The following is a 245,449-nucleotide window of genomic DNA, read 5'->3' as shown; positions in this document are numbered from 1 at the left end:
TATGTAATTTAAAAAAAAAAAAAAAAAAAAAAAAAAAAAGAAAATCAGGCCCGTCCTGAACATCTCAGTACTTTCATCTGGTGCTAGTCTTTCACAGCCCCCTTCGTTTCCCTGCTGTCCTTTCCCCACCCTCCCTTCCGCCTGCCTTCCTCCGGGCCCTCCCTCAAGACACAATTCTTTGCCTTGTGCCTGCAATGGACTCCAGCCCTGGTGCTCAAGGCAGCTTGGCCAGGCTCAGGCAACTCCGTTCCAGGAGAGCCATGTGGTATGGCTGGCGGCTCCTCGCCCCTGCGGCCTCACAGGGCTGCCCGCTGGGCCAGGCCAGCTCTGCCAGCACGCCTTCGAGGAGGCCATCTCTGGTGCGACAAGAAGAGGTTGAGAGAATGCTGTTCTCTGGAGATCAGCCGTATTCTCCCATTCATTCAAGGATCCAGGTGGCCAGAGCGGGGCGGGTTAACCCTGGAAGTGAAGACTGGGCCCAGCGCCTGGCATACAGTGCTTATTGCCCAGGCCCGCCAGGATAGGCTTGGGGGCATCTGCCACCCAGCAAAGAGCCTGGTATGTAGAGGAGGTGCTTGATGTATTGAAATGAAATGAGCAGAAAGGAAGGAGACTGCCACCAGGGCTGTCCTGAGGCAGAGGGCCAGTGGCCAGTGCCCAGAGCCTGCTTCCTGCCTCTTCAGAGAGGTACAGGAGCGTCCCTTAGTCATCTCTGGGCAGGCTTAGAACGAGGTTTAGGGGTAGCCTCCAGGCACCCATGATGCTGTCTGAAATGCTTGTAGGTGGGTGCAGGGCCCTCAGGAGACTCGTCACCTGAGGAAGGCAGAGAGACGTGAGGACAGCAGGCACCAGCCACTGACGAGGGCAGCTCTGGCCACTTGGGTCCTCAGTCCCTCCGCTGCTCCCTCCCACCCGTCAAGCTAGTGACCCTGACCTCACCCCTCGACCTTTCTTCTCTCCCAAGGTTAGAGTCACTAGGGTCTGGGGGGGCCTCTCCCCCAATGTTTCTTGTGGTGTTGTGTCTGGAGTTGGTTCCTTCCAGTGGGTTCGTGGTGTCACTGACCTCAAGAATGAAGCCACAGACCTTCATGGTGAGTGTTACAACTCTTTTTTTTTACTTTTTCTTTTCTTTTTTTTTTTTTTTGAGATGGAGTCTGACTTTGTCACCCAGGCTGGAGTGCAGTGGCGTGATCTCAGCTCACCGCAAGCTCCATGTTTGCCAGGATGGTCTTGATCTCCTGACCTGGTGATCCACCTGTCTCGGCCTCCCAAAGTGCTGGGATTACAGGCGTGAGCCACCACGCCCAGCCTAGTGTTACAGCTCTTAAAGGTGGCACAGACCCAAAGAGTGAGGAGCAGCAGCAAGATTTATTGTGAAGAGTGAAAGAACAAAGCTTCTACAGAGTGGAAGAGGACCTGACTGGGTTGCCACAGGTGGTTGGGTGTGTGTGTGGGCAGGGGAGACATAACTTTTATTCCCTTATTTGTCCCCGCCCATGTCCTGCTGCTTGGTCCACTTAACAGAGTGCTGATTGGTCCATTTTAGAAACCTCTAACCAGCTACAGAGTGCTGACTGGTGCGTTTTTACAGAGCACTGATTCGTGCAGTTTACAAACCTCTAGCTAGCTACAGAGCACCAACTGGTACGTTTTTACAGAGTGCTGATTGGAGTATTTTACAAACCTCTTGAAAGAAAAGTTCTCCAAGTCCCTGCTTCACCCAGGAAGTTCAGCTGGCTTCACCTCTTACTGTGGCCAGTGGCAGGGCACTTAACTCACAAAGGGAGCTGTTCGGGCTGCAGGGTTAAACAGCGACTCACTCCAGGGTGAACCTCCCACAGGACTGGGGCTCCCTCCCCTGAGTGACTAGGCCCCCTCCATGGGTCCTGCCGCTACTGGCAGAGAGGATTGCTGGAGGGGGTCCCCTGGGCTCCACCGTAGTCCTGGACTCAGGCCAGCAGCTCATGGGCTCTCCCTAGGGCTCCTGTCTCAGGAAAGGGCACCCCATTAACCCTGCAGTCCAGGCAGGAAGCTTGGAGTGCTTCTTGACTCCCACTGCCTTTCCCCAGGCAGATCCCATCCCCAGCAAGGGCATCCGCCATCCCTTCAGTAAAATCTGTCATTCGTTTGCTTTCACAAAGAAACACTGGAAAGACAGGAAACTGACAGGGAAGGAGGGTACAGGCTGGAGGGAGATAGGCAGGGGCGGGACTTGCTCAACATCTATCTTGGAATATCATTTAGGTTTGAACTGCGTGACTGCCATTCATTGTCCATTCATAAAAGTGGAAACTTATTTTAAATATGAACAGGGCAACACACACACACACACACACACACACACACACAGAATCTGACCACTGCTGCAGTCCTGATCCCAACAAACCACCGTCTTGTTGTGCCTGATTTATTACAAGAGCTTCCGCACCAGCCTTCCTGCTTTCACTCCCCCATTTCCCATCCATTGTCTGTTTCTCATCTCCTAGCCAGAATGATCTTGTTAAAAGGTCAGCTGGATTAGCCATTCCCACTGACTTCCCACTATCCTGAAAATAATGCTATATTCTACCACTGCCTTCAAGGCCTTGGACAATCCTGTCCTGCCTCTGACTCCTCTCAGCCCCAGCCCATCTCGCCTCCTTGCTGGTCCCCTAAAGCACCAGGGACACCCCTCTAGCCCTGGCCCAGATTTTTTTTGTTTTTGTTTTTGAGACGGAGTCTTGCTCTGTCGCCCAGGCTGGAGTGGAGTGGCATGATCTTGGCTCACTGCAAGCTCCGCCTACTGGGTTCACACCATTCTCCTGCCTCAACCTCCTGAGTAGCTGGGACTACAGGCTCCCGCCACCACGCCCGGCTAATTTTTTTGTATTTTTAGTAGAGACGGGGTTTCATCGTGTTAGCCAGGATGGTCTCGATCTCCTGACTTCGTGATCCGCGCGCCTCAGCCTCCCAAAGTGCTGGGATTACAGGCATGAACCACCGCGCCCAGTCTGGCCCAGATATTTTTATTGCTCACTGCCCCACCTCCTTCAGGCTGCGGTCAATCACAGTCCCTCTAATGAGACTCTCCCCAGCCACACAGGCCACACCAGCAGCTTCCCCCTGGTTCAGCCCGACTGGCGTTGGTTAACCTTCCTTCGTTGGCATCTGCAGCTCAAATACCAGCTGAATGAACCAGCAGATGAGTAAAGGTCCTGCTGTCGATTCTGCCTCCTGTGGTTTCAGAGCCCAGGCTCCCTAAGGACACATGTGAACTTTCAGGCCGTTAGAGAGCAGTTGTGATGGCTGCCTTGTAAGGACAGTGATGTGGAGCCCCCACCCAGGGCCGGCCTGGAGACATCAAGTGTCCGCAGCCTAGAAACGTCAGTAACGCCTAGCGCTTACAGAGTCCAGAGACACTGTTCTAAGTGCTCTGCACAGATGATCTCCCTTGATCCTCACATATCCTTAAAACAACCCTAGGAGGTGGGTCCGGTTCTCCCCACTGTGCACATGTTGAGAGGTGTGCTAAGTTGCCCAAGCTTGCAGGGCTGGCTGCTCAGCAGCAGATGGCCTGGCTCCTGAGTTCTCACCCACATTCGAGCCCCCAGGAACAGAGAGAGGGAGGCGCAGGCCCAGAGGGGTGAGCTCCTGAAGATCGGCGGGGGTGGGGTGGGGTGGGGGGGCAGTGAGAGTGTCCCCTAAAGGCTCAGAGACAGAAGCAAAATGGCCAGCTGCAGAAAACACCTGTGGTACAAGCTCCAAAACGACAGTTATCTCTGAAGGGACGGACGTAAAGAAGCAGGCTCACCACAGGACAAGGCAGAACCTTCTCTTTCAAGCCTCTTAAAGGTGTTTTATTTGTTTGCTTTTCTTTTTCCCTTTTAAAAACAATAATGGCACATTGAAAAAATCAACTACAGAGAAAGGGCCATGTCTTTGAGTCCATGTTCACATTGTCCCACGCTGTCACACCAGGATGGGCCGCACACTTCGTCCTGGCTGGGACTGTGGCCTCTTGGAAGGGTACTGGGCCACTCCAGGGCTCGGCTGCTGCTCCTCCTGGATCCACTAGAGGGTGGGAACTCCGGGCCCTCCCAGACTCCTGCTCCTCTGGGACCCCAGGACTCTGGCAACCCCTTCCCTTGCTCCAAACCAGAGCCAGGAGCTGGAGATGTTAGGGAACTTATTTTGGTCCCCACAGGGGACTCTTCCTGGGCAGAGCCCTCCCCCGCCCTGCAGGAGATGACACCCCAGCCCAGCCCAGCTCCCACCCTGGGAGGTTGGGGTGTCTCTCCCCAGTCTCGTCTCCAGCCCAGCAGACACCACACCTGTGCCCTGGTTCTCAGGCCCGACCCACCTAGGCCCCTCCTGCCAGGCCCCATAGCCACCCCGGCAGGAACAGGAGTGACGGATGCTCAGCCCCTTCAGCTGACCCTCACCAGGAACAAGAGGGCTCCCCAATCCCCAGGGCCCGGCTCAGAAGGAAGGGGTAGGGGAGGAGTGAGAGGGAGCAGGGTGAGGCGCACAGAGCTGAGACTGCCAGGTGGGAAGAGAGATGCAACAGATCTGCCCAAGGGGACAGGGGAGGCTCCTCAGGCTCTGCAAAGAAGGGGGTCCTGGGGCGCCTATCAACAGGCCTGGGCCGGGGGCTCTGGGGAGAAAGAGGCTCTCGTTCCCCCTCCCATCCTACCTCTGGTTACTGTGGGGGCACAGGCCCAGGTGACAAGACCTCAGGCCCCCCCAGAAAGGGAAATGCCACGCTGCACTCAGCTGGGTCTCAGCCCAGCCCTCGTGGGAGGGTGGCACCCCACCAGTCCAGGCCCTGCCCAGCTCGGGTTCCCAACAGCGACTCCCAAGGGCACCCTTCCATAGGCCAACTGGACAGGCAGCTGGTGGGGGGCCAGACTGACCTAGGGCCCCAGCTCCCCAGCTCCTCCCACCCTGGCCCTGCCCACGCGCCTGGCTCTATTCTTGCTGCTCATTCATTTCCATGTCTGACACCAGGATGTTCTTCTCAGTGGCCTCAGTGGGGCTGGAGCTGCTGCGGCTGTAGCGGGCGCCCTCAAAGGTCCCGCGCTCGATGCTCTGGCGCCTCCGGTAAAGGATGAGGGCCGCAGTCAGCAAGGCCAGGAGCAGCAGCACCGCCATCAGCACCACCACCAGGGCTGCTGGGTTCTCTGGAAGCGCTGCCAAGGCGAGTGAGTGTGAAAGGTCAGGTGGGCGTTAGGCCCGGCAGCGCTTCCTGCCTGCCCACCCGGGGGTATTGCCTTTCACTCACCTGATGGGGAGAAGCTGCTCTGCTCAGCTGTGGGCAAGAGGAGGGGGCCAGTTAAGAACAGCAGTGATCACGGTAATAATCACTTAAGTAAACATAGAAAGCACATAGGCCTGGGCCGGGAGGTCTAGGGAGAAAGAGGCTCTAGTTCTCCCTCCCATCCTACCTCTGGTTACTGTGGGGGCACAGGCCCAAGTGACAGGACTTCAGGTTCCCCCAGAAAGCAAAAACGCCACGCTGTACTCAGCTGGGTCTCAGCCCAGCCCTCATGGGAGGCCTGGATGTCAGCCCCTTCCCTAACTCACCTCATCTTCACTAGCACTCTAGGAGGTCAGGACTTTTTTCTTTTCTTTTTTTTTTTTTTTTTTGAGACAGGTCTCGCTCTGTTGCCCAGGCTGGAGTGCAGTGGTGCGATCTCGGCTCACTGCAGCCTTCGCCTCCAGGGTTCAAGCAATTCACATGCCTCAGCTTCCCAAGTAGCTGGGACTACAGGCATGTGCTACCACGCCCGGCTAATTTTTATACTTTTTGGTAGAGACGGGGTTTCATCATGTTGACCAGGCTGGTCTTGAACTCCTTGACCTCAAGTGACCCGCCCACCTCAGCCTCCCAAAGTGCTGGGATTACAGGCGTGAGCCACCGCACCAGTCTGGGACTACTATTCTTCCCATTTTACATACGAGGAAACTGAGGCCACAGATTCTGCCCACGGTCACGCCATTGATAAGTGACATGGCCAGGACTTGAACTCCGTCCATGCCCTTGACCATTACAAAGTGACAGGGGGTTGCTGACCCCCCGAGCCTTGTGGTCTAGTTTGGATGACAAGCTTCAGGTCCAGTCCGTCCCACAGACTAATTTATCCTGAGGGGTCCCAGCTGCCCCCAGTCTGGTCTGTTCAGGCCTTCCCATCGGCTGTGTCCCCTGCAGATTGTGTAGCAGCCCCCAGCCCCAGCCCAGGACCCTCGGCACGGGGCGGAAGGAGGCTGAGCGTGGGTCTGCCCGGCACTCACCACGAGGAAGCTTGCAGACGACGCCCATGGTGACGTTGGTGCAAGCGCCGGGGCGCCACAGCCCGCTGTTGCTCTGGATCCAGTAGCAGCTGTTGTGGCTCAGCATGCTGGGGCCTAAGCCGGGGGGCCCCCAGTTGGAGTAGTTCACAGCTGTGTTGTCCTGCCAGACCAGGGTGCCTCCTGCGGGAAAGAAGGCGCTGAGGGAGCAGGGACAAGGTGGGGCAGGAGTAGGTGGAGGAGAGCAGGCCTGTTCTAGAACCAACTCCCCCTCCCCTGACAAGCCCCAGGGCAAGGCTCAGGGCAGAGTGGAGGGCAGCCCCCTATAGCCTGAGGCCTGATCTCCCCACCCCACGCACAGGGCACCCACCTTTAGGGTTGAAGTTCATGCCCAGCCAGGCGCCCCGACTCTGGCCCTCATAGCTCTGCAGGTGCTCCCAGACAAACACGTTCTCCATCTCATCCAGAATAGACAGGACTGCCCCGCCCGCTGGAGGCAAGGAAGGCCCACATCAGGGCGGAGCGGTCTCCGGGGCACAGAGCACCCCCCAGGGCTGCCCCAGCCCTCTTCTCTGCAGCCTGAGTGGAAGATGGTGTGGAGTCTGTGGATTCATGCGTGCGTGTGCACGTGTGCGAGTGCGTGGGGGGCAGCATACGCACATAGTGTCATGTATGGTCTCTGCATGTGAGAACACGAGGGCGTCTTCTGCAAGTGCTGATGGGGAGAAAGCAGCGTGGGGATGTACTCATGGATCTGAGTGCCCACGAGAGGAGGTGCCACTGCCTGCCACGTGTGGGCTCTGGCCTGGTCACCCACCTCTCTGGCAGCGCTGTCGCGCCTCCTTGTGGCCCAGCAGCAGCTCCATGTGGAAGGAGTAGCAGTGCTCCCGGAAGGGGATCCACGCGGAGTCTGCCAGCCCCTGGGGACAGCTGCCATGGTAGCTTATTCTTCGGGGAGGAGGGGGCCCTGTGGGGGTACAGGATTAGGAAGTGGCCCAGCACCCTCCCCGGGGCCACCAACACCTTGCCCACACCCCGCCCTGCCAGGTGTTAGCAGCACTCACCACTGCTAACCCCGCACACAGCCCCCTGCAGCTTGGTGTCACAGCTGGTGGTGTGCCACGCCCCGTCCACATCCACGTAGGTACAGCCCCCCGGCTGCTGGGGCTCCCCGTCCTGCCAGCCCACATAGTTCAGCGGCTCCTCTGAGACCCAGGAGTACCGCCGAGAGCCCTGGGCATGGGGGGCCATGGGGTGGGAGGAAGGGAAGAGTCAGAATGGGATGCGGATAAGGCGGGGGGCAGGAAGGGGCAGGGAGGGGAACCCGGGCAAGGCTGGGGCCCAGGGCAAGAGTGTCAGGAGCCCACCTCCTCGCCAGCCAGCCCGATCCAGAGTGGTGTGCGCAGCCCTCGGGCAGCCTGCGTGAGGAAGGCCTGGGTGTAGGGGTCAGGCACGTAGGCCAGGCTGGCATTGCGGCTCTCGCACAGCAGGAGGGCATCGTGCCAGCGCAGCGGCTTCTGAAGCAGCCGGAAGGTGCCGTTGAGGTAGGAGAGCTCAGTGCCCGGGGCGGGGGGCAGCGCTGCTGGGGACGGGCTCAGGGAGGGGTCTACAGGGAAGGGGTCAGGATTCAGGCTGAGCTCTGCTTCCCTCACCCCATTCCCAGGCACAAGGCCAGGAGAAGGCTGGACACCAGGCAAAGACCAGGTCTCCACCAGGCTCAGCGCTTGGCCCAGACCAAGGCTCAGTAGGTGTCAGCCCCGTTATTATTAATAATACTTGTTTGCTATCAAATGGACAGGGAGGCAAGGGCCTTGACCTCCTCCTACCCAAGGAACCCGGGGCGGAGGCCACCTACGCATGGAGCTAGAGGTGTCTTGGACCTGCAACGTCAAGGTCCTTGACGCCACACATGCCAGCACTTCATGCAGCCCAGCATCTAGCTCTCCCCCCGACCCAACAAGCCCTCCATACCCCCAAATCTTCCTCCTGAGACCCGTGGGTGCTACTGCCTTTCCATCGTATTGGCACCTTGCCTTCTGCCCATCTGCTTCCAAAGCAGAGCCCCGCTCTGCCAGGGACCATGATTCCTTCCTCCTGGCATGGCCCCAGCATCCAGCCCAGTGCCAGGGCCCCGCTGGGGTTTCCCAGGTAACTGGTGACACATACCCGTGCCCTTCTGGCAGATGAACCCATGGGTCTCCTCCGTGCAGCTCCGATCATCCCAGCGGCCAGTGAAGTGGGCTGAGGGACTGTGCAGGACCACTGCGCAGCTGGTCTGAGGGGAGGGAGCTGCTCAGGGGAGCCCCAGCAGCTGCCCCCCTGTGCTACTGCCCCCAAAAGGCTGCAGTGTGAGCAAAGAGGCTGGAAGAAGGGAGACCCCAGGGCAAGGGGAGACACTGGGGCAAAGGCAGCCCCACAGGCTTAGGGCAGCGGGGTGCGAAGGGGAACACGGAGGGCATCCTCACCGGTTTGTTGCCGCTGGGAGCAGGGCTAGGGCCAGAGGGCTCCCCAGGTGCCCAGTTGGCATACATCAGAGGCTCCTGCTCCACCCACTGGAAGTCCCTCTGCGAGGCGTGGAGGCCAATCCAAAGGTCAAAGGTCACATTGGGCAGGCTGGCTGTGATGAATGCTACAGTCCCCAGAAGACAGTTGTGAGTGACTCTGCTATAGCTATTTGTGGGGACAGTGTCAGAGGATACTGGGGGCTCCCCATAGGCTGGCCCTACCTTGCTCTAAGGGGTTTGTGATGGTGACCAGCTGGGCCTCTTGCTGTTCACAGGAGAACTGTGCCTCTGACCACTTCACTCGGCTCTGGGGGTCCTGGCCCTGGACCTGGAAACACTGTGGGGCAGAGGTGGGGATGTAATGGCCAGCCCCACCCTCCCATCCACAAACCCAGAAAGGCCACTGTGTGCCCCTCAGCAGCAGGTCCTGGGGGGTCTTCGAGGGCCGGGAGAGAACAGTATCTGAGAACCAGGACAGCTGGCTCTCCTTGGAGCAGCCTCCAGCACCCTCCCAGCTTGGCACTGCAGATTCACACACACCTGCCCACACTCCAGGGGATCTTTAAATGGGAAGATTTATTTGGGCCATCAAAGGCTATGACAACAGTGCCTGGGCCAAGCACTGAGAAGACGGGGACAAGGATTTGTCTTGCTTTCTGCTAAACATCCTTCCGAGTGTTGTCTGACATCCATTGTCTTGCCCTTTGAACTTACATGATCATCTCTAGGATACTTTTTTTTTTTTCTGAGACGGAGTCTTGCTCTGTCGCCCAGGCTGGAGTGCAGTGGCGCCATCTCTGCTCACTGCAAGCTCCGCCTCCTGGGTTCATGCCATTCTCCTGCCTCAGTCTCCCAAGTAACTGGGACTACAGGCGCCTGCCACCACACTCGGCTAGTTTTTTGTATTTTTAGTAGAGATGGGCTTTCACGGTGTTAGCCAGGGTTGGTCTCGATCTCCTGACCTCGTGATCCGCCCACCTCGGCCTCCCAAAGTGCTGGGATTATGGGCGTGAGCCACCATGCCTGGCTCTAGGACACTTTTATCTTTATTGTTGAATGATCTATTAGCGGCAGCTTCTAACTCTGTAATTTTACATTTCTTTTTTCCCACTTTCATTAGCTCCATAAGGTTTCAAAACAAACAAAAAAAAACCCTAGGTAGGAAATCTTTCACCAAGTGAAGACTCTTTCTTAGAAAATGAATGATATCTGATGATTTCGCCATGTTGCCCTGGTTGGTCTCGAACTCCTGACCTCAGGTGATCCACCCGCCTCAGCCTCCCAAAGTGCTGGGATTACAGGCATGAGCCACCGTGCCTGGCCGTGTAATGTTCTTTTGAATATTCTGAGGAGGGCAGGAGATCCATGACACTAAGAGGCTAGCTGCCTTCCTCAGTACGACAAGGATTTTTGGATTATATTATTCAGTGTTAACTAATCTAATCTTCACAATTTAAGTGTTCTTAAAATGTCCTACAAAGAAGCCATGGCTTGAGATTAACACCTATGACCCTGGCACATAACAAGGAAAATGACAACCTTCTCTTCCTGGTATAAACTCTTTGTCAAACACTAGGCAAAAACAATGAAGGACTTATCAGTCCTAATAAATCAGTCTGTGCATGAAGAAATAACCACTGTGCGGAAGAAACTCACACTGTGGAGGGAGTGTTTTGAAAACATGCTTAGAAATGCATCCATAGTGACTAATTTTAGTGCCCCAAGCTTTCCTACCTGCACACTCAAAACACTTGGAAAAATAATTTTCTAGATGGGGTCTTGCTACATTGCCCAGGCTGGTCTCGAACTCCTGGCTTCAAGTGATCCTCCCAGTGCTCAGCCTCCCAGCCTACTAGCCAATTTTGAAACGAAAATGTTTGTTTAATTGGTAGAAGGACTAAAAATGAGGAGAATTATTTAGCAAGTCCGGCCAATGATGGATGAACTTTTTTCACTTCAATCTATTTGTCTTTGCGAGGCATCTTTAACCTATAGCAACCATGAAATGCATGTTTTGAAATAACTTGGATTTCCAACACGTTAGACCTGTGAGTCATGAGTCATAAAGTGTCAGACTAAGATTTTCTAAAAGCATGAAGTATATGCAATCACATTGCTCTTATTAAAATTATTTAAACAATAATTTTTTTGTTGAACAACCTTCGACTTTCATGAACTACGCAAAATATGGAACCCTTCAGGAATTTGCATAGCATCCTTGTGCAGGGCCGTGCTAATCTTTCCTGTACTGTTCCACTTTTCATACATGTGCTGCCAAAATGGGCATATTAAATAATAATTATTATAATTGATCTTTTTTTTTTTTTTTGAGAAAGGGTCTCACTCCATTGCCCAGGCTGGTATACAGTGGCACGATCATGGCTCATTGCAGCTTCTACCTCCCTGGTTCGGGGGATCCTCCCACCTCCCACCTCCTGGGTAGCTGGGACTACAGGTGCACACCATCACACCTGGTTAATTTTTCTATTTTTTGTAGAGACGGGGTCTCTCCATGTTGCCCAGACTGGTCTGAACTGTTGGGCTCAAGTCATCCTCCTGCCTCAGCCTCTCAAATTGCTGGGATTACAGGTGTGAGCGACCTCTCCCAGCCAATTAATCGCTTTTGAGTAAGCATTTAAAAAATGTTTTCATACCACTAGTAAAAAAAAAAAAAAAAAAAAAAGTTTTTTTGTTGTTTTTTTTGGGGGGGTTTTTTTGAGACAGAGTTTCACTTTTGTTGCCCAGGCTGGAGTGCAATGGCACGATCTTAACTCACCACAACTTCCACCTCCCGGGTTCAAGCGATTCTCCTGCCTCAGCCTCCAAGTAGCTGGGATTACAGGCATGCACCACCACACCCAGCTAATTTTGTATTTTTAGTAGAGATAGGGTTTCTCCATGTTGGTCAGGCTGGCATTGAACTCCTGACCTCAGGCGATTCACCCGCCTCGGCCTTCCAAAGTGTTGGGATTACAGGCGTGACCCACCACGCCCAGCCAAAAAGATGTTTTAAACTTAAAAATATTTTAGGCCGGGCGCAGTGGCTCAAGCCTGTAATCCCAGCACTTTGGGAGGCCGAGACGGGCGGATCACGAGGTCAGGAGATTGAGACCATCCTGGCTAACACGGTGAAACCCCGTTTCTACTTAAAAATACAAAAAAAACTAGCCGGGCGAGGTGGCGGGCGCCTGTAGTTCCAGCTACTCGGGAGGCTGAGGCAGGAGAATGGCGTAAACCCGGGAGGCGGAGCTTGCAGTGAGCTGAGATCCAGCCACTGCACTCCAACCTGGGTGGCAGAGTGAGACTCCGTCTCAAAAAAAAAAAAAAAAAGTATTTTAAAATCTTTAGCTAATGTTTTATACTCTTTTGTTCTTATACATATTTTACTATATATAATCTTAGTCATATTAGTATGGAAGTAGGTTTTATTTACACACACATATTATACATATATAAGTTAAATGCACACACATATAGTTTGGTTATGTAAGCTCAATATTTTGTTTTACTAGTACGAGTTCATTATCAAAATCTTTGGCAATCAGGCCGGGCGCAGTGGCTTACATCTGTAATCCCAGCACTTTGGGAGGCTGAGGCAGGTGATCACCTGAGTTCAGGGATTCGAGACTAGCCTGGCCAATATTGTGAAACCCCGTCTCTACTAAAAATATAAAAATTAGCCAGGCGTGGTGGCAGGTACCTGTAATCCCAGCTACTCGGGAGGCTGAAGCAGGAGAACTGCTTGAACCCGGGAGGCGGAGGTTGCAGTGAGCCGAGATCGCACCACTGCACTCCAGCCTGGGTGACAAGAGCAAAACTGCTTCCCAAAAAAAAAAAAAAAATCTTTGGCAATCACTGATCTAGAAAACTCACCAAAGTATTTGGACAACCTTGCTTCCCAGAGGATTGGAAGGTGCTACTACACTGAGTCATTTTCCAAGGAGCCTGGCCCTGGTACTGGGGCCAGATGAAAGAGAAGTTGGTGGGTACAGGCAAGAGGCCATGAGTCTGGTGCTGCCAAAAGGCCAGGACTCCTGAGGCTCAGCCTTTCCCTGTTCACATCCTCTCCCCTGACTCCCTTGGGTGCCCCCTTGCCACCTCCTACCTTGTTGAGGAACTGGATCCAGCCAGAGGGGCAGCCCCCCAGGGCTGTAGTTGGCAGGTCTGGGGGCTGCGTTTCTTTGGTGACGTTGCTGCGCTTGCAGATGTAGGGCAAGGCTGTCAGGCACCTCTGGTCCCCCCAGTCCTCTGTGGAAAGGGGAGGGGAGGGCAGTCACTCCCAGGGCAGAGCAGGGCAGGGCATGGCTGGCAGCACACTCAGCCCCATGCCCTGAGAGGAGGCTGGGCAGAGGCTCAGGGCCTGCGTCCAGCTCCGAACTCAAGTCTTCTGGACCATGGAGACAGGCACACCCCTCCTGGGTCCAGCCTTTATTGGGTTGTGGGAACACAGAGAATGAGACTAATGACTTCTGCCCAGGCTCTCCCAACATCAACCCTCTGCACAGCTGACTGCGCACTCTGCCCCCACCTTGCCCTCACCTCGGCTGGCTGTCATGTACACGCACTTCTTGTCCTTGCCGACAGGCCGAGGTTTGCCTGGTGCCCAGGAGATGAAGTTTATAATGGAACCATCTGTCCATCTGCAATGGCATGGAGCAGAGGTAACTCCAGCACCGGCCCGGGCTGGGCCTCCACTGGATGCAGCAATGAAGGCCGCAGGAATGGGGGCAGGGAAGGGCCCAGGTTCTGGGGTTTAGTGGCTGTAGGCTGAGGAGTGGGGCTACTGAGCTCAGGGCAGTCAGAGACCCAAGGACCTGGTGCCTCCAGATAAGGCCCCAGCTGTCCCTGGACACTTGCTGCTCCAGAAAAGAAGCCTGAGGACTCCAGGGCAGGAAGCCCAAGGGCAAAGACAAGCTCAAATTCTGATTCCCAGGTGCTCCTGGTCCTTCCTGCCTCAAGCCCTGCAATGCATGATAAGTAGGCACCAAATACAAAGAGGCCCCTGGATCATGCGTTCTGCCCACTTCCCGAGAGGGCCTTAGTCATGATGAATGACCCCAGACGTAATAGGAGCTGCCATTATTTAGTAACTGACGTGCTGGATGCTGCATAGAACTTCACATATGTTATTTCTAATCTTCACAAAAATCTTACCAGGCAGGCCTCATATTCCCATTTTCAGATAAGAAAACCAAGCCAGGAAAGGTTCAGTCGCTTGCTCAAGGCCACACAGCCAGCAAGGGGCAGGGCTGGATTCAAATGCAAGTCTGTCTCTGTGCTGTGTGTGTGGACAGCCAGCCCCCTCCACATCTGCTGCCTGCCTGGGTTCCTACCTGAAGCGCCCATCGCTCTCAGAGGTGTGCAGGCCGATCCACCAGTGCTGCTCCTGGGCCCGGGAGAACTGGAGAAGCCAGGCGGGCAAGTGTGGGTAGGCAGCCGCCTGTCCTCATCCCGGGCCTGCCCTCCCCCAGCCCGCAGCCCCCTGCTCCATCCAATGCTCACCTTCTGCAGGTTATGGCCCAGGAACTCTAGCTCCGCCTGGCTGTGTACGGAGGTCAGCTCAGCCTGGAACCACGTGCAGATGCGCTGCGCCTGCGCCCACGTGGAGTGGTGCTCAAAGAACTTGTACTCCGCCTCCTGGAAGCGCAGCCATTCCCGTCGGCCTGCAGGAGCAGCGCGGGCGTGGGAGCGGCGGCCAGGCTGAGGCTGCACGCCAGGCCCGGGAGGCTGCACGCCAGGCCGGGGCAGAGCCAGGTGGCAGCAGGCAAGCCTGCAGGCACACCGGACCCAGGCAGGCACCGTGCCAGGCCCCAAGCTTGCCTCGCCTCCCAGACGGAAGCAAACAGGGCTGCGGCTGCCTCCATCCAAGCCGACCCAGTCCCCCTTCTCTCGACCAGAACTCCTCATCCTCTCCGTTTCATTCAGGCCTGCCGGGCCTCACCCCAGAGTTGACACCCCCCCGCCACGCGATGGGTAGTGGGATGGGCTGGGGGGGCCTCACCTTGAGGGCTGTCGTCGGGCTCCCGCACGTCTGTACCTAGGGGACAAGGACAAAGACACTGTGGAAAGGAGACCCTCCTTCTAATTCCTGGCCCAGCCACCCTTCGCTCCATCCCGCGTCCCCCAGCGCCACCCCAGCCAACCTCTGGGAATCTTGCAGATCCAGTCCAGCTGTGTGTCGCACTGCATGGCCACCCACTGTAGGGAGGCCAGGTCCAGCACTGCGCAGCCCCGGATGTCGTCGTCGTCGTGCCGGCTCCGGTCAAAATTGTGGTAAGAGAACTGCAGGAGGCGGGTGGAGGGAAGAGAAATGTGAGGCGCAAGGTGCAGGCCGCCCCCATGCCCAGAACAGGTGAACAAGAGGCCTGGCCTGAGCTGGGATTTCTCCCCGGGTCTGGGTGCCCACTCTCGGACCTGCTTTCCTGAAGCTGGCTCCGCCCAGGGGCCTGGCCCTCAGGAAAACCCGCCCACCTCCAGGCCCTGCCCCAAACAGGCCCCGCCCACCAATCCCCTCCCACCTCACTGTCCCAGTTACCCCAGGCCCCCTCACCCCTAGGCCATCGCTCCAGCGCCAACTCTGACCCCCTCTGGGATCCCGACGGTTCAGGCCGATCCAGAACCAGTGCTGCTCGTGGATCTCGGGTTCTGATTCACTTCAGCACAACCCAGGAGTGGGGACGGAAGAGATGGGAAGTGAGAGGGGCAGGGACTCGAATGTGCCTCCTGTCCCTTGCAGCTGTGACCGGGGCAGCCCCCAGGGCCTGGGGCCTCTCCATCTGGGCTTCACATTGACCCCCATCGATACACCGTTGAGGCCACTTCGATAAAGTTCTCCCCACAGACAGAGCGGGAGAGAGTTGCACTAAGCTGTCCACTCAGAGGGCAGTGGCCCCTCCCCTTCGTTTGGGTTCCTTTTGGGTGAGGGTGCCCTGCCCAGCAAGATTCTGCAGGCTTTTACTTTACAGATTTAGGAAGTTCAGATGAGGAGGTAGCAGGGATCTACCGCTCTGGAGTTAAATAAACCTGGATTCAAGTATCAGTTCACCCATGAACTTGGGCAAATAACTTATCAACTCACAAGGGTCAGGGATTGACATCTATGGGTTGTAGGGAGGCCTGAGTGAGGATTATGTTTAGCACAGTGCCTGGTACGTGGTGAGAAGTGATGACCATGAGCTATTGTAATTATGAGTCAAATAATGTAATCTTGATGTTTGCTGAGAGGAGAGATCCCTTCAATTAAGCTATCAGGAAGCCTGGATCTGTCTGGATTTTCCCAGTGCTAGGGGATTCCAGGTGCTGATGCTCAGAGCCCAGGACAGAGACGGTGTCTCAGAGGGATGCCCATGGGCACATCCTCACAGCTGCGGCCTTTCTCCTCCTATCTCTCAGGAAAAACTGTTGATTGAGGAGTGTGGGTCACTGTGGGATGGTGTAAGGTGAGGGGAAACAGTTGCCAGGACCAGCTGGTAGGAGATTTTGCAATGGGGTGGGGGGTACATATGTAAGCTTGTGAGTCTGTTGGGATGTTGCTGGGGGGGTGATGATGAGCAATACACAGTCTCCTATGAGTGTGTGGCTCACACAAGCATGTTCTCCCAAGACGCCAGGGCACCATGGCTACTTAAGTGGGGACAAGATGGTCCTGGCACCAGCAGCAGATACAGGCCTCCCTGGGGTCACCCACACTCTGCCATCCCCACCCCTTGCCCAACAAAACCACGGGTCTGTCGGCCAAGCCTGCTCCTACATGTGCGCAGGTGCCCTCCTACCACGCCTCAGCCCAGCTCAGTACCCGAAGATCTTGTTGAGCATGTTGGCCACAAAGTGCTCCTCCTCATAGCTGGCCAGGCTCAGCAGCTGGGCCCCCAGCTCCTGGCAGGCCCCCTGGGCCTGGACCCAGCTCTTCTTGTCCTGCAGCCGCTCGGAGCTGAACACCTGCAGGGGCAGAGTCCAGCTGTCTATGCTGTCCCCACCGGCCCACCCTTCAGGGGGCACCTACTACCTTTCCCACCATGGCAGAGGAAGGGGCTGGAGCCTCACTGGACGGGGACTCAGGCTAGCTAAGGACAATCCTGTTCGTCTGCAGATGAGGTCCGGGGAGGGGAGCTGGCCCAGTCACCTCCTCGTGAGTGCCCCTGAGCCCCATGCCCTGACCAGCAGGGAGATCCGGGCTCTAATCCCAGTAGAGCCACAGCTTAATGTGGGTAAGTCCCTTCTTCTCCCTAGACTTCAGTTTCTGTGCATAATAAAAGACCTTGGACTCTGCCAGTGGCTCCCAAACCTAGCAGGATTAGGAATACAGACTACCAGGCCCAATCCAGACCTAATGAATCTAAATCTCCATCGTGACGCCTAGATTTTATTTTTATCAGATTCCCCAAGCAATTCTTAAGAGCAGCTAGACTGGCCCCAACATTTGGGAACCTCTGAAATCAATGATCTGTGGTTCCCTCAATTCCTCAAATGGTTATTGAGCACCAGGCCTCCAGATTCCATGGACAAGTCCTCACCAGAAATCACCTGTCCGCAGGCTGGTGTGTCTCTGGATTGTGGCTGGACCCACTGGGACCTCCACCCAAACGGTCTCTTTGCTCCTGTCCTCCCCCTGCCCCCAACCCTGCCAACAGGCTGCCCTACCTTATAGCAATACCGGAGTTTGGGGTCCGAGGCCCAGCCCTGGGGACAGGAGCCAGTGAGGCTGGGTGTGGGATCTGGCCCAGGCAGCTCCGGCGTCACTGGAGTGCCCAGGCTCTGCCGGCAGATGTAGCGGGCCCGGAACGAGGTACAGTTCTTCACCTCCCACAGCCCCATGGCGCTGCCAGTGGCCAGGGCCACGCAGCCCCCACGGCTGTACCCTGAAGGAGAGTGAAGGGAGACCCAGGCTCTGAGAAGGATTCATAGGCCGGTCCTCCCTCACATCCCAGCAGGGCACCAGCACAGCCCTCACACTGGGAACGAGTTTGGCCACCTCTTCAGAGACATGCTCTCTGGGGTTGGGGCCAGGAGGGAGGAAGGGAATGGAGGCAGAGCCCTGGCTCTGGGTTCACTCACTGTGAGGGCTCAGGCAAGCTGCTTAACCTCGCTGAGCCTGCTTCATCATCTACCTCATCAGGTTATTGAACGTGTTAGAAAGATAATGAATGTGCAATGGTAATAATAGTAATAACAAGCACTTGTATTGCGCTCAGTATTCTAAACACTTTTTTTAATGAGCCCAGATAGAGAATTTTTTTCTTTTTTTTTTTTGTGAGCCCAGATAGAGAAGTAATCTAGACACTTTACACACATTATCTCTTTACAGCTATTAGCACTTTACACATATTTAAGACTGATGTCATCCCTATGAGAAAAGGATCATTATCCCCATTGGACAGATGAGAAAACTGAGGCTCAGAGGATGCACAGCTAATAGACGGCAGAGTCAGGATCGGAGCCAGGCAGTTTGGTTTCAGAGCTCGTGCTCATAGCCACTACACCACACTGCACCAATGATCCATTTATGGGGCTGCCCTGGGGCTCGGTGCTGGCAGGGCCAGTCCACCCCCACCTCCCTCCTCACTTCACCAAGGCACATTAAAGAAGGGGCTCACCGGGCTGGTCCCGGTTCCAGTGGGTGTACATGACTTCATCCCCACTGAGCCAGCGGAAGGAGCCGGTGCTGTTGAGGTCCTGCAAGGCCGTCCAGAAGTACTCGCCCTCCCAGTTGTAGATGAGGCTGCTGACGAAGGCCTGCTCGAACCTTCGGGAAACGGGCTGGTCAGGGCAGGGATCTCCCCCTATCCCAATCCCCCACCCACAGGCCAGACACCCTGCCCCGGAAGCTCGGGTGCTGCACCTGACCAGTAACTTGCTCAAGAAAGCAGGGACCCTTGGGAGCCCTGCAGCTGACTGATGGAACCCCCCCGCCCCCGCTGCCCCTTCTACTCTCTGCACCCCGTGCCTTGCTGAAAAGAAAGTCGAGAAAATCAGACACAGCCAAGGCCTATCTTTCTCAGGTATCCAGCCCACACCTGTGCCTGCCCGGGCCCTGCTCAGGCCCCGCCCTACACTGGGGTCACTTAACAAGTGAGAGTCATTCTTCTGACAAGATTTAAAAACACCCTGGAGCCCACTGAGGTTCAAAGGACTCCAGGTGCCTCTGGGCATGATGGCGGGATGCTACCCCGTTTGCTGCAGGGGCCACGTTAGGCCCAGACATGGGCGAGGGCTAGTCAGGGCACCTGCCCCTCCTATACCTGTTGGTGATGGTGACCAGCTGAGAGCCGTGGTCGGTGCACAGGCGGCGGGCCTCACTGTAGGTCACTTGGTCCTCTCCCAGCCAGTAGCAGGATGGGCTGTGCCACGTCCAACCCTGGCTCAAGAGTGGACAGAAGAGGAGTGTCTGTAGGGAGGATGGCTCTCCACCCTCACCCATAAATCCTGCGGTGGGAGATGCCATCAGGGACATCACTGAATGTGCTCAGGACAGAGGGGACTGGTTTGAGTCCTGTGCTGTGTTCTGCACCTCATTTCTCCACACTCCCCCTCCTACCATCACCCACAGCTGTGGAAGCTGGGGTGGAGGCCCAGCCCCAGCGTGACTGATCGGCAGGCCGCCAGCGACCGGCCAGTGACCTGGCTCGGGAAGATGAATGGCCCTTCAGGCTCCTCTCTTGGGCATTTAAACCAAGAGACACAGTGGGGAAATGACTGTTGGCTGGGAAACCACAGCTAAAAGCTGGGGAGAGCTACCAGGATAGGAGGGGATGGGCAGTCCTCCGGAGCCTGGCAAAGCTGGAGTTGGCGCAGGATGCTCCTGGCCTGCGGGTGGCAGGAGGGGCTCAGAGACAAGACCCTGGCAGGCAAGGCCGGCAGGAGGCAGGGCAGAAGAGAAGCAGATGTGGTATGTGTGGTGGGGGTCCCATCTGCCAGCAGGGGCTGTGCTAAGGCCCCTGGTGATCCTGGGGGGTTAACCGTGGACCCTCAACACTCCCCACACAAATTCCAGGCTGGCCTTTGGTGCCAGAGAAGTTGGTAATTCCTCTCTACCCCTCCCTTCACCTCTTCCCGGCCATGACACAGCCCCTGGGCCAAGCACTGTCCTTGCCAGTCCCCAGACTCTGCAGCTGGGCTCTGCTCTCCCCTCTGCTTCCTCCCCATGGGGCCATGTCTGTTAGTGTTTCCTGTTCATTCTCTAGGGGAGGCTTTGGGGTCCAGGTGGGTGTGGTAGGGGCTTAATCCAAAGGAAAACAGAGTGAGGAGCCAGCCTGGCTGCAAGGGGCTGCTGGGAGGGGCCAAGGGCCAAGTAGTGTCTTTTAGAAGCAAGCTCCCCACACCCATCACAGCGTTCGCACCCCTGAGGGTCTGTCACCCCCTCACACCCTCAGTCACTCACTCACCCCCCACTCACTTACACAGCTTTCATTCCTTGCCCCGCCCCCCACCACCTCCCTGAATATCCCTAGAAGCCCAATGGGGTTGGAAACACAAGGATGGGGAAGGTGCAGCCCCAGCCTGAGTAGCCTCTCTCCTCCCGGGCAGACAGACCAGCACACGCCCTGTGTCAGACTGCAGAGGAGGGGGAAGGCAGGCCTGGGGGGGCACAGGGGCCACACTTCACTGCGGCAGCCACTGCTGGACATGACTAGGCTGGACTCTGAGGGGGCACTTGGAGGTAGACCAGCCCCCACCTCCCTGTTCTCTGCTCTCTCAAGGAAGTGGCTTCCCCCACGGGGAGGGACTCAGGACTGGGCTGGGGGTGGGGAGCTCTGCTTCCTCCCAACAGCCCCCACCCACCCCATCCCATCCAGTATCACTCCTTCAAGAAAGGAGCAGTTCGGAGCGCTCGGGGAAGGGGGTGCCAATGAGGGGGCGATGCTATGCGAGGCAGCAGGAGTTCATCCACCCCTCCCTCCCCTGGTAACCCCTCTGCCTGGTGGCCCCACGCAGGGCAGCTCCAGAAACACCCTCACCTTCCGGCAGCCGTGGTCCTCCTCGGCAGCGCCCTGGCTCAGCTGGCCTGCCTTCTTGCAGATGGACGGCAAGGACTGGTTACAGGGACTGTCATTCCAGCGGCCTTCCTAGGGACAGAGGGTGAGGAAGAATCTCAACCCCCACCTCCCCATAAATCTCCCAAATCCTTCTTGGAATCTGGTTCCTACAGCTAGACCTGTCTCTGACTCGCTGTGTGATTCTGACGTCTCTGTGTCCCAGCTGTGCAATGGGGAAGGCAGGATGAACCCACAAGCCTCACAGGGTGGATGAGAGCCCAAGCAGTTCATGTGCAAACGCCTTGGAACTTAACAAGCATTGTTTAAATGGGAAAGGCATCCTGGCCTGTTGCGGTGGCTCAGGCCTGTAATCCCAGCATTTTGGGTGGCCAAGGTGGGCGGATCACTTGAGGTCAGGAGTTCAAGACCAGCCTGGCCAACATGGTGAAACTCCGCCTCTACTGAAAATACAAAAAATTAGCCGGTCATGGTGGCACATGCCTGTAATCCCAGCTATTTGAGAGGCTCAGGCAGGAGAATCGTTTGAACCTGGGGGGCAGAGGTTCCAGTGAGCCAAGATCGTGCCATTGCACTCCAGCCTGGGCAACAGAGTGAAACTCCATCTCAAAAAATAAAGAATAAAAATAAAAAAAGGAAAAGCGTCCTTTTAAATTATTGATAGCTCATTTTATAAACATCAAAAACAAACTGGCTAAGATTGTTAGAGTATCTTATGGCAGGGGAGACAGCTGGGATTCCCAAGGCGTCTAGCTAGTGCCTGCAGAGCCAGGGTGAGCAGAGGCCAGTGTGCCCAGACCAGAATCTCAGCTGATGAAGCTGAGGAGGAATTTAGTCCTCGGCCCCTGCTTCTGTCTTCGCCCTCCCCAGTATCCACAGGCCCCTAGTCAGCAGTATGTCTGCCTCTAAGCTCCATCCTGAGGGCAGGCGTGTTTGTGTATCCCAGCACCCAGAAACATGCCTGGCACATAGTAGATACTCAATACGTAATTGTTTTAAAATTCTTAAATAGCATCCCCTAAGGCAAATGACTGCCACTACAGTCCCCAGCATTGTTTGCAGTATGTGACAGCAGAACATCCTGTCTGTCCCTAGGAAGGGTGGTCTGCGTCACTATGGCTTTCTCCTTTTTTTTTTTTTTTTTTTTGAGACAGGGTCTTGCTCTGTCACCCAGGCTAGAGTGCAGTCGTGTAATATCAGCTCACTGCAGCATCTGCCTCCCAGGTTCAAGCGCTTCTCTTGCCTCAGCCTCTCCAGTAGCTGGGATTACAGGCATCTGCCACCACGCCTGGCTAATTTTTGTATTTTTAGTAGAGACGGGGTTTCACCATGTTGGCCAGGCTCCTGACCTCAAGTGATCCACCTGCCTCAGCCTCCCAAAGTGCTGGGATTATAGGCGTGAGCCACCGCACTCAACTGGCTTTGTCCCTTTTTAAAGGGTCTTTCTTCTCTGCTTGAAGCCCTGCATCAATTCCTTCACTTCCACCACATCTAAGCCCAAACCATGGCAAATTGTCATAACCCGACAATTTCTTGAGATGACAGGACCCTGGACTGGGTAGAGCACCGTGGGTGAGGGCTGGCAGAGAGCAGCCCTGCTTGCAAAGTATCTGCACATAATGTGGGTTCTGATGCCACCTTCTGGCAGGGAAGGGCAGCTGGGAGGAGACCAAGAATGCGCCAGGCACTGCGCCTAAGGTTTCCCGAGAATTAACTCCTCCAATCTCACCAATGACCCTCTAGTAACTTGCCCAGGGTGACTTGGATAGCTGGAGGTGGATTCAAGTCCCAGCAGTCTCTCATGTGGAAGGGAAGGCATTGGTGGGGAGGAGGGGGACTGCTGAGAGGTAAGAGGTTCCAGGCAGGTACTGATAATAACTAGGATGTCCTTCAGCTGGGGTAGAACCTGGAGCTTGGGGGTGTATTTTGTGGCCCTGTGATAGGGAAAGGGAGGTCTCACCGGGCCCCAGATGGTGACACAGTCCTCCAGACTGTCCCGGAAGTTGTTGGGCTCAAAGGGGTGCCAGTGGGTGAAGCTCACAAGGCTCCCGTCAGACCACTCAAAATTCATCTGCAGTTTCAAATCGTTGAGGCCGATCCACAGCTCCTCCACCTCTGGGGGTGCAGCAGGAGAGGAGGGGAGAGAAGACATTGAGAGGTCAGCCTCAGCCACCAGTAGGGAGGAAGGAACATTTTCTGAGGCTCCTGGGCAGGATGGGTGGGGCAGTGGGAGGCCCTGCCCTCCACCCAGACACGTGGGCAGGCAGCTCCTCACCTTGCTTGATCTGCTTGGTGATGAATTCCAGCTCTGCCATGCTGTGGATGCTGACCAGGTCACCACCGCCCCGTAGACACGCCTTCTTGGACTCCTGCCAGCTGCGCTTCTCAGCCTGCAGGCGGTAGCAGTGGCCCTGGAAGGGCTGCCAGCTCGGCTCACACTCCACCTTCACATTGGCCCACCTGTCTGCAGAGACCCATGAGGCCGCTGCTCAGAGACTGAGCCACCCAGTCTGGGCACCAACCCACTGGGTTGATGTCAACACAGGCGAGGCCTCCAAGTCACCTCCTCTCCAAACTCTCCCAGGTCAATCCCGGTCCCAACCACAGGTCTTGGAAATGCTAAAAGAATAAAATTTTACAGGGCTGCTGGAGCCCCAGGGGCAGAGACCCAAGTAGTGGTGGCAGATTCCACCCAGGACAGAACAGTTCCTCTGGCTGTGGCTCTCAGAATACAATGGGTGGGCCAGGCATGGTGGCTCAGGCCTGTAATCTCAGCACTTTGGAAGGCTGAGGCTGGAGGATTGCTTGAGCCCAGGAGTTCAGGAACAGACTGGGCAACAAAGAGGAGACCCTATCTCTATAAAAAATAAAAAATTAGCCAGGCATGGTGATGTGTGCCTGTGATCCCGCTACTCAGGAGGCTGAGGTGGGAGGATCACTTGACGGGGGAGGTCAAGGCTGCAGTTAGCCATGATTGCACCACTGCACCCCAGCCTTGGCGACACAGCAAGACCTTATCTCAATCAATGCATCAGTCAATAAACGATGGGTAGAAAGTCAGGACAAACCAGCCCCATGAGCCTCAGTTTCTTCCTCTGCAAATGGGGTTTCCAGCTATGAGATTCAAGCTTGGCTTGCGGCCACCCTGCCTAGTAAATGGAACCACTGTTATTCTCTCAAATAACATTTATTGAGCACCCACTCTGTGCAGGTCTGGGCAGCCCAGGAGGGAGAAAATTGGGAAACGGGGCCTTGAGCCACTAATGGGGCCCAGGCAGGCCCAGCAGGAATCTGAGGTCTTGGTGGGTGGGCAGCCGAGAACATTAGAAGGTGCTCAAAGTCACTGCAGATCGGCCCCATCCCCCAGCTGGGGCTCCTTCTCTTGCTCCTTTCCCCCTCCAAACTCCTAACCCTGAACCCCAGGGCTGAGAAATCCACCCGTCCCAGGCCCTCCCTTGCCCCGACTTCCGTGCCTTTCAGGTTCACCTTCTAGGGATTGGGGTCCGAGGGCAGCTGAGGCAAACGAGCTCTTACTTGGTCTTGGCAAGAGAAAACAGGACTTCACCAAACCACCCACAGTGTCAGGCTCGGGCAGGATTCTGCCTAGCCGGGCAGGAAAGCGCGCGCCCACTAGAACACGGCCTCAGACTGGGATTCCAGTAGTCCAGCCACACCTGCTCCTGGAGACCCGGCAAAGCTGGGCGGGCTGAGAGCCCGAGTGGGCTCGCTCTCTGGCTCAGGACCTGTCAATCATCTCTTGTTAGCCAATGAGCTAAGACCTGAGGCTGGCGCCCCAGACAAGCGGATTTTAGTGGCTGCAGAGACCCCAGGGGCCTCAGGACCCGGAAGGGAGCTTGGGAAATGTGGATGCTTTGGGGACACGACGGCGCCTGCCTTCGAAATGACAGGACTTTAAGTGATGAGACCGGGAAAGCAGAACCTGCCTAGAATATGCCTCGTGCAGAGAGATATGGGCTGGGGAGAGGGGCGGAAATCCGAAGTCTTAGATCTGTCTGCAGTTCCGGGAAGACCCAGAGGACAGAGGACTTGGTGGGGGCCACAGATAGGCTAGGCATGCCCACACCCGGGCCTCCCAGCGGGTCCCTTCCTTCAGAAAGCTGCTTCTGGGAGGACTGGGCTAGGGCCCAAGGCTCCCTCCAGCTAGAGATGAGGGTGCCTTAGATCGGGCTGCTGACGTTGCAAGCTTCTGCTCCTGGCCCCTTAGGGAATGAGAGATAAAGCAGTGGTCAACAGTCCTGAATTAGGCCGGAGCCCTGGCTCACGCCTGTAATCCCAGCACTTTGGGAGGCCGAGGCGGGTGAATCACTTGAAGACAGGAGTTCGAAATCAGCCTGGGCAACATGGTGAAACCCCATCTCTAAAAATACAAAAAAACAAAACAAAACAAAACTAGCCCGGCGTGGTGGTGCACGCATGCCTATAATCCCAGGTACTCGGGAGGCTGAGGCATGAGAATCGCTTGAACCTGGGAATGAGAATCGCTTGAACCCGGGAGGTGGAGGTTGCAGTGAGCGGAGATTGTGCCACTGCACTCCAGCCTGGGCAACAGAGTGAGACTCTGTTTCAAAAAATAAATAAATAAAAATAAAAAAGCCGGATGCAGTGGCTCACGCCTGTAATCCCAGCACGTTGGGAGGCCAAGGTGGGCGGATCACCTGAGGTCAGGAGTTTGAGACCAGCCTGGCCAACATGGTGAAACCCTGTCTCTACTAAAAATACAAAAGTTAGCCGGGAGGTAATGATGCCCGCCTGTAATCCCAGCTACTCAGGAGGCTGAGGCATGAGAATCCCTTGAGCCTAGAAGGCGGAGGTTGCGGTGAGCTGAGATGGCACCACTACACTCCAGCCTGGGTGACAGAGTGAGACCTTGTCTCAAATAAACAAAAAACAAACAAACAAAAAAACAGTCCTGAGTTGATCATTGGCAAGACTTCCATGGTCAGGAGCAGAAATTTTGATCTGTAAGCTCTTTACTGTCTGGGGTTAGTGTTTTGTTTGTTTGTTTTGTTTTGTTCGTTTGTTTTGTGTGTGTGTGTGTGTTGCCATGTTTTCTTTGTAAAAGTCTCCTCACCACCACCCCACAGCTTCCCAGGCAACTGCACAGCCCCTCCAATCTACACCATAGTAAACATCCACAGCCAACTACAGAAAAACTCCTTTGTGCCAGGCTGGATCTCCAGCCTTCCTCACAACAACCTTGCAAGGGGGTTGGCTTTATTCTCCATTTACAATGAGGTCTCTGCACCCCAGAGACTAAGCTGTTTGCCCAGGGCCACACAGCAGTAAGGGGCAGAATCCCCAAAGCAGGCCCTGACCATTGCCCCAACTCCTCCACAAGGCCCCTAAAGCTGTCTCTGATCACAAACGAGAACCAGACACTCCCTGGCTTAAACACCTGCAAACTCTCCCCACAGCCTACCCGGCCCCACCCAAACTTGGCCCAGCAGCCAAGACCCTGCAGAGACTGGCTGCAACCTGCCTTTTCTTCACCATGCCCTTTAAGCCAGGGCTTCCCAAACTGTACCTGTACATGAATCATCTGGGGATCTTGTTAAATGCAGGTTCTGATTCAATTACTCTGAGGCGGGCCTGACTGTGCATTTCTAACAAGCCCTTGGGGGATGCTGCGCCGCTGGTTGGAGGACCATATTTGAAGTGGTTAGAATCTATACTCCACCCAAACTGCAACAGGCACCATCCATTTGTTTTTCTTTTTCTTTCTTTCTTTCTTTTCCTTTTTTTTTTTTTTTTTTTTTTTTTTTTAGGCAGGGTCTCATCTTGCTCTCTTGCCCAGGCTGGAGTACAGTGGTGCAAGCACGGCTCACTGCAGTCTCAACCTTGCAGGCTCAAGCAATCCTCCCACCTCAACCTCCCTAGTAGACAGGCATGCATCACCATACTCAGCTAATTTTTAAAAAATATTTTGCAGAGACAAGGTCTCGCTATGTTGCCCAGGCTGGTCTACTGAGCTCAAGCGATCCTCCTGCCTTGGCCTCCCAAAGTGCTAGGATTATAGGTGTGAGCCACTGTGCCTGGCCATCACTCACCATCCCTTAAAGCTGCAGTGTATTTTTTTTTTTTTTAATTGAGACGGAGTCTCGCTCTGTCGCCCAGGCTGGAGTGCAGTGGCGCCATCTCCGCTCACGCTGCAGTGTATTTCTAAGCCTCCATACCTTTGCATATGCTGTTCCCTCTGCCAGGAATGCCCTTCCCCCACACCTCTTTATATCTTTTAAACTTACACTCAATTTGAAAGGCCCAAATCAAATATTATTTCCATAAACCCCTGCTTAACTCTCAGAAACTGAATCAGTTTCTTCTCTATGCTCCTCTAACACTTATCCGTATTTCTATAATCACTCATGACCTGGGATAGTCTAATTGTGCATTGAGATGTCTGTCACCTCCAGCAGACTGTGGTCTCTACGAGGGAACAGTATTGCCAGCATTTAACACAGATCTCAGCACATGTTCCCCAAATGAATTAATGACATATTCCAATTTGCTCAGACTTTAACTGAACAATGAAATAAGAGTCAGAGGATCAGAGTCCCCTTGCGCTACGGTGGTAACCAGAGGAGAGGCTGGGCCTGCCACAGCTCTGTGGCTGTGTCTCTGGCCCTGGGAGCCCCTCCCCACCCTGTGGCGCAGTCCCTGGCTCACCTGGAGGGGTGGGCTCGGCTGTGGCATTGGGCTTCTTCTTGCACACATAGGGCAGGGCGATGCTGCAGTCGCGATTCTGCCAGCCGCCCGAGGACTCAGTGCGGATCACTCCACAGTTCTCCTCACTGGGGTTGTCCGGCTGGTCTGTGGGGAGGGCAGGGCGCCAGCACCCCGGGAGAGAGAAGCTCACACCGTGGCTCCTGGGGCCCTGCTCAGAACCTCCTACCTCCCTCTGCTCCCTCGGAAGCCTGAGCCAGTTCGGGAAGCTTGGTGCTCAGCTCCGGAAGCCTGGGGCTCAGCTCCAGCTCCGCCCCAGACCACGGGGTCCTCCTCGCTTTTTAACCTGGGTGCAAATCGCCTTGAACCTTCTACCCAGCAACCCGTACCAGCCCCGCCCCCGCCTCCTCGGCCAGGCTGCCGGGTGCGCTGGCGCCCGCTGCCCACAGTGGTGGCTAAAGAGGTGAGTGGAGGCTGGCACTAAGACTTGCGGCCTGGAGCAGCGCCGCTCTGGATGGGCTAGGGGGGCGCAATCCGGGGAGGCGGGTGGAGGTCCGTGCTTCCCCCACCCACAATGCCCCTCTGCAGGAGGACACGAGGAGAGGAGTCCATGGGAGGCCAAGAGTCCCCGGGCCCCTAGGCTGCCCCACGCCCCCAACCTTGTGCCTCACCACTCTCCCAGTTGAGGTATTTGAGGGGCGAGTTGTCCGACCACTGCCAGCCTCCACTCGTGTCCAAGTCATTCAGGCCGATCCACAGGGTGGAGCTGTACCCAGTGAGGAGGCCTGACAGCAAGGGGGTACACTGAACAGAGGACTCCCAGCCCCAGCCTCCCGCCCTCCCCATCGCCCTGTCCTCAGCCTCCAAGCTGAAAGGACCGGGGCCCTCCAAAGGCGCAAGCAGACAATCAGACTCACCGTTAATGTAGGTTTGCTCGTGGATCTCCGTGATGCTCAGCAGATCCGCGCCCTGCTGCTCGCAGCTGGCCCAGGCCTCCCTCCACGACAGCGTGGACTGGAAGTTAAACTGGTAGCAGCTGTCAGTCAGCTGGTCCTTGTCCCAGAAGGTCTCGCAGTCGTTACCTGCCACCACGACAGCCCTGTCCTTCAGGCCCCCTCCGGGATCCCTCCCCCACCAAAAGGCTGCACTAGTAGGGGAGGGAGCAGTGTCTCATCCTGGGCCCGGGGCCTCAGCAGCAGCCTCCCTCCAGGATCCCCCACCCCCGACTCCAACCGCTCTCACTCTTGATGGGACAGAAGCCCCAGCGCTCATCTTTGCCGTAGTCCTGGGTGGTGGCACACCACAGGTGACCGTCCTCGCGGCCCGTGCTGGTGCAGCCGTGGAACCACTGGTTGTCATATTTGAAGGGGATGGTGCACGGCTTTCCGTGGGAGTTCCCCTGGATGGTGTAGACCTCTGCAGGAGGTGGAGAAGGGCCAGGCCCTTGGCATCTGGACACCAGAGGCTGCCCCGCCCCTCCAGCCTCAGGAGAAATCCCCTAAAACCCAGGGAGCTGGGTGTGCGCAGGGGTCGGCAGAACGTGGGAGGGGCAATGGCACCCCATAATGGCTTTAAGGCTCCTTCTGCTGTTGAGTCAGCCCAGGAACCAGAGAGAGGTCTTACCGCACACTTCATAGGGCTGGGAAGGGGATCCCCAGTACCCCTAATGCCTGTCCAAACTCCAGCTGGGCGAGGGAGCCTCCAAGTCATCCACGGAGGGTTGAGCCTGATGGACTCTCTGCTCAGCTACCCAGCCCATGGGCTCTGTGTCCCCACAAAGTTCTATCTCGGAACTCAGGGAGTCTCCCAGGAAAGGCCCCCCAGGATGGGGCTGTCCACCACAAGAGGCCAGCCCCTCACTGGGTGACTCTGGCCCCATTCACCACATGCAAGACAGGCATTAAGACACCATGGCTACTCGGGAGGCTGAGGCAGGAGAATGGCGGGAACCCGGGAGGCGGAGCTTGCAGTGAGCTGAGATGCGGCCACTGCACTCCAGCCTGGGTGACAGAGCCAGACTCTGTCTCAAAAAAAAAAAAAAAAAAAAAAAAAAAAAAAAAAAAAAAAAAAAAAAAGACACCATGGGGGCTACAATGGGGTTTCACCTGGAGAGTGGGCCTGGGGGAAGGACATTTTCATGTAATTTTATGTTATATACTTGTATACTATTTGAAGACTTTACAAGCGTGTATTTTGCAATTTTTACAAAAGTAAATTAAATGCTTTGAAGTTTTTCTTTTTTTTTTTTCTTTTCTCTTTTTTTTTTTTGGAGACAAAGTCTTGCTCTGTCACCCAGGCTGCAGTGCAGTGGCACAATCTCAGCTCATTGCAACCTCTGCCTCCTGAGTTCAAGTGATTCTCCTTTCTCAGCCTCCCAAGTAGCTGGGACTGCGGGCATGCTCCACCATGCCTGGCTAATTTTTGTATTTTTAGTACAGACGGGGTTTTTCCATGTTGGCCAGGCTGGTCTTGAACTCCTGACCTCAAGTGATTCACCCACCTTGGCCTCCCAAAGTGCCAGGATTACAGGCATGCACCCCCACACCTGGCCTGAAGTTAATTTTCTTAATTATTAAAAAATGCTTCGTATTATAATTAAAGATGTGACTGCCAAGGGTCCACAGAAGCCAAAGGCCTTGTCACCAGGAATCTGTCCTTCATGGCTCCAGTCCCCTGGGCACTGGGGACCCCACCCTCTCGCCTGCAAGCAGCCCCTCACCATGGTAGGGCAGAGCACATAGGTCCTCCTCGCTGCCATAGATGCGCCACTGGCCACTGCGGGTCTGGTCACCACGCTCAAGGGTGCCAGGCTTGGATATGTTGCTGGTGCGGGCCCCCAGGAGCAAGGACAGCTGGTCACCCAGTGTACGACAATGCCAGCGAAGATTCAGTGCCTCCCGATCACACTCGTACATGCCCAGAGAGGCCGTGGTGTTGGTGCCTGGCCAGCCTGTGCCCAGGCATTGCATGGTACCCAGGTTGAAGAGCCGATTTCGGGAGACCCACTTCCAGCGCTGGGCAGGGAGACTGGTATTGCAAGCTGGGGTGACTCTGACCTGCCCGCCCTGGGCCTCCAGGCAGCCCTGCAGTCCATGGCTGAAGATGAGGAAGACGTTGGGTTCTGGAAGGGAAGGCAGGACACGAAGGCATCACAGGGGCTCTCCTGGTTGGCCCTTGATGACCAGTGTGGCTGACAGGCACCTACCATGAGCCTTCACTCATCCGTTCAATCACTCAGTCCTCACTACCAGCCCTCTGAGGTGGAAATGAGTGGCAGTGCTATGCCCCTGTGGCCAGATGAGGCAGAGGCTTGCAGGACCACCTTTGTTCTAGCCCCTGCTCACCTGGAGGGAGGACCCAGTCCTCTGTACCACCCTCAAAAGCAAACCCAACTCCCACCCCGCATGTCACCTGTATACTTTTCTGAAGATTTTATGAGGAGCGGTGGAGGCATTTACACCATACACCACACACCACATTGCAACTTCAATCTCAATCTCTATTACATGGCGTGGTTTTTCTGCCAAAATTCTTCTTTGGTCCAGAGGCATTTTGTCTCACCCTTCCCCCTGCCCCTTGCACTGGTGCCATCCTTTCCTCCTCCTTTGAATCCTCCCAAACCACTCACCGCACCCCTGAACTATTTCACGCCTTAATTTTTAGGCAGCAATTTAACTCTTTGGCTTCCTCAACTTCTCCTCTTTCCACCTATCTCTTCGCTGAGCAGGCGCCCTCTGTAGAAGTCACTGGGGAAATCTGACCTGCCCCCGCACCATAGCACACCCGCTTTACAGAATAAGAAATGAGGCTTCAATGCATAGAGACAGAAAGCAAATTAGTGGTTGCCTGTGGGTGACGAGAATGGGGAGTGGCTGCTAAAGGGCACAGTGCTTCTTTTGGGGGTATGATGAAAATGTTCTAAAATTAGATTGTCATGATAGTTGCACAACTCTGTGAATAAACTAAATCCCAATTAAATATATGTTTTAATGAGTACATGAGTTAAATGGGTAAATTCTATATGTGAGTTATGTTTCAGTGAAGAAAAAGAAAGGAAGGAGCAAGGGAGGGTAGGAAGGAGGAAAGAGAAAGAAAGGAAGAAAGTAGGGAGGAAGGAGGGAGGGATGGATGGATGAATGGAAGGAAGGAGGGAAGGAGGGAGGGAGGAAGGGAGGGAAGGAAGGAAGGAAGGTAAGAAAAGACAGACAGATTGAGTCTTAGAGACATGAAGTGACCTACTCCCAGTGTCACACAGCCAGTAAGCAAACCCAGATCTGTGGGACATCCACATGTTATCACCTTCCTCTTGTTCCTTGGCTGCCACTTACGTACACAACACACATATGGAGTACATCCAATCTCCAAAGAACTCTTGCATCCACTAGTCACTAGCTCCCCAGGATACTTTTCATGTCTTGAAATGATGAATCTGACTGCTAGTGTTTCTTTTCTTTTTCTTTTCTTTTCTTCTTCTTCTTCTTTTTTTTTTTTTTTTTTTTTGAGACGGAGTCTTGCTCTTGTTGCCCAGGCTGGAGTGCAGTGGTGCGATCTCAGCTCACCCCAGCCTCTGCTTCCCGGGTTCAAGCAATTCTGCCTCCGCCTCCTGAGTAGCTGGGATTACAGGCATGCACCACCACACCTAGCTAATTTTTTGTATTTTTAGTAGAGACAAGATTTCTCCATGTTGGTCAGGCTGGTCTCAAACTCCCAACCTCAGGTGACCCACCCACCTCAGTCTCCCAAAGTGCTAGGATTATAGGCATGAGCCACCATGCCTGCCAGCTAGTATTTCGATTCTAGCTCTGCCACTGAATATGGGACTCGGGCAAAGTGCTTCACTTCTCTATACCGTTTTCTCATCTTAAGACTCTGGTAATGATGAAATGAGATAATATGTGTAAAGCATTTGGAACAGGGTCTGGCACAGTAAGAAGACTATAAATGGTCAGCATTATGCTATGTTATTGGTAAAGAAATTGGCTGAGGCTGGTGAAGGAATTTGATGACAAGAGTCATAAGGACTGTTTATTAAAGGAAGGAGCTGAAATGTGACCCTAGTCTCCTGGGTCCAAATCACAAGTTCTCTCTCTTCCCCCATGCTGATCTTATCATCCTTCTATAGTCCATTCTCCAAAGACAACAGTCAGAATAATCTTGTTGTTGTTGTTGTTGTTGTTGTTGAGACAGAGTCCTACTCTTTCGCCCAGGCTAGAGTGCAGTGGCACAATCTCGGTTCACTGCAACCTCTGCCTCCCAGGTTCAAGCAATTCTCCTGTCTCAGCCTCCTGAGTAGCTGGGACTGCAGGCACACGCCACCATGCCTGGCTAATTTTTTTGTATTTTTAAAAGAGGCAGTCTTTTGCCATGTTGCCCAGGCTGGTCCTGAACTCCTGAGCTCTGGGAATCTGCCTGCCTCAGACTCCCAAAGTGCTAGGATTACAGGCATGAGCCACCGCACCTGGCCTAGAATAATCTTTTAAAGATATAAATCAGTCCTAGAAAAAATTTAAAAATGTTTTTGGAGTGTTGAAGGTCATAGGCAACAGTGATGAATTCAATGGCATAAGAACTTTTTTCCCAAAAAAAGATTTTTTTCATGGCAACATATAATGCCATCAGCAAGGTCAAAATTCAAATAAATGACAAAAATATATGTACCTTATTAGAGGCAAACAGTTAAGTCCACAATATTAAAAGAGCTTCTGGCTGGTCCAAAGGTGGTGAGTTATCTCAATTGGTTGTTCACATTCAATTACAGACCAAACTCTTTATTCTACTCTTTCCTCCTTTCTGACTTTACTAGTCTTAAAGAAAAGAAAAGAGAGAGAAAGAAAGAGAGAGAGAGAGAGAAAGAGAAAAGAAAAGAAAGCAGAGCTTCTACCAAAAAACTAGATACATGAAATTTAAGGAAAGTATCAACAATGCAGTAGAAAATGAAGAAGAGATATGAATAGAAAGCAAAAAAAGAAAGTGCAATTGCCTTTTAAATATTTGAAATGATGGCCGGGCACGGTGGCTCACGCCTGTAATCCCAGCACTTTGGGAGGCCGAGGCAGGTGGATCACGAGGTCAGGAGATTGAGACCATCCTGGCCAACATGGTGAAACCCCATCACTACTAAAAATACAAAAAATTAACCAGGCATGGTGGTGGGCGCCTGTAGTCCCAGCTACTCGGGAGGCTGAGGCAGGAGAACGGCATGAACCCAGGAGGTGGAGCTTGCAGTGAGCTGAGATCGCGCCACTGCACTCCAGCCTGGGCGACAGAGCAAGACTCCGTCTCAAAAAAAATAAATAAAAAACAAACAAACAAAAATTTGAAGTGACAGCCTCACTCATAGTAAAAGGGAAACAACAACAACAACAGGAGGCAGGTAAGTCTTCCTCCGGCTTGAATTACTTCAAAGATGATTCATCATTCTTCAAGTAAGATTCAGCCTCTTACTATGAGCCACAATTTAACATGATCTGGTCCTGTCTAACGGTCTGATCTCAAATCTTGTTACTCCACCTTGCTCAAGTCCCTTTGACCTCCTTGTTCTTCCTTGAACAAGCCTGGCTCTTTCCCGCCTCTGGGGCTATGCATTATTTCTTCTACTGGCATTTCACATTTCAAACAACAAAAAAGGGTAACATCTTTAGAGAGACTCTCCTGGCTTCCCAATCTTCAAGTGACCACAGTGACTCTCTATCATATCACTTGATTATAATGCTCTTCATGGCATTTATTATCTGATTTTTTTCAACATCTGGGTTTTCTGTGAGTCTGCATCTATTGACTGTTTTTTCTTTTGATTATGGGTCATCTTCTCCTGCTGCCTACTATCTGCAAATTTTTATTATATGTTGGACATTGTGGATAACATCATAAGGAGTCTGGACTTTTTTGTTGTAGGCCGAATGTCAGGGATGATATGTTAAAGGGAATCTGGATTTTAAAAAAAATCTTCCTATAAAGAACGCTGGGTTTTGTTATGGCAGGCAGTTAAATTACTAGTGGATTACCTTGCTCCTGTGGAGGTTTGGTTTTAAGCTTTGCTAGGGCGGGGTTGTTTGAGTCTTGCTTTTAGTCTTCAGATGTGGCTCTTAACCTTGGATTTAATCATCAGGTGAGGCCCTTCTGGGATTTCGAAAGAAAACCTTAGGTGATTACTAAGCCCCTCAAACTTGGTGGAACTTAAATTTTAAAGTCTGTTTCCTCAGCACCAGGTAGCACCTGAAACCTCGGCCTCGCAGCTTCTGTTTCTTGCTGGGCTGCTTAGAGCCCTACTCTGCAAAACGCACAGTTCAGGAGTCACCAAGGATTTAAGGAGAATCTGTAGAAGGAATTTCTATGGCTCCTTCCTTTCCAGGATTTTCCCTCTCAATGTTAGCCTTTCTAGTGGCCCCAAGCTCTAACCAGTAAAACTGCCACTTTCTGTGTTAGCTCCTCAAACCAGGCAGTATGCTCAGGGAAAAGCTGGTTAAATGTGCCAGGTTTACTTTTTACTTTCAAAGGACTTTTTCCTCTCTATATCTGTCTGGTTTTAATTGCTGTCCAGTGCCTTCAAATCACCGTAATCACCATATTGTATGTTTTTCCCTTAGTCTATAAGCATTCTTGGCCAGAGAGTTAGACTGACAAAAGCTACTCTGCCACTTCCAGAACCAGAACTCGCTATCTGACATGCTCTTGTTTTCTGTCTTCTCCACCACTGTATCCCCAGCACCTAGAGCTCTGCCTGACACAGAGTAATGCTTAAATACTGAAGGAACAAATGAACACATGCATGAATGAACGAATTTCATGCCTAGATAATAATCACAAACAACCAGCCTATCTTTCTGCTCCTTGTTCCAACAGCCTGGAGCACAGCTCCTGTCACTGATGCTCAAAACACCAGCGTGGGAGTGTAGGCTGGGGCAGGGACCCTGTCCCTCTGTCCTCTAACAGCACTGGGATGGGGTTCCTCTCTGGGCAGGACAAAGTGAGCTTCCTAAAGTACCCCTAGGACAACTGCCACAGCTAATCTCTGGGTCCTCTGCCCTTAACCTGCTCCTTCCCTCCTGCAGTGAACTGAATGTGTTAACCTCCAAAAATTCATGTACTGAAATCTTTTTTTTTTTTTTTTGAGATGGAGTCTCGCTCTGTTGCCCCAGCTGGAGTGCAGTGGCACGATCTCTGCTCACTGCTGCAACCTCTGCCTCCCGAGTTCAAGTGATTCTTCTGCCTCCACAGCCTCCCAAGTAGCTGGGACTACAGGCCTGCGCCACCACGCTCAGCAAATTTTTGTATTTTTAGTAGAGACACAGTTTCACCATGTTGGCCAGGCTAGGCTCAAACTCCTGACCTCAGGTGAGCCTCCCACCTTGGCCTCCCAGAGTACTGGGATTACAGGAGTGAGCCACCACGCCTGGCCTGTGTTGAAATCTTAACCCCTCAAGGTGATGGCATTAGGATGTGAGGTCCTTGGGAGGTGCTCAGGTCATTAGCGAAGAGCCTTCATGAATAGGATGAGTGTCCTAATAAAAGACACCCCAGAGAGACCCTCGCCTATTCCACCATGTGAGGGTACAGTGAAAAGACAGCTGTCCACGAGGAAGTGGCCCTCACCAGACACTGAATCTGCAGGGACCTTGATCTTGGACTTCTCAGACTCCAAAGCCGTGAGAAATACATTTCTATTGTTTACAAGCCATCTGTTTATGGTCTTGTGTTATAACAGCCCAAACAGACTAGGTCACCTTTCAGCCACCCACCAGAAACCAGAAACCAGCTCCAGGACTTGATCCATGCCTGCCCAAGCTTCCTTTAAGGAGTGGGTATCCGGTTCTCAGAAACTCTACTCCAGGCAGTACTACCAGAAAATGGCCCTTGGCAGGAGGTAGCTAAAGGAGGCTGGGGCCGGAAAAGGAAAAAATTATTGCATGTTTTGTAGATGTTTCTCAGAGATAGGACAGGAAAATGAAGCCCAAAACTTCACGTGAGCCCACAACAGCCCAAGAGGATGTTATCTTCCTCTGCTCCCCAGCCAGAAAATCCACAAGTGTGCTAAATCAATGCCAGGTGGGCTGTAGCAGTTGTAGCAAACAGTGAATGAAGAGTCCAAAAGAGACCCAGGTTAGTCGAGAGGGCTGCTCCCAGGGTCACGCCAACCTCCCCTCACTTGACAGAGGAAACTGAAGCCCAGAAAGGGGATGGGATTAGAATGTCCAACAGAAGTAACTTTCAGGTCTCAGTTTCCCCCTTTGTCACATGAGGCACAACTTCGAGGCCCCTCCTCCCTCTGACATCCTAGGCTCTGGGTTAAAATCCACCCAACTTTCTGCTAGGTGCACGGCATGTTCCAGGCAATACTGGGACCACGAGGAAACTCGTGGCACCGTCCCTCCCCTCACAGGATTTGTAATCCAGTTAGAGGAGAACTGCTGGGCATAAGAGCAAACAAGCCTTTAAAATCCCAGGTGTCTGGGGGCGTTGCAAGGAGCTCTGTGCCTCCCAAGGGCCGAGAGACTCCGCTGGGCAGAGATCTGAAGACTGCAATGTGGAGGAGGCACTGAGTGAAGAACGCAGGTCACATTTTCTCATTTGGCAGCAAAAGAGGACAAAAGCAACCTCTTGCATTTTCTCATTTGGCAGCAAATGAGAAAAGGCTGAGGAATCAGAAAGCAGAGGAGAGGCGTGCAGGAGCTCTGCAAAGCAAAGGAGAGGCTGAGGGGGATTCCTGTAGGTGGATCAGGGGGACTCTGCCAAGCCAGGATCAGGGGTCGCTTGGGAGAGCATTTTCCACCCAAAGTGGCCGGTGGGCCTGGGCCCTCATTGAAAAGAGGCTCTTTCTCCAAGGCCTACTGGAGGGGGAGTAAACGCTCAGGCTGGGCTGGAACAGCTGGGGAAAGAGAAAAGGCATGCTGAGAGCTGGCTCTGTGTTCTTTGTACCCGTGCTTCATCAAGCACATACAAAGCGGGCAGAGGGAGCTCAGAGTGTAGAGGCCTGATGCTCCCTCCCACCCCCACATCCAGAGAGGGCCCCTCCAGCCTCACCCACCCCCCAGCCTCATCCATATGCATGGGAGCATCAGGTGTCAGTGCAGGGAGCAAAAATGCCCCCCACAGAAGGTGCAGGGCCCCTCACAAGGATCTTGGGATTCTTCTCCCCAAGGACAAAGACCACTTTTATATTTTGTAGAATATCAAGCCATGCCTAGCCCAGTGCTACTCATCAAGCTGTGGCTCAATATGTTATTACTGAGTAAATGAAGAAATGAATGAAGCTACGCAGGGAGCTGCGCACTGAGCACTGGCTGGGTGTGATTCATTCATTTATTCATTCATTCATCCAACAATGACGTATTGAGAATTTCATAGATGCCAGCAGGGCATTAGGCATTGAGGGTACTGTGAACAATACAGACATGATCCCAGCCCTTATCACCATATGGTCTGGCAAGGCACTGGGCTCTACAACGAAGACATGGCAATGATAACAATCTGTGACCTTACTGAACTGCCTTTATCTGCCCAGGAAACTTCCCATCCCCTTCTTGTTCTCCTTGTATCGTGTACCTCTGGCTATATGGATGTGTGGGTGGGCACAAGGCTCACTCTTGAGCTGATGACAGTGTCTATCCCCTTGGCTGTAGTGATGGGGCACATAACTCAAACAGGGCTGATTAAAGAACTCCCCTGGAACACATAAAGCTTTCTCTTTTTATTAAGATTGCTAGGTTGGGGCTGCCAATGGCCATGCTTCCTACAATGAGGCGATAATATATAAAGGGAAGCAGAGTGAAACAGGACAAAGAGATGGAAAGAGAAGGAAGTGAGCCCTAGAGATGCTGGATGTCCTGTCCCTGAATCCCTGAGGCTTTTTCCTCTATTCTGTGAATCACTCAAGATCATCTGCAGCCAGCTGGGCTCCTGCATTCCCTTTCTTAATGAGCTTGTCTGCATTCGGTTTCTGTCCCATTCTCCTTATCTCCTGGGAGGCTACTGCTCTAGGACCTCCTCTGACCTGTCAGACCAGCCTCTTGGGTTGGCTGCAGCACCAAGGCCACCTCAGAGGAGGTACTTGGAGGCTGGACCCTCAGCCCATTCTCCTAATCATCCTTCTAGCTGCTCCCTCAGGTGCTTTCTTATCCCATACGGATGATAATCACTTATGAAGCACTGTAAGGGAAATTAAAAATGAACCAGATGCTGGGCACAGTGGCCCATGCCTATAATCCCTGCACTTTGAAAGGGTAAGGTGGGAAGACTGTTTGAGCCCAGGAGTTCACGACAAGCCTAGGCAACATGGTGAGATCCCATGTCTACAACACATTTAAAAATTAGCCAGGTGTAGGCCGAGAGCGGTGGCTCACGCCTGTAATCCCAACACTTTGGGAGGCCGAGGCGGGTGGATCACAAGGTCAGGAGTTCAAGACCAGCCTGGCCAACATGGTGAAACTTTACTAAAAATACAAAAGCTAGCAGGGCGTGGTGGCGCACACACCTGTAATCCCAACTACTCGGGAGGCTGAGGCAGGAGAACCACTTGAACCCGGGAGGCGGAGGTTGCAGTGAGCTGAGATTGCACCGCTGTACTCCAACCTGGCAACAGATAGCCAGGTGTGGTGGCATGTGTCTGTGATCCCAGCTACTTGGGAGGCTGAGGCAGGAGGATTGACTGAGCCGAGGAGTCTGAGGCAGTAGTAAGCTATAATCACGCCACTGCAATCCAGCCTAGGAATCAGAAGATACAGCCTCTGCCCTCATGCGTTTATAATGAAGCTGGAGAGGCTGATCTCATGAAGCAATCCATGGAAAAGTTTAAGCCTGCACAGTTGATGTGAAGGTGATAGATAGAAATGAACTTTCCAGATAAATGAAGTGTGATAGAAACATTTCTTTCTTTCTTTTTCTTTTCTTTCTTTTTTTTTTTTTTAAAGAGACAGAGTTTCGCTCTGTTGTCCAGGCTATAGTGCAGTGGCATGATCATAGCTCACTGCAGCCTTGAATTCCTGGGCTCAAGTGATCCTCCCACCTAAGCCCCCAGAGTAGCTGGGACTATAGGCATGCACCCCACCATGCCCAACTAATTGTTTTTTGTTTGTTTGTTTGAGATGGAGTCTTGCTCTTTCACTCAGGCTGCAGTGCAGTGGTGCAATCTTGGCTCTCTGGAAGCTCTGCTTTCCCGGTTCACGCCATTCTCCTGCCTCAGCCTCCCTGGTAGCTGCGACTACAGGCGCCCGCCACCACGCCCAGCTAATTTATTTGTATTTTTAGTAGAGACAGGGTTTCACCGTGTTAGCCAGGATGGTCTCGATCTCCTGACCTCGTGATCCACCCGCCTCAGCCTCCCAAAGTGCTGGGATTACAGGCGTGAGCCACCGTGCCCGGCCCCAGCTAATTGTTTTTACTTTTTATAGAGATGGGGTCTTGCTTTGTTGCCCAGGCTGATCTTGAACTCCTGGCCCCAACCTCCTGATCCTCCTTCCTTGGACTTCCAAAGTGCAGGGTGTCTAGGTGTGAGCCACTGTGTCTACTTTGATAGGAATATTTCTGATGTAGTCCACACTTCTTGCTTCTCAGACATCCAGGTCATCACCTGGGAAACATGCCTGTGCTCATGGGCAACTACGTTTTAAAGCAACTTGCCCTACACTGAGTAACCCATCTCCTCCCTCCCTGCTGATGGTCATTGAGGCCTCCTCTCCCATCCTGTCTGCTTCAAGGCACACAATGCTTTTGTGAAGTCGGAAGACTGAGTGCAAAGGCTGGACAACAGTTTGTGTCTCTGGAGCAAAACCCTCAGCTGTTTCTGCAGTTTCCCCGGACTCAGCCCATCCACAGAGGCAGCCAGAGGTCTGACCTCAGATAAGATGGCTGCTCTCAAGACATCACAGATGAAGGAGGCAGATGAGAAGTTAATTCTAGCATGGTGCCTGGCATGCAGTGGCCTCTCAACAAATATGTGTTGAATGAGAGGCATGTCACATAAAACCCTGAAAGTTGCAAGCAGAGACAAGGACAAGGAAGGCATTCCAAGGACAAGGAAGGCGGTCCAAGCTGCCGAACCGCAGGAGCAAAAGCTGCAGGCAGGAACGCAGGCCCCAGCGACCACCTGGCTTAGCTCCTGGAAAGCTGGGAGCTGGAGGCCAGCTGGCCAGCCCTGGAGGGGACTCAGTTCCATCCCTGAGGGCATGGCAGGGTGGCCTCCAGCCTCTGAGCCTCTCTCCCTTCACTGCCCCTCCCCAGGCCACTCAGAGGCGAGGGGTCATCCCAGGGAGAGCCAGAGGCCGCCTGAAAGGGCCGCCAGCCAAGAGGAGCAGCTGTTTTCAATGAGCTGCTTAACCTCGAGGCCAGGCCTGGAAATGTCCCTGAGTCAGCAGAAGCTGCCAGCCCCACCCTGCTAAGGGGCCAACTCTGGGGACCCAGCACCCCACCCTGCACCACGCCTGGCTAGAGACTGTGTCCACGTACATGCACGCACATTAGATCCTGGGCTGGACCAGGGGTGCATCGCTTCCGTGGAGGAGGGAGGCTCACATGACATGGAAGCCCAATACCCTGCCCGACTGTGCGGCATCCCCACGGACATCCTGAACTATGGCGGGTTTCCCTCTACCGGCCACCTTCCACTTTTCACACCCTCCTCCCTCCTCCCCAACAGCCCCTCCATCCCATCCAGGCCAAACTGCTTTCCTCCCACAGCTTAAAGCGCTTGTGCCTAAAACCTACACACACAGCCCCAGTGGATGCGCTGTTGCTGTCACAGGCCACCCTTTGTAGAGCAGTGGCGGGCTTCCCACACCAGTCATTTCCAGAGATGCTTTTCTCCCCGCTTCAAATCTCTGTGTTGCGGACTGTGTATCCTGTGTTTTAGGAAGACATTAAACCACACTCTGGCAGGGAATGGGTGGAGAGGTGGGACTGTCCCTCCACCTACTAAATGCAGGGGGTGGTGGGGAAGGAGACTGTCACCTTTCCCGCGGTTTTGCTGATCCCCCAGACTCCGCCCCGGGGGTGGGGGCGGGGTGGGGGTAATGCGGGCTGGGTGGAAGCCAGCCCCTGGGGTTCTCTGGGAAGGCAAATGCTGGCCCACGCTGGCCTTCCCCTTCGCAATGTCATGGTGTTTGATCTCATCGCCTGATGGCTTTTGACTTCAGACCAAAGCATCACAATATTTTCGGCCAGTCTTCCCCCAGGCCCCCCTTGCCGGAAGAACTGGAGAGCGGCAGCGCAACAGCAAGCAGCGATCGCTCTCGCCTCCAACCTCTGCTCCGGGCAGCGCCCGGCCCTTTCCTCCCACTGGCTCTTCCTCACCGGGGGTCACCAGGCCTGGATCCCCAGAGCCGGAGCATCCCGGGGACGGGCACACCTTTCTCCCCCAACCCAGTGCCCAGGATCTGGGGCTCCCAGATCCACCTGCCCTTGGAGTTCCGAGTCTTCTCTGCTTCTGCTCCCCGAGGGGCACCCCTGCCCCCGCCATCGTGCGCCCCCAACTCCACGGAGTGCCCCTCCCCAAGCCGCCATTCGCCCTCAATCTGCGGTACTCCCCTCCCCTCGCCACCGTTAACCCCTTCCTCCACGGAGCACCCCTCCCCCCGACATCCTGCACCCCCCTCAAGGGGCGCCACTTCCTCCGTCACCGTGCGCCCCCCTCTCCACTGGGCGCCCCTCCCTCCACCGCCGTGCGCCTCTCAATCTGTGGCGCGCCCCGCTCCGCCGCCTCCCAGCCCAGCTAGACAAATGCCCGGTGTGCGTGGCCGCTGCCCCCGGCGCCGTCTGCGAGCCCGCAGCCAAAATAAACAGCCCAAGAGCCACTTCCTTCCCCGTGGGGGGAGCTTTCACGACGGCTGGCTCCAGTCGCGGCAGGAAGTGGCTTTCTGGGCCAGCACGATCCAACCTCATTGACCGGGCCGCTAAGGGCAGAATTCGGGAATGGGACCCGGAGCGCGGGGGCTGAAGCAGAGCCTCGCCATGCCCACGCGATCTCTCGTGCCCTCGCGGGGACCCCATCGCCGACAGCGGCCACCACTCCATAACGCAGGTCCGGAAAGCCTCTGCGGAGCCACACCTCCGTGCGGGGGTGTCGTGCGCCTGTCCCTTCTTAAAATCGTGGACAGGTTAGGACCTCCGTGCGGGGGTGTCGTGCGCCTGTCCCTTCTTAAAATCATGGACAGGTTAGGACTGCGCGCCTGGCTGATTGAAGACGAACCAGTGAGTGAGTGAGTGACTTTATTAGGAAACATTCACAGGAATTTGGGGGAAAGCACTTTTTTAAAATGTGGTTTTGACAGTGTCTACAAGGTGTGTGTGGGAGGAGCAACCGAAAGCTGAAATATTACAGGTGCCACTCCAGTTCATTGCAGAGTCAACAAAAATGAAAATCTTTGGACCTTTCTGTAATTCACAATTTTCCATAGTGAAAATTTATGTTTTCTGAATTAAAAAAAAAAAAAAAAAACTTTGATACCCCCACACATATAAAAGAAATGTGTAGAGAAATGTATTCAACCAGAATTATTAGTTCATGAGAAACTGAGGTTTAAAATATTAACAGGTAGGGCGCGGTGGCTCACGCCTTTAGTTCCAGCATTTTGGGAAGCCGAGGCAGGTGGATCACTTAAGGCCAGGAGTTCAAGACCAGCCTGGCCAACATGGTGAAACTCCCATCTCTAATAAAAATACAAAAATTTGCCAGGTGTGGTGGCGGGTGTGGTGGTGCACGCCGGAGGAGACTGAGGCAGGAGAATCGCTTGAACCCAGGAGGAGGAGGTTACAGTGAGCCCAGATCACACCACTGCACTCTAGCCTGGGGGACAGAGTGAGACTCCGTCTCCATGAAAAAGAAAAAAAAATTAACATTGCATTCAATTTCTTGGTAATGGTCTTTCAAGTAACACTTGACAAAAAAGGTAGAGATTCCCAACAACCTGCACTGGAGGTCCTCACTGGCCAAGCACCCACCGAGGACCCAGGTTCTGCCCCTGGCCTCTCCATGCCCTGGACCTTTGCTTGCCATGAGTCTGAGCTTGTGAAAGATGTCTGTCAGTTGGGCGCAGTGGCTCACACCTGTAATCCCAGCACTTTGGGAGGCCGAGGCGGGCGGATCATGAGCTCAAGAGATCGAGATCATTCTGGCCAACATGGTAAAACACCATCTCTACTAAAAGTACAAAAATTAGCTGGGCGTGGTGGCGCTCGCCTGTGGTCCCAGCTACTCAGGAGGCTGAGGCAGGAGAATTGCTTGAACCTGGGAGGCGGAGGTTGCAGTGAGCCGAGATCGCGCCACTGCACTCCAGCCTGGCGACAGAGTGAGACTCCGTCTCAAAAAAAAAAAAAAAAAAAAAAAAAGATGTTTGTCAAATGACAGAATGACCGTGAACGAGGGGATCTTAGAATTCATCTTGCCAATCCTTTAGAATGGGGAAACTGAACACAGAAAGATTAGGTGACTTGCCTAGGGATGTTCAAGGAACCCGGACCATGGCCTTTTTATTAGGTCTAAACCTCATCAGAGTCCTAAACAGCACTATGCCAGTATTTGCTTCTCTAGGCAAACCATATCATTTACGTCAATACCGAGAATGAAATGGCAAGTTAGTGATCATTACACCAGCACCACAAGCATGAACCAGGCCTGCCCCCGGCAAACTGGGACCTGTGGTCACCCTGCGCTTGTGAAAAGGGACACAAAGAATGCCAGGCATTAACCATGCGCTTCCAGGCACCAGACACTGGGTTCCAAGGCTTTTCATTAATCCTTATAACAACCCTCAGATGTAGTTAAAATTCTGATCTGCACTCAACAGATAAGGAAACTGAGGTATTAAATAACTAAGAGATTAACATCTTGATAACACAGTTAATAAGGGGAAGAGCTGGGAAGGATGGCCAGGCAGGCTTATTCCAGAACGGACTCCAGCTAGCCTCCGTATTTTAAATTATAGCCCACAGGCAAGCTGTGTTTGGCTTCAGGGTGTGTGAGAGAGATTACACATAAAAATGTGAATTTCCAGTTGGAGGCAGCATGCCTGCAGGGCGCCAGCCACAACAGCTGGTGCAGCTGCCCACCTGGAAGGGGTGTGGGCTCACCAGCTTGCCACAGTCTCCACCCATCACTTTTGTGCCCCTACCACACACACACTCTGAAGTGGAATGAGAGTGGCCATATATAGTATCATGCTTGTACCCTTGTTTTTCTGAGTGGCAAAGCATTCTTCAGTATCCTGGTGTCTATTAAGAATGACGGCCAAGCATGGTGGATCATGCCTGTAATCCCAGCATTTTGGGAGGCTAAGGCAGGCAGATCACTTGAGGCCAAGAGTTCGAGGCCAGACTGGCCAACATGGTGAGACACCTCTACTAAAAATACAAAACTTAGCCGGGCGTGGTGGCGTGTGCCTGTACTCCCAGCTACTCGGGAGGCTGAGGCAGGAGAATCACTTGAACCCTGGAGGCGGAGGTTGCAGTGAGCTGAGATAGTGGCACTCCAACCTCGGCGACAGAGTGACACTCTTGGCTCAAAAAAATTTAAAAATTAAAAAAAAAAAAAGAATGACAAGAGGGCTACATCGATTTCAAAATAAAACAAAACAAAAAATGTGCGTATTGGTGGAGTGGGGTCTGCTGCCCTGCAGACGTGACTGATGTCAAATGACACTGTGACGTGCTGCATAGGAGGCATGAGACACGTTTGAAACACAGTACAATATGACTGAGAAATCAAGGCACGTTTCCTAATGAGCTGTTGCTCCACCCATTGGCGATTCCCTGCCCTCCTGACATGGCAACATTCAAGGATCACTTGTTTGGTTCTAAAAGCAAAAAAGCACAGCACTCTTTTTGAGACAGAGTCTTTCTCTGTTGCCCAGGCTGGATTGCAGTGATGAAATTTCGGCTCACTGCAACCTCCACCTCCTGGGTTCAAGGGATTCTCCTGCCTCAGTCACCCAAGTAGCTGGGATTACAGGCGTCTACCACCATGTCCGGCTAATTTTTGTACTTTTAGTAGAGACAGGGTTTTGCCACGTTGGCCAGATTGGTCTTGAACTCCTGACCTCAGGTGATCCACCCACCTTGGCCTCCCAAAGTGCTGGGATTACAGGCATGAGCCACCACACCCAAATGGCACTCTTTAAAGTCAAGTGAGTTTAGGCCAGGCGCGATGGCTCAAGCCTGTAATCCCAGCACTTTGGGAGGCCGAGGCGGGCGGATCACGAGGTCAGGAGATCGAGACCATCCTGGCGAACACGGTGAAACCCCGTCTCTACTAAAAAATACAAAAAAACTAGCCGGGCGAGGTGGCGGACGCCTGTAGTCCCAGCTACTCGGGAGGCTGAGGCAGGAGAATGGCGTAAACCTGGGAGGCGGAGCTTGCAGTGAGCTGAGATCCGGCCACTGCACTCCAGCCTGGGCGACAGAGCGAGACTCCGTCTCAAAAAAAAAAAAAAAAAAAAAAAAAAGTCAAGTGAGTTTAGAATCGTTCTTGCTTGGGAACCTTCAAGATCTCCTTTTAAAATTCTAGCCAAAGATTAAACACTTGCCAACTTCTGCGATGACAGATCAGCCAGGCCTTGCCCCCACCTCCAGGAGGCACCATGGTGGAGGGTTTGGGAGGGCAGCTCTAGAATCTGGACCTACCCAGGTTCACACCTCTGCTTGGATGCTTGCGCCCTGGGATTGGCTGCCTCATTTCCACGAGCCTCGATTTGGGAAGGACATGAATAAGACCTGTCTCGTGGGTTTCTGGGAAGACAAAGGGAGAGAAGGCTTCCTGTCCCTCTGTACCTGGGGAGCACGGAGTAATGGAAGGCCATTACTGCTTTTGATATTTAAGCAAGAGCCTCTGCCCAGTTTTGGGCAGTGAGCTCAAGAATCTGTTTGTGTTTCACAGCAGAGAGCCTGGGAACCAGGCTTAGCAGACAGTGTAATCTGGATAAGAAGAAACGATAAGAGGAAATACGGCCAAGGACTCCAGTGTGTAAGCTGCTCTTCAGAAGAATTAAAAGAAAAATAAACCCACGGTCCAGATGCAAAGTCCTCTCCCGACCCCAATTCCCATGGGTGCCCAATCCTTTGCAACCACCATTTGTTGCTGTCTTTGAACTCTGGACCCCTCCTCAGGTCTCCCAGGAGGGAGATGCAAGGAGAAGAGGAGGGTGTGTCAGGGAAAAGTACGGGCTCTCTGGAAGGGCCAGGGCAGATCGGGTGTGTGCTCTTTCAGCCACATTCTGGTTCTGCAGAAATAAACTCCAAGGGCAGCTGTAAAGGGAAAATGAGGTCACTCGCAACGCAGCTGGAAGGGAAAGTGTGGAAAGAGGTGGGGCACCGTCCACACCCCTTGGCCTGGCAGACACTGGGACAGGAGGAGTTGGCCTGGGACCCTCGCTAGGACCCTCGCGCAGTCACGCAACCTCCACCTCCCGGGTTCAAGCGATTCTCCTGTCTCAGCCTCCCGAGTAGCTGGGATTACAGGCGTGTGCCATCACACCCAGCTAATTTTTGTATTTTTAGTAGCGACGCGGTTTCACCGTGTTGGCCAGGCTGGTCTCGAACTCCTGACCTCAAGTGATCCGCCCACCTGGGCCTCTCAAAGTGCTGGGATTACAGGCGTGAGCCACCATGCCCGGCCTGTTCTTCCCTCTCTAATATCAATAAAAAATTAATGGGGTTGTGAAGAGAACTCAGGCTCTAGATTCAAAGCTGGGTTTGAGTCTCGGTTCCTGAGCGAGTCATTGACCCCTGCACTCTCGGTGTCCTCCTCTGGTCAGTGGAGAAAACACTCCTCATGTCCACTGCATAGACCAACTACTGAGCACTGAGCAGGTACACTGAGCAGGTACGCTGAGCAGGCACCTTGTACTGCCCACGGGGTGGTTGGCAGGGCTGGCTGAGATCATGGATGGGATGGTCTCATCTTACGGCTCCTCACAAAGGGAGCTCATGGGTGTAGTCGCCCCAGTGGGGCAACCTTTTTGCTGGAAAAATTGGCAGCATCTATCAACAACCTTCAAAAGAACGAACACTTTGACCCCAGATTTCATTTCCTAGGAATTTAACTTAAGGAAAGAATTAAGAATGTATACAAAGATTTAGCTACACAGCATTATTTATAAGAGCAATGATGGGGGAGCAACTAATGTCCAACAATCTAGTGTTGACTAAGTAAATGGAAATGTATTCATCTAATGGAATACTATGCACACAACAGAAAACATATAAAACATTCTGTATTTAGACACAGAAACACTTTGGGAGGCCGAGGCGGGTGGATCATCTGAGGTCAGGAGTTCGAGACCAGCCTGACAAACATAGTGAAACCTCTTCTCTACCAAAAAGACAAAAAATCAGCCAGGCATGGTGGTATGCGCCTGTAACGCCAGCTACTCAGGAGGCTGAGGCAGGAGAATCACTTGAACCCAGGAGGTGGAGATTGCAGTGAGCTGAGATCACGCCACTACACCCCAGCATGGGCAATAGAACAAGACTCTGTCTCAAAAAAAAAAAAAAAGGCAAAAATGAATATATAGTATAACTTCATTTTTATTTTCTTTTAAATCAAGTAATGTCTAGAAAGACGCTTTTGCATTCTTGTTCTTAAAGGTGGGTGTCGAAATTGCCTGGGGAGCTTATTGACAATGCCAGTATGTGGGCCCTAGAGCAGGTCTACTGAACTAGAATCTTGGAGTGACGGAATATCTAGATTGCAAACAAGAGTCCCAAGCAATTCTGGGGTACACCAGGGTTCCAGAAGAACTGTACATACCCAGGTGTTAATAGTGGTTATGACTGACTTATGAGATCGCTGTTGATTTTTATTTTCTTCTCTTCGTATTTTCTACAATTAATGTATTTGGTAATTAAAAAGAGATGGAGGATATATGTGTGCATCTGTCCTTTGTTTCAAACATAACCCTGCGGGACTTGAACTCATATATGCAGAGTTGGACACTAAACCCAGCACATTTGGAGAGGATGAGCAAAGGAGTAAACCAAACAAGATCCTTCTGGGAGAGCCTCTAGATGGGTAAGACCAACCACCCGATCCTGGTGCCAAGGGGGAGACACTGCTGACAACGAAGAAGTGGGTACCTTCAGAGGCATCAAGTTGGCATAGGTCAAAAACCACCTTTTCACCCTCACAGGGATCCACATTAGACTTCAGGTCTGAGCAAGGAGTCTGTGTGCTATGATGCACACAGTGACACTTCTATCAGTGAAAATGAGAAATGACCTGCCCAGCATAGTTTCATAGCATCTATAAACCCAGAACTTTGGGGCTGAGGCGGGAGGATTGCTTGAGCCCAAGAATTCAAGACCAGCCTGGGCAACATAATGAGACCCTGTCTCTTAAAAAAAAGAGAGAGGGACAGAGGAATGACCTAAATGTCCAATAGGGGATAAGTTATGGTTCATTCACACAACAGAATCCTATGTAGCCAACAGAAGTGTTGGGCAGAAATACATTGATGACATATTGCTGAATGAAAAAAGAACATTATGAAACAACATGAAAGCATCTCTATAAAGTTTTATACAATGAAAGCCGGGTGCGGTGGCTCACGCCTGTAATCCCAGCACTTTGGGAGGCCGAGGCAGGTGGATTGCTTGAGCTCAGGAGTTTGCGACCAGTATGGGCAACATGGCAAAACCCCATCTCTACATAAAATACAGAAAAAAAAAATTCGCTGCTGTTGGTGGTGCACACCTGTGGTCCTGCTTACTCAGGAGTCTGAGATGGGAGGATTGCTTGAGCCCAGAAGATTGAGGCTGCAGTGAGCCAAGATCATGCCACTGCACTCCAGCCTGGGCAGCAGAGCAAGACTCCATCTCAAAAAAATATATATAATATATATATACACACACACATATTATATATATAAAATATATATAGTGTGTATATAAATAATATCTCCAGCCTGGGCGACAGAGCAAGACTCCGTCTCAAAAAAAAAATATATATATATATATATATTATATATACACACATGTATAATAGTGTATATATACACACACATTATATATATGTGTGTGTATATATAATATATATATATTTGAGATGAATGTATATAATGTTTCTAGAGGACCATTCAAAGGAACCAGACCTGGCATTCCTTGCTCATGTGATCCTGTCTCTTAGCCTCTCGGGCTCAATTTCTTTATCTGTGAAATGCAGGAATGTGAAGGTTTAAAATATGGACTATATGGAATTATCTGATGCTGACCCTGGCTTACTTTACGTAAATGTAAATTTACTTACTTTATGTAAATTTACTATCAATAAATGATAATGGGGTCTCCCATTTCTCATTTGTTGCACAAACAACATTATATGGAAACATTATAGTTTCTAAAAAGAAGGAAGCCTTCCAAAGGCCAATTCCCTAACTTACTGGCACCCTTCAGAGTTGCATTCGGGTCACTTACCAGGTACTGTCATTTCATGTTCATAGAATTTTGTGTCCCGTTGTTTTTCGAAAAGCAAACGTGTACGACAGCGTTTGAACCCTCCACCCCTGCCTCTTCTGTGAACACTTGGCTAAGTCATAAAGATAAAGAGGAGAAAACTCGCGATAGCGGGCTATTAATGCAGACAGCACCAGGTGGTTCCCTGCAGACACAGAACCAGCTCCAGCTGGTGCCCCTTGAGAGTCTCTCGCAGAATCTCGGAGGCTGATCCTCGCCCGCAAGCACAAGCGGGGAGGAGTCCTATGCCCTGCCCTAAGTCCCAAAGGAGGATCTGCGGGCTGTGCTGGAAAACACCACCAGAGGGCCCCCTTACCCTCCCAGGGAGGCTCTGACTGGCTGTGAGGAGTCACATGCTCATCCTTGGACCAATGACAGGAGGGTACTGGGAACAGGACGTGAGTGCTGCTGGGATCACGTGACTGATCACAGGCAAAAGATGCCCATTGCCACTCCATGGCCCAAGATACCAACATGTTTATTTTTTACTTTTACTTTTTGTAAAGATGGGGTCTTGCTATGTTGCCCAAAGTGGTCTTCAACTCCTGGCATCCCAAAGTGCTGGGATTACAGGTGTGAGCCACGGCATCCCGGCTCCAGACATGTTTTTTTTTATTTTTCCAGATGCAGTCTTTCTCTGTTGTCCAGGGTGGAGAGCACTGGCACAATCTCAGCCCACTGCAACCTCCATCTTCTGGGTTCAAGCAGTTCTCCTGCCTCAGCCTCTTGAATAGCTGGGATTACAGGTGCCCATCACCACACCTGGCTAATTTTTGTATTTTTAGAAGAGATGGGGTTTCGCCATGTTGGCCAGGCTGGTCTCAAACTCCTGACCTCAAGTGATCCACTTTCCTCAGCCTCCCAAAGTGCTGGGATTACAGACAGGAGTCACCACACCCAGCCTCCAGACATGTTTAAAACAGAAAAATTTCATCTACAATCACCCCTGTTAAATAATATATTATGTAGTATATAGCATAGTACGTAAAAGAATCTCTTTTAATTTTGCTGTGATTTTTCTACCAATTTTATCTATACATCCAAAATATTTCCATTCATATATATACACACATGTAATACACGTATATAAACATAAATATACATGCACATATCCACACGCAAACATTTTTGGATCTTTTTTCACTTAATATTTCAGCAAAGGGATTTTTCTGTCCTTAAAAATATTCGTAAAAATCACCTTAATGATTGTATATTATTCCATGATATTACGTTTCATTTAATCATTTCCTAGCTATTAGTTTTACTTACAAACATAATTTCCTAATTCTAATGTTATGTTTAACATATTATTATGTCAATCTTTCCTGGCACTGTTGTGAGAGGTGAAATTGTTTTGCTAGTGATTTTAAACATTTTCCATTGGCTTATTAGACACAGGCATTTCCTCTTGGTGAACTCTGTTCAGATCTTTTACAGTCTTATCTATTTTGACCATAATTGCCTTAAAACCATTGCAGGTTCCTGTGTTTTTCTCATGGTTTTATATGAGCTAGTTGCCATGTTTGTTACAGATCCCTTCCCTGTTTGTTGTTCTTTTTAAATTTTATTTGAAACCCTCACTGGTCACTGAGTACCCTTCTCCCACACTAAAGGTAACCACTCTTCTGACTACAAACAGCACAGATGCGTTGTACCTTTTATTTTGGTGTTTTTTTTTTTTTAGATGGAGTTTCACTCTTGTCACCCAGCTGGAGTACAATAGCGTGATCTCAGTTCACTGCAACCTCCACTTCCCAGGTTCAAGTGATTCTCTTGCCTCAGTTTCCTCAGTAACGTGAGATTACAGGCACCTGCCACCATGCCCAGCTAATTTTTGTATTTTTAGTAGAGACGGGGTTTCATCACACTGGCCAGGCTGGTCTCGAACTCCTGACCTCAGGTGATCCACCTGCCTTGGCCTCCCAAAGTGCTGGGATTACAGGCGTGAGCAACTGCGCCCGGCTATTTTGGTGTTTTCTATACATTGGGTCATACGGTATGAAGTAGCGTCTGGCTCAGTTTGTGAACTCCATCCATGCTGTGGCATGCAACTGGAGCTTGTTCATTCTCATCGCTAATATTCAATTTTGTGAAGCTGCCACAATTCATTCTATTGTTGGTGGGCATTTGGGTGGTTTTCAGTTTGGCACTAGTTTTTAGTTTTTGGCTATTATGAATAAGGCTACTATGAACAACTTTTCTTTTTTAAGACTATGGTTAAAATTCCTTAGGTTATCTGCTAAATACAAAGGGGAGGCCAGGCGCGGTGGTTCACGCATGTAATCTCAGCACTTTAGGAGGCCGAGGCAGGTGGATCACTTGAGCTCAGGGGTTCGCAACCCGCCTGGCCAACATAGTGGAACTCCATCTCTACTAAAAATACAAAAATTAGCCAGGCATGGTGGCAGGCACCTGTAATCCCAGCTACTTGGGAGGATGAGGCAGAATAATTGCTTGAACGTGGGAGGTGGAGGTTGCAGTGAGCCGAGATCGCACTGCTGCAGTCCAGCCTGGGTGACAGAGTGAGACTTCGTCTCAGAAAAAGGGAAAGGGTACTTTTTTAGTGGAGAGATCTGGTAGACACCAGCTGAAACAAATGGTCAAAGTTAGCGTAAGGGAACAAACTGACATTGGTGTGATGGAATGGAAGGACACAACATCACCCATGAATTCCCTTTCCAAAAACGTTTAATATGAATCCAGGAACGAGTAAACAATCAGACAAATTTAGACTGTGGGACGTTTTACAAAACAACTGGCCTGGGATCCTCAAAAATGCAATGCCATAAAAGACAACAAGGCCAAGCAACTATTCTAGATTAAGGGAGATTAAAGAGACATGATACCTAATTGAATCCTGAATTTTAAAACAGCTATAGGCCAGGCACGGTGGCTCACGCCTGTAATCCCAGTACTTTGGGAGGCCGAGGCGGGCGGATCACAAAGTCAGGAGATCGAGACCATCCTGGCTAACACAGTGAAACCACAACTCTACTAAAAAAAAAAAAATTAGCCAGGCTTGGCGGTGGGCGCCTGTAGTCCCAGCTACCAGGGAGGCTGAGGCAGGAGAATGGTGTGAACCCGGGAGGCAGAGCTTGCAGTGAGCCGAGATCGCGCCACTGCACTCCAGCCTGGGCGACAGAGCGAGACTCTGTCTCAAAAAAAAAAAAAAAAAAGAAAAAAGAAAAAAAAGAATCATTAGCCATGTATTTGTCACTTAAAGTTATGTAAATCATCCATCATGTGGTTTCCAATTTGTTTTGCTACTAAAGGCTGTGGCTCAAGCATATAGTCCCAACTCAGGCGGCTTAGGCGGGAGCATTGCTTAAGCTCTGCCAATACTAGCTTTTCTGTTTTTGCTAGTTTAAGTAGTTAAAGAAAGCTAATTTCCCTCATTTCTAGTGATCTTTGCACTTTGTTTATTTATTTGAGACAAAGTCTCACTCTGTTGCCTAAGCTGGAGTGCAGTGGCACAATCTCAGCTCACCACAACCTCTGCCTCACGGGTTCAAGTGATTCTCCTGCCTCAGCACCCCCCACTCTGCCCCGCCCAAGTAGCTGGGATTACAGGCATGCGCCACCACGCCCGGCTCCTTTTTGTATTTTTAGTAGAGATGGGGTTTCACCGTGTTGGCCAGGATGATCTCAAATTCCTGGCCTCAGGTGATCCGCCTGCCTCAGTCTCCCAAAGTGCTGGGATTACAGGCATGAGCCACTGCGCCCAGCCCAATCTTTGCACTTTCTGTGTGAAAGCTTGCTATCTGAATTTCCTCAAGTGTGATCAACTATAAACTGAAATTAAAGTTTCTAATTGTAATCCAGGTGTCCTCATAACATTTGTTTTTGTTTTATTTTGCTTTTGAGACAAAGAGAGTCTTCTCACTTTTTCACGGAGGCTGGAGTGCAGTGGCACGATCTCAGCTCACTGCAACCTCTGCCTCCGGGGTTAAGAGTTCAAGACCAGCCTCAACCTCCCAAGTAGCTGGGATTACAGGTGCCCACCGCCACCCCTGGCTAATTTTTTTCTTTTCTTTTCTTTTCTTTTTTTTTTTTTGAGACAGGGTTTCACTCTGTCACACAGGCTGGAGTGCAATGGCACCACCTCGGCTGACTGCAACCTCTACCTCCCAGGTTCAAGCAATACTCCTACCTCAGCCTCCTAAGTAGCTGGGATTACAGGCACATGCCACCATGCCCAGCTAATTTTTGTATTTTTAGTAGAGACAGGGTTTCACCATGTTGTCCAGGCTGGTCTCGAACTCCTGACCTCGTGATCTGCCCACCTTGGCCTCCCAAAGTGCTGGGATTACAGGCGTGAGCCACTGTGCCCGGCCGTGCTCATAACATTTAAAAGTAAAAATTCCTTTTCCTATTAGTGTGTTTTTTCTGGTGTGTCTCACATTAAGTTCTTATAACAGTTTAAATCCACTTCTGGAATTTTTTTCTAGTACATTGGACGACTTTTTTTTATTTTAATTCAAAACCATATGTTTTTCATGACCATGACATCATGTAAAATTCTAGAAGGGTAACTCTCATTGCCTTACCATAAAAAAAAAAAAAAAAAAAAAAAAAAAAAGTTCTTTGGAACACTTGTCTGCTTTCTTTTTTCATTTTCAACAAATATTTACTAAATAATACCAAATGCCAACCTTGAAGCTGCTCACACCTGTAATCCCAATACCTTGGGATTGGGAGGCTGGGGCAGGAGGAGCCCTTGAGCCCAGGAGGTCGAGACCAGCCTGGGCAACATAGGAAGACCCCCTACTAAAATAGTAGCAACAAAATAGAGTGGCGGCGCCGCCTGTCGTCCCAGCTACTTGGGAAGCTAAGGCAGAAGAATTGCTTGAGCCCAGGAGGTTGAGTCTCCCGTGAGTACCACTGCACTCCAGCCTGGGCAACACAGCAAGACCCCGTTTCAAACAAACAAGCAAACAAACAAAAACAAATGCCACCGTGGCCAAGGTAATGTGCAGAAACCTGTGCAGCAACAAAAAGGCCCTGCTCTGGAGGTGTTTGAGGGACGACAGCAGTAAAATGCTAGAACAGCTGTGGAAAGAAAGGCTCCTTCCAGCTGAGGGCAACCAGAAGGCCACAGGTGTGAACTGGGACTCAGAGACAGCCCCCTGGGAAGCTGGTGCTCCTGGCAGGAAAAAAAGCCTGAGCAGAGTCCCAGTTGGGCAGTACTGAGAGCTATGGGTAATGGCAAGGAGCTCAGCTTGGCTTGCACAAGCACTGAGAACCTGACCATGGAAGGCCAGGAATTCTTTTTCTTTTCTCTCTTTTTTTTTTTTTTGAGACAGAATCTTGCTCTGTTACCAAGGCTGGTGCAATGGCATGATCTCAGCTCACTGCAACCTCCACCTCCCGGGTTCAAGTTATTCTCCTGCCTCAGCCTCCCGAGCTGCTGGGATTACAGGCATGCACCACCATGCCTGGCTAATTTTTGTATTTTTAGGAGAGACCGGGTTTCACCATGTTGGCCAGACTAGTCTTGAACCCCTGGCCTCAAGTGATCCACCCGCCTCAGCCTCCCAAAGTGCTGCGATTACAAGCACGCACCACCACACCTGGCTAATTTTTGTATTGTTAGTAGAGACGGGGTTTCACCATTTTGTATTTTTGTATTTTTAATGGAGACGGGTTACCATGTTCGCCAGGCTAGTCTTGAACTCCTGACTTCAGGTGATCCGCCTGCCTTGGCCTCCCACAGTGCTGGGATTATAGGCATGAGTCACCGCGCCTGGCGGGAATTCTAAATTCAGAAAGTTTACATTGATTCAAGCTGTCCCTTAGCAGCACTAACATGGCAGCAATGCCAGCTCTGGACTGAGGGTGGAGGGGAAGACCCTGAGGGAGGAAACTGTGGATGTAAATTATCTCACAAAGGCCGAGGGAAGAGAGTTTTCAAAAGTGTCCATCGGTCCTGGTGCAGTGGTTTGTGCCTGTAATCCCAGCACTTTGGGAGGCCAAGGCAGAAGAATCTCATGAGCCCAGTTCAAGGCCAGGTCTGGGGAACATAGCGAGACTCTGTCTTTAATTAAAAAACAACAACAGGCCGGGCACGGTGGCTCACACCTGTAATTCCAGCACTTTGGGAGGCCAAGGGTGGATCAGAGGTCAGGAGATTGAGACCATCCTGGCTAACACGGTGAAACCCTGTCTGTACTAAAAATACAAAAACAAAATTAGCCGGCCGTGGTGGCGGGCGCCTGTAGTTCCAGCTACTCGGGAGGCTGAGGCAGGAGAATGGCGTGAACCCGGGAGGCGGGGCTTGCAGTGAGCGGAGATTGCGCCACTGCACTCCAGCTTGGACGACAGAGTGAGACTCTGTCTAACAAAACAAACAAACAAAAAAACAAACAACAACAACAAAAAACCCAGAAAACAGTCCATTGTAGGGAAGCAATTTTGTTTTGTTTGAACCAAGTACATCCTAACAATGAAATATTGAGCACGTTAATAAGAATGAGGCAGCTCTGTAGATGGCTATGGCAAGATCTCTAAGAATACATAAAATAAAAATTATTTTGCAGAAGATTTTAAAATATGGGCCTATTTGGGTAAAAGGAGTATTTACGTGTGTGCATATGCATAAAAAATCAGAAGATTACCCAATGAACTACTACTAATCTTCACTGGGGAATCTTGGTTGGGAAGATTACCCATAGAATCTGCTAGTGGTAGACTGGCTTGTGCTAGGGTGTGATCAGTGTAGGGGAGTGGACTTCACATTTTTTCGCACTTACTTGCATATGGTTTGAATGTTTTCCACTGAGCATGCATTTTTACTTTCCTTTTTTTGAGATAGGGTCTCACTGTGTTGTCCAGGTTGTGCAGTGGTGCAATCATAGCTCACTGCAGCCTCCAACTCCTGGGCTCAAGTAATCTTCCTGCCTCAGCCTCCTGAGTAGCTGAGACTACAGGCACGCACCACTGTGCCCAGCTAATTAAAAAAAAAAAAAAAATTGTAGACATGGGGTCTTGCTATGTTGCCCTGGCTGGTCTCCAACTCCTGGCCTCAAGCAATCTCTCCTCCCTTGGCCTCCAAAAGCACTGGGATAATAGGCATGAGCCACTGTGCCTGGCCCATTCTTACAATTGAGGCTAATGAACAGCATCCATGCTGCAAGGTGAGGCCTAAGAAAGGTCACTTAATTTAGTAATTAGGGAGCCTCATTAGTATGACCCTTGGGGGCAGTCCCTTAGACAGTAGGCTAAAGGCAACTAGAGGCAAAAAGGGGAGAGGTATGCCCAACCACCCCAGTGTTCCCTAGTCTGTCTTGGTTTTATTCCAGAGTCCCAGGAAGTTCCTTATCCTTCCCTAAGTGAAGATTAAATAGAGAAGTGTAAGGATGAAGAGGAAGGTGATAAAGAGGATGGCAACAAATTGAGGGGTTTTGGGGGATAGGACTGTTGAGGATGGGATTTTTTTTTCTTTGGTGTCTCAATTTACTTTCAGAAAAACTACGATTACTTTTTGGCACTTACAGTAGTTAGCAAAGTGTCACGAAGAAGTAATGCCTCTCACTGAGGCTATTTCTGAAAAAGAAAAAGAAAAAAAGAGTAATAATGAAGTCACGGGTTTAGACCTGCTTCAATTTAAAAAAATAAAATGGGGCTGGGCATGGTGGTGCACTTTGGGAAGCTGAGGCAAGAGAATCGCTTGAACTCAGGAGGCAGAAGTTGTAGTGAGCCAAGATCGTGCCACTGCACTCCAGCCTGGGTGACAGAGGGAGACTGTCTGGGAAAAAAAAAAAAAAAAGTTGTGTCAGAGGTGTTTGAACCAGAGCAACTCCATCTTTAATAGGGGCTGGGTAAAATGAGGCTGGGAACTCCTGGGCTGCATTCCCAAGAGGTTAGGCATTCTAAGGCACAGGATGACATAGGAGGTCAGCACAAGACACAGGTCACAAAGACCTTGCCGAAAAAACAGCATGCAGAATAGAAGTCACCCAAATCCCACCAAAACTAAGAGGTGACAAAAGTGACCTCTGAGCCGGGCATGGTGGCTCACACCTGTAATCCCAGCACTTTGGGAGGCTGGCGTGGGCAGATTATGAGGTCAGGAGTTCAAGACCAGTCTGGTCAACATGGTAAAATCCCATCTCTACTAAAAGTACAAAAATTAGCCAGGTGTGGTGGCACGTGCCTATAGTCCCAGCTACTTGGGAGGCTGAGGCAGGAGAATTGCTTGAACCTGGGAGGCAGAGGTTGCGGTGAGCCGAGGTGGTACCATTGCACTCCAGCCTGGGTGACAGAGTGAAACCCTGTCTCAAAAAAAAAAAAAAAGAAAAAGAAAAAAAAAATAGGAGGTTGCAGTGAGCCAAGATCATGCCATGGCACTGCAGCCTGGGCAACAGAGTGAGACTCCGTCTCAAAAAAAAAAGTGACCTCTGGTCATCCTCACTGCCCATTTTTTATACACTAATTATAATGCATTGGCATGCTAAAAGATACTCCTATCAGTGCCATGACAGTTTACAAACGCCATGGCAATGTCAAGAAGTTACCTTATAGGGTCTAAAAAAGGGAGGACTCCCTTCGTTCTGGGAACTGCCCACCCCTTTCCCAGAAAACTCACGAATAATCCACCCCTTGTTTAGCATATCATCAAGAAGTAACAATTGTATAAGCAGCTGAGCCGTCATGCTACTTCTCTGCCTATGGAGTAGCCATTCTTTACTCCTTTCCTTTCCTAATAAGCCTACTTTCACTTTTCCCTATGGATTCACCTCAAATTCTTCTTGCATGAGTTCCCTCTCTTGGGGTCTGGATTGGACCCCCTTTCTGGTAACAGTTGCAGTTAGGATTTTTTTTTTTTTTTTGAGACAGGGTCTCATTCTGTCACCCAGGCTGGAATGCGATGATGCAATCACGGCTTACTACAGCCTCAACCTCCTGTGCTCAAGCGATCCTCCCATCTCAGCCTCCCCAGTAGCTGGGACTACAGGCATGAGCCAGGACACCCGGCTAATTTTTTTCTTTTTTTCTTTTTTTTTGTAGTGACTGGGTTTCATCATGTTGCCCAAGCTGGTCTTAAACTCCTGGGCTCAAGCAATCTTCCCTCCTCAGCCTCCCAAACTGCTGGGATTATAGGCATGGGCCACCATGTCCAGCAGGATTTTGTATATTGAAGACTGTTTTATCATATTTGGGAAACTGATAGTCATAGTCATGTTTTCTCTTCTTCTTTTTTTTTTTTTTTTTTTTTGAGACAGAGTCTTGCTCTGTTGCCCAGGCTGCAGTGCAGTGGCATGATCTCGGCTCACTGCAACCTCTGCCTCCTGGGTTCAAACGATTCTGCTGCCTCAGCCTCCAGAGTAGCTGGGACTACAGGCGCCCGCCACCACGCCTGGCTAATTTTTTGTATTTTTAGTAGAGACGGGGTTTCACCATGTTAGCCAGGATGATCTCGATCTCCTGACCTCATGATCCGCCCACCTCAGCCTCCCAAAGTGCTGGGATTACAGGCGTGAGCCACCATGCCCGGCCAATTTTTGTATTTTCAGTAGAGACGGGGTTTCACCACGCTGGTCAGGCTGGTCTTGACCTCAAGCAATCCACCTGCCTCGGCCTCCCAAAGTGCTGGGATTACAGGTGTGAGCCACCTCACCCAGCCTTTCTCCTCTTAATAAAAATAGCAATAATTGAGTATTGTTTGCCAAGGAATTATTCTGTGCCCAGTAGTGTACCAGGCACATATCTCATACATTCAGGATCTCATTTGTATGTAATTCCTATAATACCTCTACAAGAGGTATTGATTTTTCCCATCTTATAAATGAAGACACTTGAGTCTCTGACTGAGGTCACATAGCTGGTGAGTGGCATCAATCCTGGTCCCACCTATCCTGTCCCTATCTACATTTCCAGAGGACGGAGGTGGGGATACACTGCGGACCATGCCCACACTCCTGCCTCATCTACAGGGGGAGGGGCCACTTCTCAGCCCCGCACCTGGCTGCCTTCAGGGAAGGCTGGGGAAGGCTAAGGCAGGCTGGCTCTAGTGTTCCCTACACGTGTCCTCCCGAGGTGGCCCCTGGGAAGGAGATAAACAGAGAGGCCACCCATCCGATCTGGGATCTGTCACTGTGGGCCATGTCTGTGTGCTTGTCTCCCGTCTGCTGAGGTCATTCCAAGAGGCAGGGACCAGTCTCCCTCAGTGTCCTCCCCAGGATCCATGAGTCTCGAAGGAAGGGTCATTGGAAGGTGGGAAAGAAGAGGGGAGGGGAGGCACGCCAGGCAAAGGGATCGCGCGTGGGCAGAGGCCTGGAGGTGGAGAAGGCTGGGGCAGGACAACAGAGCAGAAGCATGGGGGGCCGAGAAAACCAGGAAGAAGTTGGTCCTTCTGCTACCAACAAAAGCCAGAGCAGAATGCACAGTCGGAGAAAGAGAAACCGGGGGAGGGGGAGGCTGAAGGGAGCAGAGTGCAGGTGGAAGGGTCTGCGCTCCCAGAGTGCAGAGCCACGAGGCTGGTGCCTGGGGGCCAGGAGGGCAGGGGGAAGTGCAAGAAAGGAACCAACTGGTAGAATTCCACGAGGGGCCACAGTGTGCAGTTGAGGGGTCAACCCAATCTGTTTCCTAAAGGGCTGCAGCTGGTGGACCCCGGCAGTCCCCCAGTGTCACAGGTGCCACTGAACAGCCCTCATCCAGCTGCCGTTTACTGGTACAATCCCTAGCCGAGGAGTGACAGATCTTCAGGGCCCAGGGTGAGCTCCAGGAGCGCATCACCACCCCACTGGCCCACCCCACTCAGATTCACAGGACGTAGGCGTGGGAAAGCGGCCCCCTCCCACCTCACATAGGCCTAAACAGGAAGACATGCTTCCTATCAGCAGTGCTCAGGCCCTCCAAGTCCAGGGACTCCCACTGGAGACATGCTGGGGAGGTCTCAAATAAAGTATAGGCCAATGCCATCTCTGCTTCAGCTCTGCAGGGGCTCAGTAGACACCCACTGAATGAATGAATGAATGAATGAATGAATGAATGAATGAATGAATGAACAACCATGTGAATCCTTGACCTCAGGGAAGCTGGAATGCCAGGCTGGGGCACCTTGAGTCACTCACTTATCTACGACTTCTTGGAGGGAGTCCCTCAGAGATCCTGAGGACACTAAAGGCGGCTCGGTCCAGGCCTCCTGGACCCACAAGGAAGTGGGCAACCCAGGCACCCAGACCACTGACATGTGACAGAGGGCTGCTCGCTCCACCCTCCTCCTCAGGAGTCCTCCCAGTGGGACACATCGAGAGGTGTCCTAGAGGGCTTGGAGTTATGGGGGCGGGGGGAACCCACAAGGCAGAATTTTCCAGGCTTTCCTAACACACACACACTGACAGTGCTTCACGCGATGGAAACGCTGTATGGTACTGGAGCGTTCAGGCTCCGTAACCACTCCTGGGTTCAAACCTCACTGGTACCACCTTCTAGTGGTGTGGTGGCACAGCCTTGAGTGAATCCCTTAACATCTTTAACATCTTCACGCCAGGTGTGTGCAAGAGTGACACCTGCTCAGAGACAGGAGGTATCCAAGAGCTGCTGCCAGCACAGCACCCGGCACGGCACCCACCACATGCACAGCGCAGCCATGGATGCCATCGCTCCATCCCTCCGGGGGTGTGAACAGTGCAACAGGACTCCTCCTCGATGCTTACATGGATGAGGAACTCAAATGAATATCCGCCTGAGAATTGCACGGCACTTCTGAAATCATCTCATCGGGCCAAGTCACGGTGCCCTGCGTGCATCAGAAGGCCAGGATTTCTCTGGTGTGAAAAACGGGGGCCCAAACCCAGGGTTCTTCCTCCCCTCCGTGTACCCTCACCTTGCCCAGGCAAACCCAGAAGAGAACCAGGATCCCAGCACCAGACACAGCTCCAGTGGGCACCTCCTGGGCCCTGATGGCTCACAGAAAGCCAGAGGGTTGGAGCAAGGAAAAGTGAGTTTTGCTTGGGGGAACAGTAAGAAGTTTCTGAACCCCACGACTCAGCAGGAGCTGGGCCGGAAGTGTGGGGAGCTGGTCTGGCTGACTCTGGTCAGAGCCCCAGGCACCCGATGCTTCTGTCCCTGTCCTTCAGGGAGCAGCGACCTTCGCCACAGGAAGATTTCCTGAGGTCTCCTCACCCCATGACCTTGAGACTTGATCCCTGGAGCTCCTAGAAGCCCTTTTCCCTGCAACTAGCCCCTTATTCCTCTGCTCGGAAACCTCCAAGCGTCCCCTGGGGTTCCTCACAGCCAGCGTGCAGGTCCCTTCCCCATTCTGGCCTCTCAGACACCTCTTTTACCCAACCTTCTCCTCGGCCCAGCCAGCAAGCTTCCACATGATCCCCAGAAAAGCCCAGCCCGGTGGCCCCTTCCTGCCTCTCTCCAGACAGCCTTGGACACCCTTTGGTCCACATGGTCTCTCCTGCCTCCAGTCTCCAGACAGAAAGCATCCACACTCCAGCCTTTCACTTACTAGGTGTGTGACCAATAGTAAATGATCAGACCCCTCTTAGCTTTCATTTCCTCAACTGCAAAAATGGTCCAACAATAGCCATCTCCTTGGATTGTTATCAGAATGAAATGGGAACTTGCACATGAAGCATTTGGCGTGGCTCTGGGCAGGCAGGCATCCCACCAACGGCATCCTGCCCCCCACGCAGTTCACTGTTCCACGTTTCATTCTCCCACAAGGTATTTTTTCCAGAAGATGCATCTTACACTCTTCTCTACCATCCCTCCTCCCCAAGAACTTGGCTCAAGGCTGAGCAAACTGAATGCTCCAGAAATGCAGTAATATGGCAACCAACAAAGAGGACTTCTTCCAGTGACAGGCTCCGTGGGCCACTCCACCAAGGTGAAGAAAAGATGGATTCCACCATCACGCACCAAGAAGGCACTGCCACCTCGCTGTCCCCGCCCCGTGATCTGGGCACACAGGACTCCCCCCATGGTGGTCAGGAAATTCCCACATGCAGCCCCTGACCTGCCTGGCATAAGCCTCACCCCCAGTAGCACTGGCCTGCCACACCCTACCACCCACACGCATTTCCTGGGGCCATTTGGTCCCTGGTGCTGGTGAATTCCTCCCAATGACAACGTAATTCACCAGGTACTAAGGGCTGCCAGCTCTTCGGGCAAGGACTTCAGCCCAGAGGCTCTGAACAGGCTTCCCAGGGGAGGGCCCAGTGGAATTGGACAGGGCAGGGGCAGGCGCTCTCTGGGCAGAGGGCACAGCTGGAACCTGCAGCAGCTCCATCCTCCTCCTGCTCAGCTGCTTCTGGAAGACCTCACACTGCCTGCCACCCAGATCCAAGCCTCCTCAGGGTGTGGTCAATGCAGTGCCACCATGAAAGGGACCTCTGAGGCTACTCATCCCTGGACAGAGCCCCAGGGAGGGCCGGGCACAGAGACCAGGAGGAGAAGGGACACTCCGGGCGTCCTTGTCCTCCCTGACCGGGCCTCTCACCAGGCACTTCCAGCCCTTTCTATGAAAAGCTCCAGGGGGAAAGGCCGAGTCAGCACTCTGGCCACAACTCTCTCCCAGGGCCTGGCTTTAAAAGTGCGCTCTGGAGCTCTGGGAACGGCCATCCTCTCCAACCCTCCCCACTGCCTGCCTCCTGAGGCCCTGCACAGAGGAGCAGAAGACGACAGGAGTGCGAGGAGGCAGGGGAACTGCCTGAGGCCGTCCTGCAGTGGGTTAGGGGGTTACCCGGCCTGGTTTCTGTCTGTCCGACATTCAATGCCAGGTGGGTGCAGAACTGCCCCGGGGGCTCTGGTTGGCGTGAATGTGGGTCACCGTGGCCCCCACCTTTCCCATCTGGCAGATACGTGTCTTGTGCCTACGTCACGCCAGGCCAAGCCAGCAAGCACGGGCCAGGCTGGAGGCCCCAGACTCTCCAGGGGGCTGTCTGGTCCTTGCACAAAACTGCAGACACTGCACGGACTGTCCCCATCCCCCAATTACACAGCCAGCAGGACCAAGCTGGGCCAGGAATGGGGCTGCAATCACCACCCTCCTGGGCGATTCCCGCGTTCACTCCAGACGCCCCCACCCCCACTCCCCCAGGAAGTGGATCTTTTCTTTTAATGCTCAGATTCTTGGCGCGGGATCTGTCTGCCCCCACACTTCACTGTTACCCCTGAATAAGGAGCAGGAAGAGAATGGCACAGTTTCAGGGTTTTCTGATTTGTGTTTCGTTTTCTTTTGGTTGGGTTTTTAAATCTTTAGCAGCTCTTTTGCCGCTCAAGATCTGTCCCCTCTGGAGGTCCACCAGAGTGCTCAGAGCTGCCCACGCTACGCAACATCACAGCACGGCAGCGCCCAGCCTGTCGCTGCGTCCCGGTGGCAGAAGCCTCCTCACAGGGCTGCTGAGCTCACACGGGGCGGATGCCGCGCGCCACAAGCCTCCTCGAAGACTAAGTGTGGAAAAGAAAATATCACCGCCCACGAGATGCAGGGGGCGGGGGGAAGGTGGGGGAAACGAACCCTCGCGGATAGTTGGAAAGCCGTCCTAACGCATCAGTCCTGGGGCAGAGCGAGGAGACCGGGCCCGGGAACTCCCGGACAGAGCCCTGGCTCCCCGGGCGCGCCCTGCAGGTCCCCTGCCAAGGACGGGCCAGCGCCGGGTGGTCCGGGAGCGCCGTGCGCGGGGGTCCTCACGAGCCCACCCGCTTCCTCCGAGGCTGCTGGAGTCCCCCGGGCTCCCCTCCCCCGCCGCCCGCCACATCTGGTTCCACTCAGGTCCTCCCCCACCTCTAGGCGCGCTCCTCCTCCCCTCTCCTCTCCCGCTTTCAGAAAAGCGGAGACGAGTTTTAAAAACCCAGTCACACACACACGCACACGCACACACGCTTCTGGAGAAAAGAGGGGGGAAAAGGAGGGAAAAGTCGAGAGCGGCCCGCGCCCCGGCGCTCCCCCCGCCCAGGCCCCGAAGTTGGCCAAGTTGGCAGCGCCTTACCCGGGAGGGCGGCGTCCCCAGGGGCGCCGGGACGGCCGAAATGCAGGCCCCCGAGAAGCAGGACGCAGCGCAGCAGGTGACGAGACCAAGGCGCGGGCGCCGGCCGGCCGGGCCCCATCCCCGGGCGCAACGCTCAGTGGACGCGGGGACCGAGGGCGCACGGGCGCAACGCGTGGTGGCAGCCCCGAGGCTGGGCTGTGATGACCGCCCGCAAGGGGCTCGCGTCCTCCTCCGGGTCGGGACGAAGTGATGCCTCCCGGGGAGGAGGAGGGAGGAGGCAGCCCGGGCGGAGGGAGGGCGGAGGGAGGAGCGCAGAACCGGGGAGGAGGGTTTGAGGGGTAGAGGGAAAGGGAAGCGGGCAGCGTGGGAGGGGAAGGGGAGGAGGTGCGGGGCTGGGGCGAGAGCGTCGGGAGAGAAAGGGGTGGCGGAGAGGTGGATCGGCCGGGTCCAGGAGGACCCCAGCGTGCGCCCTTTCTCTTGCTGCTCTGTTTCCCAGTCTCCCCACCTCGCCTTCCCTCTCTTCTGTCCCGGCCAGGAGCCCCAGACGCTGCGTCACAACTCCCCGGCTGGCGCGGGCGGGGAAGCAACTGCAAAACTTTCCGCAAACTTCACGGCGTGGTGGGACCTGGGCTACGAGGTCCGGCCAGCCCGGGGCGGGGGCGTGCGGCTGACCCAGGTGGCCAGACCCGGGCCGCCAGCATCCGCCCCGCCGCCCAGCCATCCCGCCTCTTTCTGCCGACGTCTCCACAGCCCAGCATCCACTACCTCCATGCCGAGGAGGACCCCTCCCCCGGTCTGGTGGGGAAGGGGCGGAGCCCAGGGCCTGGCCACCAGGGCGAAGATTGGGGGAGGGGGAGGCAGGGCCCTTGTTCCGTGTGCGGAGCGCGAACAATTCTTGCACGTCTTGTGTGAGCATTTTCGTGACCTCTGTGTCAGTGTCTCCGGTGCAGGAGTGTAGCACTTTTGCTAGTTGGGGCTGCATCCAGAAACCTGGGGAAAATCTGTCCACTGGACGTCCCAGAAGACCGACATCATCACTCCCACCAACTGGACTGCTGGCCGGTAGCAAAAGACCAACTGGAAATTTCATAAAAGGTTAGACAATCCACAGTTACTTAGTGTTACGCAACAGGTCTCTGCAGCACAGAGCACGGACTGCGGAGTCAGGATGCTGGAGTCCAGCCCTGCCTCTCTGCGGATTCCCTGCGTGACCTTGGGAAAGCCTCTTGGGGTCTCAGGACATAGGGCAGGACTGAGACATTGAGACCCCAAGTGCAAAGAAGACACATTTCTCCTACCACGAGTCCTCGAAAACACTATGAAACTGTAATATGGGCCGGAAGCGGTGGCTCACGCTGTAATCCCAGCACTTTGGGAGGCCAAGGAGAGAGGATCGATTGAGCCCAGGAGTTCAAGACCAGCCTGGGCAACATAGGCAGATCCCATCTCGTTTTAATATAAATTTCTTAGATAATAATAAAACTGTAATATAAATTTTACTATTTCCTGTCTTGCCCACATTGGTATGTCTTTTGGAAATAAATCTTTTTTCCTTTTCATTCCTCCTATCTTGGCTAAATGTTTCCCCCACTCTGCAATGGGGGTGTTGGGTCAGAGATGCTCATTTGTCTCTTCCCACCTCTGCCAGGCCGAGGCTCTTGGCAAACAGTCCAGTGGTAACAGAGCCTCGAAGCAGGCCCCCACTGAAATCCCCTAGAGGCCCCCGGAAAGGGTCCCATTAGCCACCCTTTGGTTAGCAGCTGGACCAACAAAGTCCCTGCACTCCACGGCTAGCGTCAGCAGGTCTGACAGGGCCAGGTCCCTTCTGGTGGCTGTGGCTCCACTGCCCCTTGGGACATGTCTTCTTGGTATGGCATGTTCTGGGATCTCAGTGCTCTGCACACAACAGGCCATGCTGGAGCTGCATCAGAGGTCCCCCTCTTGGCCTTCCCTCTTGCACAACCCTGTAATCTCCGAAGGATTTGAGGATTTGCCGGCTTCAGCTAAGCTGCTGTCTCGCTCTATCTGAACAGCCAGAACACGGGATGCTGCTTCCCCTGAAACAGGGCTGGATTCCCCCTTCTCCAGCAGCTTGAGTAGGTTTCGGCGTTTCCTGCCGGTCATCCCCAGCCTCCTACTACCAGTGGCAGGACAGGAGCCCACTTCCTGACGTCACCAGTGCACAGCATGGGGCCAGAGTGTCCACCACTTGCCAGCACCTGGTCCCACCATGCCCAGCACACAGGAGGTGTGCTCTCATCTCTTCACCCACGGGTTCAACAAGCACCGACTGCTAGCCCTGTGCTAGCTGCTAGAGAAACACAGATGGGCAAACACAGTTGCAGCCCTAGAGGAGCCTCATTAAGTGGGGAAAATACATGTTTTGCCATATTCCGGGCAAAGAAGACTCAATGGCTGAGGAGCATGAAAGTGTGCTGCACTCGCAGGGACAGAGGTTGGTTCAAGCCTCTAAGGCCCAGTTCTAGTCTCTGTCAAGGGTGAGACTTCCTCCTCCAGCGTGACACGGTTCCACACCCTGTTCTGCTGACTGAGACTTCCTCCTCCAGCACCACACGGTTCCACACTGTGTTCCACCGACTGTTCTGCTGATGTCTGCAGCCACCAACTGCTTTTGATCTTGACTTTGGGGTAGAAAGCAGGGACACATCTGGGAGATTCTCCTGTGGAGAATCCAGGCCGGTTCCCTACTGCGTAAAGATCCTGTGCAGGCTCAGTTGTCAACAGAACATGGTCACAGTCCGTAGCAGTGTCGGGTGTTTTGAGCAGCATGCGGCTTTTGAGGAGCCCTCATCAGCATCCAGACCTTCATCTGCTTCCAAAGAAGGGCTCGCATCCTCTGTGCCCACAGCCTCCTCACCATTCCTGTGCCCACAGTTGAATAGCTGTTTATTGAGGGCCAGTACGTGTCAGGCATCAGGCTAGATGCTGGAGACTTAGTGAGGTCTGCAGTCAGAGATTTTTGCCAAGGGGATTTTTGCCAAGATGGTATTCGCTATCGTGGAACTGAAACTGAGAATGGTTCTCCCCTAGACACTGACCAACTGTCAGCCAGCAACAGGTACGGGGGGTGATATGGTTTGGATCTGTGTTCCCGCCCAAATATCATGTCAAATTGTAATCCCCAGTGTTGGAGATGGGCCATGGTGGGAGGTGATTGGATCATGGGGGTGGATTTCTCATGAATGGTTTAGCACCATCCCCTTGGTGCTGTTCTCATGATAGTGAGTGAGTTCTCACGAGAACCGGTCATTTAAAAAGTCATTTAAAAGTGTGCAGCACCTCTCCACACTCTCTCTCGCTCACTCGCTCCTGCTCCACGCATGTGAACTGCTGCATCCCTGCCGCCATGATTGTAAGTTTCCTGAGGCCTCCCTAGAAACCGAGCAGATGCCAGCATCATGCTTCCTGTACAACCTGTGGAACCATGAGCAAATTAAACCTCTTTTCTTTATAAATTACCCAATCTCAGATATTTCTTTTTTTTGAGACCAAGTCTCACTCCATTGCCCAGGCTGGAGTGCAGTGGTGCAGTCTTGGCTCACTGCAACCTCCACCTCCCAGGTTCAAGTGATTCTGCCTCAGCCTCCTCAGTAGCTGGGATTACAGGCGCCTGCCACCATGCCCGGCTAATTTTTTTTGTATTTTTAGTAGAGATGGGGTTTCACCATGTTAGCCCAGCTGGTCTCAAACTCCTGACCTCAGGTGATCCACCCTCCTCAGCCTCCTAAAGTGCTGGGATTACAGGCGTGAGCCACCTTGCCCAGCCTGGTCTCAGGTATTTCTGAGAGAATGGTCTAATTCTGTATTAGCATTACTCATTGGCAGACCCCCTGTGGGTCTGCTAATTTCATCAAAACCAATTTACGCCAGGTGTGGTGGTTCAGGCCTTGTAATCCCAGCTCTGTGAGAGGCCAAGGTGGGAGGATCACTTAAGGCCAGGAGTTAACAATCAGCCTGGGCAACATAGCAAGACCACATTTCTACAAAAAATTTTAAAATTAGCTGGGCGTTGTCATGGTGGTATGAACCTGTAGTCCTAGCTACTTGGGAGGCTAAGACGAGAAGTACTTGAGCCCAGGGATTTGAGACTGGAGTGAGCTATAATCACACCACTGGACTCCAGTCTAAGCGACAGAGTGAGATCCTGTCTCCAGTCAATCAATCAAACAGTTTAGTGGAAGGAGTATAGACTTTGGAGCCAGAGAAACCTGAGTTCAAATCCTGGCTTCCCCATTTCCCAGCTTTGTGACCTGCAGCAAGTTATTAATACTTTAACTCTGAGCTCACAATAATTCTTATTTGTAAATGGGGCAACTTGAGATGTTTCCTACCTTGTTAAATGTTGAGCGTAAAGCAATGGCATGGCCCCTGGATCAATGCGGATGTTCAGGGAATGTGGTCCCCTCCCTATTTCCCATCTTCCTTTGCCATTTGGACATCAGGGCGTCTCCCTTATTCCCTACCCTTCACCCTGCCTGTCTCTCCCCTACCCTCCCACCCTACCCCGCCCATGAGATCTGCAGAGATCAGTTTTATCGGATTGTAACATTGAGTTTTACTTTGCCTGGGAAAACAATACAACATCCTTGCAATTTTCTGAACATCTCCATATTTAATTGTGTACAAAAATGGTACCCTAAAGTGTAAACTAATCTAGTTAGAAGCATGCTCACTTTGGCTAATAAATGTGTGTCCATAAACAGCTCAGCATGGGGCAATGGGGTAAGTCTAGGCCTGGGGAGTGGAGGTGAGTTGGAGTTCCAGCTCTGCCATTCACTAGCCACATGTCCTCAAGCAAGTCACTTCCCTTCCCTGAGTCTCAGGTGCCCTGTGAGGTGTAAGTTTCCGTGTCATTACTCACTGTGCTTAGGGTTCCTCTGGGATTACTCTCCTCTTCTCTGGTTCTGGGTGGCTCAGCAGCCCCTCCAGCCAGAGGGTGCCCAGGGGAGCAGAGCACCCCAGCAGGCCAGGTCTACAACAGAAGCTTAGGAAAGGAGAACTCAAGACAGGGAGGGAAAATGCAGCTGGATGGCTAGGTAAGGTACGAGGCTATAAAGAAAGACTTGGGCCAGGCACAGTGGCTCACACCTGTCGTCCCAGCACTTTGGGAGGCTGAGACGGGCGGATCACAAGGTCAGGAGTTTGAGACCAGCCTGGCCAATATGGTAAAACCCCTTCTCTACTAAAAATACAAAAATTAGCCGGGCATGGTGGCGGGCGCCTGTAGTCCCAACTACTCAGAGGCTGAGGCAGAAGAATCACTTGAACCTGGGAGGCAGAGGCTGCAGTGAGCTGAGATTGTGCCATTGTACTCCAACCTGGGTGACAGAGCAAGACTCTGTCTCAAAAAAACAAAAAACAAAAAACAACAACAAAAAAGACTTGGCCAGTCCTTGCCTTGCCTGAGGCAACTAGAAAAGAGGCAGTGACCCCAAAGGGTTCTGTATGACCTGCCCCACCCTGCACCTTCTCCAAGCCAGGGAAGAGGACTGGCCAAATGTGGGGCTGGCCCAAGTGGGTCTCACCCTCTCTTCTCCCTGGCTTCTGCATCTCAGATACCCAGGGCTCCACTCAGGCAATCCACTCCAAGTCCATCTGGCTACACCCTCGTCTACATCACCAAGGATCGTAGAGGGGACTGGGCTAAAGAGGGAAGGAAGAAGGCAAGCTCAGAATTCAGAAAGACCCACAGTTCAAGATCTGGTTCAACCTCTTCCAAGGGGAACTTAAAGGAACTATTTTTTTCCACATCCACATGACTGGGGAACTTTACGGTTGGTCTGTCTTCTCTTGACTGGTCCACCCCATTACAGCCTCAGCCCTCCTCGCCCTTCATCCAGCCACAGTTACAACCTGACAAAAATTCCGCCCACTTTCTCTAGGTTCTTTCCCTTCTCCCTTCTGTGGAGAACACCTAGAAGGGCTCCCTGATCCCAGGAAAGCCTCTGAGTTTATATCCACTCACTTCCAACTCAAGGCCTGTACTAGAAGAGGAATCCTTAGGCCGGGTGCGGTGGTTCACGCCTGTAATCCCAGCACTTTGGGAGGCTGAAATGGGGGGGAATCACCTGAGGTCAGGCGTTCGAGACCAGCCTGACCGACATGGTGAAACTCCATCTCTACTAAAAATACAAAAAATTAGCCAGGTATGGTGGCGGATGCCTGAAATCCCAGCTACTCAGGAGGCTGAGGCAGGAGAATCGCTTGAACCCAGGAGGCGGAGGTTGCAGTGAGCCGAGATGGTGCCACTGCACTCCAGCCTGGGCAACAAGAGCAAAACCCTGTCTAAAAAAGAAGAGGGATCCTTTAAAGGGACCCCAAATCCCAGCCTTTTCTCTTCCAAGGGCTAAGAGATAGTTACCTCACAGGAAGTACAGATTTCCTTTCCATGAGCCTAGGAATCTGGACATCGACTCTCACTTGGAGGAGCCACCATGAAAACATTGTGAGCTGGCCGGGCGCGGTGGCTCAAGCCTGTAATCCCAGCACTTTGGGAGGCTGAGACGGGCGGATCACGAGGTCAGGAGATCGAGACCATCCTAGCTAACACGGTGAAACCCCGTCTCTACTAAAAAAAAATACAAAAAAACTAGCCGGGCGAGGTGGCGGGCGCCTGTAGTCCCAGCTACTCGGGAGGCTGAGGCAGGAGAATGGTGTGAACCCAGGAGGCGGAGCTTGCGGTGAGCCGAGATCGCGCCACTGCACTCCAGCCTGGGTGACAGAGCAAGACTCCGTCTCAAAAAAAAAAAAAAAAAAAAAAGAAAACATTGTGAGCTGTCAGCGGGGCCCTGGAGTAAGCTCAAAGCGGCTGGGCTCAGGGCTTCGAACCCCGGCTGCAACAGGGGTCACAAAGCAAATGCCTCTCAGATCCTCGCTGGCTCCTGTCTCCATTGGGGAGGCTTGAGCGGGTCAGGAGCAAGCTGTCTAAAGGGGAGCTCAGAGAGGGACAGAGGTTACCCTGAGGCACCACAGTAAGGAAAAAGAGGGCATCGCAGAGCTGAGCTGAAGAACCAGCTATGCGTGAGTGAGACTGAGTCCCCAGAACTTTCTACTGCCCTCCCCAGCTGGGGAGGCGGGGAGGAAAGGGAGTCACTGAGATGGAGCAGGATGCCACTTAGGGCTCTGCTGGGCCTCCTAAGCATGGAAATAAAGGAAAAGTCTTGAGTCCCTTTTAAAGGACATCCCAGGCACGTAGCTAGCCTTAAAAAGTCAATGAAGCCGGACACAGGGGCTCACGCCTGTAATCCCAACACTTTGGAAGGCCGAGGTGGGGTGATTACTTGAGGCCAGGAGTTGGAGACCAGCCTGAGCAACATAGTGAGACTGGGTCTCTACAAAAATAAAATAGCAATCTGATAAATATGAAGCTAAGTAACAGTCGTCTCACAAGCAAGTCACTTACAAGGTGTTTTGATTCCCCATAGAAACTAAAAGATAACATCTTAACATATCTTCTTGAGATGTTTCCAGAAACCTCCACCAGATGGAAAATGCCTCTATTATTATACAGACCTTAGATAAAGGGGAGCTGGGGACTAAACTCTGACCACTGTTCTTTGCCACGAGCCAGACCAGTGTATAGCCTCCATGTATTTCTTGGTTTAAAATTTTGCCTGCAGCTTCTGCTATCCTGAAATGTAACCCCATCTTTAAAAACTCTTGCTTCTAAGCCACTAGGGAGTTCGGGTCTTTTTTTTTCTCTTTTTCTTTTTTTGAGATAGAGTCTTGCTCTGTTGCCCAGGCTGGAGTGCAGTGGTACAATCTTGGCTCACTGCAACCTCCACCTCTCAGGTTCAGGCAATTCTCCAGCCTCAGCCTCCCAAGTAGCTGGGATTACAGGCACGTGCCACCACGCCCGGCTGATTTTTGTATTTTTAGTACAGACAGGGTTTCACCATGTTGGCCAGGATGGTCTTGAACTCCTGACCTCAGGTGATCCACCTGCCTCAGCCTCCCAAAGTGCTAGGATTCCAGGCATGAGCCACCATGCCCGGGCTTAGGGAGTTCGGGTCTTAAGCACTAGCTGTCTGTCCTCCTTGCTAAGCACCAAACAATAAATATGCTTTTTCCCGCTGCAAATCTCAGCATCAGTGCCTGACTTTCCTGCAATGAGCAAAAGCAGACTCCAGTTGAAGTCGGTGACGGTGTCACCCTGACTACTCTACAAGGGCCTCCCTGCCCTGAAACCGCAATGCCTCTGGGCCTGTCCCTGCACTGAGGACGAGGCCGAGCCTGGAGTCCAGGCCTCCTCTGAGCCACAGCTGTGGTTGGGCTGGCAACTCTGCATCTTCATGATGTAGAAGCTCCCTGACCTTTCCCTCTGTCTCCCCAACTCAGGAAGGACAGGCAGGGTGAGGTGTCCTCTAGTCTCAGTATTTGAGCCTTCTAAGCAAGGCCCAGTCCCTGCCAACAGCCTTCTGGGGCTCTCACTGATCCTGGCCCAGAGGAAGGCCAGGCTTTGCAGATGCAGAGCCTCCCCTGATCCATCCCTTCCAGCCCAGGCCTCTGGCAGAATAGAGCCTTGACCAGAACAGGAGCCAGGAGGCTTCATCCAGCTGGCCCACCACCTCCACCCTGTCCCAGGAGGCTGGCCCCACCTCCCACAACCCTCAGTGGAGCAGCAAGTAGGAAACAGGGGCACCTGGGAGGCACTGCAGTGTTTCCCAGCTGTTTAGTGGGTGGTGATCAGCATTTTCAAAGTGCAGTAAAACACTTAAATGTCACAGTGCATTGCACATGAGTTAAGCCCTATGCTGGGGGATATGTTCCGGGTTGAGATGTTATCAAACAAATTTGAAAAACACTGCTGCTGAGGGCCTGGCCTGAGCCCCCTAAGCTCCCCAGGTATCCTGGCCCAGCTCTGGTCTGCTCACCTGACAGGAACTGCACCTGACACACTGCCCGGAGCTCCTCTTGGGTCTCACACCTAAGCTCCCTCACTCCACCTGTCTGGCTCTACGTCCCCTGCAGAGACATGGGCTGAACTACTTGGCCCTGGACTTCCCGAGGGGCAGCTCATGCTGCAACAACACGATATGGCATTTGGAGCAAGGGAGAGATGCACAAGGCGCTGTGAGAGCCCAGAGGAAGGCCGGACATGATGCCTAAACTGAGTTCTCCAAGATGCTCAGGCGGCCAAAGCAATGGAACGGCACTGGCAGAGGCCCGGATGTGTCAGATCATAGGGGCCCTGCAATGACACACATGGTTTGTGAAGCTTCTAAGGACCCTTTGCTGCTATGTTCCCCTCCTCATCCTAGTGAACTCTGCTTCTCTCTCAAGGCCCAGCTCAGTGCCCTCTCTCCATCCCCAGGGTCTCATCTCGCTCTTACGCAACTCCCCACCTCCCAGCTCCCACTCAGCTTCTCAGCTGTAAGCTTCCTTAAGGCAGGAGCCAAGCTGAGGGGCCTTTTTATCGCCCACAAATCCCAGCCCAGTGCATTAACAGAAGGGCCCAACAGGTATGTCCGAGTGGATGCATGAAGTTCATAGATGTGGCAGTTGTAGCTCAGAGTGGGAGTGCCCGGCTCAAGGTCACACAGCAAGTTGTGGAGTTGTGGTGTAAGGCACAGTCCTCACTCAGGGCTGTACTGTGATCTTGTTCTACGATGCCAAACCTGGGCACTTTTGTCCAGCTGACGTGGCAGAGAATGCTGGAAGAGGAGTATTGGTGTGAAGGTTGTGGGGAGGGTTGAGAGGGTCACAGATGCAAAGGAGCAAGGCCTTCCTGGATGTGCTGCCCAGAGGCATGCCCTACTCTTAGGACATGTGAGCCAGGCTGAAGGGCTCAGGTCTGACACTATGACAAGCCAAGGCCCTCGCCAGGGTGACAGCTATGTCCTCTGGACATCTCTCCTGGGGCCACTGTGACATGCAAGTGGCCACCAGCCTCACCCTCTGTTTTATCCCGCAACCCCTTTACGCCTTACAGCAACCTTAAGGAAGCCAAGGAAGAGGGTCCCATTCTCACTCACCCAATTAGGACACTCAGGAGCAGGAAGATGCAGTTTCTAGGGACAGGACAGGCTTATGGCTTCCTAATCTATGAGCGTGACAGGAGTATAGAGGGCTTACGAAATCAGCAGCACTGACACTCTGCAAAGCCACGCCTCCATTTCCCCATCTAAGTTCGCTTCCAGCCCAGGACTGCAGAGCCAGGACTGCTGCCCATGCTGGCTGGGTCTCCAAGTAGATTTCTTCTGAGGGCCATAAGCCATGAGGCAAGGGAGGGACAAAGTAAAGGGAGTCTAGGGGAGGGGAGCTGAAGCGCAGCTCTTACCCACAGCAGCCTCTGCCCAAAAGATGGCACTCATAGAATCCACCTCACCCAATGTTCAAGCCTGTAGGCCCTTCCTCCCCAGTCACTCCTGCTCCACCACTGCTTGTACCAAACCTCTCTAGGCCTAAGTTTCCACACGTAAAAGCAGAGAGTGGCTGGGCGTAGTGCCACAATGCCTGTAATCCCAGCAATTCAGAAGGCTGAGGTAGAAGAATCACTTGAGTCCAGGAGTTCAACACCAGCTTGGGTAAAAAAAAAAGAAGAAGAAAAAACGCATCAAGTTGCCCCTACTTCTTTGCAAAGAAGCCGAGTAACTTCTTTGCAAATCACAAGTGCTAGAGCCCCTTCTCTCTGCTACTGACCTCTGCTCCCTCTCCAAGCAGACTTCAGGGTGAAAAGGCTTGGACGGCACATGGGGAGGCCACCACAGCTGCAGACTGCTTGCAAGGCTGAGGATACCACGGCTCTCTAGCTGGGCACTTCCCTCCACACCCAGGAGTCAGTCAACCAGCTGCTCTCTGACCCCCTCACCACCAGGTCTCCTGCCCAGCGCCTCACACATGTACACACACACCCCTTCATTGACTCCAGCCTGTCTCGCACCCCTGCTGGGCTCCCCCAGCACAATAGTCCTCTTGTATTCCCTGCCCCCACCAGGTCCCAGACCTGCTCTCAGGCCTGCCTGTTTTCCCAGCCTCTGGCAGGTTCCCCCCACCCAACCACGGAACTCAACAGCAACGTTGAGTCCCTAGCCACTCCCCGCCCTTTTAACTCTCCTCGTCTTCTCTCCCAGCTTTCCAAAGAGCTGCAGTCCAGCCCTGGCCCTCCTCACCCCTCCTTCATCCATTGGGCCAGGGTGGAATCATAAGCAGGCCCAGGTCTTGGCCAGCGCCTCCTGCAGCCCTGGACCCCTCAGGTGAAAGGAAAATGTTAGAGTTGTTTTATGTTTTAAGAGAAGCCAAAGGGTGAGAAGCTTTGCCTGAAGGAGTGAATGTTTCTTGAGTGTACTGTTAGGTACTTGTGCAAGGGATATGTTGTAGGGGCCCTCCAGGTGCTCCCCATAAAGGCAGCATACGTATGACATCATATGCTGTCATCATATGCTGTCGGAGAGCCGACAGCCTTGTAGTTTTTTCCCAGTGTAGAAAATAATAGTCCTGTCTTCCAAGTAGGTGAGTTCAGAAGAGGCCTGATAGCCACCCTCTCCAATGACCCCACCCTTATTGCGGTAGCTGGCTGGCAGGAAGGTTGGCAAGACTGTGTTCATCCTTCAGTGTTCATCCCGCCTGGGAGTCAGGTAGCCTACAGCGGTGTTCTCAAACTGGAGCCTGCATCAGCAACACCTGGAGGATGAAACAGCCTGTTAGGCCCCTCCCCTTCTGTTTCGGATGCAGTGGGAATGGGTGGGACCTGAGAATGTGCACTTCTATAAGCTCCCGGGTGATGCTGACGCTGCTGAACACTTTCATCCATAGAGATGCTTCTCCCCGGCTCAGCCAGAAGCAGTTTTGGAGCCAGGGGAAGAGGAGACTGCTGACCTTGTAAGATAGGGGTTGATACTGAACCTCAAGCCAAAGGGGCAGTCTCTTCAAAGGTCTGCATGTGGTGAGTAGAAGGCTCTGAACCTCACATTAGTGAACTTGGGGTTCCACTACTGGATCTTGTGATCTTTTTTTAAACCACATTTTCTGATTCCCCTCTTATGAGCAAGCCAGGCACTTTACATATCTTAGCTCTACTCCTTACTCCCACTATGCAAGGAGATATCCCTGAAGCTTGCAGAGGTGGGATCTGAACCCAGACCTGATTTTAAAGTCTAGGCTCTTAACCTTTCTGTGATTCTGCCTTAAGAAACGAGGCAAATAGCTTGGGCAATGAGAATGATGAAGGCAGGGAAGGAAATAGAACCCTTTTTTAGATAGCTGACATGTCCAGGTCTGCCACAGAAGTGGGGACATACAGGTTTTCCTGTTCTCCATCTAAAGCTACCCATCTCATACTGCAAGAGCCCAGTTCCTTCTCTCCTGGGCCCTTACTCCTGGATTGCTGGCTCCTGGATTGCCAGGCCTTCCCTGTCCTGTTCACTGCTATATTCCCACCAACAAGCATCATTCCTGGCACACTTCAAGGTACCAAAGGTGTTGCATGAATCAACACATTCCCATGCCTGCAATGCCCCAAGACTCAGCCAGTTGCCAGGATTCTCCCATCTACACCTTAGGTGGTCAGGTCCCTGTGTGAAGTTGGAGAACTACAGTCAAATCAAGAGGCTGGGAAATATACTTCTTAAAACTGATTTTAATATCCTTCTTCCCTCCCCCACCCCACTGGGAAAAGGCTAAAACAATCTGGATGGGTTTAATTACAAATTAATACATACTGTCATTGTGTAAAGTAAATCAACATTGGGGCAACAAGGGACTATTGGAAAAAGTGAAACCCATATTAACAAAATATGTCATGGAAGAACCCCACTTAGTGATTTCACTGGCTGCTTGAAAGACAGTCAACGGAAAGGTCAATGTTCTGCATGTTCTCTGGGGCCTGCCTGTCCATGCAACGAAAGGAGGTCTTGCCCAGACTCAGCCAAGCCTAGTTAGCTCCAACCAGGCCCTAGACCAAAAGCAAGGGAAGAAGGCATCCTTTCAATAGGATAAGGGTAGAAAGGGCAGATTGACAGATAAAATCCTGCAGCTTCACTTAAAAGCCCACGGGGAAAAAGAAAGCAGGAAGTTACTGGGAAGCCTTAAAGAAAGATGCAGCATTTTCTCAACATTAAAAAAAAATGTTAAAAAATTAAAAAACAAACAGAAATCAACTACAAGGTCATTGGAGAGGGAGAAAAAAAGGAATAGAACTTCATTGCTTTCAGTAAGTTTGAACATGGTCTCGGCCTCATCCATGTCTTCATTATGCAGACACCATCCTCTCAGCACTGTGCTCAACCTGTGAGACCCTCTGCTTAGCAGCTTGAAGGAAATGTTTTTTTAAAAAGGTACTATACACTCATATATAAATGCACACGTTTATATGTGCATGTGTATATACACATAAATTGTAATAAAGTAGTTTTAGAAAGCTGGGGGCACCAAGGCCTCTGGGGCTGACTTCCTTGCATTCAGAATTCCACAGGACGATACCTACCCAAGAACTTCTCTCCAATTTGAAACACTCCATCTTCCCTTAAGATCGCCTGATACGAGGAGACTGAGGCAGGTCCACAAAACAAACGAAGGTCCTAGAAAATGTGTCACCAGTGACACTGTTCACATGTGAAAGGAACACTAGAGTCATGAGTTATTTGAGAGCTCTCTACCCTTTCTGACTCCCCCTCCCTGCCCAGAGAACTTGCAGGCCGGAATACTACATCTTTAAATATTTCTGGCTGAGCCCTCTCGCCACATATGTCAGTAACATTCCAAGCTGGCGACCACATGTTCAGGCTCTGGCTCCCTTCCTCTCTACTGAAGAGTGCTCTGCTGTTTCAAGGGCACGGTGGGGCCATCCGGCTCCCATTTCAGCTCGATCTTCAGTTGATCATACATCTCAGAAACAACCAAATTAAAAAAGAAAATTGGTGCCAAAAGAATCTTCATATTTGAAACGCCTATTTCTCCTTTTTTTTTTTTTTTTTCCTGAGACAGAGTCTCACTCTGTTGCCCAGGCTGGAGTGCAGTGGTACCATCTCGGCTCACTGCAACCTCTGCCTCCTGTGTTCCAGAAATTCTCCTGCCTCAGCCTCCCGGGTAGCTGGGACAAGGTGCATGCCACCACGCCAGGCTAATTTTTGTATTTTTAGTAGGGATGGGGTGGGTTTCACTATGTTGACATGGTGAAGAACTCCTGGTCTTGAACTCCTGACCTCGTGATCCACCCACTTTGGCCTCCCAAAGTGCTGGGATTACAAGCGTGAGCCACCACGCCCGGCCTGAAATGCCTATTTCTTTTGAGATTGTTTTTAAAATTCCATTTGATGAATTTTTTAAAGTGAGTTAGACAATGTGTGTACATACACACAGAGACACACACCACCACACACCCACAAAATTCAGAGGCTTGGGGGGAAAGTTGTTTGCTGCCAAAAGATCTAACAGAAGAAAGCTTATATGCTGATCAAGTTTTAATAACATGGTTAACAAGAAATGTACACCATTTAGCAAGCACACAAAGACTGTGGGTAGGAACTACTGATCCCTGGAGTGTCTGGCTCCCAAGCCCATCTTCTGCCTACCTTTGGCATAGCTTCATAGTTACTACATTCAGAGAATCCAAGAGGACTGCATGGACAGATGAACCTTTATTTAAAAAAATAGCACTTCAAATAAATTAAAAGGGACAACCGTCAAGTGTTCAAATTGTGAAGAAATAGTTGAAAACCTAGAGAGACTCCAAGCTGCAGTCTTCTAACCTCATTCTTTGTCCAATGGCAAACCCCCACACATCTCAGTACTCCCACTCAATTTTTTCCCTACTGAGATGAGGGAAGCAATTGCAGACAGGAGACCAGACGGAGGAGAAAGCTGCATCTGATTGGAATGAACATTGCCACGTACTTGCTAATACGGGTTTCACTTTATGACCAAATGTATTCTTTCAAAAATAAAAAAGGGGAGAGGGAAGCTGCATGTTTTTAAAAATTGAAATTATTTAGGGATAAAACACTAACTCTAGTGCCTTTAACGGGCAATAGCAACTTTTTTCCTCCGAAGTCAAACACCATCCCCAGCTGAGCCTTTGTGCTACAAGCTTTTCAGGAGATGTTACCTAAACTTTATTAAAAGAAAAGAACAAGTTTAAATATAGACACTGGACTAGCCCAGTCTGTATTTTCAAGTCCACATTCTTCATCTGAAGCACTGCATCAGGGACCCCCCTGAGTCTGCATGTTTTCAAGTTCACAGTACATGGAACCAGTTTTTCTTTTTAATTTTTTCCTCACTCAGAGCAGCCACACACAGTGGCCGTTGACGCCGGAACCTCGGGCGGGGCCTTTTCCTATGAGGCCTGGCCGGAGCTGCCCAAGGTTTCTCCTCAATGAGAATCGATGCTGTCATGCTCTATGGATGGGAAAAAAGCAAGAAAATAAAAGCACCTGGTACAGGTTTCATCAGATCCATTCGGATTCGCTATGTTCCAAACCCGCTGCTGAATGCCATTTGTCCACTTTGTGTGTGTTGAACAGTTTGTGGCCTTGGAGTCTGTCTCAATTAGAAGAACTGTTATTGGACGCCCCAGAGGTTGATGCAATAGCAGCTCCAGCAGGGCTACTCGTAGAGACTGACTTTCGGATGTGAGGCAACAAGTAGGGATCACAGGCCAGCTGCTGGACATCAATGCGGTCCTCCTTTCGGTAGGCCAAGCATCGTCGAATAAACGCCTGCAAAGGAGAGTTTCTTGAAGATGGAGGCAGATAGTCTTGGCACCCCTGGAGGGACCCTAAGGCTATTGGCTGCCAGGGCCCATAGCAAATATCTCCTAAAGAGAAGGAATTTAAGGCCTTCCCCTAGAAACCACCAGGCAGACCCAAAGAAAACAAGGGAAGGAGAAGCACCAACAACAGTACCTCTCTGCTGCCACTGATTCCTTCCCAGACAGAAAGGGCTGAGCCATTACTGAAGGGAGGAAAAAGGAAGCATGACCTCTAAATACTCCTGCCCCCAAAGCACTAAGACCAACAGAAAAAAAAAATCTCTCTTTGTCTTCACTGGTTTGGATGGGAACAGTCTAACTTCATGGTCCTCCATCTACAAACCATGACCTCAAGTGAACTTCCTGCGGAAGTGAAAATTCTATCACCATATGAAGTGTCAGGAGACACACAACGGCTAACACTATGATGTGTCACAGGTGATAAAATCATTTCCCTATGTCGTAAAGGGAAACCTGAAAGGACTTGCATCCACGATAACACTGTAGACCCAAAAATGCAGTGAGTGGGGTTACACACGGAATTCCAGTTGACTACAAATATGGAGGCTATGCAGTTTTAGTTTCTGTAAGTCTTAGCATAAAGACCCTTATATAGATTATCTGTCTTGTCCTGCTTGTTTTCTTCCTATTTTTTAGCTAGTTCTATTTAATGAGTTTCAATATAACTATTTTAAATAAATTAATTTTTAAAAATCTAAAACATCATTATTACAGAAAGTCCGTATTTTACACAAGGGTGACAAGGATGTGATGTGTCGGTACACACAGGTTCACTGGCTCTCTCAAATGGACTGCTCTGGCGGGGGATGTCGATGCAGAGGCTGCATGGGTGCAGCAGGCAGTATAAGGGAACTCTATACTTTCAGTTTTGCTGTGAGCCTAAAATTGCCTAAAAAGCAGAGTTGATTTGAAACAAAATCTACAACATGAATCAAGCTATTGATTTTCTGGTTTTCCCCCATGTTTGGTAAACAAATTAATAATACAATGCCAATCCTGGCTTTTCAAAATCAGGTACTGGCTTGGTTAAAGCATTTGGAAGATAAAAACAATTCATAGAAATGAACATAATGATCCTTGGCCTTTAAAAATGAACTTTTCTAGGTGAAAGGCATAGAATTGGAGTTAAACAGGTTACCTTGGGTTAAATATTTGTCAAACTTTTTTTTTTTTTTTTAACTTTTTTTAGAGACAAGATCTTGTTCTGTCACCCAGGCTGGAGTACATTGGCATGATCACAGCTCATTGTAGTCTCAAACTCCTGGGCTCAAGTGATCTTCTACCTCAGCCTCCCAAGTAGCTAGGACCAAAGGCGTGCCCCACCACATCCAGCTAGTTTTAAAATATTTTGTAGAAATGAGTCTCGCTATGTTTCCCAAGCTGGTCTCAAACTTGTGGCCGCAAGTAATCTTGCCACCTCATCTTCCCATAGTGCTAGGATTACAGGTGTGAGCCACGGCACTCAGCCAAGTAAACTTCATTTACCTTGAATTTTCTCTGTAGCTGCCAGTGTCAGCTCTTAAAACAGCAATCAGCTCACAGAGTTGCCCTGATTAAAACCTGCAACTGCCTTCCCTCACACTTACCCCCACCCTCCTGCCTCTCTTACCACCTTTCCCTTTGCTCTGTGGACCTGCAAAAAGCTCATTCTCACATCTGAGCTTCTCTCTGCTAAAATGCTTTCCCCTGCAGATCTATGGCTCCTGCAAATCATGGCTCCCACCTTCATACCATTCAAGATACTGCTCAAAATGTCACTTCATCTTTGAGGCCTTCCCTAACCATGCCATCAAAAAAGAAGTTTCTACCTTCTCATCCCCCTCCTCTGACTTATTTCTTCATAACATGTGTCACCATCTGAAATGTATCCACTTTTTGTTTTATTGTTTTTCTCATAAGTGGAATATAAACTCCTTAAGGGTAGGGAACTGGTCTGCAGAGTTCACTGCTACATATTTAGTTTCACCCCCACTACCCAGAATAGTGTCTTAGTGTTTCATAGGCATTCAATAAATATTTGTTGTGGGAGGACAGGAAGAGAAGAGGGTAGGATTTGGAAAAACAGGGACACAGGAGACAATTCATGGAAACATTTGGAGATACTTCTGTATTCTTCATAGCAAGTTCATCCAACAGTCTCTAAAATTTTGGAGACATTTGTTCACTATTTATTGAATAAACACAAAAATTTGACAAAAGTTATATAAAGAAATAGTCTTGAAAAACCTGACAGATTAGGAGAATTAAACATCTACCAGATAATGTATTCAAGTCCCTCAGTGTCAACTCTGGATGGCAGCTGTGGCACGGGTAGTAGAGCAGCTAGCTAGAGAATCTGTCAAGGGTTAGGTGCTACCAGTCCTCTTAAACCTCACAACCACCCTTTTTTTTTTTTTTTCTTTTTTTTTGAGACAGGGTCTTACTGTGTTGCAGAGGCTGGAGTGCAGTGGCTATTCACAGGTGTGATCATAGCACATTACAGGTGTGCAGCGCCGCACCTAGCTACAAACACCTTTTAAGGAAGATGTTTTTGTCTCTGTTTTTATGGATAAGGAAAAGCAGCTTAAAAGGTTTAACCTGCCTAAAGTTACACAGCTACTACTGAGTGCAGAGCTGATACCAAAATTAGGTTAACCAGGCTTCAAAGCTGAGCCTCTCTCCAGCTCTCCCAGGACAGTCAGGAAATCAGTATTTGCCTTAGGGATGTGTTATGGGACTTCTCCCTTGCAGATTTGATTTCTTGGTTATGCTGAACCATAGATGGGGACAGGGAGTAATCAGTCAGGAATTACAAACAACTGCTAAAGATGTTAATTCTTATCCTGTGACATGGCAGCTATACCACTTGGAAAAAGAGGCTCTTTCCCAACCTATGTCACATAGGTACGCTGTGAAGGAACAGCAGAGATCAAACACCAAAAAAAGAGATTAGACTTGTAACTGGCTGGGCACAGTGGCTCACACCTGTAATCCTAGCACTTTGGAGGCTGAGGCAGGTGGATGACTTGAGCCTAGGAGTTCGAGATCAGCCTGGGCAACATGGCGAAACCCCTTGTCTACAAAAAATACAAAAAAATAGCCAGGTGTAGTGGTACACGCCTGTAGTCCCAGCTTCTCGGGAGGCTGAGGTGGGAGGATCACCTGAGCCTGGGGAGGTCAAGGCTGCGGTGAGCCGTGATAGTGCCACTGCACTCCAGACAGGGTGACAGAGTGAGACTCTGTCTCAAACTGACAACAACAAGACTTACAACTGCTCACTTAGAGTTTAAAAATGCTGAATGACCATAGCATCAAATGGGGCTGGCTACTACTCATCTCAGAAGAACTGGTTAATAGAGATAAATAAAATAGCACGGAAAAAGTAGGCTGGCTATTAGAATTTGGTTTACAGATGTGGCAAGGATGAATGATTATTTATAGCTTCCTTTTCACCACTTCCCATTCTATACTTCCTTTGCCCCACTGACTTTGTTATGCCCTCACCAACTGCAACAGAATTTACTGCCTACCATTCGCTTGACATTTAACCCTATAATGTTGATATGGTTTGGCTGTGTCCCCGCTCAAATCTCATCTTGAATTGTAGTTCCCACAATCCCGGGTTGTGGAGGGACCTGGTGGGAGGTAACTGAATCATGGGGGTGGTTACCCCCAGGCTGTTCTCATGATAGTTCTTACGAGTTCTGCTGGTTTTATTTTTATTTTTATTTTTTTTTGAGGCGGAGTCTCCCTCTGTCGCCCAGGCTGGAGTGCAGTGGCCGGATCTCAGCTCACTGCAAACTCCGCCTCCCAGGTTTACGCCATTCTCCTGCCTCAGCCTCCCGAGTAGCTGGGACTACAGGCGCTCGCCACCTCGCCCGGCTAGATTTTTGTATTTTTTAGTAGAGACGGGGTTTCACCGTGTTAGCCAGGATGGTCTTGATCTCCTGACCTTGTGATCCGCCCATCTCGGCCTCCCAAAGTGCTGGGATTACAGGCTTGAGCCACCGCGCCCGGCCAAGTTCTGCTGGTTTTATAAGGGGCTTTTCCCTCTTTGCTTGGCACTTCTCCTTTCTGCTGCCATGTAAAGAAGGATGTGTTTGCTTCCCCTTCCACCATGATTGTAAGTTTCCTAAGGTCTCCCCAGCCATGCTGAACTGAGTCAATTAAACCTCTTTCCTTCATAAATTACCCAGTCTTGGGTATATCTTTATTAGCAGCATGAGAACAGACTAATACAAATGCCTTAGTACTCTTATATAATTTCTCCTACATGGGCATCAGCTTCCCAAATTAATCATAATCCCTGAATACGGATGAAGCTGAGTATCTTTCATGACATCCACATACCTACCTGTTCTCTCTCAACTGGAGTCTGCTCTCCCTCCCTTTCTAACTCTAGGGAGCCTTTCTGGATTAAAACACACACCTATCAACATTCCTTCTACTGGAACTGGGGATGGGGTGGTCAGGGTGTAAGCAATGTTCTTCTGTCAAGTGTTCTTAGGAATATTAATTCATGCCTATCCTAATGTTTTCAATAACTCCTGAATTTCACACTGAAGAATCCATTCACTATTACCCAAAGAAATAATACAGAAAGCAAAGCAGTTGTTTCTGTTAGCCAATGGGTCAAACAAAACTTACCTTTGCTTCAGGTGTTACTACTGGCTTTGGCGGGAACTGCACTTCAGTAGCTTTAAGAATCGTATTCTCTTGTAGGATGTCTTGCTGAGACTGGTTATGGCCAAAAGGCTGTCACATAAAAACAAACAAATAAGGTGGGCCTCTGATGAAAATTAAAGAGAAAACAATTCAGTACCACAGGGAAGGAAAAGGAGAAGACATCTTCTAATATGAACTGCTGCAAGGAACTCTGGAGACAATCCCCTCTAGTTCTCTCACTTTATAGATAAAGGGGGTGAGAGCTCAGAGCGTATGTAACTTGCTCACAGTTCAACTTCCAGGTCAAAGCAGAGTGGGGACCAGAAGCAGCATCTCCTATATCCTAACGTTTTGCTAAGCTTTGCTCACACCAAAGAAAACGGAGATCCAGAGCAGAACCCAGCAACCTCACCTGCTCTGAGGGATACGTGAGGCCCTAAGATATACACACCTGTGCCTCAGGACAATTCAAGAAACAGAAAAATAGAAGGAAAGGAAGTGAAAACCAAGAGGGGTAAGGAGAGAGCGGGAACAAGAAAGAGTTAGGGTTACTTAATGGTTTCATCTACGCTGAGCTGCCATTTTCTAATAAACTCTTAAAAATAAGTTCAACTCAAGTCTCTCTATACTGGTTCTACTGAGATGTCTCTCAAACAGTTATTTCTAGATAATTTCTACTACTGTTATCAGCAGTAATTCAACATTGTCAGGGAATGTAAATAATAATTAAGCCTACTACCTCTGAATAGTTTCCCTATTTTAGAGAGATGAGATAGAAAAGAAAAGAAAGACCAAGGAGAAGCTAAAGAGGAAAGTATAATCTGAATTAAGAGCCTGGTCTGGGCTGGGCGCGGTGGCTCACACCTGTAATCCCAGCACTTTGGGAGGCTGAGGCAGGCGGATCATGAGGTCATGAGATCAAGATCATCCTGGCTAACACGGTGAAACCCTATCTCTACTGAAAATACAAAAAATTAGCCAGGATAGTAGCGGGCGCCTGTAGTCCTAGCTACTCGGGAGGCTGAGGCAGGAGAATGGCGAGAACCCGGGAGGTGGAGGTTGCAGTGAGCCGATAGCGCACCACTGCACTCCAGCCTGGGTGACAGAGCGAGACTCCAACTCAAAAAAAAAAAAAAAAAAAAAAAAGAGCCTGGTCTGAGGAATGTAATCAAAATATTAAGAATTCAAAGGAGACATGGGAACTCCCATCTGGTTTATACCCACAGCCTACTGGGAAACACTGAAACATACAAACACACAAAAACAGGAACATAAATATACAAGTGGATCCTAATATATACATTTATAAGGCATGTTCACAAGGAAAAACAAATATGACAATTCATTAGGTATAGTTTACCACTTGTTGAAATGATCTGTGACCTTGATCAGAGGTAACAATGAATACGTCCTGACACCATCTCCCCAGTATAGAAATATAAAGCATGCTTTCATTAATAATAGGCTCAATTAATGGGACGGTTGGCAATAAAGATTCTGGGGATATTTTGAGCTTGGCGCCCACAGGTTCTTGGGAAGATTGTATACTTTAATAAATATATGATTTATGTAAATCCCTATACATACTATCAGAACAAATACATGTTCAAGATCTAATTGATAACAGCAAAAGTGCATGATTTTAACAGCCCAGCAGAACTCATTAGGTACCCTAGGGTTGAGGATTTCTGCTTACGAATAAGGCTTGTATTTATTAAGTCTTTATTTTCTTTAAACCACTCCTTTTAGGATTCTATTTTGTATAACCTAATAATTAACTTCAAGAGACTAATCCATACCAAGGCACTGTATGTGTGTGCCACCCAAGAAAGAAATCAAGCTTCTCCGTCAACCTTCTAACTTACCTTCCTTCCATAAAGACACTGATAGAAGATCACACCCACCGACCACACATCAACTTTATTTGAGATCTTTGGTGGTTCTTTCCCAACCACAAAACACTCTGGTGGTAAATACCTGGGACAAAGAAGAAATAAAAATTCTTAGAATAATGATTATGTAAGTTTAAGACATGTACAAAAAGACAAAATAAAATATCTTGTTGAAAACAGAAATATCTTTTTTTTTTTTTTTTTTTGAGACAGGGTCTTGCTCCATCACCCAGGCTGAGTACAGTGGTGTGATCATGGCTCACTAAAGGCTCAACCTCCCGAGCTCAGGTGGTTCCCCCACCTCAGCCTCCCAAGTAGCTGGGATTAAAGGCAGGCACCACCATGCCCAGGTAGTTAAAAAAAAAAAAAAATTGTACAGGTGGGGTCTCACTGTGTTGCCCAGGCTGGTCTCAAACTCCGGGACTCAAGTGATCCTCCCACCTCGACCTCCTAAAGTGCTGGGATTACAGGCGTGAGCCACCATGCCCGGCCAATATGTGAATTTTAATAGTCAACTTAGACCTACATGGAGAGTCAATGAAAAGACACTCTAGGCGAGGTGTAGTGGCTCATACTCATAATCCCAGCACTTTGGGAGGACAAGTCCGGCAGATTGTTTGAGCTCAAGAATTTGAGACCAGCCTGGGCAACACGGCAAAACCCCATCTCTACTAAAAATACAAAAATTAGCTGGGCCTGGTAGCACACCCCTGTAATACCTGGGAAGCGGAGGTGGGAGGATCACTTGAGCCTGGTGGAGGCTGACTGCAGTGAGCCGAGATCATGCCACTGCACCCCAGCGACAGAGTGAGACCTCATCTCAAAGAAAGAAAAGACACTCTAACTTAGGGAGGCAGTAATGTCCCTACAGAGCATCAAAATACAGTTCTCAATTTCCTAAGAGTGGTAAATATTCTCACTAGTCCCACTTCACTCACTCTAAGCCTCCTTTCCCAGGGTCGTGCCTAATGTAAGTGTCATTTGACAAGTTTTAAAAAGGGGGTGGGGAGACACAAAAGAAGCGCATTCCCTTTTAGGATAGCTTCATCAACAAATATTAAATGTAACTAGAAATGGCGTGGGTTTCATGTTGCCAAAAGGAGATGTCTCTGAAATAAGTAAATGTTTTAAAAGTCCAAATGAATTCAGGACCCAGTACAGATATTTGAGGGCAGAGGTTATCCTACCTTCTTATGGTAGCCTCTTATGATTCCAATATCAAAGATGACAATAAAGTCCTCATTTTCAGAAGACACTTCTTTTCTTTTAGAGATGGGGTCTCACTCTGTTGTCCAGGTTGCTCTGGAACTCCTGATCTGAAGCGATCCTCCCACCTTGGACTTCCCAAGTGGCTGGAATTTACAGGTGCACCACCCACCACACCTGGCTCAGAAGGTATTTTATATTTCCTACTTTAAGGGTGATCAGGGGCTTACTGGAAAACTAACAAATAGTGTAGCAAAGGCCAAACTAGTTGTTAGAACAACTCATTCCTCATCTAAATTCCTTCCCTCCCCACCACTGGTCTCTGAAGAAACTGTTTAATATGTGATAGCCAACCACACCAAATTGTATGGTATGGAAGGTAAGTACCTCTTGTATTTAGGAAACCAAATAAATACAGCTGGAGTCTTAGCCACATCAAGGCTGGAAGGTAGAATTCTGAAGATTACCGATTGATTTCTGAAGATTTCATACTAGCAAAATCAATCCTGTGGAAAATTCTGTATTTGGACCCTATGCTCATCCTGGAATACAACTTACAGATTGAAGGGGACCACATGAGTTCAGAGGCAAAATATTCCTTCTCTGATCCATCTCTATCAAATTTAGTTTCAGATGACAGCCTTTCTTTCTTTTAAAAAAAAGTTATAGTTTCATATTCTTGTTTCTTATTTTTTATTAGTAAGAGACTTTTTTTTGCGACAGGGTCCTGCTCTGTTGCCCAGCCTGGAGTGCACTGGCGTGATCTCAGCTTGCTGCAACCTCCGCCTCCCAGGTTCAAGCAATTCTCCTGCCTCAGCCTCCTGAGTAGCTGGGATTACAGGCGCCCGCCGCCATGCGTGGCTAATTTTTGTATTTTTTGGTAGAGACGGGTTTTCACCATGTTGGCCAGGCTGGTCTCGAACTCCTGGCTTCAAGTGATCCGCCCGCCTCAGCCTCCCAAAGCGCTGGGATTAAGTAAGCCACCGTGCCCAGCCTAAGAAACATTTTTGGATGATTAAGACCTTTAACTAGATTATTATTTTACAATGAAAACTTTTAGCCAAAGCACACATTGAGAAATGAAATATAGGACTCATTAAGAAGGGAAAAAGGCAAAGAAATAAAGGAAAAAGAATTTGTAAAAAGAATAGATCTTCCAAGAGCTACTGAAACCGCCCTGAACCCTAGTTTTCATAGTTCTTGATTTTTCTGGGGTGGGGGGGGATGGAGTCTCACTCTGTTGCCCAGGCTGGAGGGCAGTGGTGCAATCTCGGCTCACTGTAACCTCTGCCTCCCAGGTTCAAGCAATTCTCCTGCCTCAGCCACACAAGTAGCTGGGATTACAGGCGTGTGCCACCACGCCCGACTAATTTTTTGTATTTTTAGTAGAGATAGGGTTTCACCATGTTAGCCAGGCTGGTCTTGATTTCCTGACCTCATGATCCGCCTGCCTCAGCCTCCCAAAGTGCTGGGATTACAGGCGTGAGCCACCACACCCGGCCAATTCTTGATTTTTTTTTTTTTTTTTGAGACGGAGTCTCACTCTGTCACCCAGGCTGGAGTGCAGTGGCACGCTATAGGCTCACTGCAACCTCCACCTCCCGGGTTTACGCCATTCTCCTGTCTCAGCCTCCCAAGTAGCTGGGACTACAGGCACCTGCCACCTTGCCCGGCTAGTTTTTTGTATTTTTTAGTAAAGACGGGGTTTCACCGTGTTAGCCAGGATGATCTCGATCTCCTGACCTCGTGATCCGCCCGTCTCGGCCTCCCAAAGTGCTGGGATTACAGGCTTGAGCCACCGCGCCCGGCCAATTCTTGATTTTTTAATACACATAACTTAAATATGATCTTGGATAAGTAACAAATATAACCTTAATTCTAAAATGATCATTTAAATGTATTTATAACTTTTTTTTGGCAGTGGCAGGGAAGAACAGGAGTTGTTGAACTCACCCAAATGCAGAAAATAAGTTAGCAAGAGTTTTTGTTTTTGTTTTTTGAGACAGAGTCTCGCTCCATTGCCAGGCTGGAGTGCAGTGGCGCGACCTTGGCTCACTGCAACCTCAGAGTAGCTGGGATTACAGGCATGCACCACCATGCCTAGCTAATTTTTGTATTTTTAGTAGAGATGGGGTTTCGTCACATTGGCCAGGATGGTCTCGATCTCTTGACCTTGTGATCCGCCTGCCTTGGCCTCCCAAAGTGTTGGGATTACAGGCATGAGCCACCCGCCAGGCCAGCAAGATTTTTAGAATATAAAAAGCCCTGTCACTTGATTGTACATGTCTGGCAAATCCCTTTCTAGGTCTCAGTTTCTCCATCTGTAAGTAAATGAAATTAATTCTTCACCCAAATAATACGGAAAATAATAAGCATCCTAACTTACTATCAAGGATTTTGGGAGGAGAGTAAAAGACAGCTCTATGATACTAAACTGTGTTAAAAAAAATATGTAGTTGCATATTCCATCACAATCAAAATCCCCATACAAAAAACAAATTATTCGCAAGGCATAGTCTATGTGTCACTTCTTTAAAATAAGTATTCAGCCAGGCGCGGTGGCTCACGCCTATATTCCCAGCACTTTGGGAGGCCGAGGCAGGTGGATCACCTGATGTCAGGAGCTCAAGACCAGCCTGGCCAATATGGTGAAAGCTGTCTCTACTAAAAATACAAAAAAATTAGCTGGGCGTGGTGGCGGGTGCCTGTAATCGCAGCTACTCGGGAGGCTGAGGCAGGAGAATCGCTTGAACCCGGGAGGTAGAGGTTGCAGTGAGTCGAGACCACGCCATTGCGCTCCAGCTCAGGCAACAAGAGCGAAACTCTGTCTCAAATAAATAAATAGATAAATAAATAAGAGAAGTATTCAACGTAGTAGAGTTCTGCAACCACCAAATACTGCAAATAGTTAACTTATAATTTGTTATACCCTTCAGGATTATTTTTATCTGACATACTGAGGATGGTGATTATGACAATATTTCTACCAATTTGGAGACTCTTCAAACCTTCATAGAAACCTCTAACACTTAATCTTCTCAGAAGCCCTGTCTTACTTTAAATTATTAAAAATCTCAACTACAATCTAAAGGAGAAAGAACAGTAAAATGACCCCCTAAGTAAGCACCATCCAGCTTCAAGAATTATCAACATGTGGCCAATCTTCACCATTTTTCCCTACAGACTACTTTGAAGCAAAATCCCTAGCATCACATAATTTTTACTTAAATTCTAATCACTGAATTTTTGTAGGTAAGCAACTATAGCAGTAACTATTTTAAATGCGAAAAAACTGTGCCTTAAAAAAAAAACAAACTATCAAACACAAAGCTCAAATCCAAATTCCAGTGAATTTATATAGCAGAGGTATAGACCTGTTTCCAGAACTTTCAGCAGCAGATATTTTTGTATCACTCAGTGTTAGGAACACTAGCCCACAATAACCACCACAGTGAATAAACACTGTAAATGTAGCTTCTATTTTAAATCTATAATTTCAAAGTTTTAATTTAAGGACTGACTTTTTACTATAGGTACCATTTTCACAAGCAGTAAGGACCAACAGAAACTGGGGCATTGTGTCCATGGTGTTATTGGCAAGCTTCATGATGAGCACAGGGCTGATGCTGTGTGTTGTGAAGACCACGCCCCTCTGCTTCCTCCTCTACCTCTGATTCCCAGATAGTCAGTACTCTCTGCTAAGGTCCAGGACCCTCCAGTTCCAAAGGTAAGTGATTTGACCACCTTCCCTGGGGTACAAATAATATGTGTTGCCCCTCTGTTGGTGCTATAGAGCCTTCTTTTGCAACTCTTGAAAGAAATCCCTCATCCCATTAAGCCGTGAAGAGAGACTTGTATTTGGACTAAAAAAAAATTGGGGGCCATTCTTTATATACACCAATATGTGGCTTGTGTGACCACCTCAAAATGGAAAAGGAAACTTTGTTAACACACTTTTATAACCATAGAGTTAAAGGCCTGAGTTTCAGGTATCTTTTATGGTTCTAATGGCCAAAGGTTATTGTAGGCGGAAATAGAAGCATAAAACTGGCAGGCTGAGCTAGCTTGGGTGGGGTGGCTAGGGAAAGACAGGTGACAAGAGATGGGAAGAAATGTGCCTCAAAAACTTTCAGAACATGGCTAAAGACACGGATAAACTTCTGGTAAATTGTGGTCACTTTTTCCTGTAGAGATTTCATACATGCTATAGTTACGTTTCATTCTGATCCTCATAACTCCCTACAGTCCAACATCCTCAGGCAACTCTTGAGACAAATCCCTTATCCCATTAACCCATGAAGAGAGACCTGTATTTGGACGAGAAAGATTTTGGGGCCATTCTTTATATACACCACATGAGCAACCTTGCTCTCTACTGACTTGCAAGGCCAACTCTGTGCAGAAAACATACATTTCAAATACCTGGCCACATATAAGCTCTCCTTCTTCTTAAGGGTTTTCAAGAAAGGAAAGAAAAATTAAGACAAATTAATGTAAATACCAAGAGTCAAACTGCTGAAAAGATAGTAACGATTTGGGGAGAAAGTCTGCTTTGGTTTATGGATTTTTGCCTAGCAGATAGCATACAGCAATTAATTCATTATCAACACTTCAGCAGAGCAGAGCCACATCTCTATAGTCAACCTGGCAGAGCTCCTGGATACCTACCAATAAGTACCAGCACCTTGTGATGTTAGCTCCATGCCATCCACTGAATTGTAGCTATCATCATCCATGATCTTCGAAAGACCAAAATCTGTAATTTTTATCTCTCCACACGCTGTACCATTTACTAAAAGAATATTACCTAAAAAATAAAAACCTTCATGAATAAGCAGAGACTTACTGATTAAGAGAAAAACCCAAAGTAATAGCAGATAAGAACTCAAACTCTTGCAAAAGCAAACATCCACATCTTGGGAATCAAGCAATCTGGACTCTGGATACTCAGGGAGAGCCCTCTGCATCTGCTGAAACTTCTGTTTTCTAAGAATCACCTGCTTAATGTGCCAAAACCACCACTATGATGAACTCTGGAAATAACAATAACTGGCTAAAGTAAAATATCCTTGTTCACTTGGTCAAAAATGATGGGACACTTTCATCTGAACTTTCAGTGAGGATCTCTAAATTACCCTGTTTAGAACAGTACTTGGGGTGTGGGGGAGGAATCAAAGAAAACATGTAAGGGAACCAAAGCTAGCACCACAGCACCACCTACAGCTCCCATGGCAGGAAAAGTGTTGAATTCAGTGACAGAAAAGTCATTCACAAAATAGCCATCTTTTAAAAAATTTCTTCATTATAATTAATGTTGTAGTCATCTGAGTTATATTAGAACATTAGAGAATAGTCAATGAGATGTAATATGCACCTACCAGAAGAGTAAAGCAAAGTTTACAATTTTGCAACACCAGAAGGTAAATGTGGACCATCTTCCTAATGCCCAAGCTAAGCTGTTAAGAGTTGTCTATAGAACATATGCAGATTTCTAAAACACAGCAGAAGATAACAATAAAAAATAGAGGTAAGGACTCTAGCTGCCCTGTACTCTTTGCTGATGACCATCAAAGCTAGATGATGACCATACAAAAAGATGAAAAATTCTGCTTGAAATTTATTGAAACGGGAGGCACATAAGTAAAATAAGTTATTAATTTGGGGGCTCTTATCAAAGAGACCTGAAGCAGAGGAACTGTTACGTAGTATGAGTCATGGGAAAAATACAAAACTGAACGTGCCGGAACAGTTCTTTCTTAATGAGACTTACCTCATGAACTGCCCTGGCTCCAAAGATAAAGGTATTGTTTCTCCAGAGTATTTAATCCAACACACCCTCCTAAACCCAGTCCTGCTTGGCCAGGACTCTTTTTTCCCACACCTACCCAGGCAATCAAAAGTCAGATGTTATTAGCCTGTCTTGGCTGCTGTGAATTTCTCTAACTTTATCAAATTAAAAGTCATAAGACCAAAAGAAAGCCAACTAATACTGTCTCCTAAAAGGAGACAAGACCAAAGAAAACCAACTAATACTGTCTCCTAAAAGTCAGACATACCTGGTTTGAGGTCATAGTGTATGATGGGAGGTTTTATTTCATTTAAGTACTTTAAAGCATTCACAATCTGCATGATAATGGACCGGGCCTCTTTCTCCGACATTAATTTGTGCTGTTTCAGGTAGAAGTCCAGATCATTTCCCTCACAGTATTCTAATACTGTACAAAACCTAAAAACAAATAAACCAACATTTAACCATGGTATAAGAGCAAGCAGATTAAGACTACCTAAATCAGTCCCAGGTGAAAACTTCACGTCATTAGCTTCTCACTCCTTTCTTCTTTGTTCCTTAAAATACTCTTCGATTCTTTATTCAGTATTAGCTGAGGGGTTTCTAGTAAGAAACTGCTTATTCTCTTGAAGAGTCTCCACACCCTCAATGTTGGAATCTGTTGTGCTCGGGTTCACCCATGGCAGACCTCTTCTTGAGTCTAGACTATAAGAATACCGATAAGAACTATAATGTATTTAAGCTAGGTATCTTCTTGGAAGGGGCTCCTTTACACACCCATGTCACACATCCATGTCTAAACAATTAGAATGTGATCAAGTACACAATTCTCCCTTTTTTTTTTTTTGAGACTCTGCCTCACTCTGTTGCCTACACTGTAGTGCAGTGGCACAATTTCAGCTAGGTATACAATTCGCACTGCAAACATTTTATATAACCCTGAGTGCTGACAATGAGGAAGAATCTAGAGTTTGCCCATGTCCCAAAAACTGACTGCATACTATGTCTCCTGACAGCTTGGCACAATACTGCACTACAATATTTCTTAAACATAAGGTGTAAAAGGGCTTGTAAAGTATAGCATCTACGGTTCTAACAAATGTATGCGGGCTCTCTTTCCTTCACTTATGTCAATATATCATACCCAAACATAAAACCATATGGCATTTGTGGCATCACAGGTCATGTGCCTATCTTCCAAGGCATTATACTCTGAAGTAAGGTGTCCTGAACTGTGTGAATATCCCTGAGGGATGAATACCTTTTCAAGTATTCTAAGTTGTGATAATGTGGGTGTATCAGTCAGGGTCTAGCCTGGAAAAAAAACAAAACAAAACCACTTGATCATTTAAAACAGAGAGACTTTAATTCAGGGAACTGATCATACAGATGATGGAAGAGCTGAGAAGACAAACTGGTCAGTGAGGCACCCTGGAGATCATACAGCAGGAAGCCATTAGCACCCTCAGGCGAGCGGGCCAGAAGGGAGGAGATGGTGAAACCAGAACCCAGGGTCACCAGGGGAAACTAGAATTGCAGGATGGGAGAGGAGGTGGAGACCCCCTCCCATTTCTGCTTCACATTGGCTGAAACCAGCAGGACACCAATGGACACATGGGCCTGGTAAACACAGCCTACAAGGACTAACCCCCCGAAGATACAGAGCAGCAAAAGGGCGAGGAACAGAACTGAGAGCAAACAGGTTTAGGACTAGCGCTATGGGCCACTGGGCAATTTGAGGCCTTCATAAAGCACTGCAATTAAATATGGACACACATGGTCCTGTGGACTCCACAAACCGAACAATATCTTATGCATCTTACAAAACATAGCAGGGCATTCTAGCCCTGTATCTGAAAACAAATGTCTGCTGTAATCCCAGCAATTTGGAAGGCAGAGATGGGCAGATCACTTGAGGCCAAGAGTTTGAGACCAGCCTGGCCAATACAGTGAAACTCCGTCTCTACTAAAAATATATAAGATTGGCCAGGTATGGTGGCGCACACCTGTAATCCCAGCTACTTGAGGGACTGAGGCACGAGAATTGCTTGAACCCATGAGGTGGAGGTTGCAGTGAGCCAAGATCATGCCACTGCATTACTGCCTGGACAACAGAGCAACACTCCATCTCAAATAAAACAAAATAAAATAAATGTCTGAAATTTATAGATTTCTCTGACCTGAGATTCTGAAATCTGAAATACAGACTCATGGCTCAATGAAATGATTCTTTGACCCAAATGCAAGTTGAAAATAAAGCCTCACTTTCAGTCAGGCACAGTGGCTAAAGCTTGTAATCCCAGCACTTTGGGAGGCTGAGGTGGGCGGATCACAAGGTCAGGAGTTCAAGACCAGCCTGTCCAGCATGGTGAAACCCTGTATCTACTAAAAATAGAAAAAATTAGCCAGGCATGGTGGCGTGCATCTGTAATCCTAGCCACTCGGGAGGCTGAGGTAGGAGAATCACTTGAACCTGGGAGGCGGAGGTTGCAGTGAGCCAAGATGGCACCACTGCACTCCAGCCTGGGCAACAGAGCCTCAAAAAAAAAAAATTAATAATAATAAAATAAAGCCTCACTTTTAATACCCAAACAATTCTCAGAAGATGTTCTAAAAATCATGGTCTGACTTATTTTTGGTGAAAATTCATCATACATGCAATAGAAAGAACAAAGTAATCAACTCGAGAATAGTATAGAACCAACTCAATTTCTCACATTAGTTAAAAGTGTGTATACAATTCAAAACAGCAGATAATTTGAGCCTGATTTAATAGTTCAGAGAGGGGGGTCTACCTAGTACTGAAGAAATCTACTCAAAGCAAAACAGTGATGTCATGACCTGCCCCTGGTTTCCCAATCTTGCCCTCTAACTAGATCTTTTTAAAAAAATTCCACTCCATGTGAAACACACATGGCTAAGCTCAGTGCCAGGGCTATCCAAATGAGAAGAAGAAATCCCTGAGAGAAAGGCCCAGGTCATGTTTCCAAAGGGAATTATAGTCCTCTTTGGGGTTATTTCTAAATGTGAGCCAGTGGTTTGCACAGCCATCTCTGAGACTGTTGGCTAGAACAGAGATGGCTTAAAACTCCTAGAATTACCCTGGGAGGCTGAGGGAACCTGGAGTCTAGACCTAGGACATATTCCGATTCAGTTCAGACTTCTACAGAGAAACATTTCCAAATGTTGAGATATATCCAACTAAACTGCTGGGTAAACCCAGAGGCACAGGAGCTTACCAATACCAAGTAACAAAATACAGCAATGACCACAATTACCAACGATCTCAGACAAGTCATTTAACTTCTCTGGTCCTCAAAATCCTCCTATAAAACGAAAAGGCTGGACTCAGACCCCTTCCTATTCTAACATCCTATAAGCCTATAAGCCTGTATTTCAACATGTTGCACTGACTGAGCCTTGTCTTCATTAGTGCCACATTTGTTGTCTCATTCTAGGATAAAATTACACAGCCAGTACTTTTTTAAAAAAGTCTGGCAATGTTCATAAAAGTCTCTGGGGTGAGCAGAAACTCTCTTGAACAGTCTACACTCACTAGTGCACGTCAGTGGCATGCTGGCACCAACTCATGTCAGTTTCCAAGAGCTGACTTAAATTTTCAAGAGTTTTGTGAGCGGGTTATCAAACCACTGGTAGGACAAACAGATAAGCAAAATGTGGTATACCCACAGGATGGAATATTATTTTGTCATAAAAAGGAATGAAATACCGATACATGCTACAAGGATGAAACTTGACAACATCATGCTAAGTGAAAGAAGCCAGCAATAAAAGTCCACATACTATATGATTCCATGCATATGAGAGTCCAGAATAGGAAATCTATAGAGATAAAACAGACAGATTAGGGTGAGGGCAGAGGGATGGAATAGTGGAATAGAGGAATAGTAGTAAAAGGTATGGGGTTTCTTTTGAGGTGGTGAAAAAATTCTAAAATTGGCTCTGGTGGTTGTATATATCTATGAATATGCTGAAAACCACTAAACTGTATATTTTACATGTGTGAATCATACAGTATGTGAATAATAATTAAGATGTTTTAAAAAAAATAAACAGGTGGTACATCAAAATTGGACACAGGAGGAATATCTACACTACGGAAACTGGCAAACACTACAAATTAGCTCTGTCTCTCTTCATACCAAGCTGGTTGTTAAACATTTACTGGCACACAAGTGCATGGTCCTTTGGCCTAGAGGTTTCTTACTGACCCAAATTTGAATTTATGTTTGATCATTTGTCCACAAATTAATATATTTGGTTCCCTCAGAGGGTATGTCCTAGACCCAGAGTTCAGCTCTATTCCATGAACAATCAACATTGCAAGAAAATAATATAACTGTTAAGGTAAAACAGCACAGCACTTACGAGTCAGTATCCAGTGAAAAGTAATCATACAGCTTAACTATTCTGGGATGATCCAGTTCTTTATGAATCCGGTATTCCCTACATGCATGCCTGTAAACAAAAGGGAAAATTAACAAGAAGGTATATTGGCCTACCTTTTAGAACTCTTCAAAGATCTTCCTAAACATTCAATCATTTCTCTATTGTCTCCACATGTTAATTCCATTCTGGTCCATCTGGTCCCTCATCTGACTTCTCTCTTTGCTCATCCTATTTTCTCTATTGGAATCTACCAAGCCATTGAGAAAATAATAGGTGCTTTGGCTCCGCGCAGTGGCTCACGACTGTAATCCTTGCACTTTGGGAGGCCGAGGCGGGTGGATCACGAGGTCAAGAGATAGAGAACATCCTGCCCAACATGGTGAAACCTCGTCTCTACAAAAATTAAAACTTAGCTGGGCGTGGTGGTGCGCACCTATGGTCCCAGCTACTTGGGAGGCGGAAGCAGAAGAATCACTTGAACCCAGGAAACGGAGGTTGCAGTGAGCTGAGGTCACGCCACTGCACTCCAGCCTGGCGACAGAGCGAGACTCCATCTCCAAAAAAATAAATAAATAAAATAATAGGTGCTCAAATATTTGTTAAGTGAACAGATGTCAACCCTTTTTATCCCTTTCAAGTTCATTCTATGATAATCACACCTCTTTTCCACTTATACTCAAGTATCACAGATTTTAAAATAACAAGGACAGTTATTTTCCCCCCTCCTCTAAAGCTGATACATGAAATCATATCTGTAAATGTATATATGCTGGGGTAACACCAAAGGGGTCATTTTTATCATGTAAACCTCTTAGGTTAAAGGATTATCTGTTACATAAATCAATTAGCAGTACTTTGTAGTTTTTGTTTTTAAATTCTTCTTCTTACAAAAATAATTTAAGTGCTATTAGCTTTACTTTATTCTAATAAAATATGAAATGTGAGATTATGGAACCCCAGTTGTCTTGGAATGGCATATTTGATGCAGTCATCCACTGCGTAACAACCCTTCGGTCAATGATGCTAAGCCACATATATGACAGGGGTCCCATAAGAGTATAACAGAGCTTCCTATGAATTGAGGAAGAAAAAAAAAGTACAACAGAGCTGAAAAATCCTATCACCTGGTGACCCAGCAGTCAAGAGGTCACGGCACAATGCATTACTCATGCTTGTGGTGATGCTGGTGGAAACAAACCTACTGTGCTGCCAGCCATATTAAAGTCTAGCACATACAATTATCTACAGTATATAACACTTGATAATGATAATAAATGAATACATAATTGGTTTATGTATTTACTATACAGCAGGCCCTTAAATAACATCATTTTGTTATAACGCTAACAACAACAAAAAAAAAGTCAGCCAGGCACCATGGCTCATGCCTGTAATTCCAGGACTTTGGGAGGCCGAGGCGGGTAGATCACCTGAGGTCAGGAGTTCGAGACCAGCCTGACCAACATGGTGAAACCCCGTCTCTACTAAAAATACAAAAATTAGCTAGGTGTGGTGGTGGCCACCTGTAATCCCCGCTACTCAAGAGGCTGAGGGAGAAGAATCATTTGAACCTGGGAGGCGGAGACTGCAGTGAGGCAAGACTGCGCCATGGCACTCTAGCCTGGGTGATAAAGTTAGACTCTGCCTCAAAAAAAAAAAAAAATCAATTCCTGGTCGGCACCACTGTCCATGTGGAGTCTGTGTGTTCTTCCCCTGTCTGCGTGGGTTTTCTCAGGTTATTCTGCTTTCCTCCCACATCCCAAAGGCACATGGGTTGGGTTCACCGGCATATCCACACGGTCCCTGTGTGTGTGTGTGTGTGCGTGTGCGCATGCACCTGCCATGCAATGGGACGGCATCCTGTCTAGGGTGGCTCCCACCTTGCCCCTGAGCTGCTGATATAGGCTCTGGCCACCCTCAACCCTGAGTGGGGAATGAGTGGGTAAATGTTACCTTGTTTCTATTAATCTTTCTTAAATTTATATAAAGCTCATACATATTTCAACGTTTAGTATTACAAGTGTTTTAGTCTTTATTTAGAAGCTGGGTGATGTTTTTGTGACCAGGAATATGCCACAGGAACTTAACTCATTTATGTCAATTAGCCTATGGTAAAATTGGTTTTGTTACACTTTGTTTCCCTTAAAGTTACAGTTTCCAAGAACCTATCATTGCTATTAAGCGAGGGCTTACTATACTGCACTTTTTTTTTTTTTTTTTTTTTGAGACGGAGTCTCGCTCTGTTGCCCAGGCTGGAGCGCAGTGGCCAGATCTCAGCTCACTGCAAGCTCCACCTCCCGGGTTTACACCATTCTCCTGCCTCAGCCTCCCGAGTAACTGGGACTACAGGCGCCCACCACCTCGCCTGGCTAGTTTTTTGTATTTTTTTTTAGTAGAGACGAGGTTTCACCGTGTTAGCCAGGATGGTCTCGATCTCCTGACCTCGTGACCCGCCCGTCTCGGCCTCCCAAAGTGCTGGGATTACAGGCTTGAGCCACCGCGCCCGGCCACTTTTTTTGTTTTTGAGATCGAGTCTCACTCTGTTGCCAAGGCTGGAGTGCAGTGGCGCGATCTCAGCTCACTGTGGCCTTTGCCTCCCAGGTTCAAGCGATTCTCCTGCCTCAGCCTCCCAAGTAGCTGGGATTACAGGCACATACCAGCACGCACAGCTAATTTTTGAATTTTTAGTAGAGAGGGGGTTTCGTCATGTTGGCCAGGTTGATCTGGAACTCCTGACTTCAAGTGATCCGCCCGCCTTGGCCTCCCAAAGTGCTGGGATTGCAGGCATGAGCCACGGCACCTGGCCTGCACTGTACTTTTTAATTATTTTAAATTTTAGAGATGGGGGTAGTGGCTCATGGCTGTAATCCCAGCACTTTGGGAGGTTGAGGCAGGCAGATCGCTTGACGTCAGGAGTTTGAGGCCAGCCTGGCCACCATGGAGAAACTCCATCTCCACTAAATATACAAAAAGCAGCAGGGAGTGGTGGTGCGCACCTGTAATGCCAGCTACTTGGGAGGCTGGGGCAGGAGAGACGCTTGAACCCAGAAAGCAGATGGAAGTGAGCTAGATCACACCACTGCACTCCAGCCTGGGTGACAGAGCAAAACTCCATCTCAAAAAAATAAAAAAAATTTTTAGAATGTACTCCCATCTACTTATTTAAAAAAAAAAAATTGTAACTATAAAACAAACTCAGGCAGGTCCTTCAGGGGGTATCCCAGGAGAAGGCATTGTTATCATAGGGGGTGACAGCTGTGTGCATGTTATTGTCCCTGAAGAGCTTCCAGTGGGACAAGATGGAGATGGGAGAAAGTGATATGGATGGTCCTGACCCTGTGCAAGCCTAGGCTAATGAGAGTGTGCCTTAGTTCTTAACAAAAAAATATTTAAAAAAAAATTTAATAGAAAAAAGCTTATAGAATAAGGATACAAGGAAAGAAAATATTTTCATACAACTGTGTACAATGCGTTTTTTTAAAGTTAAGTGTTATTTACAAGAGTCAAAAAGTTTTTTTAAAAAGGCAGTTTCTACAGCAAAAAGGTTACAGTAAGCAAAGATTTACACTTGAAAAAATTTTTAATAAATGTAGTGTAGCCTTTGTGTACAGTGTTTATAAAGTCTACAGTAGTGTGCAATATTATCCTAGACTCTGACTCACTCAGAGCAACTTCCAGTTCTGCAAATTCTATTAATGGTACAGGTGTACCATTTTTATACTGTATATTTACTGTATCTTTTCTATGCTTAGATATGCTTACATACACAATTAGTAACACAATTGCCTATAGCAGGGGTCCCCAACCCAGTACAGGTCCGTGCCTTGTTAGGAACTGGGCCACACAGCAGGAGGTGAGCAGTAGGTGAATGAGCGAAGCTTCATCTGTGTTTACAGCTGTTCCCCATAGCTCGCATGACCGCCTGAGCTCCTGATCTGTCAGATCAGCAGCGGCAGATTCTCATAGGAGTGCAAACCCTACTGTGAACTGTGCATGCTAGGGATCTAGGTTGTGTGCTCCTTATGAGAACCTAACACCTGATGATCTGTCACTGTCTCCCATGACCACCAGATGGGACCGTTTAACTGCAGGAAAGCAAGCTCAGGGCTCCCACTGATTCTACATTATGGTAAGCTGTGTAATTAATTCTGTATATATTACAATGTAATAGTAATAGAAATAAAGAACACAATAAATATAATGCGCTTGAATCATCCTGAAACCATCTCCCCCCAACCCCGGTCCATGGAAAAACTGTCTTCCACAAAACTGGTCACTGATGCCAAAAAGGTTGGAAACCACTGGCCTATAGTATTCAGTACAGTAACATGCTATACAGGTGTGTAGCCTAGGAGCAATGGGCTATACCATACAGCCTAGGTATATAGTAGGCTATACCATCTAAGCTTACATTAAGTACACTCTGTGATGTTTGCACAACAAAATCACCTAATGATGCATTTCTCAAAACGTAGTCCCATTGTTAAGCAACATATGACTAACATGATTAGCATTTTTAAGGTACTTTTCTAGTTTAAAATCATTTCATAAGGAACAAAAGTGTACTGTATAGCCTGACATATTCATATTCTGAATTTTAGAAGAACAACAGAATATGCTTACACAATATAATTACCAATACTATTTTAAGAATGTAGTTCTGGCTGGTGTGGTGGCTCACGCCTGTAATCCCAACACTTTGGGAGGCCAAGGTGGGCAGATCACCTGAGGTCGGGAGTTCAAGACCAGCCTGACCAACATGGAGAAACCCTGTCTCGACTAAAAAAAAAATACAAAATTAGCCGGGGTGGTGGTGGCGCATGCCTGTAATCCCAGCTACTTGGGAGGCTGAGGCAGGAGAATTGCTTGAACCCAGGAGGCGGAGGTTGTAGTGAGCTGAGATTGTGCCATTGCACTCCAGCCTGGGCAATAAGAGCAAAACTCCGTCTCAAAAAAAAAAGTGGTTCTTATTTACAAAGAGATTAACTGTGATATTTTAAGTAATTCAGCACTATTTGGCTTAGGACATCCATAGTATAGTAAAATAAAACTAAAAAAACAGTGATGTTTTCAGAAACAGGTAAACTACAGTATACCAAAAATACAAAGAAAGTACTCAACTAAAGAAAAGCTGAGGAAAAAATTAGGGGAAGTGGGGAAAGGGAGAAATAGGAATCTGAAAGTAATTACATATATTTTTCCCCAATGGAAACTATTTGGGCTTAGTTTTCAAGCTGCCATTTTTGGCCATTTTGCCTCCCCTGATGCTTCATTTCATCATCTTTACGTTTTTCCAAAAAACGACTTGCCAGCACCGAGGCAGAGTGGTGTTAGAACACACACTACCCTGGGAACACAGAGGCCTGGCTCCTTGCTGTGGCTCTGTGGCTTCACCTCTCTGAGCTTCAGTTTCGGCATCACTGGACTGGATGTTTTGAAGTGAGCTTGCTGCAGACACTCGGCAAATGTAGCTTTGGCCTCCCCAACCCCCAATTCCACCAAAGTAGCTCCATACTTGTCTTTTTTTTTTTTTTTAATTACACACATATATTTAACAGTACAGTTTTACACAGAGTACTAAAAGCACTTTTCTTCATATTTTACAGAAGGGCTAGAAACATACAGATTTTCTTTTTCTTTTAAGACAGAGTCTTGCTCTGTCACCCAAGTTGGAGTGCAGTGGTGCCATCTCAACTCACTGCAACCTCCGCCTCCTGGGTTCAAGCTATTCTTCTGCCTCAGCCTCCCAAGTAGGTGAGATTACAGGTGCGTGCCACCACGCCCAGCTAATTTTGCATTTTTAGTAGAGACCGGGTTTCACCATATTGGCCAGGCTGGTCTCAAACTCCTGACCTCGTGATCCGCCCACCTTGGCCTCCCAAAGTGCTGGGATCATAGGTGTGGACCACTACGCCCAGCCCAGATTTTCTTCTTTTTTTTTTTTGAGATGGAGTCTTGCTCTGTCTCCCAGGCTGGAGTGCAGTGGCCCGATCTCGGCTCACTATAACCTCCGCCTCCAGGTTCAAGCGATTCTCCTGCCTCAGCCTCCTGAGTAGCTGGGACTACAGGCGTCTGCCACCACCCCTGGCTAATTTTTGTATTTTTAGTAGAGGCGGCGTTTCACCATATTGGTCAGGCTGGTCTCGAACTCCTGACCTTGTGATCCGCCTGCCTTGGCCTCCCAAAGTGCTGGGATTACAGGCTTGAGCCACTGCGCCCGGCCCCAGCCCAGATTTTCTATTAGTAATCATACACATCACCAAATCTAGCTCCTAAATAGGATGCATTACAATTTGTTTAGAATTTAAAGGCTTAGGGGCAATAAGCAGGAGAGGAAAAAGTATGTACATTTTTGTTTTACAAAACTGACTAAAAAATACATTCAAGAAATAGTAAAGAGAATTTAATACAATCTTGTTGGGTGTGGTGGCTCATACCTGTAATCCCAGCACTTTGACAGGCTGAACTGGGAAGACTGCTTGAGCCCAGGAGTTCAAGACCGGCCTGGGCAACACGGTGAGACCCCATCTCAAAAAAAAGAATTTAATATGATCTCATGTGCCCTGAAGGAGGTAGCACCTGATTAAGAGGGGTAATCGCTATGTCCAAATAATCTCCTACATGGAGCTTCTGCAACTGCAGAGTCACAGAATCATCAGTCCCCTTTCTGCCAGCACACTTGCATTTTAAATTACATTCCTTGTAATATTGCATGTGATAAAATAAGGGTGCTGCTGTCTTTGTTTCTGAGACAAAGACACAGTGGCTCAGGCTTGTAATCCTAGCACTTTGGGAGGCCGAGGCTGGTGGATCACGAGGTCAGGAGATCAAGAGCATCCTGGCTAACACAGTGAAACTCTGCCTCTACTAAAAATACAAAAAAGTTAGCCGGGCGTGGTGGCAGGCACATGCAGTCCCAGCCACTCGGGAGGCTGAGGCAGGAGAATGGCGTGAACCCGGGAGGCAGAGCTTGCAGTGAGCGGAGATCGCGCCACTGCACTCCAGTCTGGGCGACCGATGAGACTCTGTCTCAAAAAAACAAAAAACAAACAAACAAAAAGTTTAAAAATCTAGGGACTAAACAGATCACTGTTTTAAGTTATTTTTCACTCTAGCATGCTATAAATGTATAGCGCTCGACCCTTTTAACTTCTTGATTTTGTGCATTTTAGAGCAGAAACCAATTTCTCTTTTTGAGGTACAGAAAACAGAGTAAACAAGAGGCGGCAAAAATTTAAGAATCAAAATGTCATTCAAAGTCCTCGCCAATTAACGGAATTTGAAGAGTGTCGCTGAACCTGTGCCCAGCTCTAAACCTGCATCTCTTACTTCATCAGCAAGGCAATGACTGAGCCATGTTCAACTTTCAACTTATAATCCAAGTGATCCATGTACTACAAACACAGAGACTTTAATGAGAAACTGGAAGAAACTCATCCACCAAAATGTCTTTTACTCTCTCTTTTTTTTTTTTTTTTTTTTTTTGAGACGGAGTCTCGCTCTGTAGCCCAGGCTGGAGTGCAGTGGCCGGATCTCAGCTCACTGCAAGCTCCGCCTCCCGGGTTCACGCCATTCTCCGGCCTCAGCCTCCCGAGTAGCTGGGACTACAGGCGCCCGCCACCTCGCCCGGCTATTTTTTGTATTTCTTAGTAGAGATGGGGTTTCACCGTATTAGCCAGGATGGTCTCGATCTCCTGACCTCGTGATCCGCCCATCTCGGCCTCCCAAAGTGCTGGGATTACAGGCTTGAGCCACCGCGCCCGGCCCTTACTCTCTTATAAGTTGATATATATTTAGATTTTTCAAAATGCTTGCTTTTATGTTTAAAAAATTAGAATAGAGTATCATACAAAAGCATACTAACTCCAATACAAATTACTTCTGCAAATAATTCTACATGAAATTTTTCCTACTGTAGAATTTTTAATATGTTATTTGAGGGAGTTTAAGCAGTTCAGTAATACTAAATTTTTAAAATAAATTTTTTAAATAAAATTTGTGTTTTTATAATGTAAAAGTAAAATACAATCAGTTTACTTTTTGTTTATGGTAGGAGGAGGAGAGGAATGAAGTGACAGAATGAAATTCAAAATACAACAAAACAAACATCTTTTATTTTCTTTTGAAATTTGCCTTCTTTTTTATCAGAATAAATGTCTTGATTCCAGATGGGACTGGGAGGTCATCCCCATGAATGGAAAAGCAATTAACAGACCTTACTAGCAGGGTTATAGCATTTTCATATTCTACAATGTCACAACACTGAAGTATACTACTTTTTAGTTTAATACTGATTTTTTTTTTTTTTTTTTTGAGACTGAGTCTCGCTCTGTCGCCCAGGCTGGAGTGCAGTGGCCGGATCTCAGCTCACTGCAAGCTCTGCCTCCCGGGTTCCCGCCATTCTCCTGCCTCAGCCTCCCGAGTAGCTGGGACTACAGGCGCCCACCACCTCGCCCGGCTAGTTTTTTGTATTTTTTAGTAGAGACGGAGTTTCACCGTGTTAGCCAGGATGGTCTCGATCTCCTGACCTCGTGATCCGCCCGTCTCGGCCTCCCAAAGTGCTGGGATTACAGGCTTGAGCCACCGCGCCCAGCCTTAATACTGATTTTTTAAAGCACTCATCAATGTCTGTTATGTGCTTGATGTAAGTCTCCTTTTAGTTCAAAGCAGTTAATGACATTTTGTCAATTCACCATTTTCTATAGCCTGAAATATGTGACTATGATTTCATATCACTTAGAAAGCCAATTCTTTCAAAAGAAAGGTGGAGATACTTAAGAATTGTCCCCTCAGTGCTGCTTCCTGATTGGCGGAAAAAAAAAGAACTCCCCCCACCCCCCCAAAGCAAGAATGGAGGCCATGAGAACTCACACAACCTCTCCCCAGGGTGTCTGCCAAATGGGAAATGCCCCCTCCTCAGATGAGCTCAAGCACCATGATCCCCTCTCTGATGAGAAAACAGAGTAGAAAGGCACCAACGCCAGCCTGGAACTTGAATGGCAAAGAACTTAAGACAAATAAGACCATCCCCTTCACGTGCTCTCTGACATCCAATCCATACCCGCCAGGACTCAGAGTGCTTGCCAACTGTTTGAAGGAGGGACAAGGCCCGGCTTCCACTCCTCACTGTTTCAAAAGGCTAGATGAGCAGAACACCCATCTGCAGTTGCTGTGGTATCCAACACTAGAGTTCTCTGCAAGGTCAGCCAGAAACCTGGATACTCAGACTAGGCAAAATACATACAAGTCTCAGCACAGGAACTATGTTCTCGAGGTTGACCAAGGTTGGTCCCTAGAGGGCATTTTTAAAGAGAAGCATGTGCTGGTCTAACACCCTTAGGCATTCTTAGGGTCTCAACACAGTAGGGGTATTGCTCATTTATAACTGGTCAGAACAACATGCGCTTTCCTTCTCTGAAGTGCTCCTGGCCCCCTCACTACTGCGTGCCACTCATCCCTACATGTCAAGTGACTGGAATGTTCTTATAATAATGTAACTGCCTCTCAGGAGCATCTGGACTGCAGCTGCCTGTCACCTAAGAAACACACGCAGGGTGCCACAGGTCATCCCTTCTCCCTCTGCTAAGCCCTGTTGCTCTTAATGTAGCAGGAACCTTCCCTTCTCCAGTGCTGAGCCCCACTGCCCATCTGTCTGGAACAGGAAGAACTTCTGGGTTCCTGATGAACAAGAGGTATAGAGAAAGAGTTGCCTCGGACCAGGCTGGAAGCCAACTAAAGGGCTACTTCAAAGACCACTGTTTTTTCCCTTCCAAATTATTATTTATTAAAACAAAAACAAAAACAAAAAACAAAACAAAACAAAAAAACAAGACTGCCTTTATAGAAACGAGGTGTTTATCAAAAAAGCCCATCCCCTCCTTTCAGGGGCAGGACTTGTCTGATTCAATACTTGTACCAACAACAAGGAAACAAAACGAAGCCCAGTGGGGAACCTAATAGCAAATTAAGTCTGCATAGCCTCTAACGCAAATGAGCCATGAACTCCAATGTTCAGGAGCTTGGGGGGATATAGGCAAAACCTGACATTAGTGGATCAAAGCAATTCACAGCTGTGCAAATAATAATTCATTTTAAAGAAGCCCCCTCTCCCCACGCCCCACCCCAAGTACAGATGAAGACTGCCCCTAGTACTGTTCTATAGAGAAGCAAGCACAGAAAGTGGGACCCTGAAGACCGAGAACTTTGAGATGGGCAAACTGCGACAGGAAGGAGAACATAGCACAGAGAGGCTGAACAAGTCAAACAGGTGCCACGAAGACACACCAGGTGCCCCCAGTCTCTTCCAGAAGGAAATGACTGAACTAGCAGAAAGAACCCACCAGCAGCTCCCTAGGGTCTAGTTTCTACAGACAAGCAACCATGATTTCTTTTTTTTTTTTTTTTTTGAGATGGAGTCTCACACTCGCTCTGTCACCTAGGCTGGAGTGCAGTGGCGAGATCTCAGCTCACTGCAAGCTCTGCCTCCCGGGTTCACGCCATTCTCTTGCCTCAGTCTCCTGAGTAGCTGGGACTACAGGCGCCCACCACCACGCCCGGCTAATTTTTTGTATTTTTAGTAGAGACGGGGTTTCACTGTGTTAGCTAGGATGGTCTCGATCTCCTGACCTCGTGATTAGACTGCCTCAGCCTCCCAAAGAGCTGGGATTACAGGCGTGAGCCACCATGCCCGGCCAGCAACAATGATTTCGAAGGCTTTATTTACTACAGCTATTTCTAGCCACAAAGGAAAGGAAGGTTAAGGGTACTGGGGCTTTGGATTAAGGAAAATCTAGATTTAAATACTAGCTCAGCCACTTCCTGTTACTCCAATTCTGTAAGCATCAGTTTCCTCATTGTAATACTGAGAATACATTTATTATCTTAGAGCAGTTATGAAGATTACATAAAACAAAACCAACAACAATGCATGTAAAGCTTGTAGCATAATGCTCAAACTACAGGTATTATTTAATTTTAAAAAGTCAGACACTCAAGTATCACTTACTTGTGGTAATTCTCCTTTTTCTCATCTCTCCAGTTTTTATTTAACTGGTGAATTTTCACAGCTACGTATCTTTGCTCTGTTAGATCAAATGCCTATAAAGAAAGAGAATAAATTATATACTGGGCAAATGTTAAGAAGAATTACAGGCAACTGATGTGAGCCTTTAACATATAACATAATCAAAGTCCAAAATACATTATTAAATATATCACATACTTGTATCAGTCTTGCAACCATCTTCTTGAAACTTGTGATTAGATAATTTAGAAGTCTCCAGACACACTGGCACCAAGGGGTTTGGAACATAAAACCAGGCCAACACCACAAACAGAAAGATAGCCCCTGCCTTCAGAATCATTTCCCAACCATGCTCTTTCTGGACACCATCTACTCCCCGTCTGGGACCCGTCTCTCTTAGGTTGCTCTTGTCCTTCAGTTGACACTGGGACTTTACAAACTTCAAACATCCTGCCACTTTTGAAATCCTAGGGACACACACTGTCTGCCTCCTGGAGAAAATAACCCCTCACAATATACTTCTTTGGCATGATTATTTACAAAATAACCCTGTAATTTGGCATATTGTTTATTAAAATAAAAAGAGAAACAAGAACAAAAAACAGCCCTGCCTTTAGTCCCATCTCTATCTGCTGGGCAAATAAAAAGTGGTTTTGTTGTTGTTGTTGTTTTTGAGACAGAGTCTCGCTCTGTCGCCCAGGCTGGAGTGCAACGGTGCAATCTCAGCTCACTGCAACCTGTCTCTCGGGTTCAAGTGATTCTTCTACCTCAGCCTCCTGAGTAGCTGGGATTACAGGCACACACCATCAAACCTGGCTAATTTTTGTACTTTTAGTAGAGACAGGGTTTCACCATGTTGGTCAGGCTGGTCTCCAGCCCTTAGGTGATCTGCCGGCCTCGGCCTCCCAAAGTGCTGGGATTACAGGTGTGAGCCACTGCACCTGGCCGAAAAGTAGTTTTTAATTCCAACAATGGATGAAGTTAGTGACACCAAGTCACTTCTCCAGCACTGTCCAGAGGTAGGAACCGGCTTTCCCCAAAGGCCACCACTGCTGGCAAGTCCTGCATCAGCTAGGTAGTGCTTGCTATAGCACAGTGAAAAAGGTAACATGGAGTTTTGAGGAAGCTGGGTGTAAATCATTATTTGATAAAGTAATCTGTCAATTGAATTGAAGATTTCCCTCCAAACAAAAGAATTTATTGCATAGCTCCTTTAGAATAGTTTTTCTTAGTTTGTAAAGTTCAGATTAAAAGCTTACCATTTCAGTTTCAACACTGTTATCACCCATCTGTTAATTTCCACAAATATACAAATACATGAAGGCAACAAGTGCAGAAAACAGTCCATAAATAGGGTGATCACTACTTTACAGATCTTTCTAAACGTAAGTTTCTCTAGGTAAGCACTGCATGTAGAGAGAGCTGCTTATAGAGAAACTTCCATCATTTATACCAAATTAAAACCAGTATGTTTAAAGTATAAAAACCACTCACTTCAGACATATCTTATTTCACAAAAACTGCAATATTTTTAATTTTTTTATCTAGACAAGTCCTCAATGTGTTTGCCAGGCTGGTTTTGAACTCCTGGCCTCAAGTAATCTTCCCACCTTGGCCTCTCAAAGTATTGGTACTCAGTATCATTTCCCATCCATTCTCTTTCTGGACACCATCTATTACCATCTGGGACCCATCTCCCTTAGGTTGTCTCTTGTCCTTCAGTTGACACTTTACAAACTTCAAACATCCTGCCACTTTTGAAATTCTAGGGACACACACTGCCTGCCTCCTGGAGAAAATAACCCGTTATTGGGTTAGAGGCAGTAGAGGCCATGCCCGGCCAAAAACGGAAACTTTTGAACTTTTTTCTTACAGAATCTTCAGTCCATCCACAATCATGAATATCATCATGGCTTCACACCAGAAAATCATTTCAAATAATTTTTTAAAAACAGTAAATACCACCCAATTTGTAAGAGTACCAATGCTATTTCAAGCATAATTTTCTCTAACTACACTGTACTTCTAAATCCAAGACACTGTGACCTACCACTGACTTAAGAAAGGATTTTGGAGAGTGGAGAACGAGAGTGGAGAACAGTGAAAGAAAAACTAACTGCACACATCACTGCAAGAAGTATTTAGATCTCAGAAATAAAATGTGTGGGGCTGAGCATGGTGGCTCACATCTGTAATCCCAGCACTTTGGGAGGCTAAGGAGGGCAGATCACGAGGTCAGGAATTTGAGACCATCCTAGCCAATATAGTAAAACCCCATCTCTACTAAAAAAATACAAAAATTATCCAGGTGTGGTGGCGGGTGCCTATAATCCCAGCTACTCGGGAGGCTGAAGCAGGAGAATCACTTGAACCTGGGAGGCAGAGGTTGCAGCAGTGAGCCAAGATCACACCATTGCACTGCAGCCTGGACGATAGAGTGAGACTCCGTCTCAAGAGAAAAAGAAATAAAATGTTTGAAGAAATACATTAGGAAAAAATACGATGATGAAATTACTAAAAGTAACCAGGAGGCACCAAGAACCAATTTTGATGTTTCAAAATTACATACACTTCTAGGTATATATCCAAAAGAATTGAAAGCAGAGTCTCATAGAGATATTTGGACACCCAAATTCAAAACAGAACTACAGGCTGGGCGCGGTGGCTCATGCCTATAATCCCAGCACTTTGGGAGGCAGAGGTGAGCGGATCACTTAAGATCAGGAGTTCGAGACTGGCCTGGCCAACACAGTGAAATCCCATCTCTACTAAAAATACAAAAAAATTAGGTGGCATGGTGGTACACACTTGTAATCCCAGCTACTGGGGGAGGCTGAGGCAGGAAAATCACTTGAACCCAGGAGACGGAGGTTGCAGTGAGCCGAGATTGCACCACTGCACTCCAGCCTGGGCGACAGAGCAAGACTGTCTCAAAACAAACAAACAAACCAAAAACAAAAACAACAGCACTATATACAATAGGCAAGAGATGGAAGCAACCCAAGTGTTCATCAACAGAAGAGGATAAACAAAATGTGGTACATACAAAAAAATATTAAGTGACCTTAAAAAGGAAGCCAATCCTGTTACATGCTATAGCATAGATGAACCTTGAGGACATTATGCTAGGTAAAATAAGCTGATTATGAAAAGATGTAACATGATTCCACTTCTGTAAGAAATCTAAACATAGTCAAATTCAGAGTAACAGAATGTAAAATGGTTCCAAGGATGAGGAGGAGGGGGAAAGGAAAGTTGGTTAATGGCTACAGAGTTTCAGTTTTGGAAGATGAAAAAAAGTTTGAGATCTATTTCACAAAAACGTGAATGTACTTTACTGAACTATACACTTAAAAATGGTTAAGATGGTAAATTTTATATCTATCTTTTTATGATAAAAAAATTACAAAGAAAATAAACTAAGAATTAAGAATGAACATAAATAAAAATGAAGAAAGCAGAAAGAATGAAAGCAGACATTAATGAAATTGAAAACTAACGAAATAGCAGATTTCATCAACAAAAAAGTTGATTCTTAGGAAAAAATTAATAACAACACTGACTAATCTCTAGCCTATCAATCAAGAAACACAAAAATAAAAATTTTACAAGAACAGAGAAGTAACTAGGATGTGGAATATCTATCTATCCATCTATCTTTTTTTTTTTTTGAGATGAGTCTCGCTCTGTCGCCCAGGCTGGAATGCAGTGGCCGGATCTAGGCTCACTGTAAGCTCTGCCTCCCGGGTTCATGCCATTCTCCTGCCTCAGCCTCCCAAGTAGCTGGGACTACAGGTGCCCGCCACCACGCCCGGCTAATTTTTTGTATTTTTAGTAGAGATGGGGTTTCACCGTGTTAGCCAGGATGGTCTTGATCTCCTGACCTCATGATCCGCCTGTCTTGGCCTCCCAAAGTGCTGGGATTACAGGCATGAGCCACCGTGCCCAGCCAGTGGAAAATATTTTTTAAAACTCTAGGCCAAGCATGGTGGCGGTAATCCCAGCACTTGGAAGACTGAAGGGTGAAGATCACTTCAGGCTAGGAGTTTGAGACCAGCTTAGACAGCACAGTGAAACCCTGTCTCTATTAAAAAAGAAAAAATATATAAACGAAATAGATTTCCTAGAAAAATTAAATTACCAAAACTGACTTAAGAGAGAGAAAATCTGAATATATCAATAGTTGTAGAAGAAACTGAAAAGACAGCCAAATGTTTTCCACTAACACAACATCTCCCAGGTGATTTTTCTTTTCTTTCTTTGTAGAGGCATGGTCTTGCTATGTTGCCCAGGCTGGTTTCAAACTCCTGGGCTCAAGTGATCCTCCCGCCTCGGCTCCCAGAGTGCTGGGATTATAGACATGAGCTGCTGAGTCTGGCCTGCCCGAGAAGTTTTTATGAGTCAACTCTAAGGAGCCAACAATTCCCAAGTGATGAAAAGGGTTCCAGAGCATGGAAAAAAGAGACTTCACAACTCTATCTAACGAGCTAGGATAATTATGACATCAAATTTTGACAAAGCTGCTTGCATACAAAAGGTGACTATGGGCCAATCATAAGCACAGATTAAAAAATACAAATAAGATACTAGAAGCCAGGTGCAGTGGCTCATGCCTGTAACCCCAGCACTTTGGGAGGCTGAGATGGGAGGACACTTGAGCTCTGGAGTGGGAGGTTGCAGTGAGCCGAGACTGCGCTGCTGCACTCTAGCCTGGGTGTCAGAGTGAGACAATGTCTCCAAAAAAAAAAAAAGGCACTAGAATATCAAAACCAGTATGGTAGTGCACTAATCGTAATACAGTTCTGGAGATGAACAGTGATGTAGTGATGTCAGTTGCACACACTGTAAAAGTACTTAATACCACTGAAACATATACTTAGTAAAATCACAGTGGGGTGCAGTGGCTCACACCTGTAATCTCAGCACCCTGGGACGCCAAGGCAGGAGGACTGCTTGAGCCCCTAAGTTGAGACCTGCCTGGGCAATGTAGCAAGACCCTCTCTCTACAAAATATTTAAAAATTAGTGCACTGGGCCTGTGGTCCCAGCTACTCAAGAGGTTGAGGCAGGAGGCTTGCTTGTGCCCAGCAGTCTGAGGCTGCAATGAACTATGATTGTGTTACCTCACTCCAGCCTGGGCAACAGAGCAAGACCCTGTCTCTAAAATAAATAAATAAATAAAACCGCAATTTAAAAAAAATTAGAAAGAAAACGGCAGAACTAGTTTTAACATTTTTATTTGCAATGAAAACTATTTTACTAAAAAGATTTCCCATATATAAATTCATACGGGCATAACATAAATCCTAACAGTTAAAGCTGTACATCTGAAAGGTACAGCTGTGCAACAAAGACTACTTAATAAACAATTCTATACTTTACAGACAGGTGCCAGAAACATGTAGAAAAATTAAATCCACATGTTATGGATCTGTAGCTATATTTAAAACATACTGAATCCCTCATTTGGTAAAAATCAACCTGGAGGCTCAGCAGCCTGTACTTCGCTGGCCCAACTGAAGCACTCTAAGCCAGAACACTCTTTCAGACTTCAGTGCTAGTAAATGATATTAGAACACTTCTAAGACAAAAAGCCGGTTTTCCAATTTTAAAAAATCTATTCTTATTGGAAATAGGTTTGACACATCTATTCTGTACAAGAAATAAAGATAGCACATACTCTTTTCTAACAAATATGAGGCAGAAAGTACAGAACCAGAATAAAAATCATCATAATTCCACCACCCAGTATACTTCCTTCTTGTTTTTTAAATTTATAATTATTTATTTTTCAAACTTGAAAATGACAATACTGTATTCTGCTTGGTCACTTAGGGTTAAAAGCTGTTTTCCCAAAGACACAGGTTTTTAAAGTTTTTGAATTTCAACCAATGGATACCAACCTATAATTATCAGTATTTTTAATGTTCTCCAAGTTGGTAAGAGCCGATAATTTAACTCCCAGTCTTTGTATCCAGTTCCTTATACTTACCTTGTAAACTTCACTGAAACCTCCTCTACCCAAAAGATGTAACAACAAATATCTGTCATTTAGCGTTGGATGATCTTTAAATCTGTGGAAACAGGGAACATGGAACACCCTGAGATCATGGACTACAGTCTTCCACGCTTGCCAAATTCCCAGAATATCTAACACATTATACATACAATTATAGCTACTGTTGGTAGTTTGACAACACCAACATGGCAAATACTGAGTATAAAGTTACCCAGTTCAAAGAGGCAGTGTAATTACAATGAACAGCACTAGCTGCAGAGCCACAGGACTTGGGTGCTGGTCTCAGTGTAGCTACACTAGACCTTTCTTGCTCCTCCTGCTTTTTTCTGTCCTGCTATACAATGAGGGAGGGTAGATTAGAGTAGACCAGAGATTTTTAAATTGTGCTATTTGGCTCCTCCAAACTGTTCAAGGGCCACATGTTCTCACCATTTCAAAAATACATACAGTAAAATTCCAAGACACTTGCTATTTCCTTAAAAACAGATTTGATTATAAAGTGAGTCACATGTTCTATGTGCATTCATTATTCTCTCTTTAAGACAGATATAACTGTGTTCCCTATATTAGATTCTCTTGGGTAGTTTCTTAGTAATATGATAAAGAAATGACAAATTCTGGCAAAAACAAATTTTAAAATATTTGTGCCTAGTTCCTGATCTTAAACAATCTGACTAATTCTGAAATTACTTTACATGGATTCTAAGAAAGTAGCATGCCTATTTGGAGAGACATTACTGCACGGTGGTTTGGATGAAAAAGATCCAAGTTTAACTCTTTGGTCACATTATTTATGAGTCCCTGGTCAAGTTAATTTACTTTCTCTAAGCTTGTTTTCTGATTGATGTATTAAAGATGACTGGGTTATCCTGCGGATTAAATGAGAGCACTAAGGGCACTTAGGACCAGGCCTGATACACAGAGAGTTCTCACAAAGTGGTACCTGCTGTTGTCTGCCACTTTAACAGAAAGAAAGGTCCAAAGCTCGTATAAGCCAAACAAAAATACACAAGCTGTGGCTTTATGAAAAAACGTTTCAGGGTCCAAAAAAAAATGGGGAAAAAACAGATTACTTATAAAAGCCGCTTTCTACTTTTAACCTACTTTGCCCAGTTTCAATTCATCTACAATTAATGTACTGAACTTAAGAGTCTTACTTAAAATGTCAACACCTGAATGGCCCTTAAAGGTCATTCAGAAACTGAGTGTCATCTCAACCCAATACTCTTTCCACAACACCACACGGTGACCCATCTTCCCTTTCTTAAGGCTCTGTAGGGAAATCTGAATATGCCACATATCTCAACCATTTACAATTACGAAGCCATATTGTTTTAGTAATCTCTACTCATGTAAAAATGCTCTACGTATACACATATGTACTTAATATATAAATTTAATACAATTGTATATTTAAACCAAGGCAAATCATAATTTTGTTTACAAAATTGTATTAGATGCTACAAAAGAGCTAAATACACTGTGGAATCATTTATGTAACTTACATTAAGCAAACACATTATTCTAGACCATTCAATTCATAACATAAAATGCTTAGCAATCTCCAACCCAATGTACCCCCAAGTAGCTTACTGTGAATTATCTTCATTATGTATCCTTTTTAGTTCCCTGATATGTAGATTTCTAACCCTTTCTAGCCTCTCCAGCTCTGCCTGGATCTCTGCTTCCTCCTAAAGCGAAAAGGAAAGAAATAGCACAGGGATCTTATTTCAAAAACAATAGCAGACATTTATCTTATGAAAGGCTAGAGGAAGGTGCTTTGCATTGAAAGATTTCTTTTTAAGCGATAAGAATTTTAATCATAAAAATTAGCCCATAGAAAATAATAAAATTCAAACCATACAGAGGAGTTCAGTGAGAAAAGTAAAAGTTCTCTACCCTCTTCCTCCCTCCTCTCCATGCCCACTCCTGAGATGTAACCACTATTAAGTTTCTTACACAAGTTTCCAGGAATGTTTTGTGCATATATACACAGACATGCAAACATTTTTTACAAAAATCAGGTTATCTATCCAGTTCTCATCTTTAAGTGTGGATTACACTTGGTGTCTTAAGTTCTACTTATTTTTATGTTTTATTTTTTGAGACAGAGTTTCACTGTTGTCGCCCAGGCTGGAGTGCAGTGGCGCGATCCCGGCTCACTGCAACCTCTGCCTCCCAGGTGCAAGCGATTCTCCTGCCTCAGCCTCCCGAGTAGTTGGGATTACAGGTACACGCCACCATACCCAGCTAATTTTTTGTATTTTTAGTAGAGATGGGGTTTCACTATGCTGGGCAGGCTGGTCTCGAACTCCTCACCTCAGGTGATCCACCCACCTCAGCCTCCCAAAGTGCTGGGATTACAGGTGTGAGCCACCATGCCCAGCAAGTTCTACTTATTTAATAAGCTCTGAGAACCCAGTGGGAAAACAGCATGAAAACTAATATGTGAAATAAAAAACAAAAGCACATATACCAAAAGCAGTTCAGTAAATCCTTACTAACCATTATCACCCATAAACAGCATTGACCAATGTATGGGCTTCTGAATTTTAAGAGCTGAGCAATCTACATCTAAGATATCTCAGTGAATATCATCAATAACAAATTCTATATTATGTGCCTTTGTGTTTGAATAAGGTTTGGCGTAAGACTTTCTCTTTTGAGCTAGTTTAGGCAAGGAATAAGAGCTGCTATGTGATTTAAAATATGATTTAAAATCTTCACGTCAATTTCAAAATCATCTGCTCTTATTATATATTAAAATTTTACTCCAAAGATAACCACTTGGGAAGCCTTATGATGTATACAGAATTATCTGCTCACAGATCACTGGGGAAAAAAAAACACTCTTATTGGGTTGCTGGAATTGACTTGAAAATGGAAAGATAGGCCAGGCATGGTGGCTCACACCTGTAACCTGTAATCCCAGCACTTTGGAAGGCTGAGGCAGGCAGATTACTTGAGGTCAGGAGTTCGAGACCAGCCTAGCCAACATGGTGAGACCTCGTCTCTACTGAAAATACAAAAATGAGCTGAGTGTGGTGGCATATGCCTGTAATCCCAGCTACTTGGGAGGCTGAGGCACGAGAATCGCTTGAGCCCGGGAGGTGGAGGTTGCAGTGAGCCAGGATCGTGCCACTGCACTCCAGCCTGGGAGACAGAGTAAGACTCCATCGCAAAAAAAAAAAAAAAAAAAAGAAAAGAAAATGGAAAAATATGAGTTCTACCATTAGGCTACAAGACATGACATGAAAGCAGTCACTCAAGCTTTCTGCTGCTATGTGCAGCTACTATGACCAGAGAGCTTCAACCCCAAATGTAAACTAGGTATCACATTTCTCCAGGGAGATTTTCTCATTACACTTACCTTTTTAAGATGACCTAATCTGAGTTTGAAGATTTCTTCTTGTTCATGGTATTCTGCTAATGTTAACCTGAAAAACAGTGGTAAGTTTCAGTAAACTACTAGAAATCATAGTTTGCTTATTTAAAGAGAAATGCTCAAATATACTATAAGACATACGCAGTTTCAGTCTCAGTTAAAATGACTGAAAGACAGGTTATCTTGTAGTCCTCTGACAAGAGAAAACTTCTGTGATTTACCAGATATGTGAGGGAAGAACTTCAAAGCCAAAAGTCTAATTTGCAAAACATAAAAAAAAAATAAGTGAGCCATATTTTTATATTATTTTTGAAGTGAGTTTTGTCCCATATATTACTCAGATGAAAATTCATTCAGAGAGAGCCAAAAATTATCTAAAAATCTTTTAGAGGGCATAACAATAAGCCAATGGATTTTATTATTCTTGTTAACACTTAAACCTTGATAGTGTAATAACAAAGAGAAAGATATAGCAGCAAATTAGAGTCTAGGATTTGGAGTCTGAGGACTAGGGTTTAAAGCACTACTAAGCCGCTGGCGATGTGACCTTGGGCAAGCAACTTTAACCTCTTAACTCAGTTTCCTGAAATGCAGCAAGTGATAATACCTATCTAAGAAAGCGTTGCGGCTTACATGACAATGTACACAGAATATTGAAAATGCTATTTAAATCAGCTCTCAAAGGGCTGACTTGATGGGTATTCACGTGTTTCATGTTCCACCTACTCCAACAGCATCCTTATATCTCAAGAATGAACAAGTGGCCAGGCTGGGTGGCTCACTGTAATCCCAGTACTCTGGGAGGCTGAGGGGGAAGGACTTGGAGCCAGGAGTTTGAGACCAGCCTGGGCAACAAAGCAACACTCCGTCTCTGTGAAAAAAAGAAGAAAGAAGTTGGGCATGGTGACACATGCCTGTAGTCCCAGCTACTCAGGAGGCTGAGATGGAAGGATTGCTTGAGCCCAGGAGGTTGAGGCTATAGCGTGCTATGATCATGTCACTGCACTCCACCGCGAGAAACAGAGCAAGACTCTGTCTCTTAAAAAAAGAAAAAAGAAAGAAAGAAAATAAAAAAAGATGAACAAGTGAGAATTATTTTTTTCTTCCATCTCTACCTTTTTCGCATTCTAGAAGCATATACAGATATTTAACATTTTTAGATACCACTGTTTAGATACATTCTAAATAGCAGAAGAAAGAGGAAATATCTATCCTATCAACCAGAACAGAGCCTTTGAGGTCTAACTCAAGAAAAAATAGAAAGAAGAAGAAACTCACCTACTAGGGCTATCTCTTTACAGATGTAGAAATACTTGTATCTATTACTCCATTCCACACCAGCAAAAAACAGATAAATAAAAAATGATGGCTAAGAATTCTCTGTCTGAAACAGGTTCAGGGCCAAGAAAGGATAATATGACTCACTCCAAGACTCCAGAGGCCTACTTCTGGCTTCTGGTCAAAGTAAGAGCCAATTCACAGATACTCTAATTAAAAACTGGACTGAAAGCCTTCTGGATTGGATTTTACACAGGACTCCAGATGGCAACTGCTTACACATTACTAGCCTAGATAGAATTCTAATTATTGTTCTGTGGCAAAGAAACAACCTATGCCTTCTTTAGCACTCCTAAGCGAATGGTTTTGTGCATTAGCATTAAATAATTTTCAAATAATACTAGAGGGAAAGTCCCTTCACAAAATAAACACAGGAATCATGAAAGAAAACCTTGGTCAGATTAATTAGCCTGGACAATCTTTCAAATCTGAGCCCCTACTTGGACTTGCTGAAAGGAAAATACTTTATATTTAAGACTCTATACTCTTCCCCTCTTCTCATTCTGATTATTGCACTTGACTAGTCTTTAAAATCAAGGGGAAAATGTTTTATAACATTTCAGCTGGGTTCAGTAGCTCGCGCTTGTAATCCCAGCACTTTGGGAGGCTGAGGTGGGTGGATCATTTGAGGTCAGGAGTTCGAGACCAGCCTGGCCAACATGGAGAAACTCCATCTCTACTAAAAATACAAAAACTAGCTGGGCGTGGTGACGCACGCCTGTAGTCCCAGCTACTCAGGAGGCTGAGGCAGGAGAATCATTTGAACCCGGAACACGGAGGTTGCAGTAAGCCGAGATAGCACCACTGCACTCTGGCCTGGGTGATAGAGTGAGACTTTGTCTTAAAAAAAAAAAAAACAAAACTATTTGGAGTTACACGAGGGAAGATGTTTTCCAAGTTCATTACACACATTTTTATCGCTATACTTAATGTAAGTATTAGTTTATTCGTCTGTTCATCTCACCTAAGTAAATTGTGGGCTCCTAAGGCTGGGGCTGTATCCTTTAGCTCTGTATTCCCAGAAGGGGCCTAGCATAAAATAAGCATTTAACACAGACTTACTAAACGAATATCAAGGACAAGACTTCCCAAAACATCAGATACGTATGGGGTGAGGATTGGTGTTAAGCCATGTTTCTCAGTAGAATGAAAGAAGATGCATTTCTAGGATGCCACAGACTTTTAACAATAATGTAATACAAATATTATTATACCTGAAGTGGATTATGTGTTGTTTTTGTGAACTAATATGAAAACATAAAACAAATGACATATTAGTTGATAAGTTATATGATATACATTTTCTTTGAAGCTATCTTTGGATATGAAACTTACTTTCAGTTAAAGAGAAAGGAAGAAATGAATGGAGAAGGCAGGCATTTGTGCTTAGAATTTTCTACTCCTATACATGGTAGCCATGTAAATATTGTTGAGTGACAAAGAAAAAGATGACTATACTGCAGTTTAAGATACTGGTGTTTTCCTTATATTCCCAGAACAGGAAACAATTCTGATGAGATCAAGTTGTGGCTTATTAGGACAATACCCTTTTCTAACATAACAGGTTTTCGGGGCACTTATCCTAAGTTTGCGACTATTAACGAAGTGCTCTTTTGACCAGTAAAGAGCATTCTTCTGTTTGAAATAGCAGCCAGGTAACTCCCATGAGACGACTAGTATACCACAACCTGGAGCCACATGTAAGCAATAATATCATTTCAGTACAATGATGTCTTATTTGTTAACCAGGAGTGGCCAAAAGACATGATGTCAAGTGACATTACTTTTCCCTCTCATTCAAAATGCCCTAAATAAAGAGCAGCTTTAAGAAAATCAATTAATTTTATATGGCATTTATATGAATTGAGCAAATCCATTAATGTAACTGAAAAGAAGGTTTAAACCTGAGTGAACTCCAAAATTTACAACTATTGCCAGTGGCAATCAACAGGACGTTTGTATTTGGGGGTGCGGTGTGGTGTCTCAGCGTTCACGTCAATAAAGAACATACGTTTCATTTTCAGCTCCATTGGTCTTGCTTTTCCGCTGTTTCTGCTCATTGGTTGCAGGGGGGGCCTGACCCATGGCAGGAGGTTTCCGCTTTGCTAACATTTTCCGTTGTCTTTCTATCTCTTCCCTCTGTGAATTTATCCTTTCCTGTTGCCTAGAAATATAAAAGATGTTGCACAAAGAGGGTCAAAAGTTTTACCACAGCTATGGAACACACACAATTTGTCACTTGTGTATCCAATTTCAGAAAAAATAAGCCCCTTTAAGTCAAGAAGAGATCTGATTTTAACTTCAGATTGGAAGGGCCAAATAATCGGTGATAGATGTTTCCTGGGAATGAGTCTGTGCTTTAAGACACTAGTTATTACTATTTTCAGAGTGGGCAGGAAGGAACGTATCAAATTTCTATTGTGACCTTATTTTCTGACTCAAAAGGAACAATTTTCTGATTCCTTTTTAACAGCTAAGAAAACAATTCTCTGATCTGAACCCATTAAAAGTAAAAATTGTATTTTAAAAGTTGTAAAATGTTCCAAGTTCTTTTTTATTTTTCTTTGGATGAAAGCTTCTCAGTTTTGTGTGAAAAGATACCAAGTTTGTAGGATGCTAAAGAAAGTAAACAAGATTTTCTTTTAAGATCTATCCTTTATTCTAGTCTAAGGGAGCCATTACTACTCTACACATCAACCCCGCCCACTGATACAGTGACACCTAAATTAAGTTTTTAAAAGACAAATACATTCAGAGAAAGCACAATAAAGTCTTCAATTAGTAAGAACTCCTTAGGGAATAGGGAACAAAATGAATTAGCATAAAACATATTTTACAGCAGCAGTTAAGCTAACACCATTACCATTAGAGTATTTCCTAAGAAGATGTCAAATTTTTCTGTGATTAACTAGTTTACAAATTAGGGACCAATAAAAACTCCATTAAAAAAAAAACAAAAAACACTTTCTCTCATGTATCCTACCACCTACCAGATATTAAGGTTTACAGACTTGGTATATAAAAATAAACAAAATTGGAGATTAACCATTTAACAGGCTAGTCTTTAAGTCACCCATCATAATTGACAGTCAAATGATAGCTCCCTTCTCCTTCTCCCTCTACTGTGCTTTTCCTCTCATTCTCTTTTGTGGAAGCAACCTTCATTTTTGTGGAATAATAAAATCTTTTTTTTGAGACAGAGTCTCACTCTGTTGCCCAGGCTGGAGTGCAGTGGTACAATCTTGGCTCACTGCAAGCTCCATCTCCCAGGTTCAAGTGATTCTTGTGCCTCAGCCTCCCTAATAGCTGGGATTACAGGTGTGCACCACCATGCCCAGCTAATTTTTATATTGTTTTAGTAGAGACGGGGTTTCATCATGTTGACTAGGCTGGTCTCAAACTCCTGACTTCAAATGATCCACCCACCTCGGCCTCCCAAAGTGCTGGGATTACACGTGTGAGCCACCATGCCTGGCAGAATCTAATTTTTTAAAACCTACTCTCAAATGGAAGTTGCTCTACCCTCTTCCCTGAACACTGTTTTCAGATCTTTTCCAGATTTAGTACAGTGTCTTTCGTGGAAGAACGACAAGCAGAAAACCAAGATTACTCTAGGGTAGATACCCACAATACAGCTTATTTGCACATATCTAGAAGGGCAATGCTGTATGCAAGATTAACCTAATCAGAGTATTACAAAGCAACAACCAGTCACTTGATAATACTATGCCCTTGGCTTCAGGATGAGCCAGGTCACTGATTAGACATCAATTGAACAACAAAATGAAAATTATAATTCAAGAATTTTCTGTTTGCCTGAAAATTCTTTTTGATTATCATTAGCTAGACCTCCTCATCTCTACTTGCAGAACATATACAAGGTTGGCTCTCCACATCTATGGATTCAACCAACTGCAGATTGAAAATACAGGGGGGAAAAAAAAGGATGGCTGCACCTATACTGAATATGTACAAACTTTTTCCCTTGTTATTATTCCATAAACAATATGACAATTATTTACACAGCATTTACATTTATTAGGTATTATAGGTAATCCAGAGGTGATTTAAAGTATATGGGAGGATATGCATAGGTTATATGCAAATACTACACATTTTGTATCAGGGACTTGAGCATTCATGGATTTCGGTATCTGAGGGAGGTCCTGTAACCAATTCCCCACAAGAGACAACTGTATATATCATTCATGGCTTGAAAGAAATCTGGGTTGAGACACAGAATCCTTAAGTAAAATCACAGTATTTCTTCTGGAGAAAACATTTACCTTAACTGAGCATGAATTTCCCAATTAAAAAACTGGTAAACATCTTTAGCTCATTTCTACCCCTTTCAGGGGCCATGAATGTAAGGCACTCTGAACTCCCTACAGATAAACATACAATATACAGTAGCTTAGTGGAGTGCCACAACATTTTGTCTTTGAAGATTAACAGTATTTTGCAAAATTGAGATTTTAGCAATCACCTTTATCAAACATAAAATAAAAACAATCTTCTATTATTTTCAAGGACAATTCATATGTTTAATCTCTTCAGATTCACCAAGAAAGGATCCCCACAGCCATCATATATATAAACCATAACACAAGGGACACAGATTCCAAAACATCTTTAGGGAAATCCTAAACTGCACATTCTGAGAACAAGACTTTGAACATGAAAGTTGATGCACCAAAGATTAATGTTATGTATTTTAAGGATTCTCATACAAATTCTTGATGTTCTTGAAACTGTTTAGCTATTTACATCGAAGAAGAAAAGAATAGAGACTATCAGTGGTACTTCATTTAGATTTATTTTGGGAGTACAAAGTCTGGATTATGTCAAACTATAACTTCTCATAGAACAGGAATCATGTCTTAGCAATCCATATATCCCCCAGCATGTATAACAGTGCCTTTCACAGAGTTGATCTTTATTTCTTGTATAGCATCAATTTTAGAGATTGCTCGCCCTTCATCACTCATAGCAAGAGGCTATTTCTTCTATATTTTACAGAAGTATTGAGGACCCAATAAATCCATCTCACTCAAATCTAAATAACTCTATTTACAAAGCCATTGCCTGCAAACGAAAAACAAGATAATCAATCTTCTGCACCATTATGAGTTGTATCCCCCAAAAGATATATTAGTCATTAGTGCCTCAGGATATGACCTTATTTGGAAACAGGGCGAATAAAGATATTACTAGTGAAGATGAGGTCATACTGGACACGACAGGACCTTAATCCAATACGACTGGTGTCCTTATAAGAAAAGGAGACACAGAGACGCACAGGGAGAGCACCATGTGAAGAGGAGGCAGAGAATGGAGTTATGCCGCCGCAGGCCAAGGAACACCTGGGGCTGCTACACTGCTGAAGAGGCAAAGAAAGATGTTCCCGAGAGGCTTGAGGAAGTATGGTCCCGCCCCACCTTGATTTCAGATCTTTAGATTCCTGAGGTGTGAGAGAATGCATTTCTGTTACTTTAAACCACCCAGTTTATGGTATTTGTTACAGCATCCCAGGAACGGAAGGCGGGCGCCTTCGGCAGCAACACTACCTTCTACACTTCAACTACACTAGAAGTAACGAGTAGTAAAGGTATTTTAAAAACTGTGGCCGGGTGCGGTGGCTCACACCTGTAATCCTGGAACTTTGGGAGGCCGAGGTGGGCTGATCACTTAAAGTCAGAAGTTTGAGACCAGCCTGGCCAACATGGTGAAACCTCGTCTCTACTGAAAATACAAAAATTAGCCAGGAGTGGTGGCGTGCACCTGTATTCCCAGCTACTCGGGAGGTTGAGGCAGGAGAATTGCTCGAACCCGGGAGGCAGAGGTTGCAGTGAGCCAAGATTGCGCCACTGCACTCCAGCCTGGGCAACAGAGCGAGACTCCATCTCAAAAAACAAAAAACAAACAAAAAAAAGCACGTATTTCCAGTCATTATTTTAACAAAATTATTTAAAGTAATCTGTTATCTATTTCATCTCTGAGACATCTGAAACCTCAAAACTTCAAACAACATGTCAATACCCCAGATGGCTTTGTTGTTGTTTTTTTTTGGAGATGAAGTCTCGCTCTGTCACCCAGGCTGGAGTGCAGTGGCGTGATCTCAGCTCACTGCAACTTCCACCTCCCAGGTTCAAGCAATTCTCCTGTCTCAGCCTCCCGGGTAGCTGGGACTACAAGCGCATGCCACCATGCCCGGCTAATTTTTGTATTTTTAGTAGAGATGGGGTTTCCCCATGTTGGCCAGGCTGGTCTCGAACTGCTGACCTTAGGATATCCACCCACCTCAGCCTCCCACACTGCTGGGATTACAGGCATGAGCCACCATGACCAGCCAGATGAGATTTTTAAAGATTCCCAGCATTTCATATATTCTGTACAAACTGGGAGCTGTGAAATGGTATACAATACCTAAAGATCTAATGTTTATAAAATCAACAAAATGAATGACTTTGTTATGGATCATATGACTGAGAATCAGATGGTTTGACATAAATTGCTTTAAAACGGATACTGGTTGGGAGGACAAGGTCGGTGAATCACTTGAGGTCAGGAGTTCAAGACCAGCCTGGCCAACATGGCAAAACTTCGTCTCTACTAAAAATACAAAAATTCACCGGGCATAGTGGTGGGCGCCTGTAATCCCAACTACTGAGGAGGCTGAGGCAGGAGAATCACTTGAACTCGGGAGGCGGAGGTTGCAGTGAGCCGAGATCATGCCATTGCACTGCAGCCTGGGTAACAGAGTAAGGCTCTGTCTCAAAATAAAATAAATAAAATGGATACTGGAATTTGTCACACTTCAGAAATACCTGAACTGGCATTACAATGCTATAAGCTTTAATTTCTTCCTCTAATTACATGCATCTTAAATGATCACAATTTTGTACACAGGTCAAATCTCCCCCCCGCCCCCGCTTTTTTTTTTTGAGACAGGGTCTCGCTGTGTCACCCAGCCTGGAGTGCAGTGGCACAATCTTGGCCTCACTGCAACCTCTGCCTCCCATGTTCAAGCAATTCTCCGGCCTCAGCCTCCCAAGTAGCTGGGATTACAGGCGTGTGTCATCATGCCCAGCTAATTTTTGTATTTTTAGTAGAGACAAGGTTTCATCATGTTGGCCAGGCTGGTCTCAAACTCCTGGCCTCAAATGATCCGCCCATCTCAGTCTCTCAAAGTGCTGGGATTACAGGTGTGAGCCACCACGTCCGGCCAAATCCCATTACTTTAATTTTGTTTATTTCAACATAAAGTCTTAGTAAATAATTTTTATTGCCTTGCCATGGACTGTTTGAGACTTCTTTAAACAAAAAGTGGTGCACTGAATAACATTAACATTTAGTATTTAACATTACTTTCTCAGAAGTATAAAATAAGTTATTTTTTCAACAGATTCAAACATACTGTGGAAAGCAAAAATTACTAAACTGGCCAAAAAATATTACAAATCTGATATAAATTTCCTATTAGACAACGAATCTTCTGTTTTAGGAAATTAAAGATCACTCAAAAAAAGAACCAGGGAACAAAAAGAACAACAACAACAACAACAACAAAACGGTGTTAAGGGTCCTGTTGAGGTTATATGTCATTATCTGATTCATTTTTTAAATGCCTTTAGGTTTGTCTCTTCCCATAAAACCTAGTATTGCTGCTAGTGTTCAGCTACTTCACCCACCAAATTACTTCACACGTCTTGGAGTTTCTCATGTGCAGAACTGTCATCTCTGAGGTTATTAGATATAGCCTTTTACAACTGGAGAATTTCAATTTCTATACTGAAGGAAATTAATTTATTAAAGCAAAATTTCAGGAACTAAAACACCTATAATTAATAGACATCAGCCAGAAACAGCTTTCCAAGAGAAGACATAGATTTCTTGCCATTTATATGGCTTAAAACAGTAAAACAGCGCTATCCACCTACAGTGAACAGTCCTACTTAGGGATTTCATTTACGTAGTCTCACTTCCTCTGATTTGATGGCTCTACAGCAAAGTCATCATTTTGTATTCTACCATACAGATTTCCAGACCCTCATGGGCATCAAGTTGCTTTTAGAATATGAGATAAAATATTGCTACTATCAGCAGTAAGTTCAATCACTTCTTTTTGTTTTGTTTTGTTTTGAGACAGGGTCTGGCTCTGTCGTCCAGGCTAAAGGACAGTGGTGCAATTCTCGGCTCACTGCACCACTCACGGCATCACTCACCTCTCCTCCTGGGCTCAAGTCATCCTCCCACCTCAGCCTCCCAAGTAGCTGGGACCACTGGTGAGGGCCACCACACCCAGCTAATTTTTGTATATTTTGTAGAGACAGGGTTTCATAACGTTGCCCAGGCTGGTCTTGAACTCCTGGGCTCAATTGATCCACCCACTTCAGCCTCCCAAAGTGCTGGGATTACAGGCATGAGCCACAGCGCCCAGCCATAAGCACTTCTTAAAACTAATTACATCTCTATACAAACTCACCATCTTTCCTGAATCAAAATCTAAAAAGACTGCCATCTAAATAGTAGCCACTGACAGGGCTGCTCAGAGCCACTACCACTACTAGAAGTCAGTGTAAGCATTAGGTGGCTTTGGCCACTATGTGGATCTTAAGTTTTATCTTCTTCTGATTCCATTTTAACAAATTTGGAAACTGGGTGGTATGTCACTTCCAGGGCAACTTGCATTTCTTGGCCAGGATGTTATAAACAGGTATCATACCTCCATGTAACCGCTGTTTATATTGCCCTGATACCTCTGCTATCACCAGCCACCTATGCTTAAGAATGCAGAGTGAATGCTGCTCTAAATGTCTGGTGCTGGCCTAAGAAAAGTCTGTGCTTTCCTTTCAAGGTATTCTTTGACTTGAAAGCCTCTTCACACACCAAAATATACATACATGAGGAACAATCATGAAGCAAAAACATGCTTAATCTAAGTTGGAGGTTAATGTTTCACACATAAAACAAGGACTACTAACATGTAATTCAGAGGTGAGTTTTAACAAATATTATAAATAGCATCAATATTTGTATTTTCTTTCACGCATAAGTTTCTTATTTGTCTCAGTATTACTCAAAAGTAGTCATATGCTTTCCAATTCATACTCAACAAGCTATTTCAGCAAAAAAACACAGGAAGGAAGGAAAGCAGTCTATAGAACCTTCCGATTCATCATGACCTGGAGATTAAAAAAAAAAGATACACCAAAAGGTACTGCAATCTGAAGATATCTATATACATTTAAAGATCTAAGCTAATGGTAGCTAGTCACACAGTTGGAATTTGAGGATTTTAAATGTTAATTCCCTCCTTGGAATAAATACCTAAATGCTTCAAATCAAAAGTTATGACAAAGACACTGAATGTTCAAGATTCCAAGCTGCAGACAGGCACACGCAATGGGGCTGGTCACCACTGCCTTCCAGGAAGTGCCTCTCTGATGACTGGACACTGTCTCCTTAAATAATCCCAGGAACATGTCCTATAAAGTTCTTCAATGGTTTTATTCTGCTTTATACCTAAACTTAACTCAGGAAATTCTTTCTCAGGTCCTTTCACATTTCATTTTTCTATGGATCCACAATAAATGCTCAACAGACTCTTAATGAAAATTCATTATATAATTAGAAAGATAGAAAGTCAGACCCTAGGTTTTTCTTCCTTAGCTTCAGCAATTCTGATTCTTTTAAGTTTTAATGCAGAACTCATTCTTTATTTTCTGGAACTCATTTTGTATTCCTGATTTTACTTGTGTCGTTTTTTTTCAGGACTTCACTTCATTCGATACATTTCTTTACACATGTGGTGACTAAAAAACTAACTGAAAAGATGACTACCAATACTAGGATTATTAATGACTACAATTACAGAAAACCTAAAAAATCCAAACGAACTTTTCAATTCTCCATTTAATCGTAACAATTCACTTACTTGATAAGATTCTGAAAAGCATAACCATCTGTCCACTGTTCAGTAAATGAGGCCCCATGTCGGACAGTAGTAAAGTGGCCCAATCTCAAGCGGTCTTGCATGCTCTTATCTCTACATGCCATCTTCTCTTGTTTTGACTTAGGGGAAACAGACAAAAAAAGGAATTCAATACCAATTAGCATGGATAAAGACACTTCTTAGAAACTAAAACTAAAACATTTAACATTATCAGGAAACATACTGTTGAAAACCATACGCTTTCTCACAACAGTCAATAATGACTCCTTGGATGACTTACTATTCCTATTCAAACAAAGTAAACAAGATAGAATAATGAAACAACCGCAGGTTCTTCCTTGGTAAAGCTTTCCCAATCTGTCTATGTGTGTGCGTGTGTTTTTTTTTTTTAAAGACAGAGTCTTGCTCTATCACCCAGATTGGAGGGCAGAGCCATGATCTTGGCTCACTGCAACCTCTGCTTCCCAGGTTTAAGCGGTTCTCCTGCCTCAGTCTCCTGAGTAGCTGGGACTACAGGTGCGTGCCACCACACCCGGATAATTTTTATTTTTATTTTTTGAGACGAGGTCTCACTCTGTTGCCCAAGCTGGAGTGCAATGGTGCAATCTCAGCTCACTGCAACCTCCACCTCCCGGGTTCAAGTGATTCTTCTGCCTCAGTCTTCCAAGTAGCTGGGACTACAGGCACATGCCACCATGCCCAGCTAATTTTTGTATTTTTAGCAGAGACGGGGATTCACTATGTTGACCAGGCTGGTCTCGAACTCCTGACCTCGTGAGTCACCCGCTTCAGCCTCCCAAAGTGCTGAGATTACAGGCATGAGCCACCATGCTTGGCCAATTTTTCTATTTTTTAGTAGAGACTGGGTTTTGCCATGTTGGCCACACTGGTCTTGAACTCCTGGCCTCAAGTGATCAGCCCACCTCCATCTCCCAAAGTGCAGAGATTACAGGCCTGAGCCACCACGTCCAGCCTGCCTAGGTGTTTTTAATCTTAAGAGTTCAGCATCTCACATTTGGGCCACATCAATGCCTAGCTCTTAAGCTGTTTCCCTATTTTCTGTTTCTTCTCTAATCTTTTCCAGAGAACTGCTGACAATTCATCTTCTCAGAACACCACTTTGCACACTTCCAGTTTGATGTTCCAAATCTTCCATGGGTCTTTGCTACCAAACTTTGGATCCAAACAAGAAAAACTCCTCCATGCGCTAGAAGATTGTATCTGCCTCCCTGCAGAATTCTTACTCCAGAACACCTTATATACTCCTGATTCCTGAGAACATCATTTATTGAACATAGGTTTATTTAAAAACAATTATACGTCATGAACTGTAAGAATGTTAAGTACAGAACATAGAAAAAAACTGGTGTTCACAGCCTAGAGAGGCGGGGGGTTATAACCACTAAATATATTAATTGGTAGTTCTAAGTACAAACTGTGGTAAAGAATTCAAAGGAAAAGAATAAAGTACTGTGAGAGATGATACCATGGGATAAATGTCCTTGAGATGCCCTATTTTCAACTGACAGGCAATTTATAGCTGCAGTTTTCCATGCCCAGAACACATTCTTCCTTTTCTTTATAGCTTTCTCCAATTAGTCTCCTGCCCTTGATTTATTTTAGTGAATTTCTTTTCTTTCTTTCTTCTTTTTTTTTTTTTTTTAAGAGACAGGGTCTCACTCTGTTGCCCAGGCTGGAGTGCAGCAGTGCAATCACAGCTTACTACAGCCTCCAACTCCTGGCTCCAGTGATCCTCCCACCTCAGCCTCCTGAGTAGCTAGGACTACAGGTGTGTGCCACCACACCCAACTAATTTTAGTGAATTCTTAGTAAGTGCACTGCTCACCTGAATAGGTTTCCTTATATATGTGAATGTATCTCATTCTCCCACCCTCATGTAGACTGTTACCCTCTGATGGCAGAACTGTGTCTTTTGTTTCTTAGATTCATGCAAACTGTTCTATTATGAGAAATTCATTCTCTTTTTTATTACTAAGTAGTATTCCACTGTATGACCATATCATAATTCGTATATACAGTCACTTGTGAAGAGACACCTAGGATGTTTCCGCTTTTTGGCTATGAATAAAATTGCCATGAATATTCTCATACAAGTACTTTTTTTTTTTTTTTTTTTTTTTTTTTTTTTTTTTTGAGACGGAGTCTCTCTCTGTCGCCCGGGCTGGAGTGCAGTGGCCGGATCTCAGCTCACTGCAAGCTCCGCCTCCCGGGTTCCCGCCATTCTCCTGCCTCAGCCTCCCGAGTAGCTGGGACTACAGGCGCCCGCCACCTCGCCCGGCTAATTTTTTTTTATTTTTTAGTAGAGACGGGGTTTCACCGTGTTAGCCAGGATGGTCTCGATCTCCTGACCTCGTGATCCGCCCGTCTCGGCCTCCCAAAGTGCTGGGATTACAGGCTTGAGCCACCGCGCCCGGCCCTGAAGTGGCTGTAATATTTTACATTTCTACTGGTGTAAGAAATCAGGCTGTCCCCTATCTTCACCAACCCTTGGATCTGTCAGGTTTTTTTAACTTCTAGTCATTCTACTGAGTATGTAGTACTATCTCACACTAGTTTTACCTTGAATTTTCCTGATGGATAATGCCATTGAGCATGTTTTCATGCTTGCCATTTGCATATTTTTATATACTCTTTTTTTTGTAAACTATCTGCTCAAGTCTCCTGCTCATGTTTAATGAGTTGCCTTTTTATGATTAAGTTATAAGAGATTTTATGTATTCAAATTCTACGAAAGATAATATTGCACTCTATGATTGCATTTTCATTTGTGTGGTTTTTTTTGGCTTGTTTTTGTTTTGAGATGGTCTCAGTCTACCACCTAGGCTGGAGTGAAATGGCATGATCTCAGGCTCACTGCAATCTCTGATTTCAAGTTCAAGTGATTCTCGTGTCTCAGCCTCCAGAGTAGCTAAGATTACAGGCGCACGCCACCACACCCGCCCACTTTTTGTATTTTTAGTAGAGACGGGGTTTCATTCACCATGTTGGCCAGGCTGGTCTCAAACTCTTGACCTCAAGTGATCCGCCCTCATTGGCCTCCCAAAGTGCTGGGATTACAGGCATGAGCCACCACACCCTGCCCATTTATGCTTCTTTATATTGCATCACAGTGTAGCAGATACTCAATAAACATTCCCTACTTAGAAAGTCAGTAAGTAGGTACTACAATTTCAGCTCTTTTGGAAACAAATTTAAATTTTGTTATGTACTACTCCTAGCAAACAGAAAGTTCTGTTTTCCTGTGAGAACTCAGAGACAGCATTATGTTTACTTTTTGTAGTATGCTATTTAGAGTTTAGTACAACTGGCTGAATCTATGCTGATTTCCAGAAGTATTCTAAAACTTCAAAGAAATTATCTGGATTAGCATATATTTTATTTTTTCTCACTCTCAGAAAAAATTTTAAAAAGTGATTTCTCTTCTATAAAGTTGATTAATGAGTCAAAGAATGAAACAAAATTTTCCCCAGTATCTTCGGCCTCAATAAAATAATCCATTCACTTTTACTGAGACAGTGTTTACTGTCTTTTTAACAACATTCCAAAGATTTCAGGAAAATAAATCCCCAGTACATCTCAAACCTCTAGTTTGTTCTTGTAATATTGTCATTAGGAAGTATAGCCTTCTTAAAACTTCTAAGAAATAGGCCGGGCACAGAGATGAGCGCCTGTAAACAGAGCAGTCTGGGAGGCCGAGACAGGTGGATCACTTGAGGTGAGGAATTCAAAACCAGCCTGGCCAACATGGCGAAACCCTGTATAAAAATACAAAAATTGGCCAGGCATGGTGGCGCATGCCTGTAAACCCAGCTACTCAGGAGGCTGAGGCAGGAGAATCGCTTGAACCCAGGAGGCAACGGCTACAGTGGGCTGAGATCATGCTACTGTACTCCAGCCTGGATGAGACTCAGTCTCAAAAACAAAAAACAAAAAACAAAAAACAAAAAAAACTTCTAATAGTTACTAATAACTACTAACAGAGATAAGTGACAACTAACCAATGAATATAATAAAGGGGACATCAGCCAATTAAGTAATCATATACAAGTATATGACAACTTTAATTTTTTAATGCACAAAGCATTTAATTATCACATTATTATATACATAAGTTACTCTAAATGCCATCTCTGAAACAAAAATGCAACTATTGTTAATGATTCTAATAGTAATAGGATACTCACATCAATTGATAGAATAAATATAAGAATTTAGGAGAGCAATACCCCAAATAAACTCAACTAGGACAAGCTGTCCCTGTTCAATATCACACTCAAAGCAATGCACAGCAACAAAGCATATCCCAAATTAACACTCTGGATGCTTGGTCTGGTGTCCATGCAAGGAAAAAATTCTAATTGTCAAATCATGTTCCTAAAAAGCTCTACTTTTAAATATTTTCATCTCAAGTAAGGAATAAAAAGCCACACAATGACACACATTGAGTATCTTGGGATACAGAGTTTAGGCCAACATTATTCACTGACCTTTTCTATAAGGAGTTTCTTGCTCATTGTCACACATCTATTTAATCGTTCCTTGTATTTCTCTAGCATCTTTTGCTGTTCATCAATCTGCCGTCTCAAATCACAGTTGGCCTTCAATGAGAAAAAAAATTTTAATTAGCTCCAAGAAAGAAGATTAACAGAAAAGCGGTTTCTAGGGAGAGAAAAAAAAATCATTTCTATACGTTGTTCTATCAAAAGCAAAATTAAAGTTCAAACAGGTAAGAAGTAACTATGTCTTAGAAAAAGTAAATAATTCATTCCTTTATTCTCTCATAATATATCATCTATTTGTAAATGATAAATTGAATAACTAAGTTCAGCATGTTTTTCTACCGATCATATTTTGCTCCTGCCAATAACCAGTTACAGCTAATCTTGTAATCACAAACACCTAAGCGATCACAAAATAATAATTTAAAAAATGTTAAGGCTGGGAATAATGGCTCACGCGTGCAATCCTAGCACTTTGGGAGGCTGAGGCGGGCAGATGACTCGAGGTCAAGAGTTCAAGATGAGCCTGGCCTACATGGTCAAACCCCATCTCTAATAAAAATTTAAAAATCAGCCAGGCATGGTGGCAGGAGCCTGTAATTCCAGCTACTTGGGAGGCTGAGGCGGGAGAATCACTTGAACCCAAAGGCGACGGTTGCAGTGAACCGAGATTGCACCACTGCACTCCAGCCTAGGTGACAGAATAAGACTCTTATCTCGAAAAAAAAAAAAAAAAACTAAACTACAATGAATGTTTAAAATACAAAGAGTGATTAAGCACGTACAAAAAAATTACTGAATTTTATGTTTGCTTTGTTCTTTTTCTAGTCTTATTTAAGAAATATAAATTTGCATAAATGTTCCTCACCAGAGAAGCTAGGCACACCCATGCCCACAAAAGACAGAACAAACAAACAAGGTCCTGATTCAAGAATGCCAGAATGTAAATACACAGCTAATTTAGCTGTGGTCAGAAGCCTACAGTGTGGACTAAAAACTTAAAGTCTCCTGCAATAACAGAGAAGGAAAGAACCACTAACCCAAGGACGAATTTGACTTGTAAGTCCTGAATTTATTCCTTTTGTGTTAAAAAAAAAAAAAAAAAGATCTCAGCTCTTCTAGCAAATAATATTACCTCATAAAAACTGACTTAAATTATGAAAAAGAAAACCCTGTTATGTGTTTCTTTTTTTTTTTTTTTTTTTTTGAGACGGAGTCTCGCTCTGTAGCCCAGGCTGGAGTACAGTGGCCGGATCTCTGCTCACTGCAAGCTCCGCCTCCCGGGTTCACGCCATTCTCCTGCCTCAGCCTCCCGAGTAGCTGGGACTACAGGCGCCCGCCATCTCGCCCGGCTATTTTTTGTATTTCTTAGTAGAGACGGGGTTTCACTGTGTTCGCCAGGATGGTCTCGATCTCCTGACCTCGTGATCCGCCCGCCTCGGCCTCCCAAAGTGCTGGGATTACAGGCTTGAGCCACCGCGCCCGGCCATGTGTTTCTAAAATAAAAGCACAAACAGAAGATATTACACGATACTCAATTTTTGAGACTTTGTAGCTTCATTAAAATGTTTTATCATTTTTTCTTTTGTATAATATAGCTTCATTTTAAAAGTAACCCATGGGAAACAGCTTCTGTCGCCAAATGTTTCTCCTCTCCTTATCAGCATAATTTCTTCCTGTTACTTTTTGTATAGAACCATATTATCAAAGGCAGAGTGTAACTACATTTGGGTAAGTGTGATTACCAAATTCATACTAAGAAATCTACAAAGCAAAGATCATTTAATGTTTATGGAAAACCCAGTCTATTAATAAGGTGAGTGTTCCCTTGAAATCTATAATCAAATGTATGAAATCAGTCAACCTCTTGGCAGTTATTTAAAATTTTAAGAATTCTAAGTTTTTGTGGCTTCTGACACTAATGTCTTCAAGGAGTTCATGTTTAAAGTAACAGCTGGCTGGGCACGGTGGCTCAAGCCTGTAATCCCAGCACTTTGGGAGACCGAGACGGGTGGATCACGAGGTCAGGAGATCGAGACCATCCTGGCTAACACGGTGAAACCCCGTCTCTACTAAAAAACACAAAAAAACTAGACGGGCGAGGTGGTGGGCGCCTGTAGTCCCAGCTACTCGGGAGGCTGAGGCAGGAGAACGGCGTAAACCCGGGAGGCGGAGCTTGCAGTGAGCTGAGATCCGGCCACTGCACTCCAGCCTGGGCGACAGAGCAAGACTCCGTCTCAAAAAAAAAAAAAAAAAAAAAAAAAAAAAAAAAGAAAAAAAAAAAAAAGTAACAGCTGGTGGCTGGCACGCGTGGCTCATGCCTATAATCCCAGCACTCTGGGAGGCCAAGGCAGGAGCATTGCTTGAGCCCAGGAGTTCAGCCTTGGCAACATGGCAAAACGCTATCTCTATAAAATTTTGAAAATTAGCCATGTGTGGTGGCAAATGCCTCTGATGCCAGCTATTCGGGAGGCTGAGGATTGCTTGAGCCTGGGAGGTCGAGGCTGCAGTAAGCTGTGATTGTACCACAGCACTCCAGCCTGGGAGACAGAGCAAGACCGTTTCCTCTTTTTTTAAATTAAAAAAAAAAAAAAAAAAAGCAGCTGGCTAGTAGCCCCCAATGCAGCCATACCCAACATCTTACTAAAATGGCAAAATTCAGTGACTGACGTCTGAAAGAATATACAAGACATGTAGTCTTTCCTCGACTGTCGATTCTCTAGATCTTCTAGAAGCACAAGTTCTAATCAACCTAAAAACAACACAGCTGCCCTCTGTGTCTTCCTTTTTTATTTACCTACTCCTTTAATACTGCTCTACATACAAATAAAGACTGCAACTGTCTGAAGACGATGGAGTAGAAGGGGCAGTGGTGAGTGAAGGAAACACATTGCTTCTTAGAAAACATAAGCAAACTTTTTTTAAAACACCTAAAGCAGTACCCACGTTAGGATTCAAGTTTTTCTCATACTCTGTCATCTCAATCTTAAAGAGTTAGATGATGGAGAAAGGCACACCCACAATTCTTTCTCAGTCCAGCAGAGCTTCTCTGTACAAAACCCTGACAGATACTGGAATCTGGCAAAGAGCTTTTTACACCCACAAACCATTTCATTATAAATCTTCGATGGCAATTCAACCAGCACCCAAATGAATAAAAACAGGAATAAGAGCAACTCCACGCAAGTATACATATCTGAACAATGAAAAACAGAACACAGTGCTGAGACTACGTGTGGGTCTTCTCATTCAAAGATGGAGAAAAGGAAATAAAAATAACAATAGTAAATAAAAACAAAAAAAAAATTAGGCCCAAGGAATACAGAAAATCAGCTTGAAAACACCCATAGAAATCTAAAGAACATTTTAGAATTCTTGTCATATTTCATAAAATGCAAAAAGACATGATATCTAGGAAATAAGAACCAAAAACCCTAGAGAATATACAGGATGGGATAAGAAAGTATATTACATGAGGGGAAAAAAGCAGGGAAATTTAAAATGTAAATAGGCCTGGCACAGTGGTTCACGTCTGTTATCCCAGCACTTTGGGAGGCCAAGGCAGGAGGACTGCTTGAGCCCAAGAGTTCAAGACCAGCCTGGGCAACATAGTGAGACCCTGTTCCTACAAAAAATAAAAAAATTAGCCAAGCACAGTGGCACGTGCCTGTAGTCCCAGCTATTCAGGAGGCTGAAGTGAGAGGACTGCTTGAGCCTGGGAGATGAAGGCTGCAGTGAGCTGTGACAGTGCCACTGCACTCCAGCTTGGGCGACAGCAACACACTGTCTCAAAAAATAAAAATATAAACAATAAAATCAAAATTCACATGAGCTGCAGTAAATGCCAGAAATATACAGAAGACAGTGTTTAATGAGATTCAGAAGTAAGAGGCAATCACATTAAAATGAGACATAACATGTTAGAAATAAAGGAGAGAAATCAGAGATTCAAGCTAAGAGCCAAGAAGAAACCAATATGAAGAGGGATAAAAGCATAGTTAGACATAATCACGCATTTTCCAAATAAAAATATATAAACCCACATATAGATACACCCTGGGGTAATATTTAACAAATTATGGTGTTTCCTGCTTTGGTCATGAACTTCTCTGAAATACTAAATGCTTGAAAAACTGAAGGAGAGACAGAGAGAGAGAATGTGTGTATTATATTTGAGAGGCAGAATGAACAAAACAAAGGGTTATGATACAAAAATCCTGCACACAGTGTTGTCTTTTCATGGGAGGGCAAAAGAGAGAATTCTCAGGTCTGCAAGGCACAGAAAATTTAACACTGACAAATCCTTGCTGAAAAATAATCACTTAAAAATGTATCACCATCAACAGATAAAACAAAAACTATAAATTAAAAAAAAACTGTTGATAAGCTTTGAAATCAGTTGAAGAAACAAGTCTAACAATGACTACAAATTTGGTAATAAAGCTGTCTCTGCCTATACTCTAGACATAAGAACTTAGTATCATATAAAGTAGCAAAAATGATAATTTAATAATAATAATATAAGCTGAGCGCAGTGACTCACACCTGTAATCCCAGCACTTTGGCAGGACAAGGCGGGCCGATCACTGCAGGTCAGGAGTTTGAGACCAGCGTGGCCAACATGGCAAAAACCCATCTCTATTAAAAATACAAAAACAAGCCAGGCATTGTGGTGCATGCCTGTAATCCCAGCTACTTGGGAGGCTGAGGTAGGAGAATCACTTGAACCTACAAGGCAGAGGTTGCAGTGAGCCAAGATCATGCCACTACACTCTAGCATGGGTGAAAAAGTGAGACTCTGTCTCAAAAAATAAATTAACTAACAATAATATAAACAGCCAAATGCAGTGGCACATGCCTATAGTCCCAGCTACCTGGGAGGCTGAAGTGGGAGGATCACTTCAGATGGGGATTGGGGAGGGCACAGCTTGCAAGACTGTGCCACTGCACTCCGGCCTGGGTGACAGAGTGAGACCCTGTCTCAAAATAAATATATAAAATTAATAATAATATAAACACACTAGACTTTACTAATAAAGGCCAGACTTAGTTTAGTTATGTGCTGAATTCCAGGTTTTATATAAAAAGGAGTCAAACTACACTATTTTACCCTACGTTTTTATTAATTACAGAAATATAATACAAGTAAAAACATTTTGGAGGTCAGATCATCATGAGTACAATGACTTTTATTATCTTTATTATTAAACATATACCTTTATTCAAACAAAATTGTACCCGAAGCCTAATAAGAAAGACTGACAAAGGCAAGGCCGCGGATCCCCACCTCGCTGTGTCACGGTAGCCCTGGAGGTTTCAGGACCCTAAAGAGGCAGATTAACTACCACATTAGCACAAATATGTTTAATAATAAAGATTATTTATGTAATGTATATATTACATATGTATATGTATACATATACATATTATTTATGTAATACATTATGTAACGTATTACATAAAAGATTATGTATACATATACATATTATTTATGTAATACATTATGTAACGTATTACATAAAAGATTATGTAATGTATACATATACATATGTAATATATACATATATACACACATATGTAATATACACATATATACGTATATCTCTCTCTCTCTCTACTTCAAACAGCTCAAAAAAATTACTGAAAAAAAAATGTACCAAATATTTAATCCCAATTAATGGAATTATGAGTGACATATTTTTCTGTATTTGGTAAAGAGCATGTATAATCTTTTTTTTTTTTTTTTTGAGGCAGGGTGTTGCTCTGTTGTCCAGGCTGGAGAGCAGCGGCATGATCTTGGCTCACTGCAGCCTAGAGTTCCTGGGCTCAAGCATCTTCCCACCTCAGGCTCCCAGTAGCTGGGACCACAGGCACACCACCATGCCTGGCAAATTTTGTATTCTTTTGTAGAAATGAGGTCTTGCTGTGTCGTGCAGGCTGGTCTCAAACCCCTGGTGGCAAGCAATCCTACTGCCTCAGCCTCCCAAAGTGGCAGGTATGAGCCACCATGCCCGGTCCTTTTTCTTATTTTTTTCTTGAGACAAAGTATCACTCTGTCGCCCAGGCTGGAATGCAGTGGCGCGATCTTGGATCACTGCAACCTCCACCTCCCAGGCTCAAGTGATTCTCCTGCCTCGGCCTCCCAAGTAGCCGGGACTACAGCCGCTTGCCACCATACCAGGATAATGTTTTATATTTTTTAGCAGAGACAGGGTTTCTTTCCACCACGTTGGCCAGGCTGATCTCAAACTCTTGACCTCAAGTGATCCACCTGCCTCGGCCTCCCAAAGTGTTGGGATTACAGGTGTGAACCACCATGTCCAGCCCTTTTTACTTTTTTAAAAGTATGAGCCAAAAGGCAAAATGGGCTAAAAAGTCCTTTTGAAATAACTTATAAAATTCAACAATATTTAAAAAACTTCACTGGAATGGGAAAACAACACTTTATACTTATTCCCACGGTTCTAGATGATATATAACACTCCACATATCTATTTCTCCAGTATAAATCCAATCATTAAATATACTACAGTATAAGATTTCCAATTTAAAGGTAGTGTTTAGAATGTAGGAACCGGGTTCCTACTCGGATTCCCTCAATTAAAGAAAAATATCCAAATGTTCATTATTTCATTTTGTTATTTGGCTATAGTAACTACTACTATGATATGTACATAATACAAATATACATAACAAATGGTGCTTGCTATAAAATCTCTTACCACATTTTAATACTTACTCTTAATAAATCATCTATTCTTCCCTCCTTCTTCTCTAAGTCAGAATTCTTACTGTTTTCTAGTGCAGATATTTTTTCTATTGTGAGGTCGGACTACAGAGACAAAGGTAAAACAAATTTAGGATTAGTCTCAACATGTTATATGTCATCACACTCTTCTCATTACCTTTCTTGGAGGGGTGCAAAAAAAGCACTTGCTCACACAAATGGCCTAGAATCACATGGCTCAAGAAATGAAATCTGCTTGTCTCATCTCATTCTTCAAGTCCTCTGCTGGGTTTCCTATGTCCCACTACACCTACACTTCAAACACATGTTAATTCTGGAATCAAATGTATGAATTCTCACTACTGTGCACCTAACAATGTAGAAACATGTTACTCTAGTAATGAAACTAACTTTGAATAGAAAAGGATCTCATAGGAGACTTGACCCAAATGTCTAAGGAACAAATGCGCCATCTGGTGGAAACACAGAGTAATCAGAAGGGAAGAGAAGAAGCTACCTGAGTGCTCAACTATCTAACTGAACTGTACAAGAGCTGGTGGTGACTTAGATAAAATTCAAATGTGCTCCAGGGAGTTGTATAGTTCTTGAGATTTAAGAAATTCTCCTAGATTGCCAACCATCCTGTCTTGAAGGTAATATATATAGTATCAAAAGAGGCTTCAAGAAAACTCAGTATACTCAAAACTACAAAATGGAAGCTATAGCCACCATCCTTTGCAGATATAATCCTCAAATGTTCAGAATACTCCCTAAATTAAAGAGTTTCTGAACATAATTTAAGGAGTAAGCCATGTTGGTATCTCACATCTGAGAGAAGTTTAGCCAGGTAAAAATAAGTAAGCAGGAAAAGGAATACATTAACTACTTTCATAAATTAGGGAATTAACATTTATTGAAAACCTACTACAAGTACACTACTAAGAAACACTTTGTATACACTGTCTGAGATCATGAGAACCAACCACATTTTCACAGATGCTTTGTACTAAGAAAAACTGAGGCCCAGGACAGAATCTGAACTTAGGCCACAGCGCCAGAATCTGAACTGAGGCCTTCAAAGTAGAGGTACTTTTCTTCTGTGGAATACTGTAGGAAAAAAAAAAACAAAAAGTGTGCACTTTCCTTAACGCCATGCTTTAGCATAAGCATTTCTGCTACAATACACCAGAAGAGTAAAGAAAAGTTAAAGCATCTTCCAAAGGACTTTAAACACCCATAATACAAGTTCTGAATATAATACACACAAATAATGAGGTGGTCAGAGAAGACAGAGAAGAATCACAGACTACACAGGTTAGCACTTATTCCTACACAGCAGTTATGCCCCTCACTTGATTATCGATCACCAACCTACCTGGGTCTGTCTGTGCTGGATGGAGATCTGTTTTTGGGAGCTGCAGGAATGCTCTGTGTTGCCAGATCCTGTAGATGAGGGACTGTTTTGCTGAGCCTACAATAAAGGTGCATTACCAATTACAGGAAAGTTTGGCATCTTCTTCCACAAACACTTGTATTAATGCAAACAACTCCACAATTTATATCTCCACAATACAAACCCTTCTTATGAAAGTGAGAAGTCAGGGCCATGTGGCCAAGAAGAAAGTAAAACAATTCAAATATGAGACAAAGGGCTGGACATGGTAGTTTATACCAAGCTCCTGTAAACAGGTTTAAAGTATCAAATGCTTACAAATGAATTTTTAAAATACGAAAATTAGAAAAAAAAGTTATTCCTGTAATAACTTGACTTTTTCACTGTATTTTCATATGCTTTAGTCAGAAAAGGGGAGTGACGCATCCAGTGCACAGGGGATGCACATAAAGGACTGCAAACCACTATTCAGAATAGACTCCTAAACACAAACATTATCCATGAACACACAGCGGTCTAAAATCCAGGTTGATTTCTAATACTGTCACTTGCTGACTGGGTATTCTAAGGCATTTTAAATTTATATGGTTTAGGTTCCATAATATAATTAACCTATTCAGGTTAATTATATTATATCCTCAATAGTACCTTTTTTTTTTTTTTGATACAGATTTAGCCAGGCGTGGTAGCCAGGCGTGGTGGCGGGCACCTGTAGTCCCAGCTACTTGGGAGGCTGAGGCAGGAGAATGGCATGAACCTAGGAGGCGGAGCTTGCAGTGAGCCAAGATCGCACCACTGCACTCCAGCCTGGGTGACAGAGCAAGACTCTGTCCTGCAAGTGTAATTATTAGTTTCATTTTACAGATAAATAAAATAAAAATCAGAGATATTAAGGACCTATGTGGGTTCACAGAGCTAGTAGGTGGAGGAACCAGAATTGGGGGTTGTGTCCACAATAACTGCTCTCAATGACCACAGTAGACTGTTACCACCAGCCTGTGAGCAAACCAGCACTTCCTATACACAATTTCATTGAAGGCTCACAGCAGCCTTATCAGGCAGCATTATTAATGCCATTTTAATGTATCCATTCAATGACTATGTATTAAGTACTCCCTATGTCTATGTCTAAGCACTGTGCTAGGTGCTAGGTGCACATGGCCAAGAGAAACCATAGACCCAGTCCTTACTCTGCCTTAATGAAGCTTACAATCCAAAAGATTTACTAAACACTTAGCAACTATTTGTTGAAAGAAACTGTTGAACAAACAATCATATAATAAATACACAATCACAATTAGGATTAAGTGCTAAAAGAGCATGTAACAAGGCAGATAACCTAATCTAGAGGGTCAGGGATAAACCCTTTTTTAAAAAAGTTTATGATTTGAGGCTGAGCACAGTGGCTCATGCCTGTAATCCTAGCACTTTGGGAGGCCGAGGCAGGTGGATGACCTGAGGTCAGGAATTCAAGACCAGCCTGGCCAACATGGTGAAACACCATTTCTACTGGAAATACAAAAAATTAGCCGGGTGCAGTGGCATGTGGCTGTAATCCCAGCTACTCAGGAGGCTGAGGCAGGAGAATCGCTTGAACCTGGGAGGCGGACTTGCAGTGAGCCAAGACTGTGTCACTGCACTCCAGCCTGGGCAACAGAGCAAGACCTGTCTCAAAAAAAAAAAAAAAGTTTATGATTTGAGGCTGGGTGCAGTGACTCAGGCCTATATTATAATGCACTAGGATACAAGCATTCTTTCCTTCAGTTATCATTTGATTGCTCTTACAATCCTCTCCTTTTACAATGTGTTTCTATACAAATGACTGCTTGAACTATATTTATAATAAGAGCCGATAAGAATCAAATGATTAGACCAGGTGTAGTGGCTCACGCCTGTAATGCCAGCACTTTGGGAGGCCGAGGTGGGCAGATCACGAAGTCAGGAGTTCAAGACCAGCCTGGCCAACATGGTGAAACCCCGTCTCTACTAAAACTACAAAAAAAAAAAAATCCAGGCATGGGGGCAGGCGCCTATAATTCTAGCTACTCGGGAGGCTGAGGCAGGAGAACTGTTTTAACCCTGGAGGCAGAGGTTGCAGTGAGCTGAGATCGCGCCACTGCACTCCAGCCTGGGTGACACAGCAAGACTCTGTCTCAAAAAAAAAAAAAAAAAAAAAAGAATCAAATGATTAAAAGACACTTCTACAGATTTCTAGATACATGGTATATTGGTTTAAATATGCTTATATCTGATTCTAAGTTTTCTTCCAGCAAACTGAGGGTGTTAGAAAGTGATTTAGTGAGATATTTCTAAATTAAAGCTCACATAGGGCCGGGTGCAGTGGCTCATGCCTGTAATCCTGTCACTTTGGGGGGCCAAGGCAGGCAGATCACGAGGTCAGGAGTTCAAGACCAGCCTGGCCAATATGATGAAACCTCGTCTCTACTAAAAATATAAAAAATTAGCCGGGTGTGGTGGTGCGCACCTGTAGTCCCAGCTGCTTGGGAGGCTGAGGCAGGAGAATAGCTTGAACCCGGGAGGTGGAGGTTGCAGTGAGCTGAGATCACGCCACTGTACTCCAGCCTGGGTGACAGAGTGAGACTCCATCTCAAAATAAAAATAAAAAAGGCACACACACACACACACACATATATATATATATATGGCCCAATGATAAGTAAAATGCAAAAGTTAACTGAGGAAGTAGGCAGTTACGAAGTTCAAAGTGTGTGCACTTAACTTCCATGGAATACCATAAACAAAAAACAGTGTGCGCACTTTCCTTAACACCATGCTGCAGTATAAGCATTTCTGCTTCAATACACTAGAGGGTAAAGAAAAGCTCAAAAACTTAAAGCACCTTCCAAAGGACTTTAAATACCCATAATGCAAGTTCTGAATATAATACACAAAATGAGATACCATCAGAGACACAGAGAAGAGAAATCATAGGGATCCTCAGCGATCTCAGGGAATCATAGACTATCTAGGGTTAGCATTTATTCCTATGCAGCAAATATACCCCTCCATTGGTTATTAATCATCAGCCTACCTGGATCTGCCTGTGCTGGATAGAGATCTGCTTTTGGGAGTTGCAGGAATGGCTCTGTGTTGCCAGATCCCATAGAAGAGGAAGCTAAAAGGCCCTTCTACAGATTTCTTGATGTACGGTATATGGGTTTAAATATGCTTATTTCTGATTCTAAGTTTTCTTCTAGCAAACTGAGGGTGTTAGAAAGTGATTCAGTATGATGTTTCCAAATTAAAGCTTTCTGTAAAAATACACATATAAATAGCTCATTGATAAGTAAAAATGCAAAAGTTAACTGAGGAAGTAGGCAGTTAGGAAATTCCTCAGTTGGGAAACAGAAAATCCTCATGAAAATGAAAACAGTGTTTTCAAAAGGTAAAAGGTACTACACAATATAAGGACCTCATGTGACAATGCTCAGATCAGTTAGAGAAAAAAATGCTGTAACTGATCATTCATTCAACATTAAATGTGATTCTCTGTGCCTGGTCCTATGTTAAAATCTAGAAATGCAAAACTGGAAAACAAAGAGACTATGTTACAAAAAAAAAAAAAATCCATGCCAACAACCTATATTAATCACTCTGATCCCTCATTCAGTTAAGCTAAATACATTTTCAAGACAACCCCAACAGCACAAAAGGAAAAATCCAAGACGAAAAAACAATGCCTAATCATAGAGTTAACAGATAATTCAATAAACAACTTTAAAAGTAAAGTATCAGTTTAGCACTTGATTTTCCATATTTTATAGTATAAAATGACAAACTGCTTTGGTTTGTTTCATAAACTGAAACTCTGCATTTAGATAACTGGATTAAAGGTTCTTAAGATTAAAAAAAGTAAAATAGGTTCAGAGAGGATCAAAAGGATACTGTAGCTACAAAAATTAAAAAGTAAAGAACATGAACAATCAAATTGACAAAATAAGATTATCAAAGTTTAAAAAATTTAATAGGTGAGTTAAATATCAAAATGGACACAGCTGAATACACAGCCAGTAACCTAAAAGACAATGTCAAGAAAATCTCCCAGAAGAGACTGGGAGCAGTGTCTCACGCCTGCAATCCCAGCACTTTGGGAGGCTGAGACGGGTGGATCACCTGAGGTCAGGAGTTCGAGACCAGCCTGGCCAACATAGTGAAACCCCATCTCTACTAAAAATATTTTTAAAAATTAGCTGGGTGTGGTGGAATGTGCCTGTAGTCCCAGCTACTCGGGAGGCTAAGGCAGGAGAATCGCTTGAACCCAGGTGGCAGAGATTGCAGTGAGCCAACATTGTGCCACTGCACTCCAGTCTGGGCGACAGGGTAAGACTCAATCTCAAAAAAAAAAAAAAAAAAAAAAAATCTCCCAGAAGATAAAACAAAAGGTTAAATGGAGCACAAAAGAAAAGAAACGTGAATAGCACAGAGACCCTGAAACTACCTAATGGTTTTCTAGAGAAAAGAACAGAGGAAATGAAATAATCAAAGAAACAGTAAAATAAAATTTCTCTGAAATAAAAAACCCTTTTCATTATTTAAAAAAAAAAAAAAAAAAAAAAACTCAAAATAGGGAACTTTCTCAGCCCGGTGCACTGGTTCACTCACACCTATAATCCTAGCACTTTGAGAGGCCAAGGTAAGCTGATAGCTTGAGCTCAGGAGTTCCAGACCAGCCTGGCCAACATGGCAAACCCTGTCTCTACAAAATACATCAGGGCATGGTGTGGTGGTTCATGCCTGTAATCCCAGCATTCTGGGAGGTCAAGGCGGGTGGATCACTTGAGGTCAGGAGTTCAAGACCAGCCTGGCCAACATGGTGAAACTGTCTCTACTAAAGACACAAAAATTAGCCAGGCACAGTGGTGCGCGCCTGTAATCCCAGCTACTCAGAAGGCTGAGGCAGGAGAATTGCTTGAATCCGGGAGGCAGAGGTTGCACTGAGCCAAGATCCATGCCACTGCACTCCAGCCTCAGTGACAAAGGAAGAATTCACTCAAAAAACAAACAAACAAACAAACAAAAAATCAGCTAGGTGTGGTGGCACACATCTGTAGTCTCAGCTATTTGGGGAGGCTGAAGTGGGAGGATGGCTTGAGCCCAAGTGGTTGAGGCTGTAGTGAGCCAAGATCAGGCCACTGCACTCCAACAGCCTGGGTGACAAAATGAGACCGTCTTTTAAAAAAAAAAAAAAAAAAAAAAAGGAACTTTCTTCTTAACCTAAAAAATGACCACCTCTGAAAACCATACAGTAAACATGATACTTTTTTTTTTTTTTTTTTGAGACAGATCTCACCCAGGCTGGAGTGCAGTGGCACAATCTTGGCTCACCGCAACCTCCGTCTCCTGGGTTCAAGCAATTCTCCCGCCTCAGCCTTCCGAATAACTGGGATTACAGGTGCGCACCACCACGCCTGGCTAATAAAATACTTATTTTTAAAGAACTCACATTTTCCCTTAAAATCATGAACAAGAAAGACAAGGATGTCCCAGCTAGCCACTTCTATTCAAAATTCTACTGAAGGTTCTAGTCAGGACAATCAGGCAAGAAAATTAAAAGCATCCAGATTGGAAATGATGTAATACTATATTCGCAGATGGCATGATTTTGTATATAAAAAGTCTTACCAAAAAAAATGATTAGAAATCATGAGTCCAGGCCAGGCATGGTGGCTCCCGCCTGTAATTCCAGCACTTTGGGAAGCTGAGGCGGGTGAATCACAAGGTCAGGAGTTCGAGACCAGCCTGGTCAACATGGTGAAACCCTGTCTCTACTAAAAATACAAAAAATTAGTTGAGCGTAGTGGCGGGTGCCTATAATCCCAGCTACTCGGGAGGCTGAGGCAAGAGAATCACTTGAACCCGGGAGGCAGAGGTTGCAGTGAGCCGAGATTGCACCACTGCACTCCAGCCTGGGCGAAAGAGCAAGACTCCATCATGATAGATCAACATACAAAAATCAATTGTATTTCTATACTCTAGCAATGAGCAATCTGAAAATAAAATTAAGAAAACTATTCCATTTGCGATAGCATAAAAAGAATAAATACTTAGGAATAATTTTAACAAAATAAATATAGGACTATATATTGCAAGTTGCAAAACATTGTTGAAAGAAATTAAAGCGTCCTAAATAAATAGATATTTTGTGTTAATGGATTGAAAGACTTAATACTGTTAAAAAGGCAATACTTCTCAAATTGATCTACAGATTCAACACAATTGCTATAAAATCCTATCTGGTTTATTTATAGAAACCGAAAGGCTGATCTTAAAAATCATAGGGAAATGCAACAGATCCCAAACAGCCAATACAATCTTGAAACCCAACAAAGTAGGAAGGCTCACACTTCCCAATTTCAAGACTTATTACAAAGCTACAGTTATTTAGACAGTGTGGTCCTGGCATAAAGACAGGTGATATGGTTTGGCTCTGTGTCCCCACCCAAATCTCATGTGGAATTGTACTCCTCATATGCCAGGGGGAAGGGTCTGGTGGGAGCTGACTGGATCACGAGGGCATATTTCCCCCTTGCTGTTCACATGATAGTGAGTGAGTTCTCACAAGATCTGATGGTTTACAAGTGCATAGCACTTTCCCCTTCACTCTTTCTCTCTTTCTTTCCTGAGAAGAAGGTGCTTGCTTCTCCTTCGCCTTCTCCCATTATAAGTTTCCTGAGGCCTCCCAGTCATGCTTCCTGTTAAGCCTGCAGAACTATGAGTTAATTAAACCTCATTTCTTCATAAATTACCCAGTCTCAGGTAGTTCTTTGTAGCAGTGTGAAAATGGGCTAATATAACAAACATACAGACGGAGTAGGATTTAGAGCCCAGAAATAAACGCCTTGCTGTGAGTCAGTTGATTTTTGAAAATGGTGCTGACAATTCAACGGTAAAAGCTGACAATGGTGCTGACAATTCAACGGTAAAAATTTTCCACAAATGGTGCTGGGACAATAGGATATCCACATGCAAAAAAAATGAAGTTGGAACTCCTTCCTCATACCACACAAAAAAATTAACACAAGATGGAAAAAAGACCTAAATATAAGAGCTAAAACTATAAAACACATAGAAGAAAATATAGGGCCGGGCGCGGTGGCTCAAGCCTGTAATCCCAGCACTTTGGGAGGCCGAGACGGGCGGATCATGAGGTCAGGAGATCGAGACCATCCTGGCTAATACGGTGAAACCCCGTCTCTACTAAAAAATACAAAAAACTAGCCAGGCGAAGTGGCGGGTGCCTGTAGTCCCAGCTACTCGGGAGGCTGAGGCAGGAGAATGGCGTGAACCCGAGAGGAGGAGCTTGCAGTGAGCTGAGATCCGGCCACTGCACTCCAGCCTGGGTGACAGAGCAAGACTCCGTCTCAAAAAAAAAAAAAAAAGAAAATATAGGAGTCAATTTTCATGACTTTAGGTTAGGTGAAGCCTTGGCTACAACACTAAAAGCATAAGCAACAAAAGAAAAAAACAAATACATTGAAATTTTCTCAAAATTAAAAACTTCTGTGCTTCAAAGGACACCGTCAAGAAGTAAACTGACCACCCACAGAATAGAAAACATTTGCCAATTATATAGTTGACAAAGATCTAATATTCAGAATATATAAAGAATGCTTACAACTTAACAATAAAGGCAACACTATTTAAAAATAGGTAAAGGATTTGAATAGTGATCTCTCCAAAGAAGATGCACAAAAGCCCAATTAGCAAATGAAAAAATGCTCAACATCACCAGTTTTTTGGGGAATGCAAATCAAAACCACAATGAGATACCAATACACCCACTAGGATGGCTATAATGAAAAAGACAGACAATAGCAAGTACTGGCAAGGACATGGAGAAATTGGAATGTGCTGCTGCTCGGAATGTAAAATGGTGCAGCTGCTGTGGAAGACCCTGGCAGTTCCTCAAAAACAGTTACCATATGACCTGGCAATTTCACTCTTCAGCATAAATCCGAAAGAAATGAAAACGTATGTCTACACAAAGTCTTATATATGAATGTTCATAGTAACATCATTCGTAATAGCCAAGAAGTGGAAACAGCCTAAATATCCATCAACTGGTAAAAGGATAAGGCGGTGACCAACTGGCACCAAAAAAGAATGATTCTATTTACTGATGTACACCCAGGAAAATCCATGAAGCTATGATAATCAAAGAAGAGAAAGCTGTTTGTTACCATCTGGCACAGCTATCGAACAACTCTCTACTTTAAAAGTTAAAAAAAAAAATTTAGAAGCCTCATTAGTAATTAAAAGGAAATAACTAAGCATTTAGCCTGTCTTTCTAGTAGAACTATATGTCAGTATAGAGCAACAGGCACAGATGATGAGAGGAAAGTTCTATTTTATAGATGTTAATAGATATGTTATAATGTTAATTTGGCTATCTAGCAAAATGTTAACATGTTTTTTAAAAATGCCTATTTATTTAGAGACAGGAGGTCAAGATTTCTGAACTGTATTTTAAAATACTTTGGCATAAAAAAAGCAAACTACCTTTTTAAAAAATCAAGTTGTGAAGAACATCTATATAATGTTAAAAGACACGAGTTTTAAGGAAACAACAGACTTGCCATTAAGGGAAAAAAAGATCCAGTAGACCCTGATGACTAGAACTGTTTCAATCTAAACTAATTCAATGTCTCTCTTCTCTTCAGTGAGTCCAATAAAATCATTTGGTTTTGCAATGCCCAACAATGAAACAATCATAATATTGTAAATGTTCCTTGTTTTCAAGTCTTAGAATAATTTACAAAGCAGAAAAGACTCCATTATAGTTAAAATAACAAACTAAATATCAAACACTTATACTGTAACAATAACTAAACAACCCAAAAAGAAAGAAAGACTGGGTGAAAGTTATGTTAAATTTGTCTTTCATAATGAGGAGTAAATAGATCTTACTTAAAGTTCATTAAATAAGGCCAGGCACAGTGGTTCAACCCTGTAATCCCCACACTTTGAGAGGCCAAGGCAGGAGGATGGTTCAAGACCAGCTTAGGCAACATAGTGAGACCCTGTCTCTACAAATAAATAAATAAGATTAAATAAGGAACATATTATTTGACATTAAAATGGTAATCATTAGGAAATCCAAAACACGAACTGTTAACAGTAGTTATCTCTGAGGAATCCAAGGGAAGAATTTCACTCTTCTCCTTCTCCTCAATTTCTTGCAGGCTATGTACATGTTCTATTTTTATAATTTGGGAAATTATTTGCTTATGATTTTCCCTGACAACATTCTCACCAATAGAGGAGGAAATGACCTTTTTCTAATCCCTCTACATTTCCCTTCTTCCTGAATCTTTATGTATGTTGTAACGTCATAAGGTTACAAGTGAGAGAGGTCAGCTCAGGTATCTTATTCTCTAGTCTGATATATATTGTCTTTGTACAAACAGACAGTCTTCATACTGGGAGCTAGTGTGCTGGTATAGAATGAGCACTGGACTGTGAGTCCAAATACTAATTTTTTTTTTTTTTTTTTGAGACTGAGTCTCACTTTGTCACCAGGCTGGAATGCAGCGGTACAATCTCTCGTAGCTACTGTGGTGCAATCTCTAGTTGCAGCTACCCTGGAAACTGAGGCAGGAGAATTGCTTGAGCCCAGGAGTTCCAAGGTTATAGTATGCTATAATGGTATGACTGCACCTGTGAATAGCCACTGCACCCCAGCCTGGGCAACATAGTGAGACCTCTCTCTTAAAAATAAAAACTCAAATTTCCTATGCTAAAACATAGAATTATGTAATAATTTTAAACATTTAAAAGATCAAATTCTTAATATTCTGCCACATGCTATTTTTATCAACACATATTTAGATATCTTTCATTAGTGTTTACACAGCTACCTCACTTCTTTTGTCAGCTGTATAGCATTCCACTGTACAAATGTATTACAATTCATTTAACCAGTCCCTCTATAAAGAATGCTTTTACGGCCGGGCGCGGTGGCTCAAGCCTGTAATCCCAGCACTTTGGGAGGCCGAGATGGGCGGATCAAACCCCGTCTCTACTAAAAAAAAATACAAAAAATTAGCTGGGCAAGGTGGTGGGCGCCTGTAGTACCAGCTACTCGGGAGGCTGAGGCAGGAGAATGGCATAAACCCAGGAGGCGGTGCTTGCAGTGAGCTGAGATCCAGCCACTGCACTCCAGCCTGGGCAACAGAGCGAGACTCCGTCTCAAAAAAAAAAAAAAAAAAAAAAAGAATGCTTTTACTAACTCATGCAACATATAATCATATAATTACACTGAGTGCCTATTAGTGCAGGTCCTGTTCTGGGCATTGGAGATACAAAAGTGAACAAAGCAAAGTCCTTGACCTGATGGAGCTTACATTCCAGTGGGGGGAAGTCAGAAAAAAGTCTATCATAGTACGTCAGCTGGTGTAAGACTAAGGAGAAAAAACAGTGCAGGGCCTAGGAGCTCAATAACGGGTGGGGCGGGCGGGGAGAAGTTGCTATTTTATAGTGTGGCCAGGGTAGGCCTCTCTAATAGGGTAAATATAAGCAGAAACCAGAAGGAACTGCGAGAATGGGGCATGCTGATAGATGGGTGAAGAATGTTAGGGCAAAGGCAACAGCCAACGCAAAGGCCCCGAGGTGAGAGCATCACTGAGAGACAGAGTATTTGAGAAAACAAGGTGGCTAGTGTGCATGGAATCTGATGAGAAAGGGAGATAGTAGTAAAACATGTCAGGGTAGAAGAAAACAAACCATGCAGGGCCATTTTAAGGACTTTTCGACAGGGGAGTGGCATAACTGGACTTATGTTTCAACACAATCACTCTGCTTTGCTGAGAACAGATTAAAAGAAAACAAAGGTTAAAGCAATGGGTCCAGTTATCTCAGTGGGAGACAATGGTTTAAGCTGGAGTGGCAGCAGTGAAGAGAATTAGAAGTGGTAAAATTCTGAATATAGGCTGAACGCAGTGGCTCATGTCTGTAATCCCAGCACTTTGGGAGGCCAAGGCGGGTGGATCACCTGAGAGTAGGAGTTCGAGACCAGCCTGGCCAACATGGCAAAACTCTGTCTCTACAAAAAATACAAAAATCAGCCAGGCGTGGTAGCAGACACCTGTACTCCCAGCTACTTGGGAGGCTGAGGTGGGGAAATCGCTTGAGCCGAAGATGTGGAGGTTGTAATGAGCTGAGATTGCACCACTGCCCTCCAGCCAGCCAGAGTGAGACCCTGTCTCAAAAAAAAAAAAAAAAAAAAAAAAGAGAGAGAGAGGGATGTTAAGAAGAAAATGAAGGTAGATAAACAAGTCTGAAGACAGAGCCCTGGAACACTCTAATGTTCAGGGATAGAGGATGTGAGGAAAAATCAAGAATGGAAGCCAAGTGAAGACCATATGCTTAGAGAAGAAAGAAGTGATCAACAGTCGCTGATGAATTACGTCAGATGAGTTCTGATGCGAAGGTCATATCCTCTGAAATACTGGAAAGGAAACGGCTTCCAGATTTTTTGCAATGACAAACAATACCTCAATAAATATCTTTGTGTAAATTTTATGGGAATGGAATTTCTGGACCCAAGGATATGTAAACTTAACATTGAGATACATTACCAAGTTGTCCACATGACTTCAACAATTTATAGACAGAATAAAACTGAATGTATATCTAAACTATCACCTACACCAAGAACTATCAAATTTATTAATCCTTGCCAATTTGCTAGGTCAAAAATGTTATCTTGTTTTATTTTGCACTTCTCTATGGCCAAAATTGAGCATTATTTCATGTTATTAGCCACTTGCCTTCTTTTCAAAAACAGTCTTTACCTACTTTTCTATGAATCTGCTTTCCTTTGCTGATTTACACTTGTATATTAATACTAACCCTTTTACTATTTTCTTTCCTTACACTACTAAGCTTATATGCTGGCTGGTACTGCTGAGAAGCAAAGAGAAACAGAACTGTACCAGAGCATTTAGACTTCTGGTTTTCATACTGTTTCCATGTTCCTTCTGCATACATGATCATTTTGTTACTTGTCTCTGCCACCTCTTTGCATGTGAGAACAATGTGGCTACAGCATCTGCTACCCCTCTGATAGCAGAGTGTGTCAGCTGATAGCAGTAGGAGGTCCTTCATGTGCATCCACCACAAGCCTGCATAACCATATTTTTTACAGAAGATGGAAAGGGGAACAAGTTCTTGCTGACCAAATCTTGTGTATTTAATTATGTGCTCACTACATGGTGGGCACTCAGTATTTGTGGAGTAAACAAAGGGAACTCCTCTCAAGTGAAAAAGAGGTCGTTTTATTGCCTTAAAAATGACCAAAAGATAAATAACTCCCTGATTATCCAAGGTTATTCCTGGAAAAGTAAGATCCAAGATAAAGATTTAACAAAGGCTGGGTGTGGTGGCTCACGCCTGTAATCCCAGCACTTTGGGAGGCTGAGGCAGATGGATCATCAGGTCAGGAGATCGAGAACATCCTGGCTAACATGGTGAAACCCCATCTCTACTAAAAATACAAAAAATCAGCTGGGCGTGCTGGCGGGTGCCTGTAGTCCCAGCTACTTAGGAGGCTGAGGCAGAAGAATGGCATGAACCCGGGAGGCAGAGCTTTCAGTGAGCCGAGATCATGCCACTGCACTCCAGCCTAGGTGACAGAGCCAGACTCTGTCTCAAAACAAAAAACAAAACAAAACAAAACAAAAAAGCAGATTTAACAAAAGTAAGTGTATGATAAACATTAACAATTTTGAAATGTGTGAATGACACATACATTCTCTAAAACAATACTATAGGGTACTGCATTCTCAAAGAAACTATTCCATACTGCTATCATTCCCTCTTACAATATTATATGGGTCAATTATCCCATTTTTAAAGTATGTATATTTCCTTCGTTTCCTGGGGATAGGACTATACTGTCTTCACACAAGAAGTTTCCCCATTCCTTTGATGATTAAGATCAAAATACTTCTAATATTAAACACTGAAATAAAAGTGAGCTCTATATACATTTAAGTAAGATTAATAAAAACAAGTAAGATAATGATTTATCTGTTTATTCCAGTGGGTGATGAATAGCCAGAGCCTATCCCAGGCAGCTCAGGGTGCAAGCAGAAACCAGACCTGGACAGGAAGCCATTCTGTTGCACACACACACCCACACTCACTCAGACTGGGACTCTGTAGACACACCAATGAACCTAACGTGCACATCTCTGGGATACGGGAGGAAACCAGAGTGCCCTGAGAAAACCTCACGCAGACACAGGGAAAACATGCAAACTCCACATAGACAGTGGCATCAGCTAACAGTGTCTAATTAACACTATCACGAAACGATGTTGAATGAAATGATGTTATTCAAGGAATGTTGTATCTCTTTCTTAAGGTAAAGCTATCATAACTATCAGAGAACGTTCCAAATTATGCACAATAGCTTCCTATCTGGTTAACTGTTTTATTATTTGTATTTCCTTTCCTTACCCACCGTTTTCAGCACCTTTTTGAACACGGTGTAGTGTGGATTGAAGACTTATAGATACCACAGGGCAAATAAACAGGAAACTTAGATTATAACTGGACAAAATGAACCGGTAACAGGGACAAAATTTGGATAAGTGGTGACAGTTCTGAAAGATGTCCCTGAAAGTAGAATAGAAATAGCGCGATGGGGCTTTCTGTTACTCTTGGCAACAAACAGGTGACCCGGTAGGGCCCAGAAACCAGGAAAAATAACATTTGGTTCAAACTGCATTCATAGCGCCTTATGAAATGAGGTCAAACTTTCATAATATTCAAATTCTTGTTCTTCAAAGATGGAGAAAGAAGTAAGCTGAAAGGAGCAAACAGGTAGCCAAATATTCCTGAGAAAGCTAAGTGTACCAATACTCTGAAGGGGTGAGAAAGCAAGTGTGTACGTAGCCCAAATACTACACAGGGCAAATGACCAATAACCTTGCTGTGAGAATGCCTGCCTACATACTAAAACTGTACTGACTTGAGTATTAACTTACATAGATGATGGCTGAAACTTGGAGATTCTATTTTTAATTATATCTTGGTTACTAATGGAATTTGATCTGTATTTTCTTCTCTGTCAATCTAAGATGATGCTTTCCTTCCTTTCCATTGTGGGTTCAGGCATTGACAAAGCAGTCTCCCTCAGGAGTTTGAACCAACGGAGACTGGGAAAAACACAATACATTTAGAAGTGATGCAGAATTAGACATGTTTGGGAATGACGATAAGGGGAGATCACATTTTTAAAAAAAGTATTAGAAATGCCCTTATCTCTCTATCAAAATAATTAATCCAACTTCATCAAGGAGCGCTAGGGCAATGGCAAGGATCTGAATTAACTTAGGCTTTGTACTCACTGAAACAAAAGTGAAGCAGAGGCCAGCTCCCCTTTGTGCCAGCTGCTCTGTGTCAAGCCGAGGTTTTGCTAGCATCACTGACATGAGGGTTGGCAGAGCAGACTGCTCCTCCGTTGCCTCCTTTGCAGCACTGCCATCTAAACCATAGAGGGGCTGTTCTACTCGTCGCTGGAAAACAGTAAAGAAACACACAAATAACATGAAAAACATAATCTGATACTGCCCAAACATGTAACAGGTTAAAAACAGTTATCAAATATAAGATGAATGATTTTTTTAAAAAAGGCCTCTCTAAAAATAATTATGGAGAGCATACCAACATTATCATTGTATTATAACCTATCTAAAAATGTGACTATCTTACTCAAATTCTTTGACACTATATTTTAATGGTTCTATATTTATGAGAGTCTGAATTTACATGTTACTTTGTAGAATTCTACAAATCAACTTTATAATGCCCTCAACCCTACACAGGAAATATTATTTCTATCCTGTAGGTAAATGAAAATTAAGACACTGTCCCGTGACTTTTCTTTTTTTTTTTTTTTGAGATGGAGTTTCATTCTTGTTGCCCAGGCTGGAGTGCAGTAGCATGGTCTCTGCTCTCACTGCAACCTCTACCTCCTGGGTTCAAGCGATTCTCCTGTCTCAGCCTCCCAAGTAGCTGGGATTATAGGTGTCAACACGTCTGGCTAATTTTTTTGTATTTTTAGTAGAGACAGGGTTTCACCACGTTGGCCAGGCTGGTCTCAAACTCCTGACCTCAGGTGATCCGCCCGCCTCAGCCTCCCAAAGTGCTGGGATTACAGCCATGAGCCACTGTGCCTGGCCTGTTCCGTGACTTTATAGGTGAAGCTTATTTTACTCTCAATTCTATTCTCACTATACTATATTTAGAAGCAAAAATCTAAAATAAATACAAGCAAAACAAGTTCCACAGTATACTAAAAGGATAATACACCACAATTACGCATAATTTACTCCAGAAACCTAAAAATGATTTGACATTAGCAAATCTACTAATGTAATTCATTACATTAACTTTAGGGAGGGATAAATTAAGATTCTTCCTGTTGGATACCAAAAAGGATAAACACACTGTTAGGCAACTCTTAAAAGACTAGAATTGGCTGGGCACGGTGGCTCATGCCTTGTGGCTCATGCCTATAATCCCAGCACTTTGGGAGGCTAAGGCAGGCGGATCACTTGAGGTCAGGAGTTCAAGACCAGCCTGGCCAACATGGTGAAACCCATCTCCACTAAAAATACAAAAATTAGCCGGGCGTGGTGGTGGGCACCTATAATCCAAGATACCCGAGAGGCTAAGGCAGAAGAATCGCTTAAACCCAGGAGGCGGAAGTTGCAGTGAGCCCAGATTGTGCCACTACACTAAGCCTGGGTAACAGAGCATGACTCCATCTCAAAAAAAAAAAAAAAAAAAAAAAAGACTGGAATTATCCACTTTTAATGCAATGAAGAGTATGTTTTTCAAAAATCAACATAAAATATCATAACTAATGGTGCTAACACTGGAGACCTTTTCATTAAAGCTAGAAAACAAGACAAAAGTAACATATTCTCATATTAAACGTTATAAAAGTTTTAGCCAATGTAAAAAAGAAAAAATATGAGGTAAAAATATTAGAAATCAAAGATTTTTAGTGTCATTTTTTTTTTTTTTTTGTGAGACGGAGTCTCGCTCTGTCGCCCGGGCTGGAGTGCAGTGGCTGGATCTCAGCTCACTGCAAGCTCCGCCCCCCGGGTTCACACCATTCTCCTGCCTCAGCCTCCCAAGTAACTGGGACTACAGGCGCCCGCCATCTCGCCCGGCTAGTTTTTTGTATTTTTTAGTAGAGACGGGGTTTCACCATGTTCGCCAGGATGGTCTCGATCTTCTGACCTCGTGATCCACCCGTCTCGGCCTCCCAAAGTGCTGGGATTACAGGCTTGATAGTGTCATTTTTGGATGATATAACTATTCACAAAGGAAACCAACCAAATCAATGGAAAAATTACTATAACAATTAAAAGGAGTTCAGTAAGACGGACAAATACAAAATAAATACACTAAAATCGATAGCTTCCCCAACTGATTTTAATCAGAGCATGTAACAGAAGGAAAAGCAGATTCAAAGTAGCAAACAAAAATCTGTAAAATACTTGAAAGCAAACTTAAGAAACATGCAGAACACCTATGAAGACAAACTATACAGCTTCACAGATGAATATTAAAAATGATCTAAATTAAATGGTAATATCATGTTCCTGGGTTCAGATTCTACAAACATCAAATTTCTCTAAAACCCAAGTTTAAGGTTTTAATTTTGTTTTTGGCCTTTTTCTCTTCCAAGGGATAGTCTTATGGTGGTACAGTAGTCATCTAGGTTCTCTCTCATGCTTTCCTGGGCAGTTGTTTTTGTGGGATTTCACAATAAATTCTAAGGTTCACTTAAAAAAATAATCATAATCAGCCACATAATTTTTCAGAAAGAGTGTCAGGGAAACTTGATCAGATATCGAAACATACTACAATGTTACATTAACTAAAACAGTATCATACAGATACAGAAGCAGACAGATTGACCAGTGGCACAGAATACAGAATTCAGAAACAGATCTATATAATATGGATATATAATTTGTGATTAATGTGCATTTCATATCAGTGGGAACTTATTAAAAACATGGTAGGACATTTGCGCAGACATTAGAAAAAAAGGGAAAAATAGATTCCTACCTTTCATAACATATAAAAATTACAAGAAGAAAAAATAAACAAATGCTTTTAGAATTTTCTAGTTGTAAAGGACTTTTTAAACATGACATTAAAAATATAAACCATGGGCGGGGCACAGTGGCTCATGCCTGTAATCCCAGCACTTTGGGAGGCCAAGGTGGGCAAATTACTTGAGGTCAGGAGTTTAAGACTAGCCTGGCCAACATGGCAAAACCCTATCTCTACTAAAAATACAAAAATTAGCTGGGCATGGTGGCACGTGCCTGTAGTCCCAGTTACTCGGGAGGCTGAGGCATGAGAATCACTTGAATCCGGGAGGCAGAGGCTGTAGTGAGCCAAGATCACACCACTGCACTCCAGCCTGGGCAACACAGCAAGACCCTGTCTCAAAAGAAAAAAAAAATACACACATACACACACACACACACAAACACACACCATATAGGCATACACCATATGGGAACATCTAAGAATAAGAAAAATCCCATAAGTCATAAAGGAAAAACACTGATAAATTTAACTACTTCAATTTTTTTACATCTGAATGGTAAAAGTCAACATAAAAAGAAAAGATTACAAACAAGCAAAAATATTTACAATATAACAAATCAATAATATAAATAATTTATTAAATCTTAACAAATAATGCTTTACCTATCAGTAAAACAAAAACCAAAAACACACAAATATTTCAAAAGAGACATATGCAAAGGACCTGAACAAGCATTAAAAGAGAAATCCAAAAGGCCATTAAACATATGATGTTTAATATATATAACTAATGAACAAATGCAAGTTAAAACAAGGTATTTTTCTTTATGCAAAGGTTACAATGATAAAATTCAGTATTAGCAGGGTGTGAAAAAATTGGTACTCTCAAACTGCTAATAACCTTCTAGCAATTTATGTGATGACATTTTTAAATGATCATATTCTGACTTGGGAATTACAATTAGGGGATTTATCTGGGAAAAATTTGTAAGTTAAGAAGTATGTATAAGGACGTTCATTACACTATTTATAGAACACAAATGTTTACAAGATATTGGTTAAATAAAGTAATACAATGGAAATAAGAAAACCTATTATATAAACATACGTGTATATCTCAAAAAGTCTAGAAAAATTTGCCCACCATACTCTCTAATAACAGTTCTTTTGGAGGGAACTTTCTATTTCACCATTTCTGAATTGTTGAACTTTCCTAATCTGCATGAATAAAAGAAATAATTTTCCTTAATCAGGAATAGTTCTTTAACGTTTTTATGTCAAAAAATAAAAGTAAAATGATCCTGACAAAGAAATTTAGTTTTTGAATCTATGAATAGAGTCCTCCTCATGATCAACACTCCTACCCCACCAAATGTAACAGTTTAAACTCAGGCTCTAGAACACCTGTGATATCCATTGATGACAACATTCTCACTGCATGGGAGAATGAGCTGCAACAGTAAAATTAAACCTTCCGCCATATATTCAATAAATACCTGCCAAGGATTGAAAGATTTAAAAACATTCATGTAAATATCCTACGTAGGCTATAGCCTTTCCTGTTTGAACAAACCTCTCCCTGGGGAAAAAACAAACAAACAAACTATACAGATAGGATAAAATACGGGCGAACAATAACAGCAAAAAACATTAAAAGCACTGAAGACTTGATTAAATATTAGGCATCTGCCAGGGCAAAATCTAAGGGAAATTAGGAACATCAGACAGGTAAAAGAAACACCAAAGCCACATATGACCTAAGGGCACCTGCAGATCTTGAATTTCCATTTTCAGGGCAACATGGTATCAAGCAGATAGTCACAGACCAAAGCCCAGCCCACCCAAGGGAGAGGGTTCAATAGGAAACCCTTCCCACTTCAAGCTGGGCCTCCAAAGAGCTACCTACATTCTCAAGGAAAGGGTAAACCAGAAGAAAAATTACCCCACCCTCAGATGGCTGCAAGGAAGTTGCCTTGGCAGTGTAAGAGTTGGGGGTTCTCTTGAGAAATGTTGACACAATCCAAATCAATATTTCCCAGTAGCTGAAACAAAGCAAACAAAATAAGCAAACTACACAAAATATAAGCTATAAATGCACTAAAGTGGTATATAAAAGAGGTAAAATCTCTAGGTACTCGGAAGGAGCAAATAAAAATTTTCCCTGTAGTAATACATCTTCATTCATCCTAGATCTTGAAGAAACCCCCAAAAAACTTTTCAAGAACAATGAGGAGTACACAGTTAAAAAACAAAGCATAAAAGAAATAAAGCCATGAACAACAACTAAGAAAAACAAGAGACACCAGAAACAGATTCATAAAAGCTTCAGATGCTAGAATTATCAAACAGATTATAAAATAATTGTGTCTACCATATTTTAAAAAATAAAAGACAGGCTTGAAAATATCTGCAGAAAATGTAATTCTTTTTCTTCAAAAGGCAGTAACCAATTCAATAGGGCAAACAGCAAATTAGAAACAATAAAACAGGATCTGGGAACTGAAAGGCAAGAAGAAATTACCCATGATGGAGTATATAAAGACAAGAAGAACAAAAATACAAAAAAAGAAGTCAAAAGGCATGGTAATAAAATTATTAAGTATAATGTATGGTTAATTATAATTTCGTAAGAGAAGGAAAAGAAGAACAAATCAGAGATAATATTCAAAGAGACAATGGCTAATTATTCAGAACTAATGAAAGACACCAACCCGCAAATTCCAGAAGTTCAAGAAATCACAAGCCAGAGAAATGAAATGACACATCATCATAAAACTACAGAACACCACAGCTAACAACTTTTAAAGCAGTCAGGGGGAAAAAAGCAGATACCTTCAAAGAAACAACAGGCAAATGACAGCTGATTTCTTAATAGTAACAATGGAGGGTTAGAACATGGTAATGAATTACTGCTCAATTGTGTTAAAAGAAAAAAAAAAGCGAACCTAAAAACATACACAGCCAAAAATACCTTTCAGGAATAAGAGCAAAATAAAGTTATTTCAGTAAACAAAAACCTAGAGAGTTAATCCCTAGCAGATATATTCTAGAAGAATACTAATGGAATACTTAGGCAGAAGGAAAGTGACCCCAGGTGGAAGGTGTAGGATGCAAAAAGGAAAGAAGTACAAAGAGGTAAATACACAGATAAACCTAAACGAACACTGATAGCATTAAACAATATTTTATGAGACCAAAAAAAGGCAAAATAAAAACATACACCACTACCACCAAATCAGTAGCAGAGTAAACAGTTAGTGTCCTGAGGACATGATTTTATTTGGTAGAGGATAAAGATACAACTGACTTCAAATTTTGGCACGTGGTAATTTATTTTTTTTGGGGGGGGGGGGTTTATTTGAAACGGGGTCTCACTTTATGCTCCAGGATGGAGTGCAGTAGTGTGATCATGGCTCACTCCAGCCTCGACTTCCTAAGCTCAAGGAATCCTCCCACCTCAGCCACCTGAGTAGCTGGGACTATAAGGTGCATGCCACCATGCCTGGCTAATTTTTAAATGTTTGTTTGTTTGTTTCTGAGACGGAGTCTCGCACTGTCACCAGGGCTAGAGTGCAGTGGCGCGATCTCGGTTCACTGCAAGCTCTACCTCCCGGGTTCAAGAGATTCTCCTGCCTCAGCCTTCTGAGTGGCTGGGATTACAAGCACCTGCCACCAAGCCCAGCTAAGTTTTTGTATTTTTAGTAGAGGTATGGGTTCATCATGTTGGCCAGGCTGGTCTCGAACTCCTGACCTAATGATTTGCCTGCCTTGTAGAGAGAGGGGTCTCACTATATTGCTTAGGTTGGCCTCGAACTCCTCAGCTGGAGTAATCCTCCCACGAGGGTTCCCAGGTCTCCCAAAGTGCAAGGATTACACGCATGAGCCACCATGCCTGGCCGTAAGTGGTACTTTCTAAGAGAAACACCAAAGACAGCCTAGCTACTAGTAGAAGAGGAAAAGAGAAAATGACTTAAAAAAAAAAATTCAATCTAAATGAAGGCAAGAAATTAAAGAAAAAGGAACACAGAAGAGGCAGGGTAAATAAAAAACACATTAAACGATGATATATCTAAACTTAATAGAGTGGTAATTATAATGAATGTAAATAGGATAATAGAAAAATTTTAGACTTAAGAGAAAAAAATCTAATTACATGGTATTTGCCAAAGAAAGAAAACATAATAATGCAAAGTTGACAGTATTAAGAATGGAAATAGTTATACCTCACAATGGTTTGGATATATTAAACATCAGATAAACCACATTTATAGCAAAGGGCTTCAGCCAGGCTCAGGGGCTCACACCTGTAATCCCAATACTTTGGGAGGCCGAGGCAGGCGGATCACTTGATGCCAGGAGTTCCAGACCAGCCTGGCCAACATGGAGAAACCCCAACTAAAAATACAAAAAGGTTATCTGGGCATGGTGACACATGCCTGTAATCCCAGGTACTTGGGAGGCTGAGGCACAAGAATCACTTGAACCCAGGAGGCGGAGGTTGTAGTGAGCTGAGATTGTGCACTGCACTCCAGGCGAGGCAACAGAGCGAGAACCAGTCTCAAAAATAAAAATTAAAATTGAAAAATAAAGCAAAGAGCTTTAAAGAGATGAAGAGAATCATAATACATGTAACAAAATTTAATATAAATATAAGAAACAGACAACTTCCACAATCACAGCGAGAGATACGAATATACTCACCGCTCTTAATAATTGATAGAACAGCCAAAAATAAAAATACGTAAGATTTAAACACTGAGTTTACTTACTGGCAAAACTAAACTATTTTGTTTATGGATTCATACATGGATAGTTTAAACTACATGAAAACGAAAATGATTACCACAAAAACTAGCCGAGTGATCACTTCTAGGGTAGTGGGAGTTGTGATCAGGGAACCGCATATAGGTTTCCAGCTGCTGGAAATAGTTTACCTCCGTATGTAACAATTACACAGAGTTAACTTTATAGTGATTTTCTGGGAGCTTTTTTTGTGAAGGATCAGATAGAAATATATTAGGTTTCGCAGGCCATGTCAGTCTCTGTCACATATCCTACGTTTCTAAAACCTTTTAAACATCTAAAAATCACTTTGAGCTTGCCAAGTGCGGTGGCTCACGCTTGTAACTCCAGCACTTTGGGAGGCCAAGGCGGGTGGATTACTTGAGGTCAGGAGTTCGAGGCCAGCCTGGCCAACATGGCAAAACCTCGTCTCTACTAAAAATACAAAAATTAGACAGGCGTAGTGGTGCACGGCTGTAATCCCAGCTACTCAGGAGGCTGAGGCAGGAGAATCGCTTGAACCCAGGAGGCTGAGGTTGCAGTGAGCCAACACTGCGCCACTGCACTCTAGCCTGGGAGATAGAGTGAGACTCTGTCTCCAAAAATAAAATAAATTTAAATGAAATAAATTTAAAAAAATAAAAATCATTCCTAGCTAGCCAGCTGTGACCTGTCTTTTGCCAACTCCTGGATAAAAACTTTCATGTTTTGGCCGGGCGCGGTGGCTCAAGCCTGTAATCCCAGCACTTTGGGAGGCCGAGATGGGCGGATCACGAGGTCAGGAGATCGAGACCATGCTGGCTAACACGGTGAAACCCCGTCTCTACTAAAAAATACAAAAAATTAGCCGGGCGAGGTGGCGGGCGCCTGTGGTCCCAGCTACTCGGGAGGCTGAGGCGGGAGAATGGCGTGAACCCAGGAGGTGGAGCTTGCAGTGAGCTGAGATCCGGCCACTGCACTCCAGCCTGGGCGACAGAGCGAGACTCAGTCTCAAAAAAAAAAAAAAAAAAAAAAAAAAAACTTTCATGTTTTACATACTTTTTGTATTTTTTATAGTTAACACAAATACAAAATAATCTTTTACAGGAAAAAAGGTGAAAATAATTTTTTATCCATCTATTCTTCCCTGTCAGCACAATTTTGAACACCTATTGTGTCCCAAGCACTGTTTTGGATGCTGGAGACTGAAAATGAAATGAGACATTATTGCTTACATGTCAAGTGGGGGAAATTAGTTTAAAAATTACACCTTTATGTAACAAGAGACAGCAGTAAACGAAGCAAAGCAAAATCTCCTTTCTTATGAGATTAACATTCTAGGCCGGGTGCAGTGGCTCATGCCTGTAATCCCAGCACTTTGGGAGGCCGAGGTGGTCAAATCACGAGGTCAAGAGACCAAGACCATCCCGACCAAGATGGTGAAACCCCCCCGCCTCTACTAAAAATACAAAAAATTAGCTGGGCGTGGTGGCACATGCCTGTAGTCCCAGCTACTCGGGAGGCTGAGGCAGGAGAATTGCTTGAAACCGGAAGGCAGAGGTTGCAGTGAGCCAAGATCGCACCCCACTGCACTCCAGCCTGGGCAACAAGAGCGAAACTCCGTCTCAAAAAAAAAAAAAAAAAAAAATTATAGTGGGAAGACGGGCAATTAACTAATTATAGAGTTGAAAATTAAAATATATAAATTATTAAATGAAAATTAAACTTATAACACACCAATGACAATAAATGACCTACAAAATAGACAATGAAATGGATAAACCTCACAAAAGTAACATGCAACAAAAGGAGCCAGACACAAAAGTATACACTGAATGTCTTTTATGCAAGATACAAAAAAAATTCATCTATGTTGTTAGAGGTCAGGCTAGTGGCTATCCACAGCGGCAGGGAGGGGGTAACTGAAAGGGAACTCAGGGGGACTTCTGTAGCACTGGTAATATTTCTTGTGCTTGTAGAGTTTGTGAAAATTCATGTGAACTGTAGACTTACAATGTGTACTCCTCTGTATATATAAATATAAATCAACAAAAAATTTAACTATATATTAAAATGTATGGGTGTGTCAGGTACCAATAACTTAAGAATTAAAATAAAGTACAGTTACGAACAAAGTGACAAGGTATGAGGGACTGCTATTTTAGAGAAGCTGGCTAACGGAGACCGCTCGGCTAAGGTCATTTTTGAGCAACAACCTGAAGAAGAGATTGCTGATATCTGAGAAAAGAATGTTCCTGAAGAGGGAATAACAAGTACAAAGACTCTGAAGCAAAAGCATTCTTCACAGAGCTCAAGGAGGCCAGTGTGGCTGCAGTGGCATGAAGGAGAGGGAGAATGGCTGCAGATGTCAGAATCGGGTGGACGGTCGTGAGCACAGATCACGCAAGAGCTTTTAGGTCACATGAAGACTTCAGTCTAGGAAGTGTTGAGCAGAGGAGTGCTAGGATGTGTCTGAACATTTTAACACTTACTCGGGCTATTACATTCAGACTAGGTGAAACAAGGGCAAAAACAGGGAGACTACTTTGAAAGCTAATGCAGTGAACTGGAAAAATAGAAAAGTGGTCATATTCTAATACATTTTAAAGGAAAACCAGGATTTTCTGATGGATTACATTTGGGGCATGAGGTTGTGACCTGAAAAACCAGATGGTGTTACCTGTCATTTACCAGGACAAGGCAGATTACAGGAAGAGCAGTTCAATGTTATTGTTATGGTAGGGCAGGGAAAGCAAGAGTTCGTTTTTGGACATGCTCAAGCAGTACAAGTGGAAATGTCAAGTAGACAGCTGGATACATAATTATTGGGGAGACCAGACCCATGTGAAGGGCTAGCAAGTTCATTCATCTCAAAGGCAGATGGATGTGGGTACTGATGCAAGGAGCTTGGCAAATCTGCGGTAGGAGCATGTGGAAATGCTCTTCTGATCGTTTCTATTTTCTCAGTAACATAAAAAAGGAAGGCCATCAGTTAGTAGAAGAATTGCTGGAGATTTGCAGGAGATGACAAAAACAGGACATATTCATGGAGGAAAGGGAACTAAGTAGAAATACAGTAGGACTGGCAGGCAGTGAGAGGTACACATGAGGCAAGTGCTCATGACCTGAAGATCAGTCAGTCACCTTGGTGTGTGTGTTTTCCTCCAACCATGCTGAGTAGCCTAGAGGCAAGCAAGGAAAAGGTGGAGGATTAAGCTTTGGTTCCTATTTTAACACCTCATCTATACCCAGATTTGCATGATGATGAGGCTCAGCCACATTCACATAGCTAGCAAAAATATCTACAGATTATTGCGTTCATCTCTTTTGTCTTCAGGTAAGATTCAACCTAAACTGACACATGAGAGATGGGTGGTCACACCATTAAAAACCAAATGAAAAGGGGATTTCCAGAAGAAAAGAGTGATAGACAACACTGAGAAATTCTATAAAACATATCTGTCCCAAATAGATAATCTGCAATCTCATTTAATGTCTGTTAGACTTTAACTGGTTTGAAACTTAAGAAAAACAGAGACACAGGCCTCTTCAACAGTTATCTAACAAACCTCAACCTGCCCAAATTGGATCTATCATCAAACATTTCTAACATTTTAAACTATGGCAAGGATGGTCTGACACAATGGCTAATGCCTGTAATCTCAACACTTTGGGAGGTGGAGGCGGGCAGATCACATGATCTCAGGAGTTTGAGACCAGCCTGGGCAACATGGTGAAACCACGCCTCTACAAAGAAATAAAAAAATTAGCCGGGCGTAGTGGTACATGCCTGTAGTATGAGCTACTTAGGAGGATGAGTTGGGAGAATCACTTGAGCCCAGGAGGCGGAGGTTGCAGTGAGTCATGATCGCACCACTGCACTCTAGCCTGGATGACAAAGCGAGATTGTCTCAAAAAAAAGAAAAGAAAATTATATATATATGGCAAGGATGACACAGTAATAGCCAAAACTTCTTAGTTGTTTTCATAAGTTTAACTTATGTTTTCATAAGTGCTTCAATAATTACAATAATCCTAATGAATGAAGGTTTTTATGAGACAGTAGAGGGGGAGGAAGTACATTTTAAAATACTTTAACAATACAGAAGCCTAAATCGCCTAGGAAATGAGTACTATTACACAACTCTACCAAGGCAAAGAAAAACAACTTCCTAAAAATCAGTGATCTAAAATAAAAACTTCTGTCCCAGAGACCCTGTCTCCCAAGATCCCACCTAAGGCAATACCTAAGGCATTAGGGGATAGAGCACACTCTTGAGTAAGAAGTCTTACACAGTATCAACAAATAATGTGAAGACACCGGAGCAAATAAATATACTCCTACATTGGCTTACTCAGGAATTCTCAACCTCGGCACCACTGATATTTTGGACCAGGTAATTTTTTTTTGCAGGGAGGCTGTCCTAACATTACAGAATGTTTACCAGCATCCCTGACTTCTGCCCAGTAGATGCCTATAGTGTCATTCCCATACCTTTGAGCTGTGACAACCAATAATGACTCCAGTTATTGACAAATGTCCCTGAGGGGCAAAACTGCCACCAACTGAGAACCACTAACTTAGGTATGTTTTTAAGACCTTCAGATCTCTCTTACAGGCTGGAAACAAACCTATCACAAATCTGTATAGCATTAGTTTTTCTAGTACATTACTGAGTAAGCTCTGGAGAAAACTCAATTATGCCAGAAGCTGGTCAAATTTTAAAATTAAAAAACCCTACAGGAACATACAAATTTGGCAAGGGAAAAAATCTAATGTTTCGATTGGAATCAATTCTTTGACAGACTACTGAGCTGTAGGATTAGAGGTAATTTATTATATAGAGATAATAGGATTGGCTCTTCTGTAAAAAGCTAATTTACTGATACAGATTTGAATCTAAGTAAGGGATTCATAGGTAAAACTATGAACTCTTCTCCCTAATGCTTCATTCCCTGTGGGTAATTAATGAAAGAGAAACTTTGCTTGAGTGTTTCTGGGCATCTTGTCTCCTACAACAGGTGTCAAATTTCTCCAGGTGAATGCTTACCGGTAAGGGATTGGATAAGGAATGTTGCGGTGAGGATCGTGCAACTGGTGGAACACTTCTGCCAGGGCTGGTTCCTGGCCCGCTTCCCCCAGCAAACTGGCCAACAGGGAAAAACGGATATGAATAATTCAAAACAGTACTATGCTTCAGATAAGGAGAGTAAAAGATTAATACACAAACAGATCTTAATTATATGGCCCCTTTAAGTTAATACATCTTACTCTAGAGAGAAAATGCCACACAAGTCAAATTCTGCTAACTTTTTAATGAGATTTTTAAGAAGGAGCTCCAGCAGAAATATACCAAGATATAAAGAAAACATGGCTAGAAAGCTGAAGGTATACATGATTTTGAAAGGACATGAGAGAAGAATGTTTTCCCTTCTTGTCTCAAAATACACGAAGCAGAAATGCAGTGGTGCAGTGGATGTTAGTGTCTTTAGTAACCACTAACGATGGGTCAGGGAACTCACTACATGTTCCACTGGACTAAAGGGAGGAGGACAAAAGAAGAGTCCAAGTCATTCCACCTCAATCTTTGTAAGACACAAAACCTCGTCTGGCCAAGAGAAAAATCACCTCATTTGTGAATTCTTACATCATCACAGACAAGACACATAATAAATTTAAATTTAGGAAGGCAGCAGCAGTTTTCTCTTATTGAGAGATGGGGCAGCATTAACTGATGAAGATGGGGAGAAAGGGAAGAAGAGTACAGTAAAGGCAAAACATTACTTTCTTTCTTTCTTTTTTTTGGGGTGGGGGGAGACAGGGTCTCACTGTCACCCAGGCTGCAGTGCAGATCATGGCTCACTGCAGCCTCGACTTCTCAGGCTCAAGTGATCCTCCCACCTCAGCCTCCCAGGCAGCCAGGACTACAGGTGTGTGCCACCACACCTGGCTAATTTTTCTATTTTTTTGTAGAGACAGGGTTTCCCCATGTTGCCCAGATTGGTCTCGAACTCCTGGGTTCCAGCGATCCTCCCATCTCGGCCTCCCAAAGTGCTGGGATTACAAGCATAAGCCACGTCGCCTGGCCAAAATATTACTTTCTAAAGCCTCAAATGAACACAAGGATTCAGGTTTTTTTTAAAAAAATCACTACAGAGTTTGGTTTTTTGTTTGTTTGGTTTTTTTTGTTGTTTGTTTTTTCAAAAAATGTAACTTACCTCAAAGTAATCACTAATTTTATGTCCCCTAGGAGTGCCTTTCCCTGAAAATGAAACCAAAGTAAATACAGTTTTTCCAATACACATATAAACCATCATTCACTAAAATGTACTATACATTCAGTAACTACATACATTGCTATAAACCCAAGCGTCACCTTTACTTGTAACAAATGAGCCAAAATACCTTAGCCTAAGAACAGACTATTTCCTCCATAAAATAAAGGACTGAACAAGCAGTGAAAGGAAGAATTTTTCACAGCTTTAAGATTCAGTAATTTTTCTTCTCACTTTGGGAGAATTGTGCTCCCAAAGACAAAATGAACTATCTGCAGATTTTAAAAGATAAGAAGGATGCAACAAGACTAGGCTCTCTATTCCTTAGAATGGGAGAAAAAAAAGCCAAGCCATTTTTTCTTTCTTTGATTATATAAAGATATTTGGCATTATAACCATCATGTTTACAGATTTATCCCAGTGGGTTCCAATATTCAACTAAACAACTGCCATGGAAGATCTGTAGGCAGAAAAGACAGTAATGTAAATGAAGCAGTTCCAGCTGGCTGTCATTAACAAATCACTGATCTAACACAAGTTAGAGTTAAAACTCTGACATAACCTCTTTTTTGTACAATATATGCTTGACGTAAAGAAAAACCTGTGGTTAAGAAGATTGTTAGCTTACAACAGGGAAAACAAAGAGTCCCCGAAGAACTAACACTGTTTTGTCAGGTGTATATCAAATGGCAAGTCTGTAATAAACAGTCTGATATTCCCTTAAGATACACAAACCGCCTTTATCAGGAATCCCTGTGTACAAACTAATTATTTAGTTTGAGTTAGAAAATTCTATCTAAGTACATTAGAATTGAGTACTTTTGTTGATACGAAATTATTACTACCTTGGCTAGTTTCATATGGTTCAGCTTTTCTTTTCCGATTTCGCTGGTCATTCTGCTTTTTCTCGGGAGTCTGTTAAAAACCATATACGTCACAATTAGCATTTTGGTAAATTTTTCACATTAGGAAAACAGCGAGTATACACAAAATACATAAACAGATATAACTGGTCCAGACAAGTCCTGAATCACTGTCTTCCTCTTAAAACTGAGTATAATCAAAGAGTATTAGGGTCTAGAACCAAACCATCCACACAATTTCTGTCAAACTCCTTAAAATATCAGAGCTTCAGTTTATTCATCTGTAAATCAGAGGTACTACAAAACTTTCATAAGATATTTAATAGAGCACAAATGTAGGATAAACGTCCACCATACGTTAAGTTCTCAGAAAACTGCTGTTACAGTACTTCTACTTTAAATCCAATCTTTTTTCCAAAAAGGAGAGATCTGCAAAGTGCAAAGTAGGTGGCTACAGACTTACACTTAGACCCATCTATAGGCAGCTAGGTTATATGCCTTAAAAAAAAACAAAAACAAAAAACAAAACAAAAACAACCTTGTGCATGAGGGCTGTGAAAAGCTAAGCAAATGAACAAAAAATCTTGACCAGGCACTGTGGCTCATGTCTGTAATTCCAACACTTTGAAGGCTGAGGTGGGAGGATGGCTTGAGTTCCAGACCAGTTTGGGCAACACAGCGAGACCTCGTCTCTATAAAAATATTTTTAAAAATTAGCCGGGCATGGTGGCACCTAGCTATTCAGGAGGCTGAGACAGGAGGACTGCTTGAGTTCAGGAGTGTCAGGTTACAATCAGCTATGATTGCCCCACTGCACCCCGGCCTGCATGACAGAGTGAGGCCATGTCTCGAAAAAAGTTGTAAAAATAAAATCAGTCAATCAATTTTATCTTACATTTAAACAGGAACAATACTGCAAATATCTATCCTTTATTGATGGCAACTAAGCAAAAATTTTAAAATATATAAGATCCACACATGATTATAATAGTAAAAACTCATGAGGGCCACATCACAGCTGTATGTATGCAAAGAGCACACAACTCAAAGCGGAGCAATTGACACACAGTCTAACAGCACCCAGGGAGTTAATTAAGCAGTGCTATCTTTTCTCTGAGATGGGGGTCTCACTCTGTCGCCCAGGCTGGAGTACAGTGGTGCCATCACAGCTCACTGCAGCCTCATCCTCCCAGGCACAAACAATCCTCCCACCTTAGCCTCCAAGTAGCTGGGGCCACAGGTATGCACCACCACGCCCTGCTAAGTTTTTTTGTAGAAATGAGTTCTTACTATGTTGCCCAGGCTGGTCTCGAACTCCCAGCCTCAAGCAATCTGCCCACCTCCGCCTCCCGAAGTGCTGGGATTATAGCCTTGAGTCACCAAGCCTCGCCCAAAAGTGGAAGTATGAAAAGTCTTGCCATGAACATAGCTTCTTACCTCTACTTCTTTATCACTCAAGGATCCCACGCTACACAAACTCTGGTTGGAAGACTCACTATTAAGTGGTCCCTGAAAGAAAAAAAAAAAAATCATAAATAAATAAATTTTAATTTAAGAGGATAGTAAAACTGAAGAAGAAGCAGCCTGATGGTTTTTTTTTTTTTTTTTTTTTTTGAGACGGAGCTTCACTCTTGTCACCTAGGCTGGAGTGCAGTGGCATGATCTCGGCTCGCTGCAACCTCTGCCTCCTGGGTTCAAGCGATTCTCCCACCTCAGCCTCCCAAGTAGCTGGGATTACAGGTGCTCACCACCACATCCAGCTAATCTTTGTATTTTTAGTAGAGATGGGGTTTCACCATGTTGGCCAGGCTGGTCTCAAACTCCTGACCTCAGGTGATCAGCCTGTCTCAACCTCCCAAAGTGCTGGGATTACAGGCATGAGCCACCACACCGGGCCAAAGCCTGATGATTCTGATGACTAACTCAGGTCAGAGAAGGCAAAAGTTAACTGCATCAACTTCAAGCCAACCTGAATAGAACTCAACTGCGGTGCTGCACCCTCTATATTAAAATTATCTACCATTATTTTCATTTATTTTACAAACTCTGTACTCATGTGCAGATTTTCCCTTCTATAGTACTTCCACATGTACCGAATTGTTTATGGAAAATAAACATGAGAAATCAACTCTCTTGGCCTCTTATAACACAAAAAAACAGTACCTGAAAGTTGAGATGTTAAGGGGTATATTAAGAGTTCCTTACGAAGCATGGTCAAAGCTCATATGAAGGAAATGTTTTTCTAAGCTAAGCCTTATGGAGGCATGAATGCTAGCTCAAAAAAAGTTTATCGGAGACTGACACTGAGAATAACAGTATAAGGAAGCTCCACTACCTGCTCCTCAGTGGAAGCAGCGAAAATTATCAAACAACAAGCACTCAAAGTCTCTGAGTCCTAAAGGCAAACAGGAAATGAAGAAACAGGCTGAGCATGGTGGCTCATGCCTATAATCCAAGCATTTTGGGAGGCTGTAGTGGGTAGATCACTTGAGGTCAGGAGTTTGAGACCAGGCTGGCCAACATGGTGAAACCCCGTCGTTACTAAAAATATAAAAATTGGCTGGGCATGGTGGCTCACACCTGTAATCTCAGCACTTTGGGAGGCTGAGGCAGGTAGATCACCTAAGGTCAGTTCAAGACCAGCCTGATCAGCATGGTGAAACCCCATCTCTACTAAAAATACAAAAATTGGCCAGGCCATGGTAGCAGGCACCCGTAATCCCAGCTACTCAGGAGGCTGAGGCAGGAGAATTGCTTGAACCCAGGAGGTGGAGGCTGCAGTGAGCCAAGATCACACTACTGCACTCCAGCCTGGGTGACAAGAGCAAGGGTCCGCCTCAAAAAAAAAAAAAAAACACAAAAAATTAGCTCAGCATGGTGGCGCATGCCTGCAATCCCAGCTACTCGGGAGGCTGAGGCGGGAGAATCTCCTGAACCCAGGAGGCAGAGGTTGCAGTGAGCCAAGATCACACCACTGCACTTTAGCCTGGGCGACAGTGAGACTCTGTCTCAAAAAAAAAAAAAAAAAAAAAAAAAAAAAAAAAAAAAAAAAAAAAAAGAAAGAAAGAAAGAAACATTTATTCAATAAACTCTACGAAAATTCAGTCAGAAAAGTGACAGTCTATGGAATCTGAACAAAGATCCCACTCCCGGCCCCATCAGCTAGGCTCTGGGTGCTGCAGCCAAGAACGCAAGTGTCCCCTTTCCCCAAAATCCAAGCCTGAGGGCTTTGTTTTTTTTTTTTTTTTTTTTTTTTTTTTGGAGACAGGGTCTTGCTTTTGCTCTTGTTTTGTTGTCCAGGCTGGAGGGCAGTGGTGCGATCTTGTCTCACTGCCACCTCTGCCTCCTGGGTTCAAGCGATTCTCCCGCCTCAGCCTCCCGAGTAGCTGGGATTACAGGTACATGCCACCACAAAATCAGCTAATTTTTGTATTTTTAGTAGAGATGTTTTTTTGTTGTTGTTGTTGTTGTTGTTGTTTTGAGATGGAGTTTCACACTATCGCCTAGGCTGGAATGCAGTGGCGCAATCTCAGCTTACTGCAAGCTCCGCCTTCTGGGTTCACGCCATTCTCCTGCCTCAGCATCCCGAGTAGCTGGGACTACAGGCGCCCGCCACCATGCCCAGCTAATTTTTTAATTTTGTTTAGTAGAGATGGGATTTCACCATATTAGCCAGGATGGTCTCTATCTCCTGACCTCGTGATCTGCCCGCCTCGGCCTCCCAAAGTGCTGGGATTACAGGTGTGAGCCACCGTGCCTGGCCCAAGAGATGGGGTTTTACCATATTTGCCAGGAGGGGCTCGAACCCTGGCCTCAAGTGATTTGCCTGCCTCAGTCTCCCACAGTACTAGGATTACAGGTGTGAGCACTGCACTAAGCCCCGAGGGCTCTCTTTATTCCTGGGAGGGATGCAACTTCAGCATTTCTCATCCTGCCCTGACTTCTGTTGCTAAGGCTAAGTCTTGGGCAAGTACCATCAGAGGCAGGGGCTCCCTTCTTCTGCTCAATCCCTACTTGTGGAAAAGGGGCCCTTTCATAGGCATGACACACTGAGAATACTGGGAACCCAAAGACCCTTTTCCCCAGCTCATGGGACAGTGGTTCCACAACAGGAGAGACAAGCCAAGAGGACCCCAGGCTGCTGACCTGCCCCACACCCTCCTAGAGCTGGGGTAGCATTCACAGAAAAGCTTGCCATTGCCCCCACCTCTACCACTAGAACACTGGCTCAGATACTTTGCCTAAGGGAAGAAACAGGAACACAGAGTATCTCAAAGGACCTAACTTCACTTACAAGAGTGTGACAAGTTTCAGTCTAAGGGTGTTCCCAAAAACAATGGGGGTTGTGGTACTAGGCAAGTGGAAAGAGGATGTGAAGAAGATACAGCCTAGACTGCAGACTGGCTAGTTTGTAGGAGAGACCCAGGGCATAAAACAGCCACCAGGAGCCTTCCTTTTATAACTAATGACTAGTTCAGCAAGGCTGTAGAATACAAGATTGACAGACAAAAATTCATTTTTTAATACTTGCAATGAACAATCTGAAAATGAAGAAAAAAATTCCATATACAGTAGCATCAAGAGGAAGAAATAATTCTATAGTATAAACAATAATAATTTATTATTGTTTCACCATGTTGGCCAGGCTGGTCTCGAACTCCTGACCTCAGGTGATCCACCCACCTCCACCTCCCAAAGTGCTGGGATTACAGGCGTGAGCCACCACACCAGGCCCCAGCTGACTTCTTTGTAGAAATTAGTAGGCAAATTCTAACATGCATATGGAATTGCTAGGAACCAATTCTGAAAAAGTAGGAAGACTCATACTTCACCACCTAAAACAAAGCCACAGTAATCAAGACAGTACAGTACTAGCATAAGGTTAGATCAGTGGAATAGAATTGAGAGTCCAGGAATAAATCCATAATTGTGGTCAAATGATTTTTGACAAGGGTGCCAACACAATTCAATGAGGGAAAGAATAGTCTTTTCAGCAAATGGTGCCAGGAGTAGATAGCCACAGGCAAAACAATGAAGTTGTACCCTTGCTTCACATCCACATAAAAATTAACTCAAAACAGGCTGGGAGCAGTGGCTCACTCCTATAATCCCAGCACTCTGGGAGGCCAAGATGGGTGGATCCCTTGAGCTCAGGAGTTCGAGACCAGCCTGGCCAACATGGTGAAACCCCATCTCTACCCAAAATACAAAAAATTAGCCAGGCATGGTGGTGTGCACCTGTGGTCCCAGCTACGTGGAGGCTGAGGTGGGCAGATCACATGAGCCCGTGAAGCAGAGGTTGCAGTGAGCCAAGATCACACCACTGCACACTGCACTCCAGCCTGGGTGACAGAGCCAAGATCGTTGTCTCAAAACAAAACAATTATGAGTAAAATAAGAACATGTTTATCACTTAATTTGAAAAGCAATTTTTTCCTATTTTTATGTTACTGCTGATATACAGAAATTATCAATTTTCATGGTTTTTAATCTTCATAATCATTTTCAGTCTTCTCCTTTCCTTTTTTTTGGAGATGGAATTTCGCTCTGTAGCCCAGGCTGGAGTGCAAAGGTGTGATCTCAGCTCACTGCAACCCCTGCCTCCTGAGTTCAAGCAATTCTCCCGCCTCAGCCTCCCAAGTAGCTGGGATTACAAGCACATACCACCATGCCTGGCTAATTTTTTTGTATTTTTAGTAGAAAAGGGGTTTCACCATGTTGGCCAGGCTGGTCTGGAACTCCTGCCTTCAAGTGATCCGTCCAGCTCAGCCTCCCAAAGTGCTGGGATTATAGCCATAAGCCACTGCGCCCAGCCCAGTTTGTTCCTTTCGATTTAATTGTTTAGGTACAAAATCATAGCATTTGTAAATAACAAGGTTTTATCTTCCTTTCTATAACTTATACCTCTTATCTGTTTTACATTTTACTGCACTGAATAAAACACGAAACAATAATCATAAAAAACATTTTTCCGTTCTTCATTTTCATGGTAACACCTCTAAAGCTTTACCATTAAAAACTATATTAACCCATTTATGCCTGAGGTTGCAAATTTTTTCTGTGAAAACTCAGACCTTGGTGATGACCTTGAGCAGTAGAATATAAGTAACTCCCACAAGCTTAGCAACCAATAATGAAACACTAAGCATAAATGTGCTAAGACCCCAAACGGACAAAACAATCTTGAAAAATAACAAAGTTGGAGGTCCCACACTTCTTGATTTCAAAACTTACTACATGCCGGGTGCGAAGGCTCACACTTGTAATTCCAGCACTTTGGGAGGCTGAGGTGAGCAGATCACCTGAGGTCAGGAGTTTGAGACCAGCCTGGCCAACATGGTGAAACCTGGTCTCTACAAAAAATACAAAAATTAGCTGGGTGTGGTGGCAGGCGCCTGTAATTCCAGCTACTCGGGAGGCTGAGGCAGGAGAATCACTTGAACCCGGCAGGAGGAGGTTGCAGTGAGCTGAGGTCATGCCACAGAACTCCAGCCTGGGCTACAAAGACTCCATCTCAAAAAAAAGAAAAAAAGGAAGAAAACAGGGAGAAAGTGTTATAGCGTTGAATTTAGCAATGATTTCTCGAATGTGACACCAAAAATAGGGATAAAAACAGTAAAAATACATAAAATAGGCATCAAAATTTAAAATCTCTGTGCATTAAACGACATAATCAACAGAATAAAAAGGAAACCCATGGAATGGGAGAAAATAATTGCAATTTATATATATGGTAAGGCATTAATAACCCAAATATATGAATAACTGCTACAACTCAACAACAACAAAATAACAACCCAATAAAAAAATGGGCAAAGGACTTGAACAGATATTTCTCCAAAGATATAAAAATGGCCAACGACCACATGAAAAGATGCTCAAAGTCACTAATTTCAGGAAACTGCAACTCACAACAAGACATCACCTCATACCCATTGAGGTGGCCACTACCAAGAAAACAAAAAACCAACCAACCCCACAAAACAACAAGTATTGGTGAGGATGTGGAGTAACTAGAACACTTGTACACTGTTGATGGGAATGTAAAATGGTGTAGCCACTATGGAAAACTATGGCAGTTCCTCCAAAACAGAATTACCGTATGATACAACAATTCCATTTCTGGGAATATACCCAAAACAGTTGAAAGCAGGGCCTCAAAGAGATAGCTGTGCAACCATGTTCACAGCAGTATTATTCACAATAGCCAAAAGGTGGAAGCAACTCAAATACCCATCAACAAATGAATGGATAAAAAATGTGGTGTATACATGAAATTCTACATTCTACAACATGGATAAACCCTGAGAGCATTATGCTAAGTGAATAAGCCAGTCACAAGAAGACAAATACTTTGTGATTACACTTAGATGAGGCACCTATAATAGTCAAATTCATAGAGACAAAGTAGAACGGTAGCTGCCAGGGATTGGGGGGGAAGGTAGACATGAGGAGTTGTTTAATGGGCATTTTAGTTTTCAATTTCTGAGGTTAAAAAAGTTCTGGAGATTGGCTGCAAACAATGTGAATGTATTTACTACTGAACTGTGCACTTAAAAATGGTTAAGATGGTGGGCCGGGAGCGGTGGCTCAGGGCTGGGCGCGGTGCCTTACGCATGTAATCCCAGCACTTTGGGAGGCCAAGGCAGGTGGATCACCTGAGGCCAGGAGTTTGAAACAAGCCTGGCCAATATGGCGAAACCCCATCTCTATTAAAAATACAAAAATTAGCCAGGTGTGGTGGTGGGCGCTTGTAATCTCAGCTACTCAGGAGGCTGAGACAGGAGAATGGTTTGAACCCAGGAGGCGGAGGTTGCAGTGAGGCAAGATAGCACCATTGCACTCCAATCTGGGCAACAAGAACGAAACTCCATCTTAAAAAAAAAAAAAAAAAAAAAAAAAAAAGGTTAAGATAGTAAATTTTATGTTACGTGTATTTTACCACAAGTAAAAAGTTTTTGAAACTGTATTGTTTTTAAAATTACAAAGTAGGAATAACTACTGAGTTTATCCAATTTTTTTTTTTTTTTAATTATTATTGACTGGGCATGGTGGCTCACACCTGTAAGCCCAGAACTTTGGGCAGCTGAGGTGGTGGATCATTTGAGGTCAGGAGTTCGAGACCAGCCTGGTCAACATGGTGAAACCCCCATATCTACTAAAAATACAAAAATTAGCCAGGTGTGGTAGCACACACCTGTAGTCCCAGATACTTGGGAGGCTAAGGCAGAAGAATCGCTTGAACCCAGGAGGTGGAGGTTGCAATGAGCTGAGATTGCACCACTGCACTCCAGACTGGGCAACAGAGCGAGACTCCGTCTCAAAAAAAAAAAGTTATTATTTATTTGCTGTGTTGTAAAGTAATAACAATAATAACTAACACTTACATAGCACTTTTTTAAAACACAATCCTCAAAAGCTGACATTATGTAGCACTTTACAGGCAAGACATTCTATGTTAGTACATTTAATCCTCACAGCTTATAAAAACAGACCTTTGGCCGGATGCAGTGGGCTCACACCTGTAATCCCAGTACTCTGGGAGGCTGAGGTGGGCGGATCATGAGGTCAGGAGTTCGAGACCAGCTTGGCCAACATGGTGAAACCCCATCTCTATTAAAAATAAAAAATTAGCTGGGCATGGTGCCGGGAACCTGTAATCCCAGCTACTCAGGAGGCTGAGGCAGAAGAATCGCTTGAAACCAGGAGGCGGAGGTTGCAGTGAGCTGACATCACACCACTGTACGCCAGCCTCGGCAACAAGAGCAAAACTCCGTCTCCAAAAAAAAAAAAAAAAAAGGCCAGGCGAGATGGCTCATGCCTGTAATCCCAGCACTTCGGGTGGCCGAGGCGGGTGGATCACGAGATCAGGAGTTTAAGACCAGCCTGACCAAGATGGTGAAACTCTGTCTCTACTAAAAATGTAAAAAATTAGCTGGATGTGGTGGCGGGTGCCTGTAATCCCAGCTACTCTGGAAGCTGAGGCAGAGAACTGCTTGAACTCGGGAGGTGGAGGTTGCAGTGAACCAAGATCACACCACTGCACTCTAGCCTGGGTGACAGAGCGAGACTCCGTCTCAAAAAACAAAACAAACAAACAAAAAAACTCACAAAAATATATTCAACTGATTTTTTACAAAAGTACAAAAGCAATTTAATAGGGTGCACCCCTGTGATCCCAACACTTTGAGAGCATGAAGGGGGAGGATCATCTGAGGATCACTCGCTTGAGGATCACTTGAGCCCAGGAGTTTGAGACCAGCCTGGGCAACAAAGTGAGATCTGATCTGTACAAAAACATGAAAAAATTAGCCAGCCATGGTGGTACTGTCTGTAGTCCTAGCTCCTAGCTACTCAGAAGGCTGAGGCGGGAGCTCAGGAGTGCAAGTGCAAGGTTACAGTGAATTATGATCACACCACTGCACTCCAGCCTGGACAACATAGTAAAACCCTGTCTCTTTAAAAAAAAAAAAAAAAAAAAAGGCAATTTAATAAATTACATAAATTGAAAAAAAGAGACTTTTAAATAAATGCTACTGGAACAACTAGATGCATAGGCAAAAACAAACAAACAAACAAACAAACCTTGCTTACACCTTATAAAATATTAACTCGGCCGGTGCAGTGGCTCACGCCTGTAATCCCAGCACTTTGGAAGGCCGAGGCAGGTGGATCACCTGAGGTCTGGTGTTCGAGACCAGCCTGGCCAACGTGGTGAAACCCCATCTCTACTAAAAATACAAAAAACCAGCCGGGCATGGCAGCGGGTGCCTGTAATCCCAGCAACTTGGTAGGCTGAGGCAGGAGAATCGCTTGAACCTGAGAGGCAGAGGTTGCACTGAGCTGAGATCACACCATTGCACTCCAGCCCGGGCAACGAGAGCAAAACTTCGTCTCAAATAACAATAATAATAACAATAAATAGATAAATAAATAAATAAAATTTTAAAAGAGAAAAAACAAAATAGATCAAGAACTTAAATATAAAACATAAAACTGTTAGGAAAAAAGGGGAGAAAAATCTCTACAACCTAGAACTAAGCCAACAGTTCCTAGACTTGACAGAAAAAGCTCTAATCCACAAAAGGAAACATTGATAAATGGAACCTCATCAAAAGTACAGAGTAAGACCCTGTAAACAGGATGAAGAAACAAATTACTGACTGGAAGAAAATATTTTCAAGCCACACATCTACCAAAGAACTTGAGATTAGACTATCTAAAGAATTCCAATTAGAAAACTGGCAAAAAATATGAACAGACATTTTACTAAAGAGGATGCAGGCCAGGGGCAGTGGCTCACCAACACTTTGGGAGGCTGAGGCAGGCGGATTACCTGAGGTCGGGAGTTCGAGACCAGCCTGACCAACAAGGAGAAACCCCATCTCTACTAAAAAATACAAAATTAGCCGGGCATGATGGTGCATGCCTGTAATCCCAGCTACTTGGGAGGCTGAGGCAGGAGAATTGCTTGAACCCGGGAGGCAGAGGTTGCAGCGAGCCAAGACCATGCCATTTGTACTCCAGCCTGGGCAATAAGAGCAAAACTCCATCTCAAAAAAAAAAAAAAAAAAAAAAAAAAAAGAGCGGGGGAGTGATGTAAAGAAGGTTAATGAGGCCGGGCGTGGTGGCTCAAGCCTGTAATCCCAGCACTTTGGGAGGCCGAGACGGGCAGATCACTAGGTCAGGAGATCGAGACCATCCTGCCTAACACAGTGAAACCCCGTCTCTACTAAAAAATACAAAAAACTAGCCAGGCGAGGTGGCAGGCGCCTGTAGTACCAGCAACTCGGGAGGCTGAGGCAGGAGAATGGCATAAACCTGGGAGGCAGAGCTTGCAGTGAACTGAGATCGCGCCACTGCACTCCAGCCTGGGAGACAGAGCAAGACTCCGTCTCAAAAAAAAAAAAAGATGATTAATGAGCACAAGAAAAGATGTTCAACATATTAGCCTTTAGGGAAATAAAAGTTTAAACCACAATGAGATTTCATTACACACCTATAAGAATGGTTAAAATAAAAAATAGCAACAACACTAAACGCTGTCAAGGATGTAGAGAAACTGAATCACTTACATATATTGCTGGTGAGAATGTAAAAAGGTAAAGCCTTTTTTGTTTGACGGTTTCTTTTAAAACTAAAAATGCCACCAGGTGCGGTGGCTCACATCTGTAATCCCAGCACTTTGGGAGGCCAAGGCGGGCGGATCATGAGGTCAGGAGATTGAGACCATCCTGGCTAACACAGTGAAACCCCGTCTCTACTAAAAAACAAAAAATTAGCCGGGCGTGGTGGCGGGCGCTTGTAGTCCCAGCTACTCGGGTGGCTGAAGCAGGAGAATGGCGTGAACCCGGGAGGCGGAGCTTGCAGTGAGCTGAGATCGTGCTACTGCACTCCAGTCTGGGTGACAGAGGAAGACTCCGTCTCAAAAAAAAAAAAAAAACACTAAAACTTATCATTTGACCCAGCAATTGCACTCTTGAACATTTACTCCAGAGAAAGAAAAACATGTTGGTGTAAAAACCTCTATAAGAATGTTCATAGTAGCTTTATTCATAATAGCCAAAAACTGGAAACAAACCAAATGTCCTTGTGGAGGCAATGGTTAAGCCAAGTGTACTATATCCACACCATGGAACACTACACAGAAATAAAAAGGAATGGCCTATTTATACATGCAAAATCTTGGAACTTCAAGGAAATTATGCTGAGTGAAAAAAGCCAATCTCAAAAAGCTGTAGGCTGGGTGCAGTGGCTCACACCTGTAATCCTAGCACTTTGGGAGACCAAGGCAGGAAGACTGCTTGAACCCAGGATGTCAAGACCAGCCTGGCCAATATAGTGAGACCCTGTCTCCACAAAAAATTTAAAAATTAGCTAGCGTGGTGGTGTGCACCTGTAGTCCCAGCTGCTCTGGAGGCTGAGATGGGAGGATCTCAGCTTGAACCTAGGAGGCAGAGACCACAATGAGCTGAGATCGCACCACTGCATTCCAGTCTGAGTGACAGGGAGAGACTCTGTCTCAAAATAAAAGGTTGTGTACTTTGTGACTCCATTTATGTATACTATATTCTTGAAACAATGAAATTATACAGGAAAATAGGTTTGTAGTTGTCAAGGATTAAGGTTTCAAAGGAGAGTGGGTAGGTGTGGCTACAAAGGTATAGCAGGAAAGAGCCTTGTGATGAAGTAGTTCTGCATCTTGACCGCAGTTTTACAACAAGCTACACATGTGATAAAATTGCCTAGAAGTGTAATACACACACACACACACAAATGATTCATGTATAACTTCAAATCTGAATTAGTCCTATGGATTGTATCAATGTCAATGTTTTGGTTTTAATAATGTACTAGAATTCTACAGGAGGAGAGATGCAGGGTGCATGAACAGAACCTTCCTATACATTTTGTACAACTCCCTGCCAATCTCTAATTAATTACTCTGAAATAAAAAGATTTTTCTGAAGTGTTTGGGTTTTTATGTATTACTTATTACTGTAAAGTAATATTATATATTATGTATTACTGTAAAGTAATAATAAAAAAATAATAAACACTTAGGTAGCATTTGCTAGGGCCAGGTATATCAGGACATTTAATCCTCATAACAATCTGTTATGAGCTGAACTATGTCCTCCCAAAATTCCTATGTTGAAGCCCTAATCTCCAGTACTTTAGTGTATTTGGAGATAGAAGCGTAAATCCAATAAAACTGGTATTCTTATGAGAGGAGATCAGGACAAAGAGTGAGACAAAGCAAGTGAGCACGCACAGACATGTATGCACACAGAGGGACTACAATATGAGGCCACAGGAAGGAGGCAGACATCTGCAAGCCAAGGAGAAAGGCCACAGAAGAAACCAAACCTGCTGACACCTTGCTATTGCACTTCTAGCCTCCAGAACTATAAGAAAATAAATTTCTGTTGTTTAAGCCACACACTCTGTGGTATCTGTTATGGCTGCCCTACCTTGTGAGGTAGCTGCTCTTATTACTCACTTACAGATGAGGAAAGCGTAAGAGAAGATCAATAAACTCATTCAAGGTCACACAGCCATTAGGAAGCAAAGTCAAGATCTGAACCAAGGCTATCTGGTTCAGAAAAAGTACTCCTCACCATTAAGCCATACTTAGTCTATAGGTGCTGTTACGACAGAATGCCTGAGACTGGGTAATTTTTTTTGGAGACAGGGTCTCGTTCTGTCACCCAGGCTGGAATGCAGTATTCCAATCCTGGCTCGCTGCAGTCTTGATCTCTGGGCTCAGGCAATCCTCTGGCCTCAGCCTCCCAAGTAGCTGGGATTACAGGCATGCGCCACCACGTCTGGCTAATTTTTGTGTTTTTGTAGAGAGGGGGTTTCACCACTTTGCCCAGGCTGGTCTCGAACTCAGGCTCAAGCACTACGCTCGCCTCCACTTCCCAAAGTGCTGGGATTATAGGCATGAGCCACTGCACCCAGCAGACTGGGTAATTTATGAAAAACAGAAATTTAATTTCTCACAGTTCTGGAGGCTGGGAAGTACAATGTCAAGGCACCAGCAGGTTAGGTGTCTGGTGAGGGTCCAGGCTCTGCTTCCAAGATGGTGCCTTGAACACTGTGTCCTCCAGAGGGAAGGAATTCCTTCATCCTCACAAAGTAGAAGGCAGAAGGGCAAGAGGGAATGGATACTGTCCTCACATGGCAAGGTGTAAAAACAGACAAGGTTACGCCATTAAGCCTTTAAAAGGATACCTAGTCCCATTCATGAGAGGAGAAGCTGTCTTTACCTAATCACCTCTTAATACACTGGCAACACCTGAATTTTGGAGGGGACACATTCAAACCACAGCACTGACTCTAGACATATTAATGAGTTTTTAAACACTGAACATGTCTGACATTCCTAGGATAAACTACTTGAAACAAAACAAAGGAATAATCTGCTGTGGCCATTTGCTAGCATTTTTATTTGAATTTAAACATCTATACATTCATAAATGAGATTAGGTTATACTTCTACTTTTTCATGTTTGTCATTTTGCTGTCAGTTGTTCACTTCTATCTTATTATTCAACATGAGAAATATCTGCTTCTTAAAAGGTTAGGAGACACCAGGAGTGGTGGCTCACATCTATAATCTCAACAATTTGGGAGGCTGAGGAGGGAAGATTACTTGACCCCAAGGGTTCCAGACCATCTTGGGCAGCACAGCAAGATCCCATCTCTACAAAAAATTAGAAAATTACCTGGGTGTGGTGGCCCATGACTGTGGTCCCAGCTACTTGGGAGGGCTGAGGTAGGGGAACTGCCTAAGCCCAGGAGGTCGAGGCTGCAGTGAACCATGTTTGTACCACTGCACTCTAGCCTGGGTGACAGAGCAAGATCCTGTCTCAAAAAATAAATAAATAAATAAATAAAATAAAAGGAGAAATCACCAATACCTACAGAGTGGACTTTTGCCCCCTTAAGGCAGTATGGGGGAGAGGAGGAAGTAGTTTTACAATCACCTCAATTTTTTTCTTGGTTACAGGAGTCTATTCTGGTTTTGGTTTTTTTGTTGTTGTTGCTGAGATGGAGTCTCACTCTATTATTGCCCAGGCTGGAGTACAGTGGTGCGATCTTGGCTCACTGCAACCTCCACCTTCCAGGTTCAAGCGATTCTTGTGCCTCAGCACAAATTTTTGTATTTTTAGTAAAGACAGGGTTTTTACCATGTTGCCCAGGCTGGTCTCAAGCTCCTGACTTAGCTGGATCCGCCTGCCCTCGGCCTTCCAAAGTGCTGCGATTACAGGCATGAGCCACCGCGCCCAGCCCCTGTTCTGATTTTTATGTCTTATTTCGTCAGTACTAATTCCTAGTGTCTTTGAAATTATTTATTCATTGAGACTTTCATATAACTAACAACATTCACTTCCAGTATTTTCTTTTTGTAAGTCCTCAGTACCTTTTGTTATATCCGATGTACTCTCCTTCATTTTGCCTTTTGTTTCCTAATTTTCCAACTCTTGATTATTTCCCATTCTTCTGTTTTGCAATGTATTTATTTCTTCTTGTATATTTATTGTTTTTTCCTCCTCTTTTCTAGATCTCCTAAAACCATAAATTGAATGGTAAATTCATACTCTGGTACATTAAATGCTTCTTTGTCCACATTATTTAAGTTTAACTATGTGGCATTTTATCTTATTTTCTTAGTAAAATAATCTGTTACTTGTCATTTTGCTATATAATAGCTATCTGGGAGAATGCTTACTAATATCCATGTCACTTGGGAGGGAAAATTATCCTTTAAAAGAGCCACCCACAGACTCAAAAAAAAAAAAAGAAAAAAAACTAGCAAATTTTTTAAATTAACTAGTCTGATATGTTAAATCAAAACTAATTTTGATAAGATCTCTCCATAAAAGCTCTACTGTTTATGACAACATTTAAACTGCCTCCCCCGTCTCCTTCTGATAATTTTCTAAGTAAAAAAAATCAAATAGACAGTTTAGAAGACGAACAAGAGTCAAGTTTCTTGTTTTCACAAGAGTACAGTTTGCAAAAATAAAGTAAAACATGTTTCTAATATACTTAAAATGTACTTTTTTTTCGGAGGGGATCTTAAAAAATACTTTAGTTATAAGCCTAGAGAAAATTCTGTGGGTAAATTATAAATCTATGAACACTGAGGTTAAGATGCAAATGTTGACACCAGTCCTTCAGCACCACGAAGGAGGCTCGTATAAACTAAGAAAAACTTGTAGAATAGAGGCCAAAGGTTAATCTTTCACTCCTGTAAAAGTTTAAATGTCAACATTTGCTGAGTTTCTAAAGTTTTCATTTCCTCCTTAGACCAAATTGGCAGCTTTCAACTGAGAACATAAGACAAAAGTTAAGCCTGCCTAGGTATGAAGAAGCACAGCTGCCAACAAAGTCAAACTGCCCCATACTCCAGTAAAGAAGATAATGCCATTTGAAAAACCAAGCGTCTCTATGCCTTTTATTTTAGTCATTAGTAGTACTACCTTTTCACATCATACCAGAGTCAAAATAACAATCAAAATAGTCTGACTCCCAGAGACCTTACAACATTCCTAGAAGTGAAACAGATGTGAAATCTGTTAGGTTGTTTTCTTACTTGATGTGTATAAACAGAAGAGTTCTAGGTCAAGTGAAAAAAGTTTAACTTTTTTTTTTTTTTTTGGAGACGGAGTTTCACTCTTTTTGCCCAGGCTGGAGTGCAATGGCACGATCTTGGCTCACCACAACCTCCACCTCCCGGATTCAAGAGATTCTCCTGCCTCAGCCTCCTGAGTAGCTGGGATTACAGGCATGCGCCACCATGCCTGGCTAATTTTGTATTTTTTAGTAGAGACAGGGTTTCTCCATGTTGGCTGGGCTGGTCTTGAACTCCTGACCTCAGGTGATCTGCCCGCCTTGGCCTCCCAAAGTGCTGGGATTACAGGCATGAGCCACCGCGCCCGGCGTTGTTTTTTTTTTTTTTTTGAGACGGAATCTTACTCTGTCACCCAGGTTGGAGTGCGGTGGCATGATCTCGGCTCACTGCATCCTCCGCCTCCTGGGTTTAAGCAATTCTCCTGCCTCAACCTCCCGAGTAGCTGGGACTACAGGTGCGCACCACCACATCCAGCTAATTTTTTTATATTTTTAGTAGAGATGGTGTTTCACCATATTGGCCAGGCTGGTCTCGAACTCCTGACCTCATGATCCGTCCGTCTTGGCCTCCCAAAGTGCAGGGATTACAGGCATGAGCCACCGTGCCTGGTCAAAAGTTTAACTTTAATCATAAAAATGAGAATCACAGATGCTCAATCAATTCCCAGATTGCAGTTTACAGATCTAGAACCCACTGAATGAAGAGAAGGTCAAGTTTCCATGAGGATGACACTACTACACAGACAAAAATTTCTATGATACCATTAATTTTTCTCCTAGACATCCACAAAAGGACCTATGGCCTCTTATCAGGATGGCTATGTATCGGGGAAAAGGATTATCAACTAGACACTGGCTCTGAACTAGCACTAATTCCAGAAGACCCAACTGTCACTGTGGTCCACCAGTCAGAAGAGGATTTAGTGGAGGGCAGGTGATCAGTGGAGTTTTAGCTCAGGTTCACCTTTCAGTGGGTCCCTGAACCCATGCTGTGGTTATTTCGTGTTTCGGAGTGCATGATTAAAACAGACAACAACTGGCAAAATCCCCACGTTACTTTCAATCTGGCAGAGAGCACTATACCCCTTTAACTCACAAAAATCATCTTCAACAAAACCCCATCTCAAGAAAAAATTTTTAAAAGAACAAAAGAAACCTGACTTATTTTAAAACTGCCGCTGGGCAGTGGCTTATGTCTGTAATCCTAGCACTCTGGGAGGCTGAGGCAGGAGGATGGCTTGAGGACAGGAGTTTGAGACCATCGTGGTCAACACAGCAACACCTCATCTCTATTGAAAAATAAAAATAAGGCCGGGCGCGGTGGCTCAAGCCTGTAATCCCAGCACTTTGGGAAGCCGAGACAGGCGGATCACTAGGTCAGGAGATCGAGACCATCCTGGCTAACACGGTGAAACCCCGTCTCTACTAAAAAATACAAAAAACTAGCCGGGCGAGGTGGCGGACGCCTGTAGTCCCAGCTACTCGGGAGGCTGAGGCAGGAGAATGGCGTAAACCCGGGAGGCGGAGCTTGCAGTGAGCTGAGATCCGGCCACTGCACTCCAGCCTGGGCGACAGAGCGAGACTCCGTCTCAAAAAAAATAAAAAAAAATAAAAATAAAAATAAAATAAAATAAATAAAAATTAATTAATCAATTAAAAAGCCAGGCGAGGTGGCTCACACCTGTAATCCCAGGATTTTGGGAGGCTGAAGTAGGAGGACTGCTTGAGGCCAGGAGTTTGAGACCAACCTGGGCAACATCACAAAACCCCACCTTTATCAAAAATAAAGAAATTAGCCAGGCATGATGGTGCACATCTGTAGTCCCAGCAACTCAGGAGGTAGAGGTGGGAGGATGGCTTGAGCCTGGGGAGGCTGAGGTTGCGGGGAGCTGAGGTTGTACCACTGCACTCTGGCCTGGGGGACAGAGCCAGAACCTGTCTCCAAAAAAAAAAAAAAAAAAGAGTAGCAAACATGTTTGGGTGGTAGAGATATAATAATGAGGTCAATTTTTTACTTCCATTTAACTTTGACCAAAAATACTGTGATTTTAAATGAATGATTCTGTGTAGTAGTAAATGAACAAAAATATCATCATATACCATCAAGACAAAGTTCTTTCAGACAGTCTTGCTTTGTCGCCCAGGCTGGAGTGCAATGGCACGATCTTGGCTCTCTGCAACCTCTGCCTCCCTGTTTCAAGCGATTCTCCTGCCTCAGCCCCCTGAGTAGCTGGGATTACAGGTGGGCGCCACTACGCCCAGCTAATTTTTGTATGTTTGGTACAGACAGGGTTTCACCATGTTGGCCAGGCTGGTCTCAAACTCCTGACCTCAAGTGATCTACCTGCCTCAGCCTCCCTAACTGCTGGGATTACAGGTGTGACTCACTGCGCCCGGCCAAAAAAAAAGCCCCCACTTTTAATAAGTGACAAAACACTGTAAATAAATGTGTTTACAGGATGATTCTTTAAAGAATAATGATCTAAACTAGGTCTGTATGTATCAACATCTATCTGGTAGATCCCAAAATCATCTGCTGAGTGGAAAATGAGCTATTACAGTTCTCATTATTATAAAACTATGCAAACATTCCTTATATAACTGAAAATTAATCATTAAAGAAAAAACAAATCCTAAGAGAAAACAGTATGCTTCCAATACACATAGAAGCACTAGCCATATGCAACTACTATATATTTCATTATGGGGCCTATAATCTATGTTTTTAGCTTTCTCCTTAGGCTAAAAATTTCTCTTTTATCAGTTAAAATACTACAAATTCAGTATTCAAATTACAGACAGAAACTAGAAGCTCTGTACAAAATCCTGTAGCACATTCACAGTAAAGAAAACAAAGAAATAGAAAAATGAGAACAAAAATATAAAAATCAACATAATCTAGATTTAAAATACCCAAGAGGTATGTAACCTTGAAGAAAATTCAGTGACAAGTTTAGGTTTGTGGCTTTTTCTGTTGTGAAGAGACTATTACTTCACATATGAGGAAAAAAAAGAAAAAAAAAAAATCCGACTGCCATCTCCAGTAGAAACTGTGTAACAAAATTCCTCCTGGAACTGGTATAGTAAGACGCAGGAGTCAACATTCCAGTTCTGGCTCTTGACTGTGGCAGACATCACTAAAACGGCCTTCCTTCAAGGCCCAGAAGTTAAGATAGTAACTTTAAGTTTGTATAACCAATGACTACCTCCTACATACACACACATCCTAGCACTGGTTCCAGGTTCTACCTATCTGTCTGGAGAAGACAGTTGGAAGAGTTTTCCACTAAGGCATGGCAATCTCATCTGTGACCTGCCAATTTCAAAAATTACACTACTAACCTATAATCAAATGATGGCAGTACATTTGGTATAACCCACACACAGACTCTCAGCCAGATAACTGTTACCTATGACTCTAAAGTACATATTTCCAAGGCACAGGCTCGTGGCTCCGAGTTAAACTAACTTGCAATTTAAATAGACACAGACTTGGATTAAAGCGTATTGGCTGGGTCCAGAGGCTCACACCTGTAATCCCAGCACTGTGGGAGGTCGAGGCAGGAGGATCACTTGAGCCCAGGAGTTTGAGACCAGCCTGAGCAACATGGCAAAACCCCATTTCCAGAAAAAATAATAATAATAATTAGCCAGGCAAGATGGCGTGCACCTGTAGTCCCAGCTACTAAGGAGGCTGAGGTAGGTAGATCGATTGAGCCCAAGAGATAGAGGTTGCACTGAGCCTTGATCGCGCCACTGCACTCCAGCCTGGAATTGGTATAATAATAAGATGCAGGAGTCAACATCCCACCCAACATTCTGGGTGACATAGCAAGACTGTGTCTCAAAAAAACATTGAAAACAAAGTGTAGTAAAAGCATTTTTAAAATGGTGTCTCAAAAATAAATAAATAAATAAATAAATAAATAAATAAATAAATAGAAAAAAAACTGGTGTCTTGAGCCGCACATGGTGGCTCACGCCTGTAATCCCAACACTTTGGGAGGCTAAGGTGGGAGGACCACTTGAGGCCAGGACTTCAAGACAGCTTGAGCAACGTGGTAAGACCCGGTCTCTACCAAAAAAAAAAAACAAAAAAAAAAAAGAAAGAAAGAAAGAAAAAGCTGGGTATGGTAGTGCATGACTGTAGTCTTCACTTCTTGGAAGGCTGAGTTGTGAGGATCACTTAAGTCCAGGAGTTTGAGGCGACAGTGAGCTATGATCGCACCACTGCACTTCAGTCTGGGCAACAGAGCAAGATCCTGCCTCTAAAACAAAATTTTAAACTAAGAAATAAAACTGGCACTTTGACATATCAGCTGTGAGGTGTACCACAAGAAATCCTGACAGTGTTTTTTCTTGTGAGTGACATACTTTTAAAATAAAATCACGGCCAGGTAGAGTGGCTCACACCTGTAATTCCAACACTTGGGGAGGCTGAGTCAAGTGGATCACTTTAGGTCAGGAGCTCAAGACCTGGGCAACAGAGCAAAATCCCGTCTCTAGTAAGACTTCCAAAATTAGCCAGGCATGATGGCGCACACCTGTAGTCCCAGCTATTTGGGTGGCTAAGGAAGGAGAATCACTTGAACCTGCGAGGCGGAGGTTGCAGTAAGCCAAGATCACGCCACTATACTCCAGCCTGGGCGACAGAGTGAGACTCAGTCTCAAAATAATAAATAAATAAATATAAACATAAAAATACAATAGATTCAAAATTAGCACTATAATTTTTTTTTTTTTTTCAGGTAAGGTCTCACGCTTCGCCCAGGCTCAGTGCAGTGGTGCGATCACAGCTCGCTGGCAGCCTCAACCTCCCAGGCTCAAGCAATCCTCCCACCTCAGCCCCCTGAGTAACTGAGACTACAGGTTCATGCCGCCATGTCCAGTTTTTTTTTTAATTTAATTTTTTTGTGGAGGTGGGGTCCTAGGCTGGTCTCAAACTCCTGGGCTCAAGAGATCCACCCACCTCGGCCTCCCAAAGTGCAGAGATTATAGGCATGAGCCACCATGCCCTGCCTAAAAAATTAATCTCATTTACTTGCACTTCCTCTTGACTAGGAACGCATGGGATGGTCCAAGGGTATGACTAACAGAGAACAGCTAGTCCTGATAGTTTAAAGTCAAATAGGTATGGGACTAAACCTCTGAACCACTGTATAAAACTGGGCAAATCACTGAAGTTATATTAGCTCTTCTTGAAATCTGTGGATTTCAAAAAGAAAAACCACCTACCTTATGGATGTTTCAAGGATTAAATAGTACTATATGTTAGGGATGAGGGTAATACAGTGCCTGAAATACAGTTGGTACTCAATGAAGATTATTAGTTACTTCTTTTCCCCTGTATGGGAGTCCTGCATGGACCATCCTTAACATGAAATTTTAACCAACTGACCAGTTTCAATCACCCTGCGAACTACCAAGCATGTACTACGACAAAATAACTTGCCACCCATAGGGGCCAAATTATTCAACAAGTCACAATATTTAAGATATAACTGGCCGGGCACGCTGGCTCACGCCTGTAATCCCAGCACTATGGGAGGCCGAGGAGGGCAGATCACCTGAGGTCAGGAGTTCAAGACCAGCCTGACCAACATGGAGAAACCCCGTCTCTACTAAAAATACAAAAAAAAAAAAAAATTAGCCAGGGTGGTGGTGCATGCCTGTTATCCCAGCTACTCAGGAGGCTGAGGCAGGAGAATCGCTCGAACCCGGGAAGTGGAGGTTGTGGTGAGCTGAGATCATGCCACTGCACTCCAGCCTAGGCAACAAGAGCAAAACACCGTCTGAAAAAAAAAAAATTAGATAGATAAAATATATAACCAGGTCAGGTGCGGTGGCTCATGCCTGTAATGCCAGCACTTTGGGAGGCTGAGGTGGGTGGATCACATAAGACCAGGAGTTTAAGAGCAGCCTGGCCAACATGTCGAAACCCCATCTCTACTAAAAACACAAAAGTCAGCTGGACATCGTGGCACATGCCCATAATCCCAGCTACTAGGGTGGCTGAGGCATGAGAATCACCTGAACCCGGGAGGCAGAGGTTGCAGTGAGGTGAGATCGTGCAACAGCACTCTAGCCTAAGTGACACAGTGAGACCCCGTCTCAAAAAAAAAAAAGATAAAACTAAAAAGTAAAAGCTTTGAACCACTCATGTAGATAAAAAATGTTAAGCCAAAGCCGGAAACTGAGGCCCTAAATTTATTTCTCCCTTCAATTTCCATTAGATTATAAATTCTATGAGGGCACGGGTCAATGTTTTTATTCACTACTATATCCCTAACACAGTATCTACTACATAGATGTTTATAATGACATGCTTATGAACAAATTAATGTTCTTTAATCCTTTGCACCTGAATGCCTTCATCTATGAAAGAACACAAAATAATTTCTTCTGTTCTTGGGGAATGTTTTAACATTGCACATTATTTGATGGTATTATAAACGATTTGCTTTTTTTGTTTGTTTTTATTTCAACTGCCAATTGTTCATTGCTAGTATGAGAAATACAACTAGATCTTGCAAATTGACTTGTAGTCTAGCTAAACTTAAATTCTAGTAGCTTTTTTATAGCTTACTTAGGGTTTTCTATGTGCACAATCATGACATCTAAAGAATAAATAGTTTTACTTCGTAATCTGTAAGATTATTCCTTTTACTTGCCTTATTTCATTGGCTAGGACCTTTGGCACATGTTTAATAGAGGTTGTGAAAACAATTATCATTGACTTGTTTGGAGTATTATATAGAAAGCATTCACTCTTTCATCCTAACTATGATGTTACTTACACATTTTTCATAAATGCCTTTCATCAGATTAAAGAAGTTCCCTTCTATTCCTTAGTTAGCTGAGAGCTTTTATCACAAATATCATTGAAGTCTGTCAAATGCTTTTTAGGTAACTATTACAAAACCACTTAGCTTTTCTCCTTTATTCTATTAATATGGTGAATTACAATGACTTCTAATGCTAAATCAACTTTGCAACTGGGATAATCCAATTAGTTGTGTTTTTATCCACTGCTAGATTCAATTTTCTAATATCTTGTTAATCGTTTCTGCATATATATTGAGGGATACTGAGCTACAGTTTTCTTTTTTCCTAATGTCTTGGACTGGTTTGGTATCAAGGTAATGCTGGCCTCAAAAATGTCTTGTAAAATTTGAAAAAAAAAAAAAAGAAAAAAAATTGTATTATTTTTTCCTTAAACATTTGATAGAATTTACCAATAAAGCCATGTAGGTCTGGATTCTTCTTTTTAGAAAGACTTTGATGGTTTGTTTGTGACAGTGATTGAGCCACTGCATTCCAGCCTCAACCTCCTGGGTTCAGGCAATCCTCCCACCTCAGTCTCTCAAGCAGCTGGGACCACAGGCGTGCACCACCACACCTGGCTAATTTTTATTTATTTATATTTTTTGTACAGATGAGTCTTGCTATTTGCCCAGGCTGGTCTCAAACTCCTGGGCTCAAGTGATCCTCCTACCTTGGCCTCCCAAAGTGCTGGGACCACAGCCATGAGTTACCGTGCCTGGCCTTGTGGGAAGACTTTTAATCCAATTTCTGTAATAAATATGGGGTTATTCAGATTCGCATTATTCTTTTTTCTTTTCTTTTTCCTCCAGTATTTTTGTGTTTCAGTATTTTTGTATTTTGCTATATTACCCAGGCTGGTCTCAGACTCCCAGACTCAAGTCCACCTTGCCCAACCAGAGTGCTGGGATTACAGGAGTGAGCCACCTGGCCTTGTTTTCTATCTCATTTACTTTAGCTCTCATATTATTTCTCTTCTATTTAGATTTCTCTTTCTATTACGGCAGAATGTTAGGTCACTGATTTTAGACCTTTCTTTTAAAGCTGAAGTTTCCTTCTAAAGCACTGTATTAGCTGTATCCCACAAATTTTGATATACTGTGTTTTCATTTTCATTTAGTTACAAATATTTTCTAGTATCCCACAAATTTTGATATATTGTTTTCATTTTCATTTAGTTATGAATATTTTCTAATATCTTTTGCGAATTCTTTGACCCAAAGGTTATTTTGAAGTATGTTATTTCACTTTCAAATATTTGGAGATTTTCCAGATATCTTTTTCATTTCTAGTTTAATTCCATTGTACTCAGAGTAGACATTACATTTCAATCCTTTTAAATTTGTTGAAATGTGTTTTGCAGCCCAGCATATGGTCTATTTTGGTAAATGTTCCATGTGCACTTCAAAAGAATGTGGGCAGAGTGTTCTATAAATGTCAATTAAGTATAGTCCATTGAGAGTATTGTCCAAATCTTCTATAACCTTACTGATTTTGTGCCTGCTTGTTCTATCAGTTATTGAGGGAGATGTTATAATTTCCAAATGTAATTGTGGATTTGTCTATTTCTCCTTTCAACTGTCAGTTTTTGCTTCCACTCTGTTACTGGATGCATATACATTTAGGACCGCTGTGTCTTCTCAAAAAATTGATCCTCCTTTCTTGATGAATTGTGCTTTATTACCCCTAGCAATATTTTTCTTGTTCTGAGGTCTCCTTTGTCTAATAAAATCACTCTAGCTTTTTTATACTTAGTGTTTATACTTGGCTTTTTTATACTTAGTGATACTGTTTATACAGTATCTTTTTCCATTCTTTTAAATATAAAGATATAATTATCCAGATGTGGTGGTACACACTTATAGTCTTCCCTATTTGGGAGGCTGAGGCGGGAGGATCACTTGAGCCCAGGAGTTTAAGGCTACAGTAAACTATGATCATAACTGCAAAGAGCCACTGCACTCCAGCTTGGGCAACATAGGGAGACCCTCACCTCTTTGAAAAATAAAATCACAATAACAAAGGCCCGATCTAGGAAATTCATTGTAATAAAAGGTTTGCTGGTAAAAGCAGGATCCCATTATAGCAAATGGCACTCTAAAAAGTTCTGTAAGAAAGGCCCATAATAAGAATTTTGTTCTAATCTTTTATTTTAGAAATAAAGAAAACTTTGGAGAACTTGGTAAAATAAATTTTTCACAAGAAATAATTCTTTTTTTTTTAGACAGAGTCTTGCTCTGTCACCCAGGCTGGAATGCAGTTGCACGGTCTTAGCTCACTGCAACCTCTGCCTCCCAGGTTCAAGCAATTCTCGTGCCTCAGCCTCCCGAGTAGCTGGGATTACAGGCACATGCCACCATGCCCGGCTAATTTTTTGTATTTTTAGTAGAGACAGGGTTTTACCATGTTGCCCAGGCTGGTCTCAAACTCCTAGCTCAGGCAATCCGCCCACCTCGGCCTCACAAAGTGCTAGGATTACAGGCGTGAGCCACCTTGCCTGGCCAACAAATAATTCTATACAACAAATGGCTCCTTCAGTTCTCATCCAGAGTATGTAACAATTTTATCTTTGTTTTCCTTACTGAGTACTATCAGTAGGTAAAAAATAGGCTGGCACAGTGCCTAACACCTGTAATCCCAACGCTCTGGGAAGCTGAGGCGGGCGAATCACTTGAACCAAGGAGTTCAAGACCAGGCTGGGCAACATGGCAAAACACCGTCTTTTTTTTTTTTTGTAAGATGGAGTCTTACTCTGTCACCCAGCCTGGAGTGTAGCAACTCAATCTCAGCTCACTGCAACCTCCACCTCCTGGGTTCAAGCGATTCCTCTATCTCAGCCTCCCGAGTAGCTGGGACAAGTGCACGCCAACAAGCCTGGCTAATTTTTGTGTTATTAGTAGACACAGCGTTTTACCATGGTCGCCAGGCTGGTCTCCAACTCCTGACCTTGGGTGATCCACCCGCCTCAGCCTCCCAAAGTGCTGGGATTACAGGCATGAGTCATCACGCCCGGCCAACCTCGTCTTTACGAAAAATACAAAAATTAGCTGGGGATAGTGGCGCATGCCTGCGGTCCCAGCTACTCAGGGAGGCTGAGGTGGGAGGGTCTCTTGAGCCCCTGGAGGTTGAGGCTGCAGAGAGCCATGACTGCGCCACTGCACTCCAACCTGGGTCACAGAGAGAGAACATGTCTCAAACAAACAAATAAACCAAAGAAAATAGCTGATCAAGAGTTGAGACCTTTTAACTTTTGCTCCAGTATCAAGCAAGACATACAGGTCCTACCTCACTTTTCCCCACATAAAATATTCTAATCATCTCTAGAAAAATCCTCTTCTAAAATCAGCTACCAAATAATAATACAGTATTCAAAAAGACAGGGCTTGGCTGGGCCCAGTGGCTCACGCCAACACTTTGGGAGGCCAAGGCGGGTGGAGAACTTGAGGTCAGGAGTTCGAGATCAAAATGGCGAAACCTCTATTAAAAATACAAAAAATTAGCTGGGTATGGTGGTGCACACCTGTAATTACAGCTACTCGGGAGGCTGAGAAAGGAGAATTGCTTGAACCCAGGAGGAAGAGGTTGCAGTGACCTGAGATTGTGCCATTGTACTCCAGCCTGGGCGACAGAGGAAGACTGTCTCAAAAAAAAAAAAAAAAAGGGCTTTATACGACACTATCAACTATATTTAAGTTACCTAAATCTTTTAACTTTCTAATTCATTACATGGTGCTACTGTTTTCTCTCCAGGACCTAAAAAACTAGGAATTTTAACTTTTGATAATATGTATATTACAAATTAATTCCAATATCACAAAACCTGAAAGCCCTAAGGAATCTGTTATAGTGAACGAAATTTTACTTGCACTAGTACTTGCAGAATTTAATGTGAACCCTCATTTAAACCTATTTTACCACACAGAATTCAAAAGAAATATGGACATTATCAGGTATAAAGGTTTGTTCTTCATATCTTCAGTAAGTCCAAGAGATAATAATGAGGATCTCTGAATTATTTTTCACTGACACAGTCTAGTTAAAATGTCAGATTTGGCTGGGCACAGTGGCTCACACCTGTAATCCTAGCACTTTGGGAGGCCAAGGTGGGTAGATCACCTGAGGTCAGGAGTTCGAGACTAGCCTGGCCAACATGGTAAAACCCCATATCTACTAAAAATACAAAAGATTAGCTGAGCATGGTGGCACGGGACTGTAAACCCAACTACTCAGGAGGCTGAGGCAGGAGAATCACTTGATCCTTGGAGGTGGAGTTTGCAGTAACCCGAGATCGTGCCACTGCACTCTAGCCCGGGCAACAAGAGCAAAACTCTGTCTCAAAAAAATACAATACCATACCATACCACACCATATCATACCATACCATACCATGCAATACAATACAAATGTCAGATAGACTTGACTTTAGCTCAACTTTTATCAACTCCTAACAGATGAAAGGATTTCAACTGCCTGTAGTAAAACTTACCACAAACTGTCTAAAGGTCTGATTAATAAAATTGGAGAAATAAAGTACTGCTTAATAAATTCAGTCTAATAATGGGGGGAAAAGCCTTTTAAAACATGGTCTCAAGAGTGCAAGGAATAACAGTAAAAGGTTGGGAATTAGATTTATTCCAGTCTCTTCCACAATGACTCTCCACACAACATCTCTAATAATTATGTACATAGCTTCTGCTCAAATACTTCCTGTAAGAGAAAAATACTGTGTAGAGAAAAACAAAGCAGCATGCTTAATTCAGGTCAACTAACTACAAGACAGTGGTTTCTTTAACCTACTTTGAGTCACAGAATATTTTTTTTTTCTAAGACAGGGTCTCACTCTAGTACCCAAGTTGAAGTGTAGAAGTGCAAATACAACTCACTCTAGCCTTGACCTCAACCTCGAAGGCTCAGGTGATCCTCCCCCTTCAGCCTCCTGGATATAGGCACATGCCACCATGCCGGCTGATTGCTTGTATTTTTTGTAGAGATGGGGTTTCAGCACTTTGCCCAGGCTGGTCTCAAACTCCTGGGCTCAATGGTCCTCCTGCCTCGGCTGCCCAAAGTGCTGGGATTATAGGCATGAGCCACTGTGCCCAGCCAAACAACTTTTTAAGAATGTAATAAAACCATGGACTCTTTCTAAAGACAAATATACATCCATATATATATACACACACACAAATACTTACACATCATTTTACAGAGTTCAAGGACCCTGATGCCTGTCCACCCCTTGCCATATTTGACTATGGGAGACAAATTCCTCCTCTCCATGGAGAAGAATGTGGCTATATCTACTAATATCACAAATGCATATAACCTTGGAAAAAGCAATTCCACTTCTAGGGATTTATCCTGTAAACATAACTGAATGTGTGTTAAATGACATTATGTACAAGATTATTCACTATAGCACTATTTATATCAACAAAACACTGCTGTCCAGCTAAGTGTCCATCAACAGGAAACGGTTCAGACATACAATGAAATACAAAGCAGCCTTGAAAAAAAGAACAAAGAAGCTCTATATGTATGAATGTAAAACAATTCCTGGAATATCTTAAGCACGAGAAGCAAAATGCACAATAGTTTATATAATATAGTTGCATTTTTTAAAAATGGAAGGGTTGAATATGCATACGTATTTGCAGACATAGCTCTCAAATATAAGAAACTTAGTAACAGTTGTCTCTAGGAAGGAAATCAGGTGGATAAGGGAGAAATGTAGAAGAGCTGTTTCACTGTATATCTGTGAAAGATTCTGAATTTTGTACTATATATTAACTAGTAAAAAATTTTAATTTTTCGGCCAGGCACGATGGCTCACACCTGTAATCACAGCACTTTGAGAGGCAGAGGTGGGTGGATTGCCTGAGCTCAGGAGTTCGAGACCAAAGCCTGGACAACATGGTGAAACCCTGTCTCTACTAAAATACAAAAAAAAATTAGCTGGGCATGGCGGCATGCGCCGGTAATCCCAGCTACTCGGGAGGCTGAGACACGAGAATCACTTGAACCTGGGAGGAAGAGGTTGCAGTAAGCCGAGATCATGACATTGCACTCCAGCCTGGGTAACAGAGTAAGACTCCATCTCCAAAATAATAATAATAATAATAATTTTTAAATTTTTTTACCAAATACCTAGACTTCAAGGAAACTACAAGATTAATTCCTTAAAAACAAGCCTCGGCCAGGCATGGTGGCTCACGCATGTAATCCCATCACTTTGGGAGGCTGAGGTGGGAGGATCACTTGAGCCTGGGAGGCAGAGGTTGCAGTGAACCAAGACTGAGCCACCGCACTCCAGCCTGGGTGCAAGAGTGAGAGGCTATCTTTTATTAAAAAAAAAAAAAAAAGCCGGGCGCGGTGGCTCAAGCCTGTAATCCCAGCACTTTGGGAGGCCGAGACGGGCGGATCACAAGGTCAGGAGATCGAGACCATCCTGGCTAACCCGGTGAAACCCCGTCTCTACTAAAAAATACAAAAAACTAGCCGGGCGAGGTGGCGGGCGCCTGTAGTCCCAGCTACTCTGGAGGCTGAGGCAGGAGAATGGCGTGAACCCGGGAGGCGGAGCTTGCAGTGAGCTGAGATCCGGCCACCGCCCTCCAGCCCGGGGGACAGAGCGAGACCCCGTCTCAAAAAAAAAAAAAAAAAAAAAAAAAAGCCTCTGCCCTGGACTCTAAACTCTTTTGCTAAGCTTCAAATCCAAGCTATCCTGTACTAATCATTCTTTAATTTATTCCTAATAATATTGTATCAAAATTTTTCTGAGGTTTTTTTTTTTTTTTGAGATGCAGTTTCCCTCCCGTTGCCCGGGCTACAGTGCAATGGTGTGATCTTGGCTCACCGCCACCTCATCACGCCTGGCCATGAGGTTGTTTATCTACAGTAATCTTTCCTTTTGCTTTTTTTTTTTTTTTTTTTTTTTGGCAATAGGGTCTTGCTCTGTCACCCAGGCTGTAGTGCAGTGGTGCAATTTTGGCTCGCAGCAACCTCCGCCTCCAGGTTCAAGTGATCCTCCTGCCTCAGCCTCCCAGTAGTTAAGGTTACAAGTGCCCACCACCATGCCCATACAAAAAATTTTGTATTTTTTAGTAGAGACAGGGTTTCACCATGTTGGCCAGGCTGGTCTTAAACTCCTGACCTCCAGTGATTCACCTGCCTTGGTCTCCCAAAGTGCTAGGATGATAGGCACGAGCCACCACACCCAGTCAATCTACAGTAATCTTAATTCTGCTTTCTGACCAATACACAATGAACTAGTTAATTATACTCCCTTATTCTGGGCTCATAATACCTTCCCATCAGCATATCCATCCTCAGCTATGTGCCATAGGCATCTGAGTCCCTGTTTGTCTGATTATAAATGCCTCAAGACTATACAATGCATCTGGGCCAGGCACAGTGGCTCACGCCTGTAATCCCAGCACTTTGGGAGGCCGAGGCAGGTGAATCACTTGAGATGGGTGGATGACCTGAGGAGTTCAAGACCAACCTGGGCAACGTGGTGAAACCCCTTCTCTATCAAAAATATTGGCCAGGTGCAGTGGCTTATGCCTGTAATCCCAACACTTTGAGAGGCCAAGGCAGGCAGATCCCTTGAGGCCAGGAGTTCGAGATCAGCCTGGCCAACAAGGTGAAACCCCATCTCTACTGAAAATACAAAAATCAGCCAGGTACAGTGACGCACACCTGTAGCCCCAGCTACTCAGAAGGCTGAGGCACGAGAATCACCTGAACCTGGGAGGTGGTGGTTGCAGTGCGTCAAGATCATGCCACTGCACTCCAGCCTGGGCAATAGAGCAAGACTCTGTCTCAAACAAACAAACAAACAAATTAGCTTGGGGTGGTGGTGTCTGTTCCTGTAGTCCCCTGTACCGGAAGGCTGAAGTGGGAGGATCACTTAGCCCAGGGGGTCGAGACTGCAGTGAACCGTGATCGTGCCACTGCACTCCAGCCTAGGCAACAAAGACCTTGTGTCAAAAAAAAAAAAAGTAGGCCGGGCGCGGTGGCTCAAGCCTGTAATCCCAGCACTTTGGGAGGCCGAGACGGGCGGATCACGAGGTCAGGAGATCGAGACCATCCTGGCTAACACGGTGAAACCCCGTCTCTATTAAGAAATACAAAAAAAAAAAAAACTAGCCGGGCGAGGTGGCGGGCGCCTGTAGTCCCAGCTACTCGGGAGGCTGAGGCCGGAGAATGGCGTGAACCCGGGAGGCGGAGCTTGCAGTGAGCTGAGATCCGGCCACTGCACTCCAGCCTGGGTGACAGAGCGAGACTTCGTCTCAAAAAAAAAAAAAAAAAAAAAAAAAAGTATACAGTACATCTGACTGATTTTTTAAAATTCCCCTAACAACCTAAATACAGTATAGATGTGTAAAAGTTGGTTGAACTCAACTGCTGCAAAATTTGGACACTAACCTTTTGACACAGGCCGGGCACGGTGGTTCATGCCTGTAATTCCAGTGCTTTGGGAGGCCAAGGCGGGCAGAACACCTGAGGTCAGGAGTTCAAGACCAGCCGGGCCAACATGGTGAAACCCTGTTTCTACTAAAAATACAAAAAACAAGCCAGGTGCGGTGGCTCACACTTGTAATGTCAACACTTTGGGAGGCTGATGCAGGCGGATCACTTGCGGTCAGAAGTTGGAGACCAGCTTGGCCAAGATGGCAAAACCCTACTTAGTCTCCACTAAAATGCAAAAAATAGCCAGGCGTGGTGGCGAGCACCTGTAGTCCCAGCTACTCGGGAGGCTGAGGTATGTGAATTGCTTCAACCAGGGAGGTGGAGGTTGCAATAACCTGAGATCAAGCCATTACACTCCAACCTGGGCAAAGAGTGAGACTCCATCTCAAAAAAAAAAGAAAAAAAAATTTGATAGTTATTATATCTCTTTTCCTTCATCTTAACCAGACATAAGCAGGTAAAATGGCTTTTCAAAAGAAATTAACTGAGATGTGTTTTGTTCTAGCTGGTCAACTGTCAATATAATGGAGACTGGATAAGTTAGTTTGACGCTAGTAACTACTGCTAAATTTGAACATTAAATCTGGCTGAAGTTAATAACAGAAGATATCCTGAATTGGAGGATCCTGAGATCAGCTGTACCTTCAGATGATATTTTAATTCCACAATTAATCCTTAGTAGTCCTTTAGAGTCAGGTAGAACAGGAACTAAGTGATCAACAACACTGGCTGCAGTTTATGTACTAAAAGTCACATATATACGTTTTATAGAAGCAAAGTTATCAGTCATACAGCTCACATCCATTAAAACAGATACCAGCACCTTGTAATCTTTACGCAGGCAACATTACCAGTCCTCAAAGGACTGATTATAATACTATTTGAGGCCATACTCATTTTTTTTTTTTGAGACAGTCTCATTCAGGCACCTAGGCTGGAGTGCAACGGCCATCTTGGCTCACTGCTTCCTCCATTCCCTGAGCTGAAGCGATCCAGTGATAAGCATCATCTTTTATTACGACGACAATAAAATCTTGAGGTTGTGTTCACTTAATCTGGTTGCAGCTGGTCTTTTGGGAGGGAATAAACTAGGGCCATCAATAAAATTCTCTTTGTAGAAAAAATTTTCTTAAATGAAATAAAATCCAACACTCAATTTTAAAATAAAATTCTAGCTGGGCATGGTGGCTCATGCTTGTAATCCCAGCACTTTGGGAGGCTGAGGCAGGTGGATCACTTGAGGTCAAGAGTTCGAGACCAGTCTGGCCAGCATGGTGAAACCCCATCTCTACTAAAAATACAAAAATTAGCCAGGCGTGACGGCACGCACCTGTAGTCCCAGCTACTTGAGAGGCTGAGACAGGAGAATCGCTTGAACCCGCGAGACAGTGGTTACAGTGAGCTGAGATCGTACCCCTGCACTCCAGCCTAGGCAACAGAGTGAGACCCTATCTCAAAAACAAAATAAAATACAGTAAAACTCTAGTACAGCAAATATGGATAGTAAATGTGTGATATTCTAAAAGCAACCTATGGTTTGACTAACATGAAAGGCTATCCTATGGCCGGGAGCAGTGGCTCACGCCTGTAATCCCAACACTTTAGGAGGCCGAGGCAGGCGGATCACCTGAAGTCAGGAGTTCAAGACCAGCTTGGCCAATATGGTGAAACCCCGTCTTTACTAAAAATACAAAAATTAGCCAGGCATGGTGGTGGGCACCTGTAATCTCAGCTAGTTGGAAGGCTGAGGCAGGAGAATCGCTTGAACCTGGGAGGTGGAGGCTGCAGTGAGCCGAGGTTGCACCATTGCATTCCAGCCTGGGTGGCAGAGCAAGATTCCATCTCAAAAAAAAAAAAAAAAAAGAGGCTATCCTGTGTAACTCGCCAAGTTACAAAGTAGCTTAGTTCTTACTTACCGGGCCAATAATACTATTTGTAATAGTTGCAATTAGACTATCATTACTAGCTCATCTGCATCCGTTAACAGAATTTTTAAGACTTCCAAAGCTTTTGTAGAATGTGAATTAGAAGAACCACTATTTTCTAGCTGTCCCTTATCAATAAGGCCTGAGAGGAGGTCAACAAGAGTACAGTTTAATATGATCCAACAATTCGACTTCTGGATCTGCAGCCACAAGAATTTAAAGCAGGGACTGTGAGACTACAGCTATTTTCATAGCAGCAGCATTTGTTTTTTATAGCACTATTCACAATAGCCAAATGGTCAAAGTAACCCAAGGGTCCATCAACAGATGAATAAATAAGATGTGGTATATGCATACAATGAAATATTACTCAGCCTTAAAAAGGAAATGAAATTCTGACATATACTACAACACAGATTAACCTTGAAGACACTATGCTAAGTGAAACAATCCAGTCAAAAGGACAAATACTGTTATGATTTCATTCACGTTAGTACCTAGAGTAGTCAAATTCACAGAGATGGAAAAACGGAATGATAGTTGCCAGGGGCTTGAGAGAGAGGTGGAGAATGGGGAGTTATTGGTAGGTTTTTTTGCTGTTGTTGCTTCGTTTTTTGAGACGGAGTCTCGCTCTGTCACCCAGACTGGAGTGCAGTGGCATGATCTCGGCTCATTGCAACCTCCGCCTCCCAGGTTCAAGTGATTGTCTTGCATCAGCCTCCTAAGTAGCTGGGATTACAGGTACGCAACAACATGCCCGGCTAATTTTTTTGTATTTTTAGTAGAGATGGGGGTTCCACTATGTTGGCCAGGCTGGTCTCGAACTCCTGATTTCGTGATCTGCCCACCTCGGCCTCCCAAAATAGTGAAATTACAGGCTTGAACCACCGTGCCTGGCCTGGGAGTTATTATTTAATGGGCATGGAGTTTCAATTTGGGAAGGCGAAAAAGTTCTGGGCCGGGCGCAGTAACTCACGCCTGTAATCCCAGCATTTTGGAAGGCCAAGGCAGGCGGATCACCTGAGAGGTCAGAAGTTCAAGACCAGCCTGGCCAACATGGTGAAACTCTGTCTCTACAAAAATACAAAAAAATAACCCAGGTATGGTGGGTGCCTGTAATCCCAGCTACTTGTGAGGCTGAGGTGGAAGAATCACTTGAACCCGGGAGGCCAAGGTTGCAGTGAGCCGAGATTGTGCCATTGCACTCCAGCCTGGGTGACAGAGCGAGACTATCTCAAAAAAAAAAAAAAAAAAGAAAAACATAAAAAGTTCTGAAGATGGATGGTGGTGATAGCTGTACAACTACATGAATGCACTTAATGCCACCGTACACATAAACATGAATAAAAGGGTAAATGTTATATTTTACCACAATTTTTAAAAAAAGAAGTTCAAAGTCAGGCGTGATGGGTCATGCCTGTAATCCCAGCACTTTGGGAGGCCGAGGTGGGTGGATTACTTTAGGTCAGGAGTTGGAGATCAGCCTGGTCAACATGGTGAAACCCCATCTCTACTAAAAGTACAAAAATTAGCCGGACGTGGTGGCAGATGCCTGTAATCCCAGCTACTTGGGAAACTGAGGCAAGGGAATCGTTTGAACCTGGGAGGCGGAGATTGCAGTAAGCCAAGATCGCACTACTGCACTCCAGCCTGGGCAACAGAGTGAGACTGAGTCTCAAAAAAAAAGCTGTTTAATAATAAATCTCTATCTCCCTCATCTAGTTAGGACTAGAAAACAGACATCATCCTTATTTTGAGACTATTTTTAGAAAAATGTTTCACCTTTATTTTCCTCGCTGCTGTCTTCAGAGAATACTTAATGGGCAAAACAAGGTACTTTTCTTGCTCCTATGGTATTTTTCTAACATCATTACTTTATTCTATGCAACCCATGTTCCCAAAAGGCTATATATATACAAAATGAAGGAAAGAATTTTGGCAGATTTTATCCTATAGAACCTTTGTTCCTGAAGGTTTATATTTTAACACCACCACTCATTCTTTCATACTACTAATATTTAACTGGAATTTTTGGAATTTATTATCCCCTATCTCAAATCTGGCTTCCTCTTTTTGTGTAGTTCATCAAACATAAAATTCTTAAATTGGAAGTACCCAGAGAATTGAAATGACTCCTAAGTTAACTAGAGCTAGCTAACTTCTTAGCAGATTCTAGTATCAAAGCTATATTATTCCTATTCCAATCCTTTGCAATATATGCAGTATTTTAGAAAAAGGATATGTTAAGAGTAAGATATGCGGGCCAGGCGCGGTGGCTCACATCTGTAATCCCAGCGCTTTGGGAGGCCAAGACGGGTGGATCATGAGATCAGGAGATCGAGACCATCCTGGCCAACATGGTGAAAACCCATCTCTACTAAAAATACAAAAATTAGCAGGGCATGGTGGCATGCTCCTATAGTCCCAGCTACTAGGGAGGCTGAGGCAGAAGAACTGCTTTAACCTGGGAGGTGGAGCTTGCAGTGAGCCGAGATCACGCCACTGCACTCTAGCCTGGGGACAGAGCGAGACTCCGTCTCAAAAATGAATAAATAAATAAATAAATAAATAAATAAAATACTTAGCTAACCATGGCCAACATACTAGAAAGTAGATTCCAAACTAATCTCATCACATCTAGTAATAGCCAGGATCAAGTGAGGAACCTAACAATTTAAGACCCAGACAAGGTAGAGAGGAAGAATAGAACTAAGCCAAATTATCCCTAGACCCAGGTTTGAAATAAGAAACCACTGATAATATACCTTGTTTTCCCTCTCATGGCCTTTCTTAAAAATAAAATTTTAAGAAATCTTTCCATTTAATCTGAATTTAACTAAAAGTAGACAGAGAACAAGAAATAAAATAAATGACTTTAAAGGCCAAGAGTGACGACAACGCCAATGCTAACCACCTATAGGCAGGAAGGAAGAAGGAAGCAGATGAGAAGTGAAAGTCACAAGGAGGTAAACTTCACAGTGACACAAGAGTTCACACACACTAAGTGTTAGTTTTATATTATTGACTGCAAAGCAATGAAATAATTACTTCCATAAGAAGCCAAGAATCCAGAGACACAAGACCAGAACTCAAAAAAATCACTTCTGCTGGGTGCAGTGGCACATGCCTGTAGTCTCAGCTACTTAGGAGGCTGGGGTGGGAAAATCACTTGAGCCCAGGAGTTCGAGGCCAGCCTAGGGATGAAGTCCTGTCTCTAAAAGTTAAAATTTAAAAATAAAAAATGATTCCAATCTGAAGTCATTTGTAGATTAAATTCTAAAGAAAAATTTTGAAATTAGTGCAGGCATGGTGGCTCACGCCTATAATCCCAGCATTTTGAGAGGCCAAGGCGGGTGAATCACCTGAGGTCAGGAGTTTGAGACCGGCCTGGTCAACATGGTGAAATCCCGTCTCTACTGAAAATACAAAAATTAGCTGGGTGCAGGGGCGCATGCCTGTAGGCCCAGCTACTTGGGAAGCTGAGGCAGGAGAATCACTTGAACTCGGGAGGCGGAGGTTGCAGTGAGCCGAGATCATGCCATTGCACTCCAGCCTGGCAACAGAACAAGACTCCACCTCAAAAAAAAAAAAAAAAGAAAAAGAAAGAAAAAGAAAAATCAATGAAATTAAGCTATAATTTGAGAGGCCTGGGAGTATAGGGAGAGAAGAAAGTCAAAGCCCAGGCCCTGCCCAATGAGGGGAGTGTGGGAAAGCCACCCCATACATTAGAAGACCCATGGGCTACACCCTCAGGATAAGAGCGACTCAGCTCTTATAAAATTTCAATGTATAGGTTTATGTAGACTAGGCAAATTTAAAGAGAAAATTAATCAAGTGGAAGATAGGTCACAAGAAACTACCAAGCATTTAGATAAGAAAACAAAAAGACAAGTAATACAAGAGACAGGGTAAGAGGCAGAGAAAACACAGTGAGGTCTAGTGTATGTTTAGCATGCCAGAGAAGACAGAATGAGACAGAAGCAATATATGTCAAGATAATGGCTGAGAATATTCTATAACAGGCCAGGTGTGATGGCCCACGCCTGTAATCCCAACACCTTGGGAGGCCAAAGCAGGTGGATCACTTGAGGTCAGGAGTTCGAGAACAGCCTGGCCAACATGGTGAAACCCATCTCTTCTAAAAATACAAAAATTACTTTTTTGTGTGTGTGGCAGGCGCCTGTAATTCCAGCTACTCGGGAGGCTGATACAGGGAGAATTGCTTGAACTTGGAAGGCAGAGGTTGCAGTGAGAGGAGACTGCGCCACTACACTCCAGCCTGGGTGACAGAGTGAGTCGACTGCATCTCAAAAAACTAAAACTAAAAATAAATAAAGAGCCTAATGGAAGCCAGTGGACAACTGTGAACAATGGACTTTAGTTAATAACGTATCATCAATTGTAACAAAGACACTAATAATGCAAAACGTTAATAATGAGAAAGTAGGGTGAGGAAGTATATGGGAACTCTGTATTAGCTGCTCAATTTTCTGTAAATCTAAAAGTGCTCTAGAAAATATACAGACTGAGCATGGTGGCTCACACCTGTAATCCCAGCACTTTGAGAGGCCAAGGCTGGCACATCACCTGAGGTCAGGAGTTCGAGATCAGCTTGGCCAAAATGGTAAAACCCTGTCTCTACTAAAAATACAAAAAACAAAAAATTAGCCGGCTGTGGTAGCACATGCCTTTAGTCCCAGATACTCAGGAGGTTGAGGCAGGAGAACCACTCAAGCCAAGAAGGCAGAGGTTTCAGTGAGCCGAGATCGCACCACTGCACTCAAGCCTGAGTGACACAGTGAGACCATGTCTCAAAAAAAAACAAAAAAATTTATATATATATGTATACACACACACACACACACATACATACATACAATTAAATATAGAATGGCAATAGCATGTGAATTGTGAGGGGAATAAATGGAGTTAAATCTTCAAGGTCACCAGTCTGGGCAAAATGGCGAAACCAAGTTTCTACAAAAATACAGAAATTTGCTAGATGCCGATGGGAGGCATTTTTTTTTTTAATTTTTAAAAAGAAAAAATACAAAAATTATTCAAGTGTGGTGGTGTGTGCCTGTAGTCCCAGCTACTCAGGAGGCTGAGGCAGTAGGAGCACCTGAGCCCAGGAGGTCAAGGCTGCAGTGAGCCATGATCATGCCACTTTACTCCAGCCTGGGTGACAGAGTGACACCCCATCTCAAAAAAAAAAAAAAAAAAAAAAATCTTCAAGGCCCTTGTACTGACCAAGAGGAACACAAAGGTATTAACATTAATCTTTGATAAGTTAAAAATATGTGTTGTAATTTCTGTAGTAACCAAAAAAAGTAACCAAAACAGTAACCAAAAAGTAACCAAAAGTTAACAAAACAGAAAGGGTACAAGACTTCCAAACTAGAAGAGGCAATAGGGAGCCTTACTATTAAGAGTTACGAATAAAAACAGTCTGGATTAAGGCAGCAGCAATTGGGGCAGAAAGACACTTCAGAAATTTCAGAGAAAGGGGCATGAGTTGGTACTTGACTACATGTGAAATAAGGAGGGAATCAAATAAATACTAAAGTAAATTAATCCACAGTTCCTTAAAATGCATCAGTATAAGTATAGGCCATTTCTCAGCATTCATGCTTATTGAGCATCGTCAGGCATGTAATTAAATTAAATGTAAGACATATAAACATTTTTTAAAAACGAAAGTGGCTTTGGTGTGTGAAATAGTTGACACTAGATATTCATAACTGAAAGCTTCTAATTGCTGCAATGAACTACATGAAAATAAAGGTATCAGTTGGTTAAATACCTTTTCAGAAGTCAAATCTGATTATATAACCTGATGTATCAGACTTAAAAATGTATAAAAGGGCATGGTGCTGTAATTCCAGTACTTTGGGAGGCCAAGGCAGGTAGATCACCTGAGGTCAGGAGTTCCAGACCAGTCTGGCCAACATAGTAAAACCCCATCTCTGCTAAAAATACAAAAATTATCTGGGCATGATGGCATGCACCTGTAAACCCAGCTACTTGGGAGGCTGAGGCAGGAGAACTGCTTGAACCCAGGAAGCAGAGGCTGCTGTGAGCTCAGATCACGCCACTGCACTCCAGCCTGGGCAACAAAAGTGAAACTCCGTCTCCAAAAAAAAAAAAAAAAAAGTGAGAACTTAACTTGCCGCTGGGCATGGTGGCTCACGCCTGTAATCCCAGCACTTTGGGAGGCCAAGGCGGGTGGATCACTTGAGGTCGGGAGTTCAAGAACAGCCTGACCAACATGAAGAAACTCCGTCTCTACTGAAAATACAAAATTAGCCGGGTGTGTTGGCGCACGCCTGTAATCCCAGCTACTTGGGAGGCTGAGGCAGGAAAATCACTTGAACCTGGGAGGCAGAGGTTGCGGTGACCCGAGATCGTGCCATTGCATTCCAGCCTGGGCAACAAGAGTGTTCCAGTCTGGGCAACAAGAGTGAAACTCCGTCTCAAGAAAAAAAAAAAAAAGACACTTGCTAAGGATTTAAATAAAGAACTCCTGCAGATTAAACTAACAAATTTTTATAGACATCTCCTTGTTGACTTGCTTTTTTTTTTTTTTTTTGAACAGAGTCTCACTCTGTTGCCCAGGCTGGAGTGCACAGTGGCGCAATCTCAGCTCACTGCAACCTCCACCTCCCGGGTTTAAGCAATTCTCCTGCCTCAGCCTCCTGAGCAGCTGGGACTACAGGAGCCTGCTGACTTATCTAGTCTTTCTAGGGCAGTTAACTTAGTTCTCTTGGAAACAATTCTTCTATTTTGCAATCATATTTCTCTTTTTTTTTTTTTTTTTTGAGACAGAGTCTCGCTCTGTCACCCAGGCTGGAGTGCAGTGGCATGATCTCGGCTCACTGCAACCTCCAACTCCCTGGTTCAAGTGATTCTCCTGCCCTAGCCTCCTGAGTAGCTGGGATTACAGGCACGTGCCACCACGCCCGGCTTATTTTTGTATTTTTAGTAGAGACAGGTTTCATTATATTGGCCAGGATGGTCTCGATCTCCTGACCTCGTGATCCGCCCACCTCGGCCTCCCAAAGTGCTGGGACTACAGGCGTAAGCCACCACACCCGGCCTGCAGTATTTCACTGGTTTATGCGATTGTGTATTAAATTGAATAATTACAACACAAGTGTAAGTTATTGTAAAATGATCCTTGACATGGTTATAATTCAACTGGTAGGAGCAATGTGATAAGCATCAGTCAGTATGGCTTATAGAGAATGGAGAATGCCTATTAATCCAGTGAATTGATTATGTACAGATTTGTTAACCACTATCCCTGTTATAAAAGATCTAAATTAACTTCTTATTGCTTTTGTTGTACTGTTGGAACAGTACCTGGCACACACTATTATAAGTATTTGCTACTATATTAGCATTGATACTCAAACTAGGTACAAATAACAATGCATGAAAGGGTGAAATTCTGCCTACTTTACATGGTCTCCAGAACCGCTGAGACTACCTGTACTTGAACTGTCAAAAGGGAGCAGGGTGTGGAATATAAACGGCAACAGGTTGATTGAAAACATGAATTCAAGATATAGTCAGTTTCACATTACTAGAAGTAGATTATCCAGTGCCTCCAGGAAGAGATCTTAAAAAAGAGGTAGGAGAGGCCAGGCGTGGTGGCTCACGCCTGTCATCCCAGCACTTTGGGAGGCCGAGGTGGGCATATCACAAGGTCAAGAGACAGAGACCATCCTGGCCAACTAACATGGCAAAACCCCGTCTCCACTAAAAATATAAAAATTAGCTGAGCGTAGTGGCCCATGCCTGTAGTCCCAGCTACTCGGGAGGTTGAGGCAAGAGAATCGCTTGAACCTGGGAGGCGGAGGCTGCAGTGAGCCAAGATCATGCCACTGCACTCCAGCCCAGCGAGACTCCGTCTCAAAAAAAAAAAAAAAAAAAAGAGGTAGGACAGCTCACATGTCAGGTCAACAAGACATAAAGAACTAGGAGCTGGGCGCGGTGGCTCACACCTGTAATCCCAGCACTTTGGGAGGCCAAGGTGGGCAGATCACGAGGTCAGGAGATCAAGACCATGCTGGCTAATACAGTGAAACCCCGTTTCTACTAAAAATACAAAAAATTAGCCAGACGTGATGGTGGGCACCTGTAGTCCCAGTTACTCGGGAGGCTGAGCTTGCAGTGAGCAGAGATCGTGCCACTGCACTCCAGCCTGGGCAACAGAGCAAGACTCTATCTCAAAAAAAAAAAAAAAAAAAGAACTAGGTTCACAACCCAATTTAACCTTATCACCTCAAAACTGCTAAGACGATGGTTCCAGGTCCTCCTAAAAAGGGGCAGCTAGACTAGGGAGCCACTATAGACTTTTCGGTGCACATTACACTACTTTCCCCTCATCAATTCATGAATGACAGAAAATGTCAATCTTTTAAACAAAAACCAAATAGTGCATCCCAAAATTCAAAACAAATGACCTTGGTTTAACATTATTATGAAGTAAATATGCTGAGAAACTGAGTACATATAAACACACTATGCAAGAAAATTAAAAATTTGCACTATGCAAGAAAATTAGAAATAAAAAATTAAAAACCCAAATATAGGTAATGAGCTACTTAAATATAAGTAATAGATGTGGAGATTTGGTCATTTTGTTTTAGTCTAAGTAATGCAGTGTGTATCTAATTTGCAGGTGGAAAAAAAACTTGAAAGTTATACAACAGAAGATTTACAATAACCAGAAAGTTCAAAGACTGTAGCTACTTGTAACACTCTTGTCCACTAGGAAAGAATCCACAGTGGCACTGACTTTCTTCCTTCTATGGACATCAAAAAGTACTGAAAATGTTATGAATAGTTAGGAGAAACTCAAGAGACAGCCCAAGAGGCTGAACCAGTCCCACTAGATGGCACCATCACAGGGAAGTCACTCTACTCTCTCATTTGGAGATGCAGGGGCTGAAATCTTTTTTGATCTTCAAAAAACAAAGCTGTCATCAACACAGTGATACTCTTTTTTTTTTTTCTTTTTGAGACGGAGTGGAGTCTTGCTCTGTCGCCCAGGCTGGAGTGCAGTGGTGCGATCTCGGCTTACTGCAAGCCCCGCCTCCTGGGTTCACGCCATTCTCCTGCCTCAGCCTCCTGGGTAGCTGGGACTACAGGCACCCGCCACCACGCCCGGCTAATTTTTTGTATTTTTTTGTAGAGATGGGGTTTCACCGTGTTAGCCAGGATGGTCTGGATCTCCTCACCTCGTGATCTGCCTGCCTCGGCCTCCCAAAGTGCTGGGATTACAGGCGTGAGCCACTGTGCTCGGCCCTAACACGGTGTGATATTTTCACTGAGAAATAAGGATCCGAAATGAGAATTTAAAGCCAGGGAGAGGAGTTTTTCCAAAAACACCCTTTTCTCCCAGTATCATCATCCCCTCCACATCCTCATTTCAAATCAACAGTCTGAGAGGTTGTCTTTACAATGTCTTAAAGAAGTAATACAAAGGCTGGGCACGGTGGCTCATGCCTGTAATCCCAGCACTTTGGGAGGCCGAGGCAGTGAATCACCTGAGGTCAGGAGTTCCAGACCAGCCTGGCCAACATGGTGAAACTCCGTCTCTACTAAAAATACAAAAAATCAGCCGGGCATGGTGGCACGTGCCTGTAATCCCAGCTACTTGGGAGGCTGAGGCATGAGAATTGCTTGAACCCAGGAAGCGGAGGTTGCAGTGAGCTGAGATTGCACCATTGCACTCCAGCCTGGGCAACAAGAGTGAAACTCTGTCTCAAAAAAAAACCAAAAAACAAAAAAAAGGCCGGGCGTGGTGGCTCAAGCCTGTAATCCCAGCACTTTGGGAGGCCAAGATGGGTGGATCACGAGGTCAGGAAATCGAGACCATCCTGCCTAACATGGTGAAACCCCGTCTCTACTAAAAAATACAAAAAACTAGCCGGGCGCGGTGGCAGGCGCCTGTAGTCCCAGCTACTCAGGAGGCTGAGGCAGGAGAATGGCGTAAACCAGGGAGGCGGAGCTTGCAGTGAGCTGAGATCCGGCCACTGCACTCCAGCCTGGGCGACTGAGCGAGACTCTGTCTCACAAAAAAAAAAAAAAAGTCATACAAAATGGTGATTTTATTTTCCCAGCTCTGCAAACTACGGAATTAATTTTTTTCTTCAAGTTTCTTTGTTATGGAAAAAAAAAATACTCTCCTGCTAGTCCTCAAGTAACAAATTCATTGTAATCAACAATACTAACCATGACTGGAAATACCAAAATAACATACAACTACTGAAGCCGGGCATGGTGGCTCACGCCTGTAATCCCAGCACTTTGGGAGGCCGAGAAAGGCAGATCATAAGGTTGGGAGTTCGAGACCAGCCTGGACAATACGGTGGAACCCCCATCTACTAAAAATACAAAAATTAGCTGGGCGTGGTGGCGGGTGCCTGCAGTCCCAGCTACTCAGGAGGCTGAGGCAGGAGAATCGCTTGAACCCGGGAGGCAGAGATTGCAGGAGGCCAAGATTGTGCCACTGCACTCCAGCCTAGGCGACAGAGCGAGACTGTCTCAAACAAACAAACAAACAAACAACTAATGGAATAAAAACAACTGGAAATAAAGCTGGGTGCAGTGAGTGGCTCATGCCTGTAATCCCAACACTTTGGGAGGCCAAGGCAGGTGAATCATTTGAGGTCAGGAGTTCAAGACCAGCCTGGCCAACATGGTAAAATCCCATCTCTACTAAAAATACAAAAGTTAACAGTGTGCTAGTGCCGCAGGCCTGTAATCCCAGCTATCTGGGAGGCTGAGGCAGGAGAATCACTTAAGACTGGGAGGTGGAGGTTGAGGTGAGCTGAGATCCTGCCACTGCACACCAGCCTGGGCTAGAGAGTGAGACCCTCTCAAAAACAAACAAAAAAACTGGAAATAGGTAAATTTCTTTTTCTGTACAGAGAACTTCTTTCTATGTTGAAGGCAGAATTTTCTATTAAACAGATAGGCTACTGTATTAAAGTTTTCTGATACCTTAGTTACATGATTTTAAGCTGGGGCTAGACAGCAACATGTTGAATGTCACTCATTCTTATCACTTATGCCCTACTCCATCAAAAGTATACTTGGATACAGCCATCAAGAACCTAAAAACAGAACAACAACCCTAATGACAAAGATCAGTGAGCTTAAACTATGTACAATTTGAATACAAACTTACTGACTTACAGGATGGGGGAGGGGGGTTGTCGGGGGACCATTTAAACAGACAGATCTGGATATTAGCCTTATGCTCAATCTTCAAGTGAAAAGACAAATCAGAGGTCATTTAGAGATCAATTTAGTATCAAATACATTGCTCACTTCTATTTGAAGCTACTTCACCTAGATCAGAGAGTTTACATTTGTACATGCAACTTCAATATACAATGTCCAGGAGTACAGCCACTCTAAAGTGCCACAAAAGTAAAACTGTCTAAGTGGCCAAAGAAATTAAGAATATGTAACAAATCCTGTGTTCCCACAGCACCTTGTTACAGCTGTAATACAGATCTCATCACGGTATCATCTCGCTCTCCCCAAACTGCAGATGTGGAGGTACTGTGCTCAAGCATCAGCCCTAACATCTTGCACAATGCCTAGCATACAGCAAGTGCTCAATATTTGTTGAATAAACAAAAACTATCAAGCTGGCTGGGTGCGGTGGCTCATGCCTGTAATCCTAGCACTTTGGAAGGCCAAGGCGGGCAGATCACTTGAGGTCAGGAGTTCGAGACCCAGCCTGGCCAACACGGAGAAACCCCGTCTCTACTAAAAATAAAAAAAAATTAGCCAGGTGTGGTGGTGCATGCCTGTAATCCCAGCTACTCAGGATGCTGAGGCAGGGGAATCACTTGAACCCGGGAGGCAGAGGTTGCAGTGAGCCGAGATCGTGCCACTGCACTCTAGCCTGGGCAACAGAGCAAGGCTCTGTCTCAAAAAAAAACAAAAAACAAAAAACAAAAACGAAACCCTATCAAGCTATCCCAGCTCACCAAAATGTGAGACCCATCAAAGAAGCCCATTTTTCCAACTAAACCTCAACACGCCTTCTCCTTGGAGAAGCTATTAACTGAGCACGAGATCAACACCCAGGTTACCATGAGACAGGATTTCTTGAAAAGCACAGAAAGAAATGTTGTATCACATTGGTTAAAGATCAAAAGCTCAGTCAGGCACAGTGGCTCCCGCCTGTGATCCCAGTACTTTGGGAGGCCGAGGTGGGTGGATCACCTGAGGGGAGGAGTTCAAGACCGGCCTGGCCAAGATGGTGAAACCCAGTCTCTACTAAAAATACAAAAATCAGCTGGGCATAGTGGCGGGCGCCTGTAATCCCAGCTAATCAGGAGGCTGGGGCAGGAGAATCCCTTGAACCCAGGAGGCGGAGGCTGCAGTGAGCTGAGATCACGTCATTCCACTCCAGCCTGGGCGACAAGAGCAAAATTATGTCTCAAAAAAAAAAAAACTCAATAGCTCACACATTCACATACCTCAAGCTCAAGGAATGGGATTTTGGACCAATGAAGCTTTTAAATAAAATATTGTAAATATACTTTGCATACTGTATTAAAATCAAACATTTTACACATTGTAAAATCATCCTATGAGAGCAGAGGGGTGGACCAGTGGGTACAAAAGCACGCATAGGAAACTGTAACATTGCTTAACTTCATAGGTGCCCATTAATGGGGGCCTAATCTAATATTATGCTCCTGCAACAAAAATAAAAACTAAGAAGGAAGAATGAGAAGAGCAACAAACCAGCCTGAGGGTGCAACCAGTAAAGAGTCTGCAGACTTCACAGAGGCCAATTTTTCAAAACTCTACCATGTAACTACCTCCAAAGTCCAATGTAACAAAGCTATGCAATGCTTTATAATTTTCTTTCTGAATGACTGACAAGTTTTAACAAAATATGGCATAGAATCTATACACACATCCTGTTAGTTTCCTTGCAACAAGAACCATGAGAAACCTCTCCTATACCAGCAAGGAAGAAGAAACATATATTCCCATATAGAACATTTTCAAACCTACTATGTTAAATGACTACTGGAATTATTAGTAGGACCTAAAAGTTCACTGAAATTAAGACCCAAATCATCTCCCCTGCAAACTATCAGAAGGGCCTACCCAAGTTGCTCTTAATCATTTAAAAAATGTGTTTAAATCAGAATATGAATAGTGTTCATTATCATCATTTTACTCACCTTACTAACACCTACTCCAGTAAACCTGGCCTCCAATAATTCCTGCCGTCGTGGGTCCAGGCTATGCAATTCTTCCATCATTTCTACTGAAAAAGAAAAAAGTAGGCTGTGAAACCATAAATACTAAAATGTGAGGAGGCAATTTTTTGTAGAACAAAACTCATAGTAATTATTTCACTGAATGACCAAATGCAGTTAAATCTCAAGGAAATACAGCATACGAGTGGTAGACTACTATGTGCTGCATCAAACAGTAATACATTTAAAACATCTAAAGCAGCTCAGAAGTCCTCTTCTATGACAGTCACTTATTCTTCCCTAGTTCTGATTTGATTTTAACAGCAAAAATAAACCCCTCAAACCCTTCATATAATCTCTGTAACAAAGTTGAGCACAGGGGAAAAAACAAAACAAGAACTAGCCTGCAAAAAGAAAATTCCTTCTATCAGCCTTCGAATCTAGCTAAGTATCTTCAGATATTTATTTCCCACTCAGGAAATAGTCCTTAAACTAAAAATATAAACCATTGACAATAATTTCAAAAGAATATAGGATGAATCAGAAACTACAAATAACTGCAAAAACACTATAATACAGCTCCTTTCTCTGAAGAGCTCACAGTAGCTCATGAGAAAAGGAATTAATTATTTTAAATTTAATAGACAGCCCACGGTAAAACCATCCACCTCCCATTCACTCAGGAAATTAATATAGCTCCATAACAATCCCTTTAAAAAATCTTTTTCTGACCACTCCCTGCAGTAGGTTTCTCTTGATTCTGGACATCTGCTTTTAGCCCTTCTTCCAAGCAGGGAGGGGCAGGAGGACACCATTTTTAAACTTCCATAACCAATTAATGCACTGGCTACTTTCAGCAAATATGTCCATCCTTTGCAAGAGACCAACTCCTACACGACCCATTGAAAACCTCCCTTTAAAATTAACAGTGGAAAAGAAACATACATCATTACATAGAACCCCTTCGAACACATTATTAAGTAGTTGGAATGGTTGGTGTGATTTTAAAGTTACTGAAAAAATGAATCGAACATTCTCCTCTGCAATCCAACAACTCCACAATCTCCAGTAACAACCCCCTTACAAGTCCTTCAGTTTCATTTCCCTTCCTGGATTGAGAGCCTGGGGCAAAGGGGAATGAAAAGGTGACAAATTAAAGTTTCACCCACACAAGCAAGTGCAGGTTAGAGAGAGAATTAGGAAATTCTCAGAAAGGTTGAAATGCATCTTCATAAAAAGAAAAAGAAGGAAAAAAAAGACTGGGGGAATGAGTTTCCCCCGTGGCCTTCCTCGCGTCTTGCCCTGCCCTAATCGAGGTCGGAATGGCAGAGGTTGCAGTCTCTCCCAAACCCCAAGGTCTCTCGCAACATTTCCCAAACCTATCCATCCCCAGGCCCGGCCCGGAAAATGACGCCCCGGCGGTTATTCCGTTTAATGTCAACTCATGTTAAGGAAATAGCCACTCCGTCTAATTCCAGCGGGGCCTTGGACTGGGATCCTCCCTGCAGCCAACAGCCGGGAAGCAGGGGCGACGGGGCCTGGTCCCGGCGCCCCTCGCCGGCTCCAAACTTTCCCCAACTCCAGGCCCACCTGTCACGGAGGAAGGGAGGGCCGGCTCTCGGGGGCGCCCGGGAGGCTGCCGAGGCCTCCAGCTGCCGGGGCGCCCCCGTCTCTCCTCCGGCCGCCGGCCCCAATCCCAGGCCAGGGCCGCCTGGGCCTCCCCCATCTTCGGCCCGGCCCCTCGGCAACCCGCAGCCCTCAGGGAGCCCCTCCCGCCTCAGCGCCCAGGAGCTGCGGTCCGGAGCCGGCCCCGAGCTGGGCCCAGGTCGTAGGCTCCTCAGGCCAGAGGGGTCCCTGGGACGGTTAATGCCCCAGGCCTGGCGCCCTCCCCCGCCCGGGGCTCAGCCTCTCACCTGCCGCCGCCGCCGCCGCCGCCGCTCCACGCTCCTCCCGGGAGGGGCCCCGACCCGACCCGGCTGCGGGCCGCTCCGCTCTCCCCCTGGGCAGGCCCGGGGCGGAGCCGGGGCCTCTCCTGAACGCCGCAACCCCCCGCCCGGGCAGCCGCCGCCGGCGCCCGGCTCCACGAGAGGGCGGGCGGGGGAGGGGGGGCACGAAGGCCGCAGATCCCCGGGCTCGCGTACAGAGCCAGGCGCCCGACGCGGGCCCGGGCCCGGGCGGCCGCGGGGGGCGCGGGACCGGCCTCCTGGCGCCGGACAAAGGCCAAGGGAGGCGCAGGAGGGCCCAGGCCGGGCCGGGAGGTGGGGGCCCGCTCGGCTGGGGGCCACTCGGGTGCGGCGCGGAGGGCGGGGGGGGTCGGAACCGCTGGTGCCCAGGACCCGCCTCCGGCCCCTTAATCCGGATCGGTTCGGTCCGGATTAGTAGTGATCGGTGTAAACACACTAGTGAAACCGCGTGTTTCCTCGCGAGATTTGCACGGCTGGGAGGCAGGGGGGGGTCCTGGGGGGGGTGGGGGAAGCGCCGACAGTGGGGGAGGAGGGGGAGGGGACGAGGAAGGTTGGGGGGGGTCCCCGCTGCCCCGGCGCCCCGCCTCCTCCAATCAGCGGCCGCGCTGCCGGGCAGGGGTTAACCAGGGGACCCCGCGCCGACCGAGGAGGCCGCGCCTCGCCGGGCGGCTGAGGGCGGGCGACGGGCGGCGCCGGCGGACGGGCCGCGACGCGAGGGGAGGTCGGGCGGCCGGGGGCGCCCTGCGACTGCCGGAGGCCAGAGGCCTGGAGGACCCGCCGCCGCCTTTGTCACCGATCCCCGCCCCGCTGGACTTGCCCGGGCCGGGGCAGTGGGGCCGGCGCTGGAGGGGCTTGACCGCCCAGGTCCACCCATTCTTGGATCTGCCTCGCCGGCCCCCGCGCCCGCCCAACCCCAGCCCAACCCCTCGGCTCCGCGAGTTTGGGTGAGAAGTGCGGCGGCTTTTCCCAGGGATGGAGTTTAGAAGACGCTAATCCTATGTGCGAGCGGCGGACCCCGCCCGGACTTCCCGGAGGCGCCCGGTTAGTGAGGCGACGGCGCCCACCTGCGTTCGCGGACTCGCGGCCGCCACTCCCCGAAGCAGCCGGCCCACCCCAGCCCCGCGCGGCGCCCCGGAGGGCGGGCTGCACTCCACGTACCTGGCTAGCAGAGCGTCTCCAGGGACAAAAGGTGCCCTGGGATCAAAACCGAGCCCCCGCCCCCGCCGGGATGCTGCCCTCCGGCAGGAGGGGCGCTGCCCCCAAGGTACTGTCCCCGGGCACCCAGGGAGAGGTTCCATTTCAACCTCCGATGAAAAAAACGGCCCTCCCAGGTACTTAGGAGGGTCTGAGGGTAAGTGCCAAGACGGAGAAACACGCCGGCCCGTGACAGAATATGTCCTGAGGAATGAGAACTATCTAGTGGGCAAGGAGGGCTTCCTGCATAGCAGAGGGCACCCACTCTGATCGCGTAGCGCCAAGGGGAAAAAATCACACTCTTCACCGGCTCCCCTGAGCCAGGACAGCCTCCGGTGCAGCCACCCACCTTATAATTTTCCGCGGATGCTGCCTTGATCAGATGTCTGAAGATGACTTTAAGGACTACAAGCGAATCTCAAGGGGAAAATTCAGACCTTGAACAACAGCCTTGAACTTTTTCAGGGTTAAACAAGTACTCCCAAGTGGAGTTTCTGTCCTTATTTCTTCGTTCTTCTCTTAATTCTTCCATATATTATCAGAACACAGACCTGCCAAAACGACACAGGATGGCGCTTTGCTTTTTGTTAGTTCTCCAACCTTCCAAACCCTTGGGGCACATTCAAGCGCTGTGGAAAAACTCCATTAAACCAAGAGTCGTCTTACTCCAGATCCCAGACTGCTTGGGAAGTTGGGACATGCATATTCCCAAAGAGAACAGTGTTGGAAGGAGAGGGGAGAGCAGCCAGGGGGTGGGGGGTAGAGGGTAGGAAAAGAGGGCAAGATGGAGGACTACCACTCGAGGCCAGCCTCTACTGCCTGATAGGGCGGGAGAACCTAAGAGCCCGTCCAAGGCAACACAAAAAAGCCAGTGAGGGTAGGTGTTTAATTGCAGCCAACGATCAAGAAAGCAACTCCATCAGATGACACTGCCTTTTTTTTTTTTTTTTTTTGAGACGGAGTCTCGCTCTGTTCCCCTGGCTGGAGTGCAGTGGCGCGATCTCGGCTCACTGCAAGCTCCGCCTCCCGGGTTCCTGCCATTCTCCTGCCTCAGCCTCCCAAGTAGCTGGGACTACAGGCACCCGCCACTGCGCCCGGCTAATTTTTTTTTGTATTTTTAGTAGAGACGGGGTTTCACCGTGGTCTGGAACTCCTGACCTTGTGATCCGCCCGCCTCGGCCTCCCAAAGTGCTGGGATTACAGGCGTGAGCCACCGCGCCCGGCCGACACTGCCTTTTTAAAACTTTATTTTTTTCTGAGACAGACTCTCGTTCTGTCGCCCAGGCTGGAGTGCAGTGGTGTGATCTTGGCTCACTGCAACCTCTGCCTCCCGGGTTCAAGCAGTTCTCCCTGCGTCAGACTCCTGAGTAGCTGGGATTACAGGCACGTGCCACCACGCCCTGCTTATTTTTATATATATATAATTATTAATAATAATATTTTTTTTTTTTTTTTTGTAGAGTCTAGGTTTTACCATGTTGGCCAGGTTGGTCTCCAATCACCTCAGGTGATCCGCCCACCTCAGCCTCCCAAAGTGCTGGGATTACAAGCGTGAGCCACCGTGCCGGACCAAATGACACTGTCTTAAATGATTTAATGTTTTAAATAGGGAAAGGAGAGTAAGAGAAAGCCCTCAACGGAGTCAGAGGTGTCTTGCAGCCTAGCTCTTTCCACAGACAAGCCTCATGGGCCTGTTACCTAACCTTTTCAAGCTCCGCCAACTGCTTCTGTGATGGAGGGATTTGGGCTAGAGGAATTTTTTTTTTTTTTTTTTTTTTTTTGAGACGGAGTCTCGCACTGTCGCCCGGGCTGGAGTGCAATGGCGCGATCTCGGCTCCCTGCAACCTCTTTCTCCCGCCTTCACGTGATTCTCCTGCCTCAGCTTCCCAAGTAACTGGGAATACAGGTGCACACCACCATACCCGGCTTATTTTTTGTATTTTTAGTAGAGATGGGGTTTCTCAATGTTGGCCAGACTGGTCTGGAACTAACCTAGTGATCTGCCCGCCTACAGGCAGGAGCCACCCTATCCTGCCTATGATCCCATTTTTAAAAGTAATTTAGGCTGGGCGCAGTGGCTCACTCCTGTAATCCCAGCACTCTGGGAGGCCAAGGTGGGTGGATCACTTGAGGCCAGGAGTTCGAACCAGCCTGGCCAACATGATGAAACCCTGTGTCTACAAAAACTACAAAAATTAGCTGGACGTAGTGGCACGTGCTTGTACTTTCAGCTACTTGGGAGGTTGAGGCAGGAGAATTCACTTGAACCTGGGAGGCGGAGGTTGCAGTGAGCTAAGATGGCACCACTGCACTCCATTCTGGGTGAGACCCTGTCTCAAAGATAATAATAATAAAAGTAATTATTTAAAATAATTATTGGGCCGGGCACAGTGGCTCACACCTGTAATCCTAGCACTTTGGGAGGTCAAGGCGGGTGGATCACAAGGTCAGGAGACTGAGCCCCCCTGCGGCCAACATGGTGAAACCCTGTCTGCACTAAAAATATTTTTTAAATTGGCTGGGCATGGTGGTGGGGACCTGTAATCCCAGCTACCTGGGAGGCTGAGGCAGGAGAATGGCATGAACCAGGGAGGTGGAGCTTGCAGTGAGCTGAGGTCACGCCACTGTACTCCAGCCTGGGCAACAGAGCTAGACGCTGTCTCAAAAAAAAAAAAAAAAAATTCCGTCTTTAAAGAAAAATACAAAAGCTAGTTGTGCATGTTGCCATATGCTCGTGGTCCCAGCTACTTGGCAGGCTGAGGTTGGGAGATCACTTGAGCCCAGGAGGTGGAGGTTGCAGTGAGCTGAGAACCCACCACTGTACTCCAGCCTGCGTTATCAGTGAGATTCTGTCTCAAAAAAAAAAAAAAAAGAAAAAGAAAAAAAATCTAGGCTATGCTCCCTGTATGGGAAATCTAGTCTAGTTATTTGGCAGAATCAGGCTTTGCAGGCCATATTGTCTCTGTCGTAACTCCCAACTCTGCTGGTTAAAAGGGAAATAGCCACAAACAATATCTGAAAGAAGGATTATGGATGTATTCCAATAAAACTTTATTTGCAAAAACAGGTTGCTGGTTGCAACGTAGTTTTCCAACCTCTACATGATTCTCAGACTTTAGGTTGCATCATCATCACCTGGAGGGCTTGTTCAAACAGATTGCTGGGCCCCGCCCCCAGAATGTTTGATTCAGCAGGTCTGGGGTGGAACTGATATTTGCATTTCTAACAACTTTCCAGGTGAGGCTGGCCAATGATGGTCTGGAAACCACTTGGAAAACCTCTGAAGCTTTTCTCAACTCCCTTATGTCTCTGTACCTAAAACACTTTATCCCTACTGTAGATGTAGCGTTTAGCGTGTTGTATTAGTTTAGTGATTGGCGTGTGGGTCTCTGGGAGCCTTTCTGAATCACCTCCCTAGACTAGTGCCTGACGATAGCAGTTTGCTCCGCGTTCATTGACTGAACTGAAACCAGAGGGTCATGGTCATCACCATTGTTCCAAGCCATAGATAGAAGATGAAGTCACCACCCCCAATCTCAGAGCTCATCAGAGTAGAGCTTGGGCTGGATCCTGCCCTTCTCTGCAGTGAGCAGTTTTGTCTCTGGAGCTCTGTGCAACCTGGAGCCAGCCCTGCCTGGGTTAAGAAGAAAAGGGACTCCCTCCCCACACCCCCACAGCCTGTACGCAAACACACCAGGAGAGATGACCTGCTCAGAGGAGACCTTGAACCAAGGGAAATGAAATGAGAGTGGGTTGGGGGCTTGTCTGTTTAAGTTTGTTATTTTTTGCTTGTAAGTGGACACTTTAACTTTGTGGTGTGGTGTGTGAATTTGGGGACTTAAATCTAGATGGCTGTCTGCTGCGGACAGCCACTGTTTCTGAATTACAGGGCATTTCAAGTGACCTGTGGTCAGGATGTTTTCTCTCAGATCAGGCAAAATCAGTTGGTCCTGATAATAACCAGGGGGGCCGTCCTTTCTCTATCTTGAGTAGAAGAAGCCACAGCTCCCGGGTCCCCCTCCCCCTCCTGACTGCCCACCTCCTGGCTTCCGTTTCTTTTTTTTTTTTGAGATGTAGTCTTGCTGTGTCGCGTAGGCTGGAGTACAGCGGTGCGATCTCGGCTCACTGCAACCTGGGCGTCCCAGGTTAAAGTGATTCTCCTGCTTCAGCCTCCCAAGGAACTGGGATTACAGACGTGTACCACCTCACCCAGCTAATTTTTTATATTTTTAGTAGAGACGGGGCTTCACTGTGTTAACCAGGATGCTCTCGATCTCCTGACCTCATGATCTGCCCACCTAGGCCTTGGAAAGTGCTGAGATTACAGGCGTGAGTCACCGTGCCAGGCCTGCCTCCTGGCTTTTATCCTGGGGGCACTGCAAGTAGAGCCAGGCATGGGGCGCATGCATCCTTCCCAGCCTCTCTTTCCTGCTGGGCATGGAGGAGGAGGCACTGGCAGGAGCTCCCCACAGACAGGTGCTGCTTAGAAATGGGTTGGCTGCAAACTGCAGGCATGACAGTTACCTTCCTCTTCATGACCCCCAGGCCTGATGAGGCTTACACAGGAATTTCTTTGCTTTGTGAAGTCTTAAGACTATACTGCCGGGCGCGGTGGCTCACTCCTGTAATCTCAGCACTTTGGGAGGCTGAGGCGGGCGGATCATGAGGTCAGGAGATGAAGACCATCCTGGCTAACACGGTGAAACTCCGTCTCTACTAAAAATACAAAAAATTAGCCAGGCGTGGTGGCGGGCGCCTGTAGTCCCACCTACTTGGGAGGCTGAGGCAGGAGAATGACATGAACCCAGGAGGCAGAGCTTGCAGTGAGCCGAGATCACGCCACTTCACTCCAGCCTGGACAACAGAGCGAGACTCTGTCTCAAAAAAAAAAAAAAAAACAGAAATAAAAACAGGCCAGGCACAGTGGCTCACACCTGTAATCCCAGTACTTTGGGAGGCTGAGACGGGCAGATCACGAGGTCAGGAGATCGAGAGCATCCTGGCTAACACGGTGAAACCCCGTCTCTACTAAAAACACGAAAAATTCGCCAGGCGTGGTGGCAGGCGCCTGTAGTCCCAGCTACTCGGGAGGCTGAAGCAGGAGAATGGCGTGAACCTGGAAGGCAGAACTTGCAGTGAGCCAAGATCACGCCACTGCACTCCAGCCTGGGCGACAGATCAAGACTCTGTCTAAAAAAAAAAAAAAAAAGACTGTACTGCCTGATCTTCCATGCCTCGCTCTTTCCACATTAATAGACAAAACCAGGAATAAGGACTGCTGCCCCTCCTGCTCTTGATTCGGCTCCATAAGAACTGCCAAAAGGCCAGGCAGCATTTGCTGCTCTTCTGGGGTTCAGTTCTGAAAGGTGCGACCCTGCAACCTAGAGCATAGGGAAGTCAGGACAGCAAAGGAGCCAGGCTGAGCTGGCACTGGCTTAGAACTCTCTGATACTCCCTGTTCCCGCCAGCTTGTTAGCCCAGCCTGCCAATCAGTTTTGCATCAATAAACTTTATGTTCTGAGCTTGGCCAGATGAATGAGAGGAGAGCAGCTAAAGACTGATCTCTGACCTTGGCACGTAAACAGCCTCCAGATTGGACTTGACAGTTAATAAATGAAGGCCCCGCAATTCTCTGATGCCTTTTTGCCTTAATTAGATTGAGCATTCAAAGGCTATGAGGAAATCTTCCATTTGAAGAGAAAGACCTCACAAGACAGGAAGTCACTTCACTCATTCATTCATTCACACTGTCCATCATTCTGTCAACAGTCACTGGCATTTGTCAAACGCCCTATTACCTGTGCTCAGCACTGTGCTAACTGCTTTTGAGTCGAGTGGCTGCAAGAATTCCAGAAGTCCACGCCGTGCTCTTCTGGAAGACTGCACAGCCAGGCAGTCAAGAGCACAAGCTTCAGTTCAACACATCTGAGCTCAAATCCTGATTCTGCCATGTGACTTTTGGCAAGTTATTTAAACTCTCTGCCTTTAGTTTCCTCTTGGAGTAAATAGTACCAACCTCCACAGGTTGTCATCAAGGCCAAGTGAGACCATCTGTGTAAAGTGGGCAGCACAGAGCCTGGTGCTTGGCAGGCGCCTGGTGGCCATGAACATGACAGTGCCTGCACTTGGCTGAACTGTTGGGCTGAGAAGCCTCCCTTCCTTCCCTCTCTCCCCTCCCCCATCCCTGGCATGCTGCCAGTCACTGGGGAGCTGATGATGACTCACAATCCCTGCCCTCAATGATATTATAAATCTATTGTTGGCTGAGCACTGTGGCGCAACGCTTGTAATCCCAGCACTTTGGGAGGCTAAGGCAGAAGGATCACTTGAGGCCAGAAGTTTGAGACCAGCCCGGGCAACATACCAAGATCCCCTCTCTACAAAAAATTTAAAAATTAGCCAGGCATGGTGGTGTGCACCTGTAGTCCTAGCTACTGGAGAGTTGGGAGGCTGAGGCAGAAGGATCACTTGAGCCCAGGAGTTCAGGGTTACGGCCTGGGTGAAAGAGGGAGACACTTGTCCCTTAAAAAAAAAAAAAAAAAATCTATTGGCCAGGTACGGTGGCTCACGCCTGTAATACCAGGACTTTGGGAGGCTGAGGCAGGTGGATCACTTGAGGCCTGGAGTTCAAGACCAGCCTGGGCAACATGATGAAACCCTATCTCCACTGATAATACAAAACATTAGCCAGGCATGGTGGCACAAGCCTATAATCCCAGCTACTCAGGAGGCTGAGGCAGGAGAATTGCTTGAACCTGGGAGGCAGAGGTTGCAGTGAGCTGAGATCACACCACTGTACTCCAGCATGGACGACAGTGGGAGACTCCCTCTTACACACACACACACACACACACACACACACACACACACACCAAAAAACAGGACGGCTGGGTACAGTGGCTCATGCCTGTAATCCCAGCACTTTGGGAGGCCGAGGCTGGCGGATCACAAGGTCAGAAGTTTGAGACCAGCCAGGCCAATATGGTGAAACCCTGACTCTACTAAAAATACAAAAATTAGCTGGGCATCATGGCACATGCCTATAGTCCCAGCTACTTGGGAGGCTGAGGCAGAAAAATCACTTGAACCTGGGAGGTGGAGGTTGCAGTGAGCCGAAATCCTGCCACTGCACTCCAGCCTGGGCAACAGAGTGAGACTCAGTCTCAAAAAAGAAAAGAAAAAAAAGAAAAGAGAAGAGAAGAGAAATCCCTGAACCTTTTCACACTATATTTGTTCACACACACAGGTTTCCTCAGTGTTACCCGTGTTCATCACATTGATGTGCTGTTCACTTCATGTGTGATGTGAACTTCACCCAGAGCAAGGAGAAAGCAGTATGTACTCTGAAAAGCACCGCCTTCACCCAAACAGCACCTTGTCATGCATCTCAGAGCCCTTGGCCTCTGGGCTATCTCTTCACTCCCCCAGGGGTGCTCTGAAGTCTTAAGCAGTCTGCTTTTCTTTTTTTCTTTTTTCTTTCTCTTTTGTTTTTTTTTTTAACAGAGTCTCACTCTTGTCACCCAGGCTGGAGTGCAGTGGTGCGATTTCAGCTCACTGCCACCTCTGCCTCCCGGTTTCAAGCGATTCTCCTGCCTCAGCCTCCCGAGTAGCTAGGATTACAAGCATGCGCCACAACACCTGACTAATTTTGTATTTTTAGTAGAGACGGGGTTTCTCCATGTTGGTCAGGCTGGTTTCCAACTCCTGACCTCAGGTGATCCACTCGCTTTGGCCTCCCAAAGTGCTGGGATTACAGGTATGAGCCACCACGCCCGGCCTCTCTTTTTTTCTTTCTTTCTTTCTTTCTTTTTTTTTTTTGAGAAGGATTCTCACTCTGTCACCCAGACTGGAGGGCAGTGGTGCAATCTCACCTTACTGCAACCTCCACCTCCCGTTCAAGCGATTCTCTTGCCTCAGCCTTCTGAGTAGCTGAGACTACAGGTGCCCACCACCATGCCCACCTAATTTTTTGTATTTTTAGTAAAGACAGGGTTTCACCATGTTAGCCAGGATGGTCTCACTCTTCTGACCTTGTGATGTGCCCACCTCGGCCTCCCAAAGTACTGGGATTACAGGCATGAGCCACCGTGCCCGGCCAGCAGTCTGCCTTTCACGTGCCTCTTTTTATTTATTGTTTTTTTGGGTTGTTTTTGCTTTTTTTTTTTTTTTGAGACAGAGTCTCACTCTGTCACCCAGGATGCCGGAGTGCAGTGTCACGATCTTGGCTCACTGCAGCCTCTGCCTCCCAGGTTCAAGCAATTCTCCTGCCTCGGCCTCCTGAGTAGCTGGGATTACAGGCACATGCCACCATACCTGGCTAATTTTTGTATTTTTGTTAGATACAGGGTGTCACCATATTGGTCAGGCTGGTTTCGAACTCCTGACCTCAGATGATCTGCCCACCCCAACCTCCCAAAGTGCTGGGATTACAGGCATGAGCCACCATGCCTGGCCTTGTATTTATTGGTTTTAATCCTCAATTAGAAACCTCTTTGGCAATTGTCTAGTTTTTACTAGCTATCCTTAATTTTTTTTTTAAGTGAAATCAAGTTTATTAAGTAAGTAAAGGAATAAAAGAATGTCTACTCTGCCAGGTGCGGTGGCTCACGCCGGTAATCCCAGCACTTTGGGAGGCCGAGGCGGGTGAATCACAAGGTCAGGAGTTCAAGACCCGCCTGGCTAAGATGGTGAACCCTCATCTCTACTAAAAATACAAAAATTAGCCACACGTGGTGGTGGGCGCCTGTAATCCCAGCTACATGGGCGGCTGAGGCAGAGAATTGCTTGAACCCAGGAGGCGGAAGTTGCAGTGAGCCGAGATCGCGCCATTGCACTCCAGCCTGGGCGACAAGAGCAAAACTCTGTCTCAAAAAAAAAAAAAAAAAAAAAAAAAAGGAATGGCTGCTACTCCATAGGCAGAGCGGCCGCTATCCTTAATTCTTAAATAACCCAGGCTCGTACTATTCAGTATATGCTTCCCATCACTTCCTAAAGGGACAGTGAGCATACAGGAGTTCAGAGTCCTTTGAGATCTCCTAGTTCAATCTCCTCAGGTTGCAGATAGAGAAACTGAGTCTCAGAGGTGTGGGGACTTAATCTCTCCTCTTGCCTCCCTCCCTAATCCAATAAACAATCTTCACCCAGATCGTCAACACGAACCCACAAATTTCACCAGTTTTTCTCTGCGGGAGCCTCCCCATTGCTCTCCTGGCCCTTCTTAGCAGAGAGCCTCATATCCTATGTAGAGGAGAGAGGGGAAGTCATCAGACAGGAACGCCCCCACCAAGTTGCCCGTCTGACCTGTGGCTGTCAACATTGGGCAAAGACCACCCCCCAGGCCCTCACTCTGGGCCATCCACCTGCTCCTTCAGGACTCTGCCCTGCACCTCTCACCCCGGCTGACGTCATCACCTTCTCCTCCTCCCTCCCACAAGCATTGCTGTCAACACACACTCATGCTCCCATTCTTCAAAACATTTATCAATTGTATGAAACTTTCTCTTGACCCTGCTAGTCACCCTTCCTTTGTGTAATTAAAATAATTTTTTTTTTTTTTTTGAGACAGAGTCTTACTATGTCGTCCAGGCTGGAGCACAGCAGTGGTGTGATCTCGGCTCACTACACGCTCCGCCTGCCGGGTTCACGACATTCTCCTGCCTCAGCCTTCTGAGTAGCTGGGACTATAGGTGCCCACCACCACACCCAGCTAATTTTTTGTATTTTTAGTAGAGACAGGGTTTAACTGTGTTAGGATGGTTTCAATCTCCTGACCTCGTGATCTGCCCGCCTTGGCCTCCCAAAGTGCTAGGATTACAGGCTTGAGTCACCGCACCTGGCCTCTTTTTTTTTTTGAGACAGATTCTTGCTCTGTTGCCCAGGCTGGAGTGCAGTGGTGCAATTTTGGCTCACCGGAACCTCCACCTCCCAGCTTCAAGCGCTTCTCCTTCCTCAGCCTCCCGAGTAGCTGGGATTACAGGCGCCTACCACCACGCCTGGCTAATTTTTGTATTTTTGGTAGAGATGGGGTTTCACCATGTTGGCCAGGCTGGTGTTGAACTCCTGACTTCAAATAATCTGCCAGCCTTGACCTCCCAAAGTGCTGGGATGACAGGCCTGAGCCACCGCACCCAGCTTTGTGTTTTTTTTTTTTTTGGAGACAGGGTCTCACTCTGTCATCCAGGCTGGAGTGCAATGGCAAGATCTCAGCTCGCTGCAACCTCCGCCTCCTGGGGTCAGGCGACTCTCCTGCCTCAGCCTCCAGAGTAGCTGGGATTACAGGCAGGTGCCCGTCACCACACCCAAATAATTCATTTATTTATTTTTATTTTTAAACTTTTTGAGACGGAGTTTTGCTCTTGTTGCACCACCACACCCGGCTAATTTTTTGTATTTTTAGTAGAGACGGGGTTTCGCTATGTTGGCCAGGCTGGTCTTGAACTCCTGACCTCAGGTGATCCACCTGCCTCGGTCTCCCAAAGTGCTGGCATCACAGGAGTGAGCCACTGCGCCCAGCTGCACCCAACTTTGTAAGGAAAAAATTAAGCTGAAAGAGGAGTTGAAAACATATTAACATATTCTTCACCTAGGTTTTTCCAATTAGCATTTTGCCATCTATGCTTTCTGTGTGTATGGGGAATGTGTTTAATTTGTTGTTATTGTTGGAGCCCCGGAAAGTTTCAGGTATCTACTCTTTCCGCCCTAAGTACTGCAGTGTGTGTCTCCTACAGAGTTTCGCTCTTACCACACACCATTATCACACACAACAAATTCAGAGCTGCTATAGTATGTAATACAGGCCAGGCGTGGTGGCTCACACCTGTAATCCCAGCACTTTAGGAGGCTGAGGCTGGAGGATCACTTGAGCCCAGGCAGTTGAGACTGCAGTGAGCTCCCTGCACTCCATCCTGCATGCCAGAGTGAGAGCTTGTCTCAAAACAACAACAACAACAACAACAATGTATTATCTAATATGGAGTCCACTTTCCAATTTCCCCATTTGCCCCCAAAATATCCTATATAACTGTTTTTTTTTTTTTTTTTTTTTTTAAGTGTAAATTTTTTTCATTTCAGAGATAGGGTCTTGCTTTGTCACCCAGGCTGGAATGCAGTGGTGCAATTGTAGCTCACCCACAGCCTCAACATCCTGGGCTCAAGCCATCCTCCTGCCTTGGCCTCCGAGTAGCTGGGACTATACCTGGCTCATAGCTATTTTTTAATCCAGACCCCAGGCAAGGCTGAGGCCAGGCACTGGTGATTGTGCTGTTTTACTCTTCCTTCCCATCCCAGTTTGACTTCCGGATCCCTCCCTCCACCCAGACGGCTCTGGTCAAGGTCAGGAACCACTTGCATTACCAGATATAAAGGATCCTTCTCGCTGGGTGCAGTGGCTGACTCCTCTAATGCCAGCATTTCGGGAGGGCGGATCACCTGAGGTCAGGAGTTAGAGACCAGCCTGGCCAACATGGCGAAACCCCATCTCTACTAAAAATACAGAAATTAACTGGATGTGGTGGGCACCTGTAATCCCAGCTATTCAGGAGGCTGAGGCAGGAGAATTGCTTGAACCCCGGAGGCGGAGGTTGCAGTGGGCTGAGATGGCACCATTGCACTCCAGCCTGGCCAACAAGAGCGAAACTCTGTCCCACACACACACAAAAAAAAAAAAAAAAAAAAAGGCTCCTTCTCTGTCTTCATTCTCTGTCTTCATTCTCTGTCTTCAGCAGGGACCCGGCAAGAGCAGATTCCTCTGAGTTTCCGGGTCGCGGCACATTCCCATTTCCTCCCCAACCTGGAGATTTGTGGTTTCAAACACCAGTTGTGCACCGATGCCACCAGCATCCAGGGGCGTGCAGCCCTGACCTGTCACCCCCCTCCAGACTGACATGTTCCACTGCCTTCTCCACACTGCCATGTGGGTGTGCCATGGTTACCTCAATGGATCTGAACAGAAGTCCCCATGTCTTCCCTTCTTCCCCAGCTCAGGAGCAGAACAGCACGACCATCACTGCCCTTTATCCTTGATAACAGCCTTTCCTTTTCCCCTCCGGCCCTTCCACCCATGAGTCCTCTTGGACCCACACATCCCCATCCTCACCTCCATCACTGTAGCCTGGCCCCCCATTCGGAGTCCGGAAGTATGGAGGGCCCTCCATGCGGCTCTCAGCTCTTGCCCCACCCCCACAGTACACTTTCCACAGTGCTAATCTCTTTAAAATGTAAATTAGACCTGGTCACTCCCTCCCTTAAAACCCTTTAATAGTTGCTCATTGGAGTGAAAAAAAAATCTCAGCTCCCTCTGGTTTATAAGGCCCAGGCGGTCCAACCCTGCCGCCATCTCCAGTCTCCTCCACCATTCTTGCTGGGAACCCTCCAGGGCCTGCCTTGAGCTGCTTGAATGCAGACATTTTCCTGCCTGGGAGCTTTTATACTTGCTTTCACCCTGGCCTGCCATGCTCTTCACCCTGGAATCTCCTGTGGCTGCCTCCCCTCAGCCTTCCTGGCCTCCCAAATCTCCCAGCGTTCACTGTCCAGATCCTGCTGCCTGGAGCGGGCTGTCCTCTCCATCTGGGGTCCGGGGCTCTGACTGCCTCAGCTCAGGGTACATGCACGCCCTTCTCCATTCACATGGACAAGGGCGGGGGGTAAGGGATCATAATTTGGTCTGGATTCCTTCTCATAATATTCATTATTATTATATACATATTTTCTTCTGATTTTAAAATTAATTAAAACAATTTCCAGGGCCCCTAACAGTGTCATAGGCCTTATGGAGCAGCGGAACCTGCCTGAGGGTAGAGCTGAAGTTCCTCGGAAACCAGATGACCTTACAGCCTCTTCACTGTTCTTTGAGATGAAAGAGAAGAAATGCAGATGAGTGCTTTCTGCTACAAATCTCATCTCTCCAGGTTAAAGTTGCCAAGGAACATGCCATCACTGTAACTGCTAAAAACACAACGTATAATGAAATGCATCTTCTACACATGAATCTGTGAATACAGAATAGCCCACAGAGGTTGACAATTTGATTCTATTCTCTGCAAGGTGTTAGAATTTCACTATGGGGACCACTAGGACTCTGCTGTATTAATGATGTGTATTCTGTTGTTTTTTGTTTGTTTGTTTTTTCAGACAGCGTCTCACTTTGTCGCCCAGGCTGGAGTGCAGTGGGTAGATCTCAGCTCACTGCAACCTCCCAGGTTCAAGCGCTTCTCCAGCCTCAGCATCCCGAATAGCTGAGACTATAGGCGCTCACCACCACACCCAGCTAATTTTTGTGTGTTTTTTTTTTTTGTTTTTGAGAGATAGAGTCTTGCTCTGTCACCCAGGCTGGAGTGCAGTGGTGCGTGATCTCGGTTCACTGCGACCTCCACCTCCCAAGTTCAAGCAATGCTCCTGCCTCAGCTTCCCAAGTAGCTGGGACTACAGGCATGCACCACCACACCCAGATAATTTTTGTGATTTTTTTTGTGTGTGTGTGTTGGAGTCTCTCTCTGTCGCCCAGGCTGGAGTGCAGTGACGCGATCTTGGCTCACTGCAAGCTCTGCCTCCCGGGTTCACGCCATTCTCCTGCCTCAGCCTCCAGAGTAGCTGGAACTACAGGCGCCCGCCACCACGCCCAGCTAATTTTTTGTATTTTTAGTAGAGACGGGGTTTCATCGTGTTAACCAGAATGGTCTCGATCTCCTGACCTCATGATCTGCCCACCTCAGCCTCCCAAAGTTCTGGGATTACAAGCGTGAGCCACCACACCCGGCCAATTTTTGTAATTTTTTAGTACAGATGGGGTTTCACTGTATATTGGCCAGGCTGGTCTCGAACTCCTGACCTCAGATGATCTGCCTGCCTCGGCCTCCCAAAGTGCTGGGATTACAGGTGTGAGCCACTGTGCCTGGCCTATACTATTGTTTGTTTTGTTTCGTTTTCGAGAGGGGTCTTGCTCTGTTGCCAGGCTGGAGTGCAGTGCACAATCTCGGCTCACTGCAACCTTCACCTCCTGCCTCACCCTCCTGAGTAGCCGGGATTACAGACGTGTGCCACAACACCCAGCTAGTATTTTGTATTTTTGGTAGAGACGGGGGTTTCATCATGTTGGCCAGATGGTCTCGAACTCTTGACCTCAAGTGATCTACCCACCTCAGCCTTCCAAAGTGCTCGGATTACAGGCGTGAGCCACCGTGCCTGGCCCTATTCTATTGTTTATACTCAATTTTCAGTTGAGGAAAACAGCATGAGAGAACCTTAGTAACTTGGCCGAGATGGCAGAGAGAACAAATGGTGACTCCAGGGTTTCAGTCCCAGCCCCTGCTCTTAGGGGTTGCTTTGGAGAGATTGGGTTTGAGGTGCCCGGGGCCCTGCTAGGGGAGAGATGTCTAGGAGTTATTTAGATAAACTAGTTCAAGGCTCAAGAGAGATCCTTAGCTCATGACATAGATTTGGGAATTATTCTTGCATTGGTAGCACTTAGAGATTCAAAGTGGATCTGCTCATTCACTCTTGCCATCTTGTGGGACCTAGAATTGTTTCCACACGTCGAAATCACCGTGATGCAGCCTCCTCCCCGTGATAGGCTTGCTCCCCGGCTGGCTCTTTTGCCCTGCTGTTTCCCAGAAATGCGTGGCTTAGAAGGAGCACTTAGGGAACCCTTCTCTGCAGGTTTTGAGGTCCATCTCCAGCCCTGCTGTTTCCTGCTGGATCGGGTAGTAAAACTTGTCTTTCCTCCCTTTGATGCCTGACTCTCTCAGGGACATGGCTTGTGGGTGACATTCTATGCACTTGCCCACCCAGTAAATATTTACTGAGCACCTTCATGTTCCAGACAATCTAGGTATGGAGGATACAACTGTGAGCAAAGTCGACCAGGTCCCTGGACCCCAGGAGCAAGCCCATAGTCTAGAGGCAGGAGGCAGAAGCGAGCAGGAACAAGGATGCTGCTCAGGAGTCATAAGAAATGCAAGGCAGGCCGGGTACAGTGGCTCACGCCTGTAATCCCAGCAGTTTTGGAGGCTGAGGCGGGTGGATCACCTGAGGTCAGGAGTTCAAGACCCGCCTGATCAACATGGTGAAACCCCATCTCTACTAAAAATACAAAAATTAGTCGGGCATGGTGGCAGGTGCCTGTGATCCTGGCTACTTGGGAGACTAAGGCAGGAGAATCTTGAACCTGGGAGGCGGAGGTTGCAGTGAGCTGAGATTGTGCCACTGCACTCCAGCCTGTGCAACAAGAGTGAAACTCTGAATGAAGGGAGGGAGGGAGGGAGGAAGGAAGGAAGGAAGGAAGGAAGGAAGGAAGGAAGGAAGGAAGAAAGGAAGAAGGAAGGGAGGGAGGGAGAGAGGGAGGAAGGAAGGAAGGAAAAAAGGAAAGAAGGGTGGGAAGGAGGGAAGAGAGAAAGGAAGGAAGGAAAGAAGGAAGGAAGAAGGGTGGGAGGGAGGGAAGAGAGAAAGGAAGAAAGGAAGGAAGGAAGGAAAAGAAAGAGGAGAAAGAAAGAGAAAGAGAGAGAAAGAAAGAGACAAGGAAGAAAGACAAACCCTGGGACGGCATGGGGCGGGTTCATGGGAGGTCAGGGAAGGACTGTTAGACGGGCAAGGCCTGAGGGTATAGGATTGGCATGTCTAGAAGGCCTGCTTGAACGTGCCCAGGGGTCGAGGAGAGTGGAGAGGGGCTTAGAAAGGGAGGAGGATCACAAGGGAGGGGAATGTTCCTCCAGCATACTAAAAATGCAAACATTAGCCAGACGTGGTGGCGGGTGCCTGTAATCCCAGCTACTTGGGAGGCTTAGGCAGGAGAATCACTTGAACCCGGGAGGAGGAAGTTGCAGTACACCAAGATTGTCCAGTGATCTCTATCTAAAAAAAAAAAAAAAAAGTCAAGAGAGCTGGGTGCTGTGGCTCACGGCTCACGGCTCATGCCTATAATCCCAGCACTTTGGGAGGCCGAGGCGGGGGATCGCTGGAGCCCAGGACTTTGAGACCAGCCTGAGCAACATAGTGAGACCGCGGTCTCTTGTCTCTTCTAAAAGTTAGACAGGCATGGTGGCACACACCTGTAATTCCAGGTACTTGGGAGGCTCAGGCAGGGAGGATTGCTTGAGCCCAGAAGTTCAAAACTAAAATTGCAGTGACCTATGACTGTGCCACTGAACCTCCAGTCTGGGTAACAGAGCCAGAGTCTGTCTCAAAAAAAAGAAAAGAAAAAGAAAAAGAAAAAAAAAGAAAAGGCAAGCGTAGATAGCTCTTTGCTAAGGAGAGAAAAAGGAGGAAGAAGGAGCAAGAAAGAGGCAGTAGCAGGACTGGCTGGGTTCTTTACAAGACCCAATGTAAAATGAAAATGCCGGCCCCCTCATTAAAAAATAATTATTAATAATTCTGGGCAGGGTGCGGTGACTCACGCCTGTAATCCCAGCACTTTGGGAGGCCAAAGCGGATGGATCATGAGGTCAGGATTTTGAGACCAGCCTGACCAGCATAGTGAAACCCTGTCTCTACTAAAAATACAAAAATTAGCCAGGCATGGTGACGGGCACCTGTAATCCCAGCTACTTGGGAGGCTGAGGCAGGAGAATCACTTGAACCCAGGAGACAGAGGTTGCAGTGAGCCAAGATTCTGCCACTGCACTCCAGCTTGGTCGACAAAACAAGACTCTGTCTCAAAACAAAACAAAACAAAAAAAAATAAAAATACAGAAATTAGCCAGGCGTAGTGGCGGGCACCTGTAGTCTCAGCTATTCGGGAGGCTGAGGCAGGAGAATTTCTTGAACCCGGGAGGCAGAGGTTGCAGTGAGCCCAGATTGCACTACTGCACTCCAGTCTGGGTGACAGAGTGACACTCTGTCTCAAAAAAAAAAAAAAAAGAAAAAGTAAAAAGAAAAGAAAAAATTAATTCAGCCTGCCTGGGCAACAGAGTGAGACTGGAGACTCTGTCTCAAAAACAAACAAACCAGGAAAAAAAAAAAAAAAAAAATCAAGGAACAGAAAGAAGCAAGGAGAAGGAATCTCAAGATCTCAAGATAGCAATGGCAGAGTATGAAATCAAGGCCCTTCTGTAACTGAACAGGCCACAGCCCAAGAAGGCTCCATGGAACCCCTTGAAGATGAGGCATTAGAATCCCAGCACCCCCTGGCCAGGTGCGGTGGCTCACGCCTGTAATCCCAGCACTTTGGGAGGCTGAGGCGGGTGGATCACGAGGTCAGGAGATCGAGACCATCCTGGCTAACACGGTGAAACCCCTTCTCTACTAAAAACATAGAAAATTAGCTGGGCGTGGTAGCTGTAGTCCCAGCTACTTGGGAGGCTGAGGCAGGAGAATGGCATGAACCTGGGAGGCGAAGCTTGCAGTGAGCCGAGATTGCGCCACTGCACTCCAGCCTGGGCAACAGAGCGAGACTCCGTCTCAAAAAAAAAAAAAAAAAAAAAAGAATCCCAGCCCCCCACCTTCACCCCAGGAGGAGCTGAGCCTCACAGGCTCGCCTGGCCCATAGGGTAAAGATGGGGGATTTCAGTTTTCCATTTTGATGAAAATGTTGCGATTTGGACAGTGTTGCAACACAAACACAAATTATGTAGCCAATCGCATGGACTTTTGATAGTTCTTTTACACTTCTCTTAGCTGCGGGGTTTTCTCCTCCTGGGGAGGTTTGGGATGAGGGTGCCTTCTTCTCCAGCCCGCAGCAGGGTTCACATCTGAGCAGGTGTAACATTTTCCTGGACTGGCATCATTGGTTGGAGCCAAGAATGTCTAAACCCGTATATTATGTCAGATATCATTTATATCAAACTACCTCTCCCTAATCTAAGGCTAATTACCTCACGATTAACACTGGTTGTCTGACCTTGGTAAACCCTTTACCCTCCCTGAACTTCGGATTTCCTCATCTGTAAAATGGAGATAATTATACTTATATTCACAGACGCACTGTGAGGATTAAATCTATGAAAAGCTATTTAAAGAGTCTTAAGGTCCAGACAAACGCCAGCTCGCGTTAGTGCAAACCTGCTCAGCAGTTGCTTCGTTGGTGCGATAGGGAATCCTGGAATGGGACGGCTTGACAGAAACCTCCCTTGCTGCCGCCCAATCTCTGGACTCGGTTGTATTCTGAACAATCAACTTCTGATCTAAATTCAGTTTCTCAAGTAGCTTCCCTTCCTGGGGAGATCCCCTCAGCTTGTCAGTTACGTTTCAGATCACCGATCAATAATCTTGCTTTAGGGGCATGATTAGTGGGGTGGGGAAAAAGAAAGAAAAACATAATAATCTTGCTTTGTAATCCGGACCCTTGTGAGTGGGGCTGACCTCATAGCTTTAGCAGTCCGTTGAGGAGCTGAGAAGAATCCAGACCCTGTACACGAGGGCTACTGGAAGCAGGTAATCATTCTTACTCATTTCTTAGTACCTAATGCACTTGGGTAGTACTCATTAAAATGTGCTAGGGCCGGGTGTGGTGGCTCAGGCCTGTAATCCAAGCACTTTGGGAGGCCGAGGCAGGAGGATCACTTGAGGCCAGGGGTTCGAGACCAGCATGGCCAAACCCTGTCTCTACTAAAAATACAAAAAAATTAGCCAAGTGTGGTAGCGCATGCCTGTAATCCCAGCTACTAGGGAGGCTGAGGCATGAGAATTGCTTGAACCCAGGAGGTTGAGGCTGCAGTGAGCCAAGACTGCACCACTGCACTCCAGCCTGGGTGACAGAGCGAGACTCTGTCCAGAAAAAAAAAAAAAAAAAGTGCTGAGGCAGATACATTCATTACGAGAGTGAGCAATGGTACCAAGCTCGAGATTAGTGAAGCAGTGTTCCCCACACTCGGTGGGTGGAGAATCCACCATGAGCCTCAGGCCTTTGCACTGGCCATTCCTTCTGCAGGGAAGATGCTCCATGACAGATGTGACCTTCTCCAGGAGGACTTCCTTGTCCCCACCCCCAGCCTCAGAGTGTGCGTTTTCCCTAGCTTGCTTGGTTCTTCCTGGCACATGCCCACGTGTTAGAGGATTTATGGGTTTATTGTTGGAATATCCCCATCCAAATTTGACAGCTCCAGGAAAGTTGTGACTGATGTGTTCACTCCTGTTTCCAGACCTACTGCTCTGAGCCTTTGGCCCCAAAGGCATCCAACTGGAACTTACGATATTGTTTTGTTTTCGTTGTATTTATCTTTCAAGTACATTTATTTATTTATTTATTTATTTATTTATTTATTTATTTATTTATAAATAGAGATGGGGCCTCACTATGTTGCCCAGGCTTGTCTTAAACTCCTCAAAGGGTTTAAACGATCCTGGGTTCAAGCGATCTTCATACCGTGGCCCCCCAAAGTGTTAGGATTACAGGGGTGAGTCACTGCACATGGCCCAAAAATACTTTCAATTCACGGCAACTAATACTTATTTTACCTTTATAGCAGCGATTTAAAAAAAAAAATCTCTTAAAAATAAATTTAAGGCTGGGCGCAGACTCCATCTCAAAAAATAATAATTAAAACGGAGTTTTGCTCTGTCACCCAGGCTGGAGTGCAGTGGCGCGATCTTGGCTCACTGCAAACTCCACTTCCCAGGTTCACGCCATTCTCCTGCCTCAGCCTCCCGAGTGGCTGGGACTACAGGCGCCCGCCACCACACCCGGCTAATTTTTTGTATTTTTAGTAGAGACTGGGTTTCACTGTGTTAGCCAGGATGTTGTCGATCTCCTGACCTCGTGATCCGCCCACCTTGGCCTCCCAAAGTGCTGGGATTACAGGCGTGAGCCACTGCGCCCGGCCAATTTTTTGTTTTTTGAGACAGAGTCTTGCTCTGTCGCCTTGGCTGGAGTGCAGTGGCGCAATCTCACTGCAACCTCCTCCTCCCAGGTTCAAGCGATTCTCCTGCCTCAGCCTCCTGAGTAGCTGGGACTACAGGCACCCGCCACAATGTCCAGCGAATTTTTGTGTGTGTGTATATATATATATTTTTTAGTAGAGATGGGGTTTCACCACGTTGGCCAGGCTGGTCTTGAACTCCTGGCCTCAGGTGATCCGCCTGCCTTGGCTTCCAAAGTGCTGGGATTACAGGCGTGAGCCACCACGCCTGGCCAAAAATATCCATAATTTAAAAGGATTTAATAATAGTCTACTCGGATATCAATATTTGGGAAGATGAAACAAACCAGCTGAAGTCTAGGAAATCATGCTCTTACAGATGCCTTTTTGGGGATTCTGCCTGCCATTGTGGGAACTGCCTGCCTATACACACACACACACACACACACACACACACACGCTGCAAACCCATTTTACAGAGACATCAAACCTCAGGAGCTTGGTTACAGCTGCCTCCCAGAAGTGCATTAAGGAGCAGAGAGGTGGTCCTTAAAGAGGCTGCAGGAGTGAGGGTGACCACACATCTCCCAGGGTGGGGTCCAGGAGGCACCCTGTGCCCTTTTACTGTTTTTTGTTTAAGCCACCTTGAGCTGTTGATACTTGCAACCTTATATGATTATTTTTTTGAAGTTAAATATAAACTGTGTATCCGGGGTGTCTGTGCAATGGCGGGGGCAGCGGGCAGGGTAGTAAGAAGCTATTCAGGCATTCAGTCCTCACTTACTGGGCACCGACCACAGGCCAGGGCTTTGGTAGTCTGCTAAGTGTTTAGAATACAATGGTACCCCAAGAAACTAATAATTTGTTTATTTATGTATTTGAGAGGGAGTCTCACTCTTGTCACCCAGGCTGGAATACAATGGCTTGATCTCGGCTCTCTGTAATCTCCACCTCCAGGGTTGAAGCGATCCTCCTACCTCAGCCTCCCGCGTAGCTGGGATTACAGGTGCGCACCACTACGCCCAGCTAATTTTTGTATTTTTAGTAGAGACGGGGTTTCACCATGTTGTCCAGGCTGGTCTTGAACTCCTGACCTCATGTGATCTGTCCACCTTGGCCTCCCAAAGTACTGGGATTACAGGGGTGACCCACTGCGCCTGTCCTTTTTTTTTTTTTTTTTTTTTTTTTTTCTGAGGCAGAGTTTTGCTCTCATCACTCAGGCTGGAGTGCAATGGCAGGATCTTAGCTCACTGCAACCTCTGCCTCCTGGGTTCAAGCAATTCTCCTGCCTCAGCTTCCCAAGTAGCTAGGATTACAGGCACTCACCACCACGCCTCGCTACTTTTTGTATTTTCGGTAGAGACTGGTTTCACCATGTTGGCCAGGTTGGTCTCAAACTCTTGACCTCAAGGTATCCACCTGTCTTGGCCTCCAAAGGGATTACAGGCATGAGCCACTACACCCTGCCAGAAACTCATAATTTAATGAGCTTGATTGAATGTCAGCCTTAGTCGCCCCCTAAATATTGAGGGGTTTGAGGGGTAATGAGAAGCAAGGCTGAAGAGAGTGACAGGGGCTTGTCAGTAGCAGGGCACTTCAGGGCCCTCCCCATTCTACTTACCCTGAGGGCTTCTCAAGTGTGTGTGCCACTGCTGATAAATGTTTCTCCCTCCCTCCCTTCTTTCCTTTTTTTTTTTTCCTCCTTTCCTTCTTCTCTTTCTTTTATTTTTTTTGGAGTCTCGCTGTGTCACCCAGGCTGAAGTACAGTGGTGTGATCTCGGCTCACTGAAACATCAGTCTCCCGGGTTTAAGCGATTCTTCCACCTCAGCCTCCCAAGTAGCTGGGATTACAGGCACCCACCATGCCTGGTTAATTTTTTTGTATTTTTGTAGAGGCAGTGTTTCACCATGCTGGCCAGGCTGGTCTTGAACTCCTGACCTCTCAGGTGATCCGCCCACCTTGGCCTTCCAAAATGCTGGGATTACAGGTGTGGGTCACCATACCTGGCTAATTTTCTTTTTCTTTTTTTCCTTTCCTTCATTCTCTCTCCTTCTCCCCTTCCTTCTTTCCTTTTTATCTCTTTCTCTTTTCTTTTCTTTTTTGAGACAGAATCTTGCTCTGTTGCCCAGCAGTGGTGTGATCACAGCTCACTGCAGCCTTGAATTTCTGGGCTCAAGTGATCCTCTCACCTTAGCCACCTGAGTAGCTAGGACTGCAGGCAGGCACCACCATGTCTGGCTAATTTTTAAATTTCTTGTATGAACAGGATGCTGCTATGTTGCCCAGGCTGGTCTTGAACTCCTGGACTCAAGCAATCCTCCCATCTTGGCCTCCGAAAGTACTGGGATTACAGGTGTGAGCCATCCCACCTGGCTATAACATATTAAATTTTAATGGCAAAATCCAAATTCAGAGAATGGAAGTAGAGAATGAATGAACGAAGGCAATGTGAGGCTCATCTGCGGGTGAAGATGCCAAGCTTGCAGCTTCAGTCAAGGCTACGGTGGCTCAGGGTCCCCGGTGGGGTATTAAATCCGACTGTGGCGATTTGTCCTGAAACTTGGTCATGGAGTGTGTTTCACTCCATGACCAGAGCCAATGATCAGAGACAATGTCCAGCCTTGAACCAAGACACATATTTAAATAAAATGAGGCAGCCATGATGCAACATTTCAGTGTTTTCACCTGGGAAATTCACCATCAGCACTTCTTCTACCTCTTAACCAGGGTTTCCAAATCACAACCTGTAGACCAAATTAGGAAGCACACACAAATCTGCAACGCATCATCGCAGCCAGGCTCCGAAAATAGCAGCTGCAGCCACAAAGCAAAGAACAGGCCTTTGTGAACAGACTGAAAGAAACTGCTTGTCCTGAGCCCATCTTTTAAGCCACAGAGAGAACTCCTTACTCCTACTAAAGTATGTCTTTAAGCAAAGATAGGAATCAATTACATCCAAGTAGGATGTCTTAGCACATTAGATTTTCCTTTTCTCACTAAGTTTCCAAGGCCTAATTTTCCAACCAGAGCCCAAGAGAATATGAACTTACATGAAGAGAGGTGGCCGACCCATTGGCCATAGGTTTGACAGCATTAACAGAGGCCAGGCTCCACATGAATCCTGCAAGACCAGGAGACGAATCCCTTTCACAGTGCAAAACCCACTTACAGGGTGATCGCTGCCTTCAGGAACATGGTTTCACGCCAATAGCTCCAGCGCATTTGTCTCAAACTATCTCTGATTTTTCAAACAACATTGAATTTATCGCCTCACCCTAATTAACACTACTTAGGAAGGTAAGTCCGTTTCAGAAACATTTCTCTGTTAGATTCACATTGAAACCACACCACTTCCTGAGCAGCTTCACACCTGGAGCCACCTTACAGCCCAACATAGCACCTTTCTTTCTTTCTTATTTTTTTTTTGAGACGGAGTCTTGCTCTGTCACCCAGGCTGGAGTGTCATCTCTGCTCACTGCAACCTCCGCTTCCTGGATTCAAGCGATTCTCCTACCTCAGCTTCCCCAGTAGCTGGGATTACAGGCGCCTGCCACCATGCCCGGCTAAATTTTTTGTTTTGTTTTTAGTAGAGATGGGTTCCGCCATGTTGACCAGCCTGGTCTCAAACTCTTGACCTCAGATGATCCGCCCACCACGGCCTCCCAAAGTGCTTGGATAACAAGCCTGAGTCACCACACCCGGCCCACCATTCTTGCATTAAGCATATTAAGAGATACCATTCAGAGCCAGACTGATAGTTGAGACAGTATTTATTTTTTAAGTGGCACTGATGTCATATACTTTAATCCCTCCCAACACATGTAACTGTCCTCTGCCCATCAGTGATTCTGAGGATGAAACAAACGTTATGCAAAGTCCCTTACAGAGTCAAAATTTGGCCTGAGAGATAAAAAGTCGAGCTTAGAAGATAGCAGAGAATAAAAGGGAGCAGGGGCAGGAGAAGGCTCATGTTTTTTTTTTTTTTTTTTTTTTTTTTTTTAGGGGGTTCTCCTGTGGCCCCCCAGGGGGGGGGGGGGGGGGGGGCTT

The 245,449-nt window shown here is 45.7% G+C and overlaps 3 protein-coding genes and 1 non-coding gene across 10 annotated transcripts; all 4 read right to left on the bottom strand.

Moving 5' to 3' along the window:
- Positions 1-3,809: 3,809 nt before the first annotated feature.
- Positions 3,810-65,054, bottom strand: MRC2 (mannose receptor C type 2). Of its 2 annotated transcripts, none has more exons than XM_025362435.1 (30): positions 64,819-65,054; positions 30,162-30,563; positions 28,685-28,858; positions 28,360-28,524; positions 28,114-28,227; positions 27,446-27,589; positions 23,037-23,225; positions 22,722-22,876; positions 20,726-20,833; positions 19,010-19,125; positions 18,365-18,513; positions 17,412-17,629; positions 16,567-16,709; positions 15,322-15,424; positions 14,915-15,053; positions 14,773-14,808; positions 14,274-14,434; positions 14,105-14,172; positions 13,311-13,411; positions 12,877-13,019; positions 8,994-9,108; positions 8,733-8,896; positions 8,434-8,542; positions 7,635-7,873; positions 7,332-7,500; positions 7,085-7,234; positions 6,638-6,757; positions 6,271-6,450; positions 5,261-5,287; positions 3,810-5,168 (listed from the first exon to the last, which is right to left on the bottom strand). In XM_025362435.1, exons 1-30 carry the CDS (start codon positions 64,934-64,936, stop codon positions 4,948-4,950), a joined length of 4,440 nt encoding a protein of 1,479 aa, XP_025218220.1. In that variant the 5' UTR covers positions 64,937-65,054; the 3' UTR covers positions 3,810-4,947. The 2 variants fall into 2 exon arrangements, with proteins under 2 accessions (XP_025218220.1, XP_025218221.1); XM_025362436.1 differs by having other exon boundaries at positions 6,271-6,447.
- Positions 10,953-11,058, bottom strand: LOC112610431. The gene has a single exon (XR_003116338.1). It is a non-coding gene; the product is annotated as a U6 spliceosomal RNA (small nuclear RNA).
- A 12,346-nt stretch (positions 65,055-77,400) lies between the features above and the next one.
- TLK2 (tousled like kinase 2) lies at positions 77,401-239,713 on the bottom strand. Of its 6 annotated transcripts, none has more exons than XM_025362100.1 (23): positions 239,606-239,713; positions 218,442-218,524; positions 186,783-186,928; positions 173,291-173,362; positions 171,836-171,905; positions 170,934-170,977; positions 169,766-169,861; positions 157,223-157,390; positions 142,830-142,925; positions 141,467-141,559; positions 134,716-134,826; positions 130,190-130,326; positions 122,264-122,416; positions 118,900-118,966; positions 117,123-117,220; positions 115,503-115,584; positions 109,494-109,585; positions 98,468-98,557; positions 94,347-94,516; positions 92,959-93,097; positions 87,058-87,169; positions 85,175-85,282; positions 79,221-80,495 (listed from the first exon to the last, which is right to left on the bottom strand). In XM_025362100.1, the coding sequence occupies exons 8-23, from the start codon at positions 157,304-157,306 to the stop codon at positions 80,322-80,324; spliced, it is 1,806 nt and encodes a 601-aa protein (XP_025217885.1). In that variant the 5' UTR covers positions 157,307-157,390; positions 169,766-169,861; positions 170,934-170,977; positions 171,836-171,905; positions 173,291-173,362; positions 186,783-186,928; positions 218,442-218,524; positions 239,606-239,713; the 3' UTR covers positions 79,221-80,321. The 6 variants fall into 6 exon arrangements, with proteins under 6 accessions (XP_025217886.1, XP_025217882.1, XP_025217884.1 ...); XM_025362096.1 differs by lacking the exons at positions 186,783-186,928; positions 239,606-239,713 and adding exons at positions 121,217-121,281; positions 220,373-220,635 and having other exon boundaries at positions 122,260-122,416; XM_025362101.1 differs by lacking the exons at positions 169,766-169,861; positions 239,606-239,713 and adding an exon at positions 220,373-220,899 and having other exon boundaries at positions 77,401-80,495.
- Positions 220,205-221,297, bottom strand: LOC112610131 (translation initiation factor IF-2-like). The gene is made up of 2 exons (XM_025363473.1): positions 221,125-221,297; positions 220,205-221,028 (listed from the first exon to the last, which is right to left on the bottom strand). Exons 1-2 carry the CDS (start codon positions 221,295-221,297, stop codon positions 220,323-220,325), a joined length of 879 nt encoding a protein of 292 aa, XP_025219258.1. The 3' UTR covers positions 220,205-220,322.
- Positions 239,714-245,449: the final 5,736 nt, after the last annotated feature.

The sequence above is a fragment of the Theropithecus gelada genome, chromosome 16, assembly GCF_003255815.1.
Source record: "Theropithecus gelada isolate Dixy chromosome 16, Tgel_1.0, whole genome shotgun sequence".
NCBI lineage: Eukaryota > Metazoa > Chordata > Mammalia > Primates > Cercopithecidae > Theropithecus > Theropithecus gelada.
The sequence above is the reverse complement of the archived record's forward strand: the minus strand, read 5'-3'. Positions and strand labels throughout refer to the sequence as shown.

Excerpts from the sequence above, each read along its gene's own strand:
- MRC2 (XM_025362435.1), bottom strand. The coding sequence starts at position 64,936 with ATGGGGCCCGGCCGGCCGGCGCCCGCGCCTTGGTCTCGTCACCTGCTG. Across the intron at positions 20,834-22,721 it reads GTGTCACCATCTGGGGCCCG|GAAGGCCGCTGGAATGACAG; the intron begins GTGAGACCTCCC and ends CTCTGTCCCTAG. Across the intron at positions 7,235-7,331 it reads TGTGTGCGGGGTTAGCAGTG|GGCCCCCTCCTCCCCGAAGA; the intron begins GTGAGTGCTGCT and ends GTACCCCCACAG.
- TLK2 (XM_025362096.1), bottom strand. The coding sequence starts at position 218,522 with ATGATGGAAGAATTGCATAGCCTGGACCCACGACGGCAGGAATTATTG. Across the intron at positions 134,827-141,466 it reads GAATAGATGATTTATTAAGA|GCCAACTGTGATTTGAGACG; the intron begins GTAAGTATTAAA and ends TTCTCATTGAAG. Across the intron at positions 117,221-118,899 it reads GATTAGGTCATCTTAAAAAG|GAGGAAGCAGAGATCCAGGC; the intron begins GTAAGTGTAATG and ends TTTTCGCTTTAG.
- LOC112610131 (XM_025363473.1), bottom strand. The coding sequence starts at position 221,297 with ATGGGTGGACCTGGGCGGTCAAGCCCCTCCAGCGCCGGCCCCACTGCC. Across the intron at positions 221,029-221,124 it reads CTCCCCTCGCGTCGCGGCCC|CGCGGCCGCTGATTGGAGGA; the intron begins GTCCGCCGGCGC and ends CCTGCCCGGCAG.